This window comes from Macrosteles quadrilineatus, unplaced genomic scaffold (genome assembly GCF_028750875.1).
Source record: "Macrosteles quadrilineatus isolate MER2022 unplaced genomic scaffold, UCM_ALF_1.0 Scaffold_1__1_contigs__length_201487025, whole genome shotgun sequence".
Classification (NCBI taxonomy): Eukaryota; Metazoa; Arthropoda; class Insecta; order Hemiptera; family Cicadellidae; genus Macrosteles; species Macrosteles quadrilineatus.
The window spans coordinates 73,367,137-73,586,324 of NW_026542594.1; the positions used below are offsets into that span (position 1 = coordinate 73,367,137).

At 34.9% G+C, this 219,188-nt stretch overlaps 3 protein-coding genes across 3 annotated transcripts; 2 read left to right on the forward strand and 1 right to left on the reverse strand.

Annotated features, from left to right (window-relative positions):
* Nucleotides 1-9,823: 9,823 nt before the first annotated feature.
* Nucleotides 9,824-154,489, reverse strand: LOC128983588 (ras association domain-containing protein 2). Its single transcript, XM_054402923.1, has 11 exons — nt 154,120-154,489; nt 136,639-136,733; nt 130,684-130,823; nt 121,670-121,745; nt 92,157-92,303; nt 55,389-55,697; nt 54,622-54,941; nt 42,906-43,093; nt 40,126-40,247; nt 16,085-16,182; nt 9,824-13,207 (listed from the first exon to the last, which is right to left on the reverse strand). The coding sequence occupies exons 1-11, from the start codon at nt 154,157-154,159 to the stop codon at nt 13,147-13,149; spliced, it is 1,596 nt and encodes a 531-aa protein (XP_054258898.1). The 5' UTR covers nt 154,160-154,489; the 3' UTR covers nt 9,824-13,146.
* On the forward strand, nt 9,869-11,429 carry LOC128998004 (uncharacterized protein K02A2.6-like). The gene is made up of 2 exons (XM_054423922.1): nt 9,869-10,525; nt 10,983-11,429. Exons 1-2 carry the CDS (start codon nt 9,869-9,871, stop codon nt 11,427-11,429), a joined length of 1,104 nt encoding a protein of 367 aa, XP_054279897.1.
* LOC128998009 (uncharacterized protein K02A2.6-like) lies at nt 11,463-12,251 on the forward strand. The gene has a single exon (XM_054423933.1). It carries the CDS (start codon nt 11,463-11,465, stop codon nt 12,249-12,251), a length of 789 nt encoding a protein of 262 aa, XP_054279908.1.
* Nucleotides 154,490-219,188: the final 64,699 nt, after the last annotated feature.

Genomic DNA, 219,188 nt, shown 5'->3' on the forward strand with positions numbered 1-219,188 from the left:
GGTCCAGGTGTCTTTTGATTTGTCACTAACATGGCACTCAGATGAACTCTCCTTTTGTATCTGCTTTACATGTGCTGTTTTATTTTCCAGTATACCATGTATGGTTTTATTGTTCAAAGATGATCTATTATTTATCATGTAAGCCATGCAACCTCTCTTGCGAATCAGCTCAGCTTCATCAATTTGCATGTTCAGTAAACTAGTTGGTATTCCTTGTCCTTTTTTAATGTGTTGTATCGTTTGTTCTATAGCCAGTATTGAATAAATCCCGCAGTCGTAACTGTTAATCTGCTTCTGACAGTCTATAGCTAGAAGTTCTGGCGTCGGCTTTGTCACTTCGAGATAAGCTGTTATTTTCTGTAAAACAGCTTTTGCATGGTCAACATTATGGTTAATTAAAGAGTCATAGTGGAAGAATTTGTTGGCCTCCTTGTCAAAAAATAAAACACTCCAGTGTGATCCATCAAAATCATTCAGGTGGTTTGCATCGTTTATTGGCATTATAAAAAAGTTGTTATGTATAAAATCAGCATGATTCAGCAAATGGTTGTAGTCATTGAGCAGCTTAATGCCATACACAACAGCAGGATTTAGTAACAGAGTTTTATAACTGGGCTGGAGAATATTAGTACTTAACATATCCAAATAAACATGCATTGTTTGGTCAGTCAGCCACTGCTTGCTGAGAAGTTCCGCACAGGTTGTTATTAGTGGAGAACAAATTTCAGTTTGAGTCATTGTTGTGTTGGTATTTGTGACTATAATACATTTTTCTTTTGCAATACATTTTGTTTCATTATCAGTTAGCTGTAGATCAGATATTGTGTTTTCTAAGCTACCATAACACTCAGAGCTCTGAGTTGAGTTTTCAAAGCTCCCTGAACATTCAGAACTTTGAGTTGAATTAAGAGAACTACTAGATGTACTTGGTGGATTTGTGTTTACTTTATTTTTGGTTGTAAAAAGCCTGTGCATTAGCCTGTGCAGAAGCCTGTACAAATAAGCAGGTGAATAAGATACTACAACTAGTGTGTTATCTAGTGGACTAATCTGTGACCATAGATTAGTCACTGTCTAGCTTTGTGTGCGACATGAGTATTGATGAACATTTGATCGAAGCGGTTTGGAACATCCCTTTCCCTTTCTTTATACAGTATGTATGTATAAAAGCTGCCTGAACATATTCTGATGCTTTCAATGGTGCAAGTTCTATGGATTTGAGTGGTGATTGGTTCTTAAATTGTGGACCAACTATTATAAAAAAAGATTATGCAAACAAAGAACCATCAGATGGACAAATAATTACCTCTTTTACTACTGTATTCTAGCAGTCAAACAATTTACAAAAAAACCTGAAATATCTAATTTCTTGTCGGTTACTGACGGAGCCCGTCGGACCAATGGGTTATTGCCTTAAAAAGTGCGGAAGGCATCTGAAGGTGTCGTGTCGGAGAGTGTCGGACTAGTGGGTTTCCTGCTTTAGAAGGACTACTCGTTTTGTCAAAGCTCTTTTTCTTTAAAAAAAGTTCCCAAACCAATGCACCAATAGTTCTTTCCACTAAATGTAGTTCCCTGTCCTCCCTTTCAACACTAGCCAACAATCTCACAATTTGTTCTTCTTCATCCATTTTATAACATCACTAAAGAGGGGTCAAACATAAGAGCGTACACGGAACTAGGCTCCCGGAAACCCGTTACATCACAGGGTGCACACAGAAGCTACTTCCAGTAGTGACGCAAACCACTCCCCAAGGTCGACTGACAACTGGGAAAGGGGTAAGAGTAGCCGAAACCGATGCATTTAACTAATGTATTTAAAAATGTAGGCCTACTTCAGAAATAGTAAGTTAGAAATTGTATTATTTACTTTTAGCGAATTTCCCTATAGGGAAGTAGCTATTACCGTAGGTGGCACGGTAAGACCTAGACCCGAGACCGATTTACTTTTTCATTTTGATGTCCCCAGAGGCCAAAAACACCATTTGTTCAAATTTTTATATATGTATATATATATATATAAAGATTTATATATATATATATGTATATATATATATAGATTTATATATATATACGTCCGTGAACGCGATAACTTGAGTAATTTTTGTCCGATTTTGATGAAATTTGGTTTAAAGGTGTAAAGTGGGATAAACTTGAATGAGTTCGCGAACCAGCACGATCGGACCATGGGAACGGGGCTTTACGGGGGGTTTTATGGGGTAAAAATTGGTTTTTCTCACTTTTGACCCTCAAAACACAAAATTTCACAATTCCTCTTAAGACCTTTTTAAAGAGCTTAAAAAAACAAATAATTTTGTATATAAAAGTATTTCTGTTCGATTATTAGTTACCGAGAAAATTAAAAAAATTGTAAATTTAAAATTACCATGTTATTCTTATGGAGAATATTGTCAAATGTTGTAGTTTGCTTGTTTATGGATATTTTTTGATCAAATTTGGCAAATTTATTTATTTTGTATAAGCAATCAATATTTTACTCAAAAACACACTTTATTAGTTTCCTTGTAGCAGCAAACCTAGGTACTCGTTAAACCTAATGTTATTAAAATATATTTAACTGAAAATCAATTCAGACAAATGGAAATTCGCTTAGTCGGCAGGTTTGCTGCAGCGGGGGTATTTTCAATATCTGGTAGGCACTATAACTTTGAAATAAAACTTTTTGAAAGAATAATATTTTATAAAACATATTAAAACAGTGTAACTGGTAGATAAGGCAACCCCAGTTATCATCTCCCGCGATCGTGGGAATACCGGTGAGCATATCTTGCAGTCTTGGCGGCACCGGCAACTGTATTGCCCAATCGCAGCAACACCCGTGAGCATATTTTGCAATTCCGGCGATACCGATAATCGTCTCCCGCGATCGCGTCAACACCAGCAGTAGTGTTTCGGTTAACCGACGTTTCCGATGACCGGGCTCCGGATTCCCGGAGGTTAGGGTTAATTCCTGGATTTTTCAAGGTAGGATAAAATTCTTGGAGGTTTCCCGGTATTCCCCAATTTCCCGGAGAGTAGACACCATGGAGTGGGTGGGCTCGGGACTGTGACTTATAATTATGTGTGCACATATCATCCTTAATGTTATTATCATCGGTCTTGAGTCTGTTTGTTTGAAAATGTATAAAAAATGTATGAAAATGTATATACAACATGTATAACACCAACGTACCCAAAATACAAGTATACCTAGTGTTTCAAGGAGCTGATGATGGTCTATAAGTCAAAATATGTTCTCTACAAAGAGTAGGATTGAAAACGTAAGTACATAAAGTATACAGAATTATTTTATAGCATAGGAAAGTTGTAATCCATTTAAATTTCAACAGGTGTTATTTATGATAATATTGATGTTGTGTATGTGATGTTTTTCAATAAAATTGTAATTGTAAAATAAAATTTGTATGTCTTAAATCTGACAGACAAAACCTTGCAAATAGATATAGATCATTAAAATGTCACCTTCATGTAGTGTTAGCAAGATTACCAAATATAAAGTGAGTATCTAGTAGTCCACACAGTACCCATGTTAACCCCCTACTTCACCTCCACTTTCCTGAGCAGACTTCCGCAGAATCATCTGAGGATCATAAACCTGCAAACACAACCATCATTCCAAAGGAAACACAAAAAATTCAGTTCTGTTTTTTTGGGAGTATATATTTTTAAGTCTTCTTAAAATAAGTAATATAAGTAAAAATAAGTAAAATAGAATTTGCTTGACAAAATTTGTGTACAAAATATAGTAAACAGTTACAGATAACTGATATAAGCATTGTGTAATAATAATATAGAAAACATTTTAACTAAATTTCTATGAAGTAATACATTAATAGGAATGCATATGGTTGTTAGTTAACAAACTTAGGCAGTTACGATGTTAGTATAAGTTCACAAGAGGTTCTTTGGTGCCAATATAGTCTACTGAATTAAGAAATCCAAATAGCTTGTAAATTCTTATAATAGCAGAGCTTCATTTTGTAATTGAAAATTTTAAATTTTGCGTTTTTGATTCTGTATAGAATCGCACACATGATATTGACAAGCCAAATTTAAGAAATATTTTATACATCCCTAAATTTTTACATATAGGCTACTTTGTATTTTAACTGATGTTTAGTTTTCTATAAATAACTAATTAAGAACACAAGTTGCTTTAAATACAAGTTGAAAGACAGAGAAAGATAGAGAATTAAATCATGGTTATTCAGTAACTAAAAAGCTTAGCAGCCAACAACTCAGTCTTCGTCATTGTTGGTTAAAAATATTCAAATATAAATAGGTACATAAATATTGTACAGTTCAAATAGTTTAACATTTTCGTTTACAGTGTCATAACATTCTCTAAATGAAGCAATAGAATGATAATGGCATTTAAGTTGCACGAGTACCTGTACCTGTTAATACAGCATGCTGTAGGAGGTTAGGTTGTTTTATCATAAAAATCTTATACTACTGCTTTTATAAGCTAATTCTCAGCCCTAACTATCACAGTAGTAAGTCAAAATTCCACTTCTTAGGCTTGTTCATCGACAATCAAACTTGGTACTTGGTACAGTAAACACTCGCTAATCTGGCCAAGTACGGGACTTCAGCGGTCTTTTAAACAGTCCTTATTGCAAACCTAGCTTATTTCGAGCGCAAAAAGGAAATCGTTGGCTGGCGGGTCATTAGTTTGTATTTTATAGTAGTTTATTTGATTTTAGTGATATAAAATGCTTGAAATAAATTAAAACACCCCATGTATTTCATTGAGTGCAACCAACGTCTACCATTTGCTCCCAAAGTCTGCCAATCTCTACTGACAGCTCCCAACTCTGCTGAACGCGCTAATATGGTTTAAAACAGAATTTAAAGAGGTTTTAGGACCTTTGGATCGATACCGGATTATTGAAAGAGCCGCACCATAGAATACCGGATTATCAGGCTTTTACTGTACGACTAAAATTGTAACATACAATTAATCCATGAAGGTAAGTAACCCTTTGCATGTATAACAGAGATTTGCCAGATGCATATCTTAATTAAATATAAACTGTATGAAATTGACTTTAACTGCATTGAGATATAAAATATAAATTATTAAAGATATCTATAGCTTAAAGTAATAGATTTATTTAATTTCTGCTACAATTACTAGATAGTATTCTGATGTTAAAATATATTAGTCTATTTTCTAATGAAAAGTAAATAAAAGAAAAGTCTTATAACATTATAACACTTAAAACATATATTTACGCTTTTACTGTTACTCACAAGACGGTAAATATACAAAACACCCCTGCCGCAGCAAACCTGTCGACTAAGCGAATTTCAACTTGTCTGATTACATTTTTACTAAAATATTTCCATAAATAAGACATAATTATTTCCAATTTAAATAACATTGGATTTAATGAGTGCTTAGGTTTGCTCCTACGGGGAAGGTAAAAAAAATGTTTTTGACCATACGTCAAAACAAAAATAGTATAAGATTAAATTAATAAATTTGCCAAATTTTATCAACACATATCCATAAACAAGTAAACTACAACAGTTAAAACGGTTTAAAAACAAATTGCAAAATTTTTTTTGTTTTTAGGGTCAAAAATGGGAAAAACCCATTTTTACCCCATAAACCCCCGTCCCCATGGTCCGATTATGCTGGTTCGGGAACTCGTTCGAATAAACATAGGTTTACACGTTTGTACCAAATTGAATCAAAATCGGACCATTTTTGCTCTAATTATCGCGCTAACGGACATATATAAATAAATATATATATATGAATTTGAACGCATGGTGTTTTTGGCCTCTAGGGACCTCAAAACAAAAAATTAAATCGGTCCCGGATCCAGGTCTTACCATGATTACTACGGTAATAGCTTATTCCCTATATGGGAAATTCGCTAAGAGATGGTAAGTGGTGATCAATTTTGATTGGACACTCCAATCATTATCAGACCCAATAGGCGAATCAATTCGCTATATTATATATCTATTCGCTATCTAACCCACATTCGCCTATTGGGTCTGATGATGATTGGAATGTCCAATCAAAATCGATCACCACTTACCATCTTTTAGCGAATTTCCCATATAGGGAATAAGCTATTACCGGACGTGGGAACGATTTTTTTTTTTGTTTTGTGGTCCCTAGAGGCCAAAAACACCATCCGTTCAAATTCATATATATATATATATATTTATATATTTATATATTTATATATACAGGGTGTTTTTTTAAAAACTTGCATCTTTATTTATGTAAAAACCGCAATAGATAGAAATATGCAGTTTGCGGGAATCATCTATTTAAGTAGGGGGCCCAATTGTTTTGAATTCAACGTTACATTCACATTCCCCCCTTTCCCCCCCCTGCCCCCAAATTATTTTTTTTAAATAGCAAGGTACCCCTTGTGACATATCAAATGAAAGAGCATGAAAAAAGAAAATGTTTGATGAAAAAAAATTAAAAATCGGTTAATAAATTTGCAAAATATTTCCCCCCCCTTGCCCGGAACTTGATTATTTTTTTAATAGCAAAGTACCCCTTGTGACATATCAAATTAAAGAGCATGAAAAAAGAAAATTTTTGGTGGAAAAAAATTTAAAATCGGCTCATGAATTTGTGAGGTAATCCCCCCCTTTTTCCCCTACCCATAACTTGTTTTTTAATAGCAAGGTACCCGCCCTTGTGACATATCAAATGAAAAATAAATTTCACCAAAAATCTTCTTTTTTCATGCTCTTTCATTTGATATGTCACAAGGGGTACTTTGCTTTAAAAAAAAAATCAAGTTCCGGGGAAGGTGGGGGGAAATATCTCGCAAATTTATGAACCGATTTTTAATTTTTTTTCATCAAACATTTTCTTTTTTTATGCTCTTTCATTTGATATGTTACAAGCGGGACCTTGCTATTTAAAAAAAATAAGTTGGGGGCAGGGGGGCAAAGGGGGGGAATGTGAATGTAACGTTGAATTCAAAGCAATTGGGCCCCCTACGTCAATAGATGATTCCCGCAAACTGCATATTTCTATCTATTGCGGTTTTTACATAAATAAAGATGCAAGTTTTTAAAAAAACACCCTGTATATATATGTCCGTTAGCACGATAACTCGAGCAAAAATGATCCGATTTTGATGAAATTTGGTACAAACGTGTAAACCTACGTTTATTCGAACGAGTTCGCGATCCAGCATGATCGGACCATGGGAACGGGGGTTTACGGGGGGTTTACGGGGGGTTTTATGGGGTAAAATTAGGTTTTTCCCATTTTTGATCCAAAAAACATAAAATTTAGCAATTTATTTCCAAACCATTTTGTAGAGCATAAAAAAACAAATAATTTAGTATATTGAAGCGCTATTATGCGCCTAATGGTTACGGAGAAAATTCCAAAAAATTGTAAATTTAAAATTCCCATGGAGAATAAGTAAACTGTTGTAGTTTGCTTGTTTATGAACATATTTTGATCAAATTTGGAAAATGTTTTTATTTCTTACTAACTATTAACATTTTACAAAAAAAAAACAGTTTTACCCTCCCTGATGCAGCAAACCTAAGTACTTGTTAAAACTAATTCTATTTAAATCGGGGATAAATGTTATATTTTTAAGTAGACATTTCAGTGTAAATCCAATCAGTCAAATGAAAATTCGCTTAGTCTGCAGGTTTGCTGCGGCGGGGGTATTTTGTATGTTTACTGTTATATTTACATAACAACATATGTTTTATTTACATTTTATTTCTAACATGTGTTCAAATTATTATTTTGTTTACTTATTGAATTGTTTATGTTTACTTACAGATTGTGATTTAATAAAAACTTACCTTCTATTTTCTTATACAAAATGTGAACTTTTATTACTAAAATTAGTGGAATCAACAATGGCGACGAGGATGGGATGGTAAGTAGAAAAGAATTTGACTTATGTCTAAAGAAAAGGAAATTACTAGAACTACGCTTGATCATACTGAAGGATGATTTACCAACATGTGAACATTCTCAAGATACATGCACTTACTACACAGATAAACTTTTAGCAATATGGGCTGAAATTGAGGTTACACAGTCAAATATTGAACTTCACACAAATTCAGTAGAAAGTGAATTAGAAATTTGATGGCAGTTAGAAGAAATATATAGAGAGATATGGACATTCCTTGAAGCAGAAAAGAAGTACGATACACATGCAGCAATTTCTGCTTCTGCAACATGCCAAAATGTATCTAATATTCCTTTCCAACCAGAGGAAAGTTTTCAAAACTTCACTCGACGCTTTGAAAACTACACAAAATTACGGGGAAACTTAAGTCCAAAAGTCAAAGTGGATTTATTTTTACAGGCAATCACCCCACAAATACATGAACAGCTATAAGATCATTGCATACCAGATGACCCACATAACAAGCCATATGAGGAATTGATTCACATGTTAATGGCTCAACTAGAACCAAAACCCAGTATTTGGGCACGTCAGCACAAATTTACGACACGTACCCAATTATGTAATGAATCTGTACAAACTTACGCTAATGCTCTTAGAAAGCTCAGTGTAGAATGTCAGTTTACTTGTACAAGTTGTAATGAATCTGTATCTGAAATTCTACTTCGAATGCAGTTTGTCAGGGGATTAAAAGACTCTGATATACGTCTTCAACTTCTTCAAGATAAACTATTGCAACCGTTTAAAGAAGTAGTCGAAAAGGCTGCTACATTGGAACTAGCAAAAAGTGAGAGCAGAATAGTAAAGACAAATGAAAATCAAGAGGAAGTACACCAAGTATCAAGCAAGAACAAACAGCCAGATAGGAAACCATGTAAATCTAACAATATACAACTCTCTGAGTATCAAACTCGTTTGGAGAAACTGAGAAACAAATGCTATAGATGTGGTGATGATTCACATAGAGCACATCAATGCAAGTTCAAAAATGCAGAATGCAACTCTTGTAAACGTTTTGGTCACTTAGCAAGAGTATGTCTAAACCAAACAAAGAAGTAAAACAATCAGATGAAACCGCAGAAAATTCAAGCGATGATGGCACTCATGAAATTTACCAACTTCATTCAAAATCAAATGACAAGTTTATGCTCGAGGTAAAAGTGGAAGGACGACTCATGACAATGGAGTTAGATACAGGAGCGGCTCTCAGCATTCTATCATATGATACATTTAAGCTTTTAAACTCTCCAAAAAGGATTTTCAAGACAAATGTTCAACTCAAGACATACACTGGGGAAATAATCAATCCAAAGGGAGTTGTTTTTGTAAACCTATAAGTATAAAAGAGGATGTTTGTATATATATTTGTTTGTTTGTTTGTTTGGCAGGGATAAACTCGGACACCGCTCGACAGATTGTAATGAAACTTTCAGGCATTATTAAGCATTCAAGGAAGGTTTGTGTGAAGTTTGGTGCTGATCCAACCTAAAGGTGAGTGAGCGTAGCGAACGAGCTCCAACCTAAAGGTGAGTGAGCGTAGCGAACGAACGTCAACCAGGACGTGATTGAGCCATGCGAACGAGATCATCTTGAAAATTAAACGTAACAGTACTTAAATTATAAATAGTCAAAGGCAAGACAACGTCTGCCGGGTTCAGCTAGTGTTCAGTATAAAGATCAAAGTTTTGTTGGAAAACTGTACATTGTTAACAAGTGTGTAGACTCTATATTTGGAAGAGAATGGATAAGAGAGATTCAACTTGATGCAGCTGACATACATTCATTAAATTCAAGTGAAAACGAAAACATCCAAGAACTAGATGATTTGATACGAAGACATTTTCAAAGAAGCATTCAGGGAAAAGGGTCATTTTAATGTAAAAGACGAAACCCAGCCAATTTACATCAAACCTAGACACATGCCATATGCATTACAAGAAAAAGTAGAGAAGGAACTTGAAAGACTGGAGACTTTGAGTATAATCACTCGTGTCGAATCATCCGATTGGGGTACACCCATTGTGCCGGTTGTCAAACCCAATGGTTCAGTCAGAATATGTGCTGACTACAAGGTGACTTTGAACAAAGTTATTAAAGACGAACATTACCCTATACCTCGGATTGATGATATCATGCCAAAGATGCATTGTGGAAAGATATTTTGTACTCTTGATATCAGTAACGCATACTTGCACATGGAGATGGACGAAGACAGTGCCACCATGCAAACGATCAGTACTCATAAAGGGCTGTTTAAAGTGAACAGATTAATGTTTGGAGTAAAAGTGGCACCCTTGTTATGGCAAAGATTCATGGACAAAACATTACATAACTTAGAAGGCGTACAATGTTTCTTTGACGACGTAATTGTCCAAGGATCTAACAGGGAACAGCTTCTTCGCCGACTGGAACAGGTGTTTGAACGATTGAAGTTAAATGATTTGAGGTTAAATAGAGAGAAGTGTAAGTTTTTCCAGAACAAAATTGAGTACTTAGGTCATGTGATTGATAGCAAAGGACTACACAAGTCAGATGCTAAAATACAGAGTATTTTAAAATGTAAAAGACCAGAGAACGTAACTGAACTCCGAACTTTCCTAGGCCTTGCGAATTATTACAACGAATTCATAAAGAATTTGGCTACACTGCTACATCCTTTGAATCGGCTGCTACGAAAAGGAAACACTTTTACATGGAGCTCTGCTTGTGAACAGAGTTTTCTGAAGATTAAAGAAATTATTACAAGTGATGACGTGTTGGTACACTTTGATCCTAGCTTGCCACTGGTCTTAGCTACTGATGTTTCGCCGGTAGGTGTAGGAGCCGTTCTTTCGCACCGCTATAGGGATGGAACAGACAGGCCAATTGCCTTCGCCTCTCGATCTTTATCAAAATCAGAACAAAAATACTCTCAAATCGATAAGGAAGCCTTGGGAATATATTGGGGCCTGAAAAAGTTTTACCCGTTTTGTTATGGCCGCAAATTTACTTTGATCACTGATCACAAACCGCTGGTGTCAATTTTTAATCCAGCAAAGACCTTACCAACAATCACGGATATTCAACTATGCTCACTTTCTCTCCGGGTTCGACTATGACATAGAGTACAGACAAACGGCTCATCATTGCAATGCAGATTATCTCTCTCGATTCCCTATCGAAGTTGTACAAGAACATTCTGTAGACGACCTCTCGAAGTACTACATAAATCAACTGGAAACACTCAATATCAACAGTACCGTGGTAGCTAAGGAAACTCTCAACGATGCTGTTTTGGGTCCAGTCCTACAGGCCTTGAAATCGGGACAATCTGTTGAACAATACGGATTTCACGATAACGAGCTGTCCATTCAAGATGATTGTGTACTGAAGGGCTGGAGAGTCATGATACCTCAATCTCTCAGACCTCATGTGCTTCGAGAACTACACGTAGCTCATTTAGGAGGAATAAAAATGAAGGCTTTAGCTCGCAGTTTTTGATGGTGGAAAAGTATAGACAAGGATATTGAAGATATGGTAACTGAATGTCGACAATGCATTGAAAAATGCAACAACCCGAGAAAAACTATCCATCCATGGGAACAACCTTCTAATCCATGGGAGAGGGTGCACATTGATTTCTTAGGACCAACAGATGGCCAACAGTACCTGATATTAGTGGATGCCTTTAGTAAGTGGGTGGATGTGATACAGACGAAAACAACTACAAGTACATGGACAGTCCAAGAATTACAGAAAATCTTCTCAACTTTTGGGTTTCCTCACATCTTAGTTTCAGATAATGGAAGACAGTTTGTTTCTCAAGAGTTCAAAAACTTCATGAATGAATGTGGGATTATTCACAGAACAACGGCACCATACCATCCAAACTCAAATGGCCAGGCTGAAAGGTACGTGCAGACTGTCAAGAAGGCGCTAAAATCCATGGAGGGAGAAAAGGGTACACTGCAAAATAAAATCCAAAGACTTTTAATGCAACTCAGGCAATCCCCGAATTCAACAGGTACATCAGCATATCACCTAATGTTTGGAAGGAGTGTACGAACAAACCTCGCAATAATTGTTCCAACATTAGAACCGAACAAATATCAGAAGAAGGGAGTCCAAGTCGGTATAAAAAGGAATTTCAAAGTTGGAGATAAAGTGCAAGCACGGGAATATGTCAATGGTTCGTCCAAGTGGTATTTGGGCCATATAACTCAAAAGCAAGGACATGTAATGAACGTAGTTCAGCTGGAAGATGGACTAAGAAGACATGTTGACCAGCTGATTCTTCGTAAAGTGCCGCAGCACAGTAAATAGAGGAGGAGGTGTTAACATATGTTTTATTTACATTTTATTTCTAACATGTGTTCAAATTATTATTTTGTTTACTTATTGAATTGTTTATGTTTACTTACAGATTGTGATTTAATAAAAACTTACCTTCTATTTTCTTATACAAAATGTGAACTTTTATTACTAAAATTAGTGGAATCAACATTTACCATTTTGTGAGTAACAGTATAAGCGTAAATATATGTTTTATGTGACGTTTCTTTTATTTACTTTCCGTAAATATAATAACACATACAATGCTGATCAAGAAGTTATTTATTTTCTAATGTCTATTCCCTAACTAAACAAAAAGCGACAAACATTCCAATACAGTAAACATGTTTGTATATTATATTCAAGGGTTTTATTTGTCCTTTAAATGTCTAACTGACAAGATAATCTTCTTTCATGCAGAGTTTTTATCAGAAAGTCGTCCTTCAAAGAATCTATGCAACTGAATGACAGTTTTAAAACTATCTATTATATTTTTAATGAATATTAACACTTATGTGTCTATAAAGTACTCAAAGTGTAAATGTTACCTTTGATACAGTAATTAGACAATTTAAACACATTTGAATCCAATAACAAACAAAATACCAAATATTTAGAAGTAACAAAGGGTTGTTATGAGAGCTCCAAGATCAAGTTTTTGTTCTAATCAAAATAATAAAATTAGTGCCAAATTCATGAATTAAGAAGTTTATGAAGAATTCTTTTTCCCCTTAGACCTTCAATATGTGATGTAAGATGGTTTTCTTACCTTATCTAACCATTCTTATTGATTATTTAAAACTATCTACTTTATTGCTCCAGTACTTAAAATTTGTTAACCTAGTTACTACTTATTTTAGTATACATCAGTAGAGATGGATTTTAATCATAACCTGACTTTCAACTGTTCCATTCGTTGCTTCATACGTTTCCGCATTTCCTTATACCTAAAAACATTCAAATTTCAAACTTACAAAAGAAAAATCAGGTTTAAAAATTTTAAAAGTCGTCAAAATTTCATAATGTTGGAAACTAAACATGGTCTCTAATGATGTGAATTAAATAATACTAGAGGTCGTCCAATGGTCGAAAACTCAACCAAAAATATGTAATGTACAGAATTCTATATTTCCACCCACACTGAAAAAAAAACATGTGATAGGGATTTGTTTTGAAAGTGTCTTGAAAAAAGCATTTTGTATCAAGGGCTGTAAAACAATATTTTGCCTATGTGGCAACATGATGTGAATGCCGTCGTATCACGTTGTGTGGCTTCGGACCGGAAGTGTTTCCCATAGCAAAATCTGCAATGATGCTTGTGCTTAGGTAGGAAAAGAAATGGATAGGACATGGACTCTGGACAGGAAATTTCTGGTTGGTTGCAATGCACGCTGAGTCAGAAATTGTTCGACTGCCTGCACATGCACACTCTCAAAAGAACTCTGTTCATGTCCCTAAGGTGTAGCCTTAGTGATAGAATATTTCTGTGTCGTTTCCTCTCCTTTTCCATTCCCTTCCTTTTCCTGACTGTAACCATTACTTGGTCTGTATAGTTATACATGGTGTCTACTAAACCTGGTTTGAAAAATTCAAGGAGTTTTCCAGGAGAATTCAAGACAAATTCCCGAATTTTAAGAACTACTATCGGAACCCGTTCAACTAATCGCAACCCGCTAATAATAATTTATTATTACTATTAATGATTATTTTAATTTAAAACAAAACTTTTCCAAAGAAAAATATTTTATACAACATAATAAAACAGTAAAACTAATAGGTAAGGCGACACCAGCTATCATCTCCTGCGATCGTGGGAATACCGGTGAGCATATCTTGCAGTCTCCTCAACACAGGCAACCGATCGCGGCAAAACAGGTTCGCATATTTTATTATTTCAGCGACACCGATAATCGTCTCCCACGATCGCAGGAATACCCGTGAGCATATCCTGCGGTTTCGGCAACACCGATAATCGTTTTCCGCGATCGCGGCAATACCCGTGAGCATATCCTGCGGTTTCGGCAACACCGATAATCGTTTTCCGCGATCGCGGCAATACCCGTGAGCATATCCTGCAGTTTCGGCAACACCAATAATCGTCTTCCGCGGTCGCGGCAATACCTGTGAGCATATCCTGCGGTTTCGGCAACACCGATGATTATCGTCTCCCGCGATCGCGGCAATACCCGTGACCATATATCGTGGTTTCGGCAACACCGATAATCGTCTACCGCGATCGTGGCAATAACCGTGAGCATATCTCTAAATAACCGTGAGCATGACTCTAATGTTTTGTTTTCAGGAAAATCCAATTTAACTATTGAAAAATCCTCAAACAGGAGTCTCCTCTCTATAAAAAAGTTTTTGGATGAAAGAAATCTGCTTATCAGCACAACAAAATCAAATCTAATATCCTTTTCAACTAAACAATCAATAACAGCATTTGAACCTAATATTTTTATAAAAACAGACAAAATTGATCAGGTAAACCAAACAAAGTTTCTGGGACTGGTTATTGATGAAAATCTATCTTGGGATAATCACATAAACTATGTAGTAAATAAATTATCATCTGGCATTCATGCCTTGCGGCTGATGTCCAAGGTTGGCAACTTGGAAACTCTTAGGATAATCTATTATTCTCTAATTCATTCCCACATATCCTATGGAATCGCCATTTACGGAGCAACAACTAAGGCAAATTTAGATAAAATACTTATAAAACAAGAAAAAGCTATTAGAGTGATCATGAAATTAAAAAGAACAGATTCAGTTAAAAATATCTTTCCTGAATTGGGTGTATTAACAGTTTACAGTTTGTATATATATGAGACAATAATTTATGCAAAACAATTTCATTTATTATCCACTGCAAGTAAATATAACACACGCTTTCAAATTAACCTTCCTAGACATAATTTAGAATTCTATACCAAAAAACCTTCATATGCAGGCTTAAAATTTCTTAAAAAATTACCGATTTCACCTAAAAAAGAAAATAATACAAACCGATTCAAAAGCCTACCAAAAGACTTGTTGATAAGAAACCCATTTTATTCCATCAAAGAATTTTTAAATTGTAATCTCGAAACGACCATTTGAATTCCAGTTACTACCTAGTTTTACTCTAACGTAACCTTCTAATATTTTGTGATTTTTTAAAGTTATAGCACTCATTTTTAGTTTTACTATATAAATCCTTTGTGAATGATTTTAATTATTTAGTTTATAATTTTTTGTTTATGTTAGTTTAATGACGCTATTCAAGACATATTGTCTAAACTTTGTGAATAAAGAATATTTGATTGATTGATTGATTGATTGATCCTGTGGTTTCGGCGACACCGATAATCCTCTCCCACGATCGCGGCAATACCCGTGAGCATATCCTGCGGTTTCGGCGACACCGATAATCGTCTCCCGCGATCGCGGCAATACCCGTGAGGATATCCTGCGGTTTCGGCGACACCGATAATCGTCTCCCACGATCGCGGCAATACCCGTGAGCATATCCTGCGGTTTCGGCGACACCGATAATCGTCTCCCGCGATCGCGGCAATACCCGTGAGGATATCTTGCCGTTTCGGCGACACCGATAATCGTCTCCCGCGATTTCGGCAACAAAAGCAATAGTGTTTGGTTAGCCGACGATTCCGATGACCGGGCTGTGGATTCCCGGAGGTTCGGGTGGATTCCTGGAGTTTTCCAGGACATTTCAAGGTAGGATAAAATTCTCGGAGTTTTTCCGGTTTTCCCGAATTTCCCGGAGTGTAGACACCATGTTATATATATTTTTCCTCTGAATATTCAATTGTTAGACTTACTTGGCTTTAATTCTCCGAACTTCCCTCTCCTCTTCATATGAATATCTTTCCAGAATAGCACGTAGCTCGGTAGAGGTGAGATTAAGAAACTGGGCAACCTGAAAAATATGTTAAGTTTTTTTTAAATTTATTTTTATATTCACTAAAATCATATTTATAACTATGTGTATTGTAAGTTATTACTATCAATCTTCTATATATTAATAGGCAAGCATGTTTCTTTAAAACCTTTTATCTCAGCTCGTGTTCATCACAGGGGAAATCTATGAATACTATTAAAAAGATATTTTCCTGTAGATGTGAGAATACCTTTATAAATTAAAATAGGCGTAAAATAAGCACAAAAAATGAATTTAAAATTTATAAAAATTAACATGGGTCTAATGGGTTGCCATGATGGTGACAAAATAACAACACAATATAAACAAAAACAACAGAAAATCAAAACAAATTGAAGAAATTCTAATCACGTGTTTTATTTTCTACAGTGTGGGGTGAAAATAGAGAAGTCTGTTAGTACATTACATATTATTGGTTGAGTTCTCGACCACGGGACGACTTCTAGTTAATATTATTTAGTAAATAATTTTTTACTTGTAGCTATTTATGACAGTATTTATACCCAATTGACCTTCTCCAATATTTATCTAACAGAATGGACAGTCTAAAAAAACCAGACTGATGTTCAATAATAAATTCTAGCAATAATACAGTAGTACCTCTCTTGTCAACACACAGTTAGTACAAAATCTGTGAAGAATTGAAGGTCTACTGATACACAATTTCAGTTGATGTCCAACCAAGCTTGAGTGAACAAAAATGTATCTATCTGTTGGTGACTAAAATTATTCTGTGCTATAAGTTGACTGAAAATAGTTGGTTTTAATCATGTGATGAAATTTGCCTTGACATTTTAATTTTAGTTTATAAACTTTTCCTATGCAAAGTGTTTTGACTAAACTACGTTTTGGGATGTAAGGAATCTCGTCCCGTTTTTAAGTGACTAACTATTACATCTGCCTAAAGCCCCTGTCACACGGGGCTTGTTTTAGCAGCTAGTTCTCGCTGCGAGCTCCAGCAGCTCTAGTTGCTGGTTCTCCAGCATGCTAGTAGTCCTGTGTTACGAAGCTGAGGAACTAGCGCTACAAGTCTTGTGTTGTGATTTGCACTGTGTGTGTAGTCAAACAAAAATAATGTCCTCTTTTGGCATTAGACGTGTTGTTTTTGTTTATAATTGTCTATGATCAGCCATCATAAAAGTAAAAAGAGTGCAAGGCAAAAAATGCAATGTTAAAATATAAACTATTTATTATTATTTTTTACCTACTATGGGCTTGTAGATTAACAAATGAAAAACAGATAAGTTGTGGTAGGCCTATCACAAAAGTTTGTTATCTTTTACCAACACAAAAAAAACACATTCAATTAGTTTAAATAGGTGAGATATAACAATAATTGTTACAATGGCATTATGAGAATACATGAAAACATATTTTCTTAACATGAAGTTTAAAATCTTTTCTTAATTAATTGAAATTACATATTCAATTAATTTAAATTTGTTGATTTTTATTATTGCGAGAACTAGCACGATACTGTTGGCTCCGGTCAGACGGAGCTGGAATGGCGCTAGAGACCACAGCTGGGTGGTCACATGATCTGCTAGTACCTATTCAAGCGCTTGTAATATTAAACTGTTTAAACCCTCCAGCGGATGTCTTCCTCCTTGACTTGAGGTAACATTCTTGTCTTCCTTTGCATTGATTCCAGAATCAATTCTGGTCTGTCAAACCGCATTTGTTAAGTGGAAATCACCGTATTCACATTTTTGCCACAAACAAGTAAGGGCCTTACCATTTTTAACCGCTTAAAATCCAGCCACGATAATTTTTTATACTACCTACGACAGTCAAGGAAGTAACTGCCGTAATAACTAGCCTAAAGAACAAAACTCCTCTGGTTATGATAACATAATAATGGATTGTGTCAAAAGAATTGTAGATGTAACCTTAGTTCACATTATAAATTTAAGTTTTGTAAATGGTGTTTTTCTGCATAAATTAAAATCAAGTATTGTAGTTCCAATACAGAAAAAAATAGCTTGAAACTTGACAATCTAAGACCAATAGCTCTTTTGTCTGTTTTTTCTCTCAAATATTTGAAAAAGTTTGCAAAATATGTTTGTTAAAATAAAATTTTTAATAATTTAAGATTTTTAGTAACAGACAATTTTGGGTTTATTAAAGGTAAATCCACAGAAGATGCTTTGATTACAGTTACGTACAAAATTTATAGCAACTGCAACTTAAATTTAAAGACCACAGGGCTGTTCATAGATTTTAAAAAAGCTTTTGACTTTGTAAATCACACAATAATTCTTTGAAACAAATTAGAAGCTGCCGGTATCAGAGGTGTGGCCTTAAATTGGTTTAAAAGTTAGAGGAGCCAACAGGTAAGAATTAAAAACAATGTCAGTAAACCCCACATTGTAAGATCGGGTGTTATATATACACCTTCGCAAATACAGTATCTGACAGTTTCAAGCCAAAACAAACGCTTCGCAATTAAATGTCATGCCACCCCATATGTTAGTCCATATGTTAAATCCAATGATTAAACTAAAAAGGCTTTATAGGCCTACTATGAGAAATAGATCTATGAGTCATAGCCCTAAGGTAGGCCTATAGTTGAAAGTTACTTTCCACAATGGTTAAAAGTATTTAAAGTACTACCTCAACCTCACCATTTAACACTTTATTCGGGTTGACATTTTCATTATCAAAGGTGCTCAAATTGTCCTTTTCGTGACACTAAGAAATAAGGACATTAATGTGTTATAAACAGACATACACACAAAAATACAGAACTTAATTAGGGAATTTGTTACGTTTTAAGCATAACAAGTACATATAAAATTAATATTTGAAATCTTTGTCAATGTCATCAAATTTTATCATAACAATTTATATTTGCTTGGACCGAAGATGACGCGAAATGCTGTCGAAATGAATGCTTACTATATGAAATTAAGTAGGCCTACTATAGACGATTTAGATTGGTAATTTATGATACAAATTACCAAAATAGGCAATGAACTATTAATACATAACAACGTAAATCGTAAACAATTCACGATGGTTTGCTAAACAAATGTTTTACTTAAATGAGTTATCATTTTCTTAGCATAAACTAACATTTTGGAATCCAGACAGAAAAAGCAAAACTTATACAGTTAAGACATCAATTAAACTGAATAGGACTGTATAAATAAGGTGCAATACCAACAATAACTAATTTGTAAATTACAGTGATGTGTTGGTACGTAAAAATTATTCTTGCTGCTACCAATGGTTCTAAGGAAAAGAACCAGTACCAAAAATCAACGTTTACAGTGGGACCGCGTCTCGTTGTCCCTCCGTCTCGTTGTCCCTCCGTCTACTTGTACCTCGAGGCCTAGGGACAACTAGTCGTAGGTACAACTAGACGTAGGTACAAGTAGACGGTGGCTCACCCGACTAGTTGTACCTGCAGATTTTTAGGAGGTACAACTAGACGTAGGTACAAGTAGACGTAGGTACAACTAGACGTGTATCCCACCGACAAGTAGTATCACCTAGCTTGTACGGATGCGACCAGTTGTCCCTACGACTAGTAGTCCCTACGACTAGTAGTCCCTACGACTAGTGGTCCCTCCGTCTAGTAGTCCCTACGTCTAGTTGTACCTACGCGTATTTTGCGTCCTTATAGTCTAGTTGTATCTATCCTTCAATTCGTTACCCTGTTTAATTGATTACTGCACGATTACTTTTTAATAATACCCTTAATTAAATCAGGAACTGCAGTGTTCCGAGTCGATTGAGTATGATTGGCAAATATTTTTCACTGCAATACGATGTTTTAGTAGTTTTACAGACGTTAATTGGAGGCTGAAAGCTACGCATTGCTGTCCAGGGTCGAAATGGCAGCTATAGTTGTGATTAAAATTTTCCAGCCCTGGTACCGAAAATCGCTTATTTAATTAAAACATTTATATATATCATTAAATATACAAGCAGTATATCCCTAATGAATTGCAATAGACCGCTGCCCAGCAATTATGTATTACTATTTTTGCTGATTCCTTTAAATATTTTTTCACATAACCTTAAAGTATTTGCATTGATTAGTGTGCATATCTTATAGTTCACAATGGATTTCCCAGTGATCAATGAACAATGAAGTGTACAATGAAGTTGAGGTCCAGCGGTTGAAAACTCGACAAAAACTATGCAATGTACTACACATACTTCTCCATTTAACATACACTGTAAATAATAAATGTGATTGGAATATGTTCCATTTGTTTTGATTTTATTTTCATAATTAGTTGTTATTTCGTCACCAGCATAGCAACCCGTTAAACCCATGTTAGTTTTAAACATTTGTAATTATTTTTAATTTATAAAGGCATTCTGTAGGAAAATACATTTCCACCGATATGCGGATATTTTCTCTGTGATGTTCACGAGCTGATAAAAAGGTTGTAAAGAAACATGCTTGCCTACATTATTGATATATTTTCTCAGTTTTGTATAGTTTGGTGAAAAACAGCAATCGTACCACGGACCGATTTCATCTTCGTCTCGAACTTAAAAATGATCCCGACCTGAAAAAAAGTCATTTTCGGCCCTAGGTACGAAATATACTCTTAAACTATCGTAGGCTCGGTGGATACTAAACTCTATCTTGGAATTGCATACACTCGCTCCTATCTTTAAGTTTACGTTGTTGCCATACAATAAATGTATAAATAAACACAAAAATTCACAAGTTTTGTTGTAAGTACCTATATCGTGTATAAATAAAAACATACAATAGCATCATGTGTATGTGTATTCTGTAAAACTTTAAACAAATATTAGTAAAATAGTTTTCAGGCAAACTATTGTTGAATGAATTAGTTTTAAGTTGTTAAATTAACCTCGACCCATGCTATATGTTTAATGGAGTTTGTCCGGCAAAATACCATAGTAAAATTAAATCAAATAAATAAAATCAAAAGCAATTCATAACAAAAGAATAATAGATACAGAATGAACGTAATTTCTGAAAATCGACAGGGCCCACATATGCGAAGCCTGTGCGTGGGGACCGAGTTGACTCAATAATTGGCAATTTGTCATAGTCTTGTAACACAATTAACTACCACTATTATAATTATCAATACATTTTCTAAGGAGAAACAAACGTCCAATTATTTCTAGGCAGCCACAACAGATACTTTAGAAAACTACGTTATAAGAATTAGAACAACTCAAAAATTAAATTGTTAACATGATTTGTTTAGCCTAACGAAGAAAATCATATACGCCGATGCTTGATGGCAAATCTGTGCGTGCATACCTTTAATTTGAGACCTCAATAATAAAAATGGTCGGGTAGCAGAGCCAAACGAATAACCCATTTTCTTAAATTTATAAGATTATTTAATTATTTATTTATTTTACTTGACTGTTAATACCAAAGCATAAGCTTCAACTTCGTGTAGATATTATGCGTCCAGATTACGAATAAACATAAATCAATCTTACACCAATATACCAATAAGTTTAATAAACCAAAATTGCACATACTCCGGACAGATTTCTTATAAAGAGATACTATGACAATATGATCAAATCTCTAGTTAATATCGTTTAGGTTGTGTATTGATTAGTCAGGACATTGATTGAATAAATAAATATTTAAACAGTAGATATATATATATATATATATACTAAAACATAAATACAGCACAAAACAAACATATAAAACATAAACGTAAAACATAAAACATAAATGTACAGTACATAAATAGCCTAATTGTTACAATAAATTAACAATGATCATTTGTTAAATTAATCAGTTCAATGTTATTTATATAATACGACCATAAAGATAGGCGAATGTCACTCGTGTTTATTAGGACAATAAGACGATATACCTTATTGTTGATTCAGGAACACGCCATGAACTCGTAGTGATTAAACTTAACTGAATTTTAATTTCTATTATAGTATATTTTTCCCTTTGAATACATGTTCTTGTTAAATTCAATTATATGTAAATTATTTTTTACATTCATAATTATTTTGTTCTTTTTATATATTTCTTCATTACATTTAAACTATATAAACTAAATTTTATACTGAGCTAGGTATGTGTACACTGGCTATCTAGTCTGCAACTAAACCAAGATTAGTTTTACTAAGAACTAATAAGCGCGCGCAAAAAAAGTCATATCTGGGTTATTTGTTCAATGGTATTTAAATACAGAGCTTTAATTACGTTTGCGTAGAAGGTAATTAAGATGTTTTTTTGAGAAAAGTTAGTAGTTAAGTGTGAAATAAACTAATTTGTCAAAGTATATGCATCAACTACCAAACTACGCCAGTTTACGTAATATCCATAAGAATAACATATACATATTTAATTTGAACTTGTTGTAATATTCTCCGTGACTAATACCGTACAAAACACTTTATTATACTCAATTATTTGTTTTTGTAAACTCTGAATTTATTTATTTAAGATAATTGTTTAAAGTTGTTGTTTAAGCTAGTTAATGTTAGTTTTCTATAGAAAGGTACAGTTTAAGTGGAAAAAAAACAATGATAGCAGATCTTGACAAGAAATAAGGAAAACCAAAGTGTAATATGGATAAGGACTGACCAAGGGACACAAGTATGTTGTTGTCAAGAACAGGGGTTTCTCAATGAGCTGCAGACAAGCCAAATTTTCCTGGTTATTGTAGCAAGTTGTTTATAATAAATTGGTGTAAGATTGTATGATTTTTAAAGAAATAAAATAAATCCCTTAAACTGGTGACAAGTTGAAGGGGAGATACAACTAGCCGCAGGTACAACTAGACGTAGGTACAAGTAGGCGTAGGTACAACTAGTCGTAGGTACAAGTAGTCGTAGGTACAAGTAGTCGTAGGTACAAGTAGTCGTAGGTACAAGTAGTCGTAGGTACAAGTAGTCGTAGGTACAAGTAGTCGTAGGTACAAGTAGACGCAGACGTATGAGGTACAAGTAGACAGTGACGTTCCCGACTAGTTGTACCTGTAGATTTTTAAGAGGTACAACTAGACGTAGAGACAACTAGTCGTAGGTACAACTAGACGTCCACTCCATCGTCAAGTTGTCTCTACAGCTTTGGACGGGGTACAACTAGACGCCTGTCACCAAAATGCAGCAGGTACAACTAGACGCCGGTACAAGTAGACATCGCCCCTTTACAGTTAGCCACTAAAGTGCATTCGACCAATTAAATGCGTTAATCAAGTCCCAAGGTTAGTGATTTCTTGGTATTAAATTTTCTCGTAAAAAGTTATCGGCAATCAAAGTTATTTCCCATTAATTGCTTTATTCATAAACAACTTTTAATTTAGGCCTAAACTTATTGGTGTCAGTAAAAAAAAAAAAACAACCTTATACTTAAACAACTTTTTGTTAATTAATATATTACGTATTCTCTAAACAATGATTGGTATATCTATTAACATTAGAAAGAAATGTGACAAAAATCACACAATGCTGAGTTTTTGGACGTTTGTAGTATTATTTCTTAAGTAGGGAGGACGTGTATTCTAGGGAAAAGTACCGGTATCAAGGATCGTCGTCAAAAAGGTTGTTATGAATAATTGTGTAGGCGTAAGTACCCAAGAGAGATGGGCTATGGGCCTATTGGCTGTATGGTCCAGCGATTGCATCACACGGTGAGTAGGAACAGAAAGTGACACATTGGAAGCGAGTTTAGCATCATCCATAAACCGTAAACCTCTGTTAATCACCCACTGCAGTTCTTTACTTTACACTTTACACAACCGCCATCGAAGCGCCGTCAATGAGTGGAAACCTTGTTTGTAAGCTATTGGCGACGATCATTAATAAATTTAAGTTTTCCAGCCCTATACAACACTGATTCAAGGTCTTCTTTCTGGTTATCTAACCTCAAGAACAATTTTATACACAAAGAATATCTGGTTCCTGACCTGGATGACGCCTAGTTATTTAATATAATTTACGGTTACACTATATTATTCCACTTGCGATTAATTAAATCCGTTATGTAAAAAAAAGTGTTTAATCTTACTTGGTTAGGATTTGCCTTCAAAATGTGATCGGAAATAGTTGTGGTATTTGTAAACAACATTTGTAAACATATCAGTGACAGCTAGAAAAAATAATCTTGATCCGAACAGCTGTTCGTTGTTTCATAGATGATTATTATGTGATAAAAATTGGACTAAACTTGACAAAAATCGCACAAAACTGCATATTTGAACGTCCGTAATTTTATTTACAAAGTAGTAAGGCCATATTTTAATGGCTAAAGACACTCTCGCCAATCCAGTGAATACATCAAAATGACTTGGATCGTGATAGGTACTCTCGTTTTCCTGGAGAAGATTGCGTAAAATGCCGTCTTGAGTGTTACAGAAAGACAGACAGACAGAAATTTAGATGAGACTTGTTTCGGCTTCTTTAATGTATAAAACGTAAAAATAACCTAAAACTTTATGATTCTGAGCAATGTACATACAAAACTCTAATTTTATTTATATAGATGGTGAATTATGGAGAAGACTGCTTAGATAAATACGCGTATTCACACTCTAAAATAGTATTAATAGAAGATTTCAACATTGACCTGTCCACTGACAGTTTTATTGCTAGTAAGTTTACTGCGACCTTATCTTCATATGATTTGCACAATGTCATAAGATCATACACAAGAGAATCTTAGGTTCACGTACCCTCATAGACCATATATTCACGAATGACAGTAACAGCCCCGAAAGCGATGTTGTCAAATCATTTTTATCTGACCATTACGCTCAAACTATAAAGCTTGAAATATCTCCATCCAATTAGGACGCAGGGGCGAAGTTTCGGTACTGTAGAAAATTTAGTGTATCAAACATGGAATCTTTTAAATATTTACTTGGACGAGAGAGCTGGGTCGATTTATACAAAGCAGAAAGCACGCAGGAAAAGTACAATATATTTAACAGCACACTTGGCCATTACTTTGAAATTTCATTTCCGAAAATAAATAAAATAAATAAGAATAAACCCAAGAAACGAATAAAACTTTCTCCAGAACTGCTTCATCTAGTGTTTCCAGTATTACGAAAAGACAAAAGACTTACATTCAGATCATTTCCTGAGACAGTACTATTTGAGACTGAAACTCAGATACAGAAACTTGATAAGAGATATTAAAGCACAATCAGTACTAAATACAATTGAAAAGTCGAGCAATAAAACAGTAGGAACTTGGAAGGTAATAAATGATATTAGACCAAAACGGAAAAGGGAACAGGAAGGCATTTCTCTTAAAAACAACAACGGTAATGTGGTGGTCAAACCAGAAGAGGTATGTGAGGCCTTCAATAAGCATTTTGTTGAAGTGGGGAGCATGCTTGTTTGAAAAAAGAAACACTCCCTCTTTCAGTTCAAATAAAAAACAAATAAACTGCTCATTTTTTCTGAGTCCCGTTACCGAGGAAGAAATTAAAAGTATAATTAACGGATTAAAAAATAAAAAGTCTGCTGGAATTGACGAAATATCCCCGAATTTGCTCAAATATATATCAGATGTTGTTACAAAACCTCTATGCCACTTGATAAGCACTTCCTTTGTTGAGGGAAGATTTCCTAGCAACCTTAAGGAGAAGACCATCACTAATAAGACCTATATTTAAGAATGGAGATAGAATGTGCTGCAACAACTACCGCCCTATAAGCCTAGTCTCGACCTTCTCCAAAGTTTTTTAGAAGGCAGTGCTGAGTAGATTGTGGATATTCCTTGAGAAACACAGCATACTATTTAAAAGTCAGCACGGGTTTGTTAAAAACAAATCAACGACAAGCGCAATTCTCAGTCACATAAACGGAATTGTAAAAGATATGGATTATAGACTAGCAGTAGCTGGGATGTTTTTTGATTTCAGTAAGGCCTTTGACCTCGTAAACCATAGACATCTCCTTAGCAAAATGAATGACATGGGCATTAGAGGCACAGCTCTCGATTGGTTTTCGTCCTATCTTGAAGGTAGAAGGCAGACTGTAATCATACCTGCAGTTGATAACACGGGCCATCTACGGAACCATGTCTCTTCTGAGGCTGTAGTGAAGAGGGGTGTGCCACAGGGGTCCGTCCTGGGGCCGATCCTCTTCCTTCTGTTCATTAATGACCTGCCATCTAGCGTAAATGAGGCAAATATATGCCTATTCGCGGACGACACTTCCCTAACTGTGTCCAGACCGAGTATGGAGGAACTGGAACTTGTCACCTTTCTGGAATCAAACTCCATTCTTCAGTGGTGTGAAGAAAATGACCTAATCTTGAACGCCCAAAAAACCCAAATAGTTCAATTTTCCATTTCTAACCGGTCAAGACGGTCCCACTATGACTTGAACATTCTCCTCGACGATACCACTATCTCTCCTTCTTCAGAAGTAAAATCCCTCGGTCTTGTCCTTGATGAAAACCTCAAATTCCACAGCCACATCGAGCACGTCAGCAAGAAAGTATCGGTGGGTATATTTATGCTGAGAGTTCTCAGCCAATCAGCCACCACTGATGTCCTATTATCAGTCTATTATGGGCTTGTTTACCCTCATCTGACTTATGCGGTTCCTGTTTGGGGGTGCGAAAGTGAGAGGACTAGGTTCTTGTTTAGGCTTCAGAGAAGGGCAATTCAAATTGTGTTTTCTATTTCCAAACAACAATCATGCAGAGATTATTTCAGAGAATTTAAAATTTTAACTTTCCCATCTATTTAAATCCTCGAAACTCTATTTTCCATAGCAAAAATACTTCCTTTTTCTCATCTGCAAAAAATTCCAGGTATCCATTGCGCAATACTTTAAATCTACCAATTCCCCGGCATTCCACTTCTTTCTTTCAAAGAAACTTTCATTACAATTCCGTAAAACTATTTAATAGTCTTCCACCTCAACTGAAGGCCGAACAAGATCCAAAAAAGTTTAGAACAGGTCTAAAGTCCATGTTGTTAGACAGATCATTTTACAGCGTCCGTGAATACCTACTTTAGTGGTCATTCACAAAGTCATGTGCGCATGTTTAGTTATTTAGTTATATAGTTTTTTCAGTAAGGAATTTTTGTTATAAAGATGTACTAAATTTATTTTTTTCTTGTATTGACTTGGCTAATGCAAGTATTGTCAGTTTGGCCCAATAAATGACTTATTGACTTATTATTATTATTGAAAATTCAAAAAAGTGTAAATTTAAAATTCCTATGTTATTCTGGGTCCGCGGAATCTGCTAACTCTGGAACTCGCTAACACCGTGTTAAATGCCCTATCTTCAAATTTGGTCGATGAGCAGAATTCGCTAACTTGTTCGGTTTCGGAATTGGCTAACTCTGGAACCCGCTAAAACGCTCTAGAGCCGGGTTAGCGAATTCCGTCCTAGTACGGAAGTCGCTAAGTCGGTCTCTCAGCGGAACTCGCTAACTCCCAATCAGAAGCCTCGCATGCCGTCCAATGGGAGCCAAGCACGAAGATTTTTGGCCAGTGTTGCTGAAAGTGTTGTGATACGTTCGTATCGGTACCATAATGTTGTATCCTACGAATAATTGAGTTCGAGCAATGTAGTCGATGTAAAATAGATGTACATTCAGAAGTATGTTTATAATTATTGTTATGATTATTATTAGCGTGGAAAATGTATTATAGTCTTATTTAAATAGCTGTTTTTTCGTTTGTAAAAAGATAGTTCATTTGGATCTTTTTCAGGGGGGAGCTCTACCTCAGCTTGGATATCTCAATACGAGGTTGCTGAACGCCGATGTCCTTAAACCACTGCATTGAACAGCGCCATGAAGAGCGCTTGCAAGACTTTCGAATCTGGGTGGTTGATCACATCGTTATCCTTAAAGTTTTTGTTTTTTTATAAACTAACTGCAGTTTCTTGTTTTTAAGTTTTTAAGAATCTATTGCACTTTTCACGTATTTTATTTTTTCTCTAAAAATTATTTGTACACGTTAAAACTAATGATAACAAACGTGTATTTTAACATTTTTACCAACCTTTGAGCCCAACATTTTTTAAATTATCAAACTTTAGAAAAACGACAAAACTACAATAATATTTAACGAAAAATATGACACCAAGATCTTTTAAATTGGTTCACAAATGGGGCTACAAACAGTAAAAACTAAAACCCTTGCATTTGCTTGCGCCAGACCTAGAGCGGAGCCTTAATGAAATATATATTTTCAAAGGCGGTAAATTGTTTCTTTTATTTGAATAATAACATTGTGAACTGCTGCAAAATAAGGATTAACTTCGTATTTTAGACTGGGCTTGTAACCTTGAATGCTTGTCCTTGATAGGTAGTGCGGGTGTTAACACTAGTGTTGGTTCTTCTTATTATTTCTGTATTATTACCGAAATTATTCCAAATAAATAGGCTCGATTTTTGTATAGGTGATATGATTTACCAAGGTACATAAATTAATTAATAACGGAAATCTAAAACGTTAACAATGTATTACAATGTTGTGTCTTTACTTTAACCAAACAAAGGAATTTAAGTGTTGTTACATTAAATGTTATTAGGAAAATATTAGGGGTCTGCGGTACAGAAAATTTAAGGTCGGTACGGTTCGGTACGGTACAATCTTTTGTTCCTCGGTTCTCCGTACAAAATCGGTACGGTACGCGGCTACCCGTATTTTTGCGGTTTTCTGCTCACAACTGTATCTAAACCATTATTTTTAACCTAAAACCTTTTATTACTACGAGGATTGTGTCAAGAAAAACCACAGTTAAGATAAAGGCTTTACCTATTTTACTCTGAGATACTTTGAATAGCCATGATAAAAGTGGTTTTAAAAATAGGATAAGAGTTTTAGGAATAAACAGGTTTGAAACATTTATTGCCAAGATGATTTCACACAACTGGTAAATTATTTCCAACCAACACAATGTCTAGTTGTTTTTAAAATTTTTAAAACTAATTTTTTTCGTGCATTTACTACGAAGACAGTGTAGTTGCCAGCTGTTCACAGCAGACGACAATGAAAAACTGAAGGTTATGATGAAGTAATGGCAAAGAGGACCTTTTTTTAAATCAGCTTCAAAACTAGTTATAAGATGAAGTTAAATCTTGCAAAGTTTTTTTCTGAAACTAAAATTTGGATTATTACAGAGTAAGCTTTTCATTTACAAAGTTAACATCCACAATATCAATCATATCAATCATTAGGTTATCTCAGGCTCAATAAAATTTTCTTAGTATATTTTAAAGCTCTTCCAAAGAATCAAAAGACCCAGGCCTAGACCTAATTATTTAGGAAGGCCTAAATTGATTAGGTTACAATGAGGGTAGCAAAATCACTATCTAGTTCATAAGATTTAGATTGCATAAAGTACCTTCAACACAATAAAAAATACAGGAAACTAAAAAAACATTTAAGCCTTAAACAGCCACATCTAACAATGTAAGCCGAGATACAGAACTGCAATGACATAATTTGAGACCAAGTAGGCTTGCATAGTAGAAGAAATTATGCAAACACAACAAACAACTATGCTTGTGGTTTCGTCAATAGAAAGATAAAATATCTATAACACATATTTTAACTTATAAAATAAGACTGTAGATTAGTTACAAGTTTAATTTGTAGCCATAAACAGTTTTATGGCAGTAGGCAATGGCCAGCGGCAAATTGAATATTAACGAAAATACTGACTGAGTTAGAGAAAACATTTAACAGTCATCATAAAACTATTGTTTTTATGATAAAATAGAATTGGGGAAAGTCGTAAAGAAATAAAAGTGATAAAACTCAACAGTTCTTGGAAGTACTTGAATACAACAATTATTGTCGTGACAAAATGTTAATGGATTTGGGACTGCTAATGGGGTTTTTATTGCATCATCGCCCTAGTAATAAATTATGAAGATCGTAAACAAACATCTGATAAGACTTTAATGTGGAACCAACTGATGTTGACTACGATAGTAAACTGAAAGTAATTTATTATTATTATAATAAGCTGTACCGAACCGAATTTGTACCGTGTAAAATGCTGTACCGAACCGATGACGGTAATTTTGTAACCGATGACGGTAATTACGTACCGACTTTTTCGGTGCACCGCAGACCCCTAGAAAATATAATCTATTTATAAAAATTCAAGCAGTATTGTAATAGTCTCTCCTATTCGAGGAAAATAACAATTAATTAGACATTGAAAAAATATAAGCTCTTGTAATTGTCGTAGACCTATGCCTACGATTTTGAGGATTAACTTACCTGTCAAATTTACATGTTAAACGTCATGAAAGAAATGCATTGTAGTAGTATTAATAAATATATTTTTAAATAGAGCCAATGGATTTTAAATAAAAATTAATCAATACATCATAAAGTGGTAATGTTTATGCAATGTTTGCTTGTATGTATGCTTGAACAAAGATCTCGACGATGGCTTCATCGATTTCCTTCAATGTTGTAAATAATTTATTTCTGGACTAAAAACTGTTTAAAGCAGTTAAAACTGCCAACAAAAATCTAATTACTAACACTCTACTAATTAATACTACTACTACTAATTAAGAACACTATAGATAGTTTATTGATAACAATTGACTAGTTTCAGCAGCCGTTTAGTTTCAGAAAAACCAGTTTTGGTCGGCAACGTAATTAGACGTTATCCGGTCTCTGTGTCCGCTTGTGTGACTGAGCCACAGACCTGGGATTGTGTAGAGATCGTATGTCTGACTGAGTAACTATTTGATATTTTATGAGTGGCAAAAAAATTAGTGACTTTTCACTCCTACTGTGTCACGAGGATGCAAACAAGTGCTTAGTTCGCCAGAGGATAGTAACAGCTCATCAGAACGGCGACCCCGACACTGTGATATGGAGAACAAGAAGGTTGGTGAGATGACATTAGGTCAATTAATGTTAAGTCTTAATAAACTCTGGGATGAAAAGTTGACAACTTTGGCCACTAAGGATGAACTGAATGTTTTTTCCAGGGAATTAGAATCCTTAAAAGAGGAGAATAATAAGCAAAAAGAGATTATTGATAACCTAAAAGTACAAAATGACACAGTTCAAGCCAAAGTTCATGACGTAGAAAGCAGGTCACGGAGAAACAACTTAATTTTTAAAGGCTTAAGGTGGCAGGGAGACAAGGTCACCTGTAAAGAAATAATTCAGCGGTTCCTGCAGGAGGTTATAGGTTACACAAACAATGTCAGGATTAACCGAGCTCATTTTATTGGAGAGAGATATAAAAAAGCTATAATCGCTCTCATTCCAGAAGATGTAGATTGATTATATAATGATGCATGCACGCAATCTGCGAGATACAGGCTACGTAGTCAACAGGGATTATACCAAAGAAGTGAGGACCAAGAGAGCCCATCTAATGGCAGTAAGGACAAAGCTGGAGAGAGTCACTAATAAAAAAAATATCAAGCTTAGATTTGAACACCTAATAATCAAAGGTGAAAGGTTTACCTGGGAGAATAAGTCACTAAGGGTAGGGCTAGAGGATGGAGGAGTTGTCCTGAAGAGTATGTTCGTTATAGACTTGGCAGCCTTTCTGTCAGACCTGGCAACCAACGGACCCAGAAGACAAGACTGACCAAGAATGACCAAGATGACGGGCGACCTACAGTGACAACAGCAGCCGGACCAGGACCAACGCCACAGGCTTGAGGGGGCAACGCCAAAGAAGTGGATTTAGGGGATGGACATGCCTTTAGAATAATATCCTAATAATGTATGTGGTCTAAAAAGTAAGGTCAGGGGAGAAAGTAGTAATTGTTTAAAAAATGTATTAATGAAATAAGTATGATGTAAATTTTTTTGTTGGAAACCTTTATAACGGAAGAAGATAGGGAATTTATTTCAAAGTTATTTTTTTACTACAGGTGATCATTTAAGTTTGCCGTTAGGACAGCAAATTTTGGTAGGGCTAAGGGAGGTTTAATTTCTTGAAGGTTTAATGAAATTCTCAATGTATCATGTTTAGAAGGCCCAGGCCCCTTTTTTATTTGACACCAAGGGAAAGTGCCTCGGGGGACAGGATGTTTTCCAGGAATGTTTTCTGCGTTAAAAACTAATGATAGCTTAGCAGTTGCATAATATTTCATATAGGAGTTGTTTATTTATCGGTGCATCAAACAGGACTTGACATGTTAGAGTCCCAATGTGAATTTGATGCTCTAATACTTAAATTCTCTAAGGCATTAACTGTAAAAATATTTTTAATTAGACTAATATAACAATAATGATACAATCTAAGGGGTTAGGGGGGTAACAATATTTTAGGTGGTTTTAGGCTCCCTTGGGTGGTGGGGGGGGGGGATTAACATCATCGGTGCAAAGAAGAATGGACTTCCTTTGGGGGCTAACCTGGCTGCAACAAAATTTTTAAATATCTTGAACATCTATGAACAGTTTAACATCAATTTTCTAAAGGGGGGACTTTGAAGGAGGGAGGCTTAAGATGGGATTGGTAACTATATATTTTTTTCCATTTATTTATGCCCATGAAACCAATCCACTCTCATAATTTTATCAAGTCTATAGTCTGTTCTGTTATTTTTAGAGTTTTACTTTTACTTTTATTACTTTTACTTTTATTAGTTTTAATTGTAGCTTTTAACATTTAAATAAGGACATAGCTGAACTTGTAACAAACTTTTTTTTAATAACACTAACACCGAAACCCCGGTCTGACAGGCCCATGGGAATTTTCACAAACGCATTATGCCAACACTGTTTACTTGGGAGATTCCATTCCCCCAATACCTTCCCCCCTTTTCCTACCCTACCTATTGATATACTTTTTGTTTGTTTCGAATGGGTGCGTTACCTTGACAGGATGTCTGTTCCTAACATGCCCGTCTCAGATGCCCAGCGTTAGTGTATTTTAAAGCGGGGTCTCAAAGGCCAAGGGTTTCGGTTTGTGTGTTTCTAAGTGGGGTTTATCATTTTTCAAATGGGGTCTCATAGACCAGGGGTTTCGGTTAACGTCAGCCTAGGTAGGGTTTCGGTATTAGTGTTAAAACCATTCTAATTATTGATCTTATTTACATAATACAAAACCAAAAACATATGATATTAAACTATTAACTGTTTGACAGTTTCTAGGAGGCAGAACATTTTGCCATTACACAATAAAGTACTATAAGTAATTTCAACATACCCCCTTGATGGTAAAATGTTCTCTTTATCTTTAAACTGTCAACATGTCTCTGAATTTGTTGTAGTTTGGATACGTGAGAGGTTTTGTGAACAAGTCAGCTATCTGATCATCAGTCGGGCAGTATTTAATTTCAAATTCTTGATTCTGATATTTTTCACTCAGATAATGAAATTTCACCTCAATAGCCTATGTCTTCTTCCTGTTAAACTTAACTGACCAGATTTAATTAGTTTTTTAGAACTTTGGTTGTCCACATACAAAGTCACTTTTACTTGTTTTCCCGTTAATCTCTTCAATCAAAGTTTTCAGATATGTGAATTCCGTACAGCAATGTGCAGCGGCAATGTACTCAGCCTCTATTGTAGATTTTGCAACAGTGTTCTGTTTTCGTGATCGCCATGATATTGGTCCTCCAGCATAAATTATAACTTAACCAGTGGTACTTTTTCTTTGATTCTTATCACCAGCATAATCAGCATTGCTGTATGCAATAAGTTCAAGTACTTCTTTTTCTCGTTCTTGTGACTTAGAGAACTTTATTCTTCTGTCTTGGGTACCTTTAAGATATCTTAGAGTTCTTTTAACATTTTGAACATCTTCTTTCTTAGGTCTCTCAATGAATCTACTTTCGTAACTAACTGCATATGACAAATCAGGTCTAGTTTTACTTGTGAGATGTAGTAAGCTTGCAATAAATTCTCTGTAGTTAGAAATATCATCAGATTTTAAATTTTCTTCCAGATTTTGTGGCGATATTGGGGTTTTAACTTCACATTTAGCTGTAAGTATTTTTTCTCTCTCAGCTTATTTTTCGTCAACCAATTCCCAAGTGTTGTTTATTTTAAGAGATTGTTTTTCCTCTTCTATTGCTTGCATCCACTTATCTCGATCTGAACTTTTCATCGTTTCACTATATATATATGTCATTAGCACTTGGTCTTCCTCAAAACAGTAGTCTTCATATCTTTTGGGCTTTTTTATCACTCCTCTTGGACGAAGGTTGTATCCTTCTTCTTCCATATTTTGATCCAGGTTTCTATCTTCATTTATAACTCCGCTTTGACTTTCATCATGTATTTCTTGGCTTTCTCTGGGTCTATCTTCATGTATTACTCTTTGGTGTTCTCTTGGTATATCTTCATTTATTACTCTTTCTTCATGTACTTCTTGGTGTTCTATTACTTCATTTTACCTTTCATTTATTTCTTGATGTTCTTCTACTTCATCTTCCCAATTACTGTGTTCTTCATGTCCTTCTTCAAATTGTTCAAATATTTGTTCATTTTGTTTTTTTTTTTTTTGTTTCCACAGAAAAATTTAGATGTGAAGATCACATCTCTACTTACAAATGTCTCTCTTCTTTCTGGATCCCATAGCCTGTATCCATTCGTGGCATATCCAACAAACATGGCTTCTTTACTCCTTGAGTCAAGTTTTCTTAAAGGCTTTATAACTTTGGCATATACTTTCTTGCCAAAAATCTGAAGATTACTTAAATTTGGCTTCTTTCCATACCACTTTTCAGCGGGAGTATTACTTAATCCAGTTGTAGGACTTCTATTAGCAAGGTAAGCAGCTGTTAACTCAGCTTCACCCCAAATCTCTTTGTCACATTGGGCTTCGAATAATATAGATCTGGCTTTGTTCATTAAAGTAAGATTAAGGCCCGATTTCACCAAATTCTCGCTAACGATGGTTTAGTTAATCTTTGGTTAAAACTAACCGATGATTTAAACTACAGTTAAGGAAATCTGGTTTCACCAACGAAAATGCGTCAAAACTAACGCTAGTTTTATAAACGAGAGTTTAGAGTAAAATCCAGGTGGCGGTGGCAGTGAACTGTCATAATACCCGGATGTTATGGGAGCATATTGTAAACATAACCTAGAAAATAAATCAGTGTTTATGAGGTAGTGAAAACAACTGGAGACAGCAAGCTTACAGAAATACAATAGATTCTGAGCAAAAAGCACAAAATAACCATAGAAAACAGAAATAAATAGCAAAATAATTAACATAAGCAAATAAAGGAAAAGCAATGTTGATCAAACATATTCAATTGAGGAACAAATTGATTGAGTTTTGCGGTCGAGAAAGACTCAAAATCTATCTTTTTACAGGGATTTTCAATTTTCTGTTTAACTAACTAATTTGATACATTTGAAGTAGTAAAAAAACTGGAATCAAAAGAATTACAAGAACGAGACACAATACATATAACACCAAAATAATTACCAAAATAGTAGTAGAATAATGACAATTTAATTTTAGATACTGTCCTTAATTACGTCTGACCAAACGCAAAATAATTGTTTAAACGTTGGGTTAGGGTTACCCAAAGCCGGGAAAAGGAAAAGGGAGCCTATTTTTTCAAACAATGAAAAAATAAATTTGATAATGTTGGTAGAAAACACACTTTTTAGCCGGGATAAAAGAGTGTGGATCTTAATCGCAAATCAGTTCAACGCGATCGCTGATCACAGAGATAAGCCTTTACTAAAAACCTTGTTGGATAACCTAAAGCAATGCATTATGTGAGATAGCCTAAACAGAAACCCCTAAAGTGGTTTGTATTCATTGCCTAAAGAAAAAGGATGAACGTTTTGATAGTTCATATTTAATAATAAAATCAATTTCATCTTTGTTATTAAAATCATTAACCCTTACTCTTATCCACCTAGTTCGGCGAACAACATAGGCTACTCTTCATCGCCATCATTCTCTTCTACCATTTGGCCTTTCCATATAAACTTTAAGCTGAAAAACAGCTGATATTTACTTTAACGAAGGATTAAAGAAGTTAACCGGTCAAAATTGGGCAGTTAATTATCTAACGACGGTTTAGTCTAAACTAGCTCTAACGGCGGATGGTAAAATCCGACTTCGTCAGTTAAGAGTTAACTGCAGTTAGAGCATGGTTTAACGGCGGTTTAAATGTTTGGTGAAATCGGGCCTTAGTCTTTCAGATTTCCCATTCAGTTGTGGAGTATATGGAATGGTAAAATCAATTTGGATACCCTTCTTTTTACACCAATCAATGAATTCTACATTGTTGTATTCCCCACCATTGTCATATCTTAGTTTACTGACTTTCAGATTGAAATGAGCCTCAGCTTCAGCGATATACTGTTTTATATACATTGACACTTCACCTGCTGATTTTGTACTCAACAGGTACACTTTACAAAAATGTGTATAGTCATCAAGCAATGTCAAAAAATAATTCTTAGTGTCGTATGTAGGAGGATCAATCGGACCACAAAGATCACTATGTATTATTTGTAGTGGTCTTTCAGCTCTTTGTCTCACAGTTTTGAAAGGTAATCTTACCTGTTTAGCCTTAGCACACACTGAACAGTCCAAAATAGTTTTATTCTCCTGTTTTACAAAATGTATACCTTCACACATTTCAGGAAGTTCTTGCAGTCGCTTATGATTTAGATGACCCAATTTTTTATGCCAAGTTTCTAAATTATTACCATCTTGTTCTGACATCATAACAGACTCATTGTGTACTAGATTTACTATACAGGGTGTCCCGTAACTCTCTGGACACTTGTATATAGCGTTATTCCTTAGGTCAAGACAAACACATTTCACCATAGGAACATGGGTCTGTGGTGTCTAGTTTACGGACTGTCGGTATTTATGTGTTTTTTACAAAAACATTAATAACTCCTAAACGGTTTGAGATACAGCTTTGAGATTTTGCAGAAATGTTAATCTTATTAAGACCTATTATCGTTAGAAATTATACTAAAAAATCATTAACCATTTCAAAATGGCGGCCATTTAAAATATTTGATGCCATATTTCACGAAAACCGTTAACTTTACAAAAAAATTGCAAGAGACAAAAAAGTTTGTAAATTTTATGTAGTTTTCAATGATACCTTATTTGTTAAGATTCGATAAATAATAACAGAGAAACGTGTTGTTTTCGTAATGTATTACCACCACTTTTCTCCATTTAACACGTTGGGTGCTGATGACGGGAATTCCCGCCATTGCTTAACATTGAAATAAATGCAATTTTCATGTTCAAACATGTCAACGGCACTTTAAGTGTTAAACAATGCTAAACAACGTTAAAGGAGTATTAGCATTGTTTCGGCTTTACTTTCTACTTCATAGCCACACTTTCTAAGTAATCATTCTCATCAAGTTCTACACTGTTATGATCACTTTGTGAATTGTCACATTGTTCCCCAAGCTGGCAAAGTCATAATTTATCCTGGCAATAAGTATAATCTTTATCTGAGTATAAGCTGTAGTACAAGTTAACCCATACTTTTTGCAGGAGCACCGAAAATTCTTGCAGCAAGTAGAGCAGTTACACTCACTCACTCCCATGGTCATTTATGTCCAAGGCGGGATTTGGCCGCACCAACAACTGCTTTCCATCTCTCTCGATCTTCTGCCTCTTCCACTTCTGCCCCCACTTCTCTGACGTCCTTGGAAACACTATCCCACCATCTCTTCTTGGGCCTTCCTAATGGTCGTTTCCCTTCTGGCTTTCCTATACTTGCTTCTTTTAGTAGTGAACCTCGTTCTCTCCGTAGTGCGTGTCCTGCCCACCTTATTCTCCTTGCTTTCACGTGTGCTACTACATCATAATCATTGTACATATTCCTTATCTCCCTATTATGTCTTTTTCTCCATTCTCCATTTTCTTGTATTGGTCCATATATCATTCTTAAAATTTTGTTTTCAAAAACAATCATTTTGTTTTCTTCTTTTTTATTTAAAATCCAAGTTTCAGCTCCATATGTTAATACTGGTCGAATTATACTATGATATATTTTTATTTTCGTTTTATGTGAGAGAATCTTTGAAGTCAACAATTTCTTACAAGAATACATACATTTATTGGCCTGAGCAATCCTATAATTTATTTCCATTTCTTTACTATTGTTGCTTGATATAATTACCCCTAGATATTTAAATTGTTCAACAACTTCAAAAGTATGTCCATCTATACTAAGTATCTATAAGTAGAGCAGTTGCAGTGAACAATTCTTAAAAGACTCTCTGGAGCGGCACTTTGGTTTGTCATGATTGGAGTAAAATATCCCTTTGAAATCTTCCATCCCCATCTCAAAGGACCCTCAACATTTTCCTTTCCCATCCATACAAGTATTTGATAATAGGACCGGTGGCAATGCAATAATGCATCTTTGCAGCAGATTCAGTAGAGGGGAGTATGTTAGGTTTCCCAAATGACAAGGTATTCACTACTATTTTGTTAAATAAATTGAATGTTAATTACCCCAGCGAGTCATCAGATGTTCCCCCATACAAAATTGAAATTGCTTTAGCACCAAGATTATCAATGATTTCTTTGGTCTGATTTGGGGTCAAGAAGACTCTAGAGTATTCTTATGTAACATAGGGTCTCCTTTTACAAATTTCTGAAATATTCTCTTTATTCCAATGCCATACCGACAAACAACCGAGAGGTTGTATCACACACTGTTATGGCATGTATGAACAGTAACTGGGAACACAACTCATATCCAAGCGTCTCTTTTAGTTTCAAAATGTCAAAATCTTAATTTTCCCATTTACTATATTTCTGTCGGATCTGTAGTACAATGATTTGCTGTAGAGCTTGGCATGTTATACAAGTAGGATAAGTAGATCTGTATCTTCTCCTATCACTGTCGTTGTTTCTGTTTCCGATTTGGTTACTGCAGCCAAAACAATGCTTACATCAGCATCTTTGGGAGCATTATTAACTGCACGTGCACATACTCTTTTTTTTAACTGTAGGCTCACCAGATTAATCAATTCCTGTACTTTATTCTTTACTGATAAGAAATCTTCTTTTCTTCCAGAAAACTCTGTTTTGGGAGAACAACTGACACCTGCAACTGGATGCAAGTTTTTCCCTCTTCTCATGTGTACAATCTTGAATGTTCGGCTCATCTGGATAGCTATCAAACACCACAGTGGTTCCTAAACCATAGTGAGAGACAAAAGATTTACGTATTATGATGCTATTTCTGCAAAGGTTTGACCAACTATACAAGGTAACCGGTGAATCAAAAATTCTAGATACTACAGTTTCACAGGTTTGTACCAAATTCGGTCTAAGTTGGAGGTTCAGAAGAAAATGTACAGGAAAAATACTGTAGTTTTAAAAAACTAAAAAATGGTTTTAGGGAAAACATTTTAATTTTTTTTTATTTAATGTCATCATATTGAAAAAAAAACAACCGCCGAGACTCCGATTTTATTAGACTTTTAGTATATTATTTAACAAACTTATTGGAAATGTAAACCATCAAAAAAACTTTTGGAGCATTTTTTTAAGGTTAAGGGGTTTTATTTTATATCTTGACTAGACTACTATCGACAGTCATCTAAATGTTTCTTTCTTATTTTAGGGTAGATTTTTAAATTTGAGTTTTGTTGTTTGTTTATAAAACTAGAGGGGAGGCAGTGGTTTAGGTTACTTCGCACTATTTAGGCTTAATAAGATAGTTTTTCTAAGAAACAAATAGTAAACAAAAAAGCTTTCTACATGAACTAACAATTGTCTTCAGCTGATCAAAAAAGATGATAAATCTAAAAGGGAGTACGTATTTAATCTATACTAATACTTATGATGGATGAATTTTGAAATTTTAAACCCTCTAAACACAATATTGTCTTTAAATCATCTTTGTCTACAGCACAACATTAAGTCACGGCCTACAGACAGATTTAGACAACTAGATAATTGTTTTAAAAACTTATTATTGAAAATATAAAATCATTCACAAGTAAATGATTGTTTGAAATAATTTTGATTGAAATGTTACTGACCTCATTACTGATTTCATCGGTGTTGTGTCGATCCATGAGGTACAACTTGGATACATCCTCATGAGGCCCCAGCATGACTCTCACTAACAGAGGATACTCGTCATCTTGGAGTCTCCGTTGCTCTATATCCAACCACATAGTCATTGATAAAACATAATCACTTTGGTTAGCTTTGCTGTTAGACATCATGATACATTAAAAATATATAGATACAAGTGTGATATGGATATGACACTTGATTTGGATAACTTGCTGCAATAGCTTTACAGACAAAATGTCCCATACATTAACAAATAAAGACAGCAATTATGTTAATCACTATTTAGAGAATCACTGAATATCTCAGTTATAACTCATGCCAATAATATACAACTATCTAACTAAACTGTAATCTCAGTTTAGTTGGATATGAGCAAACAATTCAATTCAAATATTTTTATTCATTTTTATGTACATTGTACAATAAATAGTGTCAAAATAATTACAATAAATAGTGTCAAAATAATTACAATAAATAGTGTCAAAATAATTACAATATGATAAGTAACCATGGCAACTTGTTGAATGCTTATTAAGGGAAACCCAAGAAATAGAAGAACAAAGAGAAAGAATAACGATGTTGTTATCTTTATACCCTTTTTACAATTTCTATTATTGTTATCTTTACTTTATGTAAGATTTTATGATTTTGTTTTATAGGTTTATAAAATAATTCTTTTTAACTACGGGAATATCAGTTTATAATTTATCAACGTGCTTCTCTTCTGAAACAGCAATACCGGATGCATAATAAAGGTCAATGACCTAAAATATTACGATTGTGCAATATTGTATTTTGATGTTGAAATTAAAATCACGACAAAAGTTGTGTATATATCCATGGTCCCTATCGTTTAATCATTTAATATGTATACAATCAATGCTAAATAATTGTGGTTAGTTCTAACTTTATTTTTTATTATTGAAAGTTTCTACACAGTAAGACAATCCAAAGTCAAACCGGGCAATGAATACCCAAAAAACAACGTATCTTGTCCAGTGATTGGAATAACACTCGCCGGCCAGTCCTTTAGGTTTAGGGAAGTAGTGCAAGTCTATATATAGCTTCAAGGTCTTACCCACCCCTTCCCTCTCCGGTCCTACTTGACTCACTACCCGCGCTCCTTTCGAGGTCATTGCCCAACCCCTCCCACCCTTCCATTGTGTTGCCTTTCTATTGTTTCTATTCTGACTTTTTTCGTGAAACATTAAATCTATTGTTTACGTAACATCACAGTAGTAGGCTATATTTTTCTACTTTGAAACAGTACTGTAAAAAAAACTATTATGCAGCGCCCCTAGTATCAGGAGCGAGACAAGCACGAGTTGACTTTCATTTGACCATGGTAGTTCTTAAATATTCAGCTATAAGAAAAAACACAAAGGAAGAAACAAAATAATAAAATATAAAATTAATTATGAAATGAACTAATTATCAAACTACACACAAATCAAAGACTGTCTCCCATTACCCACCATCATCATCATAAAACTGTCTCCTGGAATTTTGCAATATTAATAGCCCTCTTCAGCAATTGAACTAATACAGTAGAACCTAGTTAAGAATTGTTTCAAGGGGATTAGGGAAACAGTCTTGTTTTTTAGGTATTTTTATTGTTGAGAGTCCTGTAACCAAGATAATTTCGGCAAGAAAAATTTATTGAGGTTGGTTTTAATTTTTAATAAGAGATAGTCGTTTGAGGGAGATAAGTCTAACATTCTGTGTTGTGGTGTTTTAACCCCTTAACCGCCGTCTAAGTAGCCTAGTCAAAATCCGCCATTGCCACTTATTTTTGCCGTTTTTTGACGATTTTTACTTGTGATTTAAAAAATTGTACCAGTTGTTTTTTTTAAAGAAAATAGTTATCAATATTGTTTGTAGACATCTTCAAAAACATTAAGCTTTAACAATACTAAAATTTGAGATTGGGGGGGGTTGGGGTTCGGGGGTTTCTTGAGTTAGGCCTATAATAAAAATTAGGCCGACAATAAAGTCTACAACTCTAATAAATCGTCATCCTCAAGCATGTCACCAGCCATTTACGACTAATATTTACTACTCATTCAACACTACCAAGTAAATAACCACCAAAAATCACAATTATAATGACACGCATAATGTACGTAAGCATTACGTAAGCTTCCGCAAGCACGAGTTTTACTGAAACTACGAACGGAACTGATCGGGACCATTACTGACCTATAATACCACTAAAATCCACCAGATTGCAGCACTAGTCAAGCAGCACTGTCAACAACTTGTTTACGTACGTATATCAGAGATAAGGCGGGAAGTGAGCTGTTAAAAATAAAACACAACAGCTGATTACGTCAACACGAGATAACTCGTACGTGGCGGTTGCTCTGAAAACTAGTATCGCCCGGCATATCTCGTGCGTGGCGGTTAAGGGGTTAAAGGGGATTTTAAAAGGGCATTTGTAATAATTCATGTTATCATGTTGTCATGTTATTGAGGGTCGTGTAAAAGAGGTTCTACAGTAAAGTATTGGAACCATTTTCAGCATTCATTGAGCATTATCAGTGCCAACTGATATATTCACTGTCATTATATCATATCATACAATCGTAATTTATTACAGGTGATTTTGACAACTGCATAAATTTTGTGATTTTAATATAATGACAAACAACAGGCTATTTGTTATTTCCATCATGGTTAGAATGGAACTCCACCAACGGTTTTTTTTTCGCCTATCTCCAATTTCCAAGTCTTGCGTTACCTCCATTATCCCTAACGACAAAGAGTGCGAAGTTGGCAGGGTTGCTGTCAACCTTGTACTTGTCGAGCATGAGATTGATCACTTCTTGTGTGGACACTAAGGACGTCACCCACACTGACATCTGACTGCCAAATGGAGGTGTGAAGAAACTCGTCTCTCTATTGTAGAAGTGGCCATTGATAGAACACCTGCACAAAAACCCATCTTTTTAGCAACAAGACGCTGCAGGAAGCAACATCACTAACAGAATTCAACCAGTAATAATTTAGATCAGTGAACAATTTCCACACAGTCGTTCAGTGCTTATACTATTAATGTTTTGTATGTCAGTGTGAAGCAGATGACTTCAATGGTTTACTTTCAGGATAAGCTGGTTTGTTAGCCAGAATCATCAGGTTTAAGTTCAAGATCAAAGATGGTTTTAAGTAACTCATTTTATTAAAGGTGTAAACAGAAAACTAAACTGTAAATTACAAACATAAACAAACATTAGAAAATAAACTCCAGCTGATCAGCTGGTATAGCAATCCTCCCGCTTTAGTTTTCTTTGTATATTTAAAATGTTCTAATCTGGTCTACATGTCTTTTCCATATACATCCGTCTTCCGTTCTAACAAGGTAGATAACATTTCCCATTTGTTTCTCAATTTTCCCAACAGTCCATTTTTTTAAAATGGAGCTATGGTTTTTTGTATTATTCCATACCTTGTGAGAAAATCTTTGAAAGGTTTTGAAGTTAGCTGAGTTCCATTGTCTGATACCAGGACATGAGGGAACCCGAAGGTTGTTGTGCAGTGTTATTATAATAAAGAGTAAAAGGTCGAGGGTTTTGGTATAAAAGAGGTTTAATTTATGAGAGAAATAATGAGTACGTTTTGTTATGAGAGGTGATTCGCGATGAATGAATCCAACAATCGATAATGGTCATATGATGGGATGTTAAATACAAAGACATTTAAATTAATAGATGAAACAAAGACACTTGACGTAACATACCGCCCCCTTTGAACCAATGGAGTTCAACAAATTAAAATATTACTTTTAACAAAAACAAAAACTGAGGGGGGTATTTATGTAAAATTGATTGTCTGAGGAACACATTTAAGGGATGGGAAACACTTTTATCGCTGGTCTTGTATACAGTCCGTTTGCTGTTTTAACTTTGACCACTCTGACAATGCCGTCCAGTCCAGGTGAAGTTTCCACTATTCGACCTAATGGCCAACACAGGGGAGCAGTTCTGGTGTCTTGAAGTAGAACAAGGTCACCAACCTTGAGGTTTTCATTTTTGATGTTCCACTTGAAACGCTGTTGAAGGGTGTTTAGGTATTCTTGGCTCCAACGTCGCCAAATGTTTTGGGTAAAAGCTTGGACACGTTGCCAACGCTTAAGGCGGTTAGAAGTCAAATCGGTGAGGTCCGGTTCAGGAACAGATACTAGAGAAGAGCCAATGAGAAAATGGCCCGGAGTTAATGCTGTTAAGTCCGAAGGGTCTGAGGAAAGAGGAGTCAATGGTCTTGAATACATAATTGCTTCAATTTTAGCAGTTAGAGTGAAGAATTCTTCAACTGTAAGAACTTCTTGTTGAATGACTCGATAGAGGTGATGTTTCATGCTTTTGACAGCACTTTCCCACAAGCCTCCTTGGTGTGGGGCAGCTGGTGGATTGTAGGGGTGTGCGAGTACTCGAACCTTCGAGCTTTTTGGTCGAGCTTTTCATTATTCGGCTCGGCTCGAGGCATTTTGAAAAAGCTCGAAGTTCGAGCCGAGCTTTTAATACTAAGTCAAAACTAAAAAAAACACTTAATTTGGGTCGTAATTGGAAACAATGTTATCACAATTCTACGTTGTTCAATCATTCGAGGTTTGATAAGCACGAACCTCAGCTCAGTCAAGACGCAATGATTATCGATCGTAATTTTGAGGAGATAGTAAAGAGACAAACTACCACCTATCGTGTTGTCTTTCTAACACAGCTATTCGTATCGTAATATACAACGCAGTGCGAGTGCGTGATTGGCTCGTCGCTATGACGACACACGGTTGCCGTGACAACCTACAGTGCGCACTGAGCACTGCGCCTTGTGTGGGAGGGGAGATTATACCAACAAACAATTTCAGGAATTCTATTTTGGGACGGATGAAAGATAAGGAAGAAAAAAAAAGTGGTCACGTGTGCAAATGTAGTGGGCGACACAATAAGGCTGTAAACAAGTATCAATCGTCGTGTCGTGTCGTTCCTTGTTTGTTTACTTTTTCAGATTCCTTATCAAACGCCCCTATCTGCTATCTCTCTTTCTCTCTCGGCTCTCTCTAACAATGTACTGATTAAACAGATTGTGGTTGACGACTTTTCTACTTACAAGTTTCCCTGCGGTTATTTTAGTTCAATCAATCCCATAACCTTTCTAATGTTTATCAAAATAATTAATTATCTGTTTTGTATTTTATTTCCTTTACCAACCCCTATTTACCATCTGTATTTTATAGAATAAAATGTTTGTTTATAAAGTTTGACTGGCCACACAATTTTGTACCTATTTTATTTTGTATAAAGTAACAGTTACTTTGATGATTATTTAAATATCAATAAGTGGTGCATGCTGTAATGAATGCTTTTTATTATCAAAATAAGTAATGGATTATTAATTTTTGATAATACATGGGTCATTGAATACCATAATGTGATGTAGTTTCCTATTTGTAACTTGCAAATAATAATAATTGAGAGTTAATCCTGGAAAATGAAAAATAGTGAATGCATTCATAACCCTGTTGTCAAAACAGCAACGCGGGTGTAAGGGTTTATTGTTTCAGAGGAAATGGGGGAGGAAACTGGTTTTGGCTATTTATTGATTAGTTCACCGACCCTTCTAGATAACAGAATTTAGTGACAGTGTTAAATCATCGTGTTCATTATTTCATTTCTTGTTTACTTTGTGTGTTATTCTATTAATTTTAGTGTTTTGGTCTATTTCCTCTATATGTCAATTATATATTTTTTAATATATAATTTTACTTTTTACTTTGTCTCTTCACCTTTTTGGATCCAAACATTCCAAACCAATCATGTTCTTTTTGATTAATACGATTCATAAAACAAAAATATTTTGTGCATGGAAAACAACAAGAATAATCACGTGTTTTTATATTTATTTATTTATACAAAATGGAATAAAATATTCATAGTAGTTACAATATACATATTTAATCGACTTGCTAGTTGTTTTGTTGTCATTCAAGATAGCGCTGTTCTGTTATGAAAGACAATCTGATTGGCTCAGTCTGCACTGCATATCTCGTCAGGCCTTCAATCATATCCTTTTATTTCTTGCATCTTAATTTAGTTCAGTTCAGTTCTTATCGTGATTATCTACTATTTGATGTCTTGACAATTCTCAATGTTTTTAGACATATTAAAATAATATTGTGTTTATTTAAAAATTGACTGAAAATTATTATTATTATGCACTTTTTGAAGAAAAATTTTTAATAATTTATTTTTTTGATAATGTTCAGAATTCAGAATTATGTTTGAAATTCCAGATAGGGTTAGTTGCAAAACATTTTTTGCTGAAAATAAAATTATAACACTCTCTAATATTTTCATTTTTTACAATTTAGTTTCCGTTAAAGAGAATCTGAATAAATTTGTTCCTTGCAACTCAATCCATGGGTATATCACCAGACAATCAAAAGATTTATATATTCCTCAAGCCAGGCTATCAAAATTTATCAAAAGTTATAAATACTTGCAAATAAAACTATTTAATAAACTTCCAATATACTTTAGAAATCAGGAAAGTATTCATTTGTATAGGTCAAAATTATCAGATTGGCTTACAAGTCGTGCTTTTTATTCAGTTGATGAGTTTTTGCAGAATGAAGATTTTTTAACGCTTAAATGTGAGGCCAAGCAGTCTTGATGATTCTTTGTTCTTGTTATGGTCTTTTCCCTGTTAATTTTAAAGTTTTTATTATTACTGATGCTTTATCCTTTTAACTTTATTTTAACATTTTCTGTAGAATATTTAATATTTTATTTAACATATGTAACAAAACATGTTGACCTTGTCTATTGTAATGTTTATATTACCAAACGACAATAAAGATTTATTATTATTATTATTATAAGGTGACGCTAGGAAAAGCTCGGCTCGAAAAAGCTCGAGCTCGAAAATATTTTAAAAAGCTCGGCTCGGCTCGGCTCGAGGTTGAAAATCACTATTCGCACACCCCTAGTGGATTGAAGTTGAATTCGATTGAATGAAGGTTACAAAAGTCCAAGATTTGTTGTTTGTTTTCAATAATTTTGAAGAGTGATTTAAAATATGAATCAGCTCCGACAAAGTTGGTACCACAGTCGGAATGAATCTTTTTTGGAAGACCTCGACGTGATACAAATCGTGTTAAAGAAGCTAGAAATGATGCTGTAGAAAGATCAGTCACAGGTTCTAGATGAACGGCTTTTGTGGCAAAGCATACAAATACACATATATAAATCTTGAAATGTTTAACAGACCGTAGATTGTGAGATTTTGCAATGAAGGGACCACAGAAGTCCATGCCTGTTGTCTGAAATGGGCGTGTACAGCTGACTCTTGAACTGGGTAGATCACCCATAAGAGGTGGGGTATTTGAAAATTCGCATTCTGATAACGGTTCTAGCAGAGAGAATCCAGAAGCGTTCATTTATCAATGACTGAAGGAGTCGTGGTCCAGCATGTAAGTGTTTTGATTGAAAATGGTCGATCAGAATGTTAACAACATGATGAGATTTTGGCAAAAGGATTGGATGTTTACTGTCATAACTCAGAGATGATTGATTTAGTCTTCCTCCAACTCGAATAATTCCTTCGCTGTCCAAAAAGAATCTTCTGATCCTTGTACTGCATGGTTTGTTGTCTTTCAAAAGTGCAATATCTTCCGAAAAAGCTTCATTTTGTACAAGTTTCATGACAAGCTTTTCAGTCGACTGTATTTCCGAGAGGGTAGGTCTATCACCTTCAGTAGTATTGACAGGGTGGTTGCGGCATCTATTAATAAAGCGTAACACAAATGTTAGGACATTTAGTAGTTTGGTCCAATTTGAAAATTTAAGCAACAAATCTGGAGTTTCAGGAGGTGAGCACGATGAGAGGATCCTTTTTTAATTCTGGAATTTCATTTTCTTTGAGAGAAATTGAGTCATCTGAAGGCCACTGTGACAGATTATTTGCTAACCAGGTAGGTCCTGTCCACCACAGGGGATGATCTTTCATCAACGAAGGAGAAAGTCCACGAGAAGCACAATCGGCTGGGTTGTCAGAACTAGCTACATCTGTTGCTAGGATTAACGTTTCATTTGGGTCATAGTGAGCTAGAGTTTGATCACTTGTTATTTCTGCTTATACTTTCAGAAATGCATCTTCACATTCTTGAGTCCATGTAAATTGTTTTCCTTGCCGTAACCAAACCATTCAGTGGTTCCAGTAAGCTGGACATGTTTGGTACAAAACGTGTGTAATAGTTGGCAAGACCCAAAAATACTCTTAGCTGGTGTACATCACTTGGTCGTTTGGCTTTAATAATGGCTTTGATATTATCAGCAGATTTGTGTAAGCCATTTTCGTCTATGACATGTCCTAAATATTTGACACTCTTCTGGAAAAATTTACATTTGTCACGATTCAAGCGCAAGTTAAACTGTTTGATTCTTCTAAAAACTTTCTGTAGGTGATCTAATGTCTCTGAAATAGTGCTCCCCTGTATCAAAATATCGTTAAAAAAACAAACTGTACCTTCCAGACCGTGGAGAACCTTATCCATAAACCGTTGCCAAATACTTGGTGCAACTTTTATGCCAAACATCATTCGATTTACTCTAGTCCCAAATGTCTACTTATGGTCTGTATTTCTCTAGACTCTTAGTCCATCGGAAGGTGTAGGTAAGCATTACTTATGTCTAATGTGCAGAAATATCGACCTTTATTCATGTTAGAAAAAATATCTTCAATTCGCAGGATTGGGTATTTGTCGTCACATATAAGTTTGTTTGCCGTCACTTTGTAGTCAGCACAAATTCTTACGTTTCCATTTGCCTTTCTTACTGGAACAATAGGAGTTCCCCATTTTGAATTTTCAACTTTTGATAGTATTCCATTAATCTCCAGTCTATTTAGTTCTTCTTCAACTGATTTCTTCAATGCGTAAGGAACTTGTCGAGGTTTGATAAAAACTAGTGTACATGTTGCTCGAATTCGAGCAATTGCAGAGTGTTACAGGATTTATTTCAAAACGAATAACAGTCATATTTACAATGAGTTTAAAAGAGTCAACTCAAGGATTACCGTGTAGGCTAACTCAGACCAAGTTTATCTTCGTTATTGATAAACCTTGAGCATTCCGGCCGGTTTTCTCCTTTTCAAAATACCTTGCTGTACAGGCAACACAGGTGATTGATAGAGGGCCAATTGAGAACGGAAAGTCGTGTTGGGGTAGTGTTGGGCCAGGGTCAGGTGCTGAATGTGTTGAGTTAAACACAGAAAACATACTACTAAACCTATTACGGGCCACTGTTCTGTAGTTGCGGTCGTTATCACGATTACGCCTCCTGTCTTTGTTTCGTTGTTGTCGCGTCGGAGGCATTTAAAAGAAAAAAAACGGAAATAAACAAATTATATCTACACAAAACAACAATAAATGCACAAATTTAAGTTACAATCATGCTAACACGATCCGTCATAGCGACACAAAACAACGATAAATACACAAATTTAAGATACAACCATACTAACACGATTCGTCTTGGGGGTTATGTTTAAACAAACTCAAATAGTGAATAAACGTACTCAATGCGTTTCATTAAATTGAAAAATAAATAACAGCAGTTAAATTATACAGCTGATCAAAATGTAAACAATTATGTTCTTCATAAGGATAACATGGGAACTTTCAAAGCCACTGGGGCAGAGCCTATGGGACTTTTTCAAAAATAAAAGGCCAGTTTGCAAATCTACGCGGCATGCTCTTTCCAATGAGACGTCAATGGATAAAATCGGTTAAGAAATGGTGGAGGAGTTCAACCGACAAAGTTTCATGTAGCGTATTAATGATATAGATAGGTCTAGCTCCTTCTTTTAACTCTATGTGACCTTGATCTGATGTAATTTTTCCGATTCCGGGAGTGAAAATTTCTTGAAACTCTGTCAATAGTTTGTCAAATTTTTCTGAACAATCACTTTCAACCACTTTGATATCTGCCCAATCCATTTTTACTTCTCTCAGCCACTCTCTTCCAAATATTGGCTCAACCTTTTGTCTCAGGACATACAGCTTTCCGTAGAAATTAAAATCTCTGTATTTACAATCGACAAAACAAACTCCAAGAGGCTTGATGATTTCACCAGTATATGTTTTCATTTCAACAGCGGTTTTGAAAAGACGTTTATTTACATGTAGTGATTGAAAATCGCTGTAAGGTATTGAGCTTAACGCTGCTCCTGTATCAAGTTCCATCTTCAGCTTCTTTCCCTCAATGTCCACACTATTAAAAACTTATAACTTCCAGATGAAGTTGATCCCATTGTATAAACCTCGTGGATCGATGAATGGTTGTCCTCAATATCAATTAAGTTTGATTTCAATTCCTTGTTTTCCCAGTTCTTACATCAGTTCCACTTCTAGATAAGCAAACCCTTGAAATATGTCCAATTTTATTACATTTCCTACAGAATTCGTTCTTAAATCTGCATAAATTAGCCTTGTGCTGTTCACTGCCACACCTGTAACACTTGCCTCTTAAATCTTCAAATGAAACTATGGTTTTGTTTCCCTTAAATTGACTTTGTTTGTCTTTGTATCCAGATTGTAGGCGGTTAATGTTATATGAATTTGTTGAACGTGTAAAGAACATAGATATAAATTCGAAAAGTAGGCTAGTCTCATTTGATATCGCAAATCTGTACACCAACATACCTGTATCTGAAACTGTAGATCTTGTTAAATGTAGGCTTTTACAGAATAGTTTAGACGATGAATATGTCAATCAGATTGTAAAATTGCTTGTGACTGTTTTGAAACAAAATTATTTTAGATTTAACAATAGATTTTACGAACAAACAGATGGTTTAGCTATGGGAAGTCCACTTTCGGCAATTTTGTCAGAAATATTTTTACAGCATCAGGAAAAAGAAATGTTAAAGAATTTAAGAAAGAATCATGATGTAAAACTGTATGTTAGATATGTAGACGACATTCTTGTTATCTTCAGACAAGCCCAGGATCAAGAGCACGAAACGATGATGCAGACACTAAACAGCCACCACCCAAACCTCACCTTTACCAACGAGTTTGAAGAAAACAAAAAGATCAACTTCCTGGACCTCACATTAGAGAGAAAAGACAGCAAGATAGAGTTTGACATCTACAGGAAACCTACGCAAACGGACACTACAATCAACAGGAAGTCTATCCATCCGACAATCCACAAGACCGCAGCCTTTAGATCTATGCTGTACCGTGCCTATAAGATCCCACTTAGCCAAGCTAATAGGAAGAAAGAACTGGACACCATTAAGAAGATCGCTCAAGTTAATGGATTTCGAACCAAGACGATAGAGGACATCGCAAGGAAGACGAGGAGGAAAATCGATAGGCAGAATACACTACACAGCAGAACAACATTAGAAGAGATAAAAGAGGAAAACACCAGATATATCACATTTAGCTACACGGGGACTACGACACAAAGGACTGCTAACAGATTCAAGAAATACGGAGTTTCAATAGCCTACAGGACTCAGAACACCATGAGTAAAATACTGCATCCGAAAATAGAAGATTTCAACAAATTCGACGCTTCGGGCATCTACAAAATTAATTGTAACGATTGTGATAACTTCTACATTGGACAGACTGTGAACTTCGTTAACCGCTTCAAAAACCACATATCTGCGTGGAGGAACAACAAACCGGAAAGATCAAATGTCGCACAACACCTGTTACAAAATGGCCACTCACTAGGAAAAATTGAGGATAGTCTAGATATTTTAAAAAATTGTAAGAAAGGATATGTAATGAATGCTTGGGAAGAATTGTATATTTATAAGGAAAAATGTAAAAATAGAAATAAGTTGATTAATGAACAAATACATTTTGATTCCAGTTGTACTTATAAAAATGTATTGGCCGGTGCTTCCGGTAGCCAATAGGGTATAAGTAGGGACACCATTAAGATTCTTGTCATTCGCCTATTGGGTCTGATGATGATTGGAGTGTCCAATCGAAATCGATCACCACTTACCATCTGTTTTGTATATTTACCGACTTGTGAGTAACAGTATAAGCGTAAATATATGTTTTAAGTGTTATAAGACGTTTCTTTTATTTAGTTTCTTTTAGAATTGAATTTCCATTTCTCCGGTTAATTTCATAACTTTCAGATTTAGATTGTTCTATGGAAATCGCAGTTTGTACCACTTCGTTGTAAGAAATTTTACCATCTTTTTCTTGAAGAAGTCTAATTCTAATTTCATTGTCTTTTAACCCCTGTATGAACTGCATTTTTAAGAACATATCACTTACCGTACTTTCACAGTTATAACAATAACAATCACAGTCCGTTGCTAAACGTTTAAGTTCTCTGGCATATACGGCTATGTTCTCTCCAGGTTCTTGAACCTTGCAAACAAATTTATGTTGGTTAGCTAGTATGCTAGGTGAAGGCTCAAGACAATTTTTCAAAGATTCTGTGAGTTCATTGAAGGTTTTGTCACCTGGTAACTCAGGAGCTAATGTATCACACAATGTTTGGTGCATCTCTGGAGAAAGTGTACTGACAAACAAACATGTCTTGGTCTTTTCATCTGTAATTTTCTTTAACTGAAAATAGTTTTCAAGTCTCATCAAGAAGTTTTTTAAATGTCTCGTTCTCTGTGTAAGGTGTAAAGTTAATGTTAGGTACATGGCTATCGTGTTCAACTGATATAGAAGTTGTGTGTTCATCTGTAGATTTGTTCGGTATAAAGAATGGCTGTAACAATGCTCTTATCTCTAAATATACCTCTTCTACATCAGCCCTGTAATCTTCTTCTTGTTCAAAATCATCTTCATCTTCTATTTGTAAAATATCTTCGTGTAGTGAGATGAATTTATGCCAAGCTTCCTCTGCTACAGTTAATCTGCCAGGAGCATCATTGACTGATGAACCCTTGCTTTTTAATAGGTGTAGAGTTCTTGTAATCTGGCCTTTTAGTGCTCCTCTTTTATGTTTCAGTCTTCTGATATCATTTCTTTCATCACTCGTCGCCATTTGTTGTGTTTAAATAAAAGAATAGATTCTAATAATTTAAGTAACTCATTTTATTAAAGGTGAACAGAAAACTAAACTGTAAATTACAAACATACACAAACATTAGAAAATAAACACCAGCTGATCAGCTGGTATAGCAGTTTGGTTCAGTTTTGAACCATCAAAAAGTGTTTTAAACTCTTGTCAGGATCAAACCATCAAGATGTGCATTGGGAGATGCTGTTGGTTTTTACATTTTACTAAAGCCACTATCAATTCACTGTATACAGTGGCCCTGCTGTTGGGTAGGATTTAATTACCATTAAAAAGTGGTCCCTAATCTCCACACAATAATTAATGGCACAGCAGTGAATGTGTTAAAAACAGGTAATACGCCTATCAATGTTCTCAGCTTCAGAATTTGTAAAGTCATGCCAGTTTAAATTTCTAGACAGTGTGTATATAGTTGAGTTTGGTAGTGGTATCTTGAAAAGGTTAAACAAAGAAAAACAACATTACTGAATCTAACTAATATTATAAATGTGAAAGTTTGTGCGTTTGTTTGTTTATTTGTTTGTTTGAAGTTCAATCACGCTTTAACAACTGGGCGGATTGGGCTGAAATTTGGCATGATGATAGCTTACATTCCCGATTAACATATAGGCATATTCTTATCTCAAAAATCCTTTCGGGCTCCGCCCCAGTGGCTCTTTAGCTCTCCATATTAACCTTATGAGTATTCATATTTAAAGGGAATTAAAGAATTTAGTCAGCTGTGTTTCAACTAAAAAGTTAAAAGTTGGTTCTATGATATGCAAAAGCATTAAGATCTAGTTTTAAGATCTACCAACAGGGTGCAGCACTATTATTTTTTTGCATTTATGAAAACAGCTAATTTGAATTAAGCATCGACAAAAAACTGTGATACGCAATGAGAACGGTCAAAATAGGATTGTTTACAGGCATGTTTATGTTTTTAATTTCATGAATGATATGTGATATTTTGTGGTTTTTTAATAGTTAATTTTTCTCTATTGTTTAGGAGAAGTGGTAGAACATTATGGCTATGGTAGATGTGTAGTACTACAGTACCTATACCGTAAATTTAAAGAAGCAAATTTTATCAAATTGTGTCTTCCCCCATTGCAAACGCAAAACTTGAGTATAACTGCAATAAGCATTTTATTCTTGATGCCAACCCCGTACGAAGGACGGGTTCTCTGCTAGTCCTTGAATAAAAAAACAAAGACCCTTCAACAACAACAGTTTCAAATTCTAAGACCAGCCTTTGGAGTATTGAGTGTCTTATGTATAAGAGAAATAAAAACAACAAAACAAAAAATTATGTTTTGTTTTAACAGTTACGGTATCACTAGATTAACACTGCACAATTAAGAAATCATTATTCTTATTACCATGCAGATTGCAGACAGGATTTCAAGTTACCTGCGCCTCAACTTGGCATTGCGAGAGCGTCGGTGGCCTGCACGTCGCTTGATAGCTGTAGAGCCAACTCTGCGTCTCACCACTGACCCCTCACTGTTACCCACTGCCTCATCCTCTTCACTGCTCAGTTCAAACGACTCCGGCACACTCTCTGAGCGGTTTACTCCCGCAGCACGCTCCTCCTCCACAGTGTCCTCAAATGTCTGAGAGTATTCATCCTGGTCTGACGGAGAGGGAGGGGGAGTGCATGACAACGTTGTCAACACACTCGCTGGCATCGTCTGATACAGCTTCTGGCCATCGTCTACTTTACGCTCCACCTGCAATCGTGTTTTGAATATAGGCTAACAAATAAATATTTTACTTTTACTGTGCATGACTTTTTCTTTCATAACCTTCAATCATTCATCTGATAACTAATTTTTTATGCTTGAACTAAAATATCATTTGACTCATGTTGATCTGTGTTCTCGTAGCATACGCCAGCAGCAGCACCTGACACCTATGTTCTATAGAACAGCCCATGATGTCACGTGTCTGTAACAAGGCCAACACGTGAGCACTTAGTCACAAATTTCTGTCTAAGAAGCTGTTGTAACACCCCCATCCTCAAAAAGAAAGACTAAGTTTGTAGTATATGTGACCATGGAATATCAGATTATTGAAAAAATAATAGGAGTGAATAGTGTAGTAAAATAATATAAACATCACTAGTCTACTTCAAACCAATTAGGCTATGTAAAAATGTTATTAAGACAAAGGCATACTTGTAACAGCTCATCCAGCTCATCCCAGTCTATGGTCTTGAGGTCCAGTTTAGAGGGCAGAGTGAGGCTAGGTCTAGACACTCCTCCATCCACCTCACTACTGAATACTCCATTAGTCTGCTGCTGCTGCTCCACACTAGTGGCCACTCCATTAGTCTGCTCCACACTAGTGGCCACTCCATTGGTCTGCTCCACACTAGTGGCCGCTCCATTAGTCAACTCCTCACTAGCGCCGTCCTCATTCACCACCACACCGCTCTCACTGTCTGTGCTATCTATGTGCTTCACGTCCACTGATACCTCATCAGTCTACAACATGCATAACATAAGTAAAGTGTTTGTTGGCCACAAGAGAATTTGTAATTGAGCGAGCGTCACCTTAGTAACTAATTGTGTGCCATTCTATCTAACAGACAAAATAATATTAATTTAGGGCTGAGTCTAACTGTTTCCTTGTCCTCAGTTTTCTGTTCCTTAAATTGATGGCAACCCCCTTTTTTAAGATAGAAAAATGATTGAGAGTGTTTTTATAAGGCAAGGTCTTAATTGTAGATGTGGCATTGGATTACATACTGGTGTTTAAAAAAAGTTCAAATAGAGAAAATAATAAATGTTTAAATTGCTAAAAGATCTGCGTTAATAAATAATCTTTATATATAAAATCCAATGTATGTTTGTTTGTTTCTTTGTTTGTTTGTTTGTCCTTTATGGACTCCAAAACCGCTCGACAGATTGTAATGAAACTTGCAGGCATTATTAAGCATTATTCAAGGATGGTTTGTGTGAAGTTTGGTGCAGATCCGTCAAAAGGGATCCGCCCCAGTGGCTCTGGAGTTTCCCATGTTAACCTTATGAGTACTCATATTTAAATGGAATTAAAGAATCTTAACAGCTGGTTCAAATAAACAATTTGATTTTGTGCTGTTCAATAGCATTAAAAAGTTAATAGGTTGCAGCACTATTATTTTTAGCGAATTTCCCTATAGGGAAGTAGCTATTAGCGAATTTCCCTATAGGGAAGTAGCTATTACCGTAGGTGGCACGGTAAGACCTAGACCCGGGACCGATTTACTTTTTCATTTTGATGTCCCCAGAGGCCAAAAACACCATTCGTTCAAATTTTTATATATGTATATATATATAGACATATATATATTGTAAGAAAGGGGATTAACCCCGTACCCACGGTGCTCATCTATGCAGACACTCTGTTCACATTACACTTAGTCGACCAGTTGGTGTGAACAGAGTTGAACAGTAGCATGAGCATCAATTTACAAATTCCTTTCCCAGCTGATGTGAGCTAGGCGATGACCGGTAGGGCTGACTTCCAAGAAACACCGTTAACCTATTAGCCACACACCCTATCGGTAATCAGCCAATGAGAAGGGCTAATGATGAAGATGGAGGGGTCAAGACTCTTGGAGCTGGAGGATCTGAAGGAAAACATCGGGGAGATCACCACGGGCCACCGGAGAAAGAAGATCGGGAGTTTGGGAGTGCGTGTATCGGTGTGTGTGCTTCTGGGACAATAGACAGTATGTAGAAAGAATAAAATATCTAACTAACACTTTGTCAAACATAAAAGTCATATAATTTGTCAGTAACTAATTCTTTTATATTTTCAATTGATTTTCTTTTCTTGTAAATTTAACGTTGCAAATTAATTTATCTTATTATTGTTGTTTTTTGCATTTTCAAAGTTTTCTTTTGCTGTTGTAACACTTTTAACTTTTGTTGTTTTCATAATTTAAATTTTTGTTCATTACACGTTGAGTAACACCCTTAAGCAGTCTTATGTCTCATTAACCTAACACCTCTTCACTAAGCTAAGCGAGTGTAACATTTAGGAAACTTAAACTTAAAGTGAGGCATGGGACTCGCATGGTGGAGGCAGCCGCACGGCGAAGGCTGTCTTTGCATTTTAACTAAACAGTAACGATCCTACATTTATTTTAATAAATTATCTTGAAACAAATTATGTGACTTGTGAATTATTTTAGTTTATTTATAGTCAATTATAGTCACTTAAGTTAATATCAGACTCACGAATCGTAAAATGTATAGGGTGTTAGTTTAAGATAAAACTTAAAGATTATGAACAAAACAATATAGGCCACTAACTCAAATAAAAACACGTATCTTAGCTAGGCCCATAACCTTAATAAAACCACCAAATGTAACAATAGCTTATGTAGGTTTGTCACATTACTAAAACTTAAAAGATAATTTATGGATTTAGATTTTGAAATTGTTAACATTAACATATATAGCTTAAACAAAACTGAGGCTTTACAACTAGCTTGTCAATATAAAATACAACTCCCACCCATCCCTGAAACCGAAACCCTAGCCAATCTAAGAACAAAATTAGCTTTCACCAAAGATGTTTTCAAGACTGCATTTAGACATCCTAGTTTTGCTGAGGCATTAACAGACTTGTTCTTTAACAACATACTAGAAAACAAAACAAAAGAACAGTTTAGAGATTTGCTAAAATTCAAGAAAATACTTCAAGAACCAACATATGACACTATAAACACTTCTGACGACCTAACACAACCTGAACCTGAACATTCACAAAACCTTTATGAAAACAGGTCAATAATAGAACACGAACAATTGTTACATAGCTTTAATTTGTTAAACTTAAATCAAGAAACCCATCAAAATCACAACCAACTAGAAACCCCTAACACATCAACACAAATCGTATCTCACCCTAAATCACATATAACCAACAAAAACATGGCTGATGAGTCAAAAGAGAAACTTCCCCTAATAAAAGCAGGCATATACTCAGGTCTTCCTTCAGAAGATGTACATGAATTTATTCAAAAATTCAATATTTCATCAAGGTGCAACCATTGGTCCGAAAAAACTAAAATTGAACTTTTCCCCACACACTTAACGTCTACCCCGTATAAATGGTTTGCACTCTACAAACATGAAAACAATGAAACTAGTTGGGCAAACCTAGAGTCTGAATTTATTAAAGCATTCAGCCCAGTTGCATTAATTGATGACTTACAGACGGTCCTTGAAAATCGAACACAAGGAGAAAATGAATCTCCAATGCAATTCCTATACGAAATCATTCACCTTTCCCACAGAATAGATCCCAATATGAATGATGCAAAAATAATAAAATTCGTAATTCAGGGAATAAAACCGGAGATTTGTAATGACCTAGTGAGAATGGAAAACAACTCACTTAAACAGCTAAACGAAAATCTGCTAAAAATTGAATCTCAAAGAGCTATTAGGAATAAAAATCAGAGAAAATACCAAACCTCAGCTGAACGCGTTACCCTAATAAAACCTCAAACAAAGTCGGTAACATATGAAAATGACGAATTAGACAACTTAAAATTAGAACTTAGGGACATAAAAGATACATTATTAAGCCTCAAGGTCAAACCTGATGAAACAAACTACCCTAGGGACAACCCACACAAAGAAACTTGTCATCGTTCAAGATCCACACAAAGAAGAGACATTTCCCCTCATCCCAGATATGACAGGTCAGCTGAAAAATATAGGCCCAGAAGCACTTCTCGAAACTCACAAAATTTATCGAGAAGCTCTTCACCTCACAATTCACATCACTCCAGCAGACAACCTATCCCAAGAACCAGACTAGATTATAGATCACCACACCGATCACAAAACACTCCACTCTTTTGTCACATATGTAACATAAACAATCACACCACAGAAAATTGTTGGTACAATGCTAGAGCTAACCGTAGGAATCCAAAATACTCAAATACACCTTCCAAATTTTGTGCATATTGCAAAAGAAATAACCACACCATTGACCAGTGCTTTAGGCGTCCTGCTAAAAGGGAACAGTTTCCAAAAAACTTCTAAAGCAAGGAAGTCAACTACCACAAAATAGATATTTGGCTTCCCAAAATAAACAAACACAGACGAGATATTTCTGGAACACAACTAAACGTTTCCCACATTTCAACAAATCATCAATCTTAGAAGCATCCAATAATTCAAAATGTAATATATTTTCACCATTAAGCCCTCATTACCAATACAACTTTCCAACAATTGAGGATTCGTTTCGTGTAAAACATAAAGTTAAAGTAACCCCAATAACTAAACCACTTACTCCAACAACCACAATAACATCAAGAAATATTCAACACACACAACTCGAGAACCAGACCAACATCATTCCTACAGCTACGGCTGAACCTAAGACGACCTTGCAGCCAGCTGATGGAGAGGATAACACACCACAACAAACGCCTACGTTACAAGCGTCGACCCACTGCTGCCTAGGAACACCGACTCAGCAACTGACGTCACAGCACCACACAGCTGATCAGCCCAAGACTCAAGATGTGGCACGTACATCTGTTAACTCTTCACGACCTTCAACGTCGGATGACAACAACAGCTTCAGTACGAGTACATCACTTCCAGGAACCTCTACGGATAGACACGTGGATTCATCAACTGCAGGAGTTTGTTTAACAGCTAGTGAAGCAACAACCCTCCACAATCAAATCGACAAAGAAGTTTTCCAACAAAGTTCTAAACACCTAAATTTGAGAACCCTAATTAAATGTGATAAAAGACAATCTAAATGCACACTATCGGATATTTATGACTTAATTTTTAATGTTAAGCAAACAAAAACATTCCCTACATTGACACTAAATATTGATATACCAGAAAATGGACAGACTTATTCAGCTACCTTAGATACTGGTTGCAACTATTGCCTAATAAAATCATCAATTGTAAATAACCTATCCTTTCAAACAGATAACTTACCCTTAATTGTAGCTGCTAACGACCAACCAGTCAAAGTATTAGGAAAACTTTTACTACCAATAACAATTAATGGCACTGTGTATCCAACCGACTTTTACGTAATTGAAGATTTGGCAACTGACGTAATCTTGGGAAATTGGTTTTTATTCCAAAACTGCATGGAATTGGATTTTAAGAAACAGGAAATCAGACTAACGAATAAAGATAAAGTTCATTGCATCACAATGGACAAATCTTGGTTACTTAATTTAAAACCGTTTGTTCTAACAACAATAGCGGAGTCTAGTAATGACATGATTGAAATTAAAGTTCCTACAGACACAGTTATTGCTCCCCAACAACACTACAAATTAATGGAAATCTTGCCAGAACATCATCAATATGAACTTGATATAGATTTAAATTACCGAGACAAAAAGAACCTCCACTTTTATATCTCATCAGAAAACGAAAATTCACAAAAGTTTATTTACGCTTACAATGCAAGTAAATCTCCAAAATGGTTAAAACAAAACGTAATATTAGGTTATTTAAAACCAAATGCCGGAGTAAAAACAAGAACATGCACACATCCACCTAAAATAAAACCACTTCATCCTTCTAAAACAATTGCACTTGACAGAAATGGCAACCCACTTGACATAAATCCAAAATTGACAGTCAATCAGCATAATAAGTTAGCAGCAATATTATCTAAATTTAGCCACATGTTTACTAACAAGACAGAAGATTTAGGTCCAGCTAAACTACCACCAGTTAAACTTAACCTAAAATCAGATGCTAAACCAGTATATCATCCTCCTTATAGGCAAAGCCTAAAAGAACGCAAAATCCTTCAAGAAGAAATCGAAAAACTAACAAAGGCAGGTATACTCGAAGAATCGCCCGAATACACAGAGTTCGCCAGCCCAATGTTCGTAATAACCAACTCTGACAGCTCATCGCGTGTAATATCTGATTTGAGATCAGTTAACAAATGTTTAGAACAACAAAATTTCCCCATAGTCTCAGTAGATTTGGTCTTGTCTTGTTTATCTGAAATGACTTATTTTACCCACTTAGATTTGAAAAACGCATTCTTTCAGTTAGAGATAGCCCCAGAAGACAGAAAATATTTAACCGTTATCACACAAACGGGAAAGTATCAGTTTAGAAGAATGCCACAAGGGCTATCCATTGCTACAGTAGCTTTCCAAAGAGCCATAACTAGAATTTTATCAAAACATTTGTATAGCAGATGCATACCATTCATTGATGACATCACCGTGTTAGGAAAAACATTTGACGAACAGTTGGAAAACATAGAAATTATTTTACAAGAGCTAAACAATGTTAACCTAAAGCTTAACTCAAAAAAGTGTCAATTCATGTACGATCAAATAAACATACTTGGACATGAAGTAAGTTCTAAAGGCTGTTTGCCATTAAAAACAAATATAGAATCCATAATTAAATTTAAAACCCCAACTACCATTAAACAAGTAAGATCGTTTCTTGGAGCTGCAAATTACTTCCGTAGATTTGTTAAAAACTTTGCAAAAATAGCCATGCCCTTAACAACACTCATAAAGGAATTCAACGCAACGAAGAAGTTTCAATGGACAAACGACTGTGAGACTTCATTCCAGGAACTCAAGACGATTCTCACCTCACCGCCACTTCTCAGCCACTTCGTAGAACACAGAGAGACCAGAGTGTACACAGACGCATCAAATTATGCTATAGGAGCAGTAATGACCCAGTATGATCCAGAAACATCTACAGAACATCCTATTCAGTATTTAAGTAGAAAATTAAAACCAAATGAAGTTAACTACAGCGTTTCAGAAAAAGAATTCTTATCCTTAGTCTATGCGTTGGTAAAATGGAGAGAATTTTTATTCGGAAGAAAAGTAAAGGTTTTCACTGATCATTCTGCATTGCAATATTATAAATCATTTAAAGGAGCTTCATCTAGACTCACCAGACTCTCGAATTTAATATGTGACTACGACCTGGAAATTACTCACAAGGCAGGTAAATCCTTAGTCTTGCCTGACTTCTTAAGCAGAAATCCGGTTGACAAGACTATAGAAGAGGATTTCACTTTCAACCTTACTTCAGTAAATGCCCTTCATCTCGTGGACTTGAAGAAATTGCAAGCTCAGGACGATGACCTAAAATGCATCTTACTTGCTTTAGAAAATCCTGATCTTGTGGAACAAAAGTACAGGAAAATGGCCACGTATTACAAGACGGAGAATGGTGTACTCTACCGAATGTACAACGATTCTGATCCTCACAGACATGTTATAGCAATACCACGAAAACTCGTCAACAACATCCTTCAGGAGTACCACAATTCACCGTTATCAGGAGGACATCTAAGTACATTCAAGACTCTCGGAAAAATCAAAGAAAGATATCATTGGATTGGTATGTCAACAGATGTCGAAAACTACGTGAAAACCTGCGAAAGTTGTCAGAAAAGAAAGAACCCTCCGAAGAAGAAGTATGGCTTCCTTAATCCTATCCCTCCCACTAACAAAATATTTGAACGAATCCAACTTGACATAATTGGTCCATTAAATCCTAGCAATAGATATAAATACATTTTAACAGTAACTGATGCCTGTAGTCGATTTGCATTTGCTTTCCCACTTGTAGTTGCAGATGGTAAATCAATTGTAAAATGTCTCTTAAAACTAATTTGTACTTATGGAACACCTTCTATTATACAATCAGATAGAGGTACTGAATTTAACAACAATTTGATTCGTGACTTAACCACAGCAATAGGTACATGCCAAATTCTAAGTAGTGCATTCACACCACAAGTTAATGGACAAGTAGAAAACTTTAATAACACGTTGATAAATATGATTTCTCATTATGTAGCTGAAAAACCAAACGCATGGTCACAATACATTGACTATGTACTTTTTGCTTACAATAACAGTAAACACCAGACAACCAAGTACAAACCTTCGTACTTATTTTTAGGCTTTGAGCCAAGCTTTCCAAGTGATACTTTGTTTGTAAATCCAAATGTAGAAAAAGATCTGCTAGAAAACTTAAGAATTGTAAATGAAATTAGGGACACAATACCTTCTATCATAGCTAGTGAACAAAAGAAACAAAAAATGTATTACGATAGGAATAGAAGAGACTTAATCTTACACCCAGGAGACCAAGTTCTCATATGGTATCCTAAAAATTTGAGGGAAAATCAAACCAAATTTTCTTACCGCTACAAAGGTCCGTATACTGTATTAAAACAAGTTACACCAGTCTCTTATCTAGTGGAAATCTTAAAAAATGGAAAACTTGTCAAAGAAGTAATTCATGTCTCCCGAATGAAAGTTTTTCAAACAAGACTTGTAAAATAAAAATATTTAGTTACGTTAGGTCAATAGATACTATGTTTATTTTATAAGATAATTTTGGTAACATACAATAATTCATAAATATATTTCACAAGTTAGCTATTTAACTGATTTTGATTTATTGCTACACAAAATAATTAACCACAATATATATATGATTCATATGCTTTGACCTTACCTAGTATTCACTTAGGTCTAGTTAGTCATACGTAAGCAATGTGTATTCTAAGACACAATTAGTACGTCTATTCCCGAAGCACACGCACTCCCGCAAACTCGTGTAAATATTATGTAAATAATGTGTAGCTACACAAAACTCAAGTGTTAAGTCGACTTTTAATACAAAAATATCGCGTGGCCACGCAGACACACACAGACAATCGCAATCAAGTTTACCATTGTGACTGTATTTTTAGTTCTTGTAACGAGCAACTTACTTACACGTTGGACACTTAGTGAATTTACTAGTGCGCGTAAGAAGAATGATAATTAGTGACATTCAGTGACATACAAGTTGGTTTAGTGTACAGCACAAGGACAAACTCCACTCAACGAGAAGTAATTAAGGATTGATCACCCTTAATTATTCACTCAAAAATTGCCTTACAACTCTCTAGATTATTGAGGAAAGAAAGGACTTTCACGCAAGAATTCATAAATAATTAAAATAAAACATTTATGTTCAAAACTCCTATAAAAAAGTGTCGTCATAAAGTAATTGTGAACCAAATACCATTTTGAACATTATGTGTCTAACAACATCAGGTATCATACAAGTGTCATATTTTAAGTTCCATGTAACATATATTTCAAACAACTAAATATTCATTACAATAAGTAGATAGATAGTCTTAGTAGGAAAAGCATATGAATCGATTAAAATTGTATATTACCAAGTACCAACATTTGTGAATAAAACTATTACAACATGTAACAATTCCACTGTTAAGTAAGTTTCAGCAGTAAAAGAGTCCCTGAAGCCAACAGCAAGTACAAGGTCACCGCAACACGACATGACTTCATCGCCATCGCATAGTCAGCACTCGCCGTCCATTCAACCCCGACGCCGTGATGCTGCCCATTTCACCATCCTAGCTCTGCTCGCCGCTATCCTTCTCATATGGCAACCTACTCTATCAGCTGGCGCGGAAATTCCAACGCATATCGTGACCGGATTAATTTAGTGAAGTCTCATAAATCGTAACTCCATATCATTCTGTCGCGCCACTAAATTAACCCAATCGATCCCTAAATCTCATCAAACATTTTATTAGTCTGGATAGTAATATTAACAATCTTACTCATTATTTCAGCATATTTCATCCACATACTCAATATTAAAATGAATCTAATCACAAAACCTCAAACCCCTCAAAAAGACTATTAATGTAACAAAGTGTTACCCAGAATAAACCATTAATAATCTCAACATCAAAAAATAATTTATAATAATAAATGTAAAAAATAAAAACATCTTAACAAACAGCTAATATTTAAATAGTTCAAAATTATAGAAACAATAAATTAACTTAAGGGCGCGCTTTACCCCAGACGCGCAACCGAATGCAAGGGTTTGCAAGATTTCTCTTTTCACCTGCTACATTGAAGATAGAATCAAATTTAAGGTCTCATATTAAAGAGGATGAAATTTTCTATAGTTCTGCGTTTCTATATTTCAATTATCTTTATTACACACCTTATAAACTTGAGTTTTAGTACAAGAAAAAAGGGCCTTTTCGACTAGCCGTAACTTATTTAAAAAACGTTATTTGAAAATTTTAAAAACGCAGAACTATAGATTGGTCTTTTTACTACTATAATCCGTTTAGAGTGCGTAGCTATCATTATTGGTTAATTCGAAAAGAGTAATCTTGGAAACCTCTGCAAATTAAAAATTACCACTGTGCGGTGCCGGCGTCTAGCGGCAGCTCGGGGAAGCTCGCCGGAAATCCCCCTCTCAGCACCGCTTCTCACCCCTCCAATGCTTGATCCACGTGTTTCCATCTGTCAAACCCGGCGCTACGTTGGAGTCAGATTAAAAATCTTCGCTGACACTAAATACGAACGGGGCGAGATGGAACTAAAACTACCCGACACAGGAAGTGGTGTTGGCACTGACGTCAGTACGTTGCACCACTAGCAAAAGTAGTGCCGTCCTCACTCTTGATTGACAGGCGACTCATAAAACCGGTTTCTATCTGGCGCTCAAAGTTATCGACGTTTGGACCTTAGGGGCTTGAAATTTCGCTAGATACAAGCCCCGGGTCTCGCCTCGGCTCTCTCCTTGACGAGACAACCAGTGTTGTGCAAACGACTGATACAATTCATAAAATAAAGTTACATTACAACAGTCAATCAAGCTATTTTATCTAAACACAATGATTATAATATGTTTCTTTAAAACCTTTTTGCCTCAGCTCGTGTACATCGTACGGAAAATCTACGCACACTGTTAGAAAGATATTTTTCTGTAGGTGTGCAGAATCCCTTTAAAAATTAAAATAGGCTAAAAACTAAGCACAAGAAATGAATTCGAAATTAAAAGAAAATTAACGTGGGTCTTATAGGTTGCCATGCTGGTGACGAAATAATAACGGAATCTTATATATTTACAAAAATTTGTTTTCTTTTCCGAGTTCGTTTGGCTCTTCTACACGACCGATTTTCATGATTGAGGTATGCACGTAAAGATTTGCCATAAAGCATCGGCATAGCTTGATTCATTTTTAACCGACTTCCCCACTACCAACAAAAGGAGGAGGTTCTCAATTTGTCTGTGGCGATGTTTTTTCTATGTATGTTCACCAATTTCTCTGCGATTCTTTTACCGATCAGCGTGGTTCCACCGCCAAAATAACCAGGAGAGTTTCTATTTGGTACCATATATAGCATTATGTTTAAGTGTAATATTTGTTTCGCTGAAAAATGCTGAAAACCTAAAATATTCACCATTTATTTTGTTTATATTTGTTCAGAGAAGTCAATAAATAATAATAATATTCCTACAGCCGTTAGTTGAAACCATTTAAATGAAGCTACAGACAGTTCTTCGCGAAACAGTTGCTTTATATTGATTAATAAACTATTTATTGCCATGGTGCCTAAATAAATTACATTGAAAAATGAATTTCGTTTTGGTTACTATAAAAAAGGTATTTCAACGTTTGACCTGATTTGTGTATAATTCTGTTTTGAGTATTGAATATTCTGACTTATAAAAACATACTGAATAGCTGTATGATATTGACAAATAAAGATGTATTGTGAAAACCAAAGCATTCGTAAAAGAGGTCCAAATATAAATTAAATGCAATTATTCCTTACACGACCTAAGAAGTGTGAGAGTGCATAATCGTCAATCGTCTTAAAAGTGTTAAATATTTTAATTGCTAAACATGCATTTGCATAAGTGGAATGTTTATTAATATTCTCCACCCATTTACTATATCATATCAATACAATTATGCCCGCTTCGGAAAGTCCAAGAGGTAACTGATTTACAATTTCGACTACATCTTGAGCAAACAAAACCACCTACCCCTTACACCACTTTTAGCTGAACCAGTCTTTCATATACATATTTTACAAAGGTACTATACGTAATAACAACCAATTTTCTACTTTTGAGAGATTTTTGAGTGCGGGTGGCTGAGGAATAACTTTTATATTGTTCCAAAAGGCTTGAGACGTTACTGTATTTCTTTTTATAATGTAGAAGTACACCGATTGCAGGAAACGATCATGGCTGGCATTTCAATGTCTCTAGGAAAGACATTTATATAGCTTTTCATTAGGCCTAACGTAATGGACAACTCTTTGTTTTTTAGGGGAAATCTAAAAATGTTAATTTTTATACCCATTGATTATGCAACCTGAACAGGTGACTCAAGCAGTTTTAAGATAATGATTGTTCTGTGGCACTTTTGATTGGTTCAAACCGTGTTGCTTATCGAAAAACCTCAATAGAAATCAGTAAATAACAAATTATACAGTCACTAAAAATCATGAAATAATTTATTTTTGTAAAAAACTACAACCGACTTCAAACGCTCTAAAAAGAATGAAATAATTTCAATAAAGTAAACTTTTTTATTAGTCAAGCTCACGTATTTCAAGTCGGCGGCTCTAACTGCAAATATGAATAAAATAAAAGATTGAGAGTGTATTTTGAAAATCAATAAATTGTAGCTGGGTAACATAAATATATATAAAGAAATACTGAACTATTTTGTTTATATATCAAATGAAGTATTTTCTTGTATTTTATGTTTACATCAGAATGAATGCACCATGAAAATAACACACATACAAAATGTTCTATATGAATAGGAAAATGATTTATTTTTGATATTATGATAGGGAAAAGAAGCTAGTTAAAACGTTACTTTGCCAAGCTAGAAACATTTAAATGCATTATAATCTTTTTAAAGATATCTAGTTAATGCCACTATAATATTATAATTTATTATCTTATTTCAAAAAAGTTATGATGGTATCTGCCGATCTTTGCTTACAGTAATAAAATAACACCCAACGCATAACTATGAAAAAGACATGCAGATTAACACGTTTAGTTAAAGATAGTCTCCTGCAATGTAGACATCCTCTTTAAATGTTGTATCAAATGTTGTTTCCTTTTTTTACTGCCAATGTCCATAATTTTAAGATGTCTAATGGTGTAGGAAAAAAGTAATAATTTTGAATAACAAACATAGCTTACTTCGCTACATTCTACCATAGATGAAACAAACTTGTTGCTTAGTCTATGATTATACTGGACACGACATCGGAGCGCTTACACCCAGTAGTAGCCTAGTTTGAGTTGTGTGGTTGTGTTGATGCGACGAGGCAAGGCTACCGAAAAGCGCTGGTCTACTTTGGCCGTGGCTGGCAGTGAGTGGTGCGCGGGCGGGCGCGACTGCGCGTGCGAGAGCCATCTCAGTCTCAAGCGCTGTGCAGCCCGGAGTTCGTTGCTTGCCAGTTGCGGCCATCTTGCCATTTCCCCTCTCGCCGCATCGCTCCTAGCGCTCCCAGCTCATAACGGCGTAACTGGCGTTAGCAACAACGATCGCAGGATTTCTACTGCGGGTAAAGCGCGCCCTTAAGGAGACTCGATGGGGCGAAAGAAGACGTGAGCGACTATGAGCTATACCCCACCAGCTCATTCTACCGCGTCGCTGGAAGGGTCGCGAAACAAGCAAATGCGCCGATCCTCAAGATCGCGTCGCGTCGCAGGAAGGGGGGAAGAAGAGTCGGAACGCACATCAAGATATCCGTTCGATTCCCACCTTCGCGATTGATGTTTCCGTGTATCTCCTTAAGTTGTTTTTTTTTTCTTTTTTATTGTCAACCGGTGGTAGGTTGACGTTTTAACCAGGGGGGTGTAAGAAAGGGGATTAACCCCGTACCCACGGTGCTCATCTATGCAGACACTCTGTTCACATTACACTTAGTCGACCAGTTGGTGTGAACAGAGTTGAACAGTAGCATGAGCATCAATTTACAAATTCCTTTCCCAGCTGATGTGAGCTAGGCGATGACCGGTAGGGCTGACTTCCAAGAAACACCGTTAACCTATTAGCCACACACCCTATCGGTAATCAGCCAATGAGAAGGGCTAATGATGAAGATGGAGGGGTCAAGACTCTTGGAGCTGGAGGATCTGAAGGAAAACATCGGGGAGATCACCACGGGCCACCGGAGAAAGAAGATCGGGAGTTTGGGAGTGCGTGTATCGGTGTGTGTGCTTCTGGGACAATAGACAGTATGTAGAAAGAATAAAATATCTAACTAACACTTTGTCAAACATAAAAGTCATATAATTTGTCAGTAACTAATTCTTTTATATTTTCAATTGATTTTCTTTTCTTGTAAATTTAACGTTGCAAATTAATTTATCTTATTATTGTTGTTTTTTGCATTTTCAAAGTTTTCTTTTGCTGTTGTAACACTTTTAACTTTTGTTGTTTTCATAATTTAAATTTTTGTTCATTACACGTTGAGTAACACCCTTAAGCAGTCTTATGTCTCATTAACCTAACACCTCTTCACTAAGCTAAGCGAGTGTAACATTTAGGAAACTTAAACTTAAAGTGAGGCATGGGACTCGCAATATATATATATATATATATATATACGTCCGTGAACGTGATAACTTGAGTAATTTTTGTCCGATTTTGATGAAATTTGGTTTAAAGGTGTAAAGCGGGATAAACTTGAATGAGTTCGCGAACCAGCATGATCGGACCATGGGAACGGGGCTTTACGGGGGGTTTTATGGGGTAAAAATTGGTTTTTCTCACTTTTGACCCTCAAAACACAAAATTTCCCAATTTCTCTTTAGTCCTTTTTAAAGAGCTTAAAAAAACAATGAATTTACTATATAAAAGTATTTTTGTTCGGTTAATAGTAACGGAGAAAATTAAAAAAAATTTAAATTTAAAATTCCCATGTTATTCTTATGGGGAATATTGTAAAGTGTTGTAGTTTGCTTGTTTATGGATAGGGTATATTTTGTATTTTGATCAAATTTATTTATTTTGTACTAAGCTATCAATATTTTACAAAAAAACACACTTTATTAGTTTCCTTGTAGCAGCAAACCTAGGTACTCGTTAAACCTAATGTTATTAAAATATATTTAATTGAAAATCAATTAAGACAAATGGAAATTCGCTTAGTCGGCAGGTTTGCTGCGGCGGGGGTATTTTAAATTTATGACAACAGCTAATTGGCAACCAAAAGGTGAGTGAGCGTAGCAAACAAACTTCAACCTGGAGGCGAGTTAGCGTAGCGAACGAGCTAACCTGAAGGTAAGTGAGCGCAGCGAACGAGCTCTAACCTAAAGGTGGGTGAGCATAGCGAACTAACTTCAACCAGGACGTTATTGAGCCATTCGAACTAGCTCATCTTGAAAATGAAAGAGCATTCGGAGACGTAGGAATTGGCTAACTCTGGAACTCGCTAACTCGGTCGTGTGTCGGAACTGGCTAACCGTCCCAGTCAGGAATTGGCTAACTCCGGAACCCGCTAACTCGATTTTGTCCCGCGGCGGAATTCGCTAACTCTGGAAGTCGCTAACCCGGCCGCGCCCACTGCACGGAGCGTTGCCAACCTTGCACGACGAAATAGTCGTAATCTGCCGTAATTCAAAACGTCAGTGTCAATAAAGATAATTGTTACGGTATTGGTTTCTATTATCAAATCTATTAGGGGGAATATGTAGCTCAAAGCAATTAAAAGAAAATTATAACATCATTAACACATTCGCTGCTGAAAACCTTTAAACAGGCGCTCGCCAATTGCGGCGAGGCCCGGGCGGAGCCCCGACGCGCTAACTGAATCAGCGATCGCTATTGGTATTGAAATATCTCAGAAAGACGAATGTGACAAAAGAGCAGTGGTGATTGTTCTGTGTTACTCCGAAAGTGGACGTAGTTCACTGAAACACCCAAAGGTAGCAGCACTGCCTGGATCAATTACCAGAGTCTTTGTAATACGGCTCAAATTGAGAAAATCCCCGAAAACGGGACAAAAGCATTGCCAGACGGGATTTTACGGGCAATTTTTGTACCAACCTACACCAGAATAAAGCTCGCATTATAAGCTACAGGCTGGTAAAGATTACAACGTTCCCCGGACAATGGCTGAACCACACTGATCCGGCAAACAATGCAATGCGCGCTCCCCCACCCGTGGACCCCCCGCTCCTCAGCTGAGACGCGCGGGGTCCACCGGTGGACCCGCCGCATCGAATGTGTTAAGGAGTTATTATTATTATGTTGGTTTACCTTGTGATTGTTTCTTGATAATTGTAGAGTTTTATTGAAAGTTTTATCCAAGAACATGGCAATCATAAGGTAAACCAACATAATAAATCCTTTGTTCTTGAAACTGGGAATGCCACATAAATTCTAAGAGGTTATGGTTTTGTATTTTGCTGTTACACGTCCAATGAATTCATTATTTTCACAATTGTGTTATATGATTTATATCTAAAATGAATGCCAGTGTTATAGGAAAATAGCAGAACATGAAAATTAGTGAGAATAGTAGACCTTCCAACTAAACCACGAAGAGATTGTAAATGTAAGTGAGCTCTTTAACACGGATTCAAAATTTAATCGTGATGTAATTGACCCTTGTCTAATAAAGCCTTTAACCGTGTTTTAAAAGTAATTCTTCAAATTAAAGGTTCGTTGTTGGGTCGTCAAACTTATGTGTAAAAATATTACATACGTTTCATAACAGTTAATAGAATAATTGTAGGCTAAACCTAGGCAATTGACAACTAAAGCAATGTAAACCTAGGCCTACATGCAAAAAGCTAGTAGCCTAGTCCTAAGATTTATTTAATTTATTATTAATAATGTTATATGATTTGGTGTTGGAAGGAGGATAGATTTAAGGAAGGTTAAGTCAAGGTCATTTTAGTTTAGAGTTTCAGTTTTGTAGATGTCAACTGTGTATTTTTTTAAATAGTAGCCGTCGTTATTATTTTGAGTAAGTTTTAATGTGGTTTAAAGTGGGTTTCTAAGTGTCGCAAAAATGTTTACTTTACAAGTTGTTCACAAAAGTATGCCTATCTATTTATATGAAATCAAATTATGAAAAACAAATCTTCCCCAAATGGGTTTCGAACCTGATACCTACGTGTCATGAGCGTCTTACCTTACCTCTGAGCTATTTGTTTATTGACAGAATGTGTTTTCAAGCGGCCAAAGAACAGCCGACAGTTGCAATGGTCGCAATACAGTACTTGAAATATTTTTGATACTATGATTCTGTTATGACATCAAGTAGTTGAATTGTTTTCTGGAGTTGGAGAGGAGACTAGTATTTTAATATAGATTCATTAATTACAATTAGTAATGTTATTATGATACATTTGTAAATGCCTAATTAATTTTTCCCCTAAAAATGTTCAACTACTAAATTTTTGCTTAAATAAGTTAACAAACATTAATTAATGCAATTATTTGCATTTATTATTAGCCTATTAAGTTAAGCAGGTGTTCAACTTTATCTAGTCAATGCTAGTACTCAATCATCTAGTACAACTATCACAACATCATCTGATTACATTTATTATAGATCAACACCACATTGCTCTTACTGTGAATTATTCATTGGATACGGTATTATGGTACCAATACGATCGTAGGTACTACACTTTCGGCAACACTGGCCAACAATCTTCGTGCTTTGCTCCTATTGGCCGTCGCGCGACGCTTCTGATTGGAAGTTAGCGAGTTCCGCCGAGGGACCGAGTTAGCGAATTCTGTCCTAGTACGGAAGTCACTAACCCGGCTCTAGAGCGGGTTAGCGGGTTCCGGATTTAGCCAATTCCGAAACCGAACAAGTTAGCGAGTTCCTCTCGTCGACCAAATTTTAAGATAGGGCATTTAACATGGGGTTAGCGAGTTCCAGAGTTAGCCAATTCCGCGGACCCAGCATTCGACATAAAACCACATTAGGACAGGACGTCTGTCGGGCCAGCTAGTAGTCAATAATTGTCAAAAAGTTAAATCCTAATTATAATTTAATATTTATGATTTTATCTGGATGGTTGGTATATTATTTAATGTACAGTAGAACTCCGATTATCCAAATCAATAGGGACCAGACCCCATTCGGATAATCAAAAATTCGGATAATCAGAGTTTTACCGGAATTCCAGGAATTTTAAAGAAAAATCCTCATTTTCGGTACTAAGTGAACTTTTAATTAATAATAATTTAAATCAGAACATTTTTACAGTTTACAATGCTCATAGTATAAGTGTTCTATACATGTTATTAAGTCAATAGTGTTCCATCAAAGTCCAAAATTGGCTAAATGTGTTTAATAACAATTCTTTGATATTTTGCAAAACTTATTACTGTAGCTTTATGTTTTAAAAATTGTTGAAATAAGCGATTCGGATAATTGGAGATTCGGTTAATTGGAGTTCGGATAATTGGAGTTCTACTGTATTGCCTAAATTTCTCCAGAGAAATAATAATGTAATATTTGTAAACTTCAGCTAAAAAAAACAAATGCCTTATATAAACATATAAACAGATAAATAATCCATAGCAAAATTTATTTATTGGCTTTAAAAACTATCTATGTATAAAATACGCAAGCACGATTTTTGTCAGCAGAACTCCTCCGTGGTTTCTCAACCGATTTTGTTAGTTTACGGCTCATTGGAAATATCTCATTGAGCAGATGTCATATAGATCTGAAATGTTTAAAAAGTCCCCTGGGCTCTTCCCCAGTGGTTTTTATTAAAGTTCCAATGTTTTGCATAGGTTCAAGCTATTCCTTTTAACAGCTGGTAATATTTTTTTATATTTATGTTGTAATCTGTAAAGTTCTTTAACCTTTTGTTTGGTAAATAAGTAATAAATAAATGTCCAGGGTTTACAATGATGAATACGTATAAACCTTTTATTAGTCAAATTGTACAAATAAGTAGGGTTATAAATTTAGATGAAACTCTTAATCTCAGGGTTCTAGGAATGTGCCGGCTTAAAGTAGGCTTATGTGATGTTGTATAGGCATAAGCCTAATGTTCATCACAAGTTATGTACAGTTCAATTTACACTTTTGAAAGAAGAAAGTTCAAATTTTGAATTTAGTAAAATTACAATTTAGGTAAAAGTTCAAAACGGCAAAAGCCAATAGAAATTTTGGAATGTGAATATTTAGCAAAGTACAAGTTCAGTTTGATCTCACCCAAAAGTTTATGGTAGTCTTCTCCACAAATATATTTCTTGAGGTAAAATGATATGTATTAAATAATTGAGAAAAATCTTGATATTTTAAATACTGTAAAGTTGAATCACCAATTAAAAGTTTTAAAAAAATCTTCCTGTCTTGCTTCTTCATTACTTATTCTCAATTGAAAAATCTTGATTCTTGATGTTCAATTTCATACATCTGTTTCAACAATTAGTTCACTGGTTTCTTGATGTCACTATTCACTGTTACTTTTATGATTGGTTGGTATTATATGAAGAGTATTTTAATTACATTTTTGAAAGTGAAAGAGAAGAAAAATTTTGTAAAATAATTCAAACTGTATAAATAACTTCCAGTGATTATAAATTTGGCTTATTAAATAAATGACAGTATTTGATGAGAATGTGAAATATGGAAATTTACAATAGGTGGAACCTTTTGCCCTTTTACTGCATGTAAACACATGTGATAATTTAGAGATATGAATTTAGCTAATAGTAGGCCTAGGAATATACAAATTCAAAAGTAAACAATGAGGATAATTTTGGAACATCTCAAATATCCCCTCAGAAATCTGGTATTTGAGTATCCAATACTAGATTTCGAATAATGTGAACAAAATTATCATAGAAAACATTAATATTTGAACAGGAGAATACTTAAAATTAACAAGTTGTATCTTCTGAATAAGAGAAAACATAGTAATGAACAAGGTGAAACAAAGAAAAGTTGATAAGTTCTTGGGAGATTAATGAGGTATACGAATTCACTTGAATAGATCAATGTGAAAAGAATGATATTATATACAATATTTACAATTAGGTCATGAATAGACTTGACAGGTTTTTGGTGATTAAATATCTTCATTGCTTGGGGTAAATAATGCTTGATTGTAGAAACATGGTATGGTCCAAGTTTTCGTTCTTCGGATTCTTCATTTGGGATGTAGTTGGTTCCTTTACTTCAAGGCGATGCTGGTATTTGTTACATAATCCTGGAGCGTCAGAAAATGTATCTTGGTATCTGAGGAATAAATTGACGAGTTGACTTTTCTGTTCGGTGTCTAGTAGTTGGTTTTGTTCAATAGTATCAGCTATAGTGTCAGAATTAATTGTGAGTGTTGGTGTATTGGAGTGGTGTAATGTACCATAATTATCATATTTATTTAGTATATTATTTTCATTTGAGTTTTCATCATAATCATATATATCATCATAATCATCATCGTTGTTGTTCATTAAATAGCACAAAATTCCTTCATAATAATTCCTGTCATACTTCAATAATATATCATTGTTATTTATATTCAATTTTATTATATTGTCATTAAAGTTTATTGCCATTTTCCATAATTTAATCGTATCCATTCCTAATATAAGATTGTGTACTAAGTTAGGTACCATGATTAATTGTAAAGTACTTTTTACACCATTAATACTGACATTCATAAGTAGTATTTTCAAAACCCGTTTAGATTTTTCGCCAACTGCGGTCTTTATATGAACACCTGTCAGGGGTAACTCTTCAAATTGTCCTAGTTTCGTTTTATTTTCTAATATCCATTGTTCAGATATACAAGTTATATTTGCTCCTGTATCTAAAAGAGCTGTGGTTGGTACATTATTTACAAATAGACTAATTTCAGGACATTTGTAAGTATTATTAGAATTTTCAAGAAAATTATTTGTGTCCTTTAAGTCATCTTGGAGTAAGAAATTCCGATCACACATAATATTGCTAATGTTGGTTAAATTTTCAAATTTGTTCTCAAAGTTATATACAGGTTTAGGCCGTAAAATTCCGATTTTTTGAATAAGCACTGAAGAATCGTTTGATGTTGAAAGAGGTGTAAACTATGAGGAAAGTTGATTCTGGGCCTTTGGTTCATCAGTGCTTCCTAGTTTAAAGCCTGATGATTTGGATTTATATAGTTGGTAGTTCCGGTAGTAGGGTTGCTTTTGTCTATAATTGCAGAACATACTTGGGACTGTTCTTGAGACGGGTACTGACGTTCTTCACGGTGTGGTGAGTTGGTGTTGTAGTTTGGTCTCTGGTCGTTGTAGTTTCCTCTTCCTCTGGAATTATAATCTTTCCTGTAAATGTTCTGTTGTCCACTGCTGTAGTTCTGTGGTTGACTGTATCCCCTCAAAGACTGGTTGTAAGAGCCATGGTTGTCCTGCTGGTTCGGGCGAGGTGGGCTGTTTGGCTGTCTGTTCGGCTGGTAGTGGTTACGATTACCCTGTTGGTTACTGTAATTGTGAGTACGTGGGTGTGATGGTTCATAGCGGTTGGACTTTGAAGTCATGGTCCGTTGGTGAGCGTCTTTGAGGTCCTCTCGTTGTAATAGCAGCTCAAACTCGTGTACCGTGGTGACATTCTGGACTCGTCTGGCATCTTGTACTAATTCCGAAAAATGGTCGGACAGGATTACAACGATTTCTTCATTGGTCAAAGGAGGTGTTATCGATCTTAGTGTCAAGACCTTTTCTATAAAATATTCGGCTCTTGATAGTCTGCCATCCTGTCGATACTTTTCAACATCGATTCTTTGCTTGATACCACGTTGAACCTCGTGACTCCAATATTTGCTCAAAAACATTGCCTCAAAATCGGTCCAAGTTTTTATTTGATATTTGACCAACTCAAACCATTTAGATGCGTGGTGGTCAAGACATTGTTCAATTACATCCAATAAATTTTCAGACTCATCGTTTGATTTCTGATTGTCAACATTCCGTTCGTAAAAACGTTTAAGTTTACTCAAAAATTCTTTTGGATTTTGTGTCTTACCATGAAATTTAGGTGGGTTAATGTCTAGATAATTTCTGTTAGTTCCCGGACAAGTAACATAAAGAGGTGTTATTGTACTAGTTGATTTGGAAATCTGTTGTTCCATGTTATTAATTCGATAACTATGGTTGTCTGTTATTGAATTTAGTTTGACCAAATTCTCGTTCTGTCCTTCGATTTTAGTAACTAAATCGTCATTTTGTTGTTTAAGGTTATTTTGGCATCCTATATTTATCTGTTGTTGCAATTTAGAATCAAAATTTCGGGTTAGGTTATTGCTCAAAGTAGCAATATTTTGATCAATAGTGATCTGATTAGTCTCAATTTTAGTATTTAATTCATTACGGATTTCTTGAGATTTAATTTCGATCTTTTTGTCAACATTCATTTCAATGGTATTTATTTTGAGTGAGTGTTCAGATAAGGTATTGTGGATAGCTTCAATTTCAGACTTTACGGTTTGAACATCTGATTTGAGATTAGTTATTTCGTGAGAAATAGCATTTACGTTATTTTCTATGGATTTAATATCCTTTTGAAGGTCATCTCGCATCAAACTAATATTTTGGTTGAGTTCATTTTTGAGATCATTTAAGCGTATATCACTGTCTTGTTTGATTGTGTTCATATTTTGGTTTACTAGATTTATGTCTAGTTTCAGTTCACGAAACAAATATGTAATTTGTGTTAGGATGTTGGAATCATTAGTGTTGCCGATCGGCTGGTGTGACTCATTCATTGGATTGGTCAGTGAGCCAGTTTTGTTTGGTTCATTCAACTGCAGATCAGCTGTTTCGTCGTTCTGGTCGCTTGGAGTAGTACACATTTTGTCACGTGACGTCATACTGCCTTTTTCTGTCTGACGATCCAGATCCGCCATCTTGATCTTAGGATTAGAACCTACACTGTCGTTAACCTCAATAACGTCTGTTTCTAATGGATTTCTATCGCTTTCCAGACCATGAAAAATAATTGATTCTGGGATTCCTCCAAATAAAATATGATGATAATTGTTACTTGTTTCAACATTATTTGTAGTGTCTATAGTTACTAGTGTATTTGAATGTGTTTCGTTGGTTAGAGTTGCTTGACTAGAATGTACGTTGTTGCTTACGGCTGATGTATCATAGGTATACCCCCACCAGGTAACCGATAGCCGTACTCAGATAGTTGGCCATTCCTGTCTGGGCCGTCTAAATTTCAACAATGTTTGTCTCTGGCGTTACTTAATAAAGTTCATTTATTCAGTTTCAAATGTGAGTTTTATTATATTATAGTATACCTCCAAGAACACGTTAGTGGCGACGAGAAAATGTGTTTTAAAACAGTTTAATTAAGTGATTGTGTCAATAACTGCAAGTTTGTATAAAAGTGAAAGCTGCCGGTCGACGGTCGGTGAGTCAATGTCGTCCATTTTGTCAACGTCTGTCTGTGTGTTTTATAATTTAGTCAATAATTAATTCAAAATGTCTAAAGCACCAGTTTTTGTCCCGGAAGAGGAAGATTTTTCGTTGTATATTGAAAGACTAGAACTGTATTTCAAAATAGAAAAGATTGATGATGATCTTAAAAAAAGTTATCTGTGTGTTAATTTGCAGCCTAGTATTTATGCAGAGCTCAAGTCTTTATTAAGTCCTATCGAGTTCAAGAAAGCAACATATAGTCAGTGTACTGAAGCATTAGCAAAAAAATACACTAAAGTCAAAAAAGTTATTTCCGAGAGGTATTCTTTTAATTTGCGGAAACAACGAGTTGGAGAGTCCATTACAGACTATATTACTGTGATTAAAACCTTAGCCAGTACATGTAATTTCGGATCATTTTTTGACAACGCATTAAGAGATCGTCTTGTGTCGGGGTTATTAAATACCAATATGGTCAGTCGTCTACTAGCTGAATCAGACGCCATTACTTTTGAGGAAACATGCAAAATTATTTTCGACATGGAAGCGGTAGAGAGGTCAACGAACATTATGTCTGGAAATGACGTCACGGCTCACGTCAGTCACGTGACCACGCAGGGAGCGCGGCAGTCTACGTCAACTCCTACGTCACAGTCCTGGAGATCCAAACAGCGATCACGTACCCCACCTCCCCCCGCTACGTACAATAGACAACGGTCAACATCAGCTGGTTATCCACGTCATCCACGTTCCGATAAACATTCGCCGTCCCGATATAGGTCACCGTCCCCGCACCGCCGCTCGGACCATGAACTATCCAACAACAACCGGAAAACCTGTCGTTATTGTTTTAAGAGACACAGTCCATCAAAATGTCCCGCAAAAGACTGGATCTGTCACAACTGTGGTAAACAAGGACACGTTGCTGGTTTTTGTCATAGCGCTAATTTTGTTAACATGTCTAATACATTAATTAATGAGTCCGGTCCTTTGTCTGTATGTATACAAGTAAATGGTACACCTACTAATTGGCTAGTAGATACTGGTAGTGCAGTTAGTATTTTGAGAGCAGATCTGGCTAGGAGCTTAAAGCTAACTAAATTGTCACCTTTTCTAGGTCAAATCAGAAGTGTCAATGGTCAAGAATTAAATATTTTGGGTACTTGTGAGGTTGAGGTTAAACCCCAAAACCAATTGAAGCAACATTTTTTGAATGTTATTGTAGCTGAACAGCTGTCATGTCCCGCTCTTTTAGGGAGAGATTGGTTGTCAGTTTTGTCACCAAACTGGTCAACTAACTTACTGTCGGGATGTTTGTCTAGCACTAATGATTGTCCAGTAAATTATGTGTCGAGTCCAAACGATGAATGTCAGTCCGTGGTTCAATGTAGGCCTAAAGCAAATGTAGTTGAAGTTTTGTCAACACGTTTCCCTTGTGTTTTTTCAAAGAAAAACAATGAACTACCAATCAAAGATTTTAAAGTCAGTATAAATCTGAAAGATGATGTTCAACCTGTATTTCACAAAGCGTACACAGTCCCTTATGCCTTGAGAGATGAAGTAAATCAAGAGTTGTCTAGATTAGAGTCTGAAGGTATCATAAGTAAAGTCAAACATGCAGATTGGAGTAGTCCCATGGTTTGTGTACCAAAATCTAACGGCAAGTTGCGTATGTGCGTTGATTTTAAAACCACTTTGAACAAGCATTTAAAAGTAGATCAACATCCTATCACCACTCCTGATGATATTTTTAACAAATTTGTGGGATGCAATGTTTTTTGTCGCTTGGATCTGTCCCAAGCGTATTTGCAGTTAGAAGTTCATGAAACAAGTAAACAATTGTTGGTTGTTAACACAATCAAAGGTCTCTATATGTACAACCGCCTTCCTTTTGGCTTAGCATCTGCTTGTGCAATATTTCAATCAGTTATTGAATCAATCTTGTCAGAGTTAAATCAGGTTGCAACTTATCTTGATGATATATTGATTGGAGGTAAAGATTTAACCGAATGTGAACAGAATCTGCACAGTGTATTGTCACGTCTTGAAGAGTACAATGTAAAGTTAAATGTAGATAAGTCAGAATTTTTTGTACAGTCGTTGATATTTCTAGGGTTTGAGCTGTCTGGTAAGGGTAAAGCACCGTCTGCTACCAAAGTGCAGCAGATTTTGTCTATTCCAGCTCCTACTAATTTAACAGAACTTAAGTCATTTGTGTCAATGTTTAATTACTACAGAAACTTTGTACACATGTGTCCAGACCTTTTAGAACCTTTTCATAAACTAATGAGAAAAGATGAACCATTTGTCTGGTCATCAGATTGTGCATTAGCTTTTGCTAAGTGTAAAACGTCTCTATCAGAAGCAACTATGTTAGTATTGTTTGACCCATCAAAAGAATTAATTTTGTCTGTTGATTCAAGTTCTTTTGGTGTTGGTGCAATTTTGAGTCAAGTCGAAGGTAACAAAGAGTACCCAATAGCTTTTGAAAGTGCAACCCTAAACCCAGCACAAAGAAATTATTCACAATTAGAGAAGGAAGCTCTGGCTTGTGTTTTTGGTCTAAGAAAGTTTCACAAATATTTGTGGGGAAGAAGTTTTACAATTTGTAGTGATCACTTGCCCTTGAAGAGTATTTTCAGTGAAAATAAGAGAATACCTAACTTAGCTTCTTCAAAGCTAATACGGTGGGCTACCATGTTGTCTGCTTATCAGTATAAGATTGTCCACAAGAAAGGTTTATTGATACCACATGCCGATGCTTTGTCGCGATTACCAAGCTCTGATTTAGTCCAAGATGACGATTCTTTTTTTACTTATTTGTCCACTCCTCTAGTTTCTAATGATGAAGTGAGTAAAGAAACCATGAAAGATAACGTTTTGTCTAAAGTGATAGAGTTTGTACAACATGGTTTTCCAAAAAAAGTGTCCAGTGAGTTCAAAGTGTATTCTAACAACAGCCACTGTTTGAGTGTTCACAATGGTTGTTTGTTTTTTGGAAGTAAAATTGTAATACCTGAAAACCTAAGAAGTAAAGTCCTAGATGTGATTCATTTCAGCCATGCTGGCATAACTAGATCAAAACTATTTGCAAGGTCATACGTGTGGTGGCCTACACTTGATAGCGATCTATATAGATTCATTTCAAATTGTCAAATATGTCAGTCTCATCAAAACAAACGTAGTAACCAATATCGTCTACCTTGGCCTAAGTCAAAATGCCCTTGGGAAAGAGTGCATCTAGATTTGTTTGATTTTCGTAACAATAAGTATTTGATCTTGTGTGATTCTTATTCTAAGTGGGTAGAGTGCTTTGTACTAAGAAACAGAAGTGATTTCAAAGCTGTTATAAATAAACTAGCAGAAGTGTTTTCTAGATTTTCATTTCCGCGCACAATTGTGTGTGATAATGGTCCGCCATTTTGTAGTCAGGAATTGAAAGATTTTTGTAAAAGGAAGTCAATCAAACTCATGTTTTCACCTCCATATTCACCTCAATCTAATGGACTAGCTGAACGTTCCGTTCAAACATTTAAAATTATATTGTCTAAATTTTATCTTAGTCAAAGAAGTCATAATCTGCCACCAGAACAAATGTTACTAGATTGTCTATATGCTTATCGTTCCACTCCATCCTCTGTAACGGGTAAATCTCCTATGGCAATGCTACTTACTTTTGTACCTGAAACGCCTTTGTCTTCTTTAAAAAGAAATGTAAGTTTCAACTTTGTATCAGATCAGTCAAAAAGAAAGAATCTGTCTGAAAGTAAAGACAAGCAAAAGATAAGAATTCCAAACTACCATCCTGATCAATTTGTATGGGTAAATTTGAATAAAAGAACAAATGTTGGTGTAAAGTTTGTGGTAGGTCAAGTGACCAAGAAAATTAGTCAGACTGTTTATTTGGTAAGAGTGTTATCTGACAAAAGTATTCACAAAGTCCATGTAAATCAGCTTAGAGAATATTATGTTCCAAAACCTAATCCTGATAAACTCTACACCAAAACACCGTCACCTAGACATGTACCTAGTCCTAGTCCACCCAGACCATCTCCTGTTAACAATAGTACCAATCCACGTCCATTTCCACCCGTCTCCCAACCTTCACCTACAAGTCCCCTTCAGCAGACTAGTAGTAGAGGAAGAGTTATCAAGCCGACTAAAAGATTTACATTTTCTGAATTTGATTGATGATATTGAACTGTCTTTTTTGTCTTTGATGTTGTCTACTGTTTTGTTGTGTGTATTTTCAAGAATTGTAAACAAAGTTTTTATTTCATTTATTTTGTCACTTGAATTTTTGATGTTTTAATTATTGTACATATTGTCAATTTATACATGGGAAGGTAGTGATGTATCATAGGTATACCCCCACCAGGTAACCGATAGCCGTACTCAGATAGTTGGCCATTCCTGTCTGGGCCGTCTAAATTTCAACAATGTTTGTCTCTGGCGTTACTTAATAAAGTTCATTTATTCAGTTTCAAATGTGAGTTTTATTATATTATAGTATACCTCCAAGAACACGTTAACGGCATCTTGGTTGCTAGTATCGTCGTTGGTAGTAGTAGACCTATTTCTTAAATGATATGCTTTATCTTCCATAACATCGTATAATATTGATTAATAATAATAGTTCAATATATGGATGAGGTGTTGTGAATGATATATGGTTATGGATGTGCACACAAGGTTAGTTATTCTTATGCTTAGAATTTAGGTTGTCATAGGCCTATTACATCGAGATAGGTTTGGAAGTTATTTTGTATTGGATAATATCACATAAGCTACTTTTTTGCCACACGTTGCAGGCGCCAATGTAAAGTTCTTTAACCTTTTGTTTGGTAAATAAGTAATAAATAAATGTCCAGGGTTTACAATGATGAATACGTATAAACCTTTTATTAGTCAAATTGTACAAATAAGTAGGGTTATAAATTTAGATGAAACTCTTAATCTCAGTGTTCTAGGAATGTGCCGGCTTAAAGTAGGCTTATGTGATGTTGTATAGGCATAAGCCTAATGTTCATCACAAGTTATGTACAGTTCAATTTACACTTTTGAAAGAAGAAAGTTCAAATTTTGAATTTAGTAAAATTACAATTTAGGTAAAAGTTCAAAACGGCAAAAGCCAATAGAAATTTTGGAATGTGAATATTTAGCAAAGTACAAGTTCAGTTTGATCTCACCCAAAAGTTTATGGTAGTCTTCTCCACAAATATATTTCTTGAGGTAAAATGATATGTATTAAATAATTGAGAAAAATCTTGATATTTTAAATACTGTAAAGTTGAATCACCAATTAAAAGTTTTAAAAAAATCTTCCTGTCTTGCTTCTTCATTACTTATTCTCAATTGAAAAATCTTGATTCTTGATGTTCAATTTCATACATCTGTTTCAACAATTAGTTCACTGGTTTCTTGATGTCACTATTCACTGTTACTTTTATGATTGGTTGGTATTATATGAAGAGTATTTTAATTACATTTTTGAAAGTGAAAGAGAAGAATAATTTTGTAAAATAATTCAAACTGTATAAATAACTTCCAGTGATTATAAATTTGGCTTATTAAATAAATGACAGTATTTGATGAGAATGTGAAATATGGAAATTTACAATAGGTGGGACCTTTTGCCCTTTTACTGCATGTAAACACATGTGATAATTTAGAGATATGAATTTAGCTAATAGTAGGCCTAGGAATATACAAATTCAAAAGTAAACAATGAGGATAATTTTGGAACATCTCAAATCAAAACAAATAAGATTTTTTTTTTGTGATTACATGCATTAAGTTAGTTTTTAATTCTTTTCCCTATTGCCTGCTTTTAAATACACACTTCTTTAGTCCTCTTCTCTGCTTTTTTAAAGACAGCTGGAGTTTTATCTGGACTCCATGTAGTGGTTCCAAGAATTAACATGCGACTTTCTGACAATGTGCTCCCTTTCGCGTTGGAACGGACGCAGTTCCCTATTTTCCTGGCATTCACAATGAGAATCAACAAACAACGGACAATTGTTAGAGTTGAAGTGTATTTTCCGAAACCTGTGATTGGACACGGCCCGCTATACATTGCCGCCAGAAGAGCAAGGTATTTTGCTGAGCTAAGTTTCTTCGTAGAGCACACTTCCGAGCAAGGTCGTTTAAGAAACGATCATCGTGTTTACACTAAAAACATTGTTTATCGTGAACTGATTTGAAAAAAAAACTACTGTTAAAGAATATAAAATGTGTACTTATTACACCTGTAAGTGTATGAAATATCAAGTAGGACTAGATAATAAAAATATGCTGTGTTAGCGAATTTCCCATATAGGGAATAAGCTATTACCGTAGTACTCATGGTAAGACCTGGACCCTGGACCGATTAACTTTTTCGTTTTGAGGTCCCTAGAGGCCAAAAACACCATCCGTTCAAATTCATATATATATTTATATATATATATACAGGGTGATTACCGAGAAACGCATGTTTTTCAAATAACGAGTATTCAGGTAATTCAGAGCAAAAAATGTATTTATGAGTGGAAAAACAGTGTACACAATATGCAATTTCAGAATAAAATTACTTGCAATTTAGCATTTAAAAATTACAGTTTTAACGTGGTGGTTAGAGAACATTGATAATTTTACGGGTCGCCTTCTGCTTTGATACAGCGTTGAAGGCGTTCCTTAACACTTTCTACGGAATTTGCTAACATATCTCTAGGAATGGCGTTGATTTCCTGGCGAATAGCTTCTTTAAGTTCCTGTATTGTTTTTGGTTTGTTTATGTAAACTCTAGATTTTAAAAATCCCCTTAGAAAGAAATCTGGAATTTTAAGACCTGGTGAGCGCTCGGCCAAGTGACACCACCAAAACGAGGGATAACTCTTTTAGGTAATGTTCGCCGAAGGAATTCCATTCTAATGCGAGCTGTATGGACTGTTGCCCCATCTTGTTGGAACCATACGTCATTACGTATCTCGACACGTTGATGGCGCAGTTCCGGCAAGAAATATTCTTCCAACATGTCTAGGTACACTACCGTTGTGGATTCACTGTCACTGCTCTGCCGTCGCGGCTAGGACTCTGAGCTGTTGCAAGGCGCTCTCTTTCAACTGTCTCAGGGGTACTAACTGTTCTTGCCAGTCCAGGAGGTTTTCTCTTAAGCAGAGATCTAATTGAGTTTTACATTATGTATCCAACGCAATATCGTGTTACGATCAGGGGTAGCAACATGCCGTGCAATGTTAATTATGAAAGTCTCGCTGAGTCTGAGTGACTGATTCACCATTTGCGTAATATCATCGCATGACAAACATACGATGCTCAAGGTCCCACATCTTAGCAAAAATTGAAACTGCACACTTCCCCCTACACATCGCAAAAACTTCCGGCCGTCACCGAACGATATTCCTTATGTACTACGAATGTCAAAAACATGCGTTTCCCAGTAATCACCCTGTATATGTGTCCGTTAGCACGATAACTCGAGCAAAAATGATCCGATTTTGATGAAATTTGGTATAAACGTGTAAACCTACATTTATTCGAACCAGCATGATCGGACTATGGGAACGGGGGTTTATGGGGGGTTTTAAGGGGTAAAAATAGGTTTTTCCCATTTTTTACCCAAAAAACACAAAATTTCACAATTTCTTTCTAAACCATTTTGTAGAGCTTAAAAAAAAACAAATAATTTAGTATATTGAAGTGTTATTGTGCGCCTAATGGTTACGGAGAAAATTTCAAAAAATTGTAAATTTAAAATTCTCATGTTATTCTTATGGAGAATAAGTCAACTGTTGTAGTTTGCTTGATTATGAACATATTTTGATAGAATTTGTAAAATACATTCATTTCTTACTAAAATATTAACATTTTACAACAAAACACCTTTTTACCCTCCCTGTTGCAGCAAACCTAAGTACTCGTTAAACTAATTCTATTTAAATAAGGAATAAATGTGATATTTTTAAAGAGGCATTTTAGTGTAAATATAACCAGGCAAATATAAATTCGCTTAGTCTGCAGGTTTGCTGCGGCGGGGGTATTTTTATAATATACTTGCGGGTCCCGACAGACGTCGTCCTGTCCTAATGTGGTTTTATGTCAAATGCTCGTTCATTTTCAAGATGAGCACGTTCGCATGGCTCAATCTCGCCGCTACGCTAACTCGCCTCCAGGTTGAAGTTCGTTCGCTACGCTCGCTCACCTTTTGGTTGCAAATTTGCTGTAAAAAAAAAAATAATAGTGCTGCACCCTGTTGGTAAACCTATTAACTTTTTAATGCTATTGAACATCACAGAATCAAATTGTTTAGTTGAACCAGCTGGGAATCTCCAGAGCCACTGGGGCAGAGCCCTTTCGACGGATCTGCACCAAACTTCACACAAACCATCCTTGAATAATGCTTAATAATTCCTGAAAGTTTCATTACAATCTGTCAAGCGGTTTCGGAGTCCATAAAGGACAAACAAACAAACAAACATACATTGGATTTTAAATATAGATTTAATCATAATTTTAATGTATTTTTCCTCAAACTTTAATTGTTTTAAAAAAGTAATTGAATTACTGAAGAAATAATAGGCAAAAAAAGGCAGATTAAAGAATTAGAAATTTTATATAGATTAAGTAAGAATGAAAGTCTTAAGGTAACCATTAAAGAGTTAATGCATTGACAAGGAAAAAAATATTTTTTATAGAAAAGTAAATAATTCAAAGAATGAATCAAAACAAACTTGGAAATTAATTAACTCAGAGGTTAACAACAAAAAGGTTTCAAAATGTAACATTAATATTTTAAGAGATGGCATATTTATTACTGACCCTCTTCAGGTCAGTAATATTTTCAATGATTTTTTTTTAATTTATTAATTTTAAATGTACACTTTTATTACAATAGAAATTTTACAAAAAAGAGTAGAGGTTAATGATTTAGTAATTTAGTTAATGATAGTAGTAGTTTCAATGATTTCTTTGTATTTCTTTGTATTTGATTTCTTCTGTGGTTGATAATTCTGTTCTTCCTACAATTCTTCAAGGACAAGATAGTGTGGTGCATTATCAGCATTTAATTTCCATTTATAAATTGAAATTTATTTATACAAAATAGAATTAAATATTTATTGTAGTTACAATATAGATAATAATGTAATCGACTTGCTAGTTGTTTTGTCGTCATTCAAGGTCGCGTTGCTGTTCTGTTATGAAAGACAATCTGATTGTCTCAGTCTGCACTCCACTTCAATTATCCTTTTATTTCTAGCATCTTAATTTAGTTCAGTTCAGTTCTTATCGTGATTATCTACTATTTGATGTCTTGACAATTCTCAATGTTTTTAAACATATTAAAATAACATTGTGTTTATGTAAAAATTGACTCAACATTATTATTATGCACTTTTTTAAGAAAAAAAAGTTTAATAATTTAGATAAGGTGACGCTAGAAAAAGCTCGGCTCGAAAAAGCTTGAGCTCGAACATTTTTGAAAAAGCTCGGCTCGGCTCGGCTCGAGGTTGAAAATCACTATTCGCACACCCCTAATTCAAATTCAAGCAAATTGATGAGAAAAATCTTGAAAAATTAATATTATCTTTTAAAAACAAATACTCTACCGGCTATGATGATCAATTATTACTGTTAAAAAGTTCTTCCTGCTATTTTAAAACCTCTTCTACATATAGTAAATTCTTCTCTTATTTCAGGCATTTTTCCGAATAAACTCTAAAAGCCAAAATTATTCCAGTTTTCAAAATACCCCCGCCGCAGCAAACCTGCAGACTAAGCGAATTTCCATTTGCCTGATTGGATTTACACTAAAATGTCTCCTTAAAAATATCACATTCCTTATTTAAATAGAATCAGTTTAACACATACTTAGGTTTGCTGCAACAGGGAGGGTAAAAGTGTTTTTTTTATGTAAAATGTTAATAGTTAGTAAGAAATAAAAACATTTTCCAAATTTGGGCAAAATATGTTAATAAACAAGCAAACTACAACAGTTAACTTATTCTCCATAAGAATAACATGGGAATTTTAAATTTCCAATTTTTTGAATTTTCTCCGTAACCATTAGGTGCATTATAACGCTTCAATATACTAAATTATTAGTTTTTTTTAACCTCTACAAAATAGTTTGGAAAGAAATTGCAAAATGTTATGTATTTTGAGTCAAAAATGGGAAAACCCATTTTTACCCCATAAAACCCCCCATAAACCCCCGTCCCCATGGTCCGATCATGCTGGTTCGCGAACTCGTTTGAATAAACGTAGGTTTACACGTTTGTACCAAATTTCATCAAAATCGGATCATTTTTGCTCGAGTTATCGTGCTAACGGACACATATATAAATATATATGTATATATATATATGAATTTGAACGGATGATGTTTTTGGCCTCTAGGGACCTCAAAATGAAAAAAAAATCGGTCCCGGGTCCAGGTCTTACCATGAGTACTACGGTAATAGCTTATTCCCTATATGGGAAATTCGCTAAAATAATAACTGTTATGTATTATGTTGTTGATTTATATTTAAATTAATGAAATTTGTGCCCTGATTAACAATAGTAGTAGTTGGCTTTCTAACTCAAGGTAATACAAGTTTTCCATTAGTTTATTTTTCTTACGAGGTGTTAGCCCGTCCTACGTACGGGTAGTCAGTTAAAACCGTGTACAATTCAGATCTGCTAGTTTACACATATAAGGACAAAGTTTCTTGCAGTTTTAATGTGAAAAATCATCTTGGAAACAAATGTTGTGTGACCAAATATGTTTTTATTCCATTATAGGCCTATACGATATGCATTTTAAATCCGATAATTTTACAATAAAACAGCAATTCTGCAATTTTTACGATTTTTACGTAGAGAGAGTAATAGTCAATTGAGAAGTGTATAGACCTAGTCAACGATACCACCTTCCATAGCATACCTGCCTCTTCCATAATTATTATCCCCATAATACAACTACTATACACAATTTCCAGTAGGTCTGAATAGAAACGACCTAAAATAAAACGATAATATCCAATAAAATTCACAGTACACAGAATTTAACTTTGGTGTCCTAACATCAAAACTAATCGTCACACCTATCCGTTATATCAATTTCACTGCATTAATTGCTAAATAAATAAGTGTAAACAAAGAAAAGTAAAAACAATAACAGTTTGTTTTGAAACAGCTGTTTGGTTCAAATAACATTCATTTGAAAATAGCAGGAATATAAAAAGTAAACACGCTAGTAAAGCTAATGACGTAATTGTCAATGTTTATTATCCATACCGTTATCAGTTCTATCCTTGATATTTACCCACCCTCATTGAATAAATGTACATCGTAATTTCCCATATTAGTTAATTTAAACTACAATATATTCATAGTTGAAATAAAAACCGATATTTTCACGTTTAAAGGCGCTGATATAGGCACCCCCAAACGTAACCACAACTGAACACGATTTCATAAAAGGATGGTTTGTCTAATTGCAGTATCCTAGGTCAATGTTGACGTTATGTTAAATCTATGTCATCAATCTGTTTATCTTTGTATAAAACCCGGCTGAGGTTGTGGTGGTAATTTAAAATCGTGATTCCTGATTATTCTTTATCTTCTTTTTATGACATCAATATTTCCGGGCCTAATCCAAACAAAGTTATAGCAGACAAACATTAATTGTAACAAAAAGCTACCATGAAGAATTAAAACATGTAAACATTGTTATTTTTCTAATCTTTCCGAAAAGTGGAGCAGTAAAATAATTTGCATTTATCCTTTTTTATCAAGACTCGTGTACAGAGCCTCGATTTGTACTGTGGTTTAATTAATTTTGGTTTAAACTGTAGTCTAATTAACTCTAATCTTACTTATTTCCTAAAATCAATGACAAAATTAGAGTAAATAGAATAACCTCATAGTTCCATAGTTTATATTTAACCAGCTGTTAGTTAAAACAAATTATATTGATCTAAAACAAATCGAAGATTACAAAGATTGCTTTAAAAAAATAATTTAAACATCCTAGTATTTTACTATGTATATTTAATTAATCTGTCATCCTCTTACAGAAGAATTGAACGTATCAATGATTAGCATTACACATAATATAAATAAGTCAACCTTAGCATGTCTTTACATTTTTATCCAAATGCTGAATTTGTGACACAAAAGCTGAATGTTTACAGCTGTTATGTTAAGCAAATTATTTTATGCCAAAAGCTAGTTTAGAATCTTAGCGTCGGCTGCTAGACTTTAAAAAAAATAAAACTTAATTTATAAAAAACTGGGACCCTAAACTAAAATTATGGCTTCAACATTCCCTAGTTCTCAAAATTATCTTTCTTTCAACACAAAAATCATGAAAATCCATTGAGTGGTTGATTCAGAATCGTGAAATAAAAAAACACTGTTTCGTTTTAATATTATAGATTATTGTGATATATACACACTGATCTGCAGGTAAAGATTGAACTTTGAAAAAGCACAGTAGCTACGGTAAAACATATTAATTGTATGTGAAATCAATATCAACTGTTTTTTTTTTCTTTACTACAGTGCTTTATGTTGTGCGATTTTTTTCCTTATTTACTTTATATCTATGTTTTTCTACGAAATAAAGTAAGCTTATCATTTGAAATTTGAATCGTATGGGTACATTATTTACAAAAATGCATCAGCACCTCATATAATTCGTACTAAGTAGTCTTATAAGTTAGCCTAGCCTCAAAGAAAGATATTTTTCAAACTAAGAGTTTCAATTGAGTTATGTTCCTGAAACCAAAGGGAAATGTTAACTATTTTATACAACGGAATTCATAATGAAACTTTTTGCTTCAGTGTCCTCTCCGTTGCGAAGCACGGGTACAACAGCTAGTACATATATAAAAATTTGAACGAATGGTGTTTTTGGCCTCTGGGGACATCAAAATGAAAAAGTAAATCCCGGGCCTAAGTCTTACCATGAGACCTACGGTAATAGCTACTTCCCTATAGGGGGGGGTCAGCAGTTAGTGAGTCGGTGGCTCAGTCGGTAGCGTCGCGGATTTCGGGCTCAAGGCAATGTCGTGGGTTCGGATCCTGGTCACTGCCACTAAAATTTATCAGTACAATTCACCTTTGTACTGTACCGGCTCACTCCTTGCTTTGCTGTAAACGTTCCATGCACAGTCTATGTGGACGGGTAAATGCAAGGTTAAAAGAGGCCGCTAACCTCTTTTAAAAAATAAAGCAACAACTTACTGTCTACAAAATGATTTCGCAATAAATCCACAAATTCAGCAAAAAACACACAACTGAATTTCAGTTGCAGATAACTGAAGCTACCAATATCACTGTCAATGAACAGTCCAAACTACTAGGCATGACCATCGATGCTAAACTCTACTCTCCTGAACAGAACATATGAATAGCCAGAGCAAATGGATCAACCATAATACTCACTAAAGAAATTCTTCTACCAAAATGGTTAAGCAAGATGAAAATTCAAATTACAATCTGTATATGACACTAATGTATTTCTTAAAGAAATCTCAATAACAAAATTGATTGATTAATTGATAACATACTGTCTCATTTCAGCAGACATCATAATGGTCAATATGTTTTCTACAACATTTTCCCATTTCTGAGACCCACAGATCTCCTGAGTTTGTGAATGTTGGTAGCATGTAAACAATAATAATTGTACAATGTACCTTTACATTAAATACACTACTTCGACAAGAGTTCCGCTTCCTTATAGTGACCACTGTGCGCTGGTCATCATCTTCCTTGAGGTGAATCACCCCGATCACTCCCCAGTGGATCCGAAGAGCTCCCTCCAATACAAGACGTCCATTTACCTAAGGGCACATTAATGAGTACCTTTGAATATTGTCAATTATTTATTTGTTTTAACTATTTAAATTCAGTAGTTCAAGTCAGTCAAGAATAATTTTGCATTCATTTTATTCAAAAACTGTGGTTATAACGGGTGCGCCAAAATAACCTGACGGTTTTTAATACTAAATAACTCAAGAACAAACTACAATTTCATGTATTAAATAACGTTGTATTGTACACACTACTATGCCATTTTCATTTATGAAAAATTATATCACTCAGTTTATATTGCCTTGTGCTAAACACAGGCATCCCACTTTTTTGCATATTTGCAGTCACCTTCGCCTGATGAATAGAAGCAATCTCTTCCCTGATACACTGCTTGAGTTCAGGGATGGTTTGAAATTTCTAAACAAACATTTTGCTTTTTAAGTATCCCCACAGCCAACAGTCACACAAAATTAAGTCTGGGGATCGAGCTGACCACAGCACATCACCAAACCAAGAGATCACGTTACCGGGAAAGAGTTCACGCAAAACTGACATTGAATAATTGGCTGTATGACAAGTTGCACCGTCCTGTTGAAACCATGTGTTTGTCATGTCTATCCCTCATAACATCCGCAGTTGTGAAACCAAAAACCCCCTCAGTATTTCCAAATAGCGTTCCGAGTTCACAGTGACAGGGGGGTGTTCCCACTTTCGTCCTCAAAAACATATGGTCCGATGACTCCAAACAGTGCCACACCACACTGCACCACACTAGACAGTAACTTTCTTTTGACGACGTGATGTTTTACCACACATAACCTAAAAATGGCATAACATAAGCAATCGTTCACTACAACAATGAGGTCTCTAGCTAGTATAACAGCTGACTTATTACAAAACAGAAACCGTCAGGTTTTTTTGGCGCACCCTTTAGTTCTCGCCTTCAAATCTGAAGGTCGCTGGTTTGATTCCAGCGAGATAGTTTCCAACCCAGATGCCATTTTTGTCATTGGGCTATGAATTAATGATGCTATCTAACAAATACCACAGCAAACCTGCAGACTAAGCGAATTTCTATTTGCCTGATTTGATTTTCAATTAAATCTATTTCAATAACATTAGTTTAAACGAGTACTTAGGTTTGCTGCTACAGGGAAGGTAATAAAGCGTGTTTTAGCAAAATATTAATAGCTTATTAATGACTTGTATATTCCTATGATATGTGATATTATTGAACTGTATAGCCTATTACCCTTAGGCCTACTTAGAATAGTGACTTGGCATTTCTGCTGATTATATGACTTTGTCAATGCTTATGTAGCCTGAAAGACATTAAACATATGCTTATTCTTATTCTTATAAACTACAACAGTTTACTTATTCTCCTTAAGAATAACATGAGAATTTTAAATTTAAAATGTTTAAATTTTCCCCTTAACCAATATAAAGCGAATTGGTTTATATTGGTTTACTTGAAACTGAGTGGCAGTTTCAAGCACCACTCAACTGCCGTATGCCGGAAGACGGTCCCTTATAAAATAATAATGAATTACTTCAATATACTAAATTATTTGATTTTTAAGCTCTTCATAATGCTTTAGAGAGAAATTGAGAATTTTTATGTTTCATATCTGCACCCGTGTAGACATCATCGTCGTCTCCCGCAGTCACGGAAATGTCATCGTCGTTTTAATATCTGGTTCAAATGACACAATTAAGAGCCAGCGGGAGTGAACCTCTCTCACTGCTCACTGCTCTGCTCCTCAGTTTAGCATGGACCGAGGATAAAAAACCAATGCTACTATACAAAATCGACATATATCCAAAAATGTTTCTTGTAGGCTGTCTACTTATTGTGAGGTTTTATCATACGTTCAATTTAATAAGTCAGACGTGTCAAGAAAATTATTTTTTTATTTTTTATTTCAGAATTACAAAACTAACTTTACCATAAGGATTTAGGTTATTTCACTGAAACTAATTCCATTATACAAAATTTTTTTTCTCAACTTAGGAGGTTAAAACACGTTTCTATAAAAACGATAACATATTTCTGTTGAAAGTACATCTTCCCACCGGATAGCACTACCTTCGAATTACTAACTACAGAGCGAATATTAGTTGACATTCTGTTTTGCAACACATCGCAATTCGCATGCAATTATTGGTTTTTTTTAACTAGTGCTTATATACAGTGCCTAACACAGTTTGTTTTTTTTTTTTTGTCTTAGGACGCTAGGCACGAGCCCGGAATTGTTTTTATAGAAACGTGTTTTAACCTCCTAAGTTGAGAAAAAAAATTTTGTATAATGGAATTAGTTTCAGTGAAATAACCTAAATCCTTATGGTAAAGTTAGTTTTGTAATTCTGAAATAAAAAATAAAAAAATAATTTTCTTGACACGTCTGACTTATTAAATTGAACGTATGATAAAACCTCACAATAAGTAGACAGCCTACAAGAAACATTTTTGGATATATGTCGATTTTGTATAGTAGCATTGGTTTTTTATCCTCGGTCCATGCTAAACTGAGGAGCAGAGCATACTATACTATATACTATACTTATACTAGCGAAACTTAAATCCACCCAAGGCTGTGCACGGAACCAGACTGGTGGATAAAATTACACCAAACTTGATCGAAGCCACAATCATCGGTTCAAAGGTGAAATTTTCTTAATTCCAAGAATACCGATAATTTAATCCGAATTACTCTTTGAATTTAAGTGACTACAAAATTTCCACGTGTTGGGACGCCTAAAACTTATATTCTGTGTTAGAAATCAAATGAAAAAAACATTTTTTACCCACTTTTTTTTTTAGGGAGAGGAGGGAAAATGCTTTTACGCACACAGGTAGCCAGCCTGTAGTGTGAGACTCCTGAAACTATCACAGACTACTCACTAAAATACCCCCGCCGCAGCAAACCTGCCGACTAAGCGAATTTCCATTTGTCTCAATTGATTTTCAATTAAATATATTTTAATAACATTAGGTTTAACCAGTACCTGAAAAGTGGTACGTCATCCACCCTTCCGAAATCCCTCAGTGGGCGCAACGTGTGAGCCGGGAAAAGGGACTCGACTATCCTCTCCATAGTGGCCCCATCCATGACGGAAGGTGGAGAGCGGGTGCCAAGTTTCATGGTTACAAGTTTGTAACCCAGGCCCCACGGATTGGAATCGACGTCGTCCCTTAATGTCTCCCAGCAACTGCGTTTACACCGGTTGATGGCTCGACGAAGACACCTCCTAGCCACTCTGTAAGCATCCGACTTACGACGTCTGTCAACAGGTTCCCTGGCCCTGGTAGCAAGTCTTCTCGCTCTCAATGCTAACCGACGCAATTCCGCAATCTCGGCAGTCCACCAGTACACAGGTCGCTTATTGCACCGGGATCTCCTGCGAGGCATAGAATCATCGCAAGCCGAGACGATCAGTCCCATCATGGATGTAACTACCGCCTCTGCGTGAGCCATGTCAGATGCGGGAGGGACCACCGGCGTTCCTCGTAAGATGGCTTCATTGAATTTTGCCACGTCCAATTTTTTTTAATTCCATCGAACGGGCACTTGACAAAACGCGGCTACTCGTCCCTGATGACCATCAAGGACATCAAAAATTATGTACTGGTGGTCACTGGCCGTGTAATCCTCCAGGACTCTCCAGGCTCTGATCTTTGGCAAAAGAGACTCAGATGCAAGGGTAATGTCTGGGATCGTTCCCCGCATCCCAGGGCGCCGGAAAGTTGGCGTGTTGCCCTCGTTGACGACAACGAGTCCGGCTCTGGCAGCAAAGTCCAGAATGTACATGCCCCGGGAATTTGTGAGGGTCATTCCCCACTCGACAGCCCTAGCATTAAAATCCCCACCCACGACGACGTGTCCTGTGGTATTGCGCACGCTCTCTTCCAGGCGGTCTATCTTCTCACGAAAGTCACGGATGGCCTCGTTGGGAGTGAGGTAGACACTAAAGTAAGTGACATCCCGGCACCGAACCCAAACGAAACCTCGGCCCTTCGCATGACCCCGTACTTGTACTTTAGCTGCATTACGCGCCCAGAATGCAGCAGTACCAAGACTATCAGGGAACCAAAAAGCTGGGTGCCTATCATGGTACTGGTACTGTTCGCTGACTAAGAGCGCGACGACATTGTGTTCTAGGGCAAGCTGACATAGAAGTGCGTCAGCCGTCCTGGATCGCTCAAGATTGCACTGAAGGATTCTTATCTTCGTGGGAGGGCTTTCGCTTGTTGTAGTGCAGATTTAAATACACTACACTGTCCAGACCCAGCTATATGCTTCAAGTGTTTGTCAGTGAGCCCATTTTCTTTGCAAAGGAAACAGGACTCAACTTGGCAGTCCTTACGGATGTGACTGACCTCCCCGCACCGAAGGCAGTTCTTGCTTCGGTCGGGTTCCTTGCAGTTTCGGGAGGAATGGCCGAAACAGAGGCATTTAAAACACCTCTTTACTTCCACTCTCCGTCTGATCCTGCAGTTGACCCAGCCGACTCTCAGATGCTGGAGTGCCAGCACCTTATTGGCATGTGCGTCTGCCATCTCGGCGACCGCCATCCGCTGCTGACTCCTATTCGGTTTTGTGAGCCACACCTTAAGAAAAGCCGTTTGCCCGCCAAGCTCAGGGATAGCTTTCTTCAGGGCTTCAACAACATCAACCTCCGTCGACACACAATCAATGTCTCGAACCTCGACTGATGTCTTTGGCTCAAGAGCACGGACGGTGCCCTGGCCTTCAACAGCTGCCTTCAGTTCGGCAGTAAAGGCTGCTTTGTCTTTCGACCTACCCAGTTCAAGGAGAACGTCCCCGTCCCGGGTTCGTCTAATCGACCGTACAACCGTATCGTATTTTTAACCGTATTTTTTACCCACTATCAATAAAGTAAAACAAAATATTCTACAACTCCAAGGAAACTAGAGTGTACCGGTACCAAATCATGATTCTAGTTGTTTAATTGTATTCACAGGAATGGGGGTCTTTAGCCATCAACTAGTTTCAGCCAGCCTCTCTGATATTGTAAATAGAATAACGGACAATCAAAATTCCAATTTTGTGTGATTTTCGTCCCGTTTTCGACCTATGTTTACTAAAAAATACATCACCCCTCCAATTCCGGACATAACTATAATACTACGTTAAAAATTAGATTGCCCCAGCATAACTTGGAATACTATTCAAAGAAAACTACTTACACAGAAGTGAAATTATTTCAATATTTACTAATAAGCATCCGGCAGGAACAAAATTTCAAAAGAATCAAAAACCGTTTAAAATATTTCTTAATAAAAAATCATTTTTATTCATTACACAAATTTATAGATAAAAAGAAATATTTGATTTGAATTTCCATTTACTTTTCATAATAGACGTTTGCGTGGATTTATGTGTTATTGTCTATGGTTTATAGAGATTTTGACTCTATTTATGTATGTTGTATATTGAATAAAGATACCCCGCTGCAGCAAACCTGAAGACTAAACTAATTTCAATTTGTTTCATTACAATCTTACTAAAACGTTTCCATAAATAAGACATATATATTCCCAATTTAAATAACATTAGATTTAACGAGTGCTTAGGTTTGCTGCTACAGGGAAGTCAAAAAATGGGTTTTTACCAAACGTCAATAGTATAGGATTAAATAAATAAATTTGCCTAATTTTAACAACACATATGCCATAAACAAGTATAACTGCAACAGTTTTCATTTTCTCCATAACAATAACTTGGAATTTTAAATTTACACTTTTTTGAATTTTTTCGTAACCATTAGGCATACAACAATTATACTTCAATTACTATTTATTTTTTTTAAGTTCTACAAAATGGTTTGGAAAGAAATTGCTAAATTTTATGTTTTTAGGGTCAAAAATGGGAAAATCCCATTCGCGATAGTCATATGTTAAAAGAATACGTCTTCTATAAAATTACGAACAGCTGTTCGGATCACTGATCTGATAGTTGATCAGCTGTTAGCTGTCACTACTATGTTTACATTAAAAATGTTGTTTACGATTACATTACAGTACTGTGTAACCATTTCCGATCACGTTTGTATTCATATCCAAAACCAAATGGGATCGATAACCGCGTGGCTTACATAACGGATTTGATTGAACCGGGTTGGTTTTAACTTTATATGCTGGATTGTATCCTGCTTTTCTGAATACTCTTCCAATCTTTTTCGTGGTTTTGTCAAAGTATTGGATGGAAACATATTTTGATATTTAAACAGTTTATACACATTTCACAAGATTGGCACCAGATATGAATACCAAGTGTAACGCGACAACAGAGATTTCGCATAGGTAGGCCTATTATTATTTTGCTGGTCTCTTTATGAAAGTCTTACAGTTTTTGGCTCATAAAAGATAATTAATCCGAAATTATTGGTATTTTAAAAATGGAGTACTCACCCAGTACTAGTGATGTAAAATACCTGGGTATTTAAAACTCGGGGTAAATACCCTGCGTATTTTCCCGGGTAAATACCCAAAATCCATAAATACCCGGGTATTTTGGGTATTTATGAAATCGATTGGAATTCATTTATATTTACCCCTAAATATGTTATTGTTATCATAACATGATAAATTAGGATAGTCTAAAACACCTTTTACAGCAACTTGAAGCTTTGCTAGTACCTTTTATTTAATGATTTACTGAAGCACTTAAAAATAATACATAAAGTTTCTAAAAAGCATGGGGTTTCGTGTCTCAAATCGAGTAACATCAGTTAAATTTAACTTACTAAAAAATAGTAGCCTATATTAAAAAAGGCTGTGGCTATTTCAATTTTTATCATTTCATACACTTTTCCAATAAATTAAATTTTTTTATTTTTTTCAATTAAATAACATGAACAAAATTATTTTCATTTATAAATATCCGAATGTTATTAAATTATGATGGTTAAAATTTTTATTGTATTAAATGGCTTGGAAGACTAGACAGACCTTAGGCCTGATTGACATAGGCAGAATGGCAGAATACTAAAAGTAATTAAGCTTTTCTGTGTTACCGCTTAGTTGGAAACAATAATATATTTGGATAAACCTAGAAATAGTTATTTGTGCAACTAGTGAGAAAAGTGAGCAATTGACTCACTCAAGAGAAATCCTTACTCACGAGCTGTAGGCGAGTGAGGAATGTTTTCTCGAGTGAGGCAATTGTACTTTGAACTCGAGTTGCACATTATACTTTTCCTACAATTACCATAAAACAAATAAATTTGTGAAGAAACATAACCTATTTTTACACAGAAGTGAACTTTTAATATAACATTTAATGTGAAGTGACAAATACAACAGTACAACAGCTGACCAGCTGATTTACAGCCAGTGCTGCCAACGTATTTCGCGCGCATACGACGTTGCCTGCATGTTACGCGCTCACTATTTCGTGCCTTCACGTTGCAAATCTGGAGTGAGACAAAGTAATTAGAGTGAGACAATGTTAACATTGTCTCACTAATGAGTGAATTGGCCACTTTACTTTCTCAAATCAGTGAGAGAACATGTACATTGTTAGGTAACTGTAGGAAAATGAATGTATCTCTTGTTTTTTGGTCAAACTTAATATAATTTTGAAAGATTTATAGTCCTATAGATTCAAACGTTTTGTATCACAAGTTTATGAAATTATTTTTTTTTATTTTGATACCATTGATACCAACAAAAGATCTAGAACAAAAATATTATTAAATCCTGCCATCCTATAGATTGAATTTTAATTATTCAGGTACACTTCCATATCTATTGGCACAAACAACCGAATGAAAATATCGATCGATATATCCAATTAAACAATAAAATAATCAATATTACTCATTCGGTTGTTTGTGCCAACAGGAACAGATATGGAATTGTACCCTTATTTTCTTAAGTTGTTTACACATAGGTCACTACTAGGTTAAATTTTCCTGTCTTTCTAAATAATAATTATTACTTTAAAAATTATTTTTCTCCACTTTCAATGAAATAAATTCATCTATCTATCATTGAAATTCATAAGTAGAAAAATCATAAGTAGATACGTAGTCAGGACCAGTGCAACCATGCGACCAGGGTATTTATGCCGATTATGCTTTATGCTCAGACCTGGGTATTTATGGCGATTATACCCAGAAGTAAAATGCTAGTAGTGACCACATGAAATTTTGTTTCACACATTTTATCATCATTTTACCATCCTTATAGGGTAATAATTGCAAAAAAAAAACATCTCAATCTTCTCTAACTTTAATAAAAATTATAAATACCCAGTTTTTGGGTATTTACCCGGGCCTGGGGTAAATACCCAATTTATATTTACCTACCCACTGGGTATTTACCCGGCTCACATCACTACCCAGTACCTTATTGTTGTAAATCTTTTAGCTAAGGTGCATCAGCAAAATCATAAAAATATACATTTTGTTGTTTTATATGACCGTAAAATATTAATATTACCTTGAAATATATGATTTATGTATAAATGAATCTTCATCAAAGATGGGTTGCAAGTGTTTCAAATATTTGTTTAGACGCTAATCTTATCTTATATATTTAAAAAAATTAGTTTTTCTTTTCCAAGTTCGTTTGGCTTTTCTACCAGACCGATTTTCATGAGTGAGGTCTCAAATTGAAGGTATGGGCCGGCGCGCACTATCCCGACCACGACCACGACCACGACTCAGACTGGTCGGACACGACCAGTTTTATAATAGGAATAAATGGAACAGCGCCCACTGGTCGACTGGTCGGACCCTGGTCGGGCCCTGGTCGCACGACCAAAATTTTCCAGTTTGGTCGGGCCCGACCCGCTGGTCGTTGCAGCCAAAAATAGCACACAATGTAATGGGACGACGCGCAGTACCCCCCCCCTCCCCCCCCCGACTTGCCTCCGACCCGACCAGTACACCACTCAACCCCCAGTATTCCTAGACTAATCAAACGGTGAGCACTAGTTTTTTGCGCCGGTCTGTGAAGTGACTCATTTTGTAAAATGTCGCAGGATTTTGACACCTTTGAAACCTGTCTTTATATTGACGTAGCTCTTCATAAAATGTTGCAAAATGCCCTTTCAGACCTAACAGTTAACATTGGATATACCCAGTATAGTGTCTTCTTCCGCTTAACGTACTTACAATATAAATGCACCATAACAACTACTTCTTCAACAATCATCTTGACACTGAAGTTTGTAAAACATTCGTTGCTTTGGTCGGGCTGGTCGCATGGTGAATGACAACTGGAGCAATTGTAAATATTATCTGCTATTATCAAAACTCAAATAGGCTTTTATACAACGGTGTACCCTATAACTATTTTCTGAAACGTCTACAACAAATTATTGATGTCTATCACACCCAACAGTCTTCCCCTATCAGCGAGCTTCACTTGGAATCATCTGCATCTGTTTCCAATGGATCGACACTAGACCAAAGAACTTCACCTAAGCTGACTCACAACAGCCCAACCTCCACTAGTTACCCTGCCAGTCCAAAAGTCACTCCTGGTGATCTTCAGTTTAGTGAAGTGGTCAAGCTTCCGGGAAGTGTTAAAAAGCAGAGCAGTGGCGCATTAGAGAGTGTAAATAGTGTAAATATTCAAGTTCCACCATGTCAAATGTCTTTAAATAATAGTAGTTTTTTATGAATACCAATTTGTCATCAAATTTAAAGGGGGTTAGCTTTAAGTATAAGAGTATATCATGTGTTAAAACTTATCCAGAGTTTCCAAAAGAATCCAATTCAATCCATACATTAACTACTAAACAAAGAGAAATTGAAGAAAATTTATCTTATCCCAGAGAAATAATTCCTTTAAATGTTGATAAAAATTCATCTTTTTTAAATGCTGATAAATCCTCTAATGTAAGCCTTTTACACCAAGATAACTACTGTGTAAATTGCAAAGAGTGTCATTTTGATCTGTATAAAAAATGTGTTAAGTGGGAATATGGTCAAACCTTTTGTGCAAATAAGAAAAATGCATTTATCATGCACTTGAATATTCAGGGTGGTCTGGTGAAAAAACTGCATGATATACACTTATTTTTGGATGATTCAAATGTTGATGTAGTGTGTTTGAATGAGCATTGTTTACAGGATAATCAAATAAATTTTTTATCAAGTCTAAACAAATATAAGTTAGCAGCTTATTATTGTAGAAGCTCAATTGCAAGGGGAGGTTCATGCATACTTTTGAAACTTGATTATGTTTTTAAAGAAATTACAGATTTATATATATACAATGAAGAAAGTATTTTTGAAGTTTGTAGTATTGAAATACCTATTTTGAATGTTATTATTGTTTCAATTTATAGAACTCCATATGAGAATAATTTTATAATATTTATAGATAAATTAGAATTGCTACTTTCTAAGCTACAAAAATATGTAAAAACTTATCAGATTTGTATAGCAGGAGATTTTAATATAGATATTTTAGAAACCTGCAGCTCACCCAGCCATAAAACTAGGTTTTTAAATTTAATCAGCATGTACGGTTTTACAATTAATTTTCGTTCTCCAACTAGAATAACTATAAATACAAGCTCATGCATTGACAATATTTTAACTAATGACAACTTTGTTTTTAACCAGAATATAAGATCTAAAATGAACCTTGAACTAGGTGTTTCGGATCACAGGGCACTTTTTATTGAAATTTCAAGAAATACTGCTGTTACATATTAAATAAAAGATGTGTAAAATAAAATAGGTGTATTCTGAATTGAATCCTAAATAACAATGATTGTAAACAAAAACAAAGTTAACTTATTAAATATAACATATGGTATTTTGTTAAACATACAGTATGTTAGAAAAGACACATCAATTTTCCCCCTTTAAAGTCTTGATCGCAGCATTTGATCTACATGTCGTCTGCATGTTACTCCGTTCTCCAGTTCAACGTTGTAATGTAGATTTCCATCTCTTGATGTAACTTTTCCGAAACTCCATTTTGTCTGACCCTTGTAGTAGTTTCTCACTTGAACACGGTCTCCCACCTTAAATATGCGTGTTATACCTTTAGGTTTGTCTTTTGAGTCCTCGATTCTAGAAGGTATCATAACACTGAGGTATGTTCTTACTTGTCTGTTGAACATGAGATAGTATGCCGAGTTTCCTGTTGAGTTTGGTACTTGACGGAGTTGAATTAACGCCTTGTGAATTTTACTGTCAAGTGTTCCTGGTTCATCTAATATCGACTTCAACATCTTCTTCACTGTTTGTACAAAGCGTTCAGCTTGTCCATTAGATGATGGGTGGAACGGAGCAGTAGTTTTGTGTTGAGTTCCACATGACTTAAGAAACTCTTGAAAAGTAAGAGAAGTGAAACTTCGTCCATTGTCTGAAATTATGAGGCTTGGAAGACCAAAAGTACTAAAAAGTTTCTTCAACTCCTTAATAGTCCAATCGGTAGTTGCTGTTTTTGTGGGTATTACCTCTACCCATTTGGAGAAGGCATCAACAACAATGAAAAATTTTTGTTCATTTGTTGGGCCCATGAAATCTATATGTATTCTTTCCCATGGCTGAGTTGCTGGTTCCCAAGGATGGTTGATCTCTTTCGTTGGAGAATTTTGTTTCTCACGACAAGGCTTGCAAACAGCAATCATGTTTTCAATGTCTTTATCCATTCCTCTCCAAAAGCAGTAATTTCTTGCCAAAGCTTTGGTATTTACTATACCAATGTGCCCGTAGTGTAGTTCATTGAGAATTCTTTTCTTGAGGGAATTTGGGATGATTACTTTCCACCCTTTGAAGAGGCATCCTTCATGTAATGTAACTTCATAATCGTGAAATCCCAATGGCTCTAATGATTGACCCTCCTCAAGAGCCTCAAGAATTTGTTTTAAATATGCGTCCTTCTTAGTTTCTTCGGCTAGTTCTTTGGGATTGATAGTTATGGTGTTCAATTGGTTTGTTTGAAAATGTCCAAACTGGTCAATACTTGTAAATTTTGAATCTTCCACAGGAAATCTTGAGAGGAAATCTGCATTCCCATGGTCACCAGTTCTCTTGAATTCAATTGTGTAGTTAAATCCTGATAAAAAATGGGAGTAGTTGAATAGTCGCGTAGCTGACATTGACGGTAGGCTCTTGTTGGGATTGAAGATTGACACTAATGGTTTATGGTCCGTGATGAGTGTGAAATGACGTCCGTAGCAATAAGAAAAAAATTTCTTCAACCCCCAGTATATACCTGTGGCTTCTTTATCGATTTGGCTGTAATGTTTTTCAGCATTGGTCAATGATCTTGAAGCAAAAGCTATAGGCTTTTCACTTCCATCTGGGAAACGATGTGATATCACTGCTCCAAGTCCCACTGGTGAAGCGTCAGTTGCAAGGATCAATGGCAGGTCTGGGTTAAAGTGACAAAGAACTGTGTCACTTGTTATTCTTTTCTTGATGTTTTGGAAACTTTCTTCACACTTACTGTCCCATATGAATGACTGCCCTTTTTTTAGAAGTCTATGTAAAGGATTTAAAACAGTGGACAAATTCTTTACAAACCGGTTGTAGTAATTAAAAAGCCCTAGGAAAGATCGGAGTTCCTGTATGTTTTGAGGCCTTCGTGCATTTGTAATTGCTGTGATTTTATCCTTACTTTTGTGGATTCCAGTGGCGTCAATAACATGTCCTAAGTATTCAATTTTCTTTTGAAAAAATTTGCACTTGTCACGGTTCAACTTCAAATTTTGACTCCTTAAACGCTCAAACACTTGCTTTAGTCTTTCTAGTAGTTCTTTTGATGACGTTCCTTGAATTATTATATCGTCGAAGAAGCACTGAACACCTTGAAGGTCTTGAAGGATTCCGTCCATCACCTTTTGCCAAACTCCTGGAGCAACTTTTACACCAAACATCAGTCTGTTAACTATGTATTGTCCTTTATGAGTGCTCAAAGTTTGAATTTCTGCACTCTCAGCATCCATTTCCAAGTGGAGATAAGCGTTACTTAAATCCAAAGTACAGAACAACTGTCCTCCATTCATTTGAGCAAAAATGTCTTCGATCCGAGGTATTGGATGATGTTCTTCTTTGATTTGTTTATTTACTGTAACCTTGTAATCAGCGCATATTCGTATGTTACCATTAGGCTTTACTACAGGTACAATTGGAGTACCCCAATCGGACTTGTCTGTTTTGGAAATGATTCCAGCTTCTTCCAGACGATTCAACTCGAGTTCTACTTTTTCAGTTAGTGCATATGGGACTGGACGAGCCTTCACAAAAATAGGTCTTGCCCCTTCAACAAGCTGTAAGTGTGCTTTTTTGTGAGGTATGAGTCCTACTCCTGGTTCAAATAATTCCTTGAATTCATCCAAAAGATCTTCGAGTGCAGTAGATGTAGTATCGTTACTAACTGTTTTAAGTTCTGCCCAATCCAGTTTGACCTCTCTAATCCATTCTCTTCCGAAAATGGCATCGAAATTTTGGTTCACTATGTAGAGTTTCCCAACAAACACCTGATCATTGTAAGTGCATTCTATAAAGACGACACCCCGGGGTTTGATTATTTCGCTTGAGTATGTCCTTAGTTCTATGTTTGTGTGGAAAATCTTTTTATTTATGTTGAGACTTTTGAAGGTAGAGTATGGTAGAATACTTATTGCTGCTCCAGTATCTAACTCCATCCGCACAGGTTTACCTTCAATAAGTATCTCGACCATAAACTTGTCATTACCGGCACTCTGGTTGTGTATCTTAAAAACCTCTTGTTTCTCTTCCTTATAATAGTCTATAGTATTGTCAGTTTCGGTACAATGAATTTCTGTTTGTTTTGTGCCTAAACATACGCTAGCAATATGCCCTTGTTTGTTGCATTTCTTACATATTTCTCCGATAAATTTACACTGATGTGCCCTGTGTCTAGGTGATCCACAACGATAGCATTTACCTTTGAGGCGTTCAAATGGAGACTTTAACTTTTTGTTCCAAGTAGGAGAAAAATGGGGTGGTTTTGTTCCTGTACCTGCTATCTTGTTGATTTTCTCATTTGAATGAATGTTTTCTTCTACTATATAGCTTTCGTTCTTTGCCAATTCCATAATGGAGGCAAGTTTCACTACATCTTGAAACGATGAAGCAGATCTTTCTTGTAATAATTTTGTTCTTATGTCTGAATTGCTAATACCTCTTATAAACTGCATGCGTAGTAATGTGTTTGCAATTGATTTCCCACAATTATTACAGTTGAAGTCACAGTCTGAAGATAACTTTTGAAGCTCAACGGAATATATTTTTACGGTTTCTTCAGATTCTTGTGTTCTTGTCATAAATTTGTGTTGTAAGGCCCAAGTACTAGGTTTAGGGTCAACATAATCAGCCAAAAGACTTACTAATTCAGCATATGTTTTATCCAAAGGACTTTCAGGAGTGCACAAATCATACAGTTTCTGATGTAAATGTGGCGTTAAGGCATGTAGCATTGTGTACACTTGATCCTTTGGTTCCAATTCTTGGCTATGTAGATATAGAAATATCTCAAATCGACGAATGAAGTTCTTGAATGATTCATTTTCCTGATATGGTGTGAAAATCATTGAGGAAGTAGTGGATCGAGGTTGTGGAGTAGACAAATTTGATGTACTAGGCACAATATTTTGAGTGTTCACTTGTAGTTCTGCAAGCTGTCCCATACGTTTTTGTAACTCATCCATTACCTTGTAATATTTGTCCTCCATTTCTACTCTGTAATCTATTTCTTTCTCAATTTCAGCTTCTTCAGTTTTCTCTTCTATTAATTGTTGTACAGAATTAAATCTTTCCCAATAATCTTCAATTGTTGTTATCCTGGTTTTGATTACTTCTTTTGACATGTTTTGTAGGTTTGCTAGCCATCTTTCAGCCTTAGACAACTGACCCTTCACTACTACTCTAATCTTCTTTAAATCAGTCAAACTTTCAGTGTAACTTAGGTCACTCATATTAAAAAATAAATTGTAATAAATAGAATGTAAAAAAAAATTAAAAACTGGTTTTCCTCGTCGCCAAACTGTTACATATTAAATAAAAGATGTGTAAAATAAAATAAGTGTATTCTGAATTGAATCCTAAATAACAATGATTGTAAACAAAAACAAAGTTAACTTATTAAATATAACATATGGTATTTTGTTAAACATACAGTATGTTAGAAAAGACACATCAACTGCACTTTGCAAAAAAATACAGTACAAAAAAAGATTATTTCCAAAACAAAATCAAGCGCTTTTTTATCAACACATATCAGAAGTTAATTGGAATACATTGCCTCAACAAGATGCTCAAACTAATTTTAACAATTTTTTCAATCAGTTGTTAGTAAATTTTGATAAATGTTTCCCTCTTAAATTTTACACTAACAAACCACCCAAAAATAAATATAGGAAAAGCTGGGTGACTAAAGGTATTAAAATATCAAGTCAGAGAAAAAGAGAGCTAAGCACTATTGCCAAAACGGTTCAAGATGTTAATTTTAAAAAGTATTACAAATACCCCCGCCGCAGCAAACCTGCAGACTAAGCGAATTTCCATTTGCCTGATTGGATTTACACTAAAATGTCTACTTAAAAATATAACATTTATTTCCTATTTAAATAGAATTAGTATAACAAGTACTTAGGTTTGCTGCATCAGGGAGGGTAAAACTGTTTTTTTTTTTTTTTTTGTAAAATGTTAATAGTTAGTAAGAAATAAAAACATTTTTCAAATTTGATCAAAATATGTTCATAAACAAGCAAACTACAACAGTTTACTTATTCTCCATAAGAATAACATGGGAATTTTAAATTTACAGTTTTTTGGAATTTTCTCCGTAACCATTAGGCGCTTAATAACGCTTCAATATACTAAATTATTTGTTTTTTTGAGCTCTACAAAATGGTTTGGAAAGAAATTGCTAAATTTTATGTTTTTTGGGTCAAAAATGGGAAAAACCTATTTTTACCCCATAAAACCCCCCATAAACCCCCGTTCCCATGGTCCGATCATGCTGGATCGCGAACTCGTTCAAATAAACGTAGGTTTACATGTTTGTACCAAATTTTATCAAAATCGGATCATTTTTGCTCGAGTTATCGTGCTAACGGACACATATATATATATATATATATAAATATATAAATATATAAATATATATATATATATGAATTTGAACGGATTCTGTTTTTGGCCTCTAGGGACCTCAAAACGAAAAAAAAAAATCGGTCCCGCGTCCAGGTCTTACCATGAGTACTACGGTAATAGCTTATTCCCTATATGGGAAATTCGCTAAAACTATAGAAAAATATTTAAAGCTGTTTGCGATAAGGCTAGGAAAATGTTTAATTGTAAAGTTATATCATCTTCAGATAATAAGAGCAAAGCAGTGTGGAATGTTGTGAAGTCTGAACTTGGAGTCCTGAATGCCAATCATTTGGATTTCCCTGATTTGTGTGTCGGAGACAAGCAATTAAAAGATGGACAAAATGTGGTAAATTTTCTCAATGATAAATTTTGCAACATTTACAAAAATATAAATTGTATGCCTTGCTTACACACTGCAACTAATTTGATTAATAATACTAGTAGGCCTAATAATATAAGAATGAAATTTCAGTTCAGACATGTATCGATTTTAGAAATTAAAAAAACCGTTAGAAATTTAAAAAATAAAAAATCTTCTGGATGGGATGAAATTCCTATTGAATTAATTAAAAATGTCATAAACCATATTGCAGAGCCTCTGTGTCTAGTAATCAATCAATGTTTTGATGAAGGAATTTTTCCCTATCAACTAAAAAATGCTGAGCTGAAACCACTTTTCAAAAAAGGCTCATTAATGGACCCTGATAACTATCGTCCTATTTCAATACTCCCATCTTTGTCTAAAATCTTTGAAAAAATTGCTTACAACCAAATCTATTCATATTTCGAAAATAATGATTTATTTACCAATAAACAATATGGTTTTAGATCTGGGAAAAACACTATATCTGCTGTCTCAGATTTCATAAATCAGGTTTCTGATGGCTTGGATGGGTCTCAGAGCACAGCTGCGGTGTTCTGTGATCTATTGATCTATTAATGATTGTGTAAATTACAATATATTAATGAGTAAACTTAAATATTATGAATTTTCTGATATGGCTCTGTCTTGGATGCATTCATATTTGACTAACAGACATCAAAGAACAATAATCGTAAAAAATGGTAAAAAATGTATTTCACAGTGGCTTAACACTAAATGTGGGGTTCCGCAAGGGTCAATACTAGGCCCCTTGCTATTTTTAATATTTATTAATGACTTACCTCGAAATGTATCGTCTAACCTTATCTTATATGCTGATGACACTACAGCAATAGTTAAATCAAATAATTTGCAAAATCTTAAACAAGAAATTAGTCTTTCTATTCTTAATTTATCTAATTGGTTTACAGCCAACGGGCTAAAACTTAATAATTCTAAAACAAAGGTGATGCTATTTCAAACAATTCAGAATCGGCAAAACTCCACTGTTGAATTATCTTATGATAATAATATTATATCCTTTACTGAAAATGCAAAATTTTTGGGTTTAGATATCGATAAGAATTTAACATGGAAAACACACATAAAAATGGTAGTTGGTAAATTAAATACGGCTTGCTTTCAAATGTATGTTTTGAGAAATGTAATAGATTTAAAAACTAAACTCACAGTGTACTATGCAATGTTCTTTTCTGTCTTACAATACGGGATTGAATTATGGGGAGCAACTTCTTATTCTAAAGCAGTTTTCAAAATTCAGAAGAAATTTATAAGGATTTTATCATTTATGCCTAAAAGAACCTCATGCAGAGCTTTATTTGCTAAATATGAGATATTAACTTTGCCTTCACTTTATATATTTAAAATTATGGTGAATTTTAAAATTAATTATCAAATGTACAATGATAAACAAATCAGTCATCCATATCTTACACGCTCAAAAAATTTTCAATATCCAAGACATCGCCTTTGTTTATATGAAAGATCTCCTTATTATATGGGATTAAGGCTTTACAACAGTCTACCCACTAATTCAAAGAAATTAACAGTATTTCAAAATTTAAAAATGATTTCAAACGATACCTTTTACAGAAAAATTATTATAATATTTCCGATTATTTAAATGATAAGTAAATATATTTTAGTTAAAGCTATGTGGATTTTAGTTTTGTTATGTAACTTAGTGTTTAAGATCTCTGACAATATCACCTGTTTCACCAGCTAACGCTGGATCTGTGAAATGTTTTTGTGATAATAAAGTAATATTTCATTTCATTTTTCATTTCAACCACTGGTCGGGCGTTTGGTCGTGGTCGTGGTCATGGTTGGGATAGTGCGTGCCCGGCCTATGCACGCACAGATTTGCCATCAAGCAACGGCATATAATTATCGATAGTCTCACTCGGTTTATACGTAAACAAAATTTGCTCCCCATGTATTTCTTATGGGAGTTAAATTTGGTTTCTCTTTGCCGATTTTGTTTAGCTATTGACTATGTATAGTCAATGGTTTAGCTCTTCTACCCGACCAATTTTCATGATTGAGGTCTCAAATTGAAGGAATGCACATACAGATTTGCCATCAAGCATCGGCATATAATTATCTTTCGTCTCACTCGGTTTATATGTAAAAAAATTTGCTCTCCATGTATTTCTTATGGGAGTTAAATTTGATATATTTTCCGAGTTCGTTTGGCTCTTCTACCAGACCGATTTTTATGATTGGAACTCAAATTGAAGGTATACATGCACAGATTTCACATCAAGCATCGGTATATATTTACCTTCTGTATTACTCGGCCAAAAAACATAATTTGATTCATTTTTGAAATCTTACTTTAATTTAAGATGTATTTCACCAGTTATAATTATCTAATCCTATATATTTTGTTCAAGAACCTTCAGAGGAATACCGGCTTTCATTAAGCTATCAATTATTCAAATCAGACGAGTTTCAAGCAAACGCAAGGTGAACAACCAACATAAAGATTATTTTGCATAAGGTTTTTTCTATGATTAAAAAACAATAGCTCCAGTATTGTTCATGTTTTATATGTTTTAGACTCAAAATAATCAGTAAATAATATAATAGGCTATAATTTGAGGTGTCGTGCTGTTGATCGTTTGAATCAGTTACGTTCAAGATACTGTATTACTCAATCAAAAATCATAAATTTGATTATTTCTCGGATATTATATTTACTGTAAAGCTGCGGAGCAGCATGGGTCCTCTAGTTTCTAATTAATTTCAACACAGTAAAATTATGCTACTTATTTTTATGTGAGGAACTTGAGAAATAGCTATAATGAGTCAAAACCACAGATTTGCACTAGGGGACTAAATAGGCAGATGTTTAAGTAGTCCGTCACCTGACGGTTTTGGGCGCGAGGCCCCGTCTCAATTCTTTGGGAAATGACATGCCGCTCGCTACCTTTGAGTGATGTGTCATAAAGTTTTTGTGCCATCTCATTCATCCCTTAGTTTGACACCAAAATGTTAAAAGCTGTATTGTTGCCAAACTTCAGTTCGCAAATGTTTGAGCACGGCGACGGTCGTAACGGTTGTGAACGTTGTCGTTAGTTTTGACCTGTAAACACCTACTCTAACATAAATTATTAAGTGAATAATAATCGTGCGTGCTATCTCAGGTGTTCAAATGCCTCTCAATAACCCACCACATTACTGTCATTAAAAGAAGGAACTCCAATAATGCTAATGCGAATAGTAAATCCACCGAGGCTGTGTAACGTTACCAGACTGACGATTGAAAAAATGACACCAAAATTGATTGAAGCAAAAGTTATTACTGGTAAATTTAAAGGAGAAATAGTCTTAATCTCAAGAATACTAATGATTTCATCCGAATTGCCCTCTGAATTTAAGCAACTACAATTTTCTTTGTGTCTTAAGGACATAAACATAACTGTAAACAATCCTACTTTGACAGTTCTCATTACGTATCACAGTTTTTTGTTGCTGCTTGGTTCAAATTAGCTGTTTTCGTAAATGCAAAATAAAAACAATAGTGCTGCACCCTGTTGGTGAATATTATAACTTTTTAATGCTTTTGCATATCAATGAATCAACTTTTTTATTTGAAACAGCTGACTAAATTCTTTAATTCCCTTTAAATATGAATACTCATAAGGTATTTACTCAGGGGAGGTATAGAAGAGGCTACGATGACAGCTGTGGGCTTCTTATTAGCTGAGGGAACGCCATTACCGTAACAAAACTGAATGTAGCCATCGGCCTCAGTGGTCTAATGGTTAGCGTGCCAGGCTGATATGCTGAAGGTCCCGGGTTCGAATCCTACTGGTTGCATTATCTTTTTGTCCAAGATTTTTTTATTATCAGCAAGTTTGGTTGGTTTGGTTCGGTTATTACAGTTTAATTTTATTATTAAGTCATTATAAAATTTTAATTGAGCTATTTCTAGTTTTATTTAATAAACATAATTATTTTTCCGATTACTAAACTTTTGTTATATTTCTTTATCAGCAAGTTTGGTTAGTTCGGTTAGGTTATAATAGTTTAATTTTATAATTAAAAAATAATAAAATTGAATTTGAGGCATTTATAATGTTATTTTATGAACAGAACAATTTTTGCGATTAGTAAACCTTCATTGCCAAAGTGCTCTCTACTACAGCGCTGTTCACGGAGGAATTTTGAACTAAATGCCTCATTCGTACCTCCCCTAAGTCAGACCCATACTCATAAGGTTATTATGGGGAACTACAGAGCCACTGGGGCGGAGCCCGAAAGGATTTTTTAGATAACAATATACCTATATGTAAATCGGGAATGTGAGCTATCATCATGCCAAATTTCAGCCCAATCTGTCCAGTAGTTAATGCGTGATTGAACTTCAAACAAACAACCAAACAAATAATGACACAAACTTTCTCATTTATAATATTAGTAAGATTGGTAGGTTTATTTTTAACATTTCCATGCATTTTAAAATGTTTTCTCACAATAGTTTTTACGCTGCTGTTAATTTTTAAAACGTATGCTAACATCGTTAATAAGTCGCTAAAAATTTCGTTCAAAATACCATCGTGTTTGTCGTGACACAAGAAATAACACCAATATTTTAGATTTATAATGCGAAAAAAGGTGTTTTTTAAACAGATTTATATTTGTAAACAAAAATTTCTCCCGCGACTGGCATCGGGCAGCCTGGTGTTTCGGTGTTTGTACAATATTTCCCAGCCGGGCGGGAGCGCGAGTGAATCTGCGACATTGCCGATGTGTACCTGGCCTCTGGCCCCCACACTGTTTAAAAAAACATCGTTGTTCGCATTATAAATCTGTAATATTGGTGTTATTTGTTGTGTCACGACAAACACGACATGGTATTTTTAACGAAATTTTTAGCATCTTTTAACGATGTTAGCATACGTTTTAAAAATTAACAGCAGCATAAAAATTATTATGAGTATTTTAAATGCATAGAAATGTTAACAATAAGCCTACCAATAAGCCATAAAAATTTCAGAAAGATTCGCTCAGTGGTTTGTTTACAATTAAATTTTAAACTTCAGTGTTAGTGCAGAGTTTCTATCAAAACCAGTACTTTTTAGGATCTTTCAACTATATAATTGTTTCTGTTAAACAGTAATTTTTCATTCTTACCACGTAAAATGTGTTTAAACCAGCTTATATTTGATTTTTGTTTCAGCAAAATCGGATAATTCACAACTTGGTGACTCAGCGAATTTCAATTTTACAGATTAGCCTACAGTTTTAATTTGATCAAACTAGTTGACTTTGGTTTGCTAGGAGACAAATCAATCAAAAATAAGTGCACAAATGTGTCAAAAATTAGCTTATTATGTTAATAAGAACATATCCATGACTCAGTCTACATAGAGACTTCAAATAGCCATTTACAATTTTTAACTGAAATTACTTGAACATAGCTGGTTTTATGAAAGAATGTCAAAATCATTTTTATTTAGCATTATTATTCATCTATCAAACGATGCCAAGTTCAAAAAGATTGAATGAGAAATAGCTGAAATATTTCGATTTTAAGTTGTAAAATGGGGCAAACGTACCCCATTTTACAACTAAAAATCGTCATATGTCAGCTATTTATTATGTGATCTTTTTTAATATGATATCGTTTGATAGATAATTAAAAATGCTAAATAAAAGTGTTTTTTTAAACAATTTTCATAAAACCAGCCATTTTTGAGTAATTTAAGTTTAAACATTTTAAATGGCCACCATTTTGAAATTTTAGGTTGAATCGAGATGAACTTTTTTTCCAACACGGGTCTCTTCTACCTTAACATACATACCAAGTTTCATAATTATCGGTTGAAATATTAAAAGATAAAAATGTTTATGTAAAAAATACAAAATGGTGGATATCTGGTTAACGAAGCGATTTTGAAAAATAAAAAATTATTCTTGATTTTGTCGTTATTTTGAACCAAGGAATCAGTAGGTAAAATATGTCCCCACCTTTTTTGAACACCCTGTATAAAATGCTACATCGTTTGCATTTATTCAATATTACATTTTAATACACCTCGTAACGTCTTCTTACCCATTAGAATGAACATTTGATTTGTCAAGTTGATTCTATATTAAGTTTTATGTTATATGCTTCCATTTAAAAATTACACCGTTTAAAAATTACTAAAATATCATGTAATATTTTCTCACCTGCGATCCCCGAAGGCTGATTAGTAATGTTTGAGTCCATTGGTTTTTTATGTATGTATGTTCATTTATTCTTATTATTAATTAATGTTCTTCTAATAAAAGTGTTCTTTATCGACAATTCTTTGTAGTTTTTAACCGTGTTTCAATTTTCTTGTGGTTCATTTTTCTTAATCCATTATATACTAATAGAGTAGAGGTGTTATTTCAGTAAAAAAAAAAAAACAATAATAGTTAATTAAATTGTAAAGCACCAAAATATTATAATTTATAAAAGGTGATGGTTATAATTACTTGTTGACTAAAGTGTATATTTAATTCCACTTAGAAACGACTTCTGCGAAAAAGCAATTCCTCAGTCACACAGACAGTACACTTTTAAAACTTTTTTTTCTATGATTTCCAACTTCACCCTAGGAATGTTCATTTTTGAAAACGTCCTCAGTGAGATGATGAAAATGAGGCATAACATGGTCTCCAAGCCAAAATTTTGTATAATGATTTTAGAAAATACTTTTATATAAATCATATTTAGTCTTAAGAGTGGGTCCCAGTAAAACAAAATCCCGAAATGGCCAAAATTGGCACACTAGCGCGCGTGGAGTGGAGCGGACATTTGTTGAACTACGTGCGTGGCAGTCTCGACGTCACAGGCATGTATCGATCGATAAGTGACTCACGGCGCGGGCGCGGTGTTGCCGAACCCTCGCCAGGCGCTAAGGCAACGCCGCATTAGCACTGGCGATGAACGAACTGTGTCAGTGGACTGGACGGCGATTCCACCCTGCTCCTGCTCGGAGTGACGGAGTGCCCTAAGTCACTTCCATCGCTTATTTACTTAGAACACTCGATTTTGCTCACTGCTCTTCGTTGTTAGTGGATTTATCTATGATGGTTATTTAGCCTGTTACAATTTTATATCATAGAGAATTCTATGGGGAAATAATCAGTTTTGAAACAAAAGTTTTGAAGTGGAACAAGGATCATACAAAATTTTCTAAAGCAATAATTGAAATTTCTTATTAAAGCCCTATAGTTTATCATGTTTTCGGATAGAACATGCAATTTAAAAACTTTTTTATTCGTGAAATTTATTCCATAAACCCACAAGTTTAGGATATACAGCCTATGAAAAAATGACTTCCGGTCTACTTTTTGTATCATACAGCTCCTAAACGATAAAGTTTAGCGCAAAAATGCGAAGAGTAAAAAAGTGTTGTACAAAATAAAAATAGTGGAACAATGCTCATGAAAAATAAGCAAAAACAGGGTGAATAATATTTAATTAAATTGATCTGTTATATGTACATGGTGTAACATTATCAATTCTGAGATTACTCAAAAATGAAACAAGTTAAGTAATTACATTAATGAATGGTAAATCGGATCCATCACATGTTGGAAACATTAGTTGAAGATCAAGTTTTCTAAATAACTTACCAACGTAAATACTGTTCAACTTTACAATCATGGTGGATGGCATAGGCCTAACCAAAACAACACTTGACAAACATACAATTTGTGAAACACTTACACTAGGCTTGTAGAACATCACAAAATGAAGTTATTTGCAATCTGTTTAATGCATAAGTTACAGATTTTTGTGATAAGTTACCGATGACGTTAATTGTGATAGTTGTGATACTAGATACAGTGATGGAACACCTGCTTAACATATAATAATAATGCAAATATATTTTTTTTTTTTTTTCAGTTATTTGAGCAAATTTTTTGTAGTTGAACAATTTAAGGGGGGAAGATGAATTACTCTTAATAATTATAATAACATTAGCAATGTTAATTAATTCATCTACATTCAAATACCGGTATCCTCCTCAACTCCCAGAAAATCAATTCAACAACTTGACTTGAGGCCTAAACATAATCATAGTATCAAAAGTATTTATTGCAACCATTGCAACTGTCCGCTCCTCTTTGACCGATTGAAAACATAAATTATCAACAACCACAGATAGGCCTAGTTCAGTGCTAAGGTAAGGGATTCACAGTCTGGAGGTCCCGGGTTCAAGACCCGCTGGGAAAGATAATTTTGATTCTAGTTTTTTCTCAAAATTTGTTTTTATGAACTATTTAATCAAAATGCTCAACTGATATATATGCATTTCACACAAAATCTTTATTATTTCGTGTTTAGGATATGCCCATGGGATGGCTGGTCTATGTAAAAACAATTTTCAACTTGTTGCAAAGTCAATTTTAAAATTGTTGTTAAAACAGTTTTTAAATTGTTGTAAAACTGTTGCAATATAGTTGTAAAACTATTTTTGAAATATTTTAAATTTTGCCGGTTGTCAACTATACTCATATTAATAACAGTTTTAATATAAGTTTAAAATTGATATTAAAACAATTTTTTTCTCGTTTTTCTGCTACTTGGGACATCAACACATTTCTTATAATACTTAAAATTTCTTATAAAACTTATCTTCTATTTCATTTTAATTTCAACCCCCACACTCCATTGTCAGTCCTTTCATTATAACGTTAAGCCTTTTAAATTTCATTGCATGTTTGTTCATTTGTTTCAATAAAACACCTTTTGTAATTCGTATATCTTTGTTAACTTATTAACTTTAAACATTTATAGAATAGGCCTAGCCTAAATGAATATTGTGAGGTGAGTTTACAAGTTCGGGAAGTAAACATTTCATATAAAAGGTTTCAAGTTTTTCTTTCATGTTTACTTCCCAAAAGTCATCGTCCCGATCAATTTTTACAGTTTTTAGACCTTTTGGTGTCCAAATGGCAAGTTTCCTCCCAACCTTTCGAAATTAGTTCTTCATGTTTGTCATACGTTTTCCGGTTCATGGCACGAACATTCATTGCAGACAGCAGCCGTTCTAAGGCGACAAATCCTCCACCATTGGTAATAGAACCGGCTACTGCTGCACTGTTTATGTCCATTGACATTGCATTTCCCCGAGGTTCAGGCTCACTCCATATTGTCTGTTTGATGTGGCACATGTTGCAATCAAACACAAACCCACTCCTAAGCCCTCTTTTTATTTCACTAACTAATTTCAGGTTTCTGAGGGAACAGCCGAATTGAGGCGCATGTTTAGTTGGACAAATTGATCAACTAAATAACAAATGTCAACTATTCTACGACCGGTATTATCACAGTTGCCCAAACAGTCAGTAGGATCAGATGATAGCGTGGAATTGTCTACAAAGCCCAGGCGCATATTGTATTGAGATGTGTGGCACGATCATGGCAGTGCAGCACAGCACAGGGCGGAATTGGGCAAAAAGTCTGTGTTGCACAGTTGACATCGCATATTGGGAAGCAGTGTCGTACAGTTCTCGTATAGGAGTGTCACAGTTTCTTGTGTTAACATATTGTTAAATTTAGGATTTCAGTTCTAAGTCAGATTCAGGTGCTTATCTAGATTTATTGTTACTTCTTCACCAGAGAACAAGAAAGAAAGGGCGAAAAATGTTTACAATATTGAGTAATTTTCGTATTTTCTGCCAGATTTTATTCTTGTAATTACTCTTTATTTACTTACTATGACTGGTAACATAAAAACTGGATAAAAACGCACAATTTCTATTAATTATCCTCTAGATCCGTCACAAAACACTAGTCAACCCGGTGCAGGTGAGCAATGCGGCACAGACACTTGTGACTCGACCACAAGTGCGCGCAGTCCAAGTGTGGGGCTGCACTGCCCTGCCCTGCGCTGCGCCATAATATGCGCGTTTCCTAGCGAACATGTGGTTTACAAAACACTGCCCTGCGCGGCACTACGCTGCGCTGCTCCGACTGCGTCTCAATATGCGCCGGGCCTTTGAGGTAACAAATTTCCATCCTCTTCCCCACAGCTCATCGCCTCATCAGCAATCAGCTCCTCGACATCACTACTTAGTTTTCTTTTTCTACTTCCCACAACACCAAAATCTCTCAATACTCTCCACTCAGCCAACCTTTCACCACCTCTGTTTTTCGCCTTTCTTCGCAACGGTCGTTTTTTATTTCCTATAATACCACACCCGTAAATAAAAAGAAGCACACGAAATGACTTTCTACATTTGTAAGTAAGTGGAACTACGAATTATTACTAGGGAACTCTAAACGTCACTGGACTTGTGGACACAGCAGACCAAATAGGATGCTAGCCTAGAACATAACCTCACAGTTCACAATAATGTCTAGGATGGATTTGGCGCGTTTTTTCAACATTATCACGTGACTTGCGAAAATGAGAAATACAAGGTGTAGGGGTGGGGCGAGTGCAATGTGTCTCGTGGTTACAGTGTGTAAGGCCGAGACGTCGGCCAAGGTGGGAGGGGGTAGCTATCTATGCTGTGATTGACCTAGAGGATTAGGAGATTTCCTTCCCTACAGATAACATCTTGTCTCGGTGGTGTAGTGGTTAGCGCACCGGAGAAACGTTTCAATTAAAGGTTACCGGTTCAAAACCTCAGGAGGCACCAACTTTTTGATTTGATTTCTTCATTATCGTTATAGTTTATAGTTTGGATAGGTTATGACGGTTTGATTTTATAATTATAAATTATGTAATTGAATTTTAGGCATTTAAAATTTTATTTTATAAACAGAACAATTTTTTAGACCAGCAGACTAATTCTTTCAAAAATACATCTGTAAATATTAGTTAAATTATGAAATTTGCCCGTTATCACATGAAACGAATATAATTTAATGCCTCAAATGTATATATTGTATTAAAAGATTTTATACTGTATTCCTACTAAACTGTATCTCGTTTCCAATCATTGCGTGGGACAGGAAGGCTCTGGCATATCATTTATGTTGATTGTACACATGTTGGTTTTGTACTTATATCAGTAGCCTATAGAACTAAGAAATAGTATTTGATAAATTTACAACATATTTTATACGTGTATTCAAATTTATAATGTATTCAACACTACACCATTTCTTACTGTCCCCACCCCAGTTAATTTCCTTTCATTCAATAACTATAACTATGACAACAATAATCATAACAATAATTTCGTAACAATATTTGTTTCACATTAAATAAAAAAAGCTATAAAATTAGCAGCGCATGATGAATGTAGAATCATAATAACCTGATTTGAACTCCCGCCAAATGCGCGAGCGTGCTGCTATCTCACGGAGATCTGCCAGACTACTACGCCGAATTACCGCCGCGATGCGCAGCAAAAACATGCATTTTCTTAAACCATATCAAGTGCACAGTTTACGTCGGATCTTCTTGAAACAAACTTTATTCGATAGATAATTAAATTTTGTAGGGGGTTTGCTTTTTCGAATTTCAAATATTCCTTTAGAAAATCCTCCACAAATTTGTAAACTTAAACAAGCGTATTTTTGCTATAATTATTTTAATATTTCTTTAATCGAAAAAATAAAAAGCAAACCCCCTGTAGAATTGTATTCTCTTTCCAATGACACATCAAACGTAGTTCTATGTTAAAAAATAACGGCGCTATATGGTTCAAAAGATTACATTGTTCTTATGGGGCATCAATCCAATATGGCCGACTGCTACTGCCCACTCTTAAATATGGCATGTTTTGGAAAATTTTGCTGGAAATTATAATCTAATTTGGTTTAATGAAAATCAGCTGACATTTGCCAATGGATACGAGACACACAATCAAAGTAGGCAAGCTATATATCACGCAATATCTCATGGGGGACCCAGCAATTTGTACTTTTTACCGCGCGCTAATCAACAAAGTAACCGCCACTGCTCGGCACTCGCGGCTCGCAGTCGCAATACGCATCGTAGCCGAGGTTGTCTGCAGTGACAGACGACGGGCGCTCGCAGCGCAATCCTACGTTATCTAAGGGAACTAAAGGCGCTCGAGCGTCATCTAACATAACTACGTGGACCAGTCCATACACTAACGCAGAACCAGTGTATTGTTAACAAAGCGACCGCATAGTGTTCAATCTAGTAGAGGTGTATAGTCAATGATAATAGCTTTGCCAGCATATCTAAAAATATGCAAACCAACTTAAGAAGGTTTCAACTGACTACTATAGGATCCCCGTGCGTAGAACGGGCACACAGCTAGTCATGTATACATGAGGTCACTTTTTTAAGATAGTTTGAATTTTACTGAAGTCTGTTATTCTGTCTATGAGTTGTTTGTATTGAGATGAAAAGTATAGTTCATAACTTGACAGGAAAGTAATTTTCCGGGACTTGCTCCAATTATTGCCATGATCTGCTTCCCGTAGTAAATGAAAACAACTCGCACGACTATTCCTGTGAATCAAATTTGTTGTCCCTGTGTTCCGGGGCGGCTCCAGGAATAATTTTTTTGGTAGGCCTGACAAGGATCAAGAAAGAGTTTGATCGGGGAACAAGATGTTTGAAGGCTTTCCCCGAAAAAAAGGGGGAACTTTAAAATTTAAATACAAATAATTTCCAAAAAAATACTTTCCCTTTATTTACATAGTTAAATTTAATTTCATATGGTTAAATTTATTTACATATAGTTGAACTTATTTACATATAGTTAAATTTATTTATAATTTTGAAATATCTACCAAAATGTTGGGTAGGCCAGGGCCTACCTGGCCTGCCCTCTGGAGTCGCCCCTGTCTGTGTTCAGCTTTGCCTGGCTAGTTAAAATGGAGTATGCAGCGAAAAATGCCACTTTCGGTACACATATGAAAACCATTCTTTTTCCCAAGATAAGATTACTTTCTAAGAACAACCTTACCTCTCTGCTACGGATTTCACTGCTTTTGCCATCATAAAATTGATTAAAGATCTTTAATTTAGACTCCAAGTGAGATCTGAAACAAAAAAGTCCTTTTAGAATTGAAAAAACCAAATTCATTACGATTAGATAACCTCAGACCAATTAGCCTTCTTTCTGTTTTTTCTAAATTGATTGAAAAATTAATGTTATTAAGATTGACAAATTTTCTGAACAAATTACATTTTTTAGCCATAAGCAGTTTGGATTTATAAAAGGCAGATCAACGGAAAGTGCATTATTAACTGTGACAGAGTTAATATTTAATGGCTTTAATTCAAATAAAAAAACCACAGGTCTCTTCGTAGATTTCAAAAAAGCTTTCGACATGGTCAACCATGAGATTCTTATCAATAAGCTAGAGGCTGCAGGAATTAGAGGCATAGCTTTAAATTGGTTTCGTAGTTTTATTACAGGAAGAAAGCAGCAAGTTAAAATCAACAACAACATTAGCGATTCACTCATTGTTCAGACGGGTGTTCCCCAAGGGTCAACGACCTCTGCAACCCTGTTCCTAATATTCATTAACGATCTTCTTGAACTTGATTTTAAAGGAAATATAAATGCTTTTGCAGACGACATTGCTCTTTTTTACACTCAAAATGATACTGTTCTCCTTTCAGATTCAATCAACTACGATCTTTTATTACTCAGAAAATGGTGCCCCATAAACAAAATGCAAGTAAATGTTAGTAAGACAAAATATGTTAATTTTGACTTCTTTGGTTTTGACACCCCTTCTCCTTTAATTTTTCATTCCCCTACCTGCAATATCCACTTATGTACCTGCCAACCATTAGAAAAAGTTAAATCGATTAAATACTAGGGAGTTTTGCTTGATGAAAAACTAACTTTTGAACACCATGTTTTAGAACTACACTCAAAATTAAGATCACAAATTAGAAAATTCTATTTTCTACGAAACTTTTGTAACACTTCACTTTTACAAACACTTTATTTTGCATTGATAAATTCAAGATTACAATATGCCTTGCCTTGCTGGGGAGGTACTTACAAAACATTATTAGAGAAGATTAGAACAACTCAAAATTTTTTCTTGCGAATAATTCTCAAAAAACCTAAACGAACTAGCTCTTTTGGGTCCGCGGAATTGGCTAACTCTGGAACTCGCTAACCCCATGTTAAACGCCCTATCTTCAAATTTGGTCGATGAGAGGAACTCGCTAACTTGTTCGGTTTCGGAATTGGCTAACTCCGGAACCCGCTAACCCGCTCTAGAGCCGGGTTAGCGAATTCCGTCCTCGTACGGAAGTCGCTAACTCGGTCCCTCGGCGGAACTCGCTAACTCCCAATCAGAAGCCTCGCGGGCCGTCCAATGGGAGCCAAGGACGAATATTTTTGGCCAGTGCTGCTGAAAGTGTAGTACCTATATCGTATCGGTACCATAATGTCGTATCCTACGATTAATTAGGAGTAAGAGCAACGTAGCGATAAAATAAATATATTTGGAAGTATGTTTTAACATTATTCTTATGATTATTAGGGTGGAAAATGCATTATAGTCTTGCCATAGACTAACCAAAACAAGTAAACTTTACATCCCATTGTAAACTTTGAAGCTCGTTTTTCGTGTCTAGTTCATGTCCGGTGACACTGATCGCTAGTGTCGACAAAATTGTGTTTCTATTATTTGATAGTTAACTTCATGATTTGTTCTTTACTGTTTGGTTGTATAACTAGGGGACGTGTTATTAGATGTGATTAGAACGTTTTATTTGGTTAAACCATAGATAAAAAATACTATGGTTAAACGAAGTTTTTAATGACTGAAAACAAGAAACAATTGTATACAAAACACGACCTCTAAAGACAGTGCACCGGACAGAACTAACAATAAAACTGTCTTCAGCTGATCCATAAGGATGAGAAATCATACTAATATTATAAATGTGAAAGTTTGTGTGTTTGTTTGTTTGTTTGAAGTTCAATCACGCTTTAACTACTGGATGGATTGGGCTGAAATTTGGCATAATGATAGCTCACATTCCCGATTAACATATAAGCCTATTCTTATCTCAAAAGTCCTTCCGTACTCCGCCCCAGTGGCTCTATGGATCCCTATGTTAACCTTATGAGTATTCACATTTAAAAGGAATTAAAAAAATTAGTCAGCTGTTTCAACTAAACAAGTTGATTCTATGATATGCAATAGCATTAAAACGTTATAAGGTTTACCAACAGGGTACAACACGATTAGGCCATTTTTTGTTTGAATTTTTGACAATAGCTCATTGAACTAAGCAGCAACAAAAGCTGTGATACGCAATGAGAACTATCAAAGTAGGATTGTTTACAGTTATTTTTAGGCCTATATGACCATTTAATGAATCATTTGTGATATTGTGCAAAGGTTTGATGATTTGTTTTCTATTGTTTAGGTGCAGTAGTAGAGCATTATGGCTATGGTAAATGTGTTATACTATAGCATACCGTAAACTTCAAGAACCAAATTTTATCAAACTGTGTCGTCCCCCATTGCAAACACAAAGCTTGAGTATGACTGCAATAAACATTTTACACTTATATACCAACCCCGTACGAAGGACGGGTACTCTGCTAGTGTACTAATATAAGGGAGTATGTGTTATATGTGGGTTTCTTACTTAAATAGTAGTTTTTTGGTATGCAAAAAGATAAAAATGCACATTTAATTTGGATCTATTTCATGTTATGAAATATCTATTTTCGTAGTCCGCCATTTGTTTCTTTTATTCGAATAAATACCATTTTGTGAACTTCTGCAAATAAAATTATTGAGTTCGCATTTTATATACTGGGCTTGTAACCTTGAATCATAAATCATAATACAATTTACACGTTAAACGTCATTACAGAATTACATTGTATTGGTAATGTATTTTTAAATAGAGCTATTGAATTTAAATAAATATTTATCAATACATTATCAAGTGGTAGATGTATTCATGGATAGCATTAAAAATGAGTCTATGCATAAATACAACTTGCAAATTTCTTTTATCATAGGCTATTATCGTGTAGAACCCGGGTTATCCTCTTAATTTTGTTGAATTAATATTAATTTTACGTCTTTCAGTAGGCCTATTTTTTAAAAGTCTAGAGTTTTTCTCCAGGCTGGTTCTAAATGGACCCAAGCGTTCTTGTTTGTTACAATTCTTATGAATGGTGGCCATAGCTAAAATTACTTGATCTTATCCAAAAACAAAGCTATTGTCTATTGTGTAGCTCAGTACCGGTGAACGGTGAACCGAGCAATGGCTTGGTATCGTTTATATAGTTTGTGAAAGCAATAAAGGAAACCCAACACTCAAATCAGGAAAATCAGTCAATTCGTTTATTAAGAATCGTGAATTAAAATAACCCTGTCACGTTTTATTATATGAATATTATATCTTCTCCTATTTCTTACTAGTGGTGCTTAGGTGTAGGCCTACAATCTAAAAACTGTTTTAAAACATGTAACATTATTGCTAAAAAAATCAACACATTTTAGAATTAGGCAACTATTTACTAGTAGGCCTACAATGCTTTGGTTCAAACTATTAGGCCTAGATAAAAACTTAGTCTATGTCATCATATTTGTACACGTAAGTTGGACGGTTCAACGACGAACATTTGATTTTAAATCTATGAATTAGTTATGAAAGTTACGATAGTTGATGACTGTATTAATTAATGGGTTTGGTTTATTACGACATTACGATTAAATCTGTTTTCCGTGTTTGAGATCTTGCGTGTATTTTAGCTTAATTTCGTAGGGGTCTAATTATTTAGTACCAATTAAACTGAATTTTCATTATTTTTCATATTCTATTATTTTCTTTTGTACTGATGGCATTTATTTTTAAGATCGAAATCATAAACATTTAACTGGCCATTGTACAGTTAAATAAATAAACACTTTTTCATGATTTTTCAATTGTCTTTGAATTACTTTGAACTAGTTATCTGTTAAAAGTGGAATTGATAACAAAAAACAATAACATTTACTGTATTTTCATTGACACTGACATTTTGAAATACGGCAGTGTACGATTATTTTGTCGTACAAGGTTGGCAACGCTCCTGCAGTGGGCGCGGCCGGGTTAGCGACTTCCAGAGTTAGCGAATTCCGCCGCAAGACAAAATCGCGTTAGCGGGTTCCGGAGTTAGCCAATTCCTGACTGAGACGGTTAGCCAGTTCCAGAGTTAGCCAGTTCCGACACACGACCGAGTTAGTGAGTTCCTGAGTTAGCCAATTCCTACGTCTCGCTCTTTTCCATTATACCAACAGTTATGCATTCTACCAGTTCAACATCTTTTTATTTTTAAAGTCCTGAGATTGTTCTTCATCCGGAGCGGAAACAGAGAAAATATAATTCCAAATCATCCTTACAGTACAAGAAGTTTTGCAAATAAATCTATCAAATTACCCAAAGTAAACAAAACTTTTTTCAGACATTCATTTCAATACTTGGGTCCAAAATTTTACAATCAGCTTCCGCTTCATATTAAAAATACAACAAATTTCAAACACTTTTGTAAAAGAACAATCACTTGGCTTAGTTCTCAACAGGATGTAGGTTATCTTGCCAACTCTTTGGTATAAGATTGTGTTAATGTTACCTTATTTTATGTGTATTTTGTTAACACTTTCTTAGTCTAAGTTTTGCCCAGATGTTACAGCAGGCGGATAAAATATTTGTCATCTGATGCTAGGCTCAACAATTTATTATTTATTATGTATGATTAACCTTTTAACTGGCCACACTACTTGAAAAAGTGACCAGTTTACATTTCTCAACAATTATTATGTTTGTAAAGTGTTTTGTATTATGGGAAATAAATTCATTTATTCATTTATTTATTCATTTAGCGAATTTCCCATATAGGGAATAAGCTATTACCATAGGTCTCATGGTAAGACCTAGACCCAGGACCGATTCACTTTTTTGTTTTGAGGTCCCCAGAGCCCGAAAACACCCTCCGTTTAAATTCATATATATATATATATATATATATATATATTTATATACAGTATGTATCCGTTAGCGAGATAACTCGAGCAAAATTGATCCGATTTTGATAAAATTTGGTACAAACGTGTAAACCAGCATTTACGAACGAGTTTGCAAACCAGCATGATCGGACTATGGGAACGGGGGTTTATAGGGTTTTTTATGGGGTAAAAATAAGTTTTTCAAATTTTTGACTCTAAAAACATAAAATTTTACAATTTCTTTCCAGACCATTTTGTAGAGCTTAAAAATGAAATAATTTTGTATATTGAAGCGTTGTTCTATGCCTAAAGCAGGGTTGCCACCAAAGTGAGATAAAAAAATTCATGCATAATTCAAGGTTTTCATTGGTAGTTTTGAAAAATTCATGGGGTATATGCTCGCACAATTTCACCATAAAAGAGTATTGCCTAGTTCAGAATTGTACATTAATTTATCGACAATATATAGTTTTGTGTGCTACTATAAAATAAAACACATTTCATGCAATTATTTTAGAGTGAAAAATAAGAATTTAATAAAATTTATCCAGTCTAAAAAAAGTAAAATCACAGATGAAAAAGGATATTTAATAAAAATCTTGTGTGTGATAATACAATGTAATTCTTAAAAAAAATTGAAACATCTGATTTAACAACATCATAACTTAGGCCTAATGATAAATTCAAACGTTAGAAGAAATAATAAATAAATAATAAGTCGGATTGGTAGTTAGGTATAGGCCTAACCTAAAAAACATTGCATCCAAACATTAAAGGTTTAACTTAGTTAATCCAGCAATGGCCTAGAACTTTACTGTCTAAACATCAAATTAAGATAATAGGCATAACGCATACCGATAATTAAGATAATAGGCATAATAAAAACAAATGTTAAGAACATGATCAAGAAACGGTTAACTTAGTAATGGGCCATATCTAGGCCTACTAAAACGCACATGCAATCTATTACTACTGTAACACAGTAGGCTAGCCTACATTGTAATCCAAAGCTGAATCTAGGCTAAGTTAGGCCTGAACCAACTTTTATTTATTGAGAAGATTAAAGGTTACCGACTGACTGATAAAAACACTCTAAAAAGGTAATATTATGTAAATAAATATTTAGTTAAATAGTTAAATATTAGTGGATTAGTTAAATGTAAGTTTAAACATAGGCTAACTTTTAAGTAATAAAAAAATAATTAATTACATTACAGAAAAGGTTAAAATAAACTTAGTTTAGAAGGATGTTTCTTCCGATTGGATCAGTTTATATATTATCATTTGCCTACACAGGTTTAAATCACAGTTAAAACAATTATTTAATTAAATTTACATCTCATTAGTTAGATTCGTATTGACTGAAAACACCTATGCTTCTAACAAAACATTTACATTTACCAGCCTCAGAACGAAATCACCATTTTTCAGCACAACATTGACTTCTTGCAACTTAGGCCTAAATAAATAAACTTAAACTCACGTTGTAAACACATTTACTCAACACTGACAGTAGTTTGAAATACGACATATTTGACCAAACAAACACAGAAGACGATTAAGTTCCAGCCGGAGCAAGCCATTTTGACCTTTATGGCAAGGCAAGGTACTTCTTATTTTAACGTTGTAAAGTATCGGAAGTATGATATATCAGTAATAAAAAATATTTAATCTGAACACTTGTTCCACTGAGTGTTGGGTAATCAATTATAAGAAGCACAAAACGGAATCACGAGTGCAAAAAGTGATCTTACTGTCCAGTGTCCACCACTACTTCAAACGTTTGACAAGTTTCAGATCAGTTTAAAACTTTTAGGTTATGGTTATTCTGTATTTCCTTCCACACGAACACTAGAGTAGAGAGTAGAGAATGAGTCAATGAGTGAGAGCGAGCATCAATTCCGATTGTCGATGTTTTCGAAACATCGATGTCTTTTCTATCGATGTTCGAAGTTGTTTGTTTACATCGATGGTAGATTACCGAACCGATGATTTGGTTTGTTACATCGGTCTTTTAGGCCAAAAAAAGTAATGAAATACAGTATTGATGTTTTCCGTAACTGAATTGTATTGGTTTTAGGTTAATTGGCTGTTACAGTGCAGAGAACAGACGAGAAACTCGGAACAAACATCGATGTGATCGATGTTTTGGCTCCGAAAGCATCGATTTTATCGGTAGATCGGTACTCGGTAGAGATGGGCGTTATAACATAACAGGATGAATAACAGTGTTGCGGCCACGGCAACGTTATCGCGGCAACACGTTGCGGAGAACTCCCTGTTATTATAATAACGTATCTATCTACACAATGTTGCAGGAAAGCCGCGCGGACAACGAAAACGAAAACATGCATTGCCATTAGTGCCGTTGCCGTAACGCTACCAGAGCAACGATAACTTCTGAAACGAACTAGAATAACCACTGAGCTATAATTCTAACTGGAGGTAGCACCATTAGTCAATGGTAGCACTGAATGTCAAAGATGCGTGTCGCCAGCCGCCATGTTTGCGTGAGGTGTGAGTTATAAAGAAGCCATGTTATTGGATGAAAAAACTCACTGCCATACAAACCTAGTTATAGAAGCCATGTCATTGGATGAAAAGACTCACTGCTATACCAACCTAACAAAATTAGCGACACGCTTTTGACAGACTTCTGCCATGGCAGTGCTACCTCCAGTTATAATTTTAGCTCAGTGAGAATAACGCATCCTGTCTGGGCCACGCCCGACTCGCGCCCGACTCCCGACTCCCGACTACAACTGAAAACTGAACTGATCAACCGACAACGATAACTGAACGCCGCAACACGTTATTGGGCAGCTGCGTTATCGTTATAACCGTTGCCGGAAAACAACGATAATTCTCATCTCTAGACTACTCGGCTGACGTCGGTTACGATCGGATTTGACCTTGAATAAACTACGCAATCGTTTCTGTTCGTGGCATGGCAACAAAACTTTTTATCTTGACACTCCCACTTTGACGTTTTATCTCGGTGTTCATTTCGAGAATGGTTTTAATACGGAGTATTTGATTCAGCACATTTAGGGGTTTTGGCTGAATTATTAATAATGATTTTGAGAATTCATGGTCCAATGGCGAAATTCACGCATAATTCACGCACTTTTTCATGGTCACCTAAATTCACGCATAATTCACGCTTTTCAAGGTTTTCATGGCTGGTGGCAACCCTGCTAAAGGCTACGGAGATCGTTAAAAAAAACTTTAAATTTAAAATTCACATGTTATTTTTATGGAGAATAAACAAACTGTTGTGGTTTGCTTGTTTATGGATATATTTTCATCAAATTTGGCAATTTTGTTTATTTAATACTAATCTATCAACATTTCAATGAAAAACACACCTCAATATCTTCCCTGTAGCAGCCATCCTAGGTACTCATTAAAATTCATGTTATTTAAACAGGAAATAAATCTGACAATTTTCCGGGAATATTTTATTAGAAATCCAGCCAGGTAAATGGAAATATGGACATATGCTTAGTCTGCAGGTTTGCTGCGACGAGGGTATTTTAACTAGTTAGAACAATGAAATATATTAAGGTTTTGTAAATAGACTTTTATAAGCTGGAGTTGGCTTATCAATACTAAAAATACCATTTAGCAGAATCTCCATATTTCAGGTTAAGTGATCAGAGGAGATGCCTCAATTTTTAAGGTAGCCTGTGCGGTGATAAGAAATTGTTTAAGTAGGCCTGCAAAGATAGGCATGTTTTATTAAACTTAATGTTTTAAGATGTTTAGCTTCTAATTTTGAAGTGATAATGTCCTTTTAACGCTTGATCATGACTCCATGAAAGTGAGCCAAAACTAGTTGCTATAGCAACCAATCAGATTACCAATAATATAGGTATTTAAAAAACTTAAGAGTATATCTTGGTAGGAGTCTACCCATCTTGAAAAATGAAATATACAATAAATTATGTTTTACAAAGACTTCATATTTGACTAAGTGTATTATTCAATGACTAACCTGGGCATATTAGGCGCGGCAGATTTATTTTCAACTTTTCCAAAACTTGTGTGGGATTCAACTCTAGTCCCATGGCCGAACAGTTGAGGTCCAAATAGAGCCCCATAGCACGGGACATGGCAGTAAGGCACTCCTTTATGCTGTAATCATTGACAGAATTAAATAATATCCAGAATAAAAGTCAACACATAGCCTGAGCTAAGTAGTTTTTTTTTTTTTAATAGGGAAAATACTTTTTCTTTCTAATACTGTATATAAACAAAAAAAGATGTACAGTATTGAGCTTAGTAGTAAACTTTGTATTTTTACCGTTTTCTGCTAAAGGGGATATAAGATAAAAAAGAAGAGTTTTTTTTTTAAGTACCATAGTATAGATTATGAGCAGCAGTACCGCATTTCCCATTAGGCCCACTAGGCCCAGGCCTAGGGCGCCAAATTTTAGGGGGCGCAAAATATTCAACTTCTTAAATGAATCCCACGAACGCATCCACGCGTCAGACCGGTAGCCCTGCTACCAGCCCACTGACGCGCGGGCCCGTCCGAGACCGAGTGTAGTTTGAATTTGCCGCATTTAGTAAGCAAATAGATGAAGAAGAAATAAGGGTTGCCTTGTTTGGTACTGCAGTGTTGGGAATAACCTGCTTTTCAATATTGATATTTCGTTTTGCTGTTGTCCCAACGACATCCCTGCAGCGACTGCCAAAAGTCAGCTATGTTATTCTCTCCAGTTTACTTAACCTGTTGTGTTTTTCTGTTTATGTTTAGTTAGTAAAAAATGTCGAATTATGCCGATATTTCACTTAGAGATAATGAAATAGGTGTAATCTTTTCATCAATTATATTTGCACACCGGTATTATGTATCGTGATGGAATTATTTCTGATTTTGAATGTTGTTCGTCATAAACGTATTTTGTGTTGTTTATGTTAAATAAAAATACTAAAAACTCAAACTTTTCAAGTTATTTCACACCATCCAAATAAAATTTTGACCATAACAATTATTATTTACTTAAAACTGGTGGATACCAGTACATATAGGCCTATATTTTTTACAATACAATATGGTACGGTATTGTAAATGTTCCACTCCTACATTTTACAAGATTGGGATCTTCTGAGGGAAGGTATTTATCATTGTTCAGTTAATCTCATTAGAGGTATAGTATTATAGGCATATATACATTTTAAAGGAATTGATTTATTGAAAGTATCAACGGATTATCCTTGTATATGCTACTCAATGACAATGATTGTGACATTATTTACGTTTTCTGACCAATATTACGGCCGGGAGGGCGCAACTGTTTTCTGGGCCTAGGGGCGCCGTTTGGCTAAATGCGGCCCTGATGAGCAGCAGGCTAGAGATAACATTTGTAATGGGTTAATGCTACTGTATTGAGTTAAATTTTAAAACGTAATACAGTAGAACCTTGATTAACTGGGGCGGATCAACCGGGCGGAGGATCGACCGGGGGTTTAATAGATGCCTCTCAAATTATGTTACTTAACCTCAAAAAATCCCAACAAAATCTTATAAATTAATTGTTTTTCTTCAATCTAATATATTAAAATTAACTGTACATTTAACTATTTCTGACCATTTTTATATGCAGTAGGTTCCCCTATTATTGTTTTTGAAATGTCACAGTTCATCTGACAAAAATAAATGGAAGCAAAACAAAGAAAAAATGCAATGACTGAAAAAGTGAGGCTAACTTGATACAGCACTGACTGTTAGTGATCCTAAATAATTACTTTTCAAAATTTTTAAAAAGTTTTATGTTAAAAATTTTATTGTATAATCAAGTCTTACCAATTTATTGCAAATTGAATGTATAGACTGAAGTTTTTTAGTGAAAAGTTTATTTTAGAAGCATAAAAACAACACCACATAACCTACAGTTATTTTAAAACGTTTTTATTAGCTCGCTTTCTTGTCCGGTACAAATTTTGCAATCAATTTTATACTAACTTCCCGATGATTTAGAGACATGAAACTTGAAACATAGCTCACAAATGGAAGACAATGCAATACTAGATCATTTAATTTTCATATTTCCCTTGGGCTACGCCCTATGGGCTTGTTTTATTAATTCGCTTTCTTGCAAATTTTGATACTTCCCAAAGAGCTAGAGACGTGAAACTTAAAAACATAGCTAACAAATGGATGACAATGCAATATTATATAATTTAATTTTCATATTTCCCTTGGGCTACGCCCCATGAGCTTGTTTTTGTTAGCTAGCTTTCCTACAAATTTTGATTTTAATTTTAAACTAAGCTCTTTCAAAGAATCAAAATATCCAGGCCTAGGCCTAATTATTTAGGAGGGCCTAAAACTGAGTAACAAACAATGAGGTTATAATATCAGCAAAGTCACTACAATATCACCATTCTAGTTCATAAGATTTAGATTGCTTAAAGCATACAACGCAATAAATTAATATGGGAAATAAAAAAAATTGAAACCTGAACGCCAACAATGTACAAAGATACAGAAAATGCAATGACATAATTTGAAACTAAGTAGGCCTACGTAGTGATAAAAAATTAATGCAAACAACAATGCTTGTGGTTTTGTCAATTGAAAGATAAAATATCCATAAAAAAAGGTTTAACTTACAAAATAAGACTGTAGATTAGTTACATGTTTTATATGAAACCATAAACAGTTTTATGGCACTAGGCAATGGCCAGCGCCAAATTGAATCTTCAAGCCGAAAGTACAAGTAAGAAGTGAAATTTAACAGCCATTATAAAACTATTATTTCCATGATAAAATATGTTTGGGATCTAATAATGATTACTCCAGTAATAAATAAAGAAGTTGTAAAGGAATAAAAGTGATACAACTTTTATGAGCTAAGCTACTACTGAGTCAACAGTTCTTGGAAGTACTTGACTTGACACTTGATTGTGATAAAATATTAATGGGTTTGAGACTGCTAATGGGGTTTTTATTGCATAATTACCCTAGAAATAAATTATGAAAATGTAAACAAACATCTGATAAACCTTTTATGTGCTCCGAACCAACTAGCGATCGATAAAATTATGGCCCATTAAAAATTTAAGGACATAGTCTGGCATTTAAAAAAATTAAGTACAATTCCTGGTTTTCCCGGATTTCCCGGTTGGTAGACACCCTGTACTTCCACATCGAAGTCTGTTCCATTTTGACTGCGAGAGTGTACACGGTTACCTCGCATAAGCTCTCGCCCGAATTACTCGGCGAGAGTGTACGGGGGCATAATAAAATCACTAACTTAAAATATATTCATTTTACTGTAGCTGATATATTGCCAGGTTTTACATTGTGCTGAGTATGCAGGTTTGCTGCAACTGGGGTATTTTAAACAAATATCTGTTTACTATAACCACATAAAGCCAAATACCAAGTTTCATCAAAATATATTCATAAATAAGCTTCATATGTAATTTTATGTATTCTCCATAAGAATAACATAGGACAACGTATCCATAAGAATAGCATGAGGAATTTTAAGGTAATTATTTTACATTTTCTCCGCAACTATCTAACCTACGCTGATGATCAAAGAAACTAAATTGTTTGTTTTTTTAAGCTCTTTAACATGGAATAAGTCCTAATTACATCATTCAAAGATTTTGTTGTAAAAAATGCAAAAACCCGATTTTTGAAAAATGTTAACTCCCATAAAACAAGTCGTGCTATCGCATCCGATGGTACGATCATTCTGATTTTTGAGTTCAAGCTCACTGATGCTATCCTACACATTTGTGCCAAATATCATTAAAATCGGACGTTTTTTGACAATTTTATCTTACTTCTATTGTATTATGTCCATACAGTAGCGACCATTTCGAAAAATGGCCGGCACGGCCGCTAGGGGGCAGTTGCTTGATGGCTCTACATCTAAATTTGATCATATTACATTGTGCCAAATTTGGTGCTTTTATCATAAAGTGCACAATAATTTATAATATCCTAGCTAAACCGCCGTACTATAAGAGGATCATTTAGCATATAGTTTTTCCACTCACATTTTGTATTAATATGTGTATCAAGCAGGGTGGTTTTCCGAATTTTTTAAAGATTTCTAAAACAGTGCCTATTCACAAAAAAGGCAGCTGGGACTGTGTGCAAAATTTTAGGCCAGTGTCCATTTTGCCAATTTTGTCAAAGATTTTTGAGGCAGTATTAAAATCTCAATTGTACAGGTATTTTGAGTGCAACAATCTGTTGACGTCCTCCCAGTATGGTTTCCGCAGTAATCTATCGACAATTGATGCAATTGATTGTCTGGTACTGTAGCTAAAATTGTTGGGGGCTTTGAGGGGAACAGCTTTACTGGGGTTACTTTTAGTGATCTCAGTAAGGCTTTTGACACTGTCGATCTTGACACGTTGTTAATCAAGTTGAAGCACTATGGAGTCAAGGAGAACTCAATTGAGCTGCTGAGGTCGTACTTGGGAGGACGGCAGCAGATCATTCATGTGAATGGTATGAGGTCAACCTTAAGGGAAGTGAACCATGGAGTGCCTCAGGGGTCAGTGTTGGGGCCCCTCCTTTTTCTGATAAGTGTCAATGATATTACAGGTAATGTTGATGCAGGGATCGTCAGCTATGCTGACGATACCTCGCTGGTACTTACGGAACAAAATTTGTCAAAGCTGGAAACTGCCATGGGGCAATCATTGGATCAGGCTGCTGACTGGTTTAGGGCTAATTTCTTTCTTTTAAATGAAGACAAAACTGAGTCAGTAATTTTTTCATTGAGAAATAACGAGGTAAATAGTGTTAAGATCCTAGGTATTGTGTTGGATAGTAGGCTAACTTGGGCTAGTCATATAGATCTAGTTTGTTGTAGGCTGTCTAGAATCCTATACTTGCTCAGAAACCTGAAAATGTGTGTGCCTAAAGATTTTTTTTTTTTTTTAAGAGGTTGGCGGCCTCTTTTAACCTTGCATTTGCCCGTCTACATAGACTAAGCACCCGTGCGTGGATCGTTTGCAGCAAAGCAAGGAGTGAGCCAGTACAGTACAAAGGTGAACTGTACTGATCAAATGTTATCGGCAGTGACCAGGATCCGAACCCACGACATCGCTGCCTTGGGCCCGAAGTCCGCGACGCTACCGACTGAGCCACCGACTCACTAAATTATGTCAAAACTGCTTACAAATCCCTTTTTGAAAGTGTAATTTTATATGGTTTGAGGCTATGAGGCAGTGCACCAGATGTAAAATGTGTATTACTACTGCAAAAGAAAGCAGTACGTCTGCTGGCCACAGATCATTGTAAGCCCATTTTTGTATCTGAGGGCTTGATGACATGTTTTAGCTTATATGTATTTGTGTGCCTATTAAATTAAAAAAGTAAGATAGACAATGTTAATTTGAGAGAGGATTTTCATGAGCATGACACTAGATCTAAGAACCTTTTTGATGTGCCATTTGTTAGATTAAGAAAAAGTCAAGTTCAAGTCTTTTTATTAAGTTTAAGATTTTTTAACAGACTCCCATATGAAGCCCGAAACCAGAATTTTTCAAAATTCAAAACCAACCTCAGAAACCTTTTATTGGCCAACCCACTGTAATGATCTTCCTGGTATGATTTTTTTTAATAAACCAGCAGCATCCGTAAGTACCTATTTTAAAGTTTTTACCTATTTTTAAGTTTTGACTCTTGATATGTGATATTTATTTGACTTGCATGTGTAATTAGACCTTGCATCTTTTAGTTTTTTAGTTGTGAACATACAGTGATTATTTATTATTATATATTTATTTATTTATTGTAGAATTTTTGAGAGTTTTGTGGAAGCATGTTGATTGATATTGAATTTGCCTTGTGAATGCCTTGTGATTATTATGCCTTGTTTAACTGACGATTCCAAATGCATGTAATTTGTCAAAAGGAAAATAAATATTCTTATTCTTAGCTAAAAGCAAAACAATAACAATAGATCAATACCTCTGCATGCTGTCCTGGATTCAATCGTTTACCACATTCTTCACAACGCAGACATTCCGGGTGCCAATCATAGCCCAAAGACTGTTTCCTCTCAGCTGAAACACAATAAAAGAGATTTCACTGAACCCTCTCACTGGCGCATGGTAGGCCTACACTCTATAGTGGCAAGGCAATTTGCCATTTTGCAGGCATATCTTTGCAAAATTCATATAAAATCAACCAATAGTGTAAACATATTGAGCCATATAGGTCTACTTGGTTTGTGTGAAATGTTTGGAAATTGCAAAACTATAAATAACTATTTAGAAAGGTGCATTTTTTAAAGAAAGTAAGTTTAAAGGTTTTTTTTAGTTGAAAGGATAATTTTGTTTCATGAACAGAAAGTTTTTTATGTAAAATTTAAGATATGCCTAACTTAAACAGCATGTTTCCCATTTATTTATCTACGTAAAATAGAAATGTAAAACATCTATATAAATAAAGTTACAGTTTTGTCTGTACATTGCTTAGAATCATGCAGTTTTTGGTTATTTTTACGTTTCATAGCCTAAGAAAGCCGAAATGAGTCTTATCTCAATTTCTGTCAGTATGTCTGTTTGTCCATTTTGTGACTCCGTCTGTAACGCCAAAATGTCATTTTACGCGGCCTACTCCTAGAAAACTAGAGTACCGATCAAGGTTCTAATCATTTTTATGTATTTACTGGATTGGTGAGAGTGTCTTTGGCTATAAAAACATGGCCTCGCTTCTTTGAAAACAAAATAACGAACCACCAAAAACCCAATTTTGTTCGATTTTTGTCAAATTTTCTCCCAATGTTTACTACTACATTTTATGAAATAACGATCAGCTGTTTGGATTAGTTCTCACTTCTAGCTGTCACTGATATGTTTACATTAAAAGTTGATTACAAATACCGCAACCATTTACGATAAAGTTTTGTCAGCACATCCAAACCAAGTGAGATTAAAAACGTTGTGCCTTACTTAACCGGTTTAATTAATCGCAAGTGCAACGATTGTTCTTGAGTTTTGATAACCGGGGGAAATACCGTGAATCAGTGTTGTATTAGTGCAAGGAAACTTACATTTTTTTAAACATCGTCACCAATACCGTAGCTTACAAAGGTTTCCACTCAATGGCGGCGCTTCAAGGACAGTTGTGTAAAGTACAAAGTAAAAAATCACAACTGCAGTGGGTGATCGTGGATGTTGCTGCGATATTGGAAGATCTTTCTGATTTCGCTGTGGTCGTAACAGAGGTTTAACTTACAGTTGTAGCTAAACTCGCTTTTCCAATGTGTCACTTTTGGTTTCTACTTACTAACATTTTGACAACGATATCGGTACTTTTCCTACTTATGAAGTAAAACTACAAACGAGAAAACTCCAAATTTGTGAGTTTTTTGCCACATTTCCTCCGAATGTTTGCTATAAGATATAAAGATATGAGATATATGTACTGAATATCGTTTAGAGATCACGTAATATTTTAAATAAGAAACCTTTGTTTGGATAAAGGTGGTTTCTTCAAACTGTCATTAATATGGTACCATTAAAAGTTGCTTACAAATAATGCTATTAATGGGAAATAACTTTGATTTTCAAAAACTTAAAAGAAATTTAAAACCAAGGGAGATTAATAACTTTGGTACTGCACCACATCAAGTGAAAGTTTTTTTGAGCAAACCATAGTGAGTTTTTTAAGCTTTACGTTGTTAACTTTATATGTTAGGCTACATGTTTTGTGGCCTGTGTATTTATTTATTTATATATTTGCCAACAGATTAACACCTATAATCAGTTTGATTAGAAGGACAGTTTGAATTAGTCGTAAGTACTACAGTTCTTTTCTCAAATGTAAACGTTGGTTTTTGGTACTACTACTTTTCCTTAGAACCGGTGGTGGCGCAGTAAGAATCATTTTTACATACAAACACATCACTATTTTCACTATATATTTATAAACACTGCACCTTATTGCTTATTAAATTTAATTGATGTCTTACTGTATAATTTTTAGCGTTTTCTGTCTAGACTCCAAAATGTTGTGTGGACTCAATTCTGTATTTGTGTGTGCATGTCTATTGGTAACGCATTAATGTCCTTATTTTTCGTAGAAAAGACAAGAGCACCATTGTTAACGAAAATTTTAACCCGAATAAGGTGTGCAGTTGTGAGGTTGAGGTAGTTTTTTTAACAACTTTTGACCAGTGTGAAAAGTAACTTTCAATTACAGGCCTACCTTAGGGCTATGCCTCATAGATCTATACTGTAAAGCAATTCTTTTCATCGTTAGATATAAAATATGGACTAACACGATCGGGTGACATTTAATTGCGAAGAATTCGTTTTGGCTTTGAAACTGTCAGATATTGTATTTGAGAAGGTTTATATATATTCCTAAACAGTTATAGTTTTGCCATCATATCTGGAAAAATGCACACTAAATATGTAAACCAACTCCTGTTCTGAATATAAGGTTTTAACTTACTACAAGATTCCCGTACGTAGAACAGGCAAACAGCTAGTCTAAAATACAATTGAGGATTATGGTAAAAATTTAAAATAAGAATAGGACGACTTGTTGTAGGCTAAGTGAAGAGGGAACATACTTTGTTTGGCAGTTTTGTGACACGTAGGCCTATATGGTGCAACTATTTTTTCTCAAAGCTTATGTTCACTTATTTGCTTGATCCGTTTGTGATATAAAGTTCATAAACTTATATGTAATAAAATAAAAGTTTGGAATCTTATCTTTCAATTGGTACCCATACAAATTAGGCCTATTCAATTTTACAATTGTTTTTTGACCATTTATTTGGAGTTTAAATAACCATGCAAAATGTTACTGTTACAGTCTCTGCCACTATAGACACTAACTACCATGACTATTATAGTTACACTGCCAGCTGAAGGAAAATTAATATAGGCCTACTACAGGAAAATAAGTCTTTTACTTTTTTTTACCAGCCTCCAAACTTACTAAGTTAGGCTTCCTCGATCTGTCACATAAAGGTGCAAACTGAGTTGCCACTAGATGTGACTAGAATGGGATGAGAACCCTCGATCTTCAGTGCTGCTTCTTGGACAGAGAGACAACATCTTAGACTAAGTTACTTGACTATTGTTCAGACCAAAATTAGACCTAGGATTGAACCACATCTAATAATAAGTTACTGCTAAACCCTAGAGCACAAGTTTTATTTAAAAAAAAACTTGTCCCCCAAGTAGTAGCAGAGTACTTGTTATGTAAAACACCCACTGTAAAGTTGAGCTTTAAAATTTTGGGTACACTTCCATATCTGTTGGCACAAACAACCAAATGAAAATATCGATCGATATATCGAATTAAACAATCGAATAATCAATATTACTCATTCGGTTATTTGTGCCAACAGATATGCAAGTGTATCCAAAATTTTTATTCTGGTGGCTGGTGCTTTTATACATCTTCAATTAAACTTGTAGTAGCTTACCTAGGGTTGCCAAATGGTAATTTCTAAAAAAGAGGAGATTTTAGCTGGCGGCCCACTACAGTGCATAGAAAAATTTACGGGCTAGAAAAATTGTATAAGTTACCTAAACAGCACAAATATTATAAAAGAAACGGTATAGGTCATACACATAAAAGAATTATGCTACTGGCCCGAAAGTAAACACGTTTTTATTTATATTTAAATGGAACTGTAAAAAACTGTCCTAACCAGTTGTTTATGCGACGTCATTTGTTTATTTTTATAGGCCTAACAAGACTAGGTTTGGACTGATTCTTTATAAGTTAACTAGCTGTACCCGCGGGCTTTGCCCCGTTTAACTTCTTAATTTTCAAGATGAGCTCGTTCGCATGGCTCAATCACGTCCTGGTTGAAGTTCGTTCGCTACGCTCACTCACCTTTACGGTTGGAGCTCGTTTGCTGCGCTCACTTGCCTTCAGGTTTGCTCGTTCGCTACGCTACCTCGCCTCCAGGTTGAAGTTCGTTCGCTACGCTCACTCACCTTTTAGTTTCAAATTAGCTGTTGTCATAAATTTAAAAAAAATAATAGTGCTGCACCCTGTTGGTAATCCTTGTAACTTTAATGCTATTGCACATCATAGAACAGAACCAACTTGTTTAATTGAAACAGCTGTTATGATTCATTAATTCCATTTAAATATGAGTACTCATAAGGTTAACATGGGAAACTCAAGAGCCACTGGGGCGGAGGCCGAGAGTCCGATCAGAATAAAAATAGCTTAGTTTTCCTATTTAATGCCTAAAGAATCAGTGTACCAAATTTCAGCCTCCTAGGTAAATGGGAAGTAAGAGAATTAGTGATGAGTGAGTCAGTCAGTCAGTGAGGGCTTTGCCTTTTATATATATAGATAAGGGTAATAGGTACCGGTACTACTAGGATTTCCCCGGAGATTACCGGATTTAGACGTTCAAAATTTAACTCCGGGGAATTTCTGCGAAAAGTGAGAAATCACTATTAAAATACATTGTGTAACGTAGTCACACTTTTGGAATTAAATAATCCATACCGTTTTTAAATTAATTAATTAAATAATCAATTAAATAATCCATCCAATAATCCATACCGTTTCTGTTCAATATTCGTGCTACAATGTCAATACTGTATTCAAATATGATACGCGAAAAAATAACATTTGCATCTAGCTTGTCACGTTTCACTAATAATAACGAATAACGTAAAAAAAATGCTCTCTGTCTGCTAGACTCGGTTCGGCTTTGGTAGTGAACACGGATAACTTTGAAATGGCCGGCAGACACGAATTGAAGTACTCTGTCCAATACAGACGATAAACTAAGGACGTTGCTGGCCAAACCAAAGTGAAACTAAGACTAAGGAATAAAAAAGTTAGTAAATAGAGAGTGTAGCGTCAGCTGATAACGTTGTCATAGCAACCAATTATGATTTGATTTAGTCTGGTTTTTGTTTTTCTCAGGATTGTACACAAAATTTAACTCTCTTATTAAACTAATTTTCTTTTACTTATTTGGTCGTATTTCATTTGATATATACAAACAACCACGACCAAAATGGTGACCCCGACTAAAACCGTTATCTAAAGACTTATTTTCTTTGAAGAGTTTAAATCTTTTGTGTTTCCTCTTTCGAACGATGTCATTAGAAGACCTGCAGACTCAACTCGTCGAACTTAGAACTACGAATGAAGAACTGCGTCAACGGATTGGACAACCCAGCACTTCTCAAAACATGTCGGTCAACAGAGTAGCCGTCAAACTTCCGCCCTTTTGGCCTGAAAGACCAAGTCTGTGGTTCTGTCAAGTTGACTCGCAATTTCTGATATCTGGAATTACCAACGACGACACCAAGTTTCACTACGTGGTCTCGCAATTGGACACAGGAATTGCTGCTGAAGTCGAAGACATCATAATAAACCCTCCTCAAGGCGACAAATACGGACATCTAAAAAAGAAACTGATTGAACGCCTCTCTGCATGTGAAGAGCAACGTGTGCGGCGGCTGCTGAGTGAAGAGGACCTTGGGGACCGCAAGCCTTCCCAGTTTTTGAGGCATCTTAGGTCTCTTGCGGGCTCGACTCCCCTTCAAGACAACATGCTTCGTCAACTGTGGCTCAGTCGACTCCCTCCTCATTCACAAGCTATATTGACTACGCAACTTGAGCTCTCCTTGGACAAACTGGCAGAACTGGCTGATAAGATCATGGAGGTGGCTGACATTCCTTCAACACCTGATATTTGTGAAGTCTCTTCAGGTAATGCTTCTTTATTAAATGCAATAGAATCCCTCTCTAAACAAGTTCAAGCATTATCAGAAACCAGAGTACGATATACACAGGTGAGACCTAGGGGTCGTTCCCAGTCTCGTGGTAGATCAGGAAACGAGCCTAATCCCTCTAAGAACTGGTGCTGGTACCATAGAAAATTTAAAAACAATGCTACCAAATGTCTTTCTCCATGCTCTTTTCAGGGAAACCTTGATTACAGTAAGGCTTTTGACTGCCTGGGCCACGACCTGATATGCAAGAGACTCGAAAGGTATAAGAAACTCTGCGCTAGAATGGTTCAAAAGCTACCTAACGGGACGTTCACAAGTCGTGGAACTGAAAAACTCATCAAATGAAGTCACAGAAAGTTTAAAATCTTCAAAAAGCAAGCTGACGAGAGGAGTTCCACCAGGCTCTGTATTAGGCCCGATTCTATTCATCTTATTGACTAATGACTTCCCCAAACAAATTGAGAGTGAAAATGCTGTTGCAAACATGTATGCAGATGACACAACCATTTTGATCAAGGACAACACAGCCCAAAACCTTTACCTTAATTCAAAATCGATCCTAAATAAGGCTATCCTCTACTCAAAGAACAATGACTTAGCAATAAACCCCACAAAAACTACAACTCTGAATTTCAGTAAGAAAAAAGACATAGTCCCTCAATTAGAGGATGTAACAATAGAAAACCACACAAAATTTCTCGGTGTTATCCTTGATAACAAACTAACATGGAAAGAGCGCATCAACCACTTAAGCAAAAAAATCAGTACTGGAATATATGTCGTCAGAAGAATAAACTACATAGGCGGACTCTCCGTGGCCAAAACAGCTTACTTCGCACTGGTAGAGTCGCATCTTAGATATGGCTTGACAGTGTGGGGAGGAACTTCAACAAAAAATATGAATCGAATTCTTGTCCTTCAAAAGAAAGCCATAAGAGCCCTCGCCAACCTTGTCCCACCACAGACTTGCAGACTAGCATTCGCAAACCTAGGAATCCTCACAGTGGTGTCTCTCTACATACTTGAATCTATAAAGTATGTGAGTGAAATAAACACCCCAAGAAACCGAGACCTGCACCACTACAACACCCGTCATGGCTCCAAATTTGCACTACCAGTTCACCGAACAACTCTTTGGGAGAAAAAACCTTCCTACACCGTCTGCAAGCTGAGGAACCATCTACCTGACTACCTGAGAGACCTGACTGGCAACAAGCTACACCAGGAGTTGAAGAAGTGGCTAATCACAAGACCCTTCTACTCAATAAAGGAATTTTATGAAATTAACATGTACAATTCACTATTGTATTGACACTATTGTAATTCTTGACGAATTAACAATAAAGAATATTGTATTGTATTGTATTGTAACCTCAGCAACAATCCATAGAGGCCGCAACGGATTGTTCAAATGCTGGCGGCCGTCTCTTTGTGATGGACAGAAATTCACGAACTAGGTTCCTTATCGACACCGGGTCTGATGTGTCGTGTTATCCTAAATGCCTAAATGCCTCCTAAATCAAATATAAACGTTTTCCTACTAGCTATTCACTAAGTGCTGCCAATAACAGTGAAATAAAGACTTATGGTGCTATGCCTCTCACCCTTAATTTAGACCTTAGACGTAATTTACCTTGGAGTCTAGTGGTAGCGGATGTTTCAATACCTATATTAGGTTCAGACTTCCTTTCACACTATTTACTTATTACCCGATTGCAAGATGAAATGTTTGGTTGACAAGAAAACGGGATTGAATGCCGAGGGAATAGTTTCTAACAACAATCAAACTAGTAATTAAAGTTATATCTTTCTCCTCACCATTGGCAGAAGTTTTTTTTCTGAATTCCCTGATATTATTCGTCCTCCAGGCTTACCTCGTGCTGTGAAACATAAAACAGTTCATCATATAAATGTTACACCTGGTCCTCCTGTTCACTGTCGACCACGTCCCTTACATCCTCAAAAACTGAAAGCTGCCCGGAAAGAATTTGAGGAGATGGTTAAGCTTGGTATTGCTCGACCCTCTGAAAGCCCCTGGTCCTCTCCTTTGCACATGGTGCCTAAAAGAGAAAATGGATGGCGTCCTTGCGGTGATTACCGTGCTTTAAATGCTCGTACTGTTCCTGACAGATACCCTGTACCACATATTCAGGATTTCTCGTTCAATTTAGCAGGCTTTACACATTTCTCTGCCATTGATTTGACCAAGGCTTACCACCAAATTCCTGTCCACAAAGATGACATCCAAAAAACAGCAATCACCACTCCATTTGGGTTGTTTGAATTTCCATTCATGACTTTTGGCTTGCGCAACGCGGGTCAAACATTTCAAAGATTCATAGATGAAGTTATTCACGGCCTTGACTTTTGTTATGCATATATTGACGACATTTTAGTATTTTCCCAGTCTGAAGAAATACATAAAGAACACCTAAGAATGTTGTTTGAACGACTTTCTGACTATGGAGTAGTTGTAAATCCGTCTAAATGTGTAATTGGTGTACCAGAAGTTCAATTTCTTGGTTATTTAGTCTCATCTGCTGGGACACGTCCACCTCAGGAAAGAGTCACTACTCTACAAGACTACCAGTTACCTCAGACAATGCGTGGTCTTCGCAGATTCTTGGGAATTATGAACTTTTATCGTAGGTTTCTGCCTAAGGCCGCTGAATTTCAAGCACCTCTGCACTCCCTACTTAGTGACGCTAATTCAAAAGGTTCCCTCCCTGTGCCCTGGACTCCAGAGACAGAAGAAGCTTTCCAAGCATGCAAGGCTAGCTTATCATCAGCAACACTATTGTTTCATCCTAAACCTGATGCTCCTCTTGGTCTCTTTACAGACGCCTCTGGAGTAAGTGTAGGTGCTTGCCTCCAACAGTTTGTCGATGACTCTTGGCAACCTCTAGGTTTTTTCTCCAAGAAACTATCATCCAAACAGTGCATCTGGCTTGCATACTACAGAGAACTCCTCGCTATTTATGAAGCTGTGCAGCATTTCCGCCATCTCTTGGAAACAACTTCTTTCACTATATTCACAGATCATAAACCACTTATTTATGCCTTTCAACAGCGCCATGACAAGTTGCCTCCAGCTCAGTTACGCCAACTTTCATTTATCTCTGAGTTTTCGACAGACATAAAGCACATCAGTGGCTCACAAAATATAGTTTCTGATGCTTTGTCACGTGTTGAAGCCATTTCAACTGTTTTAGATCATGAATCCTTAGCCAAGTCGCAAGAGTCAGACGAAGAACTTCAAAATCTCATTTCAGAAACTACTACATCTCTTAGATTGGAGAAAGTTCCAATTCCTGGAACCCATTTGAGCCTTATCTGTGACACCTCAACAGGAACTCCTCGACCCTTTGTGCCATCAGAACTGCGACGTAGAGTTTTCGACCAGTTCCACAAGCTGAGTCATCCTGGAATACGTGCCACAACAAAACTTATCTGCGATCGTTTTGTCTGGCCTTCCATTCGTAAGGATTGCCACAAATGGACTCAATCTTGCCTCTCATGCCAAAGATCTAAGATAACTAGACATGTTTCTACCCCTCTTGGTGATTTTCATACGCCTACAGAACGTTTTTCTCACATCCACATTGACCTAATTGGCCCACTTCCCTTATCAAAATCTTCTAGGTACTGTCTAACTATCATAGATAGATTTACTCGTTGGCCTGAAATTTGTCCTATTGATCAAATAACTGCCGAATCTGTTACTCGAGCGTTTGTCTCTACTTGGATAGCTCGATTTGGATGCCCACAAAAGTTGACATGTGATCGTGGATCCCAGTTCACATCGACTTTGTTTAAAGATCTAGCGTGACAGTTGGGCATAAAGCTCCAGTTCACTACCAGCTGGCATCCACAAGCCAACGGTATGATTGAAAGACTCCACCGCCAGTTGAAAGCTGCTATAATGGCTCACAGCAAATCAGACGAAAAGACAATTACCATCATTGTAAGAGGCCAAGAAACTAAGGTATCTTTGGACAGGGTCAAGCCAGCCTATATTGTTGCAGATGAAAATCCTATTCCTGAGCCCACGAAATGTTTGGTGCCGACTGGACAAGCAGAGGAAACCTCAAAACTACCACCATCTTGTCAAACTCCATCTACAAAGTCTTATACAACTCGTTCTGGAAGACAAATCCGACCACGGGTTACTTTTCAGAATGATGTATAGATTCCTTTTCTCCGTGGGGGGCTGGTGTAGCGTCAGCTGATGACGTTGTCATAGCAACCAATTATGATTTGATTTAGTCTGGTTTTTGTTTTTCTCAGGATTGTACACAAAATTTAACTCTATTATTAAACTACTTTTCTTTTACTTATTTGGTCGTATTTCATTTGATATACACAAACAACCACGACCAACAACCACGACCAAAAGAGTACCGTACAAGAGTTGTAATTTTCAGTCATTGCATAACAATTATTTGCGAACACAAACATTTATCTTATTTAATTCCAAAAGTGCCGTTACACAATGTATTTTAATAGAGATTTCTCACTTTTAGCAGAAATTCCCCGGAGTTGAATTTTGAACGTCTAAATCCGGTAATCTCCGGGGAAATCCTAGTAGTACCGGTACCTATTACCCTTATTAACTTATAAAGAATCAGTCCAAACCTAGTCTTGTTAGGCCTATCTAAGTTAGCGTTGACCTTTAATAGATAGCCTAACTTTAATCATCATAGATAGCCCAATGACAAATATAGTACCTACTGTATGAAAACTGTAGTAGGTCTGGATGAAAAGATATTGCTTGGAATCGAACCAGAAACCTTCAGATTTGTATGCGAGCACTAAGTAAGGCCTATCGGGTACAGTTTCTTAACTGGGCTACCCTAATATTGATTTAAACCTTCATTCAATTTGTAGGCTACATGAGATTATCAGCAAGTTTGGTTAGTTAGATTGGGTTGAAACGGTTGTACCTATTTTATAGTTGATCCTAGTTAAAAATATTGATTAATCGATATTAGAGTCGTATAGGGGTACCGGTACAGTTTCTTAACTGGGCTATGCTAATATCGATTGAAACTATCAAATTGAAAATATCGTTAAGTAATCAATATTTTTACTAAGTTATATCGGCAATTATTAGAGTGAGGAGAGCAAACAGCTGTTTATATTTGACTTAAAGCGGAATGGAATCAATTTGTTTTGAAAATAAATAATCAGCTCTTATTAAAGTTAGGCATGTGGGGAAGGAAGGTCGGGTTTTATGTGGATTTTTCAATTCGTAAAAATCAAGAGTGAGGAATTTAATATACCCTAAAAGGTATTCAATAATAAGTTCTTTACTGCAGTGTAAGTTATTAGGGCTAAAGTAAATAACTTAATGTTACCAAGCATGTAATCTCTCGCTGGGGTTTCCTAAGCAATTATACATGTAAGTTTAATATAGGGTAATTTATTAGTTTCTGATACATGAAATTATGCACTGTGGCACGTTTTCACTTTAAGGCACTGTGGGATTATGCACTATACTATGGCACGTTAGTTAACAGACAGACGTTAAGGGTTGAAATGAGGACTATTATGTTGTTGAAGTGGCATTGGCATATAGCTTCTATTACTTGTATTTTACATTCCATTTTACAATTCCATTTTATTCTTAATTAATGTTGGTGTGTAGTTCATGTATCGTAGTTGACTTAGCCTACTGTATTTTCTAAATGGCATCAAAGTCCATTTGCTTAATCGAATTAATGCATAGAACTTATTGTAATTCTGATTTTGCTCTCATGTCGTCGTGTGTGATTTTGTTTGTTTAGCATTGAATGTTAACAGCTAACAGCTGTTTCCACACCCACAAACCTTCCTTCCCTTACAGTATTAGTCGCTGCTGGAACTTGGACTCGTCGAAACCACAAGTATCTGAATAAGTAAACTCAACAAAACTGAAGCTTGATATTAGTTATTTAATCGTACGGCCACTTAGGAATCTCTACAACAAAAGCTGAGTACACTTCCATATCTGTTGTCACAAACAACCGAATGAGTAATATTGATTATTTAATTGTTTAACCCTAGCAGTGGCCAATGTTAGAAGTGGGGAATGGCCAACTCATTTGGGCGATTTTGCAGACCTTTTTTTGAAAATTCGTAAAAATTCAACCGTGTAAGTAAACCTATCCAACCTCATATTCATTTTGTTCGGAAAGAACAGGAGAATCTAGAAATAGTAATATAATAATGATTTAGACCTAGTGTATTTTTTTGGTAAAGTAAAAAAAAAATTAAAAAATTGGATTTTTTTTTTAATTTCAAAAGCGGCCACGGTATTTTTTTTTTTACAGATTTTTTATTGGAAATTCATTATAAACATTTTGTAGACAATCTAATTCCCTACATAGAAAAATATAACATGTTAGGAAAATATTTTTTTAAGTTTTTGGGGCGAAATATAATAACAAACGGAGAACCGAAAAAATTGAAAACCGTACAGTGTTAGTTTGTGTTGTAAAAAGTTATATAATATATGTGTATACTAATAATGATATATACATTTTTGTAAAGCTAATGAAGTAAGGAATCAAAAAAAGTCATAAAGTTTATGGTAAAAATATTTTTTATTTATAAATAAAATAACTTTTTTGTATTTTAGTGATTTTGTGAGAAAAAAAATCATAGTATTTAGTATAAAACTTTTTTACCAAATGTTTTTACTTCAAACCAACATAAACACCTTGTAGTGTAGGCCTATTCAATTAGGTACCTACATAAAAATGTATAACATGTTGGGTAAAAAGTTTTGTTTTTACGTGCTAGGGGCATAATAATATAAATAAACGGAAAACCTCAAATACAACCAAAAGAAAAATACAACCTTTTATAAACACAATTTGACACTATTCAGTAAATATTCATGTATAATAAAATACATGAAGATTACTGTTATATACACATACACATTTCTCAAAAAATCGAAATAATAACGAATTTAGTAATCAATTGCGGATAAAACGAGAGCGAAAACTCACTAAGAACAACAACACGTAATGGCGACGCAATGGCGAATACAAGGCACTTTGTGTATGAGATCTTGACAGTAGTGACACACTTTCGTCGTGTTAATGAGAGAAACCGAAAATAACCCTGAGCACAGGGCTGCCACTATCACAAGCTACATTTCTTTCTCTTCAAAATGACATATTATATGACTAGTAAAAATAACTTAAACACTGTATGTAATTTGTATTTTCCATACAGTCACCTGACAACGGTTGGCCATTTGTTATAAATTTCAAAAACAGTTGTTTTTATAAAATCGTACCGGTTGTCCAATCAATATTTCGTTCTAAATATCACTACCACAATGAAGATAAAATCAATGGCTATCCAGTGGTACCACCCGCAACATTTCAAGACGAAAATTACCCGAGCAGGGTGATGCCAAACAAGACGTGTTTTGACAGTTCCCAAGGGTCGGCTGCTAAAGTCGTGCCGCGCAAAAAATTCATTTGATTTCTAATCGTCGTGACATTGTTATATACCTGCTACAGGGTTTGTTTATGTAATAAAACGAAAGTTCAGAATGTGTTCTTTCGAATGGTATATATATTATTCTCATCTGAGTTGATTATAAGTGTTTTTTTTTTACCGTTAAAATAATTTCGGCCCATACCGTCACCAGACAGCGGCTGGCCATTCTAAGCATCAACGTCAAACCGTCACCAGACGACGGTTGGCCACTGCTAGGGTTAATTTGATATATCGTTTGGTTTGGATAGATATTGAATAACTTAATCAATAGGCGGGTACAGTTTCTTAACTGGGCTATGCTAATATCGATTGAAACTATCGATTCGATTTGTAAACCTTCATGCGATTTTTTCACCATCAGCAAGTTTGGTTGGTTAGGTTAGGTTATGATAGTTTAATTTGATAATAAATATATTTAAAAATATTGATTATTAACCCTAGAGCTGGCACTAGTGTAAGGCTGTACTGGCATAGGGATAGGTATTATTGATTATGTAATATCATTTTCAAACCATCACAAAAATTAGAAATAGCAACATAATTATGGATTATTATAGGCTATATCATTTTGTTCAGAATAAGACAAAGAACAATAGGCTAATATAGGTGGTTTACATGGTTACCACAAACAAAATTTTTTTTAGTTTTTCCAAATTGTAGGCATTATTAATTTTTTTTTATAAAATGTTTTTATATTCCGTCGTGTAGCTAAGTGCAGGTAAGACTTATCATCATAAGGTAGGTAAATTGTAAAGTTGTGGTAAATTTTGTGCTGATTCCAATAATATACAGGGTGAGTTTCTACTAAGTGCGTTAATTTTTACCAGTTATTCTACTCACTAAAAGGAACAAAAAATGACAAACAAAAATTTTCCATCCCCATCCGTTATGCTGTAATGGCCGATTATGTGAATTTTTAAAATTACCTGTAGTAGCTTCACTAAAACGAGCATAGAAATTAAGCCAATACACGTACAACATAATAACTTATACCAATGAAAAGAGCGTTAAATTTCCTACAAAACCGCAACACCTTTAACATACAACCATATTTTCACCGTTGTGTGTCTCACATAACATAAAAAAAGAAGTTTCAAAATTAATTCTTTACAACTTCAAAGTGGTTTTATAACTATACATACTAATGTGATGTTTTGTCAAATTACGTAAAAAACTTTCCCATTTCATGTCCTTTAAAATGATATAACCCATAAGGTTTTTGCTGTAGGCTATTAAAAGTTCGAAAAATTAGGGCAAAACCGCGTCAAGGTCAGAGTTTTCGGAATCAAAACATTGAACCAAATGTAATACTGTATCTGTTAATTTCTTTGCTATCTTATAATCAGCTGACATCTGATCAGCTGGGTGTTAAACGTTGTTTACAAAACCAGCTGATTTCAATTGTTGGCTTGTAAACATTTAAATTATTAACTATTTCATTATTTTATAAATCTATGACAAAAATTCAAAATAAATTTGATAAAAATCTAGGTTAATACATTTGTACAAATAAACAAAATGAATCCTGTAGAGTCTGGTTTCTGGATTTTTAACCAAAGTAAGTTTTCAAAATGTCCACCATTTTTGCTCTAATACATGTGGTCATAAAATGGTCTTTTCCGAAAGTTTCTCACTGTTGCCTTTAATTTTAGCTCCTCTTGAAGAAGGTTGGAAGCTTAAGTCCGATTTCTTAGCTCATCCGCTGTTTGAACTAGTGTTCGATAATTTTCCTGTTTGAGGTAACCTCAAGCGTAGTAGTCCAGTGGAGTCTGGTGACTGTGGTGGCCAAGCAATTGATCCACCTCTTCCAATCCACATTGGGAAAGTATTTCCAATGTAAATTCGCACACCATTATTGAAGTGGGGAGGTGCACCATATGCTTGCTAAACTATTCGCTTACGTACATCCAGCGGGACGTCTTCAATGAGCCTTGGTAGAGTATCAGTAAGAACGTTGAGATACTGACAGCAGTTTAATGAATGTGGAAGATCAATGAAAGGGCCAACTAACTGGTTTTAGAGTTATCTATTCAACTTAAATCTTGTTTGGTTTCGACACTGGTGTATCACATGTGGGTTTTCTGTAGCATAGTGATGCCCATTATGGATGTTGTAAATACAATCCCGAGTAAACTTGGACTCGTCTGTCCACAAAATCGACTTGAGGAAGTCACGATGATCAAGTCAACTAACAGAGCGACATAACTGAAGTCTCTGTAGACAATCTCTTGGTTCAAAAATCTGTACTCGTGTAATGGTAGGGATGCAATTTTTCCTTTCTCAATACCTAAGTCACGAGAAACTGTCCTTGTTCTTGTCCGTGGATCGTCCTCAAACCACCCCAACACATCTGACACAGCTTCCTAAACACATACACAATACACATCTTGTATCATGTTCCCAACAGAATGATGTTTAGTGCCCATGGATACTTGTATGGACACTGATGAATATTCGTTCATTTGAAAGTCGCCTATTAGGAAACTGACTACTGTATTCACGTCAGATTAAAGCCGCATTTGAGAACAGAACCCGGAAAATAAAGTCATATCAAGACACTTTTTTGGTGAACACCGACATAGCTCTAAACAATTATAATATTTTCCAAGTACGTTCATGAAATAGTTAATAATTTTAATGTTTACAAGCCAACAATTTAAATAAGCTGGTTTTGTAAACAAAGTTTAACACCCAGCTGATCAGATGTCAGCTGATTATAAGATAGCAAAGAAATTAACAGATACTGTATTACATTTGGTTCAATGTTTTGATTCCGAAAACTCTGACCTTGACGCGGTTTTGACCTAATTGTTCTAACTTTTAATACAGCAATAACCTTATGGGCTAGGTACATCATTTTAAAGGGCATGAGATGGGAAAGTTTTTTACATAATTTGACAAAACATCACATTAGTATGTATAGTTATAAAACTACTTTGAAGTTGTACTTAAAGAAATAATTTTGAAACTTATTTTTTTATGTTATGTGAGACATACAACGGTGAAAATATGGTTGTATGTTAAAGGTGTTGCAATGGTTTTGTAGGAAATTTAATGCTCTTTTCATTGGTATAAGTTATTAATGCTGTATTGGCTTAGTTTCTATGCTCGTTTTAGTGAAGCTACTACAGGTAATTTTAAAAATTCACATAATCGGCCATTACAGCATAACGGGTGGGGATGGAAAATTTTTTTTGTCATTTTTTGTTCCTTTTAGTAAGTAGAATAAAACTGGTAAAAATTAACGCACTTAGTAGAAACTCACCCTGTATAGTTTATATAAGTTAGCTTATTTTGTGTATTTTGTTATTGTTACCCATTATTATGTTGATCGTACCCCTGCGCTGGTACCAAATAATCATCCAACCCAGGTCATGTACAAAACTGTACACCTTATATTTAATATCTAATTTCAGGGTACTCTGGTTTGTATTATTTAACTTAACTTATTTATTAAAACAGTAGCCCTAAAAAGTGAACAAAACTAAAATAAAAAAAAATAATAAAAATAAAAAAAAATATTAGGCCTATATATAGGCCTACCGTAACACCTGCATTGGCGCCGTATATCCGGCGTTGCCATTTCCGTTCGCGCCGTATATCCGGCGTTTGCCGGCGCTAGGGTTACGGTAATCAATATTTTCAATTCGATAGTTTCAATCGATATTAGCATGCCCAGTTAAGGAACTGTACCCCAATAGGCTATATCGATCAATATTTTCATTCGGTTGTTTGTGCCAACAGATATGGACGTATCCCAAAAACTGATTGTATTTTTGGATTCAGCGTGAAAAAAACTGTAAGTACTTAGACATCTAAAAATTACATCATATCCCAGTGTAGACATAGGCCTATTTAATTATTATCGTTATTTCAATTAAAATTAAACTGTCATAACCTAACCTAGCCTATGTCATAACCAAACTTGCTGATAGTGAAAAAATTGAATCAATGTTTACTAATCGAATTGATGGTTTCAATCGGTATTAGCATAGGCCTAGCCCAGTTTAAGAAACTAGGCCTATAAGTTACCCCACTAAGGCCTTGTTAAGTTACCCAACATGTCAAATATTAGTCTATGTAGGGCCTTGGGTGATAATTGTCATCAACTGTAGCAGTTATTGTGGTGAACTATAGTCTATTAGCCTAAAGGCCATCAAATCAGGTCATAACTTAACCATAGCCTAATTCCAAGAGACTGACATTCTATACTTACCAAAGTATACAGGTTTTCCACACTTATGACACTTCCACATTGTTTTAATACCGTTATTATTTTTTTCATAAGGTAATGTTGGGTAGGATGTAATCAAGACATTTCCTATAGGCCTAGGCCTACCCTACCCTAGGCTAGACAACAAGTAATTTGAAGTTAAGTTAGTTATGAAAAATATAGGAAGGCAGCATAGATTTGATTTAACAGCTTTCCTTTTAATATCTTAACCACTCATTAAAAAATTATTTCTGCAGAATAAAAGAATGTAAAAGAAGAAAAAAATTACGAAAGCACCAATACCAAAAACTAAGCAATAATAATTATTACGCTGTATTGTCTCTCCTTTCCTATTATCTCTATGGTTGTTTTGTTGTTGTTGTAAGTTAAGTTGTATAAATGAGAAATAAAATGTCATGTTTCTTGTTCTGCTTCAGCTTCACCTGATGTAACAAGCTTAATTTAGTCCCATGAAGCTGCACAGCTTTAAATATGAACCTTATTGGGCAGAAGAGGATGATCAAGTTTTAAGAAAAAACTAGTGAACCTGTGCAGCTCAATGCCCCGCAAAATAACATATGAATTTAAAAAACAAATTCATCGTGTTATATATATTGACTTGACGTCGAAAATTAAATACAGTAATAATAAAGGGGGACAGCTCACTTACTCTACAGATCATAGACTATACGAGCTTTTTAAATAATATTGAAGGTTCACTTGCACTACAGGCTCGTATACTATACGAGCCTATCGAAAATAAAAAGTAAATGAAGAGGGTTCACTTACTCTACAAATCATTGTGCCTATGAGCCTCGTGTATTATATTTAAAAATACAGTAGGAAGGTTCGCTTACTCTACAGATCATAGTGACTATGAGCCAAGCTTACGAATTATTTGATAATTCAGGAATCGGCTCGTATAGTATACGAGCCAAAATAATGAATAATATAAATTATAGGAATAGGTTCGTATACTATACGAGCCTGCAGAAAAATATTAGATGGCTCACTTACACTACAGATCATTGGCACAATGATCCGTAGAGTAAGTGAACCCTCTTCAAAATATTAGATGGCTCACTTACTCTACGGCTCATTTAGCTACTCGTTGCGCGGTTTGCGTTCGTGAAACTCTAGGCGCTATGCCCGGCTTCGACTGCTGCGACTGCCTACATAAGTGTATTGCATCACCTCAATTATTTATTAAAACGAAATAAATATGTATGCACAAGTAAATTTATTACATTTTTGGACTGAATACTTTAAAAATGGAGGGAGCATGACTTTTATGTTTAATTAAATTAAACGTTATAGAATAAAACATATTTTGACTAATATCAGGTTATATAATACACACTAGTATGATCCAGATACAGAGCTACAGACAAAACCTGTGGTCCGATTTAGATTAAATTTTGTATCTGGATTTATCCACGAGTCACTATTTTTTTAAGCACGGGTTGAGAAATAATGGCAAAAATTTATAGAAACAGTTCACCAGTTTAGAATATTTCTCAGTTACTGTGAGTTGCAAAAAAAGTGTATACAGAAGCATTTGTGTACACAGAAAATATATAGGACTAGATGTATACAGAAGATATATTAAAATACAATACGCACACAACTATCAACGTTTACATATGTAAAATTAATGAATTTGTTGTATTGAGTATTTTTAACATTATGACGAAGCCTTAACAAAACATACTTTTTTAAGGAGTTCTAGGGTGTTAAACTATATTGTATTTATCTTTTGTGGAAGATTCTATCCACGATTTATGATTGCTAACAATTTAATACAAAGATTTAAGTCTCTGTACGTGAAGACTAAAAACACGAAACAAACTTTAAAGTGATAGAAAAGATTTGATCAGGAGCTGGCGTTTGATACCTTTCGGGAATAAATATAGCCTCTACTTCAAAGGTATACATGGTGAGGTAGCCTCTGGAAGACCATCTTCAGGTTAACAAAAACGTCAATAGGTCGGGGACAGCTCACTTACTCTACAGATCATAGACTATACGAGCTTTGTAAATAATATTGAAGGTTCACTTGCACTACAGGCTCGTATACTATACGAGCCTATCGAAAATAAAAAATAAATGAAGAGGGTTCACTTACTCTACAAATCATTGTGTCTATGAGCCTCGTGTATTATATTTAAAAATACAGTAGGAAGGTTCGCTTACTCTACAGATCATAGTGACTATGAGCCAAGCTTACGAATTATTTGATAATTCAGGAATCGGCTCGTATAGTATACGAGCCAAAATAATGAATAATATAAATTATAGGAATAGGCTCGTATACTATACGAGCCTGCAGAAAAATATTAGATGGCTCACTTACTCTACAGTTCATTGGCACTATGATCCGTAGAGTAAGTGAACCCTCTTCAAAATATTAGATGGCTCACTTACTCTACGGCTCATTTAGCTACTCGTTGCGCGGTTTGCGTTCGTGAAACTTTAGGCGCTATGCCCGGATTCGACTGCTGCGACTGCCTACATAAGTGCATTGCATCACCTCAATTATTTATTAAAACTAAATAAATATGTATGCACAAGTAAATTGATTACATTTTTGGACTGAATACTTTAAAAATGGAGGGAGCATGACTTTTATGTTTAATTAAATTAAATGTTATAGAATAAAACATATTTTGACTAATATCAGGTTATATAATACACACTTGTATGATCCAGATACAGAGCTACAGACAAAACCTGTGGTCCGATTTAGATTAAATTTTGTATCTGGATTTATCCACGAGTCACTAATTTTTTAAGCACGGGTTGAGAAATAATGGCAAAAATTTATAAAAACAGTTCACCAGTTTAGAATATTTCTCAGTTACTGTGAGTTGCAAAAAAAGTGTATACAGAAGCATTTGTGTACACAGAAAATATAGAGGACTAGATGTATACAGAAGATATATTAAAATACAATACGCACACAACTATCAACGTTTACATATGTAAAATTAATGAATTTGTTGTATTGAGTATTTTTAACATTATGACGAAGCCTTAACAAAACATACTTTTTTAAGGAGTTCTAGGGTGTTAAACTATATTGTATTTATCTTTTGTGGAAGATTCTGTCCACGATTTATGATTGCTAACAATTTAATACAAAGATTTAAGTCTCTGTACGTGAAGACTAAAAACACGAAACAAACTTTAAAGCGATAGAAAAGATTTGATCAGGAGCTGGCGTGTGATACCTTTTGGGAATAAATATAGCCTCTACTTCAAAGGTATACATGGTGAGGTAGCCTCTGGAAGACCATCTTCAGGTTAACAAAAACGTCAATAGGTCATCTAACCAATTTGGTTAGATGACCTATTGACGTTTTCTGAAGATGGACTTATTTTCAAGTCCGAAACTATAGTGTGTAATACTGAAGAAGGATCACTTGACGAAGCCAGGTAACTTAAACCATTTAGCTTAAAGTTATACAAGTTGGTTTCACACCAACATTTCATGCACATATTAAATCTATATAATTAATACGCGAACACGAAGTTTGTCGGTTGAATCCTCCACCATTTCTTAACCGATTTTATCCACTGACGTCTCATTGGAAAGAGCGTGTTGCGTAGATTTGCAAACTGGCCTACAATTTTTGAAAAAGTCCCTTGGCCTCTGCCACAGTGGCTTTTTAAGTTCCCATGTTATCCTTACGAAGAACAATATTGTTTACATCAGCTGTTTAATTTAATTGTGTTCTTTGTTTTTCAATTCAACGAAACGCATTGGTTACATTAACTGATTTTGTGGAAATTAAATATCTATCTATATATGTAATTCTGTAAGACCTAATTTTTACCAGAAAATTGTGTACGTCTGGTAAGTCGCAGAAAAGTGGGAGGGGTCTTAAATTAAAGGTATTGACCCCAGGGACTCGGGAAAAATAGCAGAATTCCCATAAAGCTACCAGAAAACGAGATATAACGTAAAATATCCACCATAAGAAATGCATGGGGACTGAAAAACGTCTGCATTCTATCAGCTGTTACTTATTTATTTGCAATTTTACATTTATTCCGAAAGACAATGTTGGTAAATAATGTTTCAAAAAGGATTGTGTTTAATTTTTTTGTTTTCCGTTTTTATAATGAGTGAAGTAACTAGACAGGGTAGGGGAAGACCTGCAAGACGTGGAAGAGTGTCCAGGAATTCAACAGACTTAATAAATGCAAAAGAGAACGTCATGTAGGGCCTAATTGTGAAAGAAATCCAGAAGCTGTTTTACAACCTGTCTTTAGAAAAACGCTGGAAAATTAGTTGATTGTTGTTTCTCACAATATAGGTCCTCTTAAAGCACTTGCATGCATTGTGGCGCATTTCATTTTGCAGAGGAGGCCACAAATGGACATTTCAACGCATGTTGCCACAATGGACATGCCACAACCACAAGCAAATGACGAACTAAAAGAACTGTTTTTACAGGATTCGAACTTCATAAAAAACATAAGACAATACAACAGTGCAATGGCTTTTGCGTCGCTTTCCGCTACACAAAAAGAGATTCCGGGAAATGGGCCTTACTGTCTTAAAATTCAGGGACAAATTCATAGATATATATTTTACTTACTACCGCGAAATGGGGAATTGCCTTCATAATAATTAATAATAATTTTAACCTTTACGTTTGGTTCTCAAAATGGAAACTATAACAGAATTCCTAAGATCATCAATTTTAAACTAGAAAAGATGTGCAATGTTTAACTGTATGATTTCAGCTCTGATTCGTGGTTCTCCGGGCTCAGGCCAAACCGTGTGCACGTTTCCATTTGTTAATATGTTGTGTTATTGATTTAATCATTATTTTACAAACACTGTTAATTTTAAGTAACATAACATTGATAATTTTAAAAACATATTTCGATTATTTGTCTTTTTATATATAGTTTTTTATTGTAGTCTAAATTAGGGGCTATGGCCCCTACAGGCCACTAGTCTATCTATCTATACTAGTGTACATGTTGCTCTAAATCGAGCAATTGCAAAGAAGTACAGGAGTTATTTATAAACAAATTATTTGTTTAACAACTAATAACAGTCATAATTTCCAATGATTTTAAAAGAGTCAACTAAAAGATTATTAACCAATGGAAATACTCACAATTCACAGTCCTATTCCAGTTTAAAGGGTGAATTTTGAACAATCAAACTTCCAATGGACGGGAAAAGGTAAGCTTACAATTTAAGTCAACTTAAAAAGGCTGGAAGCTTTTATAAAGTACCGTACCTAAGTTATTTAGCCAATTTGTAGACAATAAGGTGTAGGCTACTTTAAACTCTACAGGACAGAGTTAGGCAAAAACTGGCAGAACTCTGAAATGGTGTTATTTATCATAGGCTTACACATATGCCAAATCCTTAAAATAAAAATTTAATAACTAATAAATAGGTAACTTAGATCATTAAACACAACCCACCATCCAAAACTATACACATTTGTAATACAACATAGCCTAGATAATTTACACATTGACTGTTTACAATTAACATATGTTCTTCTTTTAACTATAAAGGTTTGCTTCGCAACGGGAAAAATCTGTTTCATAATCATTGAAATAGATTTATAATAAATAATCTTTCATAAAGTTTAAGATTAAATAAACCTACCACATAGTTGTTTTATTTTTTTTATCGGCTGTCTGAAATTGTAAAATAGGCATCTGACAGTTCTGGTTGTTTACATTTAAATGTCAAAGCAAATGTAAACATTGTGAATTTTATCATGCTTCCATGGAGACCAATTATGAATATTTAATTTCTGACAACAGCTGGAGTTTCAAAACAATTTTTGTTTCCCATGTTAATCTTATGGAGAAATACGAAACTTTAAAGGTCCCCAGGGCCTCACTCTCTAATTATTTCCCTAAAAAGAAAGTTTCCTGCACAACTTCACGTTACGCTCTTTCCAATGACACCAAAAACATGTCAATCGGTTCAGTAGTTTCGGAGGAGTAATTGTCACAAAAATCCTGCTTGCGTATTAAATAAGTATCTATCTATTATACTTATTTAATATTTAAGTTGTGCTTATTTAAGTACTTATTTAAGTTGTGCAGGAAACTTTCTTTTTAGGTAAATAATTAGAGAGTGTCTACTAGAATATCTACTATATTAATTACGTAAGCCGATTCTTTGCGTCAAAATTGTGGGCGACTGGGAAGTCGTAGAACGACGGGAGAGGGCTCAAATTAAAGGTCTCGATCCTGTGACGGCGGGAAAAATAGTGAAATTCCCTAAATTTGAACACAAAATTGGATATAACGTAAAATGTTCTCCATAAGAAATGCATTAGAAGCCATTTACTGCTGATTTTTGTTTACTTCAATACAGCTGATCGTGATTAATCATCAAACCAGTAAGCAATATTACATTTGGATTACTCATTTGCCAGTCAATTCTGCAATGTACGCGTATACTATATAAAACCAGGGATAACTTTAGGCCTACATATAATAATAAATATTTTTTAGTTACGTCTTAGAATGTTGAAATCAATTATTTTACTGTGCAATTGGCAAACTTGTGTATTTTTAAGTAAATTAGTTAAGCGTGTGATAAGTAGTAGAATCATAGGAGATGGCTCAAATCAAAGGAATTAAACTTGGAATGGCTAAAAAAAATATGAAGTTTTTTTTTCTTCTAACTTAACGGTTATTGTTGTGTTGAAGGAATGTTCAACATGAAATAACTACATTGACTAAATAATAATCGATTCAAGATTGTTGAAAACTTCTGCTTTGTTTTGATTTCAAAACATTTGTTTAAGATTTATTCTACACTTTTTTATACTTACTAACATTTTTACTGAGATTTACTGTAGTGTTTACAAAAGGAGTATGCACTTAGAAATAATAACTAGGTCGGGGTGCTAATTTAGCGGTTTTAACTAAGAACTAAACTTATCTCAACACACCTGTATTTGCCTTTTCATATATGACGAAGACAATTTCCAATATTTTAATCAGGAAAGCCTTTTTATTATCAAAAGACCAAAGCTACCTTAGTGAACTAATATTTATTCACAAACATGTTTGCTGCCTTTAGCAGAGTTAAACCTTTGGAGTAATTTAAATTATTTATTAAAAATAACATCAACAAAAGCAAACAAAGACAAACAACAAACTATTTTTTACACAAAAGATATGTTGTACTGGGATATATATCTGATATATGTATTAGATTAATTTAAGTTTGTTTATACTGTATTACAATATTTGTTTTACATTTGAGCTTTTCAGGGACTTATGTCCCTTCAAGCCACTAGTAATATATTAATTACGAAAGCCGATTCTTTGCGTCAAAATTGTGGGCGACTGGGTAGTCGTAGAACGACGGGAGAGGGTTCAAATTAAAGGTCTCGATCCCGTGACGGCGGGAAAAATAGCGAAATTCCCCAAATTTTAACACAAAATTAGATATAACCTTTGACTTAGTCAATAATATAACGTAAAATGTTCTCCATAAGAATAGCATTAGAAGCCATTTGTCTGTTGATTTTTGTTTACCTCAATACAGCTGATCGTGATTTATCATTAAGCCAGTAAGAAATATTACATTTGGATTTAACTCATTTGCCAGTAAATTCTGCAATGTACTGTATACTATTTAAAACCAGGGATGACGTTACCTACAATTGAGACTTTTTTCGTTATGTCTTAGAATGTTGAAATTAATTTTACTGTGCAATTTGCAAATTTGTGTATTTGTATGTAAATTAGCCAAGCGCATGAAATTTAGTAGAATCGTGGGAGATGGTTAAAATCAAAGTAAATGGAAGTAGAATGGCTGAAACATTTAAGCTTTGGTTTTTTTAAAACATATGTTCACGAAGTTTACAAAATTATTTTACTTTGATTACATTTCTTCACATTTGTAGGTTATTGTTGTGCTGAAGGAATGTTTAACATGAAATAGCCCCATTGACTAAATAATCAACGATGCAAGATTAGTTAGAAAACTTCTGTTTTGTTGTTATTTCAAAACATATGTTGAAAATTTATTCAAAACTTTTGTTTTAAATTTCATCCTACTAATATTATAAATGAGAAAGTTTGGATGTATGGATGTATGGATGGATGTATGGATGTATGTTTGTGACAAGTGAACGCGAAAAATACTGGTCGGATTGGGCTGAAATTTGGCATGATGATAGCTCACATTCCCGATTAACATATAGGCATATTCTTATTTCAAAAATCCTTTCGGGCTCCGCCCCAGTGGCTCTGGAGTTTCCCATGTTAACCTTATGAGAAATGGAATTATTGAATCTTAACAGCTGTTTCAATTAAACAAGTTGGTTCTGTTCTATGATGTTCAATAGCATTAAAGTCACAAGGATTACCAACAGGGTGCAGCACTATTATTTCTTTTACATTTATGACAACAGCTAATTTGCAACCAAAAGGTGAGTGAGCGTAGCGAACGAACTTCAACCTAGAGGCGAGTTAGCGGAGCGAACGAGCTAACCTGAAGGCAAGTGAGCGCAGCGAACGAGCTCCAACCTATAGGTGAGTGAGCGTAGCGAACAAACTTCAACCAGGACGTGATTGAGCCATGCGAACGAGATAATCTTGAAAATTAAGAAGTTAAACGGGGCAAAGCCCGCGGGTTACAGCTAGTAACATTTAATTTGACACGTAATTGTAGTGTTTAATCTATACTTTGTATCGAGTGGAATAACCTTAACAGTTACTCTAGAGAATAACCTGGGAATAAAATTTGAAATAGGTTTGTACAGGCAATACATATATTCCTTTCATTAATTACTATAATAAATTCCAATGGGCGGAAAAATAAAATTGTTTGGAGTAGATTTTAACCAGGTATCTACTGTCTGTTGCTCCAAGGAAAAAAGGTTAAAATACAGGGTGAGTTTTAAGTGTCCCCCCCCCCAAACTTTTTCTTACATTTTTTCAAATATCAATCCCAGACCACTTCCAAACATTGTTGGGTATTAAGTACTTCATTTCGACAAGGTAGTCATTTCCGGCCGCCATCTTGGATCCGCCATATTGGATGCAATTTTTTTTTTCAAATGTAAAGTTGGGGTTATGACCCATTATTTCGAACTACATTTTTACCCTGATTACAATGCCGCAAACAGTTTTTAAAAATCTTTGATTCATTTTAAAGTTATGAGGGCTTTTTAAAACTTTATTCTTAGCCATTTTAACATTGTGCATTTACAAACTAAGACCATAATCTCAAAATAGTGCTAGATAAAGATAAGTATACACTACCAGTAATTGTCGACCTATTTTCACTTGGTTATGACTGATGTTTTTTTTCGGCCGCCATCTTGGATCCGCCATTTTGAAATGTGATAAATTATTTAAAAATGAAGGGGGTATTGTGACCCATCATTTCGAACTACTTTTTTAATCTGAACTTAATTCCGTGATCTGTTTATCATTTTCATTTTTTGATTTTGAAATATTGACATTTTTAACAAAAAAATTGCAATATTTCATAAATAAAACTTGATAACAAAAAATGGATTGCGGCATTGAGTTTAGCTTAAAAAAGTAGTTCAAAATGATGGATCACAACACCACCTTCATATTTAAAATAATTTATCACATTTCAAAATGGTGGATCCAAGATGGCGGCCGAAAAAAATACATCAGTCATAACCAAGTGAAAATAGGTCGACAATTACTGGTAGTGTATACTTATCTTTATCTAGCACTATTTTGAGATTATGGTCTTAGTTTGTAAATGCACAATTTTAAAATGGGCTAAAAATAAAGTTTTAAAAAGACCTCATAACTTTAGAATGAATCAAGATTTTTAAAAACGGTTTGCGGCATTGTAATCAAGGTAAAAATTTAATTTGAAATAATGGGTTGCAACCCCACCTTTACATTTGAAAAAACAATTTTGCGTCCAATATGGCAGATCTAAGGTGGCGGCCGGAAATGACTACCTTGTCAAAATGAAGTACTTACTACCCAACAATGCTTGGAAGTGGTCTGGGATTGATATTTGAAAAAATGTAGGAAAAGGTTGGGGGGGGGGCAATTAAAACTCACCCTGTAGATAGTAAAGAGAGAATCTATAACAGTAAACCCTAGAGGTAGTTTCCAATTCTTTATGTTTCACTAACCAAAAATATGTACCTATATCAATGCTGATGAATTTGTTTTCTTGATTGGTTTCATTAACATGATAATGGAACCCTAACCAGTGGCAAAAGAGTTAGTAATCAGTCGATGATTAGCTTTTTTAACTGTAGGCTAAATAAATAATATAAACGGTAAAATGTTTTCAAACAAAATTTACATCCATTGAATGAAAAATAATCTACTATTAACATGACTATAGCTGACATGGCTTAGCTGTCGGCTGTCTGTACATTGCGTCATAACAGCAGACAGCGCTATGTTATTAACTTAAAAATTATAACGGATTAGCAAATAAATACTTTACTATGGTCTTAACAAACCATGAACCCACTGAACGTTTAAATTGGCCTATTTTAAAGAGTGTATAAAATCAATCACAGCTTTCGGAGGAATACCACCACATAAGCTGACACAGAGAGTAGTTTATATTTTATGTTGATCAGAAACGAACTAGGGCAGCCTTTACACTAATTCAGTTGTGCCTTTACAAAAGGAGTAGAGCTATAATATTAGAAATAATAACTGGGCCAGGGTACTAATATGAGTACATGTAGTATTGTAGCACTGTATCGACTCTGACACATAGATAATTTTATTCTGAGTTTGTTTAAATATTACAATAGTTTGTTTTACATTTGAGCTTTTTAGGGACTTATGTCCCTACAAGCCACTAGTTGATCAATATAAAGCCCAAAGTACACATGAACTTTTGTGAAAACCACAAGTCACACCCCCATAAACCATATACTTAAAATGTTCGTCATGACGAGAAAACTAGCGCTAAACTATCCATTATTTCATAAACTGCCCTTAAAGGTCGTAATTGCTTTCCAAGGAAACATAGGAAAGTCATAGAACGCCACCAAGTAGCAGAAATCGAGATTTTTAAAAATATTATCGTTATCATCCTATATAAAAGAAGAACACCTACAATATGAAGATTCCCACAAACAATGAACAAGGATGTTATCGGAAGTGCTACTATTTTGTAGGAAACACGGACTTAACTTTATGATGATTTGCAAAGGAAACCCCTCTAAGGCCGAATTAATCCGGTACGGCAAGGACATTATATATGTTTTCATAAAAGTCAAGTGATTTTAAAATAATATCCAAGAAACCTTAATAAAACTTGCATTGAAGGATTCGCATTATTCACATTCAAGGGAAACAAAAACCCATCTGAACAACATTAGGCCTTACAATTCTGCATATTTTCAGGTAAATATAACTTACATTATAACAGTAACTAGCCAAATTAATGCCAATTGAGGCAAATAAAATTGTGACAGAGAGGTTATGCAGAAAATCAGGCAGTTCTTAAGTACCTATTGTAAACAAAATTGTATCTCTATAAAAAAATTACTGAAATTTGTAAACGTACTGGTGACAATGGGTAGTACCATGCTGACTACGTTATCATTGACGAAAATCACCTATCATTGACATCATCATGGATCATTGACATGGACTACCTAATGTGGCTATAAGTGGGAAATATTTGTAGAATACACTAAAAACCAGATCAGCTTTTGAAAAATGGTAAAATATTTACAAGAAATGTTTAGGCTATTATATGGAAATGTTAGGTACGTTCCTTCTATGAGTTTAGTCTTTTAAACTCATCGGAAATTATTACTTTTATTAGTTTTTAAATAAGAAGTTAATAATTGTTTGTAAATAACTACTTTACTTCTTTGCAATTGCTCTAGTTAGAGCAACATGTACACTAGTCGTTAATTATACTAGCACATTTTTGACGTGAGATAATAGCACGTTTGAAAAACAATGCTAATGACATCAATACACACAGTAGGAATTTATTCGATAAGAAAACTCCTTAAACGATATATTTTTAGCCTTTAAATACTACCCTGTGTACACCACTATCTGCTCTGTATTTTGCTCATTTTCTTTACGCTGCCTCTACCCTAATCACTAATTCAACTGAACAAAGTAAAAATATGTGTGTTATAACATTTTGGATCTATGGTATTGCGTTTTAAACCATGATAAAAGCTAAAATACAATTTAAGAGTGTTACTGAGAGAAAGTCACGCGACCCTGTAATTTTTCTACCTTTTTTCTATCCCACCAACACATCTTACGCTAGTTCTAGCCCGTAACAGTTGAACACAATATTTCAGGCAAGTCCTAGATCGTACTAAGAAATAATGTACAGACAAAACTCTAATTTTATTTATATAGAAGATGTCTCGTGTTCACATAATCTCTCAGTGAACTGATAATTTGTCACTACTTAGTAATGCTATCATACTTCATTTAAATATTGATATCAGTAAACCAAACTATGAACATCGGGTTTTATATGTAATTGTTTTGGCAGAGCTTTGCTACTGAAAAAAAAGAAGTTTCCCTACTTCTATTTATTTCAAACTAATTAATAAAACAAATAATAAATAAACACTAGGGGAAACCCGTCGAAATCGACGGTTACTTTCAAGGCTTACGTTAATTCATCTAACTGCGATGAATTGGGCGAAATATACATGTTTTGAGCATTTAACATTGTTGAAAGAGTAATAAGTGTAAAAACAATAACAATATTGCGTTAGTTGCCAAATTTGGTTGTTCATTCAATGATTAAAATATTTAATATCCTGTACGTCATCGGAGTTATTATTAGTATATTATATGGTATCTCTTCCTTTGGTAGAACCTTTAAATAATACTGTATTTAAATCGTATTGGTGGATCTTGTAGTTAAACACTTCCACGACTTCATCAGTGTTTGAGAAAAAATATATCAAATCAAATCAAATCATTTATTGTAGTCAGACAATATACATTGTATTACAAACGTCAACTTAAATTACTTCTGAATATAAACAATAATATAATGCAAATAATTTTTTTTATATATATATATAAATTGGGCTGTTCAAAAAATTCAGCAACAGAGTAACATGCACGTTCTAAAAGGTATTCTTTTAACTTAATTTTGAATTTTGCTTCTGACGTATTTTTGTTGAGAAGACACGTTCTAACTTCAAAGGGAGGTATATTCGTTACAGTGTAAGTTTGATTTTCCTTCGTCACGTCGCGTCAGTTCATATCGTACTTCTGTGCCAATGAATGAACCCTCTAGCATAGTTTTGAGAAATTGACTATGGGGTTACTGATAAAGCTGGAATTCCTTGACATGGGGGATGTCAGTTAGTTGTCTCGGCCTTATCAATAACATAAAGTTGTCAATATAATCTCTCTACGGAATGTTAGGTGTAGTGGAATAGGTACATGAAGTAAAGTTGGCTTTTATTCTTGAACTGTTAGGGGCCTCCTAGTTCATATGATCTTGGCGGCTTCATTGGCAATAAATAATGCAAATGACATAGAATGGAACATTTCCAAAAAGCAAAAATACTGTAAAATGGCTGTTATGTATATATTGACGTTTATATATTGTTAATCAACGTACATGATAAATACTTTAATCCTTTAATACGTTTTTTTATGGCGACCATTCATAGTAGGTGAGCCAAGTATGAATGGAGATGAGTGTAGGATGAGTGGCACGATCTTGAAGTCTTGTTAGTGACTAAGGCCGACATTCCTTAGCTGTTAATTAATAGCCCATACAGCGAATGGCAACCAAGGGACCTACAGTTTATAGTTGAATTTGGAACCAAATTTTTTGCATTGGTATTTATGAATTGGTATAATTATCAGGATAGCACTGCGGGTAGTCGTAGTACTCACTCGTGCGGACGTTAATCCACACCAGGGAGTATCGCATCCGCAGTGCATTCCTATAAATATCCACAATTCGTGACCTCCTAGTAGCTGGATTACAGGACGACGCCACCCGTCCCAGTCAAAGGATTATGTGATCTAGTTTAAAAGGAATAATATGACCTTTCTGTCATGACAGTAGCTGCTTAAATAGTATTTTCTCTTTGTACCATATTTTACAGCCAAAATGTCGTGTTATTTTCAATAATGTTACTAATTCAGTGCGCCAAAGTCCGTAATATAGGCAGGTGCAAATAATTTGTCAAGATAGGTACCATTTTAGGCAATGTTTCTAAGTTTGGATTTTATTAGACACAATAAGAGCAGATATTTCTACATAAATATTTGATATTTTGTAGAATAATATGATAAAATGTAGGCAAAAGTGGCTAAAAAGGCACACACCAACCCGTACAATAGATATAAGGGTACTTTCCTGTTAAAGGGAACATTCATTATTATCGATGATTTTTGTCTCGATATATCGATATTAACAAATTGAAACATATCAGCTGACAACTACGATAAAATATTGTTCAGTATCAACAAACAATAATGAAATGAAACTATTAAAAAAAAATAACCAAACATAACTAACCAAACTTGCTGTGTAAAATTCCAGGTTTAACTTGCCTTTTCTGTTATCAAAAGGAATTTTTAAATAGTACAGCAAGTTTGGTTGGTTATGTTAGGTTAGCTTAGAACAGTTTCATTTCTTAATCCATATAATAGACTATTTTAGCCTAAACGAGACCAGTTGTAAATATGTAATGGATCGATAAACAAAAATATCGATATGTCGAGACGAAAATCATCGATAATAATGAATGTTCCCTTTAACAGGAAAGTACCGATATAAGATAGTTCAATAAGAAATAGTTAAAGAATTGCTGTGATAAAAGGATTTTCCACTGATTTCGTAATGGAACGTTATATTGCAAAACATGACATGATAAAGAAGAAAATCAATTTTAAAATCAGAAAATAACATTGCAAATACTTATTTAGTAGAATTCAACTCCCAATAAATATGTGTTGTTTGAAATACAATTTAAAAATGAACAGCTGTTTCATTAAAAAGTATTATTCTCATGGCCAAAATGTAAACAACTCTGTGGAGGGATCTTTAAAGGCTTCTGGGGCAGAGTCCTAAGGGATTTTGCTTAGTTTTTTTTTTTGATAACTCATCTACAGACCAAGACCTTTCTTTGGACACCTCTACCAAGTTTCTACGCCCAACCGTTCTCTCAAATTAGTGGGGACAAAGTTTCCAATCAAATATTTAGATTCCTCCATGTTAATCTTATGGGAGAAACTCCAACTTTGATGTCCTGTGGGGCAAAGCCCGAGGATATTTACTACATGAATTGGTGAAAGGGGGCGTCTACGCAAAAAATTCTTTATTTTGACACGTCGTTTGTAAAAATCCGTCCATTATTAACGGAGGAGTAGTGTTTTGTAGAAATCGCCTTCACGTATTATATATAAGGATGCCTTTATTTATCAAGCCGTTCTCTCAAATTAGTTGAGACAAAGTTTGACATTAAACATTTCGAATCCTCCATGTTAAACTTGGTGTGTAATAATATCAAATGTTAATAAAAATATCTTATGGTACTCCTTATATATAATACGTGAAGGTGGTTTCTACGAAACACTACTCCTCCGTTAATAATGGATGGATTTTTAAAAACGATGTGTCAAAATGAATCGACATCATTCAGTTAGTCTATATAATTTTAAGTACTCGGACTCCTTTTACCATCGGCACAGAAAACATACTACTATCTGATTGGACCGTTAATACCCTCTAACATTGAACCAAACTATGCCCAACTTTATGTATACGACGTAAACACAGCTGTTACTTACAGAATGGGCCACAATCCGTGAAATGTGAACAACTGCAGATGCTTGATCTAAGTGAATATATTATATTAATAGGCAAGCAGAAATCTATATATAAAGCCAAAAGTACCCATGAACTTTTGAGAAAACTACAAGTCACACCACCATAAACCATAAACTTAAAATGTTCGTCATGACGAGAAAAACCTTGCGCAAAACTATCCATTATTTCATAAATCACCCTTTAAGGTCGTAATTGCTTTCCAAAGGGAACTTTCCTTATACATAATGTTAAAAAAAACCTCAGCTGTCCTTATTTGTATGTTATTCTTTCAATGTATTTCCTTATTAAAATCAGGTGTAATTATTTGTTTGTATTTCTGTATTCTGTTTTGTTTATTCAAGTTTAACTTAACCAATCAATAGTTTTATTAATACTTATGAATTAAAACGGGGTGAAGCCCGTGGGTAACAGCTAGTATGCTTTAAAACCTTTTTTCTCAGCTTATGTGCATCGCAGGGAAAATCTACGCATACTGTTAGAAAGATAGTTTCCTGTGGATGTGCAGAATGCCTTTATAAATTAAAATACATATAGGCTCAAAAATAAGCACAAAATTATAAGTGCTTCGCTCAATTATACAGGGTGAATTTTAAATGAGTTCCCCCCCTACTTTTTTCTACATTTCTTAAGATATCATCTCCGGACCACGTCAGATCATTGTTGAGTAGTAAGTACTTCATTTTGACTGGGTTTACATTTTTGGCCGCCATCTTGGATCCGCCATATTGGATACAAAGTTTTTTTTTCAAATGTAAAGGTAGGGTTGTGACCCATTATTTCAAACAAGAATTTTACGCTGATTACAATGCCGCAATTCGTTTTTAAAAATCTTGATCCGTTCTAAAGTTATGAGGAGTTTTTATAACTTTATTTTTAGCCCATTTTAACATTGTGCATTAACAAAATAAGCCCATAATCTCAAAATAGTGTTAGATAAAGATAAGTATACACCACCATTAATTGTCGACATATTTTCACTTGGTTATGACGGATGTAAATTTTCCAGCCGCCATCTTGGATCCGCCATTTTGAAATGTGATCAATTAATTTAAATATGAAGGTGGTGTTGTGACCCATCATTTTGAACTACTTTTTTATACTGGACTCAATGCCGCAATCCGTTTTTGGTTATCAAGCTTTCTTGATGAAATATTAAAATACTCTTATTTAAAATTTCAATATTTCAAAATCCAAAGATGAAAATGAAAAACGGATTGCGGCATTGAGTTCAGCATAAAAAAGTAGCTCAAAATGATGGGTCACAACACCACCTTCATATTTAAATTAATTGATCACATTTCAAAATGGCGGATCCAAGATGGCGGCTGAAAAAACTACATCCGTCACAACCAAGTGAAAGTATGTCAACAATGAATGGTGTTGTATACTTATCTTTATCTAGCACTATTTTGAGATTATGGTCTTAGTTTGTAAATGCACAATGTTAAAATGCGCTAAAAATAAAGTTATAAAAAGTCCTCATAACTTTAGAACGGATCAAGATTTTTAAAAACTAATTGCGGCATTGTAATCAGCGTAAAATTCTTGTTTGAAATAATGGGTCACAACCCTACCTTTACATTTGAAAAAAAAAACTTTGTATCCAATATGGCGGATCCAAGATGGCGGCCAAAAATGTACACCCAGTCAAAATGAAATACTTACTACTCAACAATGATCTGACGTGGTCCGGAGATGATATCTTAAGAAATGTAGAAAAAAGTAGGGGGGGAACTCATTTAAAATTCACCCTGTATAAATGGAATATTTGCATTTTTGTGACGCTTAGCAACACGCACACTGCGCCTCTGCGATGAAATCAAGCAGTAGTGAGTAGACACAGCAAAAAACCGCCAACCGGGCGCTCGAAGGCTTGTACAATAGGAAACAATGCCATTGTTTGCGCTTCCGTTGGTAACGCAAATATTTAGAGCTCGATATACTAGGAGCAGCACACTACTTACTATTACCCAGGGTTCATTGAAATCGTATTGGTGGATCTTTTGCAGTTTAACACTTTACCTGCTCTGGTTTAAAAAAAATGCTAAATTTTTATAATTTTTTAGTAGTGATTTCTATATGTCCGCTATTTTACCAGTGTAAAGCAGATTAATCTATGATTTTATATAAGAAAAAATATCTGTTTGTTGAGAAGGCACGTTCTAACTTCAAAGGGATGTATATCCGTTTTTGATTTTTCCTTCGTCTTGTCGCGTCAGTTCATATCGTACATATGTACTTCTGTGCCAATGAATAACCCTCTATCATAGTTTTGAGAAATTGGTTGTGGGGTTACTGTTAAAGCTACAATTCATTGACATATGGGGGATGTGAGTTAGTTGTCTCAGCTATAGGCTACATAAAGTTGTCAATTAATCTCTCTACGTAATGTTAGGGGCTTACTCGTTTATATGGTCATGTGGCTTCTTTTGCAACAAATGATGCAAATAAAATGGCAATGTGGCATTTCCAAAAAGCAAAATAAATACTGTAAATTGTCTGTTACGTAAATATTAATTTGTCTGTATACGTAACTAGCAAAATTAATGCCAATCTATCTATCAAATATGACAATATTTTTAATTTTACACTACTTTTTAATGAAACAGTATGTATTTCTTGTAATTTCAAGAAATACATAATGGTAATTTGTAGGAAATTTTATTCTCTTTCAGAATATCACGCTCCACTTTGGTCGATTTCCTCACCATTTCAAATAAGTTATTTGCAAAAACGTTAAGCAACCTCCAAATGTATAGTAGTGAGAAAATACTGAATTAAAGATGTTGTTCTTAAGCTTTGTACAATTAAATCTACAGTTCTACTGAACCGATTTTATTAATTAATAGGTCATTGGATAGCCTAATTTGTGAATACACTGTATTTGCACTGTAATATGTCTATCACTAAGACTCTAGTTAACATATGTCTATTAGGCAAACTGAAACTTGCTTATTGTGCAGGATTGATGCGGCGGGGTTGTTAAATTTACTATCAAATTGTCTTTACCCTACTCTCCTAGGTCTCTTGAAAAATGTTGGTAAAAATTAATTTCACGTGTGAATTAAGCGACTTTCTCGCTTTGGATAAAATTGCCGTACTCCACTACACGATGCCCAATAACAGTTTGACTCAAACGAGAAATACCCACATGGCAGTGCTTTATACATAAAAGTCCTCACATAGTTATGAAGTACTCATTTTAACAGTATTTTGTGTGTGTACTCACTTGGATGATCAAAAACAATAGTCCTCAGATAGTCAGTAATTATTCAACTAACGGTCATTTTGTATGTGTCCTCAGTGCGTTGGACTATTTTCATGGTCCTCACAAAGTATGGTCCGTAAATATATGTAGAATTGATGTATGTAGAAATTGATACATTTGCGGATGATACTGCAATTTTGTCTGTTCATCGTGATCCAGTTCAAGCTTCTCTAAATTTACAGCAAAATCTGAACATAATTACTGATTGGTTTAAAACATGGAGATTCAAAATTTAATGAAACTAAATCTGTCCACATTCCTTTGACTCTAAATCAAAACTCTTGTCCTCCTGTCACAGTAAAAAACACCCAACTTCCTGAAGTAACTGAGGTTAAATACTTAGGTATCCATTTACATAGGAAATGAACTTGGAAAACACACATTTGGAGAAAACGGCAACAACTAAATTTAAAATCTAATCAGTTAAATTGGCTCATCAGAAGAAAATCAAAACTTAGTCTAGAAAATAAATTATTGCTATATAAAACGATATTGAAACCAATATGGACATACGGAGTGCAACTATGGGGTTTGGCGAGTACTTCAAATATAGAAATTATCCAAAGATACCAATCAAAAATGCTGAGAAAGATAAAGAAGATAATAAACTAAAATTATGCCTTCGACATTCCTTAGTTCTCAAAATTTTCTTTCTTTCAACACAAAAATCGTTAAAATCCGTCAAGTGGTTGATTCAGAGTTGTTAAATAAAAAACCCTGTCACGTTTTAATATTATAAATAGACTAGGTGAAACCCGTCGAAATCGACGGTTACTTCCAAGGTTTACGCTAATTCATCTAACTGCGATAAATTGAGTGATTAGCATTGTTTAAAGAGTAATAAATGTAAAAACAATAATGATATTAATTGATTTAGTTACAAAAATGGTTGATCATTCAATGATTAAAATATTTCCCTTACCGTAGGTCATCGGAGTTATTATTAGTATGTTAACTGGTATCTCTTCTTTTGGAAGAACCTTTAAATAGTATTAAAATCATATTGGTGGATCTTTTGTAGTTAAACACTTCCGCGATTTCATCAGTGTAATGCAGATTAATCTATGATTTTATTTGAGAAAAAATATCTGCTTGTTGAGAAGACACGTTCTAACTTCAAAGGGAGTTTTCCTTCGTCACAACGCGTCAGTTCTTATCGTACTTCTGTTCAACAAATAACCCTCCAGCATAGTTTTGAAAAATTGGTTGTGGGGTTACTGTTAAAGCTGGAATTGCGTGACATGGGGGATGGCAGTTAGCTGTCTCAGCCTTATCATTTTCATAAAGTTGTCAATATAATCTCTCTACGGAATGTTAGGTGTAGTGGAATGTACTTGAAGTGAAGTTGGCTTTTATTCTTGAACTTTTAGGGACCTCCTTGTTTAAATGGTCGCGCAGCTTCATTGGCAACAAATAATGCAAATAACATAGCAATTTAACATTTCCAAAAATAAAAATAAATACTGTAAATTGGCTGTTACGTAAATATCGACATTTACATGCATTGTTAATCAACGTATCTTATAAAGGATGATGTGATCTAAATTAAAAGGAATATGACTTTTACGTCACGACAGTAGCTGCTTAAATAGTACTTACTCTTTATGCTATTGTTTACAGCCAAAATGTCGTGTTATTTTCAATTTTGTTACCAACCCAGTGGGCCACGGTCCGTAATATAGGCCGCTGCAAACAATTCAAGATAGGTATACCATTTTAGGCAAGGTTTCTGTGTTGAATGAATACATCAAAGTAACCTCTCTGAAAAGTCTGCAGTAAATTGAAGTTTTCCAGCTTAATGACTTTCTAAATCATACACATATTGACATATTTCTACATAAATATTGTAAAATGTTTTATCCAGTTGCTCTAAACTATTATTAATTTAACAAAATATGGACACGGCTCATATGGGCAACGTGTCCTTTTGCACTTGTATTATTGTGTATTGTATTACACAATCGAAGATTTTTCCAACGTTTGAAAACGTGTATGACAATAATTTCATAAACCTATGATGATCTGTCTAGAATAATATCATTGATAGTCAAAGATAATATGATAAAATATAGACAAAAGTGGTGAAAAAGGCAGACAGCAACCCGTACAATAGATATAAGATAGTTCAATAAGAAATAATTGAAAGAGTTACTGTGATAAAAGGATTTTAACTGATTTCGTAATGAAACGTTATATTGAAAAACATGACATGATACAGAAGAAAATTAATTTTACCTAACCCGCCATGTTAAACTTCCCTATCCCAAGCGTGATGTATACAACTTCCTTACTTCTCGAGTGATGTAAAGTATCAAACAGAAAATAACATTGCAAATACTTCTTTTGGACAGTTCAGTAACTCCTAATAAATGTGTGTTGTTTAAAATTAAGTTTAAAAATTAACAGCTGTTTCATTAAAAAGTATTATCCACATGACCAAAATGTAAACAAATCTGTGGAGGGATCTTTAAAGGCTTCTGGGGCAGAGCCCTAAGGGAATTTACTTAGTTTTTCTTTTGATAACTCATCTACAGACCAAGACCTTTATTTGGACACCTCTACCAAGTTTCTACGCCCAGCCGTTCTCTCGAATTAGTGGACACAAAGTTTCCAATCAAATATTTAGATTCCTCCATGTTAATCTTATGGGAGAAAACCTAACTTTGATGAATAATCCTGCCCAAACTAATAAAGATTTCAAAAATTTAAAAACACTTTGCAAAACTACAGATGAGGCCATTTTTTTTTACACTTTAATCATTAAAATCGGTCCAAAAATGAGGGAGGAGTTCTGTTTACAAATATCGGCTTAGCGTATTATATATATAGATGATGATGATGATGATGATGTTTTGTTCTGCATCATCTGATGTTTTGCAATATAACGATCAATTACGAAATCTTTGGAAAATCTGAATACTACAATAACTCTTAAAATGATTTCTTATCGAATTATCTTATACTAGCTGTACCCGCGGGCTTCGCCCCGTTTAACTTCATAAGTATTCGCATGGCTCATTCACGTCCTGGTTGAAGTTCGTTCGCTACGCTCACTCACCTTTAGGTGGAGCTCGTTCGCTGCGCTCACTTGCCTTCAGGTTAGCTCGTTCGCTACGCTAACTCGCCTCCAGGTTGAAGTTCGTTCGCTACGCTCACTCACCTTTTGGTTGAAAATTAGCTGTTGTCATATATTTAAAAAAAAATTAATAGTGCTGCACCCTGTTGGTAATCCTTTTAACTTTTATGCTATTGAATATCATAGAACAGAACCAACTTGTTTAATTGAAACAGCTGTTAAGATTCATTAATTCCTTTTAAATATGAAAAATCATAAGATTAACATGGGGAACTACAGAGCCACTGGGGCGGAGCCCGAAAGGGTTTTTGAGATAAGAATATGCTTTAATGTTAATCGGGAATGTGAGCTATCATCATGCCAAATTTCAGCCCAATCCGTCCAGTAGTTTATGCGTGATTGAGCAACACACACACAAACACACACACAAACATACACACAAACATACACACAAACTCACAAACTTTCAGATTTATAATATTAGTAAGATCTATTGTACGTGTTGGTACAATAGATATAATTGTACCGAGATATAATTACCAGGATTACTATATATTTAGCTAAGTAAATTCCCTCATCTCATCACATCAGTAAGCCTCTCTACGAGCGATTTTGATCTTTTTAAACCATGGATCTTTCATATAACGTAACACACTAAAGAAATTTACACAGTTAGTTCTTGAGGATGTAAAACTCTCTAGCCTCTACTCCTCTGTAGGGGCTTGCCTTTACTGGGCACATGCGGCAACTGAAACACCTTGGCTGGGCACATCCTTTATCTTTGGCAGGGAGGGTCTGCCCCCCTCGGTTCCAGGAATAACTCACGTAGCCAGTGAACTAAAGGTAACTAATGAACGTAAGACTAATAAAATAAATAAATGCATTTCTCCTATGTGCAGGTTTTATATCGCATCTTTACTTTTTATTTCTATGAGGGGTCAGCGAACGTTTTGTATTGTTCATGAGTTTGTAAAGAAAATGATTTAATAATTTAAATTTTTAATTTCCATATGTTTATAAGGGCATTTAACATCTGCGCAATTAATAAGTACTGTAAACCATATTACTGTAAAAGGCCGGTCTTTATAAATTATATAGTTCTAAAAGAAATTTCTATTTGACCTCTTTGTCACAAAAACATACTTCTTTGTATAATGATTGTTATGTAAATGCAGTTGGCATCGTAATTTACAATTATTGATCTGTCTAAGTGTTATTTTTTCAATAAATGTAAATATCTTGTTTGGTAAACAAAGGATGTACGGTAATTGAATCTGTAAGTTAAGACAAGTATGCGAAAACTACAGTTTTCCATTAGCTCAAGCCTAAATTATATTGTATGTAATAGCTTGTTATATTTCGTTATTTTGTCACGTAAAAACATTTAAATTCTGTATGATGTATAAATATAAAAAAAATTAACAACAAATCCATTTGAAAGTAAAGTTTAGACATTGGTACGGTCGACATTGGTACATTATCATTGGCGAAAATGCACATGCACATTAACATTAATGCGGCTATGTGTTTAAGTTGAGACACGTTTGTAGAAAACACTAAAAAGGCAATCTTCTAAACAATTTTAAAATATTTACAACTTTAATTATATAGAAATGTTCATAACACAGTAAGTAATTCCATTAGTTGCATAAGCTTTTACGTGAGTCTTTTTAATTAATTGAAAATTAAGTCTGTAATAACTCTTAAAATAGCTCCTGTAATACCAGTACTTGATAATTGCTTGATTTCTAGCAACGAGTACACAAGTTAAAAATTCAACAATGCATTAACATAACAAGCTCTCTTTCACGCTGCAAGACTAGTAAACGGCAGAAGTAAGGCAGAACGGCAGAACTGCGGTATTGGTTTACCATACACGCCTGCAACGATGCGCTGCAAACCGCGCGACGAGTAGCTAAATGAACCGTAGAGTAAGTGAGCCTTCTAATATTTGTAGAGGGTTCACTTACTCTACAGATCATTGTGCCAATGAACTGTAGAGTAAGTGAGCCGTCTTCTATTTGTGTAATAGTTATCATGAAATAGGCTCGTATAGTATACGAGCCTACTCCTGTAATTTATTTAAATTCAGTATTTTGGCTCGTATACTATACGAGCTTATTCCTGAATTATTCAAGAATTCATACGCTTGGCTCATAGGCACAATGATCTGTAGAGTAAGTGAACCCTCTTTATTTATTTTATATTTTTGATCGGCTCGTATAGTATACGAGCCTGTAGTGCAAGTGAACCTTCAATATTATTTACGAAGCTCGTATAGACTATGATTTGTAGAGTAAGTGAACCATGTGTTTTAAGAATTACATATTTGGAGGCTCATTGTGTCAATGATTCGTAGAGTAAGTGAACCCTAACCAATAGGTCATCTAACCAATTTGGTTAGATGACCTATTGACGTTTTCTGAAGATGGACTTATTTTCAAGTCCGAAACTAGTGTAATACTGAAGAAGGATCACTTGACGAAGCCAGAGGTAACTTAAACCATTAAGCTTAAAGTTATACAAGTTGGTTTCACACCAACATTTCATGCACATATGAAATCTATATAATTAATACGCGAACACGAAGTTTGTCAGTTGAATCCTCCACCATTTCTTAACCGATTTTATCCACTGACGTCTCATTGGAAAGAGCGTGTTGCGTAGATTTGCAAACTGGCACCTACAATTTTTGAAAAAGTCCCTTGGTCTCTGCCACAGTGGCTTTTTAAGTTCCCATGTTATCCTTACGAAGAACATAATATTGTTTACATCAGCTGTTTAATTTAATTGTGTTCTTTGTTTTTCAATTCAACGAAACGCATTGGTTACATTAACTGATTTTGTGGAAATTAAATATCTATCTATATATATAATTCTGTAAGACCTAATTTTACCAGAAAATTGTGGACGTCTGGTAAGTCGCAGAAAAGTGGGAGGGGTCTTAAATTAAATGTATTGACCCCAGGGACTCGGGAAAAATAGCAGAATTCCCATAAAGCTACCAGAAAACGAGATATAACGTAAAATATCCACCATAAGAAATGCATGGGGACTGAAAAACGTCTGCATTCTATCAGCTGTTACTTATTTATTTGCAATTTTACATTTATTCCGAAAGACAATGTTGGTAAATAATGTTTCAAAAAGGATTGTGTTTAATTTTTTTGTTTTCCGTTTTTATAATGAGTGAAGTAACTAGACAGGGTAGGGGAAGACCTGCAAGACGTGGAAGAGTGTCCAGGAATTCAACAGACTTAATAAATGCAAAAGAGTACGTCATGTAGGGCCTAATTGTGAAAGAAATCCAGAAGCTGTTTTACAACCTGTCTTTAGAAAAACGCTGGAAAATTAGTTGATTGTTGTTTCTCACAATATAGGTCCTCTTAAAGCACTTGCATGCATTTGTGGCGCATTTCATTTTGCAGAGGAGGCCACAAATGGACATTTCAACGCATGTTGCCACAATGGACATGCCACAACCACAAGCAAATGACGAACTAAAGGAACTGTTTTTACATGATTCGAACTTCATAAAAAACATAAGACAATACAACAGTGCAATAGCTTTTGCGTCGCTTTCCGCTACACAAAAAGAGATTCTGGGAAATGGGTCTTACTGTCTTAAAATTCAGGGACAAATTCATAGATATATTTTTTACTTACTACCGCGAAATGGGGAATTGCCTTCATAATAATTAATAATAATTTTAACCTTTAAATTTGGTTCTCAAAATGGAAACTATAACAGAATTCCTAAGATCATCAATTTTAAACTAGAAAAGATGTGCAATGTTTAACTGTATGATTTCAGCTCTGATTCGTGGTTCTCCGGGCTCAGGCCAAACCGTGTGCACGTTTCCATTTGTTAATATGTTGTGTTATTGATTTAATCATTATTTTACAAACACTGTTAATTTTAAGTAACATAAAATTGATAATTTTAAAAACATATTTCGATTATTTGTCTTTTTATATATAGTTTTTTATTGTGGTCTAAATTAGGGGCTATGGCCCCTACAGGCCACTAGTCTATCTATCTATAGAATATTTTAAAAACATATTTCGATTATTTGTCTTTTTATATATAGTTTTTTATTGTAGTCTAAATTAGGGGCTATGGCCCCTACAGGCCACTAGTCTATCTATCTATACTAGTGTACATGTTGCTCTAAATCGAGCAATTGCAAAGAAGTACAGGAGTTATTTATAAACAAATTACTTGTTTAAAAACTAATAACAGTCATAATTTCCAATGATTTTAAAAGAGTCAACTAAAAGATTATTAACCAATGGAAATACTCACAATTCACAGTCCTATTCCAGTTTAAAGGGTGAATTTTGAACAACCAAACTGCCAATGGACGGGAAAAGGTAAGCTTACAATTTAAGTCAACGTAAAAAGGCTGGAAGCTTTTATAAAGTACCGTACCTAAGTTATTTAGCCAATTTGTAGACAATAAGGTGTAGGCTACTTTAAACTCTACAGGACAGAGTTAGGCAAAAACTGGCAGAACTCTGAAATGGTGTTATTTATCATAGGCTTACACATATGCCAAATCCTTAAAATAAAAATTTAATAACTAATAAATAGGTAACTTATATCATTAAACACAACCCACCATCCAAAACTATACACATTTGTAATACAACATAGCCTAGATAATTTACACATTGACTGTTTACAATTAACATATGTTCTTCTTCTAACTATAAATTTTTGCTTCGCAACGGGAAAAATCTGTTTCATAATCATTGAAATAGATTTATAATAAATAATCTTTCATAAAGTTTAAGATTAAATAAACCTACCACATAGTTGTTTTATTTTTTTTTATCGGCTGTCTGAAATTGTAAAATAGGCATCCGACAGTTCTGGTTGTTTACATTTAAATGTCAAAGCAAATGTAAACATTGTGAATTTTATCATGCTTCCATGGAGACCAATATTATGAATATTTAATTTCTGACAACAGCTGGAGTTTCAAAACAATTTTTGTTTCCCATGTTAATCTTATGGAGAAATACGAAACTCTAAAGGTCCCCAGGGCCTCACTCTCTAATTATTTCCCTAAAAAGAAAGTTTCCTGCACAACTTCACGTTACGCTCTTTCCAATGACACCAAAAACATGTCAATCGGTTCAGTAGTTTCGGAGGAGTAATTGTCACAAAAATCCTGCTTGTGTATTAAATAAGTATCTATCTATTATCTATCTATCTATCTATATATTAATAGGCAAGCATGTTTCTTTAAAACCTTTTTTCTCAGCTCGTGTGTATCGTACGGAAAATCTACGCATACCGTTAGAAAGCTATTTTCCTGTAGGTGTGCAGAATCCCTTTATAAACTAAAATAGGCACAAAAATAAGCACAAAAAATGAATTTGAAATTTAAAAAAATTAACATGGGTTTTATGGGTTGCTATGGTGATGACGAAATAACAACAAAATATAAACAGAAAATCAAAACAAATGGAAGACATTCCAATCACATGTTTTATTTAACAGTGTGGGGTGAAAATAGAGGGGTTTGACTTAGGGGAGGTACGATGGAGGCATTAGTTCAAAATTCCTCCGTGAACAGCGCTGTAGTAGAGAGCACTTTGGCAATGAAGGATTACTAATCGCAAAAATAGTTCTGTCCATAAAATAAAATTATAAATGCCTCAAATTCAATTTTATTATTTTTTAATTATAAAATTAAACTATCATAACCTAACCAAACTTGCTGATAATGAAATAATATAACAAAAGTTTAGTAATAGGAAAAATAATTCTGTTTATTAAATAGAACTAGAAATTGCTCAATTAAAATTTTATAATGACTTAATAATAAAATTAAACTGTCATAATCGAACCAAACCAACCAAACTTGCTGATAGTAAAAAAATCTTGGACAAAAAGTTATAGCTACCAGCGGGATTCGAACCCGGGACCTTCAGCATATCAGTCCGGCACGCTAACCATTAGCCCACCGAGACCGATGTCTACCCTAAAGTTTTGTTACGGTAATGGCGTTCCCTCAGCTAATAAGAAGCCAACAGCTGTCATCGTAGCCTCTTCTATACCTCCCCTGAAAGTTTGCACAAAACATACTTTTGGTCGATTTTTCGACCACGGGGCGTGCTCTCGTCTATATATTAATAGGCAAGCATGTTTCTTTAAAACCTTTTTTCTCAGGTCGTGTGCATCGCAGAGAAAATCTACGCATACTGTTGGAAAGATATTTTCCTGTAGATGTGCAGAATGCCTCTAAAAATTAAAATAGGCTAACAAATAAGCACAAAAAATTAATTTGAAAACTTCAAAAAATTAACATGGAGCATATGGGTTGCCATGATGGTGACGAAATAACAACAACATGTAAACAGAAAATCAAAACAAATGGAAGAAATTCAAATCACATGTGTTATTTACAGTGTGGGGAGAAAATAGAGAAGTCTGTACATTAATTATTTTTGGTCGAGTTTCGACCACAGGACGACCACTAGTACTTATTTAATACGCAAGCAGGATTTTTGTGACAATTATTCCTCCGAAACTACTGAACCGATTGACATGTTTTTGGTGTCATTGGAAAGAGCGTAACGTGAAGTTGTGCAGGAAACTTTCTTTTTAGGTAAATAATTAGAGAGTGAGGCCCTGGGACCCTTTAAAGTTTCGTATTTCTCCATAAGATTAACACGGGAAACAAACATTGTTTTGAAACTCCAGCTGTTGTCAGGAATTAAATATTAATAATTAGTTGCTCCCCATGGAAGCATGAGAGTTCTGTAGAGTTTGTAGCCTACACCTTATTGTCTACAAATTGGCTAAATAACTTAGGTACAGTACATTATAAAAGCTGACAGACTTTTTATTTTGACTTAAATTGTAAGCTTACCATTTCCCGTCCATGGGCAGTTTGATAGTTAAAAAATAACCCTTTAAACTGGAATAGGACTGTTATGTAAATTGTGAGTATTTCCATTAGTTAATAATCTTTTAGTTGACTCTTTTAAAATCATCGGAAATTATGACTGTTATTAGTTTTTTAACAAGTCATTTGTTTATATGTAACTCCTGTACTTCTTTGCAATTGCTCGATTTCGAGCAACATGTACACTAGTACTTATTTAATACGCAAGCAGGATTTTTGTGACAATTACTCCTCCGAAACTACTGAACCGATTGGCATGTTTTTGGTGTCATTGGAAAGAGCGTAACGTGAAGTTGTGCAGGAAACTTTCTTTTTAGGTAAATAATTAGAGAGTGAGGCCCTAAGGCCCTTTAAAGTTTCGCATTTCTCCATAAGATTAACATGGGAAACAAACATGGTTTTGAAACTCCAGCTGTTGTCAGAAATTAAATATTACATTTGCTTTGACATTTAATTGTAAACAGCCAGAACTGTCAAATCCCTGAAGAAGAACACATGTTGTTTATTGTAAACAGTCAATGTGTAAATGATGATCTATGTTGTATTAAAAATGTGTATAGTTTTGGATGTTGGTTTGTGTTTAATGATATAAGTTATTAATTATTGAATTTTTATTTTAAGGATTTGGCATATGAGTATGCCTATGATAAATAACTCCATTTCAGAGATCTGCCAGTTTTTGTCTAACACCGTTCTGTAGAATTTAAAGTAGCCTACACCCTACACCTACAAATTGGCTAAATAACTTAGGTACGGTACTTTATAAAAGCTGACAGCCTTTTTACGTTGACTTAAATTGTAAGCTTACCTTTTCCCGTCCATGGACAGTTTGATAGTTAAACATTAACCCTTTAAACTGGAATAGGACTGTTATGTAATTTGTGAGTATTTTTATCAGTTAATAATCTTTTAGTTGACTCTTTTAAAATCATCGGAAATTATGACTGTTATTAGTTTTTAAACAAGTCCTTAATTTATTTGCAACTCCTCAACTCATATACTTATTTGAAATTGCTCGATTTCGAGCAACATGTACACTAGTAGATATTAATTAATTACGTAACCGATTCTTTGCGTCAAAATTGTGGGCGACTGGGAAGTCGTAGAACGACGGGAGAGGGCTCAAATTAAAGGTCTCGATCCTGTGACGGCGGGAAAAAAAAAATTGAAATTTAAATGTGAAATTCCCTAAATTTGAACACAAAATTGGATATAACGTAAAATGTTCTCCATAAGAAATGCATTAGAAGCCATTTACTGCTGATTTTTGTTTACTTCAATACAGCTGATCGTGATTAATCATCAAACCAGTAAGCAATATTACATTTGGATTACTCATTTGCCAGTCAATTCTGCAATGTACGCGTATACGATATAAAACCAGGGATAACTTTAGGCCTACCTATAATAATAAATATTTTTTAGTTACGTCTTAGAATGTTGAAATCAATTATTTTACTGTGCAATTGGCAAACTTGTGTATTTTTAAGTAAATTAGTTAAGCGTGTGATAAGTAGTAGAATCATAGGAGATGGCTCAAATCAAAGGAATTAAACTTGGAATGGCTGAAAAAAATATGAAGTTTTTTTTCTTCTCACTTAACGGTTATTGTTGTGTTGAAGGAATGTTCAACATGAAATAACTACATTGACTAAATAATAATCGATTCAAGATTGTTGAAAACTTCTGCTTTGTTTTGATTTCAAAACATTTGTTTAAGATTTATTCTACACTTTTTTTATACTTACTAACATTTTTACTGAGATTTACTGTAGTGTTTACAAAAGGAGTGTGCACTTAGAAATAATAACTAGGTCGGGGTGCTAATTTAGCGGTTTTAACTAAGAACTAAGCTTATCTCAACACACCTGTATTTGCCTTTTCATATATGACGAAGACAATTTCCAATATTTTAATCAGGAAAGCCTTTTTATTATCAAAAGACCAAAGCTACCTTAGTGAACTAATATTTATTCACAAACATGTTTGCTGCCTTTAGCAGAGTTAAACCTTTGGAGTAATTTAAATTATTTATTAAAAATAACATCAACAAAAGCAAACAAAGACAAACGACAAACTATTTTTTACACAAAAGATATGTTGTACTGGGATATATATCTGATATATGTATTAGATTAATTTAAGTTTGTTTATACTGTATTACAATAGTTTGTTTTACATTTGAGCTTTTCAGGGACTTATGTCCCTTCAAGCCACTAGTAATATATTAATTACGAAAGCCGATTCTTTGCGTCAAAATTGTGGACGACTGGGTAGTCGTAGAACGACAGGAGAGGGTTCAAATTAAAGGTATCGATCCCGTGACGGCGGGAAAAATAGCGAAATTCCCCAAATTTTAACACAAAATTAGATATAACCTTTGACTTAGTCAATAATATAACGTAAAATGTTCTCCATAAGAATAGCATTAGAAGCCATTTGTCTGTTGATTTTTGTTTACCTCAATACAGCTGATCGTGATTTATCATTAAGCCAGTAAGCAATATTACATTTGGATTTAACTCATTTGCCAGTAAATTCTGCAATGTACTGTATACTATACTATACTATACTGTGTACTATATACTGTAAAACCAGGGATGACGTTACCTACAATTGAGACTTTTTTCGTTATGTCTTAGAATGTTGAAATTAATTTTACTGTGCAATTTGCAAATTTGTGTATTTGTATGTAAATTAGCCAAGCGCATGAAATTTAGTAGAATCGTGGGAGATGGTTAAAATCAAAGTAAATGGAAGTAGAATGGCTGAAACATTTAAGCTTTGGTTTTTTTTTTAAACATATGTTCACGAAGTTCACAAAATTATTTTACTTTGATTACATTTCTTCACATTTGTAGGTTATTGTTGTGCTGAAGGAATGTTTAACATGAAATAGCCCCATTGACTAAATAATCAACGATGCAAGATTAGTTAGAAAACTTCTGTTTTGTGTTTATTTCAAAACATATGTTGAAAGTTTATTCAAAACTTTTGTTTTAAATTTCATCCAACTAATATTATAAATCTTAACAGCTGTTTCAATTATACAAGTTAGTTGGTTCTGTTCTATGATGTTCAATAGCATTAAAGTTACAAGGATTACCAACAGGGTGCAGCTCTATTATTTCTTTTACATTTTTATGACAACAGCTAATTTGCAACCAAAAGGTGAGTGAGCGTAGCGAACGAACTTCAACCTGGAGGCGAGTTAGCGTAGCGAACGAGCTAACCTGAAGGCAAGTGAGCGCAGCGAACGAGCTCCAACCTAAAGGTGAGCGAGCGTAGCGAACGAGCTCCAACCTTAAGGTGAGTGAGCGTAGCGAACAAACTTCAACCAGGACGTGATTGAGCCATGCGAATGAGATAATCTTGAAAATTAAGAAGTTAAACGCTCCAAATCGTTTGCCTTTGCAAATACCCTCCACTTCCTCTACGTCGCGGACCTGTTTCCATCACTCCCTTAGACTTTTTAGGCATTGCGTTATATTACTCTAAAGTTATCAAATCTTGGTCTTCGGGTGTTGACCGCGTCGTTGAATAAGATAAACTAGAGGCCGACGTTTCGGATGCGTAGCAGCTATCCATCTTCGGGGCGAACTACTATTCAACTGAAGAAGAACGTTCCAGAACGTTCTACAAGACTCCGCATACCATCACCCCTCACCCCCACCAACTAATAAAATAGGACGACGCTCACGACTTTCTTCAGTTGGATAGTAGTTCGCCCCGAAGATGGATAGCTGCTACGCATCCGAAACGTCGGCCTCTAGTTTATCTTATTCAACGACGCGGTCAACACCCGAAGACCAAGATTTGACAATCTACAGTGACCGTGGAAGCTTATCATCTAGATTACTCTAAAGTTACTTGACATTTCCAACGCTCCAGGCCGTTTGCATTTGCAATTTCCCTCCACTTCCTCTACGTCGCGGACCTGTTTCACGCACTCCCTTAGCCTTTTTAGGCATGGCCTTGTAATATTCTATAGTTACTTGACATTTCCCACGCTCCAAAGCGTTTGCCTTTGAAACTTCCCTCCACTTCCTCTACGACGCGGACCTGTTTCCATTACTCCCTTAGCCTTTTTAAGCATGGCCTTGTAATATTCTGTAGTTACAAGACATTTCCCTTGCTCCAGACCGTTTGCCTTTGCAACTTCCCTTCCCTTCCTCTACGTCGCGGACCTGTTTCCGTCACTCCCTTCGCCTTTTTAGGCATGGCCTTGTAATATTCAATAGTTAAAAGACATTTCCCACGCTCACGACCGTTTGCATTTGCAATTTCCCTCTACTTCCTCTACGTCGCGGACCTGTTTCACGCACTCCCTTAGCCTTTTTAGGCATGGCGTTAAATTATTCTATAGTTACTTGTCATTTCCCACGCTCCAGACCGTTTGCCTTTGGAACTTCCCTCCACTTCCTCTTCGTCACGGACCTGTTTCCATCACTCCCTTAGCCTTTTAGGCATGGCCTTGTAATATTCTATAGTTACTTGACATTTCCCACGCTCCAGACCGTTTGCCTTTGCAACTTCCCTCCACTTCCTCTACGTCGCGGACCTGTTTCCGTCACTCCCTTAGCCTTTCTAAGCATGGCGTTGTATTATTCTATAGTTACTTGTCATTTCCCACGCTGCAGACCGTTTGTCTTTGAAACTTCCCTCAACTTCCTCTACGTCGCGGACCTGTTTCCATCACTTTCTTAGCCGTTTTAAGCATGGCCATGTATTATTCTATAGTTACAAGATATTTCCTACGCTCCAGCCCGTTTGCCTTTGCAACTTCCCTCCACTTCCTCTACGTCGCGGACTTGTTTCCCTCACTCCCTTAGCCGTTTTAAGCATGGCCATGTATTATTCTAAAGTTACTTGACATTTCCCACGCTCCAAATTGTTTGCCTTTGCAACTTCCCTCCTTTTCCTCTACGTCGCGGACCTGTTTCCATCACTCCCTTGGCCTTTTTAAGCATTGCGTTGTATTATTCAATAGTTTCTTGACATTTAACACGCTCCAGCCCGTTTGCCTTTGCAACTTCCCACCACTTCCTCTACGTCGCCGACCTGTTTCAATCACTCCCTAGCCTTTTTAGGCATTGCGTTGTATTATTCTATAGTTACTTGACATTTCCCACGCTCCAGACTGTTTGCCTTTGCAGCTTCCCTCCACTTCCTCTACGTCGTGGACCAGTGTCCATCATTCCTTAAGCCTATTTAAGCATGGCGTTGTATATTTCTATAGTCTCTTGACATTTCCCACACTCCAGGCCGTTTGCCTTTGCAACTTCCCTCCAATTCCTCTTCCGGTACGTTGTGGACCAGTTTCCACCACTCTGATACGACTCAGGAAGCAAGTGATACAAAATATGCCACAGAACATGAACAAGACGCAAGTGATACAACTTACTACAAGAGTGAACACACATTCTGAACTAACATTGCACGGGTTACCATGGTAATTAAAAATCATAATCACAAAATTTTAAATTCTAAAATGATTGGACAACTCTTAATTGGCTTTCTTGTAGGATTGACCCTCGGGTCTTACCACTCACACCAATGGGAGTAAACCGACGCCATGACGGCAGGCCACCTCCAGTTGGACACATACCACTCACACCAATGGGAGTACACCGACGCCATGACGGCAGGCCACCTCCAGTTGGACACATACCACTCACACCAATGGGAGTACACCGACGCCATGACGGCAGGCCACCTCCAGTTGGACACATACCACTCACACCAATGGGAGTACACCGACGCCATGACGGCAGGCCACCTCCAGTTGGACACATACCACTCACACCAATGGGAGTACACCGACGCCATGACGGCAGGCCACCTCCAGTTGGACACATACCACTCACACCAATGGGAGTACACCGACGCCATGACGGCAGGCCACCTCCAGTTGGACACATACCACTCACACCAATGGGAGTACACCGACGCCATGACGGCAGGCCACCTCCAGTTGGACACATACCACTCACACCAATGGACACGCCTTACCCTCTGGGAGTAATGTTACTTGTTTTTTCAAGTTCAAAATTATATTATAAATAAAATTTTAGTGTCAATACTAAAAGTGGATTTCTTTCAAGTTTAGTCTTTTGCAAAATTAAAGATTTTAAAACTACAATTCATTTGTAATGTGGCGTGTAGGCCTACATAACAAAAATGGCGTCCTAATAAATATAGACAATTTACTAATAATACAATATTTATTCAACACACATTTACTGTTATTACAAAAAAATAAGTTTCAGCTCATTGTTTAAAGATACATAATTATTCAGAAATAAACATAGCTTCTGAAATATTAAATTTTAGCTAATTTAAAACTACACAGTTATTTAGAAAACATAATGTATGAAATGTTCCTTGCAATTCCTAAACTGCAAGTTATTTATTTATTATTCTTTTACAAAATATTATAGACAAATAAAAACTTAATCAAATAAACAAAATCAAGTTAAACTTAGCGAGTTGATAATGTGAATGCACGCACACCAAGTAATGCTTCTAGTGATGCATCCACAGATAAGTTAACAAATACAATAACTTCATTCTTTGATCGGTTTGAAAAACTGTTTATGCAACAATCTCAACAAATAGGTTCCTTACTTGACCTACTTACAACTGTTCTTAAAAAGCTCAATTAATGGTTAAAACCTTGAAGATAGCCTTGTGGAATGCTAACGGCTTGGCACAGCGATGCCAAGAATTAAAACTGTTCATTGTTAAACATAAATTGGACATTATTCTTATTTCTGAAACTCACTTTACTGATTTAAACTTTTGTAAAATTCCAAATTTCAGTCCATACAACACTAACCATCCTAGCAATAGAGCTCATGGAGGTTATGCTATCTTGATTAAAAGTCATATCAAGCACCATGAATTGCCAAAATATCAGTTAGATTTCATCCAAAGTTCATCTGTTGTAGTGGAGTTTGAGACAGGCCCACTTACTATAAGTTCTATTTACTGCCCACCTAGACACAACATTACACGCCAACAGTTTAATGATTTCTTCTGCACTTTAGGCTGTAAATTTTTGTCAGGAGGAGACTACAATGCCAAACATCCTACATGGGGCTCCCGTCTGGCAACTCCTAGGGGTCGATTATTTTCGTGAATTAATGGATCAAAATTTAAAGATTTCTGTGTGTTTGAAGAGCGAAGAAGATTTTAATCTTGCTGTTGAACATTTCAACAAAACAGTTCAAGACTCCGCTTGGAGAGCAACTCCAGACCCGAATGAACATAATATAAAATCAGGAATAAGCTATCCAATTGAAATTAATAGGAAAATTGCCGAAAAACGCCGACTCCGTAGAATATGGCAAAACTCTAGAGATCAGACGGATAAAAGAAATCTAAACAGGGCCACTCAACAACTAAAAAGGTTGATGTTTAAATTAAACAATGACAGATTTCAAGATTTCACATCAAACCTTTCTCCATCTGAAGCTAGTGACTACTCCCTTTGGAAAGTTACAAAAAACTTAAAACGTCCACAAATTTGCATTCGACCTATTCTAAAAGAAGACGGTTCTTGGGCCAAAAACAACATCGATAAAGCAGATGTATTTGCTTCATACTTCAAGGAAGTGTTCAAGCCATATAATATTAATTCAAATGTTGAGCAAGAAATTTTGGAATTCCTCGATTCTCCAAATCAACTTGATTTACCAATAAAATTGTTCACACCATCTGAAGTAGCTAAAGTGATAAAAGACGATTTAAACGGTAAAAAAGCCCCCGGTTATGATCTGATAACAGGTAAAGTGTTGAAAGAGCTTCCTAGAAAAGGAATAGTTTTCCTTACAGTACTTTTCAATGCAGTTTTACGCCTTGAATACTTCCCAATACAGTGGAAGGTTTCACAAATTGTTGTTATTCCGAAACCTGGTAAACCTTTAAATCAAGCATCCTCGTATCGGCCTATATCTCTTCTTCCTGTGGTTTCTAAAGTTTTTGAAAAACTTTTCTTAAAAAGACTCCAAATTATAATTGATGAAAAAGAATTGTTGCCTTCCCATCAGTTTGGGTTCCACCGAAGGCATTCCACCATTGAGCAAGTGCATAGAATAGTGAATGTAATCAAGGAAGATCTTGAAAATAAACGTTTTTGTTCATCTGCTTTTTTGGACGTAGCCCAGGCGTTTGATAAAGTCTGGCACACAGGATTATTGTTCAAAATTAAAACTTTGCTGCCCCATACATACTATGGAGTGTTGAAATCGTATTTGTCCAAACGCTTTTTTCAAATTAAATATCAAGATATAGTTACAGATGTGCATGAAATTGAATCAGGTGTACCACAAGGCAGTGTTCTTGGACCTATTTTGTATATTTTGTTCACTTATGACCTTCCAAGTACTCAGGGTATTACGGTTGCAACATTTGCAGACGACACTGCTTTTTTATCATCAAATCAGGATCCTATTCTGGCATCATCAAACCTTCAGGCTGCATTAGACGATTTGTCTCAGTGGCTACAGAATTGGAAAATTAAAGTAAATGAAACAAAATCCGTTCAAGTTACATTTACTATGTCTACAAGAACTTGTCTCCCAGTAACATTGAATAATGTCATGCTTCCACAATCCAACGAAGTTAAGTACCTTGGTATGCATCTCGACAGACGGCTTACATGGCATTCACACATTTGGAACAAACGACTTCATTTAAATTTAAAAACAAACAAACTAAATTGGCTCATTGGTCGAAATTCAAAATTATCTGTTGAAAATAAATTACTTTTATACAAAATTATATTGAAACCTATTTGGACCTACGGTATCCAACTCTGGGGAACCACTTCCAACTCAAACATAGAAATAGTTCAAAGGTTTCAATCGAAAACATTGAGAAAAATGTTACAAGCACCTTGGTTTGTCACAAATAAAGTAATTCATCAAGATACAAAATTATCCTATGTTAAAGAAGAAATAAAGAAACGAAGTGAAAAATACCAAAGAAAATTAGAAACCCATCCAAATTTCCTGGCAGTCAACCTCCTCGACAATAGTGAAGCTACATATAGGCTCAAAAGAGTTAATCCAATAGACCTTCCAAATCGTTTTTAGTTAAACTTTTTAAAAGTTTTTTTTATGTTAGTGCACTTGATGGAGTGTAACTAACCCATGTTAAGATGGTTATAAAATTTACTTATTATTCTAGTATTGAATAGATTGTAAATAAATACTTGTTAAAAAAAAAAAAAAATATTATAAATGAGAAAGTTTGGATGTATGGATGTATGGATGGATGTATGGATGTATGGATGTATGTTTGTGACAAGTGAACGCGAAAAATACTGGTCGGATTGGGCTGAAATTTGGCATGATGATAGTTCACATTCCCGATTAACATATAGGCATATTCTTATTTCAAAAATCCTTTCGGGCTCCGCCCCAGTGGCTCTGGAGTTTCCCATGTTAACCTTATGAGAAATGGAATTATTGAATCTTAACAGCTGTTTCAATTAAACAAGTTGGTTCTGTTCTATGATGTTCAATAGCATTAAAGTCACAAGGATTACCAACAGGGTGTGCAGCACTATTATTTCTTTTACATTTATGACAACAGCTAATTTGCAACCAAAAGGTGAGTGAGCATTGCGAACGAACTTCATCCTAGAGGCGAGTTAGCGTAGCGAACGAGCTAACCTGAAGGCAAGTGAGCGCAGCGAACGAGCTCCAACCTAAAGGTGAGTGAGCGTAGCGAACGAGATCCAACCTATAGGTAAGTGAGCGTAGCGAACAAACTTCAACCAGGACGTGATTGAGCCATGCGAACGAGATAATCTTGAAAATAAAGAAGTTAAACGGGGCAAAGCCCGCGGGTTACAGCTAGTAACATTTAATTTGACACGTAATTGTAGTGTTTAATCTATACTTTGTATCGAGTGGAATAACCTTAACAGTTACTCTAGAGAATAACCTGGGAATAAAATTTGAAATAGGTTTGTACAGGCAATACATATATTCCTTTCATTAATTACTATAATAAATTCCAATGGGCGGAAAAATAAAATTGTTTGGAGTAGATTTTAACCAGGTATCTACTGTCTGTTGCTCCAAGGAAAAAAGGTTAAAATACAGGGTGAGTTTTAAGTGTCCCCCCCCAAACTTTTTCTTACATTTTTTCAAATATCAATCCCAGACCACTTCCAAACATTGTTGGGTAGTAAGTACTTCATTTTGACAAGGTAGTCATTTCCGGCCGCCATCTTGGATCCGCCATATTGGATGCAATTTTTTTTTTCAAATGTAAAGTTGGGGTTATGACCCATTATTTAGAACTACATTTTTACCCTCATTACAATGCCGCAAACAGTTTTTAAAAATCTTGATTCATTTTAAAGTTATGAGGGCTTTTTAAAACTTTATTTTTAGCCATTTTAACATTGTGCAATTACAAACTAAGACCATAATCTCAAAATATTGCTAGATAAAGATAAGTATACACTACCAGTAATTGTCGACCTATTTTCACTTGGTTATGACTGATGTTTTTTTTTCGGCCGCCATCTTGGATCCGCCATTTTGAAATGTGATAAATTATTTTAAACATGAAGGGGGTATTGTGACCCATCATTTCGAACTACTTGCAACCCCACCTTTACATTTGAAAAAAAATTTTGCATCCAATATGGCGGATCTAAGATGGCGGCCGGAAATGACTACCTTGTCAAAATGAAGTACTTACTACCCAACAATGCTTGGAAGTGGTCTGGGATTGATATTTGAAAAAATGTAGGAAAAAGTTGGGGGGGGGGCAATTAAAACTCACCCTGTAGATAGTAAAGAGAGAATCTATAACAGTAAACCCTAGAGGTAGTTTCCAATTCTTTATGTTTCACTAACCAAAAATATGTACCTATATCAATGCTGATGAATTTGTTTTCTTGATTGGTTTCATTAACATTATAATGGAACCCTAACCAGTGGCAAAAGAGTTAGTAATCAGTCGATGATTAGCTTTTTTAACTGTAGGCTAAATAAATAATATAAACGGTAAAATGTTTTCAAACAAAATTTACATCCATTGAATGAAAAATAATCTACTATTAACATGACTATAGCTGACAGCTGTCGGCTGTCTGTACATTGCGTCATAACAGCAGACAGCGCTATGTTATTAACTTAAAAATTATAACGGATTAGCAAATAAATACTTTACTATGGTCTTAACAAACCATGAACCCACTGAACGTTTAAATTGGCCTATTTTAAAGAGTGTATAAAATCAATCACAGCTTTAGGAGGAATACCACCACATAAGCTGACACAGAGAGTAGTTTATATTTTATGTTGATCAGAAACGAACTAGGGCAGCCTTTACACTAATTCAGTTGTGCATTTACAAAAGGAGTAGAGTTATAATATTAGAAATAATAACTGGGCCAGGGTACTAATACGAGTACATGTAGTATTCAAATCAAATCAAATCAAATCAAAATCATCTTTATTCATTTTTATATACAATATGTATACATAAATGGCGTCAATATAAAACTATTACTAAACTTAAAGACTAACATAGTGTTGCTTAGTTTTTGTATGGAATTCATTAAAACTATAAAATGCACCTTCAATTAGAAAAGATTTTAAAACATTTTTAAAATTGCCAGAGGTTATTTTATTTTTAATTGAAATTGGTAGGCTGTTAAAAAAGATAATCCCATTATAGCTTGGCTTCTTTTTAAAAAAACTCTTTGTATTGTAGCACTGTATCAATTCTGACACATAGATAATTTTATTCTGAGTTTGTTTAAATATTACAATAGTTTGTTTTACATTTGAGCTTTTTAGGGACTTATGTCCCTACAAGCCACTAGTTGATCAATATAAAGCCCAAAGTACACATGAACTTTTGTGAAAACCACAAGTCACACCCCCATAAACCATATACTTAAAATGTTCGTCATGACGAGAAAACTAGCGCTAAACTATCCATTATTTCATAAACTGCCCTTAAAGGTCGTAATTGCTTTCCAAGGAAACATAGGAAAGTCATAGAACGCCACCAAGTAGCAGAAATCGAGATTTTTAAAAATATTATCGTTATCATCCTATATAAAAGAAGAACACCTACAATATGAAGATTCCCACAAACAATGAACAAGGATGTTATCGGAAGTGCTACTATTTTGTAGGAAACACGGACTTAACTTTATGATGATTTGCAAAGGAAACCCCTCTAAGGCCGAATTAATCCGGTACGGCAAGGACATTATATATGTTTTCATAAAAGTCAAGTGATTTTAAAATAATATCCAAGAAACCTTAATAAAACTTGCATTGAAGGATTCGCATTATTCACATTCAAGGGAAACAAAAACCCATCTGAACAACATTAGGCCTTACAATTCTGCATATTTTCAGGTAAATATAACTTACGTTATAACAGTAACTAGCCAAATTAATGCCAATTGAGGCAAATAAAATTGTGACAGAGAGGTTATGCAGAAAATCAGGCAGTTCTTAAGTACCTATTGTAAACAAAATTGTATCTCTATAAAAAAATTACTGAAATTTGTAAACGTACTGGTGACAATGGGTAGTACCATGCTGACTACGTTATCATTGACGAAGATCACCTATCATTGACATCATCATGGATCATTGACATGGACTACCTGTACCTAATGTGGGAATAAGTGGGAAATATAAGTGGGGAATATAAGTGGGAAATATTTGTAGAATACACTAAAAACCAGATCAGCTTTTGAAAAATGGTAAAATATTTACAAGAAATGTTTAGGCTATTATATGGAAATGCTAGGTACGTTCCTTTTATGAGTTTAGTCTTTTAAACTCATCGGAAATTATTACTTTTATTAGTTTTTAAATAAGTTAATAATTGTTTGTAAATAACTACTTTACTTCTTTGCAATTGCTCGATTTAGAGCAACATGTACACTAGTCGTTAATTATACTAGCACATTTTTGACGTGAGATAATAGCACGTTTGAAAAACAATGATAATGACATCAATACACACATTAGGAATTTATTTGATAAGAAAACTCCTTAAACGATCTATTTTTAGCCTTTAAATACTACCCTGTGTACGCCACTATCTGCCCTGTATTTTGCTCATTTTCTTTACGCTGCCTCTACCCTAATCACTAATTCAACTGAACAAAGTAAAAATATGTGTGTTATAACATTTTGGATCTATGGTATTGCGTTTTAAACCATAATAAAAGCTAAAATACAATTTAAGAGTGTTACTGAGAGAAAGTCACGCGACCCTGTAATTTTTCTACCTTTTTTCTATCCCACCAACACATCTTACGCTAGTTCTAGCCCGTAACAGTTGAACACAATATTTCAGGCAAGTCCTAGATCGTACTAAGAAATAATGTACAGACAAAACTCTAATTTTATTTATATAGAAGATGTCTCGTGTTCACATAATCTCTCAGTGAACTGATAATTTGTCACTACTTAGTAATGCTATCATACTTCATTTAAATATTGATATCAGTAAACCAAACTATGAACATCGGGTTTTATATGTAACTAGCTGTGTGCCCGTTCTACGCACGGGGATCTTATAGTACCGTAGTCAGTTGAAACCTTCTTATATTAAGATTAAGAATAGCAGTTAGTTTGCATATTTGCAGATATGCTGGCAAAACTATTATATATAAACCTTCGCAAATACAGTATCTGACAGTTCAAGCCAAAATAAATGCTTCGCAATTAAATGTCACCCGGATCGTTATGGTCCATATGTCCAATGATTAAACTAAAAAATGTTTTATAGATCCATGAAGCGTAGCCCTAAAGTAGGCATATAATTGAAAGTTACTTTCCACATCGGTTAACTTAAACGTATTTAAAGTACTACCTCAACCTCACCATTTAACACTTTATTCCGGTTGACATTTTCAGTATCAAAGGTGCTCTTGTCCATTCCGTGAAACACTGAGAAATAAGGACATTAATGCGTTACCAACAGACATACACACATTCTTGAACTGTTAGGGGCCTCCTAGTTCATATGATCTTGGCGGCTTCATTGGCAATACAGTAAATAATGCAAATGACATAGCAATGGAACATTTCCAAAAAGCAAAAATACTGTAAAATGGCTGTTATGTATATATTGACGTTTACATATTGTTAATCAACGTACATGATAAATACTTTAATCCTTTAATACATTTTTTTATGGCGACCATTCATAGTAGGTGAGCCAAGTATGAATGGAGATGAGTGTAGGATGAGTGGCACGATCTTGAAGTCTTGTTAGTGACTAAGGCCGACATTCCTTAGCTGTTAATTAATAGCCCATACAGCGAATGGCAACCAAGGGACCTACAGTTTATACTGTAGTTGAATTGGAACCAAATTTTTTTGCATTGGTATTTATGAATTGGTATAATTATCAGAATAGCACTGCGGGTAGTCGTAGTACTCACTCGTGCGGACGTTAATCCACACCAGGGAGTATCGCATCCACAGTGCATTCCTATAAATATCCACAATTCGTGACCTCCTAGTAGCTGGATTACAGGACGACGCCACCCGTCCCAGTCAAAGGATTATGTGATCTAGTTTAAAAGGAATATGACCTTTCTGTCATGACAGTAGCTGCTTAAATAGTATTTTCTCTTTGTACCATATTTTACAGCCAAAATGTCGTGTTATTTTCAATAATGTTACTAATTCAGTGCGCCAAAGTCCGTAATATAGGCAGGTGCAAATAATTTGTCAAGATAGGTACCAAGGCAATGTTTCTAAGTTTGGATTTTATTAGACACAATAAGAGCAGATATTTCTACATAAATATTTGATATTTTGTAGAATAATATGATAAAGTGTAGGCAAAAGTGGCTAAAAAGGCACACACCAACCCGTACAATAGATATAAGATAGTTCAATAAGAAATAGTTTAAGAATTGCTGTGATAAAAGGATTTTCCACTGATTTCGTAATGGAACGTTATATTGCAAAACATGACAGGATAAAGAAGAAAATCAATTTTAAAATCAGAAAATAACATTGCAAATACTTATTTAGTAGAATTCAACTCCCAATAAATATGTGTTGTTTGAAATACAATTTAAAAATGAACAGCTGTTTCATTAAAAAGTATTATTCTCATGGCCAAAATGTAAACAACTCTGTGGAGGGATCTTTAAAGGCTTCTGGGGCAGAGTCCTAAGGGATTTTGCTTAGTTTTTCTTTTGATAACTCATCTACAGACCAAGACCTTTCTTTGGACACCTCTACCAAGTTTCTACGCCCAACCGTTCTCTCAAATTTAAAATATTTAGATTCCTCCATGTTAATCTTATGGGAGAAACTCCAACTTTGATGTCCTGTGGGGCAAAGCCCGAGGATATTTACTACATGAATTGGTGAAAGGGGGCGTCTACGCAAAAAATTCTTTATTTTGACACGTCGTTTGTAAAAATCCGTCCATTATTAACGGAGGAGTAGTGTTTTGTAGAAATTGCCTTCACGTATTATATATAAGGATGCCTTTATTTATCAAGCTGTTCTCTCAAATTAGTTGAGACAAAGTTTGACATTAAACATTTCGAATCCTCCATGTTAAACTTGGTGTGTAATAATATCAAATGTTAATAAAAATATCTTATGGTACTCCTTATACAGGGTGTCCCGGAACTCTCTACCAATATTTTAGGGCATTGTTCCTGGGTAAGAAACATATCTAAATATCATATTTAAATTGTCCGGAAGTCCTTAGTTACTCAGATAGCCGCCATTTTGTTTTTTTCACTTATTAATTTTTTTCTGAAAATTGGTTAAACATACGAAGTTGAAACTTTGCACAAACATTTATGACAACTAGACAAAGCTACAAAAAAATTATGACGATTTTTCAAATTCATAAAACAAAATGGCGGTTGTTTAAAGTTTTGTTTCTTAAATTACTCGAAAACCGTTGATGTTACAAAAATTTTACAAGAATAACTTTTTTAAGACAATTTTATTACAAATCGATCGACACCTTAATCTTTAAGATCGAACGAGTATTAACTGAGATATGGCAGTTTTAGTGATACGTGACCGCTTTCAGCATGCGCTGCAACTAATATCCGGCGGTCACGTATCACTAAAACTGCCATATCTCAGTTAATACTCGTCTGATCTTAAAGATTAAGGTGTCGATCGATTTGTAATAAAATTGTCTTAAAAAAGTTATTATTGTAAAATTTTTGTAACATCAACGGTTTTCGAGTAATTTAAGAAACAAAGTTTTAAACAGCCGCCATTTTGTTTTATGAATTTGAAAAATCGTCATAATTTTTTTTAGCTTTGTCTAGTTGTCATAAATGTTTGTGCAAAGTTTCAACTTCGTATGTTTAACCAATCTTCAGAAAAAAATTAATAAGTGAAAAAAACAAAATGGCGGCTATCTGAGTTCCGGGACACCCTGTATATAATACGTGAAGGTGGTTTCTACGAAACACTACTCCTCCGTTAATAATGGATGGATTTTTAAAAACGATGTGTCAAAATGAATCGACATCATTCAGTTAGTCTATATAATTTTAAGTACTCGGACTCCTTTTACCATCGGCACAGAAAACATACTACTATCTGATTGGACCGTTAATACCCTCTAACATTGAACCAAACTATGCCCAACTTTATGTATACGACGTAAACACAGCTGTTACTACATTGTTTGCGCTTCCGTTGGTAACGCAAATATTTAGAGCTCGATATAATACTAGGAGCAGCACACTACTTACTATTACCCAGGGTTCATTGAAATCGTATTGGTGGATCTTTTGCAGTTTAACACTTTACCTGCTCTGGTTTAAAAAAAATGCTAAATTTTTATAATTTTTTAGTAGTGATTTCTATATGTCCGCTATTTTACCAGTGTAAAGCAGATTAATCTATGATTTTATATAAGAAAAAATATCTGTTTGTTGAGAAGGCACGTTCTAACTTCAAAGGGATGTATATCCGTTTTTGATTTTTCCTTCGTCTTGTCGCGTCAGTTCATATCGTACATATGTACTTCTGTGCCAATGAATAACCCTCTATCATAGTTTTGAGAAATCGGTTGTGGGGTTACTGTTAAAGCTACAATTCATTGACATGGGGGATGTCAGTTAGTTGTCTCAGCCATAGGCTACATAAAGTTGTCAATTAATCTCTCTACGTAATGTTAGGGGCTTACTCGTTTATATGGTCATGTGGCTTCTTTTGCAACAAATGATGCAAATAAAATGGCAATGTGGCATTTCCAAAAAGCAAAATAAATACTGTAAATTGTCTGTTACGTAAATACTAGGTGTACAATGCAGTTGTCTGCTTGCAATATTGAGCGGAGCCAGCATATTCAATATCAATGATTTTTTTGCATTTTAAATAGAATGCCTATTTGCAGAGGTATCCAAAGTCAATCATAAGTCAGGATTAAGTGAATGAATCGTCTACTTGCAGGAACCGTATTCTATGTTTCATCTGGTTCTCATAAATTAAATGTCTACTTGCAGTATCCAATGCCAATGATATATTTGGTTCGCATAAATGGAATGCCTATTTACAGATTCTAAAGTCAATAGTACGTATGGTTCACGTAGACGGATTGTTTACTTGTAGTATCCAAACCCAATGGTACATGTAAATGAATAGTCTACTTGCAGTATCCTCAATAAATCAATGGTCCATTTATTTTGTTCACATAAATAAAATGCCTAATTGCAGTATCCGAAGTCAATGGTAGGCTTAGGCCTACTTCTGCTTCACTTATATGGGATGTCTATGTGCAGTATTCAAAGTCAATGATACGTCGGGTTCAAGTCAACGAATTGTGTTATATTTGGTTCACATTAGTGGAATTCCTATTTGTAGACTGCAAATAGGAATTGAACATGTTCCAATCAGATAGATATTCAAAGTCTACATTAATTGCACGTCTTGCTCACATAAAATGCTGTAAGTTATTTACGGATTCCAAACGCAATATGGTGCATCAGCCTAATTCCGGCAACCCTTATTATTGGTTTAAGTCCTGTGGTCCGAATATTACCATTTCAGATTTATACCTTCCCATATGGTTGGTTACATGACTGTGCCAAATTTCCTGCAGATCGCTTAAGCCTGTCAGGTGGAGCCTGACCTGTATTTGTAAAACAATGGCAGTGAGTGTAGTATAAGAGCTTCGCTTCACTCCGCTCAATAATTTCGATACTGCAAATGAATCATGGTAGGCCTAAGCAATACCTGTATTATTAAAAGGCAATAACGATTATTATTATATTATTATTACCCATTGTATGTAGAATTTGCTTTTCTTTATTTTTTTCAATGTCTTCTTTCTTCATTATTAAAAAAAGAATCATTTATTTGTACAGAAGACTTATTTGCATTGAACATTCATAAAACTCACCAATTCAATTACCTCAATAACTGTTTACCAGTATTATTGTTGTGAGGGATTGGGGTTAGCCTCACTTAGTATAGGCCTATAACTTAGGTCTAGTTTTATTTTAGCAGTTAAAAGTAAGAAATTGTCGTCAACCACTTTCAAAATTTCCCTATTGTGCAATAAAATTTATCAATACAACTATTTTATTGTCTAAGTTACACCATTTAGTCTTAAACCTTACCTGTAAACCACGTGGTTGTGATTTCATTTCGTAAAACGATTTTGTATTTTTAGCTACAAGAACATTTTTTACAAAGTTTCTTGCAAATCAAGGGCGGTGTGATTTTTGTTGGTATAATTATGTTGTAGTGTTTTTTTAATGACCTCGTTTTATCTTCTCCTTCTCCAAGCAACATAAACTTAGGCCTAATTAGTTAACTATTCATTGTTGTTAAAAAGAACAGAACCATTTTACAATTAAATATAAACGGCATGGAGTTTAATCACTCAATATAGAACTGATTGTTAATCATTTCGTATTACATACAATATACTATAATATGCTCTTTAGTATTATCCAATTTTTTCTTTTGTACTGTATTTATCATGTGGTAGATTTGTTGACTAATGTTGAGGCTCTTGTTTACTTTTTAGTGTTTACTCGCAAATAATGACATGGCGACCAATTAACCCATAAGGCCCATGTTAAATTTCCAAAAGTTTGCATTCATGTAGGGAAAAGTCCTATGGTCCGATTTGTACCGTTTCAGATTTATACCTTCCCATGGTTGGTTACTATGACTGTGTTAAATTTCATGCAGATCGCTTCAGCCGTTCAGGAGGAGTATTTGTAATAAAAAAGCAGGAGTGTAGTATAAGAGCTTCGCTCGCTTCGCTCGCTCTGCTCAATTAATTTGTCTGTATACGTAACTAGCCAAATTAATGCCAATCTATCTATCAAGTATGACAATATGTATAATTTTACACTACTTTTTAATGAAACAGTATGTATTTCTTGTAATTTCAAGAAATACATAATGGTAATTTGTAGGAAATTTTATTCTCTTTCAGAATATCACGCTCCACTTTGGTCGATTTCCTCGCCATTTCAAAGTTATTTGCAAAAACGTTAAGCAACCTCCAAATGTATAGTAGTGAGAAAATACTGAATTAAAGATGTTGTTCTTAAGCTTTGTACAATTAAATCTACAGTTCTACTGAACCGATTTTATTAATTAATAGGACATTGGATAGCCTAATTTGTGAATACACTGTATTTGCACTGTAATATGTCTATCACTAAGACTCTAGTTAACATATATCTATTAGGCAAACTGAAACTTGCTTATTGTGCAGGATTGATGCGGCGGGGTTGTTAAATTTACTATCAAATTGTCTTTACCCTACTCTCCTGGGTCTCTTGAAAAATGTTGGTAAAAATTAATTTCACGTGTGAATTAAGCGACTTTCTCGCTTTGGATAAAATTGCCGTACTCCACTACACAATGCCCAATAACAGTTTGACTCAAACGAGAAATACCCACATGGCAGTGCTTTATACATAAAAGTCCTCACATAGTTATGAAGTACTCATTTTAACAGTATTTTGTGTGTGTACTCACTTGGATGATCAAAAACAATAGTCCTCAGATAGTCAGTAATTATTCAACTAACGGTCATTTTGTATGTGTCCTCAGTGCGTTGGACTATTTTCATGGTCCTCACAAAGTATGGTCCGTAAATATATGTAGAATTGATGTATGTAGAAATTGATACATTTACGGATGATACTGCAATTTTGTCTGTTCATCGTGATCCAGTTCAAGCTTCTCTAAATTTACAGCAAAATCTGAACATAATTACTGATTGGTTTAAAACATGGAGTTTCAAAATTTAATGAAACTAAATCTGTCCACATTCCTTTGACTCTAAATCAAAATTCTTGTCCTCCTGTCACAATAAAAAACACCCAACTTCCTGAAGTAACTGAGGTTAAATACTTAGGTATCCATTTACATAGGAAATTAACTTGGAAAACACACATTTGGAGAAAACGGCAACAACTAAATTTAAAATCTAATCAGTTAAATTGGCTCATCAGAAGAAAATCAAAACTTAGTCTAGAAAATAAATTATTGCTATATAAAACGATATTGAAACCAATATGGACATACGGAGTGCAACTATGGGGTTTGGCGAGTACTTCAAATATAGAAATTATCCAAAGATACCAATCAAAAATGCTGAGAAAGATAAAGAAGATAATAAACTAAAATTATGCCTTCGACATTCCTTAGTTCTCAAAATTTTCTTTCTTTCAACACAAAAATCGTGAAAATCCGTCAAGTGGTTGATTCAGAGTCGTTAAATAAAAAACCCTGTTAAGTTTTAATATTATAAATAGACTAGGTGAAACCCGTCGAAATCGACGGTTACTTCCAAGGTTTACGCTAATTCGTCTAACTGCGATAAATTGAGTGAATAGCATTGTTTAAAGGAAAAACATTGTAGCATTGTAATAAATGTAAAAACAATAATGATATTAATTGATTTAGTTACAAAAATGGTTGATCATTCAATGATTAAAATATTTCCCTTACCGTACGTCATCGGAGTTATTATTAGTATGTTAACTGGTATCTCTTCTTTTGGAAGAACCTTTAAATAGTATTAAAATCATATTGGTGGATCTTATGTAGTTAAACACTTCCGCGATTTCATCAGTGTAATGCAGATTAATCTATGATTTTATTTGAGAAAAAATATCTGCTTGTTGAGAAGACACGTTCTAACTTCAAAGGGAGTTTTCCTTCGTCACAACGCGTCAGTTCTTATCGTACTTCTGTTCAACAAATAACCCTCCAGCATAGTTTTGAAAAATTGGTTGAGGGGTTACTGTTAAAGCTGGAATTGCGTGACATGGGGGATGGCAGTTAGCTGTCTCAGCCTTATCATTTTCATAAAGTTGTCAATATAATCTCTCTACGGAATGTTAGGTGTAGTGGAATGTACTTGAAGTGAAGTTGGCTTTTATTCTTGAACTTTTAGGGACCTCCTTGTTTAAATGGTCGAGCAGCTTCATTGGCAACAAATAATGCAAATAACATAGCAATTTAACATTTCCAAAAATAAAAATAAATACTGTAAATTGGCTGTTACGTAAATATCGACGTTTACATACATTGTTAATCAACGTATCTTATAAAGGAAGTTTCCATTGTGTACCACAACCTTTTGTTGCTAGTTGGTTCAAATTAGCTGTTGTAATAAATGCAAAAAACATAATAGTGCTGCACCCTGTTGGTAAGCCTTACTTTTAATGCTATTTAATATCATAGAACCGACTTGTACAGTTAAAATGGCTGACAAAATTCTTTTATTCCCTTAATATGAATACTCATAAGGCTAACATGAGAAAATCCAGAGCCAGAGCCACTAGGGTGGATCCTGAAAGTGTTTTGAGGTAAGAATATGTCTATATATTAATCGGGAATGTCAGCTATCATCACACCAAATTTCAACCTTATCGGTTTAGTATTTACTTAAGTATGTATCTGTCTCATGCAAAAGAGACAATGTTGGTTCTTTGAAAATGCCAAATGGTATCACTCCTACCATTTAATTCAGAAACAAAATATAACTGTATAACTTAACTCGATAATAGTACGTTTTGGTTAACTAATACCGTTCATACTTATTTAGGCTACCTACGATACAAAACCAGTGATAGATTTTAAGGTACAGTAAAAGAACGTGTTTAATGGTTTGCACTGTAAACAAAAAAACTATTACAACAGTTACAAACCGAATAATTTATTTTTGTAAAAAAATACAACCGACTTCAAACGCTCTAAAAAGAATGAAATAATTTCAATAAAGTAAACTTTTGTATTAGGCAAGCTCACGCATTTTAAGTCGGCGCTGCTCTATGATGATTTTTGATACAAAATTGAAAGAGGGTGTCCATATTGCAGGTGACTATCTATAACTAAAGGTGTTAATCTGCATGTCTTTTTCATAGTTATGCGTTAAGTGTTATTTTATTACCGTAATCAGAGATCGGCATTATAGTGGTATTAACGAGTATCTTTAAAAAGATTATAACGCATTTAAATGTTTCTAACTTGGAAAAGTAACGTTTTAATACTAAACTAGCTTCTTTTCCCTATCATAATATCAAACTAAATTATTTTCCTATTCATATAGAACATTTGTGTGTGTTATTTTCATAATGCATTTATTCTGAAGTAAACATCAAATACAAGAAAATATTTCCTTTAATATACAAACAAAAGAGTTCAGTATGTTTTTGATATATTTATGTTATCCAGCTACAATTTATTGATTTTCAAAATACACACACAATATTTAATTTCAATCATATTTGCAGTTTGAGCCGCGCCGACTTGAAATACGTGAGCTTGCCTAATACAAAAGTTTACTTTATTGAAATTATTTCATTCTTTTTAGAGCGTTTGAAGTCGGTTGTATTTTTTTACAAAAATAAATTATTTCATGATTTTTAGTGACTGTATAATTTTTTATATATTAATTACTTGAGGATTTTTGATTAGCAAAACTGTTTGAAACAATCAAAAGTTCCACAGAACAATCATTATTTTAAAACTGCTTGAGTCACCTGTTCAGGTTACTAATCGATGGGTATGAAAATAAACATCTTTAGATATTCCTTAAGAAAGAAAGAGTTGTCCATTACATTAGGCCTAGTGAACAACTAATTAATTGTCTTTTCTAGATACATTGAAATGTCAGACATAATCGTTTCCTGCAATAGGTGTCCTACATTATAAAAAGAAATACAGTAACGTCTCAAGCCTTTTGGAACAATATGAAAGTTATTCCCAACGAGCACATAATATAAATAGAGAGGACACGCTGCTAAAGCGTTGTACACAGGAGTGTCGCCAGTCCAGAGCGCCCCAACCCAGCCAAGATGGCGGTCGGAAGCATGAATCACCACACTAGCGAGCGTCGAACTACGCGGTGGTGCATCCGACAGTCCACTGTACTGTATAGACGCACGTCGTATAAACGCACATACAGACATACAGTATTTGTTGTAAATCTTGTATTTTTTACAATTATAACCGTAGTAAGGTGTAATCTGTAGAGTTGAATGGTGATATTTAACATATTTTGTATTGACTTCATTTTATTTAGTTATTTAGCTTAGTTTCAACAGTGAATTATTTAGGTTAGGATAAAGTAATGCCGCAAACTTGTGCTGCCTACGGATGCAATAATAGAGGAAAAACTAACTATGTTACTTTTCACAGGTAAGTATTAATATTAGCAGGAATAATAGTTAATTAATTTTGATCTAATAACTAAAATATTCGTTTGTGTTTCCTCTTAATCTATCAATTCAAAAATGTCTTATACCAGAGGAAACTGTAATCTTGATGGAAACTGGAATGAGAAAGTGAAAAATACTTCTAGTAGTTATTAATAAACACGAATAAGCTATCCATTATACATGTAACAACTCTATACTATATTTTGGTAAAATAGTAACACTGTTACAATTTACTTAAATCAAAACACCTACTACATTAACTGCTTAATCTAATTTTACTTAACACCTCAGTATCTGTCCCTTGTTTTTAATATTTTTATTTATAACGTCTTCTTCTGCATAGGCTAGTGTCTATTTTAATAAAAATGTAACAGGGATATGAATATTTTTTCATGTATTGTTTTTGGCCATTCTATTTTATTGCGTGTTGCATGACAAGATATATTTACTGTACGTGTTTAATGATCGTAATAAAGGATCTGACTCTTTCCAAGTAATATTGTCATATTTTGTAATATTGTCCAAGTAATACTGATAGGCTTTGTTGCACGATCTATCAGAAAACAAATAATTTGCAATGACTGTCGTGACCTTTTAGTCAAAACGTCGCCATCCTCTGTGGATACCTTGATTTCTGTTAAGAATAGAGGTGGACTAATTGAACCGTCAGATGCAGTCATAAAAGTGTGCAGACTTTGTGAGTCAGTTTTTAGGAATAAAATAAATATAGACGGCAGGAATATTCCCAACGACATAAATATACTACAGAAAATGACCACTACTGTTATGGCACAGTTTATAGGGATACTACTTTTTTCTGGAGACCATTGTTTTCAACATGAAGCCGACCAAAACCACCACAATTTACTACTATGTATATGCAAGAAATATTTTACTGCAAGATTACATCATTTTAGCAATGAATTCAATGATCAAATCCACACAAGCAGAATCAGAAGTCATCTCAATAAAACAATCACCTTTCTTGGTCAGTGAAGATTAATAAAGAATTCTATCTGTGTATAATAAACTATTGCAAAACTACAACCAGAATATAATTTAACACTTCCCATATAAGTTCTTTCCTTAATTCGTGGTTTAACTTGGTAGTTTATCTAAAATGATTTATAATATATGAATAAGCTTTTAGAAATGTATATGAAATGTATAACAGACAAATTACGCACTACTTTGAAATATTTTCAAGCTTTGAGTATTTATTGGATGTTTATAACATCACATGAAATACTGTATGTTCATTACTAACATAGTTTTGCTAATATTAAGTATAATAGCAGTGTTTACAATGTAGTAACAATCCTACTTTCAAGTTGCCATGTTAGAAATATCCAGTGATGCCCGATCGAGACCCACACGGGCCCCGCGCGGCGGCAGAAATGAGTAAGTATTTACCGTTATTTAGCTCGCCCTAACTCCTAAACTAAAGCTCCCACAAAAAAATGTTTCAAGTGAGAAAATTACCTCATTTAATGATCTTGACGTTCATAAAACCTAAAACTCACCTGACCAAAAAATAAAAAATTTCCTCACAGAGTAACTTTTTGATGTCAAAATCTATAATTTTAAAAACATTACATTAGTTATCGTTGATTAATTAAAAAATTAATACTTCGGATAAAATTAAAATAGTACTGTTCATGGAAGAAGGACCTAACCTTCAACTGTGCAAAATTTGAAAATTTTATGTGCACTCTAAGGCTGGTTTTATGCACCGCGACAGTCGCGTGTCGCGTGTCGCGGCGCGACTCAAGTTCTATTGAGTTAAATGGGAGCATTTATGCACCGCAACAGCGACAAACTGCCGCGCGAGCGACTCGGAGATCTCTAAATACCCGCGACAGGTTTTAGAATCGCAGCTTCAAAAAATGTGTCGCGCGCGGTTCAAGTTCTATTGGATCAAATGGGCACGTTTATGCACCGCGACAGTCGCGGCGCGACAGTAGTATTTTTCATACTCCACGTGGTACATTCTCCATATATTTATATTGATTAATGTTAATAATTAGTATATAAATGAGTTCTTTACCCTTTATTTGTAACATAAATGACATCATTATATTATGTAATGCCATTTTTAAGAGGGTTGATTCAATTCCAACTGTAAATTGTATGTGTTGTTTAAATAACTAGGGTTTTGTCATTAACGTGTACAACACTACAGGGTCTATATTTAAACAACTTAATAATCACTTCTACATCACAAACACAACACACAACATTGGATTGAGAACAGACTGATTTCTTTAATTCCCCCACCACCGGATGTGAGTTTACGCGACAAAAAAGTGTCGCTGTCGCGTGACATTTTGGTCAGCCGCAAGACGTGGCGCGACTCGTGACTCGCGACTGTCGCGGTGCATAAAACCAGCCTAAAGGTGCATTGTCCCTGAAGCGACTCTTGCGATAGTAGCTGAGCGATAGTAGCTCAGCGATAGTAGCTGAGCACTGGTTAGCGTTGTTTCAAATGGGACCATTGTCCTTGACGCGACTGCGACTGGAGCGGCTAGCGGCTGAACACAGCGACTGTAGCGGGTCTGCTCTGAGGGGAGTCAGAGTCGCAGTCGCTGAGCGATTTGTAGGTGTGGACGGGTTTTGGTCGTAATGTCTTCAAAGAATACAAAACTGCTTTTTACCCCTGAAGAAGATATGAGATATGTACATAATATTAAATCACTACTATTATAAATTATAAATATAAAAAAAAAACTTTTTGAAAATGCAACGTTTTTAAACGCACTATAAAGTACAGAATATGTATTGAAGAAATACTTGAAGATTTAAAGAAAAACGAGGGGCGCATACTAATTTTACAATTATCTTCACCTATTGAACTATTATTATCCATTGCATGCCCCCACGTTTTTCGTTTTAAATCTTACAAGTATTTATTCTCTCCACATATTTATAAATTATTTTTACTTTTTAGTGCGTTTAAAAAAGTGGTATTTTTTAAAATTATTTTTATTTATAATTATTTTATACTTTTAGTCTTTAATGTGTAAATATGTTAAATCTATTTTACATGGCCTGTTAATACATAACAAAACACTTATCTGTAATCATATGTTTTATCTACCTTTTAGCTGCTTATTTTATATTTAGAATCTCTCGGGAGCAGAACCTGTTCCTCTTAACCTCTGCACTTCGAACTGTCAAATTTGAGTATTTACAGCTGACTTCAATTGATATATTTAGGGCTACATTCTTCCAAAATTTAAACATGAAAAATTTGTAAGCCCATGGGGCTTAGCCCAAGGGAAATATGAAAATTAAATGATATAATATTGCATTGTCATCCATTTGTGAGCTATTTTTAAAGGTTCAATTCTCTAGCTCGTCGGGAAGTTGGTTATTGATTGCAAAGTTTGTACCGGACAAGAAAGTGAGCTAATAAAAACGTTTCAAAATTAGCTGGTGTCATGGCACTTATACAGTAGCACCAATTCACTTGAAAGTCAGCAAACTAATGAACAGAATCGCTCTAGAACAATCGCTTCAGGGACAATGACATGGTTAGCTACTATCGCTGAGCTACTATCGCTGAGCTACTGTCGCTCAGCTACTATCGCAAGAGTCGCTTCAGGGACAATGCACCTTAAGGCATTTAAATCACGGTGTATTCTGTGCGTGTTCAATTAAAAGTTGTTCACTGCCGCGACCCAATTCGAGCCCCTTGACCAATTCAATATGGCGGAACTGGCGACACTAAGCAGGGTGGTATAGCCCCTCTATTTATATTATGTGCTCGTTGGTTATTCCTCAGCTACCAGCACTAAAAAATCTCTCAAAAGTGGAAAATTGGTCGTTAACACCATAGTACATTTCGTATAGTACCTTTGGAAAATATTATATGAAAGATTGGTTCAGCTAAAAGTGGTGTAAGTCATGAAGGGGGTTTTGTTTGCTCAAGAAATAGCCTAGTCGAAATTGCAAATCATCTTCCTCTAGGACTTTCCGAAGCAGGCATAATAGTATTGATATGATATAGTAACTGGGTAGAGAATATCAATAAACATTCCACATCTGCAAATGCATGTTTAGTAGGCTAATTAAAATATTTAACACTTTTAAGACAATTGACGATTATGCACTGTCACACTTCTTAGGTCGTGTAAGGAGTAATTGCATTTGATTTATATTTAGGCCTGTTTTACGAATGCTTTGGTTTTCACAATACACCTTTATTTGTCAATATCATACAGCTATTCACTGAAACATATATGTTTTTGTAAGTCAGAATATTTAATACTAAAAACAGAATTACTGTATACACAAATCAGGTCAAACGTTGAAATACATTTTTTATAGTAACCAAAACAAAATGCATTTTTCTCAATGTAATTCATTTAGGCTCCATGGCAAGAAATAGTTTATTGATCAATATGAAGCAACTGTTTCATGAAGAATTGTCTGTAGCTTCATTTAAATGGTTTCAACTAACAGCTGTAGGAATGTTATTATTATTTATTGCCTTCTCTGCTCAAATGTAAACAATCTGCACAAATGTAAACAAAATAAATGTTGAATATTTAAGGTTTTCAGATTTTTTTACCTAAACAAATATTATACTTAAACATAATATATAAGGTACCAAATAGGAACTCTCCTGGTTATTTTGGTGGTGGAACCACACTGATCGGTAAACGAATCACAGAGAAATTGGTGAACATACATAGAAAAAAAAAACATCGCCACAAACAAATTGAGAACCTCCTCCTTTTGTTGGTAGTGGGGAAGTCGGTTAAAAATAGAAAAAATAGGAAAATATAAATAAATATGGAAAATAGGGTAATTTTCTACAACAATATTTTAGTGAAATTATAATCAGGAAAATAGAAATTTACTCAGTCTATAGACTTGCTGCGTCAGGGGGATTATATTGCTGTTTACACAGAAATAAATCAAAAAAATAAACCTCAAACTCAGGATAATGGCCTGGCAATGATTATAGGATCTTAATTATTTCTTATATCCATGAATGATTTATTTTACAACGAATTGTTCCCTGTAAAATATTATTACAGCATTTCACAAATATTAGTACAAACTCAGTATAATAGCTCAGTATAAACATAAACAAATGAAGTAACTGAAAGAATCATACACTAATGAAATTACATTAACATATGGTTTGACAGCTCCATTTAAGTGAGGTTAAATAATGTTTACATTCGGGCTAGTGACATCATTATTTTAAATTTATAATCCTTACCCTCTCTGTTCTAATATTCGTGCAGTCCTACTAATATTATAAATGAGAAAGTTTGAATGTATGGATGTATGGATGTATGGATGTATGTTTGTGACAAGTGAACGCGAAAAATACTGGTCGGATTGGGCTGAAATTTGGCATGATGATAGTTCACATTCCCGATTAACATATAGGCATATTCTTATTTCAAAAATCCTTTTGGGCTCCGCCCCAGTGGATCTGGAGTTTCCCATGTTAACCTTATGAGAAATGGTATTGAATCTTAACAGCTGTTTCAATTAAACAAGTTGGTTCTGTTCTATGATGTTCAATGGCATTAAAGTTACAAGGATTACCAACAGGGTGCAGCACTATTATTTCTTTTACATTTATGACAACAGCTAATTTGCAACCAAAAAGTGAGTGAGCGTAGCGAACGAACTTCAACCTGGAGGCGAGTTAGCGTAGCGAACGAGCTAACCTGAAGGCAAGTGAGCGCAGCGAACGAGCTCCAACCTAAAGGTGAGTGAGCGTAGCGAACGAGCTCCAACCTAAAGGTGAGTGAGCGTAGCGAACAAACTTCAACCAGGACGTGATTGAGCCATGCGAACGAGATAATCTTGAAAATTAAAAAGTTAAACGGGGCAAAGCCCGCGGGTTACAGCTAGTATTTAATATGTTTCAACCAGCTGTGTGGAATTGTGAAATCAAAATTCATTTGACAGTTAGTTCTGCTTGTTTACATTTTTAAACTTTGTAGGTTTGTTCTTTGTTACCATGGATACTATCAATTAATATTTACTTTTAAATCTCTCACCTCAAATTTTTGAATGCCCACGGGGCAGAGCCCTAGGACAATATCGAAGCGGGAATAGTTCTATATGTATCCTCGGAACTGTAGCTTCATTTGTGTGCAATTTGAGCCCACTAGGTTCAGTAGTTTTTGAGATTAGCTCATACAAACACACGGACACCACCTCTTCTTTATAATAGTATAGATTTAACAAAATATGGACACGGCTCATATGGGCAACGTGTCCTTTTGCACTTGTATTATTGTGTATTGTATTACACAATCGAAGATTTTTCCAACGTTTGAAAACATGTATGACAATAATTTCATAAACCTATGATGATCTGTCTAGAATAATATCATTGATAGTCAAAGATAATATGATAAAATATAGACAAAAGTGGTGAAAAAGGCAGACAGCAACCCGTACAATAGATATAAGATAGTTCAATAAGAAATAATTGAAAGAGTTACTGTGATAAAAGGATTTTAACTGATTTCGTAATGAAACGTTATATTGAAAAACATGACATGATACAGAAGAAAATTAATTTTACCTAACCCGCCATGTTAAACTTCCCTATCCCAAGCGTGATGTATACAACTTCCTTACTTCTCGAGTGATGTAAAGTATCAAACAGAAAATAACATTGCAAATACTTCTTTTGGACAGTTCAGTAACTCCTAATAAATGTGTGTTGTTTAAAATTAAGTTTAAAAATTAACAGCTGTTTCATTAAAAAGTATTATCCACATGACCAAAATGTAAACAAATCTGTGGAGGGATCTTTAAAGGCTTCTGGGGCAGAGCCCTAAGGGAATTTACTTAGTTTTTCTTTTGATAACTCATCTACAGACCAAGACCTTTATTTGGACACCTCTACCAAGTTTCTACGCCCAGCCGTTCTCTCGAATTAGTGGACACAAAGTTTCCAATTAAATATTTAGATTCCTCCATGTTAATCTTATGGGAGAAAACCTAACTTTGATGAATAATCCTGCCCAAACTAATAAAGATTTCAAAAATTTAAAAACACTTTGCAAAACTACAGATCAGGCCATTTTTTTTTTACACTTTAATCATTAAAATCGGTCCAAAAATGAGGGAGGAGTTCTGTTTACAAAAATCGGCTTAGCGTATTATATATATAGATGATGATGATGATGTTTTGTTCTGCATCATCTGATGTTTTGCAATATAACGATCAATTACGAAATCTTTGGAAAATCTGAATACTACAATAACTCTTAAAATGATTATCGAATTATCTTATATCTATTGTACGTGTTGGTACAATAGATATAATTGTACTGAGATATAATTACCAGGATTACTATATATTTAGCTAAGTAAATTCCCTCATCTCATCACATCAGTAAGCCTCTCTATGAGCGATTTTGATCTTTTTAAACCATGGATCTTTCATATAACGTAACACACTAAAGAAATTTACACAGTTAGTTCTTGAGGATGTAAAACTCTCTAGCCTCTACTCCTCTGTAGGGGCTTGCCTTTACTGGGCACATGTGGCAACTGAAACACCTTGGCTGGGCACATCCTTTATCTTTGGCAGGGAGGGTCTGCCCCCCTCGGTTCCAGGAATAACTCACGTAGCCAGTGAACTAAAGGTAACTAATGAACGTAAGACTAATAAAATAAATAAATGCATTTCTCCTATGTGCAGGTTTTATATCGCATCTTTACTTTTTATTTCTATGAGGGGTCAGCGAACGTTTTGTATTGTTCATGAGTTTGTAAAGAAAATGATTTAATAATTTAAATTTTTAATTTCCATATGTTTATAAGGGCATTTAACATCTGCGCAATTAATAAGTACTGTAAACCATATTACTGTAAAAGGCCGGTCTTTATAAATTATATAGTTCTAAAAGAAATTTCTATTTGACCTCTTTGTCACAAAAACATACTTCTTTGTATAATGATTGTTATGTAAATGCAGTTGTCATCGTAATTTACAATTATTGATCTGTCTAAGTGTTATTTTTTCAATAAATGTAAATATCTTGTTTGGTAAACAAAGGATGTAATTGAATCTGTAAGTTAAGACAAGTATGCGAAAACTACAGTTTTCCATTAGCTCAAGCCTAAATTATATTGTTTGTAATGTAGCTTGTTATATTTCGTTATTTTGTCACGTAAACACATTTAAATTCTGTATGATGTATAAATATAAAAAAAAATTAACAACAAATCCATTTTAAAGTAAAGTTTAGACATTGGTACGGTCGACACTGGTACATTATCATTGGCGAAAATGCACATGCACATTAACATTAATGCGGCTATGTGTATAAGTTGAGACACGTTTGTAGAAAACACTAAAAAGGCAATCTTCTAAACAATTTTAAAATATTTACAACTTTAATTATATAGAAATGTTCATAACACAGTAAGTAATTCCATTAGTTGCATAAGCTTTTACGTGAGTCTTTTTAATTAATTGAAAATTAAGTCTGTAACAACTCCTAAAATAGCTCCTGTAATACCGGTACTTGATAATTGCTTGATTTCTAGCAACGAGTACACAAGTTAAAAATTCAACAATGCATTAACATAACAAGCTCTCTTTCACGCTGCAAGACTAGTAAACGGCAGAAGTAAGGCAGAACGGCAGAACTGCGGTATTGGTTTACCATACACGCCTGCAACGATGCGCTGCAAACCGCGCGACGAGTAGCTAAATGAACCGTAGAGTAAGTGAGCCTTCTAATATTTGTAGAGGGTTCACTTACTCTACAGATCATTGTGCCAATGAACTGTAGAGTAAGTGAGCCGTCTTCTATTTGTGTAATAGTTATCATGAAATAGGCTCGTATAGTATACGAGCCTACTCCTGTAATTTATTTAAATTCAGTATTTTGGATCGTATACTATACGAGCTTATTCCTGAATTATTCAAGAATTCATACGCTTGGCTCATAGGCACTATGATCTGTAGAGTAAGTGAACCCTCTTCATTTATTTGATATTTTTGATCGGCTCGTATAGTATACGAGCCTGTAGTGCAAGTGAACCTTCAATATTATTTACGAAGCTCGTATAGACTATGATTTGTAGAGTAAGTGAGCCATGTGTTTTAAGCATTACATATTTGGAGGCTCATTGTGTCAATGATTCGTAGAGTAAGTGAACCCTAACCATAATAAAGCCTTAGAAGGGAATACTTGAATACTTACTTACTTACTTGAATACTTGATTCCTTCATCTTTGACCAACAAAAGTCGGATAGATTGCGTCAAAAAAAGAGTAAACTTATAAAACACTATAAACATATATATATACAATTTAATCTGAACTGTCGGATGTGACTCGGATTTTTGGAAAGGCGAGTGGTTCGTCAATCAGTTCCTTGATCGAGTACAGGGGCCTACTCCTACTGACTAGGCTCTGGCGAAGTGCAGACTTAAACTGTTTTGGTTCTAGTATGTTTAACGGTTGGTTGTCGGTAGCGTATTGAATAATTTTATCGCTAGAGATGGGTATGAATTAAGCGTGTGGCTAAGTCGACAACGGGGTGCATCCAGGTCATAAGATCTGCGGGTCCCATAGTTGTGCTGCATGTTTCTGGTTGAGAAGTTGTTTATATTTTTCTCTCAAAAGGACTAGGGTGTTTAACGTATATTGGCTGTAAACTGATAGAATGCCAAGTTCTTTAAAAAGAGGCCTACGGTGGTCGGTAGGGCCGGAGGATGTTATTAGCCTTAGCGCCTTCTTCTAAAGCAACAGCACACTCTGGGTCTGGGTCGCGTGGCTATGGCCCCATACCACCAGTCCATAATTTATGTGGCTATGGAATAATGCATGGTACATTATGGCTAGGTAGGGACGTGTGATCTCATGCTTAAGTTTCCTGATCAGATATAATATTATACTTAGCCTAACGCATACTTTCTCCACATGGAGGTTCCAGTTGAGTTTGGAATCGATCCAGAAACCTAGCAGTTTGACCACCTCGTCTTCGATGCCCTGTTTGAGGGTGCACGTGACGGATTGTGTTTTATCGTCATTGATTTTGAGACGATTCAAAACGAACCATTCCTTGGCTTCATCCAGCAGAATTGCTGCCTCGGTTCTCAGGTCGTTCAGGTTGCTGTGCCTGGTCAGTAGTGTTGTGTCGTCTGCAAAGAGCAGCGTTCGCCTGTTTAAGGACAGATCATTGATCATTATGACGAACAGGACAGGGCCCAGAATCGATCCTTGAGGCACGCCGTGGTGTATTTGCCTGATACTAGAGGAGGCTCCCTGCAGCGAAACAATTTGTTTCCTGTTTTCTAAGTAGCTGACTAACGATGTGTGGACTACTCCAGTGACGCCATATTTGCCAAGCTTGGTAAGAAGGATGTCATGAGAGACCACGTCGAATGCCTTGCTACGATCACAAAGACTAAGATGGAGGGAGTCTTTTGATTCAAATGCATCAGAGATGTTCATGCCCAAGTAGCAAAAATCGTTAGCAAATCGTTGGCCCAACGTTTCTGTCGATCGTTGGCCAACGGTATGTTTTGGCACTCAGTCTTACGGTTGGCCAACCAACCAATTTTTGCGGAAGGGCCAACCATCTCATTGGGCATAAACATAAAAAACACAAAATAATAAAGATTTTTTATGAAAAGCATAATTATGAGTTGAGTAAATTGATTAAATAGTTCATAAAAACTTATTTTGAAAATAAAACGAGATAAAATTTTTTTGCCAGGACGGGTCTCGAACCCGGTACCTTCGACTTGTGAGCCTCACTAATACTTTAAATATTTTTGATGCTACAGTATAATATGATTCTGTTAATCTGTTTAGGCCTCAAGTAGTTGAAAAGTTTTTCTGGTAGTTGGAGAGGATACTAGTATTTGAATATAGATGATTTAATTACCATTAGATTAGTAGGCTACTGTTATAATTGATCGTTATATAATTAAATAATCTTTTCTCTATAACTATTAAAAACTTGCTTAAATAAGTTAAAGAATATAAAAAAATGAATTATAATAATTATTATATGTTAAGCAGGTGTTCACCACTGTATCTAGTATCTTAACATCATCTGACTACATTCATTATTGATCCAAAATTTTACAATATTTGCCTTATATTCTGCTGCCATAACATTTATGTACTTTTAAATAAATCAATTTGTTAAAATTCGTTTTAGAATGTTTTATACTTTAACCCAACGAATGCCCAACGAAGGCCCAACGATTCTTTCCTTTGTAGGGCCAACGAATACCAGTTTCCGTTGGGCCAACGTTGGCAAATCGTTAAAATTTCTGCCGACTCCCAACGTTGGGCCAACGATGTGTGCTACTTGGGTGACTGACTAGGCTAAGGAATGCAGAGGTTGTGGATCGTCCGGCCCTAAACCCATGTTGGGAATCGTTGAATAGGTTGTTGTTCTCGAAATAGGCCACCAGTTGCTGTTTCATTACTGACTCCAGAACCTTAGAGAAACAGGAAGAATTGATATCGGCCGAAAGTTAGCGGGCTGTGCCGGGTCACCCTTCTTCCCATGTAGCACAGATGGTTGGGCCAACGTTGGTAAATTGTGGAGCCACACAGTTGGCCAACGGTAGAAATGTCACCTCTTTTAAACTGTTTTCCAGCCAACCATTGTCCAACAATGGCCCAACCATCCAAAATACTGATGGCCAACTAACCATAACACAACTGATATCCAACCAACCGTTTTATTTCACACAAAATAATAAAGATTTAGTACGAAAAGCATAATTATTAGTTGAGTAAATTGATTAAATAGTTCATAAAAACAAATTTTGAAAAAAAGCTAGAACAACATTTTTTAGCTCTGACGGGTCTCGAACCCGGGTCCTTCGACTTATGAGCCTCTTACCTTACCACTGAGCTATCTGTGATTGTTGATATAGAGAGTTTTCAAGTGGTGAAAGAGTAGCCGACAGTTGCAATAGTCGCAATACTTCAAACATTTTTGATACTACACACAGTATAATATGATTCCGTTAATCTGTTAAGGCATCATAAGTATTTTTTTTTTTTTTTTAGTTAGAGAGGATACTGGTATTTGAATATAGATTAATTAATTACAGTTAGATTATTAATGCTATTATAATTGACTAATTGACTGTTATATGATTAATTACTGTTTCCCCTTAAATTGTTGCAAATAAGTTAAAGAATATTAATTAATTTTAAAAAATATTAATTTTAAAATATTTGCATTATTATAATTATTAAAATTCATTGTTGTAGCCCCGGAACTGTAATATATAAAATATCTGGTTTTA

Excerpts from the sequence above, each read along its gene's own strand:
- LOC128998009 (XM_054423933.1), top strand. The coding sequence starts at position 11,463 with ATGGTAACTGAATGTCGACAATGCATTGAAAAATGCAACAACCCGAGA.
- LOC128983588 (XM_054402923.1), bottom strand. The coding sequence starts at position 154,159 with ATGTGGAAGTGTCATAAGTGTGGAAAACCTGTATACTTTG. Across the intron at positions 55,698-92,156 it reads GTAGTGTATTTAATGTAAAG|ACTGATGAGGTATCAGTGGA; the intron begins GTACATTGTACA and ends TGCATGTTGTAG. Across the intron at positions 13,208-16,084 it reads GTTCGGAGAATTAAAGCCAA|GTATAAGGAAATGCGGAAAC; the intron begins GTAAGTCTAACA and ends GAATGTTTTTAG.
- LOC128998004 (XM_054423922.1), top strand. The coding sequence starts at position 9,869 with ATGCCATATGCATTACAAGAAAAAGTAGAGAAGGAACTTGAAAGACTG. Across the intron at positions 10,526-10,982 it reads AATGTAAAAGACCAGAGAAC|CAAAGACCTTACCAACAATC; the intron begins GTAACTGAACTC and ends TTTTTAATCCAG.